The 288358-nt window shown below is 39.2% G+C and overlaps 2 protein-coding genes across 5 annotated transcripts; one reads left to right on the plus strand and one right to left on the minus strand.

The window, feature by feature from the left end:
* Positions 1-11179: 11179 nt before the first annotated feature.
* On the plus strand, positions 11180-26185 carry PITX2 (paired like homeodomain 2; the record flags this gene model as incomplete). Of its 4 annotated transcripts, none has more annotated exons than XM_079715582.1 (4): positions 11180-11225; positions 11693-11830; positions 22883-23088; positions 25507-26185. In XM_079715582.1, the coding sequence occupies 4 exons, from the start codon at positions 11180-11182 to the stop codon at positions 26068-26070; spliced, it is 954 nt and encodes a 317-aa protein (XP_079571708.1). In that variant the 3' UTR covers positions 26071-26185. The 4 variants fall into 4 exon arrangements, with proteins under 4 accessions (XP_079571708.1, XP_079571709.1, XP_079571710.1 ...); XM_079715583.1 differs by having other exon boundaries at positions 11732-11830; XM_079715584.1 differs by lacking the exon at positions 11693-11830.
* A 43545-nt stretch (positions 26186-69730) lies between these two features.
* Positions 69731-175538, minus strand: ENPEP (glutamyl aminopeptidase; the record flags this gene model as incomplete). Its single annotated transcript, XM_079715513.1, has 20 exons — positions 69731-69877; positions 70909-70987; positions 78819-78959; positions 81062-81232; positions 81321-81425; positions 81531-81604; positions 82789-82939; positions 89750-89805; positions 89933-90069; positions 100663-100742; positions 111031-111182; positions 111319-111384; positions 116384-116449; positions 118511-118645; positions 123281-123394; positions 123829-123983; positions 126319-126439; positions 158248-158379; positions 160425-160566; positions 174889-175538. 20 exons carry the CDS (start codon positions 175536-175538, stop codon positions 69731-69733), a joined length of 2874 nt encoding a protein of 957 aa, XP_079571639.1.
* Between the last annotated feature and the right edge of the window lie 112820 nt (positions 175539-288358).

Here is a 288358-nt window from a genome sequence, read left to right on the forward strand (position 1 = left end):
GTCCTCATTTGCAAAATGACAGTACCTACCTTACAATATTAGTATGAAAAATAAATGTGATGATCAATACAATAGCAGAATAAACTAATCACTCTATAAATATTAGCTATTACCATTATTACCAATTCAAATGATCAGGCCCATTTGGTATGTAACAGGTTTTCTGACTTCACTTTGTTCTCAATACAAATGCTATTACTTCTTAAACTCAGAATTTATCAGGCCTCATTAGCCAGAGGCTTTTTCTCAGGGTCCATGTGAAGTTTAGAGCAGAGAGCTGGGGAGCCAGAAGAATTGCCAGACTTTTTACACAGTCAGTGCTATTTAAGCATATCTGAATTTGAGGTCTGCTGAGTCCTCACTTGTCCCATCTCTTCTGTATGCTAGAGCTTACTAACAGAGCAGCTTTCACATAAACGCATCAGAACCTAAATGTTGAGATTGTGAAAATAAGTACGAGAGCTACAACCACAAAACATCATTGAACTAGAGACCTATAAAGCAACATGGTGAAGACCACGATGAGGGGTAGGAATCTACACATACACCAAGTGCTTCAGGAGCCCACAGTGAGGAACTCAGTGTTCCAATTTAAGAGAAAGTCAGGGTGGGAGATCTGACCACTGCATCAGTCACTTCACTGAACTCAGGCTTGTTTCTGCTGAAATGGCTGACAACCTCTAATGTCCCCTTCCTCCTTCATTGCTCTAAAGGCCCCTCCTCCAGAAATGAGAACCCATCAAAGAGAATATTGTCTGTGAGAAAAGCTGTTCCTATTGCTGCAAACACTTGCTAGAAAGTCCAAGAAAGTTTACAAGGTACATTTGTAGGATGATATTAAGTCAGATGCATTTCAAGTATGATTTATTATACAAAAATGATCTTACTTTTTATATTTTGTTGTCTGTGGTGGTGGTGGTGTTAGTGGACACAACCCACTCCACAAAAAAAGTAAAAGGAGTACATACAGTCATACAAATTATCATTACTTGCAACAATCAAAATGGAAGTTCTGAAGGAAGTGAAAACTGAGAGCTCTGTATATTAAACGAAAGATTTCTGTTATTTGAAAATCAAGATTATACTGGCAGAAAAGTCTATTTCAAAATCAGCATAGTAATTGAACTTGCCCTACAATGAAGGTAGATTCAAACAATGATGTGAAGTCTGGTAAGAATTAATAAACCCTAGCAGGTAGTCTAGAAAGACCACACACAAACAATATTATACCCCTGAGCTTACAGAAACAGTCAACTCAAGGGATTTACCCCCAGTTCACCATGTTGCTATGGCTTTACTTTCTAAAGTTGCTATCAGAAATTAAAAGAAATTCTGTATAGCTACTTTTAATGGGAACTCAGACTGATTGAAGTACATAAAATATACAAGGGAGTTTGTGTCTTATTTATTCCCGCTATTGTAAATGAAATTAATGGCTGAAAGTTGTAGACTTTGTGGGTCTTCTTTTCACTGATGAGACCAAGGTATTCCTCCTCTTTATTGCCAGTAACCATGTTGACATATTTTTCCTAATTCTGCATATACTGAAACTAGGTGGTTACAAACAGAACCCAGAAACATAATGTACATTCTAATGAAATGATCCTAAAATTATTCTTTTTACTGTGGCTTTACCCGCTGCTCCACAGTGCAGGTTCCTTTGGGTCTCCTGCTTGGAATGATTCAATGTAGATGATAACCAGAGTTGATTGAGGAATCCTGAAATTGGGGATTCTGATTCCTAAAGCAATCTGTATACCAATCTACTGCATGAGTTCCTCTTTATTTACAGTTTGGTAAAGATTGTAGGTGGAGATGTTGCCAGCACATGTGCACAATTGTTCAAAGAACTTTGAAAGAGGAATGAGTAAGAGAGAGAGAGAGTGGTATCCAAGTTCAAATCAGGCAGGCATTTCAGATTTCAAGAGACAACTGAAAAGGGAACATCTGTTGGATCCCCTGAGTTTGAGGACAGTCTGTGTAAGTTTTCGTATCTCTGAGTGTGTGCACATAGTGGAGAGGGTGGAGCCTTCCAACCTCAAATCTAAAAAGATTGAGAGATTGTGGAAGGCCCAGATGTGCCAAAGGTCAGAGGGATCAAGATACAGACCCTACCATGCGGGGCGGGGTGGGGGGAAGATTCGAATAGAAAACCACTGCAGAAGGGAAGCCAACGAGAGGTAAGGAAGTTCCTGAATAACTAAAAAGTTCAGGATAAGCAAACTCAGTTGCCACGGGGGAAGGAGGTGGGATGGGGGATAAAAAAAAAAAAAAAGCAGTTGATGTGGTAATTAAGAATTTGGTGAGAGCCTGGGCAGGTCACCTCCTTTCTCAGATCAGAGCCCCATTAGAAATTCTTTCAAGTGTCCTTCTGCGTCGCCAAAGATGACAACAGCAAATCAATAAGTGCTTGAAATGAAAGGGGATGTTGGCGAGCCCCCAGGCTACAGATTTCCCGCTGCTAGCCTTTTCTGAACTCCTAGCGTGCCTTTGCACCGCCTCTCTTAAGAAGAGCTACCTTTTATTCCTATTCTCAGGACGAAGGTAAGTGCTCAGTTAGCATATCTATTAAATGCCGGCTCTACTTCCAGCTCTCGGATCAGGCGGAGAGAGCGCTGCTTCGGTTCACCAGCCAGCCGGCGAGTCAGGAGGAGAAGAGCAGGCTGGCCAGGCCGCCCGCGGGGCCACACACCTCCCGGGCTGACCCAGCTTCTCCCAGGATTGAGCGCCTCTAAGTCAGAACTGGAAGGTCCTGCCAGAGCAAAGGGCCAGAGCGATCGCGGCCTCCGGAGCGCTTCTTCCACTTCGTTTATTTGCAAACAAGCAAAAAATCATTAACAACAGAAAAGGGCCATTGCTCCAAAATTAAAGCTTGGGGTCACCGGAAACTCCGTTCTGAGTTCCAGACCTTGGTCTGTTACCCTTCCAATATTCATCTCTCCCTAATATGTCTTGATTTAACAAGCTTTCCAGAGCCCAGCATCACGAGGAGACGTTTTAATTAGGTAATTCATTAGTGAGTCAATACAGACATTTATATATTCTTTTAGCTCAAGTGGTTAAGTACTAATTTCGAAATGATTATAAAACACCAGAATAGGCAACGCATAGTAATTTTAATTTATATGCAAATCAATTGGTTCATCTTAAATACCTTTTTAAAAAATTATTGTATTGTAGCATCGGAGGGACGCCTCAAACCACCTGAATAGACAATTCGGAAACAAGACCTGGACTGGGAAGAAAATTTAGAACAGCCAACAAATCAATAATGTCTGAGGCAGTTAAACATCTCTAGCCATTGGTATTTACATACTCTCTTGTTGTCAGATAAGGAGCTGGGGAAATTGCTTGCCAGGGTTGAAATCATAATCCAGAATGAAGAAAGTAAATGGTAGCACGCAGCCAGTCACAGGCGGGCTTGAAAATAATACTGTACCTTTCCCAAATCTTAACTCTTGGGTGAGAGTGAGGTGGTGGATGTCGCCGCCCCACATTTGTCGTCAGTTTTGCCAAGCTTTGAGCACAAACTGCTATGTCCTGTCTGAGCTTCACAATTCGATTCTATTCTAACAGTTCTGTCACTGGCTTCAAAACATTAGAGGGAGGGGCATAATTCAGAATCTCACAAAAATTTTCTGAACCCATGTAGCCAGCACCACTCTTCCTATGCTAATTTATTTGGAGGGGCGGTGTGCTATGTTTAATCCTCTGTGTCCCACACACATTAAATCCAATCATCAAAAAGACAGAAGGAATGGCTGGGGGAAATGGGTCAGTGCACTGGTTTACTGGAAGGTTATTATCTTTAGACATAGTTCAAAATTTTGGAAAAGTAAAAAGAATATATACTTCTGGGAAAACAAATTTTTTTAAAGATATTCTAGAACAGTGAGTCTCACCAGGCGATCGGCTCCGGAGTTGTTTATGTAAAAGTGTAACATCCTTGAAATTCACTGATACATAAGGCCAGTGTCTCCCCACACCCGGCTCCCAGCCAGGCGATCTGGCCCTCAAGGAGCTGGTACCTTTGATGCTACAATCTTGTTTACATCTGCAAGGCAGGGAATTGCTTGCTTTGGTTGGACGCTCCCTTCACCCCCTTCTAATTTGAAGTAATCGGAATCTAAATACAATCGCCACGGCCCACTCTTCCATTTCTGCCCTGAAGAGGGAAAAACCTGAAATCCACGTCTTAAATCAGCTCGGTGGTCTGTAGCCCCCCAGCACCCTGCCTCTCCTCTGCATGCCTAATGTATTCCCTGGTGGTTCTGGGCATTAATTAGTTGTTTAATAGGAGTATGACTAAAAATGTAAAAGAAGGATTAGGAGCGTGAAACGTATGTCCAGCTCCTTCCACACACTCGAGGAGGGAATGAGAATCATTCTGTATCTTCTATTTCTCCAGGAGCCATTTGCATTTCCCACCAGCTGCTCACTTCAGCTGCACTGGCGCTGGGCGAGGCGAGGACCCAAAAGCTCCGCGCGGTGTCTGCGGCGGCCGGGACTGGGGTTAGCCAGCCCCTGGCGGGCGAGACTCCAGACAGAAGGGGGACGAGGGGAATGTGAGCTTCCCGGAGCCCCTCCATCCCAGCCCTGGTTTGCAAACCTCTGAATCCTGAAAGGGGGGAGGAGGGGGCACGCGCTTATCTGCGCGTCTCTGCAGCGCAGTCCCTTTCTCTTTCCCTTGTCTCTCTGCGCGTCTCTGAATCTTCCCGTCTCCGGTTTTCTCACTCTTTTCCCACTTTTCCGTGAGATGCCTCATCCTCGCCTCCAGATGCAGGCGAGGCTGTTCTGCTCCGAGCGTCTCTTAATCTCTATAAAATGAAAAGAAAAGAAGGAGGGAGACATTTAACCCATAACTCAGGGGGCTGAGGAGGCAGCAAAAGTCTTTGATGGGCAGAGACGAAAATGTTTTTCTTGGACTACATTATGTGGTATGCTGTGACCTTAGATTTCAGTCGTGGGACTTGAAGAAATTTGATTTTCTTGCCTCAGCAAGATTTCAGAAACCAGAAATAGAAATTCTCAGAGACAGAGGAGAAATAAAAGTAAAAACAGCACGTGGGCATTTCCCCCTCATTTCTCTCCCCTTAAAAAAACTGTCTTGAATTTCCACCGGTAAAGAGAGAAAGTTTGAGTTTTCACGGATGTTACGTGGAGGTTAGAAATGGCTTAAATATATAGACCTCTCGTCAGGTTTCTTCGTGGCTGAAGAGGCTAACCCGTTCCATAAAATGAGTCCATCTGTCGACTGTTAGCTATTTCAAAGTGAAGGGATTTAGCACTCAAAACAAATTGAGCAAGTTTGTTTGCCTGTTTTTACTGCTAACTCAAATAAATTCAAAACACGGAGTAATTCAAGAAAACACATAACATGTTCCAGACAGCCCCCAAATGTAGGAAAAGCCCAGCACCTATATGGTGACCTGGGTTATTTTAAATGCCAGGCTTAAAAAAATGTATACATTTCACACACGTTCCCTCAATGTCATTATATTTTCTTAAAATTATGAGATTTGGTATACTGATTTAGGAAGAGCAATACAACTTTTACAGGGCCAACTTTTTGGTCCTCTCTTGGGGACCAAAAGGGGGGACTCTCTAATGGCAGGCCTGGCTGAGTTTTGCTCCTATGCAGGAAATAATATTGGTGGGAATACGGAACTGGGAGCTATGGCTGTTTTCCAACACGTTCCAAAAACATACATTAACAGGACGCCCTTGAGATTAAAAGAACTTTGTCCAATATGCCTGGCAGAAGCCTTCGCACCTGGTCTTCCAGGCGAATCGTATTTAAAAGTCCTTCCACTCAAAGGCAGGACAGAGCAAAAATATCCTCTCACTACCAAAACACAAGCTCTTGCTGGAAATCGGAAAATCAGGGTTTAAAAGTAGGGCACACTTTTCGGGGTTGGGCGGGAGGATGACGCCTCTAACTTCACATGTTCTTCGATTTTTAGGAGCAAATGTTGATTTGAGGGGAGCTTCCTTCCCCCCGCCCCCCCATCATCCCTTGCAATTTAATACCATGCTCGCCAGGAACCTTAACCTCGTCATTTTAAAAAATGAGATAGCCGTGACCCGGAGTGAACTTGTTGAGTGTAGGTACAGCAGAGGAAATTCTAGACTCAGTGAACACCCGAGCCTCGTCCAGCGCAATCCCTTCGTGCACACTGGTCAGTGCGCGGCCATGCCCACCTGCGCGCCGACACCGGGTGCTGCGCGCCTGGTCTACCCGCCTTGACCTCGGGCCCGGTGTCCCGGCTGGTGGTGCTGGGCCAGGCATCCCGGCCTTCCCCGGCTGACTAGCCTTGCTCGCTCCCTTCTCGCTGTCTCTCTCCCACCCTCTTCCCAAACCCAGTCACCCCACCGACCCCCCGCTCATCCTCACTTTTCCAGATTTCTCCTCAGTCATCCTCTCTCACCCCACCCCGCCTGCCTTCTCTCCAGCCTCCTGTCTCCCCCGCAATCCCTGGTTTCTATGACCTCTTTCCTCAGCCGTGCAGGCCTGAAAGAAGGTCACACAGAGGCACATTCAAACTCATACCCCACAAGCCTTGCCCCCAGACAAACCCATGTACACTGTCCTTTGTTCCATTTCTTGGGACACTTTCTCCATCCCTTCCTCCCTACCCGTCTGGGTTTGCTTCCCCTCCCTCGCCTGGAGTACGTTTCTGTCTCCCCGACGCCCTTGCGCTCCCCCTCTGATTTATTAGAGCTCCCGGTTTGGCGCAGATTCCTTTTTCTTCTCCTTCCCATCCTCCCTTCTTGTGCTCCTTTCCACAGTGGGAGTGCTTGCGCCTGCGGCTCAGTCGGCTCCTGTCTAAGCGCCCTGCCCGGCTCCCTCTCCTTGTTTCGCTCTCCCGGCTCCTTCTCCAGCTCCCGACTCCGCGGCCCGCCGGCCTCCACCTCCCTCCCCTGCCCCGTTTCCCGTCGCCCCTGCGGGCTCCCCCCGCGCTCGCCCAAGCGCTGCGCTCGCCCCTTGATCGCCCGCCGCGCTGCCGGCTCGGCTGCCCGCCTGCCCACCAGCCCGCCACTGTGCACTGGAGTTTGGTGGAATCTCTGCTGACGTCACGTCACTCCCCACACGGAGTCGGAGCTGAGGGAAGAGAGAGGGATGAGAGCGAGGGAGGGGAGAGAGAGTGCGAGAGCGAGCGAGAAAGCTGGAGAAGAGCAGAAAGAAACGGCCAGTGACGGCTAGATTCCGGAGGCCACTGCGCGCCCTTGGACCCCCTCGGAACTCGGCGCCCTCTGGAGCCTCGCAGCCCTCTCGGCCCGGCTTTCGGGCGTTTGCGGTACAGCCCGTGCCTCGGTTCGCTGGAAATCTCTCCGGGACGCGGCGGAACGCGGAGACAGCAGCTCTCTCCCGGTAGCCGGTAAGTGAAGGCCGTCTCTCCCGCAGGGATGTGAGATAATGCGAGTTTGGAAATTTGTTCCACTTTGGAGAATCTTCACCGTAGGTGATTTGTGGCTCTTGGGGCTGCCTTTCCCCCGAGGTAACGCAGTTGGCAAACAGACCTCGCAAAGCCCTGTTCCTTTCGTCCCCAGTCACAGACGCTAACAATCTACGGGGTGCTGAAGTCGAGTGGGAAGCGAGACCATGGCTGGCATTTAAAAGGAGGTATCTTCCCTTAAATCTTGGTGCCAACACTACAGGGACAAATCCTCAAACTGAGGATTAGCATTCTCAAGATAAAGGGCTCTGTACAAAGTTTCAGCTATTGGAAGATTAGCCCCCTTCCCATTGTTACCAATTGGAAAAAGATTCCATCTTAACTGGCAGTTAGTGACCTCTCAGGCCCAAGCGAATTACCTGGGAGCCAGGCCTGAATGCCAAGCTCACACAATTACTTCGGATTATAAATCCTTTAAATTGATTACCAGTCAATTCCAATCTTGCACTTCGGGAGATACATTTTAAATGGGTGCAGGGGAGAGGACTGTTTTCCAACCGTCCAGCAAGAAAAAAATTATGATTCTAAATCTGAGAAGTATGTTTCTCTTTTTTATTACAATTTAATGATTTTACTTTCCTAAGCAATTTAGAAATCAAACCATCATAAGGTAGTGTGATTTTTACTCTTTTTTTTATTTGTGCAAGTAGCATGTCTTACTAAACTAAATTTTTAAAGAAATTTACTATCATGAATTAAAATAATATAGGAATTCATACATTCTAAAATATTTTATGAAAATTTTGATTTTGAGAGATTTCCTTGCCTTCTTTTTAGGCCATTAATAAGAATTAAAGATGCTTTTAATATCGTTTTGGAGGAAATCCATCTATAAATTCAAATACCAGTTATGTCAAGGAAACAAAGCACTTAAGCAATATAGATTGAGGATTTTTGTTGATGTAACAAAATAAGCATACAAGGTTTCAATAATCAAACCTTCCCTAAAAATGAAATAGCTACTTCATTTATGGAATGTTTTGCTCTACCTCAGAAAAACTACACTTAAATTATTCAGGTGCTTTGTTCCTCAAGTTGAGCATGTTTGTCCTCAAGCGTTCCTGAAGCATCGATATTAATTGGTTTAAAAGAAGGCTTAAACTGCTAAAATACAGAACTATGTTAAGCAGTATTTTAATTTCCTTAAATGATTACCCACTGCAAATTAATTTACTGACTAATCTCACTAATTTAGTTCATTGAAAACATATGTTCTTGCCATGTTTATTTTTAAACTTTCCATTAAAGATTTTGTTATAGGGTAACAACTTGAATGGAAAGGGGGGAAATGTGAAAGGATGTGGAATTATTAGGACTATATTTCATTCCTGCAATTTCATCTTATGGCAATCAGCAAAAATTATTTTTAAGTAAATTGTTTTATTCCTTAGGGCTTGCCTGCCTGCCTTAGCCAGTGTGACTCAGGGTGCTCCCATTAGCTGTGTCGTGCTTTTTAGTAAGCTCACAATAGAAAACTCAAGTTGGCCAAAACAAGATTGCCTGGTATATACATTCCAAGCAGGACATGAACTTTTGGGGTGAGAACAACTTCCCAACGGGAAAAGTTGCTCATCTTAATTTGTGAGATTAGCCATTGAAGCCAGTCTCTAAATCCAGCAGCCAAATTTGTCTTGTAAGACTTGCCTTGACAGGGCAAGTTTAAGAATCAGCAGGCAGGAATTGGAGGTCTCTTTCTAAAAATTACCTTCCCCAGTTATTTAGACTCAATTCATCTAGTAAGCCTGGTCATTATATGAAGGAGGGGAAAAAAAAAAAAAGCAGGTTCCAGGACTCATTTTGACTGCAAAATAAATCCCCAAGTCATAAGGATATGTAGGAGTGAGCTAAGGAACACGCCTTGACCTTCTTTTCAGTCTTTAGAGAGGAGTTCTTGAAGATTTGTTTTGTATTGCTTTGTTTGGTCTTCAGCACTGAAGCTTGGGAGTGGGGGGAGAATCTGTAATAATTGACTGACTTTACACTGAGCTACCCGATCTTTTTCTCTTGTATATTTTACTATTTAAAAAAAATAAAAACTATTTGCAGTTACCATCTGCAAAGCTCTGGCTACCGGCTAATAATGCAGCCAATTCAGAAGTTAAAAAAAAAAAGATTATCGAAATGATGATGACATGCAAATTTCCCCTGAAATTATCATAAGTAAACATTTGAAGTCTGGACTAATAAAATCCCATCTGTGTTACTTCATATCGAGTTAGTAGAAAGCTGTGATAATGAATTTTGTAATATCTCATGAACAGACATCTCAATCAGGGACTAATCCTGTGATTTTACTGCAGAATCACTAAATCTGGAGCCACCAAACTGCTACTTCTGGGCCCCCGGGCCCGCAAGCATCGGTAGAGCCCCCGCCCGCGTCCACGCTAGCGGGTGGGGGAATCGCCTGGCGGTCCCCACCCCTGGAGCCCCACGCCGCCGCGCGGGGCAGCCGTCCCTCTGGTCAGCGACCTTGGCCAGAGGCCCCTGGGCCCCGGGTCCTTCCAGGAGAGGCCGAGGAGCCGGGAAATGCGACTCCGCCAGAGCCAGAACCCCAGCTCCCTGCCCAGCCTCCGCCCCTTGCGCAGCTGGGTATCGCCCGCCCCTCAGCCCCAGCCCCGGACCTGAGTGAGGTGGGCCCTCCCGCCGCCGGCGTACCCTGAGTAGCGTGGAGCGAGGCAGGCGCCGAGATCCAAGGGGCCTGAGGAGCGGGCACCTTTCTCTTCTTCCGTCTTTAAAGCAGCCGCGGCTCTTCTACCCACCCCTACGGAGCCCCTCGCCACCCACCTCTCCCGGTTTGCTCGTGGAGGAGAAGGGGGCGCACGTTAAACGCTTGGCTCGCTGCGTTGTGGTTGGAAATTTGGAGATCTGGTTTGCCGGGGAGGAGAAGGGGGAGAACTGGAGGAGCCGGTCTCTCGGAGCTATTTCTATGTCCTCGGCGGGCGGTAAACCCTCCGGGGGACGTTTGCCACGCTCTCCTCAATCTCAGTCACTTCACCCCATTCCCCTGCTCTGCGATCTTAAATCATACTTTAGGGTAAATAAATGGCCGGGTGAATATCTCCAGGGCAAAGTGTGGCTAAATATGGAAAAGTGGCTCCTGATGGATGAGAGGCCCGAAGCCAGCTCGCTCCTGGAGCACCCTAGGCCTAGGGAGTCCTGCTCGTTTCAGAATTACAGAAAATCGAGGGGAACTGTTATCTAGGACAGGAACAAGTTGACTCTGGCACTCTATAAATGTTTACTAGGCTTCAACTAACGGACAGGCACTGTGCTGGCCTTCACGCGCGACTCGCCAAGGAGAAAGTCCTCTTCACTCATCCCCAAATTTTGTATCTGCTAAGGTTGTCCTCGTGTTCAGACGGGCTTTTAACCCCTGACACAGACTCCCCTGTAAGTAGTCCCACAGCCTAGGTTCCCAGAACATGGTGACTTGATCGGCCAAGAGCCCCTGGACCCATTCGCTGCAACTCTGGAGGGACATTCCCCCGCCCCTCTTTGGTAAACATTCAGATGTCCTGGACCGGGGGCAAGGGTGGGAATGAGGCTGGGCTGCCAGAGGCTGTCAGGTTCCAGAAACACGCCTGAAACCTAGCACACACTAGGCGCCTAATAGCTAGTGTCGAAGTCGTCTGCCCCACAGGTAGCCTGCTTTGAGCCCTGCTCGCTCGCCCGCCGCCGCTTCTCACAGCCCTCCTTCTCTTCCGTTTTGCAGATAACGGGGAATGGAGACCAACTGCCGCAAACTAGTGTCGGCGTGTGTGCAATTAGGTAAGAGTCGTTTCTTCCGCCAGGGTCACCCGACGGGAGACCGCGACACGCGAGGGCGGCGAGAGGGCACTGGTCCCGTGGCGAGGTCGCGCGAGGGGCGCTTCCCGGAGGGGTCGGCCAGAGCAGGAAGGAAATCAGAACCAGGACGCCGGTGGCCTCTCCCAGTGGGGGGTTGTGGATAGGGAGGGAGCCTGTCGCCGCGTGTCGAAGCCCCGGGCCTCCGCCTCCCGACGGGAGCTGCTGGCAGCCGGGGAGGCGCGGAGAGAGAACGCCGCCCTGCGCTGGGTTGCCCGAGGGTCCGGGAGACGGGAGTGTCCTCCGCTCTTTCCTCTAACTGGGTCTTTGCTCTTTGTCCCTCTTTCTCCTCCGTCCTGCCTCCCTCTCCCACCCTCCTCGACCCCCGCTACTTTCCGCCGCCATCCGGGGCGTCTCCCTCCCGGCACGTGGGGCGGGCGCGCGTGGCCCAGGCGTACAGCCGGCGGCCGTTGAATGCCTCTTCCCCAAAGACTCTGAAATCAAAAAGGTCGAGTTCACGGACTCTCCCGAGAGCCGGAAAGAGGCGGCCAGCAGCAAGCTCTTCCCGAGGCAGCATCCCGGCGCCAATGGTAAGGCCGAGAACGAGGCGCAGGCCGCGCGCTGGGCACCAGCCTCCGGTCCTCTGGGGCTCGGGTGAGGCGCACGCAGGCGAGGCCGCCAGACGGGGCGCGCCTGCTCGGAACTTGGCCTCTGGTTGGGATGGGAAGCAGCCGTCCAAGGAACGTTAATTCCTTTCCCCAAATTATACTGCACTCCTGAGACCCATCACCTCTCCCTCTCCCTCTCACTCTCTCCTGATCATCTCCTGATGTGTGGCCTGATCTGCGCACACCCCCAACCTACCTCTGTGCCGCTAGCTGGCGTGGAAAAGTGGTCCAACAGCGACCTCTGTCGCTCACCACGTCCCACTGCATGCAGCAGACGCGCGGCCCACCCCGTACCGACGGCCCTCGGCCGCGCCCCTCCCAGGCTTGTGGGCCCTGGGTTTACCGCGGAAGGCCAGCAGGCGAGGCTCGGGCTGGCGTAGGTTCGCCCCGACGGCGAGCTGACAACAGCCCTACAGAGCCTGAGGGCAGCAACTGCGCGCAGCAGCCGAGGGTGGAATGGAGCGGGTGCCCCTGTCGACACGAACCTACCTGTCGTGCTGGTTGCGGGATCTCGGGTTTTGGTGGTGTGGTTGATCGGTTTCACTCTGGACGAGGCAAGGGATATTGCTGCTCAAAGTGTGCAGGCTTGTGTCAAACTTAAAACGTCTCCTACGCACAGATCTTGTTGAATTGAAACGTGTCTTTTAGGTGTGTGTGTGAGAGAGAGAGACAGAGACAGAACAGAGACAGAGAGAGACAGAGAGGGGATGAGAGGACAACCTTTCCTTTGGAATACATGAAAAACTCAAATTTACCGTTCGTCTATTCTCCGTGTTTTCCAGACCCCTTAATAAATAAGTGCCTATCCTTAGGAGGTTGTTGACCTTTGATAACGTGAGGAGATAAAGCCCTCACAGTCCTCGGCCCCTAACCCCCTCTTTCCGGATTAAAGTGTAAGGATACAAATGTAATGTGTGCTAGAGGGGAGCGAATTGGGACCCCCCGCCAAGTAAACAAGCCATATTACCGAGAAGAAAACAAAAGCCCCGCACTGGGCTTCCCAGTGAATCGGAGAGAAAAGCATCATTTGTTGGAATAAAACGTCTAAAGTGGTGTGGAGCACAACGGCCTCGACACTGCGCAATATCGCTAAGTCCTCCTGCTGGGCCAGTTAAACGCTCACTTGTCCGGGATTAACCCCATGGGGTTAAATGGGGCCATGTAGAGATAACGTCGGGTGATTTCTGTCATTAAGATTGTGTTAAATTCTTCTTCTGTTTGATAATCGGTCGTAAAAATAAATTATTACACCAGAGTATGTTTGGGATATGGTTAAAAATCAAGAGCAGCGATGACTCCCGGGGAAAATGCTTTGTGCGTGTTCAGCGCCGGCTCCGGCCAGGCTAGGGGAGCTCCCCAGTCTCGCTTCGCACAGCGCGGGCCGGCCGCGGCCCAGCCGAGGTTGACATTTCTCGCAGCGCTGGGAGCCGAGAGATGCAAAATGTCTCCTCCCACCCCCACCCCAGTCCAGTGTTTTCTTGACCCCAGGAATGGTTTCTGAGGGCAGGTGGCTTCCACGAGAGATTAGGACCCCTTGGAGGGGAAGTCTGAGGTGGGATGGGGGCTTCCTAGGTGGGCAAGAGGCGGCGGAGAGCCGGCGAGTCCTGTCTGCTCCTGTCACCGTCCAGGCAGGCGCTCCTGGGCGTTCGCTTTTGGTAATTAGCAAACAAATAAAGAGCTAGAAATAACAAACGATTGTTTTCTTAACCATTATGTTCAGGCCCGGATTATTTTAGTGCAGGGATAGGCTCTTCCCCACACAGCTAATAGTCTGTTTTCTACTTTTTGGACCGAAAAGGAAAATTGCTGCCCAAACATGTTTAATGCCATTAATTAAGAAGATACACGTGATAGGAAAATTGCTGAAAATCTTGATTTTATTGGCGTTTAGGGAGTAGGATTAGACCAAAAATGTCACACACGAGTGGGCAAAGCCATAGAAGGAAGGTTGCCAGAGTCCCCTTTACTGAGTAGAAGTAAATTTAACTTACGGAATATGCAAACTCCTAGCGACAGCCTGCGAAAGAAAGAAAAGAAAAGGAAGAAAGAAAGAAAGAGAAAAATGATTTTTTCTCCTTAACTTTTTTATAGTTTTTATTTGCTTTTAAAAAGAAAAGTGTTTACAATGACATGCGATTTTCGAAAACGGCCATGCTATTCTATTATTGGCACTATTCTCCCTCAGCCCCCCAAAGCACGGTGTCCTCATTGAAGACTGAAAACGTCTTCGGAGTTGACAGTGTCGACTTCTGGGAGGCCCGGCCTATGCGTCCCGTCGCAAGCGAGTCCCCATCCCCTTGATACCCACAGCCTGGCTAGAACCCCGAAACGGGAGGGGGCAGGGAGTAGGCTGAAGATCCCCTAAAGCCAGGGGTTTGAGAGAGGGTGAAGAGAGGGGTGGCTAGGTATGGCAGGTGAAGAGAGGAAGAGTTGACAAGTTAAACAGCAACCCCCAGACAGAAGGGGCAGAGGCACGCTTAGAACATCCCCCTAGAACAGAGGTCCTTGGCTTTTCCTCGCTTTGGGTGTCCCGAAAGGAGCTTCGTTTGGAGGAACTCAAAAAGTTGTCTTCGCCTTCGGGAAGAGGACGGAATGATCCTCCCCTGTCAATACCTTTAAAGTTTCGGGGCCGTGGCTCTGGATTCGCAGCTGTAATCGACCGAGCTGCCGCCTCTCGGTCCCAGCGCCTGGCTTCGCGACCGGACCTGGGGCGGGTACCTTCGCCGGGTCTCCCCCAGCGATGCCGTTAATTTTAAAATCGTTTTGGCAGAGCAGTTGGGCTGAAAGTGTTCGACCCGGGCCTCTGGTGCGCGCAGACTTCCTTCCCTAGGGACAGGGACTCCAAGGCCCCGCCACGACACACACCGTCTCCTGCGGCAGCAGCCGGGTGCCCGTCTTCTTCAGAGCACCAGCGGTAACCCCCGCCGCCTTGGCGGCCGCAGAGCCCTGTTCACTCAATCACCAAATGCTTGCGGAGCACATGCACCGTGGATTCCTAATGTATTCCCCCCCGCGCCCCCCAAAACAAATCGCCTGGTTTCCCTTCGCCGTTACAGAGCGATTTAAATGCTCACAAGGAGCGCCGCGAAAGCAGCCCAGACCACCTCCAACAAAAGGCAAAATGGTGCTGCGTGGGGCGGCGCTCGGGCCAGAGCGTGGTCAGAAAGAAGGGGGGTGTTTAGAAGGGTGGAGGGCTCTTAGTGCGAAGAGGGGGCAGGGGACCGGGGCGTGCCGCAGAGGCGTGAGGTCTCCGGAAGCGCAGAGCTGGGGAAGGGGAGAATTCCATTTTTTTTCTACCCACACCCCACCCCACGCCAAATCTGCAGCTTATCGGTAGAAGCTGCCTCTCTTTTCTGTGTGGGTGTTTTTTCCTCCCAAGAGGGGAAGTTGTCCAAAAGTAGTCAATCCCAGCGGATTCCCGCCCGCACAGTAGTCTTTTACAGGTCGCGTTCCTCGGTACTGACGCAGTGCGCGCTCAAAGTTTCGCAAGGCTGGCTCGGCTGTCAACCCGCACCGCCCGCTGTTAATATATGCAGCAGTTGTTAGAGCGACTCGGGGGAGAAGGAAATGTATAACAAAAGCTTATTCGTGAGCAGGAATATACTAATGGAACAATCTGATGTCTTCTTAATCCTATGTAAAAAGCTTTGTCGTCTTCCTAATATTGACTGAATGGGTAATTAATGGCTCTTCATCTAGGCGAATACCCTGTAATCCAAAGATAGGCAAAAGACAACAAGCCCAAGGTAGAAGACAAAAGGCCCAACTGCGGTCGCCACCCTCCTTCCTCCCACCCCAACCCCCCACCCCCCTCAGCGTCTTCAAATGGGAAAGTTTCCTCTCAGGAGAAAAAGGCAAGAGTGGGAGAATATACATACCTTTCCTGGGCTAGACTGCTAGACTTAATCACAGAAGCTGGCCGCCCAGCTCAATTCTCCACTGCTCCGTCTTTCCCCCACCAGTCCTTCCCTCCACTTTTCTCTCTTCTCAGTTCCTCTAGAAAGTCTCCCCCATTGTGGCTCTGACCAGCACCTTTTCCCCCAAGGCACCCATCTTTCATTTAGGGAAGTGATTAATAACAGAGGACCAACATACAAGGTCCTCAGAAGGCTCAGGCAAAGGACTGAGCTCCTTTCTGATCCTGATGGATGCTCCTTTCTTTTACAACCTAAGGCAGACAGTCTGTGAGGACTAAGGTAGTTGGCAAGGGAGGGAAGAAATGAATAGGAGAGAGAGCAGGCAAAATTACGTGTATGTGTTAAACAGCGATCAGGAGTGATGCAGTCAACTTCATTGTGAGGATCTGACATGAAGAGTGCCCAAGATTCTCCCAGCATGTTTTTAACAGGCTGACATTTTAATTTAAACCTTTAGAAGTAATATATTACTTGGGTTACGACAATGAGGTGGGTTCCTTTTTTTTTGTCAGCTGACAGCTTTTAAAATATTATTTCACTAGGGAAATAAAAGCTTCAGCTCAGATTATAGGTGGGTATTTTTGGATTTATGTGATTTATGGTCACCATGACAACTAATGCTGAATGTTAGCTACCAGCATGTCTGGGAGAGGGAAGACAGAAAGAAGGGGAACAAGAGAAATAGAAAGGGAGATGGGACATGAGCTGAAGAGGGAAAATAGAGAAAAGAGAAAGAGGAGCATTTCAATCCACTTTTTTTTTTTAAAGTAACTTTAGTTAGTCCCTTGTCATTTCTATCTCTCTGGACCTAGATGTTGATGTTTATCTCATTCCTCTATCTTTCTCTTACCCCTATACACGAATATACCGTTCTCTTTATTTTACTTTTCCACAACTAGTTGCAGTTCGGACGATTAAATGAGCGCCTAATAAACCTGTAGCATTAACAGGCTGATGTGAAAAGGCATTACAGCACGTGTGTTTAGTGATTGCAGTAGTCCTCCCACCTCCCCGAGCCCCCTCGAATCTCTCGCTCTTCTCTCCACCCGCCAGTGTGGGGTGAAGAGAACCGCCCAGCAGCCAGCTATCCCAAACTTGAAGCCACAGTGTGGGAACGGAAATATGGGGACCATTTGCAGGGACCCAGAGAGGGCGGATGTTGCTCAGTACCTCTACAGACTTCTGATTCCGAAAAGAATCCGCCACTTTTTACAAACCTGCACCTTTTTTATTCCATTTAGGGAATGGGAGGGGGCGGAATCAGCCACAATAAAGCCTTTAATTTCTGGGTCCTTCGGCTTCGTGACTGGGGTGGGGGGAGGACAGTGAAGGGGCCCTTTCCAGCTTGATTTGCGTGCAGAGAAAAGCCAGGCAGGGGAAGGAGGGGAGGCAGAGCCACTTCTCCAGGCAAGGTGCAAGGTCTCCCTCTGACCTCTGCACCTAAAACCCGCACGCTCGCGCATACACACACTCACGCCTGTCATGTGCCCCCGACCTGAGTCCGGGCGGGTCTCATCCTTGAGCTGGCCTGGATGGGAGCAAGACTACCACCCCTCTATGGCCTGACAGCGCAAAGAGACATCTAATTGAACCACCTTCCAGGTGAGCTTTGAGGACAGATTTTTTTTTTTCCCCCAGAAGTCACGAGTCACTTGGTTGGGTCCCAGTTCATATCCCAGCCGCCACAGCCGAGAGTTTGGCGGCGCTACCCAACCCATCTCGCCGCAATGGCCAGAGGGCCTTTGTGCAACTAACCCTGAAGAGTGTGAAATTAAATAAGACCTTAAGACTGGTAATCAGTGGCAAATACCAGCTCAAAACACGCCTGACCCCGTGTCACACACTTCCCTCCTCAAGGGTCTTTCTTTGAAAGAATAAGCAAGAAAACCCGATTGAGACGATCCCTGATTTCTTCTGAGTGGAAAACCCAAACCCGCGCTGGGCTTCCTGTCCTTTCCCCACCACAGCTGTGCAGCACCTCCAGCTTCCCTGAACCGACCATGCTGCTTTTTTTCTGAATTGGCAATTTCTGTGATGGAGGCTGAAGTCATAGTAGTTTCTAGGATCAGTCAAAGAAGAGTGGGGGGCGGGCAGGTAACAGTAGTTCTGAACTGACAGAATACCTAATATTCCCTTACTTCCAGCTCCTTTGTCATCTGTATTGCCTATACATTTGCACCCACAGGTATTTTGTAGATTAAATCTAAAAACTGCCCACCACCACTAGAGTTTTAACTGAAAAGTGTTTCTTCATTCCCCACTACACACTTGCTTTTCCTCATCTAGACTTTTCATGTTGGAGCACTCCTACCACCGGTGGAGTGAACCCTGTTGGGGCTGGAAAGGGTATCACCCAAACTCGGAGTGTGTGAAGTGATTAGAAGATTAGGAGAGAGTTGAAACTCTGGCTAGAAAAATGCAAAGAAATACCTCCCTGGCTCTGTTGGGTTTTTTTTTGGGGGGGGGATATATTATGTATGTGTATTTCTATCTATAGATAGATATATGCATATGTATATATGATTTCATTTTTGCTTAACCAGAGTTCTTCAAGTAATTTGTCTTTCTTTATTCTCCACTTGACTTTGCAATGGATCGATATAGTTTAAGATTCCTTATCTTTTTAGGCTTTCAGGCTGATCACCAGCATTTCCACACTTTGGCACTATGGGAAGCTGTCACTTGCCCTTGGATTTTTCACCCACTTTGGAGGCTGGTTTAGGTCCTTCATACTGTATTTGCCTTGAGGAAAGTTCTGTTAGTCAACAGAACCAAAGAGCTTAAATCAAAATTCCTTGGGTTTAATGAGAGATGGGCTTAGAAATCTACATGGCTCTGTGGAGCTTCTCAGCTCTTCTGAGTAAGGAGTTTTGAAAACCACTCAGAGCCTCCACCAAAAATTTCAACTCCAGGGTTTGAATGTTGAAGAGACAAGGAAAAAATGTATGCTCACTATGGAGGAGAATCTTTCATTCTTTGATGTGATGGAGTTTCTTTGTGATATGAAGGCTTGAGCGTATGGTATTGTGGGGATTGCAGCTATGCTGAAGTTTAAGAGAAGATACTAGAATATGATTAGTAAACACATTGGGCAGAAAAGGACTGGATTCATATTGACTTACTTATAGTTCATCAGCTGGCAGTGCAATGGGAGGAAATATTTACTTTACACATATACTTTATGGTCTTGAGGAAATTCAATAAGAAAATGGTGAGAAATATTTTAAACCCTTATTTAAAAGACTTAAGCAAATTAGGGTCTTATCAGATTAAAAACCACTACAAATGTAAGAGCATTGTCTTTGGTGAAACACTGGGGGGTCTGAGAAGGAGATTCTCCACCAAATCTCAGGGATAAAATGCATCATTTAAGCACCAGATAATGAGCAGAATGTAAATTAATTTAACCTTCTTTACCAACAGGCTGCTTATGTAATATGTATAATTTAGTGATAAGATTTCAGGACCTAATATAGCTGGATGTATGAGCCTCAGCTAATTCAGACCTGTCACATGAGGACAGGTTCTGCTCTAAGCAGGTGTGTGTATGCATGGAATGGGGTTAACTGGAATAAAAGGTTAAAACCAGAAATGCTGATTTAAAGCTTCCTATGAAGAAAGTTCCTCCTTGTAGCTAAATTCTTCTTAAAGTGGCATGATACTTTGGGGAGAGACTGAAGAATTCTCATTTGGTTCTTGGACTGCTCTCAAGCTTGTTTAAAATGGGGGAGGAGTTGCAGATATGGTGGGGGGGAGGCGGGAGCAGGGCAAAGGAGAGACACATAGGTTACAAACGTATTTGTAGTCGGCTTCGTCCACTCTGCCTCAGATTGAAAAGTTTCCCAATCTTGGGAACAAGGACAAGGAGGGAGTTTTCTGAAGACACCTCATACTGGCGTTGCAAATCATTGACTGTAATGTCAAACAAATACACATTCAGGGATGATAACACTAACTCCACAATAAAGCAATCGTCAATGCAGAAACCCAGGGGAGATTAGTTTGTGCTCTCCAGCTGACCTAAGCTGGAGGACAAAAGGACTTTCAGAAATTATTTTGAATGATATCTTTGAATTTCTTTCTTTAATTTCTTTGGAAATAGAGCTGTAAAGATTTAGATGTCCCCAAAGGTGTTTTTTCCTTTTGTTTTAAATAAAGGAACAAGGCTTTGCTTTTCCTTGCTGAGTGTTCTCCTAGGCTTTTGCCCACAACCTACTGCCTCTGCCTGCTTGGACTCCACCAATTCAAGACAGCCTGGAGCTCCTAGGAATAGAAAATGACTTAAAAATTATCCTTGAAATTGGTTATTTGGCAACATTCTTAATTGTATGGAAATTCATGAAAGCATATTTTATATATAATTAGCTCAAGGTTGTTGATTCTACAGGCTTTATGGGTTTGAATCTGGTAACAAAGTAAACAAGAGAGTTGAATTTAAAGCGTGGCTCTCTCGGGTTAGGATGAGCTTAATAGAGTGTATAAGGAATTTGAAAGCTCTAGGATATGTGTCTTAATCAACGTTAAGTAGAATGGATAAGCTTTCAGCATTTTGAAAATGCTGGGTTAGGGTTTCTAGTCTATTGTGTGTTTTCTGTCTGGGGACTAATAAGCATTATAGAGAACGTGATCTGAGGCGACTTTTTATTCTTGTATAAATCCAGAGTGAACCACCAAACAGTTGTTCGTTTAAAGTCAAGGTAATTTTCTTTTGACGGATCCATTTGCTTCTCGATTTCTAATTTATTAGCCTCTCTTGGCTCTGTCTTCTTTGCAATTAAAGTAAAGCTTCTTCAGATTAGCTCCGCAGCATTCACTTGACAGGCTGTTTGGAAAATTTAAGATCGGAGAGATGATTTGTTGGTGTTCTGAAATTTTTCTGGTTTTAAGTAGCATGTCTCCTCTCCATACGGGGGAGAAAAACACCTCTCGGTAGGAAATGAATGTAGTGAGACACAAAAGGAAGGGGGGGAGGGTGGCTGGGTGTCTTGCTGATCCTTATACCCCTCAGCCTTCGATCTTTCCGCTTCTTTCTGACGAGCCTTTTACTCCCAGCCGCATCTTTCCACCTCCCCACCAGAACTAAAAGCCGGATCGTCTTTGGCCGGGCCGGAGCAGAATTCCCGGGAGCCGCCGGGTGTAGACTCGGCGGGCACAGCGAGGCATTAGCCCGGCCCCGCACAGCTGATAGGTGCAGACAAGACTGTCCCTCGGTCGCGGCTCGGGGGCTCCTGATTGGTACGGAGTCACGTCACTCCAGCCGGCGAAGGGTCTGGGCGGAGGCGGGGAGGGTTGGGGAGGGCAGCGGCCGAGTGACGTCTCGGCACCAGGAAGCCCGCCTCTCGTTTTAAGATGTTAGGCCAACAGGGAAGCTTGGAGCCGCAGAACTGGTTCGTCGCTCGCCTGGGTGCTGGGTCCTGAGCTGCGGCGAGGCCGGGCTCGAGCTCGACCGCCCGAGGGAGTGTGTGTGTGCTCACCGCGGAGGGTGCGCCCAGAGGCCCGCGCCGCTGCCGCCGCCGCCGCCGCAGGAGATCTAATATCAGCTACCTGTCCCTGTCACTCTTGACACTTCGCTGTCAGGGCTGCCGCGCGGGGGGCGGGCAGAGCGCAAACAGCGGCGTTAGCTTTCCTTATTGGAGGGGTACTTGAGGGAGGGAGGGAGGGAGGGAAGAAAGGGGTCTTTGCCCACTCTTGTTTCGCTTTGGAGCTTGGAAGCCTGCTCCCCAAAGACGCTCCGAACCGTGCTCTCCTACCCACATCCCCATGTCTCCTTTGGCCCACTGACTTTCGGCCGCCGGACCCTTTCGCTTGAGCCTTCCGAAGGGGGCGGGGGCGGCTCATCTCGAGGACTCTGCCGGGGTTGTGTTCCCTGCTCTGCCCGCGGCGGCCACCGCGAGGAAACTCCGCGCCTAGAGCGGGAAGCGGAGCAGGCGGCGGCGGCGACGGGGCTTCGGCCGGGCGGCAGCCCAGGACTCGTAGGGCGGCGCGCTCCTTCGTCCATGAACTGCATGAAAGGCCCGCTGCACTTGGAGCACCGAGCAGCAGGGACCAAGCTGTTGGCCGCCTCCTCGTCCTCCTCCTGTCACCATCCCCAGCCGCTGGCCATGGCTTCGGTCCTGGCTCCCGGTCAGACCCGCTCCCTGGACTCTTCCAAGCACAGGCTGGAGGTGCACACCATCTCTGACACCTCCAGCCCCGAGGCCGCAGGTAAGGCGCCGCGTGGCCCCGCGCCGCTCGGCCCTTCTCGCCCCCGAGGAAGTCGGCCCCTCCTGGGGGAGGCGTGGTGGGAGTGGTCCTGTAGCCCGCTCCCCGCAGAACTTCCGGAGCCAGGGTTGTGTTGACCCCTCGTCCCGTTCGCTCTGCCTGGACTGCCTGGCTGGGGTAGCGCGATCCACGCGGGCAGTTCTGCCGCCCTCCCTATTCCAACCCTGGCCTCCTTTCTGTTTTCTGGGTCACAAAAATCCCAGCATCTCCATTCGAGGACCTTCAGAGGCCGCTCCCCGAGGCCCCATGCGGCCCCTGTTCTGCTCTCGGCTTTCAGCTACCAAGAAGCTCCGCTTGTTAGAAAAATATTTGTGAAACTACGCCTCAGAAGAACAGGCGGTTTTCCTAAAGGGCAGAGGAACTTGGGTGCCTCGCCGAATCCCGAAGCCTACTTTTCCTAGCCTTCCGAAACCGCATCGAAATCTGAGCTTTTTACGAGGGGGGTTCTGTAAAACGCGCGCGTGTGGGTGTCCCGGGAGATTTGGTGTGTCCTCGCAGAAGCTTATAAATATACTTGAAAGCACAGGCTATAAAAATGACTGTGCCGTCGCAGTGAGATAAACGTGTAAATAAAACGTGCGGCGCTGGGGGAAGAGAGGCGGTGGGGCACGCACGCCCACACTCACGTCTGCACACCCCGCAGACGCAGCGCTTTCCCTGGCCCGGAGCGGCCGCTCCACACCCTCCTCCCCCGCCAGGCAGCACAGCTCTTCCCCGGCCTCTGCCGCCTGGTCCAGTTGGTGTTCGCGGGTAGCAGGTGGGCATGCTGACGGGGACCTGTGTGTTTCGTTTTCAGAGAAAGATAAGAGCCAGCAGGGAAAGAATGAGGATGTGGGCGCCGAAGACCCGTCCAAGAAGAAGAGGCAGCGGCGGCAGCGGACTCACTTCACCAGCCAGCAGCTGCAGGAGCTGGAGGCCACTTTCCAGAGGAACCGCTACCCGGACATGTCCACGCGCGAAGAAATCGCCGTGTGGACCAACCTTACGGAAGCCCGAGTCCGGGTAGGAGCCCGCACGGAGGCTGGGAGGGCTAGCGGGGAGGGTGTTGCGGGGATGCCGGCCCTGTAGCCCGGGAGAGAGTGTGGAAGGCAGCGCCGTCCGAGAGGGCTCGGGTGGGTGCCTTTGCAAAGGCAGATGGCCTTACGGCGGCCCCAGTTGCGAGGTTACAGCTCCCTCTTCCGAGACTGGCCGCGGGCCTGGCGCAGGCGCCGGGAGCGGCTCCGGCTCAACGCCCCGACCCACTGCGCTCTCTCAAACGGGGCCGCTTGCATTCGCCTGCACAGGGCATTGTGTTCCCGGCTTGTATTCGCCAGACGACCGCTAATAAGATCCGTCCCAGGCCAGGAGCCGAGCACAGGCTCCAACCTGAGCGCCTTTAACAAGGAAAACCCGCCTGAGACACGCAGGGGTTTGCACTCCCTGGAAAACTTCCGCGCCAGGCCTAGCCCGGCCCTTTCTCTCCTCTGCTCTCCCTCCTTACACAGTCTTTGCCGTTTTTCTGCCATTCAGATCTCTTCCACACCCTATCCCCTGGTTTTGTGATCTGCAGAAGCAGTTTTAATACACAACTGCTACCCTGCCAGTCCTCTTAGAAAGAAAAGAAAAAAGAAGAAAAACTTTTCGGTTTGGTTTATTTATCTTTTCTCAGGAGACTGTTACTCACACCCTTCCTCCCAATCATAATAGTTTTATTAAAGAAAGGGCTTACCTTTGTAGCAAATCTGTACTTTATGGATTGGCAAAAATGAACTTAAATTACCCAGTATCCTGGTTTGTGCTGGTCGGTGGAAAACTCGAAATTTGTTAGGATTCTGGAAGTAGAAAACACACATAGCAGGAGCCAGAGGCTTTGCTGTTTAAAAAAAAAAAATGCTCTGGATAGAAAAAGAGCCCCCAGTTAGAGCTGAGAAAACAGAAGAAAACACTACTGATGAAATGAGACCAAAATGCACTCCCAAAGCCGAGAGACCGAAGGCACTCTCTGAGTGGCATGTGTGTAGGGATTGAGGCTGTGCTAGTGGATAAATGAGCCAGGTTGAAGTTGGAAATGGTTTTAGTTTAACAGCGCAGAGCTACGGCTCAGGCCCGGACCGCGTGTTTTTTTGCACAAGGTCAGTTTTCCGTAGCTCTCACGCGCATCTGGGGATCGGGCCTCGCACGTACTCTTCTCGCCTGGGCAAAGTTTAGACGGCCCAGGGTAGAAATAGCAAGTAATTAAAATGAAAACACAATCTATGGGGTCTCCGGAATCCTTCAGAAAACCCTCCCCCACCCCCTCCGACTTTTCAGCAGTCCCTTCCAAGTCCCTGCCGCCGCAGCGCTGCGCTCTGGCTTCCTGGGACTACCTCCTTCCAGGCCCGCTGCTTGTCCAGCCGAGTGGGCAGTGAGGCGTCCTTTTTATAGCTGTCGGGTGCAAAGAGGAAGGGGGATAAAAAGGAAATCGAGAATGAAAGGGAAAAAGGAGGGGAAAAAAAAAGCGGATTAGGTGGCTGGGCCTGGCTGAGATGTGTAATGTGAAACATCATCGGTGTCAGCTCGGAAATCTCGAGTCAGGCCTCTCTCCAATACACAATAGCCGCCGTCTGGGGCGACGGGCCGGCCCGATGTGGATTGAGAATGGGGTTGCGTCTGGGCCACCGGACACGGGTGGGGGCTGGCGGGGCTGGGCGGCCGCCCGCAAAGCCCAGCGACTAGGCCGGGCCCGGCCGGAGCAGCGCCGGGCGCGCGGGTCTGGCCTGGGGCGGGCGGAGGGTGTGAAGGAGCAGAGCGAAGGGAGGGGAAGGCTGCAAAGCGACTCGTCCCGGGTTCCCGGAGATTTACACGCTAGGCTCGCGGAGTTTAATGAGCTGTCGGGGAGGTGGTCTTTTACTTTTTATTTGGTTATTTTGCTAGGCGAGGAAGGGGGTCGTGGCCTGGCGCCTGTTGAGGGCGCACGTTCCGTGGAGTAGGGGGCGGCGGTGGAGATTCGAGAGGGGAGGAGGAGTTGTGGGAGAGAGAGCGGGCCTCCCAGCCCCTTGTCCTCATCACTGTGGCTTTGGAATGCAAGCAAGTTTGCAAGGTGGCCGGGGAAGGGTTGGGCGGAAAGCCCGCTGCTCTGAGTTTATTTTGCAGTAAGTGTTTTTGGACCCTGAGGAGGACGTGGGTTAGTGAATAAGCCACTCACAGGCTGCCAGGCGGTGTGCTGGGGTTTGTGGCGCAACTCAGAGCCCGGGCTCGCAGGCCTGAACCGGCCTGGCCCCCTGCGTTGGGACGGGGCTCTGGCAGCTTGGGGCACGGGGCGGTGGGGTGGTGGTGGGAACTGTGGCAGGGAGGGTGTGCGGGTGTGTGTTGGAGCGGGGGTGGTTGCTGGTGCTTTCCCGGATCTAGGTTTTACTAATCCGATCTGTGGCATCTGTTTGCTCCCTTGCCCTCCACCCCCAGGTTTGGTTCAAAAATCGCCGGGCCAAATGGAGAAAGCGGGAACGCAACCAGCAGGCCGAGCTGTGCAAGAATGGCTTTGGGCCGCAGTTCAACGGGCTTATGCAGCCCTACGACGACATGTACCCGGGCTATTCGTACAACAACTGGGCCGCCAAGGGCCTCACGTCGGCCTCCCTGTCCACCAAGAGCTTCCCTTTCTTCAACTCTATGAACGTCAACCCACTGTCATCCCAGAGCATGTTCTCCCCACCCAACTCCATCTCGTCCATGAGCATGTCGTCCAGCATGGTACCCTCAGCGGTGACCGGCGTCCCTGGCTCCAGCCTCAACAGCCTGAATAACTTGAACAACCTGAGCAGCCCGTCGCTGAATTCCGCGGTGCCCACGCCCGCCTGTCCTTATGCGCCGCCGACTCCTCCGTACGTTTACAGGGACACGTGTAACTCGAGCCTGGCCAGCCTGAGACTGAAAGCAAAGCAGCACTCCAGCTTCGGCTACGCCAGCGTGCAGAACCCGGCGTCCAACCTGAGTGCTTGCCAGTATGCCGTGGACCGGCCCGTGTGAGCCGCGCACTGCGCCGGGATCCTAGGACCGTGCCGGATAGGGCAGCTCTGCCCTTGTTGAAAGACTGGGAATTACGCTAGAAGGTCGTGGGCACTAAAGAAAGGGGGAGAGAGAGAGAGAGAAGATATAGAGAAAAAGGGAAACCACTGAATTAAAGAGAGCTCCTTTGATTTCAAAGGAATTTCCTCAATGTCTGACATCTTTCACTAAAAAGTATTTCCAACAGTTGCAAGGACACACACAAATGTTTGACTGGATATGACATTTTAACATTACTATAAGCTTGTTATTTTTTAAGTTTAGCGTTGTTAACATTAAAATGACTGAAAGGATGTATATATATCGAAATGTCAAATTAATTTTATAAAAAGCAGTTGTTAGTAATATCACAACAGTGTTTTTAAAGGTTAGGCTTTAAAATAAAGCATGTTATACAGAAGCGATTAGGATTTTTTGCTTGCGAGCAAAGGAATGTATATACTAAATGCCACACTGTATGTTTCTAACATATTATTATTATAAAAAATGTGTGAATATCAGTTTTAGAATAGTCTCTCTGGTGGATGCAATGATGTTCCTGAAACTGCTATGTACAACCTACCCTGTGTATAACATTTCGTACAATATTATTGTTTTACTTTTCAGCAAATATGAAAAAAAATGTGTTTTATTTCATGGGAGTAAAATATACTGCATACATATTGGTCTGGATTCTTTCTGCCCTCCTCTGTCGCCTGGCCAGGGTTTCTCAGTTACTGCTTCCTAAACAAACCAGTTCCCTCTGCCTGCCTAGTTAAATACACAAGGTAGCAGTACTTATTTAAATTTGGTAGAAATAAATTATAGTCATTCATCAGAAACTAAAAAGAAAAAAGAGGTACTCTCAGAAAAAAAACGGGGGGCTGCGAAGTCTGGTCTTGTTTCCCAGATTTTTCTTTGGCTTACACCCAGAGGATTCCATTATTGCTAGCAAATAATATAAGAGGGAAAAAAGAAAGGAGAAAGAAATTTAGAAAGTACATTAGCATGGAATGACTCTCAAGTTTACTCCTTTGGGGAGGGGGAAACCTGCACATCCAGTAAATTGTTCTGGAGAAGTATGTGTGTATGTATACATATACAATTTATATACATTCCTCTCAAGAGGAATACGTCTATAAGTTTACAAGGAAACACCTTCAGTTCAAAATATTTAGGCCTCCACGTTTACCTCTCGGCTTAAGTAGAGAGATTCTTCATGTTATATTACATTACTATTTCCAAATCCTTTAGAGACATTAAAAGAAACAAAGACCATTTCTAATAACCACAGCCCTTTAGTTTCTCAAAGAGCCCAGGGGTTGAGAGGTTAGAGTGGAGTTTCCTGAGTCTTGTCGAGCAATATGTAGTTGAGGCAAAGGTCATGCTCCCCGTGTTTTGTTTTAAATAATATTGACCCATTAATTCTAAAGCTGCTTGTTCCTGAAATTATGCAGGATTATAGTTTGCAAACTGCCGGAGAATGAAGCAAATCAAGATGAATTACAGCCCTGGCCCTCCCTCCCATCCTCTGACATCTAAACGGGGAATGAGTTTGGTGTGAGGGTTTAAAAGAACGTTAAGCACCCACTCTTCCTCTGTTGGTGGTTTTCAGCTTTTTTTTTTAATGTGAAATTAATTTTGTAACAAATAGTGGCAAATACGACTTAGTCCTAAAGAAGTCATCACCGTGGCGCAAGGGAGGTCGGTTTGTTGGGCGTGAGGGTGAGGGGTAGTTCTGAGGTCTTTTGCTCTTCGGGTCACCCCCCCACCCCCCCGCGGTGGGCAAAGACAAACATCACCCTGGCTGGGGAATCGGCAGCAAAAAGTAACCACCAGTTTTCTGGGGCCGAGAAAACCTGTGTTTTTGCGCTTAAGTTGCTTTTATCGGACTGAAACTTTACCTATAAGCTTTTGGAGCTCAGACACCGAGTCTTTGTTCTGCATGGAAGTGCTGCTGCCACTTAAAGAGATCGCACATAATGTCCCCTATTTAAGATCAGTGCTTAATGCACATTAACTTTCTTTCTTTCCTTTTTAAGCTCTGCCTCGGACCTGCGGTGGGATCACGCGGCTGTGGAGGGCAGATAAAAGCCCTTTGGACGAGGGTCACCTCCGTCCTTGTTGTTCACTTGAGAGCAGTGGAGAGGAAAACGGTCCCCACGGGCGGACTTTGGCTTCTGGAGCCGCGGGGCTCTTCAGTCCGGGCCTCCCAGAGCCTCCACCGGGCTTGGGGGGAGGGGCGGCGAGGGAGGAGAATGGGAGAGGGGATTTGGGGATGGGGGCCTGGAAGCGCTAACGAGACCTGCTGGGAGGATTTGCGTCTGCAGGCCCAAGAACGACTTGGGAGCGCTGGGTGCAGGAGGTGGATCTCGGCCTACTTTGTTTGCTGAAACAGAACTCAATTTCAAGGAAATCAATCAATCTGCAGGAAACAAAAATGGAAGTCGAGGTTTGGGAAGAGTTGTCACTTCCCTGACTTGAGTGGTGCGGGCTGTGGGCGGAGACTCGGGGCTGATGAGAGGCCCTTTCTCCCACCTCAGCTCTTTCCCAGGACTTCCAGAAGGGAGAATTACCCTCCTCACCTCCCTTTCCCACACCCATCCTCGCTGGCCCTTCGGCCCCTTTCCGCACCTCCTTTTCCCTTCAAGTGAGAAAAGCCTAGTTCCCTCGCCCCTCCCGCTCCCACGCGGGTCCCCCTCCAGCCATCGCTACTGCCACCACCTCGGTTCCACTCAGTCGATTTTTGCTGCATGTCAACACTTATTACCGGTGAGTGTGAGGTATTTTTTTCTCCTTCTCTAGGTCTCTTAATGATTTCTGAGCTAGTTGTGTATTAAAGTGCTTAAAGGAACCTTTAAGGCAATCTATAGAATGAACACCAACCTTCTCCGCTTGGGATCAAAGATGGCGAGAGGGAGGTCGGGCCCCTGGGAGCCCAGGCATCCCAGGCCTTGAGCTCTCGCCGCCCACCTCTGTGCCCCAGAGACTGGGTTGGGGGTGGGGGGGTGTTGCGAGGCGGGGGCTGGAACCCCGCGCAGACAATACGCGGTCCAAGGGCTTTTCCTCCCCGCCCCCCTCACCTGTTACTCTGATCCTTTCTCCGGTCTGTCCTCGTTTTTTAAACTTAAAATTCTTAAGGCTCCAAACTCTTCCTTCCCCTAATACTGAATTCAAATGGGTGGGAACCTGGGGAAAGGTAGATATAGCCCTCGTTTGTCTCAATTGCCTCCCAGTTCCTAAATATGAGTTTTACTGCCCACAACATGGTTAGAAATTTAATTTTTAAAAATATGTTGGGCAGCCTGGGCCCTGTAGGCGGTTTGATTAGGGGGCAAATCCTCCCCTTCTCCTCCTGGCCCCGTTCTTTCTCGCACTCCCACCCTCTTCCTGCGAGGTGCTGAAACCCGGGAGTCCCTTTAGGAGGGTAACCAAAAAATACTAATGGGAAAAAAATAAAGAGCGTCTTAAAAGTCCCAATATTCCCCGAAAGCCCCATAAATTAACCTTATGAAGAGCGGCGAGTTCTTTTAAGGCGAGTCTATAAAAATCTGGCGCGATCTCGAAGGAGGACGACCCTCCCCCCCAAGCCCCATCCAGAATGTGACCAAACAAAGGTCTGTCCTGCAATCCACATCCTAATCCACGGGCGCCCTCGCCGCCGTCGCCAGGGCTCCACAGCCTCCTGCCTCTCACAGGCGCTGCAACGCTGGGAGTTCCAGGCTCGCCGACTTAAATCTTTGAGAGAGGAATGAAAAAAATAAAAGGTGTAATCAGATCAGAGGCCTTTATGAATATAGAGTCCCTATTGATTGTCTTATAAAACCCCTTTGCAAGCTGCAGTTAATCTAAGCACGCAGGGAAGCCAGAAACGTGGCTGCCTGAGGAAAGAGAGGTCTGGAAGTAAACGGGAGAAATTTCTTATAGCAGATTTTCAGAAGGAAATTTTCAGAACTATCCTTCTTCTCCCAGCCTCCCTAATCTGACAGTTGCATTTTAACTGAACTTGAGAAAATGATCATTGAAGACGAGATTTTTTTTAATGGGTTAAGTAGCAACCCGATTTTAGACACATTACTAATTTACTTTTTCAGGTTTTTACTTAAAAGTTTATTTATCAACGGCCCCACCCCACCCCCCAAAAGGAGGCCTTCTCATTGTTGACTTTCTATCTGAAAAGATAGAAAACAGAATTTATTGTGTGTGGATGCATAACTCCATTCACTTCTGTGCTATTTTATGCATTTTATGTAAATGTTGATTTTAGATTTTGTTTGAAGATTACAGAAGGCCTGCAAGAAATAAAATATCCCTTTAAAGATGTATTTAATTCTACTTAATTACCTTTAAAAATCATTGCTACTCCTGTTGTAACAATGAGTTGTTAATGGTTCAATGGCAGTTGTAGAAAACAGGAGATACTGGAAACCAAAGTTACTCAGCCAAAGAATGACTAAAAGAACCATCTACTTTTAAAAGAAAAGAAATTTTAACATTTAATGGATATATGGTAAAAGTGTTTATTTTTAGGGGGTTGTGTGGAGGACTGCATTTTTTTAATTCTCTCAAAAGGGCTAAGAGAAGTTCAGACTCACTGGGCCCTCCCTGAGCAGGGTGTGTGTCTGCATCCCCTGACTTTGATGGATCTTTCCAGAGCCAGTTCTCCTATTCTGTTTTTCCTGCAAAAATGTTTAGGGTGTTCGCCCCACCCCTTGTTTCCCTGTCTTTTTCTCCCCCTATCTTTTCTCTCTTCTGTTTTCTTTATCCACTCCAAAGTGGGGTTTTTGTTTATTGACTTGCTTGCTTGTCTTCTATCAACTTAGAAAATGATCCCCTGATGCTGTGACCTGTTGTACCAGGACTAAGGCATGGTGTGGTTTCCTTAGAGCTCCAAGACTCCCTCTCCCAATGCTTCCTCCGTCCAGAAGCAGTAAAGTCTTCTGACTCGGCCACCAGTTTACAGCAGCGCGGGACCACCCTACTCCCCCCCGCCCCCCGCCATTCCCAGACCCACCTCCCCCCACCTCCCTGCACGCAGTCCTGGGCAGGAACCTTTATCCTAATCCCTTCGGGAAGATGAGACCTAGAGCCGTTTCCGCTGTCTCCGAGAAGTCAGTGGAGGAGCATATGGAATGTGACTTGGAACCCCGACCGGTGTCAACCCAGTTCTTGGGTGCTTTCCCCCGTTCTGCTAGTGTCAGCAGCCCCCTCAACTCTGCTCCTCTGGGCGGGGTTACTGCATCTAGCTGAAGCTTGGTGGCGTCTTTCTTGGTCCTCTCGGATGAACTGGCAGGGCCTTTTCTAGTGTCACTTTACGCGGCCGCCTGTGTTGAATGGACTGCGAGTCTGACTGATTCACCCCGCTGTGTGTGGGCACGGGAGGACGGGAGCGCTGTTGTGGGCAGAGGCAGAGACCCTGCAGGCTGTCCCCAGCGCCACAGAAGGGGATTTGCCTGCAGAGTCCAAGGCGACAAATGACAGGTCACTTTGTTAGAAAATAAGATAATATCAAATAAAAGAAAGTCAAATAAAACCCTTCTTCTGCGGACCCTGGGCCTCCGGCGATGTTCATTCACAGGGCTCTCCTAACCTCAACGCCTCCATCCCCGCCTAAAATCCGTGAAATCGTAGGAGCCACTCTTATCGGATGAGGCAGGGTCTTGTTTGTCAGTTTCTCTGACGGCGGGGCGGGTGGGGGGAGCCTCCTGCAAATTCTGGGCTGCAGCTCCCGGCACGAAGCTCCCTTCCCCAGCCCGGAGCCTTCTGCCCCCGCGTAGCCCCGCCAGCCTGTCAACTGCCCAGCGCCAGGGGGATGGCAGCCTGGACTGCGGACCGGGGCTTCCTGGGCCCCTGGATTCCGCGGGGCCACGCGGCCCAGCCCTTAGGAGGGCCCGTGGCGCCTCCGCTCCACGTGAACGTGCCCCCGAGGGCGGCATCGCCTTGGGCCTCACTGACCACCCGCACTGTGGCTTGGATACGACCGTGTCCTACAGCTTTCTATTGACCACAACAGCTGCTTTATCTTAATGTTCAATTTTTGGCCGGCGACGTGGGAGAAGAGCGGTGGCAAAACGTGCTGCCTCGCATGACCCTGACGGTATTTTCAGAGGCACCCGGAGAAGCAGCGGCCCCGAGGGCAACCTATGGAACTCCGGGGACTCCTGTCGTGTCCCCCGGCTGGTGTTTGCACGTCCCTCCGGACAACAAAACAGGAATCGAATCTGCAGCTGCCGCCACGCACCCACCTCCCTCCTCCCGCGGCGTCCGCAGCCTGCCGACCCAGGCGAGCGTCGGATCCGGGCGGCCGGGGCGCCGCAGCCCACCCTCCGAGCCCGCTGGGCCGAAGCGCGGGTCCTCGCGCCCGCGCGCCCGCCGCCCCTGCACGCGCCGCTCCGGGCCTGGACGTCGGCGTCGTGGGCGGTCGGGGCCTGTCCAGGGCGCGGCCTCCCGGCTGCGCCTCTAGGGACGCGCGCTGGGCCCGGGCCGCGGATCCGCCCGTTTCTCTGACCTCTCGGAGTTGGCCTAGGGAGGCCCAGGCCGGAGGAGCCCGCCGCCACATCGCCCTCACCCTCTCTCGGGCTTCTGCGCCTTCACTCCCGAGCGGCCATATACCTTGCACGGGTCGTCCCTGCCTGCTTCCCTCGAGCTGCCTCTCGAAGCCCCGGGGTTGAACATTAACCAGCCAGAGCTATAGAGTGGGGTAAAACGTTACATATAAAAATGAATCATCTATCCGATCCTAGGAGAGAGGACCTATAGCGAGCTCGGCGCCTAGAGCTGCCCCAGCCATGTCCCCGGCCCGATGCACCGACCCTTCTGGCGGCCACTTCCCAAGGACCGCTGCCGGCGGCTGAGGTCCAGTGGGGGCGGGAGGGTTCGGGGTTCTCGGACCAGCCTTTCTATTTGAGTAGCCGAAGTTGAGGTCTTCTAACACAAGCGAGCGCCCTTTCCTCTCACACTTGAGGTGCACAGAAAGGTCTGGAACAGCTTTTTCTCTCTTCCAAAGGTTAGTGGGAGCAGCTGCAGTTCCAGGAGGAGATGCAGCCCACAGGGTCGAGAACCCAGGCTGAACGGTCGACTCCCGGGTCGGTCGCCAGCCCTGGCGCTCCAGGTAGACCCTGGGAGGCACGTCTGGGTGGGTAGGGAGTGGAGCGGGTGCCGGCAGGGTGTGGAGGCGAGCGGTGGGCGGCGCAAGGGGCGCGGGCCTGGTCCCGAGGCTGAGACCACGCGCAAGCCCTGGCAGGAGGTCGGGCTGAAAGCCCAGGTTCAGGTCCCACCCCGACCCGCCCTCGCCCGGACTCTGATTTTTTCCTAACTCAGACCTATTTGTTTCTTTAAACATAAATAGTATAAAGTTACAGTGGTACTTCAGCACTGACTTATGTGCTAGACCCAGCTGCCCAGTCAACTGTACAGAACTTATGAAAAGATAACAGAGCTGGAGAAGTAGTGCACCTCCTGAGTTCTTGTGGCCTCACCTTGAAACATTAGCGAATTCCTCAGTAGGAAGGTGATTCCCTTTACGTGCCTCTCTCTCTCTCTCTCTCTCTCTCTCTCTCTCTCTCTCCTCCCTCTTTCCTTCTCCCCCATTCAAGGAAAGAGATAAAGTGGGTGCAAACCCGAGAAAGATGTGATGTTACAAGAGCCTTCAGGAATTGCCAGCCAACACGCAGAACAATTCTTCTACCTCTTAAGAAGATTTGTTTACTTCTATGCAAAATAGCTGTTTTACTCAAACTAGAGTGCTTGACCCATAATAACCTCTGGGTAAATATTTTTGAACAGGTAACCTCCACCTCACCCCACAACCCTACCTCTGATCTGTTCATTGAAGCAGCATAATTTTTACTGAGAGCATTCACCCAAATCTTTGTATTAGGTGTGTAATAAAGTGGCCGTGGTAGCGTGGATGTCTGGGGTGAACTCTGCATCATTCCATTACCCTCATGGTCATGTCTTAGCTTCCTCAAAGGTCACTGCTTCTCCTTCAGTGTGTGCACAGCGATCCTGAGAGTTTCAGGGAACAGGGGGAGGGTGGCAACTGAGACATTGGAGAACAAGTTTCTTCAGAGAATCAGAAGGTATCAAGCACGTGGTGAGTACCATGTATGAGTATTAGTTGGACATTAATCAGTTGCAGAAGAAATGGCTTTGAATTTAAGATGTGTTTACAGGATATCCATTGCTTCATGTAGTGTCACTGCTCCAACTTCAGTGCACACAAAATTCTATGTGATTCCCATAGAGCAATACGGCCTGTTTGTCATCACCCAGCTTTGTGTTACCCCTCTTCCCCAAGAAAAGGAGGATTGACTCAAATGTTCTGCCAGTTAGCTCCCCAGAGAGAGTGAACACATCAAAACAAATAAATTTAAAAAGGTATGAATCACAGTCAGTTGCCCTCCAGTGACTTAGACACACGGAGAAACATAGGTGGATAAAGGGCATCTACTTTTAAAGGTGTGTGTGTTCGGGGAAAGGGATATTATAGAGGGTCTTGTGGTGCTCACTCAAACTGTCTTCTCCCCCACCAAATTACCATGTTATCTGACACCCTCAATCTATTTGTGTCCTGGGTAACAGACAGTTTGACCAAGAGGTCACAGACTACAGGGCTTGGGTGATTGGAAACAAGTTTGACAAGAAAGGAATCTGGATGGGGTGCCACAGTGGAGGTGGAGAGAGGATGAGGCCACAGTAGCTAGAGTAGCCTGGCAACCCCGAGCCTCTGCTGGACCTTGCACTCGCACACAATGCCTTGTCAGAGAACAGGGGAATAGGAAGAGGTATCAGTACAGCTTCATGGATGGGAGAAATTTCAGTACCTCTCCACATCCCTTTTCTTTACCTTCCCTTTATTTCCTGCCTTCTTCATGTCCTCCTTTTTGCCCTTCTCCCATCTCAGGAGCCTCTCCTCAGAATTCTAGCTGCTCTTGGATTATCCTCTGCTTGTCCCCTCTTTTGAATTAAGGCTTCAGATTGTTTGTAGTGTTTACTCTTCCAGATAGGAAACGTTGTTTTATCCAATCAAGAGTCTACCTGTAAACCATATGTATTCATAAATATGGAGTGCTTATATGAACAATAAAGGTGTCAGGGTCGATAGGTAAAGCATGCAATATGGAAGTCTATCTTTTCATGGCAACTGATGGACTGTGCACCATTCTTTTGAAAAGCCCCATTGCATTCTGGGTATCCCGGAAGGGTCAGTGAACACCCTCCTTTCATCCCAGGCAGCATTACCCTTAGCATTGGGACTGCCAAAGTGGTAAATCTCAGTTCAGTTTACTATTCTCACTTTGGAAGCTCCTTCTCTGCCTGAAACTACCACCTCTGGATTTGCACACATTGTCCAAATTATGTGTTCCAGGAGAGCACAGATATAGTCCTGTGTAGAGTTTATGTGCTAATGCGAGTTCCTTTCTGGATCTTTCCATATAAAAGTATTTATTTTTCTTGTGTTATATCTTATGGTTATTATCTTAGCAGTATCTTGTGGTGACTTTTCTTCCTTTCATGGTTGGGAAACACCATTATTGGCATTCTTTAACGTTCAGATTAGGACTTGAGGGAAAGACTTCTTCCTCCCAGAAGGGCAGCCCCATTTCCACCCTCCTCTGTGTCTTTCCTTTCTTATGTCTTCCAACATGTCTGTTGGAGGTAAGTCTGCTTCCCACATCTCTCTTCCTTTTTACTTTTTAAATTTCATTTCTGGGCACTCATTGTTCCCACAACTGAAAACTATCTTTTTTTTTTTTTCACTGTCGTGTGTATGTTAATCCCGAACTCCTAATTTATCCACCGCCCCCTTTTCCCTTTGGTAACCATAAGTTGATTTTCTAAGTCTGCGGGTCTATTTCTGCTTTGTAAATAAGTTCATTTGTATCTTTTTTTTTTTTTAGATTCCGCATATAAGTGATGTCGTATGATATTTGTCTTTCTCTGTCTGGCTTACTTCACTTAGTATGATAATCTCTAAGTCCAACCAGGTTACTGCAAATGGCATTATTTCATTCTTTCTATGGCTGAGTAATATTCCATTGCAGAAAACTACCTTTTGTCTATATTATGCCTTTGTTAATTACCACGTGGGATGTTTTAATATGAGTTAAGATTTGGGGGGTCATTTTCTTTTAAACTTTTTGTGGGAGCATGGCATAATACTTGGTAAATAGTAGATGTTCAATAAATGTCAGTGTATCAAACAGTGTAATTAAAACGTTGTTCACAAAAAAATCAAAGTTCAAAGACATTAAAATATATTGAATTGGCATAAATTAAATCTCAGATTAATTCTAATTAATTTCTAATCTTTTCTCAACAAATCAGACATGTAAAAGGATTCTACAGAAGAAATTTCATCTTAATCTTTTTTATCATCACTACTATTACCTTTATGTCAGCATTTTTATGATGATGAATCATATCATTCATCATTTTTCATCAGGGTTCATACAATACTGTATATATTTTAATGTTTCTTAATATATCTTTATTAAAATAAATATTTAAAATATATATAGCTTTGGGCATGTGTGTGGTAAGGGAGACAGAGATTTGTGTGTGTGTGGGTGTGTGTCTGTGTGTGTGTGTGTGTAGGGGGCGTCAAGACACATAGAAGACAGAATTTTTCCAGCTTACAATGTCAAAACCTAGGATCATTTTACTAGTTAAGAGATTATGATCTCCAACTCTCACAATTATTTTACACTTTTAACAGTTTCACTATTCACAATATACAGTAAAATGCAGAGCATCAAAATATACTTGAGGGCTTCCCTGGGGGCGCAGTGGTTGAGGGTCTGCCTGCCGATGCAGGGGATGCGGGTTTGTGCCCCGGTCCGGGAGGATCCCACATGCAGCGGAGCGGCTGGGCCCATGAGCCATGGCCGCTGAGCCTGCGCGTCCAGAGCCTGTGCTCCACAACAGGAGAGGCCACAACAGTGTGAGGCCCGCGTACTGCAAAAAAAAAAAAAAAAAAAAAAAAAAAAAAAATATATATATATATATATATATATATATATATATATATATATATATTTGGACTAAGTTGTTTTTTCACTTTTATAGTTAAAGACAAAGAAACTTGAGAAGTTAAGAATGTTGGTCAACCGAAAAACAACAAAAAATTGTTAACCCAATTAGACGTTAATTAAAGTCATAAGTTAAACAAACCATAGTTATTTTTATCTCTGCTAATTGTTGCCCAGTAAGCTTCAAATATTTTATATTAATTTCTTGGTGGCAAAATATTCCTTAGATCACTTAGCCCATCCACTCCCACTTTCTAGCAGCTACCATAAACAATAAACACATATCACTACACAAATGGGAGAGTGGCTTTACTTTTGATGAGACACCTATGAAGCACTTAATAATTCTTATTATACCAGAAAAAACAATGTTTTGCCTTATCCAGCTAAATAAATGAACATACAAACAAATACATATATGAACAAACAAGTAAATGTAGGGATTGGGATGGTAGGGAGCTACAATGACGTGGGTTTTGCAGTGCCCATAGAACTTTCAAAGACCCCAGTTTCTACTGATCACTAGCCCTGGCCTGGCTGTTTCTTAGGAGGCACTCGAGGGAGGGTTAGATGACCGGGGATTCACAAAATCAAGGGGGAGGATGCCTGGGAACTTACAAAATGTGATAGAGTAGACAAATATCTTTGATTGGCTAAGGCACTATAATAATCATTTTAAAAAATTATCTACACACTCATAAAACAGTGGGCCAATATTATTTTGATAGCACTCTACATATATTTTTACCATTATGTTTTGACCTTATTTTATATATAACCTTTTCTAAATGTGACTATAGAGTGATACAGAAGACCTGATTTGTTGAGTACTTTCTATGAGTCAGTGAGCTAAGTGATTTTCATATGTTACCTCAATCAGTTCTCACAAAAACCCTACAAAGTAGGTACTGTTACTTCCTTATTTGACAGATGAGAAAACTTATGCTTAGAAGTAACTAGCCTCAGGCTACCCATTTAAAGAATGGCAGAGGTGAGCATAGAATAGGACTCAAACTAGGCACAATCTGACAAGAGGCTTGCTCTCCCAACTACTAAGCAAACTGCCACTGTGAAAGAATTTAGTCTTTGGTATCACTTTCTGTTGATGTGATTAGAAAATGCCATTCATAAAAGGCATATATAGGGACTTCCCTGGCGGTTCAGTGGTTAAGGCTTCGCCTCCCAATGCAGGGGGTGCAGGTTTGATCTCTGGTCGGGGAGCTAAGATCCTAGATGCCAGTGGGCCAAAACAAAACAAAACATGAAACAGAAGTAATACTGTAACAAATTCAATAAAGACTTTAAAAATGGTCCACATCAGGGGACTTCCCTGGTGGTCCAGTGGTAAAGAATCCACCTTATAATGCAGGGGACACGGGTTCCATCCCTGATCAGGAAACTAAGATCCCACATGCAGTGGGGCAACTAAGCCCGTGTGCCACAACTACTGAGCTCATGTGCCTCAATGAGAGAGCCTGCGTGCCACAAACTACAGAGCTCACACACTCTGGAACCCACGCCACAACTAGAGAAGAGAAGATCCACACGCCACAACTAAAGAGAAGCCCACATGCCGCAACTAAGACCCAACGCAGCCAAAAATAAATTAAATAACTAAATAAAAAATAAATCTCAAGAAAATATATAGACATGAAGTTATTTAAAAAATGGTCCACATCAAAAAAAAACTTTAAAAAGCACATATATTAAGGAAATATATGAAAAGTGGTATCAGAATAATATTGCTTAGTTTTTGAGATGAATAGTGTTTGAAAAAATGATTATAGTGACTAAGCCAATCAAAGGTAAAATTGTTCTTCACTTTTCACATGCATTTCAAGGCACACTTCTTAGACTAAGGCAATAGACACAACCTCTTAAGATATTTTGAAATGTGACATGTTAGATATGATAGGAAAAGGAGCACTCTTGTTGATATTAAAGAAAGGATACACACACACAGAGACATCAGTTGGCATATGATCAAGTGGTTTATCCTTGGTTTTGTACATTACAACCTGCTTCACTCCCATTGTGCCTTTTCGAGGCTGACTCTAGATCTCAGCCTAGACATCCTTACTCTGGAAAAGGCCTTCCTACATCTTGGCATTGAATTAGGTCAAGGTGCCGCTCTTGTGTGCTCCCACAGCCATATCAATGCACGTAACACAATTCCATGAATTTAACACTTGAAGATTATAGGCCAGTTATTTTGAAGAATGTCTCAATTTGTTCTGTGTGTGCATGATATTTTCATATAATTAGATTCAGATTGCGTATATCCTATGATATTCAGGAATATCACAGAAGTGATGCTATGTTCTTAGGCACACAATGTCCACTTAGACAGTATTTGGTGACGTTATATTGATCACTTGATTAAGGTGGTGTCTGTTAGCTTCTCTATTGTATTATTACACCTTTCCCCACTGTAGTTAGTATTTCACCAGCAGCTTTATGGTGAGGCACTGAAGCCTCCTTTCAACAGCCATCTGTGTGAGCTTGGGAGCAGATTCTTTAGCTCTTCAAATGTCTGCAGCCCTGGCCAAAAACTGACTGCAACCTAAGCTGCTTCCAGATTCCTGACCCTCAAAACTGTGTGAGATAATAAATATTCATTGTTTTAAGATGCTAAGTTTTGGAGTAATTTGTTACATTTCAAAAGATAACTAAGACACACTATACCTACCTCCCATTTTCCGAAAGTTTTTGTCACTTTTCGTCTGTTATAGTCTTTCCCCTTCTTCTTTGCACTTAGGGGTTTATTCTTTTTTTCCTTTCTTGCTGCCATTTTAATTGCATTTGGGGGAAAATAAAGATAAACAAATATATTCAATTTCCACATTTTATCAGAAGTCCAAGGAAGTGAATCTTAAGTACAGATTTGAAGGAAGGCAAGGGTAGGATTTAATGATGCTGTGTAAGAAAAACATTTGAGACAGAAGAAATATGAGATAAATACTAAGAGGCAGAAAAATACTTTTATAGAAAATAATAAGCAACTGAAAAATATTTTAATTTCATATTTAGTAAATGTAATTCTGATTTTTAAATGTATAATTTTAAGAATAATTTTTTTGTCTGTCCAGCGTCTCACTCCTTCTTCTGGAAACAGAACTGTCTTCCTTTTGGAGGAGCTGCTCCTCTCTTTATTCAAACTCTGTTGTTCTAGTCAGGCTGCCAATTATAGAACTAGTCATTCTGTTCATAAGAGGAGGCATATGATCTAAGGCTGGTTTCTTTTGTCCTTCCCTGAGAATTTTCAAATGAGATTTAAAGAAGAGAAGTAGTCCTTTTCATGATGAAGAGATGAGATGTCAAAAGCCAGGTTCTCCAGGGCAGAAGGTTGTAGTATCTAGTAAGACCGAAAGCTGACTCAGAAAAGCACAAATGAGAGCTGGCTGGAGAAAGTCTAGCCGTGTCCCTGTTCCTGTGATCCTGGAGGTCCAGCTACATCCATGCTCTTCCTGAGATTTTGCTGCTCAGGTCAGTATATTTCTTGTTTCACCCATGGTAGCTCAGATTTGGTTTCTGTTACTTGCAACCCAAAGAGTTTTTGCTTCAACAGTGTCCTCTCCCCGACCCCCATGAATTCTTCTTCCCTGAGGAGAGCAGAAGACAGTGCTTTTGGATCCGTGATTTGAGATAGCCTTTTGGGGTCCTCAGGGGCTCCAATGTAAGTAGAAAATCTCATCTTCTAGTGGCCTTCTGCTAACACTGCTCAGGAAGTATTCAGGGGGTGAAGAAGGAGAGTTGTGTACATAAACACACACACACACACACACACACACACACACAAGCACACCTGTCCAGCTTTTTTGCAAACACAATAATATTTATTGAAAGTCTATTATATTTCAGGCACTTTCACAAACATCTGTTCTGCATTAGTCTAAAAACCTAGATTTTTCAGACTGTTCCTAATTATAGATGAGATAACACCTTTAATACAAAAGATGTTAAATATTAGTCTTTATGAAATGGGAAAGTTATGAGCAAAGACTCATTCTGTGCACCTTTCTATACCTTCTCCAGGTTTAATCACCATTTGGGTGTCTCTTTTGCTTTCATAATAAAAGGTTATCCCAAGAAACTTGAAAGAAGATTTCAAATGCAAATGCTATTTCAGTATTACTATTTGAATGACTTGTTTCTAAAGACATCTTGAAAAAGACTATAAAAAATGAACAAAAAATCCAAATTAAACTATAACTAAATAGCGTGACTTGCCTTGAAATTCTAGCTTTATTCATGTAAGTTTGTGTCCTCCAAAGAAGCGGACTGAAACAAGTCAGCCAAATCTATATAAACAGACTTAAGTTTGGGAGAGCTGCGGTGTTAAAGGTATTAATTCCAACTTTGATTATTACTTTGAAACTTGGACAAGTAGTGTTTGTCCAGTAATTTCTCATGTGTTTTTCCCCCCTCAGTCTTCCTGGGGGAAAATGGTTATGACAGCTTAGAGCTTTCTTCTGAAGAAATTTCCACACTGGCAAAGGTACCAACTTTTCACTTTCACAGTGGGTGGTCCAGCACAGAAATTCCCCAGTGGCTGAGATTCTGGAGCCTGACTGGGCCTCCCATAAGCTAAAGTGTTTAAACATTTTTATATGTAATTTAAGATGTGAACTGTTATAATTAAGAATGGGTAATTAGATTTTTCCCATTGGAAAAGTGTAAGGAATTCCCAGCATATTCTGTAGAGTTAAGACTATATGTCTGCGTCAAAAATTAAATTCCTTCTTGCTCACTTTTTAAAACAATGTAATTTCTTGATTCCTTATTTTGCTTTTCCATTTTTTACCCTGTATTCTATACCCTTCTAGTGTTTTTCTTAATTGTTAAATATACACATATATTTAACATATAATTCATAATATGTTTTGTTTTCTGAATTTTTTAATAAAAAGTTATTGAACACTGTTGTAAGACTGTTCTAGAAACAATAGAGGATAGGAAGCTAATAATCATATATACACTACCAAACGTAAAATAGATAGCTAGTGGGAAGCAGCCGCATAGCACAGGGAGATCAGCTAGGTGGTTTGTGACCACCTAGAGGGGTGGGATAGGGAGGGTGGGAGGGAGGGAGATGGGAGGGAGGGAACATATGTATATGTATAACTGATTCACTTTGTTATAAAGCAGAAACTAACACACCATTGTAAAGCAATTATACTCCAATAAAGATGTTAAAAAAAAAAAAGAAAGAAAATACTAGGATGGTTTGATCTGACATCAGCCATAATGCTACATTCATTTATCTCTGAAAAATAAAATTTAAAAATACTATAAATCAACAAAGAGGATAGGAAGCTAATAATCATTTATTAAGATAAGTGTTCTATACCCAACACCTCATTTAATTATGATAACAAATCTATGAAATAGGCACTGCTATTCCCATTTTACAGATGAGGGAACTGAGGTGCCAAGAGATTAATTTGCCTAAAATCAACTAACTAGAAACTAGTAAAACTAAATTTAAATCTGGGATTGTTTGACCTCCAAGGTTTTTCTCTTAACCACACTATACTGTTGTTTCTACTCATTGACCCCAACCAATTTATAATACTTACTCAACTCATTCCATGATGGTTCCAACTCAGAAACAACCAGCTCTAAGTAATGCAGATGTGCTAACTACTACACATAGAATGATACAACCTATGTAGGTAGAAAGTTTAAGATAAACAAGAAGAGATAAATCATGTAAGCATATAACTGAAACCTAAGTTAGAATTCAGTAAGTACCTTAGGGGTGGTACAAAGTATCTTGGACTTTCAGAAAGAGTGAGCATACTTCTGGTTGGGAGGATTAAGACATCATGTTTGAGATTCCTTTTGATTTTGACTTTGAAGATGAGCAGGGTTTTAATAGAGGTGGAGGGAGAGCATTTCAGGCAGAGGAAAAAGCATGATAAAGACTTAATAGTAGCTTTGGGATGAGTTTGGTGAACCAAGAATAATGCAACCTGGGGAAGTAGTGGAAGATAAAGCTGGGAAGCTAAACTGTGGCTAGAATGTGGCAATCATTGAAAGCTAGACTAAGAAGTTTGGAGTTCACTGTGCAGGCACTGAGCAGACGGGAGTGAGGTTTTTGTGCAGTATAATGAATGGAGAGATGTTGTACTTTAGTAAGTTGATGTGGCAAGGATGTGTAACCAGACTGCAAAAAGAAGTAAACTAGATGGTTTAAACTGGGGTATGATAGAGAGAAAAGAGGAGATAGAGCTGAGAAAGGCAGCCCAAAACTACATTGAATGAGAGAGTTTAGAGAAAGGACAAATTCAGAAAAACTTCAAGTGTCTGAGTTATAAACTTCAGTTATTCTGACTGAATGATGATGCCATTAGCAGAAATATGGAAGTGATATTCATTTGAAGAATAATTTCTTAAGTTGGGTGAACAAGAAAAGGAATCATGGCAAGGCAGATAGGGAGAAATACAGTTTTGGAATCCCACCATCAAGAAGTCCAGATTTTCCTGGTACAAAATTCCCCAACTGACACATTCAACCAAGACTGATTTTACTGAGAGTTCAAGTTGCTGGCAATCTATTATGATTTATAAGGCAGCCAAAAGCTTGCCAAAAATTTACCAAAAACTTTTCATTTATTTGTCAACTGTATCAAAAAATCCATACCATTAGATAGTCTGATATGGATTCAGGCTTCGACAACAAAAGGTCCCTAAATGTCATTAGATTGTCCACCTTTTTTCAAAAAGATCTGAATAGGCTGAAATACAGAATTGAAACTACAATTAGAATTCAATGATAGATTTGGGTAATTTTTACATTAAAAAAATCAGTAAATAACCAAAGTGATGAAGTTGGCTTACAGAAACTCCTTAAAACTAAATTATCAGGGATTTTAGTGGACATAGTAGCCAGCCTTTATGATGACCCCAATTATTCCAGGCTCCTATAATTCACATCTTGCAATCCCCTTTCACAATGAATAAGGTTAACCTGTGTAGCTAGTAGGATTTGTGGAAATGATGATGTGTGGCTTCCAAGACTGGGGCATAAAAAATATAGCACCTTCTGCTGTGCTTTCTTTTGGATCACTTTCTCTGGGGGAGAAGTAGCTGCCATGTCATGAGGACACTCAGGCAGCCTTACGAAGAAATCCATGTGGTGAGCAACTGAGGCTGTCTGCCAACACCTGGTGTGAACTTCCAGCCATGTGAGGGAGCATCTCTGAAGCAGAACCTACAGTGTCAGTCAAACTTTCGGATGGCTACAACCTCAGCCACTCTCTTGAATCCAACCTCATGATAGACCTTGAACTAGGAACACTTAGCTAAGCTGCTCCCAAATTCCTGACGCACGGAAACTGATATTAAACTGAGATACGGTTGCTTTCAGCCACTAACTTTTGCAGTAACTTGCTACACATTAATAGATAATATATTTGGAAGTGGGTTGCTGCATAACAAATCCTAAAAATGAAGGAGAGGCATTGGAATTAGGCAGTAGTAGAAACTAAAAGAATGTTGAAGAAAGTATTAGTGGAAGTTGAAAATATCTTGAACAGACTGTTATTATAAACCTGATGGCCTTTGAGGAGGCTGCTAGTGAGGAAAATGTTATAGGAAACTGGACGAAAGAGGATATTTTTAATTCAGTGGCAAAAGCTTGAGCAACAATATCACCTGCAGTGATGTGGGAACTGGAAAATGAATCTAATAAAATAGATGATCTAGTTAAGGGATTTTCAGTCAGAGTGTTAAAGGTGTTGTTTGATTTCTTCTTGCTGTTTATGGTCAAAGGAGAGAGGGGGAAGATAAGCTAAAGGACGGATTGTTAAACTAAAAAAAAAGCCAAGACTTAGTCTTGAAAATTTCCAGCCTCTCAAGATGGGAAACAATGCAAAAACAAAGAAATAGCTTCTGAGCAAAGATCAAATCCAGGCACTGTCAGGCAATCATAGCATAAAAATGAAGCCGAGGATATGATTGTAAAATCCTTTGCTAAGATCTGAGAAAGATCTAAGATTATGACTCATGAGAGCTAGTCAGTCAGGCATTAGGGCTTCTAGGAAGCTTTAGGGTACTGTCCATCAGTAATCTCAGCAGAAACCCTGAGTAGATAAGGGATTATCTCAAACAGATTTGTAGGTGTGGCTTTTGTATGATGCAGTAAACCCCAGTAAGATTCACAGGAGACCCGCAAATTTTTAAAAAATACTTAATTGTTAGAAACATCAGCAGCTTGGACTGAAAGGAACAGAGATAGAACAAAAGGAAAAGAGCCTTTGGACGTATAGGCAGGAACCAGACTGAGAAAATTACACAGCTTCAAACGTAGGCTACCTTTCATGGAGAAATAAGTTAACTCAGAAGGCAGAAACCAAGAGCTTAAAGGTCAGAGCCAAGATTCATGGAAAATCGTTCCCAAGAGGCAGTAGGAATAAGTTCTAATGAAAGAACCTCCAATATTTGTCTAGCTGGACTACAGAATCACTATGGACCAGTGACTCCTATATTTCTCTTGCTTTTTTCCCTTTGAACAGAAACATGTATAATGGTTATCCTATTCCTCCTCCATCATTGTATATCAGGTGTTCCGGGGGCACTGGTGGTGGGTGGACAGATATCTTATCTCTTTAATCACAGGTCTTCAGATCAAAGAGCTGTTCTCAAGGAGCTATGCTCAAGGAACCACACCCAGAAAGCTTCATCCACATCTGGGCCTGGTTGAGATGACAAGGTTCTAGATTTTGAGATGATGCTGTAACGGGATGAAACTTTTGGTGGCCTTGAGAAGGTGTGAGTACAATTTACCTGTGGGATGAGGGATAGAGGACGGACTCCAGGGTCAGCTTCCAACATGGCCCCCAAATAATTCTTGCTTCCTGATATTCATGCCCCTGTGTAGTCCCTCCCTTCCCACACTGGATAGGGCTGACTTGTGTAACCAATAGTATATTATGGAAATGACAATATGTGGCTGCCAAGACTAGGACATAAAGGTTATTGTGGCTTCTGCCTTGCTCTCTCTTGGATCACTCACTCTGGGGGAAGTCAGGAATCATGTCATTTCATGAGGCCACTCAAGCAGCCCTAAGAACAGACCCATGTGGTAAGGAACTGAGCCAGCATAAACTTGACTGCCATATAAGTGGGCCATCTTAGAAGCAGATCCTCCAGCCCCAGTCAAACTTTCAGAGGATTGTAGATCTAGCTGAGATTTTAACTGTAACCTCATGAGAGACACTAAACCCGGGTTGCCCAGCTAAGTTGCTCTCAAATTCCTGAGCCACAGAAATAGTGAAAGATAATGACTGTTCATTGTTGTTTTCAGCCACTAAATTTTGGGGTAATCTTTATGAAACAACAGATAACTAAAACCATGAACTACAATCTTATGAGGTAATAGTTAAATGACTGCTTAAAAATATTTTGTGTTTTTCAACTGCATCAATTGAACAAAGGTTCCATATCAGCTATGGTTATAGTTCACTTCTAGACTTACATCAATTTAAGATATCGTATATAGTTTGAGTCATATACTTTGAAAGACATTGGCAAACACACTGAGAGCACTAAAGGACTATCAGGATAGTGAAGACAACAAAATATAACGTGAAGAATATATGAAAACAACTAGTGATTTGTGCTTAAGAACAGCTGGTGAACCTTTGAGTAAACTTAGAGGTGACATGGCCTCTGTACATGTGTTTAAAGCATGAGCACAAGAAACATGTAATAGATATATCCTGCATATCCTATGTTAAAAGGGGAGAAAGAGAACAAAAGGCTAAAAGTTATAGAACAGTAGATTTTAAATAACACAGAGAAGCATTTTTTGATGCTTCCAATTCTCTAACAAAAGGATAATTTCTTCATAGGAAGAGTTGAAACACAGGCTAGATTATCACCTATAAAAAATGTAGTACAGAAAAATACAGGATTAGGATGTTGGATGAACTTTGCAAAATGTCTTTAAGGCTGCTTTCCGAGCTGATCTAAGATACATTTATTCAGTTGCCTGCAATAAATAGCAGATTTATAGGAACTCCCTTCCACAAACTTCCAAAGTCTTGTAGAAGTTTCATCACAGGTGACACAGTGGACATTTTGCAGATCCATGGAAGGTAATTATTGTTTTCCCAATTACATGAGCATCTAGAAACAAAGCAGAGAGACAACTACAGAAGGAAGATACCTCCATTATCCTAATTTGTTCTGAAGATTAAAAAAAAAAACTTCTCTGGGATAGATGTATTTTCTGAAGCTAAGATTCAGATTCAGTTTTGGCCTCATTTTAAAGCAGAACATTGTGGATTAGATTGATTTATAAGATTTAAAGTCAACTTGCGTATCACAAAGTACAAAGAAGGTAAGCGTAAATCATTTTCTCCACTGGGAGTCATTTCATTACCTACTGTTTGAGGAACATCTAGAGGATCCATTATGTGTCATATTTGTAAGTGTTAAGCTTTCAATCAACTAAGCAAAGTCATATAATTGTTGATAACAGAGTTCAGAAAAGATCTGAGGATTCTTAATTCTTAATGTAATCCTCACAATTCTGGGGTTTCTTAAGAGCTATATTATTTTTTCTGGAGGGATAAAAATAAAAACTACACAGGAGGCACAAACTACTATGTAAAAAGTAAATAAGCTACAAGTATATATTGTACAGCACAGGGAATACAGCCAATATTTTATAATAACTTTAAATGGAGTATAATCTGTAAAAATATTGAATTACTATGTTGTACACCTGAAACTAATATAATATTGTGAGTCAACTATACTTAAACAAAACAAAAACATACACAGAAGATGAGTTGATATCCTCATCCTTAAAAAATATCTTAGGAACTACTGCTGGGAAAATATTTACAATTATAAAAACAACGATATGCCTGCAACACTTTATTTATTAGATAATTTTGTCTAATGTAATAATAGTTCTTTAAACAGAAATGTGGTAAACAAAACTATACTCTTTTCCAATTGTCTCTGAAGTTATTAAGGAATCTTTTCTCAGTTTTACCATCTATAAATTGGGATTAATATTTATGTAGAACATATATGAATATTATGCAACACTGATTTGTTATCTACTGTGTTTTGAAGAGGAAGATTCTGATAACTGTGAAATACTTTTTTAAAAAGTTTCATTTCTCAAATTTATTAAGACAGTGATCGTATGTTCACTGAATAATGCATATTAAAATGCCAACCTTAAGCCTAAAGTAAACACTTCTTTTGATGTTACACAGGCTCAGTGTCCTGAGCTCTTCCCAGGGAATGTAAAAGCCCATTCTTAGGTTGCTGTCTTAGAAAAAGCTCATGTTCAACATCTTTTCTTATCATTGATCCTTGAGGCTAAGCCTCCCAAGTTATTTTTCCATCATCATTATTTTTATTTTATATTACCAGTATAGATTAAGTAGAAAAATATATAAGGCAAAGTATTCATAAATATATCAACATTTGAACATGGATACTTGCCTTTCAAACTCTTAGTTAATATGCCAAGATTTTTAGATTGTAGTTCAAAGTTCTTAAGCTCTTTGCTTTATAACTGAGGGGGAATGTCTGCTTTTTTCACTTCTTACAAAATGTTTCTAGACTATGAGCCTTCACCAGTCCCTGGGATCCACTGGGATTAACATTTATAAACTGCAAATACACAAAAAGCAAAGGGCCAAGGCTTTTCAAATAGGTATAAATTTGTTTTTGTGGTGGTAAATGAGGTAATCTTAATTATTAAGAAGAATGGAGAACACTCATTTTCAACATATATTGAAATTAAATGCAGTTTCTTTAAAAACTGAATTGGTCTGGGTTTAGAATCTAGAAAATGTATAAGAAAGTATATTTCTTATACATTTTATAATGATAATGATAGGAGTACCCACTTTTCATACTGGATGGCTACTTATATGTGACAATGTTAAATATTTAAAATACTGAAAAATTAATGTATTTATTTCCCTTCTTAGAAAGGCTGCGGGCTTTTTAATTAGAAAGGCATTGTTAACCTATGAAGGTTTAGTGTTAAGGACATTATAATATAAACTAACTAAATGTTGAATGTCTTTGAACATGGAGTATAATTTTTTATAGATATGTATTTATTTCCTATAATGGAAACTAACTTCATATAATTTTTATTTTATCTTTTTTACTCCTTTTTTTTTCTTTTTTTTGGCAGTGCCGCGCATCGTGCGGGATCTTAGTTCCCTGGCCAGGGATGGAACCCGTGCCCCCTGCAGTGGAAGCGTGGAATCCTAACCCCTGGACTGCCAGGGAATTCCCTATAATTTTGAAAAGAAAATAAATTTTAAAATGTAGAATGAATGGGTTTCTATTTTCTCAACCATCTTTATAAATCATATGCCAATATCAAAATATCTCATTGTTATTGGCATACAGAGTATTTATGAAAGTTCAATATCCCTTTTAAGTCACAGCTTAAAGTAAGTTTTCAGTGTTTGACTTAAAATTAATTCATTCTCAACTTGTATAATCCTTAGCCCTAATATATTAATTACAGTTCTTCCTTTGTGGCTCTGATATTTACAGTTTAATTCACAGTAAGATAATATTTGAAATAACACTCTCAGTGCAACAAAGAACATGCATCTTCATATTTTAGAATATAATTTCCTAGAGACTTTGATACATTATTATAGCTCATAAAAGCCTATGGTTAACTCAGTGAAGAAATAAATACATACTATTTCAGATGGTATAATGGAAATGAAGAGAGATTCAGTGTGGAATACACTGACCATTACCAGGGATTCATGGGTCACCTATCCTCTTTATTCATTTTTAAGTAAAAGCAAGATCAAAACCATCAATTCAATAGTACAAGTATTCAAACTGCATTTCTTTAAAAAGTGTTTTGGGGAATGCAGTTTGGAGAACATCTGGCCCATCGACATGCAAATAAATCTTAGTAAATACTTGACTTGGAGGTGCTAATATTGACCACTTATAGTCTAAACATGTCACATAAGACTCTAAAACTTTTCTTTAGCTCTGAGCTCTTATGATAGTTTCCCACTGATTAAAAAAAAAAAAAGGCAGAAATGCCATTCCTTTCAGTAAAGGACTTGAGGGAACTTTTTAAGGACATAGGGTTTTTTTTGTTTTTTTTTTTTTAACATAAATGTAATGAAATTATTGGGGAATTTTTTTCTTAAAAACAAACACTAAATTATGAACTAACCTGGATCTTATATATCTTTGTATCCTCAGATCCTAACAGTATCCAGCACCAGGTAGAAATTCACTAAATAGGAATTGAATTAATTATTTTACAAATGAAATAAAACAAATATTAAAAAAATTTAGCATCATTAGTATTAAGTTTGGCATTAATTCAATGATAACAACTCAGTATATTTTGTTTTCAAGGGTCAAATCTGTATCATTAAACATTAACATTTTATAGGTAATTCAAAACTTTATACAGTTAGGTACAGTTGTATAAATACTATTTATTAACTCATATTAATTTTAAATTAATTTTTAAATTAATATGGAATTAATAAATGTTTTTCTGGTTAAAATCCCAAGCATGAAATATATCAAATAGGATGCAAATGTAAATGAACTGTTGATGTCAAGTCACAAACAGCTAAAAAATAGAAATGTATAATAGAAATGTGAATAGGTCTGAACATCTGTCACTTATATTGCTAACTAGAATAAGTGTCTTTGTTTAATTGAATCTGGAGTTTATTTGCATTTATTCCAGACACCTGGAAACTAGCTATTGTTACTGTGATTGTTGGTGAACTTTTAATGGATCAGATGCTATGCCAATTTTAATAGGCAGTAATTTTTGGTCTAAGAGTATGAATGTGTGAAAATTAAAACAAAATGGAAATGCTGACCGATGTTCAGCTTGAAGATCGCTACCTTGGACTTTATCTTGTGTTTTCAAGTTCTCTTTTCTCATCAGATGCTTTAAGAAAACCTCTAAACAGCCCTTGAAATGACAGTACATCTTCGCTGAGATCTCCGTCTTGAATCTGCATATTTTTATTCTCAAATTATGTTAAATGTCCAGATCTACTCTAGGACTACTAAATATATAATAAGTAATACTAATTTACTAAAAAGAATTGCTCCCTCTAGTGAATTCACAGTATTACTTCAATCTCTGGCACGGTTGCACTGAGTAATTTAATAAATGATAAAAATGATAATGACTATTAGGTTGATGATAGTGGTCTGGCCTGCTTTTGCAGTATTAACTTTTAATGTTTTCTGTGCTTGAATATAGGGAAGTTTCATAATGATCAATTAGAGCTGCTTTCTGGATATTTCAGAACACTACATTAAAAAAACTTGCACTGAAAAGATAATTTACTTCTAAAACTCTTCGGATTACTGTTGAAACACATTTGGTGCCAAGTTATCTCCAGGGCTATGACCATGTTAACTTCAGCAAAGTAAAGAGGGTGATTTAAAGCAATTGTCCTAATAGATTATGGTAGAGTAAGTTTAACCGGAAATCTAATTCTAGACATACTGCCTGTCTTTGCTCTGATTGCCATATACCTCAGAAAAATGAGACATTTTAAACCTTTTTCCTCTCTGCTAGTCAGAAGTGCTGTGCAACTAATGATACAGATATAAAAATATTTGACATTCTTTGGAGTTTCATTTAAATTTCTATTACAATACCTTAAAATAAAGTAAAATTGTGGGGCTACTGTGAAAGGAAGAGCACCATTTAATTCTCAGTTTGTTAATGCAAGACCTGGCCTTCAAATAATTCATTTTAAATCACAGGAAGGAGAAATTAAAATTGTGAAGTCATGCAGGTGATTACATTTATACAACTAATTAATTTAAGTGTGACAATAATAATAGAACAAAACAAAACGAAATCAGTCAGGAGACTCACTTTCTTTTCAAAGCAGGATTCCATTTCCTGGGGAATTTGAATTACCTGGATAATTATTTCTGTACTTGACCACTTTGCCTGAACAGGCAAAATCTTTTTACAGTGTAATTTCAGTTAATAAAGCAGATGGTATGGGTTACCAATCCCATCGTATTATTTTCTGTATCAATAATAACAGAGTAACTCCATCAAGTTTTATGTAGTTTTCACCTTCCAAGTGCTTAGCAAACATTAATTTATCATCGCAGCACTCCCATGAGGAGGTAGGAATTTTTAATAAATAAAATATAATAAAATATATTCTAGATTGATTTACTTGAAAGCACCTGTGAAAGACTGAAGCTCTAAAAATTAAATGATTATATTAATTATATGAAAGGTAATATTGTTTTATGACTAACTCTCCTTGGAAGTCATTTCAGGAGGAACTCATGGGCGTAAGGGGCCTGTCAAGGTTTTACAAATTTCTCTCCTTTCTCAAGTGAAGGAACCATTAGCGACTTTTCCTTGGAGACATGACTGACCCCAGGCAAGGTGCAACCCTGGTCTCGCGAACCCATGGGGCCGGCTTTTCCCGGTGTTCCCCGGACCCCCAGGAGCAGAAGCCCCGCCCCGAACGCCGCCGCCGCCTGCGCCCGCGCTCACCTCGGCCGCTCGCCCGCTGGGTGAGGCGGCGATTCCGGTGCTGGGAGCCCAGTTAGGTAGGTTGTGCTCACGGTTTCAGTCACCTCTGTCTTTCTCGAGCCTTCCTCCCTCCCCTCCAAGGCCAAGCGCGCCACTAATTCTGAAAAGCCTGCCGCTTCGTCCTCGCCCCCGGCCTCTCTGCGTGCACCTCTTGCTCCTTGCTCCGAGGTGCAGTGGCGCTCCGAGGTGGAGTGGCGCTCCGAACTGGAGGAGGCCTGGGCCGGAGCGGGAGGCCCGCGGTCCTGCGCGCGAGGCCGACCCGGGGCTGGTGGGCGGTGGAGGGCGAGGCGGGCCCCGGGCCGGGTGTGCGGGCGCCGGGCGCGGCTCGGCCCTCGCCAGCCTGCGCTCCTGTCGCGTCGCGACCCCGGCGCGGCCGGGCCAGGAAGGAGCGGAGCAGGCGGTGCTCTAGGCTCCAGAGAACGGGAAGGGTATCCATACACCAGGAAGGCGGGCGACGTTTGCGGCCTTCGCCGTCCCACACGTTCCCAAACGGTGGGGCCTGATTACAAGTCGAGGGAGGCGACCTACGTCCAACTGGGCGGAGAGTGACTTCTGTCTTACTCGGAGTCCGCAGTTCGTGTCACAGCTCTCAGCGACTTTCCCAGTTCCCGGGCTCTGTCCTTTGTGGAAACTTAAAGAATGGCTGCCCCTGAACGTTCTTAAAGCTTTCTGGTTGTCCCTGTGTGGAATGTTGAACGTTGGTTTGCACCAAAGCGGTTGAGCTATCACTATGGGCAAACCTCACATCCCAGCAACGCTCGTTGAGTGACGATGAGTGTCCAAAGGTGACATCGGTGCCTTTGTAGTAGTAACTGATGAGGAAGAACGTTTTATTTACTTATTTATTTTAATTTCATAAGTAGAGAGAAATCAAGGGTTTGGTTGAGTGTATAAGAGTTCAGAGGAAGGAGAAAGGCAGGGGTATAAAACCAGAAGACATTTATTTGGTATATTCCCGGCTTTTCTCTTGCACTGTCCGAGAAAAGGGCCCCCTTTGAAAAGATGAAATGAGATTCAGGAAAGTTCATTGTTTCTCAGATGGAGAAGATATTTGTTTTCCTCAGAATATTTCTGCTTTTGATCACCCTTGATTTAGGGAGATAGAAAGGTTAAGTACGAATTGGACTTCATTTCATCAAACCTATCTGTCTTCACTGAGGTTTTGTTAGCCCTTTCGTTCCTTAGTTAAATACGGCACCCCTCTCCCCCAGCCAATGGTTCAGATATAGCCCATTCAGTTAATAGTCTATCTCTGTCTACAAAGAATTTGATTTGGTTTTTAAAACTACACATACGGAAAAGAATACAAATAAAATAACTATTAACACTCAAAGTGGGGGTGAAATTATTGTTTGCTAAAGTTGATTAGCATATTTGGCTCTGAGCTTCCCCATGTTCCTTGGATGAAATGTATTGATACTTTCTGCTCAGAGTGAATAGTAAAAGAACTAGAAGGCATTTTGGTTTCTGCGAGGGCATTCTGTAAAATCCTTAACCTGCCACTAGAGGCTGCTCTTAATTCTTAACATGAGAGGACTAATCTCCACAGTCAATAAGGAGCAGGAAGTTACTACTTTGGAAATTGCACTGCTTTGCTATTCACATGTTGATGTCTTTTTCCCACTAACAGTTCTTTCTTTTAAAAAATATTGTTATTATTATCATATATTTTGGGGCTCATATCAATTTTGTTTGTTTGGTTGTTGGTATCCAAATAGAAGATGAAGACACTCTTACTTTTGGCTTATACTCTTGTATTTCAACATGGTATGTAGGTAGGCCTCGGGTGCTTTTGGTTGCTATTACTGAATTTCCTTTTATGCAGTTAGGAAGAAAACTCACTTTTTATTAAGGCACAATTCATGACCAAAATGCATTGTGTCTATCACTTTTCTTATTAACCATTATAGTGAATTAAATGGTTATTCTTATTTACCCACTGTCTTTTTTAATAAAATAAGGGATATTCAGAAAGGACTTTTCAAATAGGCAAGATATAATTAGGTCTCAAATAAGCAAAGAACGAATGAGTACAAGGTGAAGATTTATGAAAAGTTCTGACAGCTGAGAGAGGCTTTATTTCTCATCAGAGGCATATTGCGTTCAAAATATTTTAATTTCTGACAAGTGCGATCCACCACTTAAGTGTCATATGGCAAAGTATTAAGCTGCAACATGAGTCTTAAAGTAAACATTCAGCTTTCTACATGATATACAAGACCTGCCCTTTTTGACTTCCAGGTCTCATTGCAACTTGCAAAGGGGATGGATTTTAGCATTTATTGAGCTCCTGCTTTGTGCCAATTACTGTGCTAGGTGTTTTATGAACAGTTATTTCATTTTATCCTAACAAGTCTTATGGAGCAGATATTAGCACCTTCTTAGTGAAGTTAAAAGTAACTTGTTCAGGATCCAACAGCTATCGAGGGGCAAAGCTGAGATCAGATCTGGTCTGGTTGATGACAAAGCCATCTTTCTAATTCATCGTGCTCGAAGAAGTTTAGCAAGAACAAGGGTACTATTAAGGAATCATTCATATATTTGATAAATAGTTCTTAAATTTTATTTTCATCAGTTAATTTCCATACTTATTCAGATTTCCTTCATTTTTATCTGTTGCTCCTTTTCTGTGTCAGATACCATACTGCATTTAGTTGTTATATGTCCTTGAGACGCCTCTTGGTTGTAACAATTTCTCAGACTTTTATTGTTTTTGATGCCTTTGACAGTTTTGAGTACCAGTCAGGTGTCAATATTTTGTAATCCGTCCCTCAGTTGCAATTTGCCCCATGTTTTTCTATGATTAGATGAGGGTTATGGATTTGGAGAGAATGACCAGAGCGGTGAAGTGCCACCTCATCACATCATATCAAAGGTGAATACTAACAGTATGATTTATCAGTGATGTTGACGTGGAACACCTGGCTGAGGTAGTGTTTGCCAGGGTCTCCACCTTAAAGTTGCCTTTTTTCTCCCTTTTCATTCTGTACTCTTTAGAAGGAAGTTATTTTGCATAGCCTGCACTTAAGGAGAGGGAAGCTATGCTCCACCTTCTTGAGGGTGGAGTATCTACATCAATTATGTGGACTTCTGTACCGGATATTTGTGTACTCTTCCCCTTTTATTAATTTATTTAATCACTTATTTATGTCAGTGTGGACTCATGGTTATTTATTTTATACTTTGGGTTATAATTCAGTACTACTTCATCTATCAGTTAGTCCAGCTTTGGCCATTGGGAGCTCTTTCAGTTGGTTTCTGTGTCTCTCTCTTTTACATACCCCCATGATGGTGATGAGCTGTTTTGTTTTGTTTTTGAGCACTTCCTTACTTTATGGCATTATAAGATGCTCCAGACTCATCTTGTATACTTCCTGCCCTAGTCCTAAGCCATTTTTCCAAGGAGTCCTGGTTTCTTTTCTTGGACAACAGTATTAGAAATCAAGATATGGGGGCTTCCCTGGTGGCGCAGTGGTTGAGAGTCCGCCTGCCGATGCAGGGGACACGGGTTCGTGCCCCGGTCCGGGAAGATCCCACATGCTGCAGAGCGGCTAGGCCTGTGAGCCATGGCCGCTGAGCCTGTGCGTCCGGAGCCTGTGCTCTGCAACGGGAGAGGCCACAACAGTGGGAGGCCCGCATACCGTAAAAAAAAAAAAAAAAAAAAAAATAGAAATCAAGATATGGGTGCTAAATGTACTCAGTACTACTGGGGTGTTGTTGCTTCTAGTCTGTCAGCTGACAGAACAAGGAAAGATATATGTGTATACTGACCTCTCTATATACACATATCTATAAATATCTCTATATGCAACCATCTGTCTCTGTGTGAAGCTAAACATGAGTTCATACTGATGCCTCAAACTCTAATCCATTATCACATGGATCATTCTAGCCCCCTTCCCTTCCTTATTTGTAACCTCTCATTCCCATAGTGCAAAACCTGGCTCCCACCATCTGCCATCCATTTGCTTAAGTGTTCAGTTCCACCAGATATGTATAGCAGAGTCAGAATTGTTAACCTGAACTTCTATGGGAAACAACTTTATCAACTAAAATACAGTGCTTATATATAGTTTCTTCTGCCCTTAGTCTTATAGACTCCACTCATTTTCACAGTTACAGAGGTCAGCACTTTTCCCTCCACCCCATTCATTGAGGTTGTAAATAAATTTGTAATAAGTTAGATTTTTTGGGTCACATTCTGTATTCAATCTGGGATCATCTGACCTCCTAAATGATTTTTTTTTCTAATTTGCACACGTTAATGTTTATTCTTTGTACTGTAAAGTTCTGTGGGATTTGACGAATGTAAGAGATATAGATTTTTCAGGTATAGATTTTGGAGGCATCTCTGTATATACGACAGTTAAAGTCATGCAGGCATGGCACCCCAAAGGGTAACATATGGAATAAAAAATAGGAAGGAGTACAGAACCTGGGAAACATCAACACTTAAGGGGCAGGTAGAGGAAGAGAAACCAGAAAAAGAGAATGAGAAAGAGTGGTCAGAGATGTATGAGAGAGAGAGAGAGAGAGAGAGAGAGAGAGAGAGCTCTAAGGAAGCCCAGGGAGGAGAATGTCAAGAAGGAGGATGTTAGGGGTTCAATTGTGTCACCCCCAAAATTCATATGTTGAAATTCTAACCCCCAATACGTCAGAATGTGACCTTATTTGGAGATAGGGTCTTTACAGAGGTAATCAAGTTAAAGTGAGATCTTTAGGGTGGGCCTAATCCAATATGACTGGTGTCCTTTTAAAAAGGGGAAATTTGGACACAGAGATACACAGGGAGAGTGCCATGTGAACATGAAGATAGCTATCTAAGCCATCAAGAGAGGCTTGGGACAGATCATTCCTCCACAGCCCGCAGAAGTAAACAACCCTACAGACACCTTGATTTCAGACTTTAGCCTTCAAAACTATGAGACAACAAATTTCTGTTGTTTAAGCCACCCAGTTTGTAGTACTTTGTTATGACAGCTTTGGCAAACTAATGCAAAAGGAGTGGTCAGTTATTTTGGTTATTAATGATTGTTCACGTAAGATAAGAAATGAAAACATGCCCATTGACTTAGCAAGAACCATTTCAGATGCAAAACTTGTAATGTGGTGGATTGAGGAGTGAATAGTAGGTGACCAAATGTAGACTAGTCATAGGCTTTTGCTTTAAATAAAATTGGTGATGTAGGAAATGAAGGCAGTTTGTTGAGGCTCTCACCACTTCAAACTTCCCACTTCAAACTTAGTTGTACTTGATTCTCTTTCTACTTCTAAACACCTTACAGTAGAAAAATCAAATTAGTATTTCTAATTCTTTATTTTCAGTATTTTATTCCTCTATTAAAAATTTTTAGTGGTTCTGTCATGACTTTGTTAAAGTAAAACTTGTTAAGTAGAGCACAGGGTGCTGGATGGTGAATCATGGTACAACAGACCAGTAGAGAAACTGGAAGAGAGGAGTATATTACTCACAAGTCCTGGAGGAAATACAAGGCATGTCTTGAGGGGCCGCATGGGGAGGTCAAGGCAGAGTGTAGACAGAACAATAGTAGCTAGGGAACATGCTTTCATAACGGTTCATGGGTGGAGTGCTTTGGGGTTCCCTGGGCTAAGGCAGAATTGGTCAATTCCAACCAAAAGAGCAGGGTTTTGGTAAGTTCCATGGGGGTGTTATCTAAGAAACACACAAGGTCCTGGGAGGAGGGTAGACTGTTGGTTACAAGGGCTATTGAGGGAGTCATATCAGGAACTTAATTTGTGACTTTGTGGGTTGTTATCTAGGGTGTGTGCTTGCATGAGGGGCTTGTATCAATTTAAGGTCCCTCTAGGCCACTTGGTCAAACAAAATGATGCCGAGGCAGCAGTACCATGAAGTAGTTTACCTGAACTCTTGACAGTTTCCTTAGTTGCCTATGGGATAAAGGCCTCAGGTTAACTTTCAGGACTTCACATATTCTGGACCCTACTACATAAATTCAGGTTTGTGATCCTACATTGTGATCCTCGTCCCTTCCTCTCTTCTACATTATATCAAATTTATTAAAAACTCTGGCCTTTTACACCCAACTTTGTTGTGTTCCTCTAGCTGTATCTTACTCATCCTTCAAGATAAAGTTTAAGGCCTAATTCAGTTAGGACTTGGCCAACTCTTTTTTTTTTTAGTTTAATTTAATTTAATTTTATTTTATTTTGGCTGCATTGGGTCTTTGTTGCTGCACGCGGGCTTTCTCTAGTTGTGGCGAGCAGGGGCTACTCTTTGTTGCGGGGCGTGGGCTTCTCATTGCGGTGGCTTCTCTTGTTGCAGAGCACAGACTCTAGGCGCCCGGGCTTCAGTAGTTGTGGCACTCAGGCTCAGTAGTGGTGGCTCGTGGGCTCTAGAGTGCAGGCTCAGTAACTGCGGTGCACAGGCTTAGTTGCTCTGTGGCATGTGGGATCTTCCCGGACCAGAGCTCGAACCTGCATCCCCTGCATTGGCAGGTGGATTCTTAACCACTGTGCCACCAGGGAAGTCTGGCCAACTCTTTAAGGCCAACTTTTGTTATTAAAATATCAGTTTAAAGCTAACAATTTCTATTTACTAATATACATTTAAAGATGTATCTTCAGAGGTAAATAGTAGAAAATTGGGAATATTTCTGAAAAATGCTAGTCAAACAGCCCGACTTTTATCTAAAAACCTCACATAGTACAGCGGTTAGCTGATGTGGTTGAGCAGATATAGTTTCGTGCAACCCTGGGAGGGACTCCATGTTGGTGTCAAGTTTCAATCCGTCAACAGTTTGTATGCCTCCTTCCTCCTAGCTGAATTCTCAGCCAACTGAGAGACAAATAAGGAGTTATTACAGATAAAGACTAGGTTGGAGGACATAGCTTCATGAGCAGTAAAAATAACAAACCCAGAGAATTAGGTAGACGCACCACTCTGCCACAACTCCCTGGGCAACTTCATGTCCACTTCCCCCACCCCACAGGGAGCCTTTATTGCTAAGTTTGTTTTATTTCTGAAAACATATCAGAACATACACTCTCTGGAATCTGTCTATCTAGACTCCTAGAAGAGAAAAGAAGTATGAATTGACCCAGGTATGCCCAAAATATGAGGGGAGAAGTGAGTAAAGAGACAGAGAGGGGTCCTACTCCTAAATATGAGGGGAGAAGTAAGGGGGCAGAGAAGTGTCAGTACTTTTGCTCCGTTAGAAGGTACCTCTGCATTGAAGGACACATTAGGTGTTGGAAATACATTCATTTCTAACATTTGGGGAGAAAGAAAAGGGATTCTTGCCGGAGAAATTTCCTAGGGACTTATGGCACCTGCATCAATAGTCTAGAAAACTTCAAGAAAGAGTCTTTCTCTTCTACTGTCTCTGAAATAACCCAAAGATCACCCTAATTCTTTTTTTTTTGGGGCTGCATTGGGTCTTCATTGCTGTGCACGCACTTTATCTAGTTGCGGTGAGCGGGGGCTACTCTTTGTTGTGCTGCGCGGGCTTCTCATTGTGGTGGTTTCTCTTATTGCAGCGCACAGGCTCCGGGCTCACGGGCTTCAGTAGTTGCAGTATGTGGGCTCAGTAGTTGCGGCACGCAGGCCCCTAGAGCACGTGGGCTTCAGTAGTTGTGGCTCGCGGGCTCTAGAGCTTAATGTCCCCTGCATTGGCAGGCAGATTCTTAACCTCTGCACCACCAGGGAAGTCCTTATCACCCTAATTCTTGAGTTTGCTTTGTGGATAGCTACGCCCTTGACTTAATATTTATAATTTCCTATTATCTATCGACAGTGTCTGGTTTGAAAAAGATTGGCAGTTAACAAAACAAGGCACAACTAAAACTATGGCCATATCTGTAAGGTGTATATGAAATCAAAGGGCCCATGTTGGATCTTGTATACTTAAATCTTGTTCTTTGTTGCTTCAAATTAAAGACCCTCCTTCCCCAATACCAACATGAAATATGAAAATAAAAACATTCACGTGAGAAAATCTAAGCATGGCAGTCAGAACCAGAATTTAGGGTAGATTCTGGGTCAGTGTTACATGCAGTATGAATTTGGTGAATGAGGTTAGAAGATCAGATCCCAGTTGACCACTAGGACTCTTCTCAGCTAACTGCTGAAAATGTTGTAGATCCCATGTTGCTCTGTTCTATTCTCAAGTTATGACTGCACATTTGATTTAAAAGTTTAACCTAAACTTTGATAATTTATATACAGTCATTGACTAATCTTAGCTGGATCCAGAGTGTAGCCTATCACTCTATATTTGAAAGAAAAAAAAAAAAGCACAGCCCTTTACTTACCCCAAATTATGCATGTGTTAGTTTACCAGAAATTTTGTCTAATTTTTTTATAGCTTCCTTCTTGATAAATTTCAAGTTTAGACTCTACTGAAAAATCAGAGCATTGAATCTCCTTATTATCATGTTGTGGGTAAATCTTTCAGGAACAGCATACATTTATTTGAGCTTTTATTGATTCTTATACCTAGACCTTTAATTCCTTGGACAGGAATCATTTGCACCCCTCAGGGATAATCATTGTCATAATGTTGACATAGATCCTTCCAATTATAATACATCTTTTTTTTTTTTTTTTTTTTGCGGTACACGGGCCTCTCACTGTTGTGGCCTCTCCCGTTGCGGAGCACAGGCTCTGGACGCGCAGGCTCACGGGCCTAGCCGCTCCGCGGCATGTGGGATCTTCCCGGACCGGGGCACGAACCCGTGTCCCCTGCATCGGCAGGAGGACTCTCAACCACTGCGCCACCAGGGAAGCCCTATAATACATCTTCAATTTATCTTGAAGTGTTGATTGCAAAGGTATATTAATTAAAGTTATAGATTTTATGATACTGTATCAAGAATTGTTTTATTTTTTCTCCTAAGAGAAGATGGCTGAGGAGGAAGCTTACCAATATTTTCTCTAAATCTTTTACAGGCTAAAACAACTGGAGCCATGCTCTACATCCTATAATTTTGGACCTTAATAATTAGCCTATGTGTTAGATGCATAATTATCTATCTGGGAAAATCTTACCTTTGTACAGTGGTTCTACTTTTGGAATGGAAGTCTATTCGGACAGCTGCTTCTCAACTTTCATAAGAATATGTCAGCATTTCTCTCAGTTTGTCTGTCTGTTAAAGTAACAAGAGAGAAAATCTGTATTCAGATTCAACTACTATTTTGATAAAACATCAAAACTCAGTTGAAAATAGTATTTTTGAGAGGTTATCTGAAGAATATTATAGTCCATTTCATTTGTCTAGAAGTCTTAAAATTTAACTTTGGATTAAGTCAGATATCAGTTAGCTGAGAATTGACTTTTGAATTTAGCAAGTCCTGACCTCAACAAGTGCACTTTAAGTGGAATGGTGGGGATTAAAGCCCGATTAGAATGGGCTCAAGGGAGAAATTTTAGATGAACCTAGACAACTCTGTTTTGCTTTGTTTTGTTTTTGTCTTTTATTTGCTGATAAAATCTTGGACATACCAAATGCTGTATAATATCGGTTGAATGAATAAATGAATATCTCTAAGTATTTATCTAAAAGGAATCCCTGATAGTGGAATTGCTAGGTCTGATGGCATACCCATTTAAAATCTGATAGTTTCTGCTAAGTTCTCCTCTAAAAAAGAATGGACAACTCTTTAGAGAAAATTTGCAGTAAGTAGGAGAGATCTGGAAAGAGAAATAAGGTTAAGAGCTTTTGTGGTGGGAGGTTATATTGGGGGGAAATAATACCATGGTTCTCTGCTGATGCAAAGAATCCAGTAGATAAGGAAACACTGATGTTATGAGAGAGGACGTAGATTTATTAGTGCAGTCCTTTGGGAAGTTGAACAAAGAAGAGACCTAGTGCATTGGCCTTAGCTAGGAGCTCAGCCGTAATGGAGGAGAAGGTAGAGCACATGGGAATGTGAATGCTGGTGTCTTATTCTGGTGTACGGGAACATCATAATTTATTTAACAAGTTTAGTAACTGCCATAGGTTTTTCACTTTCAGGAGCTCTGAGGTGAAAATCCTTTCATCCTTGTATACCATGTGAATGTCTTTATATAGCAGCTAAAGGATAAATCTCTAGACGCTGTATTGCTGGGTCAAAGGAAAAGCATATTTAAAATTGTAAAATATGTTGCTAAATTCCCATTTAAAACACTGTTCCAATCCACACTGCTACCAGCTGTGGTGAGAGGGCCACTTCCCCATCCCTGCATCAACAGTGAATTTTACCAATCTCTTTAGTTTTGGTTGATCTGGTAGGTGAAAAATGGTATCTCTGTTTTGATTTTGTGTATTTGGAGATATTCTTTTTCTTTTTTCAATTTCTCGGTGGCTTTTAAAAACATCTTATTCAGACATGATGCACATACCATAAAATTCACCCATTTAAAGTGTACAATTAAATGATTTTCAAGGTTCATATATGTTATATTTTGTATCAGAATTTCATTCCTTTTCCATAATATTGCATTACAGGTATATACCATCTTTTTTTTAATCCATTCGTAATTTGATTTGTTTCATTTTTGACTATTACGAATAATGTTGCTATAAACATTTGCATACAACTTTTTGTGTGGGCATATGCTTTCATTTTTCTTAGATATATACCTTGGAGTAAAATTCCTGGGTCCTATACTAACTCTATGTCTACTATTTGGAAGAACTGCCAAACTTTTCCAAAGCAGCTGCAGCATTTTAAATTCCTACAAGCAATGTATGAAGGTTCCAATTTCTCCATATCCTTGCCAACAGTTGTTATTGTCTGTCTTTTTTATTATTGCCATCCTAGTGGGTGTGAAGTGGTATCTCATTGTGGTTTTAATTTGCATTTCACTGTTGGTTTGTAATGTTGAACATCTTTTCACATGCTTACTGGATATTTGTTTAGAGAAATATTTATTAATTCTTTTGCTCATTTTTCAATTGGGTCATTTGTCTTTTTATTATTGAGTGTAAGAGTTCTTTATATATTCTGCATACCAGTCCCTAATCAGATATTTGATTTACAGATAGGGTTGTCATCACTTTCCTGATCGATTTACTTGCATTTTTTATTTTTATTTTTTAGCAGTTTTGTAGTTTTAGCTTTTAGGTCTATGATGCATTTTGAGTTAATTTCTGTGTATGGTGTAAGAAAGTCGTCCAACTTTATTTTTTTGCATGTGGATATCCAGTTATCCCAGCATCATTTATTGAAAAGACTATTTTTCCCCACTGTATTGTTTTGTCAAAAATCAAATGATCATATACATAAGTATTCATTTCTGGACTCTCAGTTCTGTTCCATTGACCTGTATATCTGTCCTTATGGCAGTATCACATTGTATTGGTTACTGTAGCTGTGTAGTAAGTTTTAAAGTTGAGAAACGTGAGTTCTACAACTTTGTTCTTACTTTGAAGATTCTTTTATTCTGTGTTCATTTCAATATGAATTTTATGATCAGGTTTTCAGTTTTTGCAAAAAAGCAAGCAGGGATTTTTTAGGGATCATGTTGAATCTGTAGGTCAATTTGGGGAGTATTGCTGTTTTCACAGTATTAAGTCTTCCAGTCTGTGAACCTGAGATGTCTTTCTGTCTGTTTAGATCTTTACCTTTTTTTAACAATGTTTCCTAGTGTTAGGTCTACGAGTCTTGGACTTCTTTTGTTAAATTTATTCTTAAGTATTTTATCCTTTTAGATGGTCTTGGAATGCAATTAATTTTAATTTCATTTTCTTATTTTTCATTGCTAGTGTATAAAAATACAATTACTTTTTATATATTGACCTCGTATCCTGCAACTTTGCTGAACACATTTAGTGGTAATCATGTGTACGTTTGTGTGTGTGTGTGTGTGTGTGTATTCCTTAGGATTTTATATGTGCAAGATCATGTCATCTGATAATAAAGATCATTTTCCTTTCTCCTTTTTCCAATTTGTATGTCTTTTATTTCTGTTTCTTAAATAATTTCCCTTGCAAGAACTTCCACTACAGTGTTAAGTAAAGTTGCAAGCAAGAACATTCTTGTCGTGTTACTGATCTTAGGGGCAAAGCATTCAGTCTTTTACCTATATGTGTGATGTTAGCTGTTGGTGTTTCTTTTTTTTTTTTTAATTTAATTAATTAATTTATTTTTGTCTGTGTTGGGTCTTTGTTGCTGCGCGCGGGCTTTCTCTAGTTGCGGCTAGCGGGGGCTACTCTTCGTTGCGGTATGCAGGCTTCTCATTGCGGTGGCTTCTCTTGTTGCACAGCATGGGCTCTAGACACGCAGGCTTCAGTAGTTGCGGCACGTGGGCTCAATAGTTGTGGCTTGCAGGCTCTAGAGCGCAGCCTCAGTAGTTGTGGCACATGGGCTTAGTTGTTCCACGGCATGTGGGAATCTTCCCTGGGCAGGGCTCAAACCCGTGTCCCCTGCATTGGCAGGCAGGTTCTTAACCACTGCGCCACCAGGGAAGCCCCTTGTTGGTGTTTCATAGGTGCCCTTTATCAGGTTGAGGAAGTTCCCTTCTATTCCTAGCTTGTTGATTGTTTTATCATGAAAGGGTGCTGGATTTTGTCAAATGCTTCTTTTGCACCATTAGTATGATTATGTGGTTTTTGTCCTTATTCCATCAACATAGTATATCATGTTGATTGATTTTCTTTTCTTTTTTTTTTTTTTTTTTTTTCGGTATGAAGGCCTCTCACTGTTCTGGCCTCTCCTGTTGCAGAGCACAGACTCCGGATGTGCAGGCTCAGCGGCCATGGCTCACGGGCCTAGCCGCTCCGCGGCATGTGGGATCTTCCCAGACCGGGGCACGAACCTGTGTCCCCTGCATCAGCAGGCGGACTCCCAACCACTGTGCCACCAGGGAAGCCCCTTGATTGATTTTCACATGCCAAAACAATCTTGCATTCTTGGGTATATTCCAGTTGGCACTTGGTCATGGTCTTTCATCATTTTTCTTTGTTGCTAGATTTAGTTTGCTAATATTCTGTGGAGGATCTTTGTGTATACATTCGAAAGGGATGTTGACCTGTAGTTTGAGGTTTTTTTTCCTTATGATGTCATTGCCTAGTTTTGGTATCAATTGTGGTATCTGTGATCTTATAGAATGAATTGAGAAGTTCCCTCCTCTCCTATTTTTTGCAAGTTTGTGAAGGATTGGTGCTAATTTTTCTTTAAATGTTTGGTAGAATTCATTAAGGAAGGCATCTGGTCCTGGGCTTTTCTTTGTGGGAAGGTGTTTTTTTTTTTTTTTTATTACTAAATCAACCTCTTCAGTTGTTACAGGTTTGTTCAGATTTTCTGTTTCTTCTTGAGTCAGTTTGATAGTTTGTTTTTCTAGGAATTTGTTCATTTTGTCTAAGTTGTTGACAACACTAATTTGTTGGGTTATGGTTATGCATAGAGTTCTCTTTTTTTTTTTTTTTTTTTTTTTTTGTGGTACGCGGGCCTCTCACTGTTGTGGCCTCTCCCGTTGCGGAGCACAGGCTCCGGACGCGCAGGCTCAGCAGCCATGGCTCACGGGCCCAGCCGCTCCGCGGCATATGGGATCCTCCCAGACCGGGGCACGAACCCGTATCCCCTGCATCGGCAGGCGGACTCTCAACCACTGCGCCACCAGGGAGGCCCTAGAGTTCTCTTTTTATCTCTGTAAGTTTGGTAGTGATGCCTCCTCTTTCATTCCTGATTTCAGAAATTTAAGTCTTCTCACTTTTTTCTTGGTCAGCCTAGCTAAAGGTTTATCAATTTTGTCGTTCTTTTCAAAGAACCAATTTTAGGTTTCATTGTTTTCATTCTGAAATTCAGGCTAACAGAGCAGCCTCTATATGCAACATTGCTGGATGTAGGGTGGCAGAAGAAAAATGGCAAAACATGTGCTGACTCTGTATATTTCTGCCGGAAATCTACATAGATCACTTTCATTCATATTTCACCAGCCAAAAGCAACATACCCATGTTAGACTTCAGTGGGGTAAGATAATGGAATTCTCTCCAGGGAGGGCCAGTGACTATTAATGAACAATAACATAATCTGACACACTGCCTTTCCTTAGTACCTTTAGTTGCTTAGGTTTGGTTATTCCTGAACCCAACTTTATTCTCCAAACGGGTGTCTTAAATGGGGACTAGGAGATATCATAATAGTAACAATAATAGCATCTAATGTTGAGTGATTATCATTTCCCGTACATGTGTCCTTTACATGTATTTTTGCATTTAATCCTCACAACAACGCAGTGAGGTAGTGATTATTTTTATCCCCACTTTATAGATGAGGAAACTGAACAATAGAGAGATTAAAGGCAAGTAGTTGAGATTCAAACTCAGGTCACTTTAATTTTAAAGCACATGTTTCTACTTTAATATGTGGTTAAGTACATAGATTCTGGTGATAAACTGACTAGGTTCAAATTCTGGCTTATGCCAGATACTATTTTTTGGCCTTGGGCAAGTTTTGTTACTTCTCTGTCTGTTTCTCCATCTGTAAAATGGGGATATTTACAGTACCTACCTCATGGGGTTTTTGTAAAGTTTAAATATAGAAATTGATGTATGTGGAGTGCTTGTGTTTAGAACAGGGCTTGGTATAAAAAGGAGTTTGCTATTATGAGGAGTATTAGTATTATTACTACTATCACTGTTATTATTATTTAGCAAAGCTTTGGAAAGCTCCACTGGTTATCCTACTTTCTTCCTTCTGTTCCCTGCTTCTTAATCCCCTTTGAGAATTACCATTCTAGATTTTTGTTCCCACCTTATATTTATCTATTTTTGGACTAACACTTCACCAACATGGAGGGTAACCGTAGGAGTACCATTGTCTTCAACCCAGCTGTAGATCTCTGCTCCCCAGAACTTCCCTGCTGGTCACTTTTATATTCATAGTTTATTATTTAAACTCCTACTTTATATTTATGTGGGTGCACAGCAATGATCTGCAATATAGAAATAAACTCCTAGGGGGAGGCAATCATTATTACTGGCACTGCTTCTTGCTACATGACTTTGCTGATCATTTCTTCCAATTAATTCTTTAAAGTTGATGGTTTACTGTGGTTTAATTTTGGATACAACATACTAAATTTTTTCCCTGTAAAAATCATGACACAACCAAGAAAGCACAGTAGCAAACTGTTCTTGGCATAGATCTGTCTATTGGTCATCAGCCTTCTAAAAACCAGATACTGTTTGAGAAGGGCCTGATTGGCTAGTGGTGTCATAACAAAGTGTGCACAGTTCTTTTTCACGTGGGCTAAAGAGAACTAAGCAATTCATTCTCAGTTTTAGTGCTTAAAGTGGAATGGAACAGAATGACTTGTAGGCAACTTGGAATCTGTTTCATTTACCATCCCCATCAAATTTATATTTTTCTTTTAAGAATTTATTCCATAAAGCAGAAGGATAAACGATCCCACTTCCTTATTTGTCCACTGGTTTTGTGCTGGTTTTGATTGCGGTCAATTTGAAGTTAGGGTGTTAATCCCCATGAGGATAGTGGGACCTTTTTTTTTTCTGACGATTTATGATGTTAATGTGTTTTTTTCTTCTGAAATAATTTAAAATAATACTTTAAAAGTTTTAGTCTGAAAATTTCTTCTTTTTTTGTCTCCCCCCCCCGCCCCCGCCCAGTCTGCATTTGAATTTGCCAGTTTAGCTATGTGGATTGAAAAGTGATAATTAAGAGACAGCGATAGGAAAGGTTACAAAATTTGAGAGTCCTTGATTAGGGCACATTTTTATGTAAAGTCAAAGCTAAGATTTTGATTGTTCCCATGTGCTTCAATTATCACCAAACCAATCTTAAATTATCTTATACTTCTGAAGGTTCCAAATAAATTTAGATTTCCAGATATAGCAGGTTGGAACGTAGTAATTTACCATCTTTTCTGCCTATTGGACTTGTATTGTGGATCTGCTAGGCACCAAGTGCCATATTAAACATGTTCTTGCCACCAGCTTCTACAAAATTGATGTCTTTAATCAAGTCATGAATATAAATTTGATCAATGCTATTCTGTATGGATTAGGATCTAAGGATTTATGCATAAAAGTTATATATAAGAAGATATATCCTCACATATGCAGAGTCATGTTGGAGACATCCATGGATTTCCTCATTTTCACACTTAGATTGCTAGGTTAGGTCAAAGCTAAATTCTAATTCCATATAGTTTTATGGAATAATCAGCCTTCTCTCTTTCCTAATCTGTTTCCAGTTATTTAGCCCTTTTCCCCTAAAATCCATGGAGTAGAGTTAAGCACTATCTTCCCTTTAATTTCATAGCTTATTTGAAGGAGCTTTGTAGGGAATGGAGCAAGATGACAGAGTGCCAAGCATGAAAAAGATTGGGTTCTTGAATCTTATTTGCCTCCTGCTAAATTATTTGGGGGATGCTGCAGTCATTATTATTCAAGAGTAAAGTGACACTGGAAAACAATGTATTTTTTCAAGGTAATCATTCAGTTTTATTTTAAAAAGGAGAGGAGAGTTCTTTTTTGATTTTATGAGAACAAAGGCAACAGTCGGGCATTTCTTTGGCTAACTCATGCAATCCTAGAGTAAAATTTAAGCCCAGGTTACTTTGATAAGATTTAAAGGAGTAAAACATATGTGAATACAATGATATTAGATCTGTGTAATTCTGAATAATAAAATAAAGATTAAGATGATAATATTGGTCCCTCAAGTACTGGTATTTAAACTTTAAAAATCAATCAAGAGAGAAGATTAAGTGGTTTTTCTTTGGTACTAAAAATGTAAAGCTAAGGCCAAATTGTTCTATTTTCACAGATTTAAGATACAAAGAATGATATTTAAAGACATTAAAATGGCTATTAAATTCTCTTCAGTTTGTAAAGAATCTCCTATGAAGTACACTTAGAAGAAATCCCTGAGTACATTAACTACTCTGTTAGTATCTTCATAAACAAAGAGGAACAATTTAAAGTACTTAGCAAAAGCAGTATCTATGTATAAGACTCCCTCCAGAGTGCTTGTAAATTAGGCCACCAAATATTTAACGGGAGAAACAATATAGTCACAAAATTAAAATATGATATTTGAACACATTAACCATTCACATCAAAAAACCAATCTCTTATGGTGTCTCTGTTTTGTTTTAGCCACTCGATATTGTTTTTCACTGTTTCCAGCACTTGCTCCCTAGGTTTTTCTCCTGCTCCAGCTTCTGGATATCTTTTGAAAAAGCTCTCCATCTATAAAAGAGAAGGAAATAATTAAGAAAGTAATTTTAAGCCCAATTATTCTTCAAGGATTTTCTTTACACTCTGGATTTATTTTCTTCTTCCCTGGACATTCAGTATCACTGAATAACATTGAGATACATTTTCTGGTGCATCATTTAGATTGAGCCCATCTCTCAGATTAGCAATCATTACCCATGGCTTTTGGACACCTGGCAGCATGTCACACAAAAAAGGCCCTGATGTATTGGGGACGGAGAGCAGCACACTGGTGGCTGGCATGCTCTTTCTGCTTCTTCAGGTTTCTCAATTTTCTGCACATTCCCCAAGGTGTTCCCTGGAAAATCTGGTCTGTGGAATGATGGCTTTGCTTAGCCTTTCATTCCAGGAGTCTGGAGTATTTTAATACACGTTCAGTTCATTTATTGAGGGCTCATCAAAAAATCTCTGTTAAACTTGGTTCATTTTCCCTCTTCCCTCCAAAATCCTCCCCCAAACTCCACCATAGTAGTATTTGCTATTTATAAAAATAAGGATTATTTTGTTTCTTACTACAGAGGAATGTAACATTCCAATATCTAACACAGGTACTGAAAATTCATACAATCTCTATTTGTGCAACATTAATGAACATTCCCTACCCCCTTGGAATTGAGATATTTGAGATCTGAAAGATTTGGGCTTAGTTTTGAAATTCCAAAACTGTGAATTCAGAAAGGAATCAATTCTTGACCAGCTTATCCCAGGATTACATTTACCTGGAAAGGGGAGACATACTGTTCATGCTTTGATAAACAAAATGGTCTCATGGAGCCTTCTAATCCTCCTAAGGCCTCACGTTTCTCAACTTTTAAACTTTATTTATTTCTTGGTTGTTTGAATTTTTTCAGTTTAGAAAAAACTAGGTGTACATTTCATTATATATAAGAATTATTTGTTTTTTCTTGTCTTCTGGGATCTGAATAGAGAAAATATCACTTCTCCTAGAAAAAAAATTAATTCTGTCCCTTCCTTGACAAGTATAGAGGAATTTATCTTCATACCTGCCAGAGTTGTAGTTCAGTGTTGAAAGACTCTGCTATAGTAACAATCCGGCCAAGGTTTCTGTCATTGAGTGTATATCTGAAGAGAAATTTAGGGGAGGAAAAGGGTATATAAGTGCCCAGAACTTTAAATATTTTCTCTAAATGCAGACATATCCTTTTTATTTTGGGAGTTTTTTAAAAAGTAATTTTCAAAGTACAGAAAGTACAAAACACAGTAAGTAAACATATTTAATTTAAAATCCATTTAGGAGAAATTCTCAGCAAATTCTACACTTCTTTTTGTAGACATATCCACACCACTTACTCAGAGATGGTAGACTGCTTGTTACATTCCCCATATCTGTTCTCCTTTATTCCTGCACACATGAGAACCACAGTCAGATGACATTTCTCAGCCTTCCTCATAGCTAGGTACAGACAGGTGATCCAGTTCTCATCAGTGGAATATGAACAAAAGTGATATGTTTGGGGCTTCCCTGGTGGCGCAGTGGTTAAGAATCCGCCTGCTAATGCAGGGGGCATGGGTTCCAGCCCTGGTCCGGGAAGATCCCACATGCTGTGGAGCAACTAAGCCCGTGTGCCACAACTACTGAGCCTGTGCTGTAGAGACCACGAGCCACAACTACTGAAGCCTGTGTGCCTAGAGCCTGTGCTCCGTAACAAGAGAAGCCACCACAATGAGAAGCCCGCACACCACAACAAAGAGTAGCCCCTGCTTGCCACAACTGGAGAGAGCCCATGCACAACAACGAAGACCCAATGCAGCCAAAATAATAAATAAATAATTAATTTTTTAAAAAAAGAAGTGATATGTTCAACTTCCACCTCCTTGCTTAAGTAAAGGGAAATGGCTTGCCTTGGACTTTTTTATTTTTCCCCCTCCCCTTCTTCCAAACTTCAACCACACAGATAGAATAAGGTCAGATTACCCTAACAACTTGGAATGCTCACTTCAGGAGACCAACCTGAGTGAGAAATAATTATTTATGTCCTTTAAGCTGCTGCATTTCTGTGTTTCTGTTACAGCAGAATAGCTCTATCACCTTTATCCTAACTAATACTCTATGTGTCTTCCAGCAGGCACAGGAATTTGAATATAGGCTATTTACTCTGCTTTCAAAAAGCTTTATTAGCTGCTTGCATATTTGGGGTTATGATCTATATCAGCCTGCTAAGCAAAGACACTTGAAGCTGGGTGCAAAGATAGCACTTTAGAGATAATATTCTATTCCTATCTCTTTTGCATTTTCTCTCTTAAGGAGCAAGAATCAGAAATTTCCTTATAGACCAAATTACAAATCATTGTAATACAGGTAAAAATTTCATCCCAATTAATCACAGTGTAAGAAAAATAATCACAAGAATTATGTATAAACCTTGAACTGTTGGAATGTTGGGGAAAGATAAAGGAAATATATCAATATATAAAGAGGTAAGCAAACATTAGGAGAAATTTTACATTTAAAATTTATCACATAACAGAAGCAGAAATCGTGAAATAAAAAGTAATAAAGTTTGTCACATACACATTACAAAATTTTATACTAAAGAAAAACTGCCATAAAATTAAAAGTAAAAATTTATTATTTTGTTTTAAAAAGGGCAAATATTTTCACTATAAAAAGAACTCTTACAGATTGGCAATAGGGAGAAATATGCCAACATGAAATTAGCAAAGGAATGAATCAGCAGTTTTCAAAAGAAACATAAAGAGAAAATGTACTAATGGAAACAGATGAAATGTTCTAATAATTATCCACAATTTCAGTATACTAGGTCCAGTGTTCACTCTTATCACAGACACCGTTGAATTTAAATCCATTATGTCTTTCATCTTTCTTCTCTTAGAAATCTAAGGCAAGCAGTTTCCCTTTACTTAATGTCATCAGCCGTTATCCAAAATGTAAGAATCTCAGTCATCTATGCTCAACACTGTCCTTATAATGTGTGTACCTCCTTGCCTCTGACTTAGCTGTCTAGAGCTGCCCAACCTCTCAAACCCACCACCTGGCCCTCTGGAACTGCCCCTTTACAGGGAATACTACTTATTTGGAGAATGTTTATTTTCCCACATCCTCCATAGCACCAGGCCAGAAAGGGAATTGGTGTGGTCATGCTCCCCATTGTGGATTCCAAACCATTATTCCTCCACTCTCTCTTTAAGAACCTCTGTTCCTTCAGGTTCTTCCCCTTCATCTCATTTATGATACACTTTGGCACCTGGCTCCTATCATCCTTTCTACTTCAGGCCATGATTTCAAGGTCCACATGGATGAAGATATAACAGCTTAGCACCTTAGTTTCTTGACCTCCTCATTTCCAATGGTATTTTCTCCACTCTACTCCAGCCACCAATTCCCATCATCATACCTTGTGATTATCCATAGGTACTCTGACTCAAAATTATTAATTTATGCATGCTCCATGACATAATTTACCATTCACTTTCCACTGACCATTCTTTGACTTTATCTGGATTTCTGACCCATTGACCATCCCTACCCCTGTTTTCTTCTGGATCATCAGCTCTTCCTTTGCTTTCACTTGTTTCCTTATATAGTTTAGATTCCATGGTCTACCATTTTCAGTAACATTTTTGCCTAAGCCCTAAGCTGTCTTATATTTCAATAATTTGAGTCTGGCAAAACTCCAGCTTCGGGTGAAATAAACTGCTCATACCCTTTGTTTGTACCACGTGGACACATTCTGTCAAGGGAGGTCACCCAACTTTCCCCGTATTGTTTCACTATAAATTCATGGCTGTCAATCTTAAATGGGCCCTTCACATTGACAGTACTGCATTATCCTGGTCAACTCATTCTCTTCCTCTTTGAATTGCCTTTTGCAAATGTTTTCACTCTCTTAAAACCTCCAAACACTCTCCCTCTTCCCTTCCTCCTCAGATGATCTTGTCTTCTAATTCACAGAGAAAATACATAGTAACCTCTACATCTTTTAGCTTACAAACATATAAATATACCTGTTTTCCTTCTATCATCCATGCTTTGGTTCCTATTTCTCCCTCACTTTCTCAAAAACATGAATTTTTAAAAAAGGTTTTCCTGTCTTACATATTAAATTTCTCACTCTTCACTGGATCTGTCTCATCAGCTTTTAAGTATATTAAACATATTAAAATATCTTCCATATAAAAATAGGGAAAATCCTCTCCCTTGATCTGGCATCGCTCTCTTAATGTCTTCTCTCACCTCCCCATTGATAGTCAAACTTTTCAAGAGGCTTCTCTACATTTCTTGCCTCCATTGTCTTACTACTGACTGATATATTGATTTGCTTCCATTTGAGTTTTGCCCCCACCACTCCACTGAAAGACTCTTTCTGAGTTACCAATAAGTTTAATGAGCATTTTTATTCTTTGATTTATTCAAACCTTAAGCAGCATTTGGCAAGGGACTCTAACTTCCTTGAAACAATCTCCGCTTTAACATCTCAAAGGAGACTCAAAAGGCAGATATATATATATATATATATATATATATAGATATAGATATAGATATATCTGAACTCATGGTTCTTCTGCAAACCTTTTCTGGAAATCTAGACATTTTATTCTAGTCACCTCACTTGCCTCCCATTTCTAATCTGCCAAATTCTAAATGTTCTTATCTTTTCATCTTCACCATTATATCCATAGTACAGTCCCTCACTGTCTTTTGCTGGGACTACCCCAATAACTCTGTAATTGCTTTCCCCAAATTCGCTCTGGTCTGTGCTTTACTTTACCACCAGAGCTTTCTTTTCAGAGTAAAATTGATCATTTTACTTTCTTACTTAAAACCTGTAGTGACCTTATCATTGCTCTTAGAACAAAAGCCCAAATCTTAATGTGACCCTGAAAAGCTTAGCGCTTATCTTTCCTCTTTTCTGATAGTAGCATTCAGCCAGGAAAGCTTTGCCTCCTGTTCATATAATTCACTCCTGTCCTTCCTTCAGAATTCAGCTCAATCATTACTCCCTTAGGAAACCCCTTAACCTTCAACTTCTCTTGACTTGGTCAGTTTCCCCATTACACTCTTTCAGTGAGCCCTGAACCTCTTCTATTTGTAGTTATTACAGTTTTAACTGTACTACATGTATTTGTGTGATTCTTTACTTAATATTGATCTTCATTATTAGACTCTAAGCTCCATGAGAACAGAGAACCAGATCTGTTTCTCCTCGTATACTGTTGTACCTTGAGTACCAAGCACTGTGCCTAGCACATAGTAGATGCTCCACAATATTTACAGGATGAAAGAATTATAATTTAAAATGAGATGTCAGTTCATGTACTCAATTAGCAAGAATATTTTTAAATGACAGCACTGAGTATTGGCAAGGGTTGGAAAAATAGGCAAAGTTAATAGTAAATTTTGTTGTGGATGACAGTTTTGCAGCATTCATCAGAAACTCTAAAAATGAACACATCCTTTAACGCAGCAATATTACTTCTACTATTATTTGTATCCTAAGGAAATTCTCAAGGATGTTCAAAGAGAACAGAGGTTCAGTTTCAAAGATGTCCATCAATACATCATTTATACAGTGGAAAGTTTGGAACAATTTTATTATCCAACAGATGGAGATTGGCTAAGTAAACTAAGATGTATCTACACATTGAAATATGACTGAGAATTTAAAATAACATCGAAGAAGCATACTTAAAGACATGAAAAGATATCCACAATATAGGATAATATAAGAAGAAGCAGGTTATAAAACCATATGTCTAATATAATTCCATTTCTGTAAATAAATGAACAACCATAGAAAAATGACTCAAGGAAAAACAGCAGTGTGACAACAGAGGTTATTTTTAGGTGGTGGGATTATGGGTGATTTTTGTATCCTTATTTTTGCTTATCTGCATTTTGTGAAAAACAATACACACCTATTTTGTAATAAGAAAACTGAGATTTTAAAAAAGGAAATCACACTAAGTTCCTGTAATGATATTTTACAGATTCAAAGAAAGTCTGTTATTACAGGTAAGAAAACAGTTTTTCCAGTGACTTTCTATAATTTCTATAATATTCCTCTTCTGTTTTGTTCTTTGTGACTAAAAATTGAAGAATATATTTAGAAATTAGCAATGAATAGATTGAATAAAAACTGCAACTACCTGTATATATATCAGAAATATAAAAACAAAATATGTTCATTCCAAGAAACCATCATATGAAGTGTACCATTTAAGGGGAAATATGCTATATATTTATCATATTGATTACTTTTAAAATGAAAATAAGGATTTAATTATATCTTAAATATTTTGAAAAATAATTATGTAAAAATAATCTTCTTGGATTTAATATTTATGTAAGTACTATTACGTTATCCAGAAGAAATGGTTTTGATGCACTTAAAACTTTTAGTTAAGTGCTTATTAAATTATCTTGTTTATGAGATACTGTTTAAATGACTTCAGTCATGTCCCATTGACTTAATTTTTCATTCATAGTCATAAATTAAAATCAAACTTTATCACACCACACTATATTGGCTTATTGAGTTCATTCAACTTCATAGTTTCATGTAAGAGTTTAGTGGAATAAACAAAAGCAAACAATAATTTCTGAAGTATCTTTGGAACTTTGTGGTTAAGTCTCAAACTGGAAAGGACATTAGTGGTGTGGCCATCAGCTGTCATAAAAATCACATAACAAAAGCTTTATAAAACAGCTTATTTATTTTAAGATGACAATAAATTGTTCAGAAACAAAGGCAATAAAACCACACATTCTGAAGTCTGGAAAACATTTAAGAGTTTGAAAATATTTGACTAACACTTGGCTCATTTCTGTTTAATTTGTCTTACCCAATTTTAATGGGGAAGTTATATTTTTTTCAAACTAACCATAAGTAATATTGGGCTTTTTTGTATCTGACATGTGGTTATTATATAATTTTATGTTTTAGGCTATTTGAAATGATATGTCATGAGAATTAGATCATTAGACTATGAAGAAATATTAAAAGCCTTGGGAGAGGGTTTTGGAACTAGCACTGCAAATAGTTCATCAATTTGTTTTTCCTGAAAATTTCAACATTAGGTCTAATAGATTTATTTTAAGGCCAACTGTTTATGACTTTATGGCAATGTAACACCTGTTCTTTTTCCTACTTCTTAATTCTTAAGAAGTATAACAATGAACTAATTTTTAAAAATGAAATATGCATTATTTGAAATAACTCACATGACAGCAATTCAAATAAGCCTTGAGAAATATTCTGTTTAATAAACAATAAGGAAGTGCCCACTTTATTATGCAAAATAGAATATTATTTACTTATATTTTCACAATAATTTAATAGTAAGCATTGTTCTTCATCTACATAAGTTTCTTACAGCATGTACCCCCCAAAAAAGTTGCGTAGTCTTTTCGATTAAAACAAAATACACAGTACATGTCATTAGGCATATATCTTTCAAAATGGAAAGTACTACCTTGCATAATATGAACTATTACCTCCAGATAACATGTTCTCAATAGGTAGATTTATTAATTCTAAACCAAATAGTTTATTGAAACAATTATAAACAGGTGAACAGAGCATCATATACACACCACACACACACACATACACAAGCATGCCAATCAATCTTCATAGAAATGGATGAGCAGTTACATTCAATAGTTGCAAGAATACAAAAGGCAAAAATTTATCACACGTAAGCAAAAGCAATGTAGGGTATCTTTGCTGAGAGCTAGAGATATAATTTGGATCTCAGAAGGATAAGAAATGTGAATGAACATAATGGCACACTGGTTAATTGTAGGGTAGAAAAGAGTATAGAAATAAAAAGTTATCTTTGCAGTTAGTGTTTCTGATAAGGTGGTCATTATGCACTAGGCAGTGCTGAAGGGAAGACAGGAGAGATTAGGAGGAGATGACAGAGGCCATTTCTTGGTATGGGGATTACAGATGGTATAGTTCTTTGGTCAGTGTTTACGTATTTGTTTGGGACATATAATCTATATTTTATACTCTGTCAAAGAAGTATCTTTTTAATGGAAATAAGAATTAAATTTAGAGGATCAAGACCAAGAGTAGCAACATTTCTTCCATATGAGGCTGAAGAAATAAGAAATTTAGGAAAGTATCTCTTTAGCTCATTTGCTCATCTCTTGTCCTTGCTACTTATTTTAAAACTGCTATTGCCCGGGAAATATAGTTTGCTTTTAAGAAGGGAGGAATTGGGAGATTGGGATTGACATATATACACTATTGATGCTATGTATAAAATAGACAACTAATGAGAACATACTGTATAGCACAGGGAACTCTACTTAATGCGCTGTGGTGACCTAAATGGGAAGGAAATCCAAAAAAAGAGGATATATGTATATGTATAGCTGATTCACTTTGCTGTACAGTAGAAACTAATACAACATTGTAAAACAACTATACTCCAATAAAAATTTTAAAAAAAGAAATTTTCAAAATACCCAAAGCTTAATTATCTGATTAAGGGTGGCAAAAGTTATCCATATGAACTCAGTAGATGTAGGGCTCTAATGGGAACCCAGATCCAGGAATTATCATTTCATTTTCATTAAAAATTAATTGAGAACTAAATATGTGCCTGACATTATGCTAGGTGCTAGCACAATAGGCAGAATTAACTTGTTTTAACCAAACTAAAAATAATGCTTAGTCATCTTTGCAGTTTTCAAAATTCTGTTGATCAGTTGGAAACACTACTTTCCAGAAAAGGAATTATGCTTAAAATTAACTAGTATATTGCTTCCCTGGAAGGAAAATACCATGATCCTTACCTCTGATAATATGCCATTTCAGATATCAAATAGATGTCAGAGAAAGCACAGAAAAGAGAAAAAAGAAAGAACTTGTAGATGGTATCAGACAAAGAGAACAATAAACCATTAATCTGATCATCTCACCTGTTGACTAGATATTCCCAGTTGAGCTGTATCCAATTCCAGGCCATAGTCTTCCCATAGCTATTACGTGAGATGTATCGAATGACTGTAAACACATCCTGAGTTTTAATAAGATTTGAGTCCTTGAGCAAATCCAGATATCTAAGAGAAGCCAAACAGAAACACAATTCAAAATGAACTTTTAGTGTTCACCCTTTGCTAAATTCCAATAGAACATCTCTTTCATTCCAGTAATTCAATTCTTGAGTCACCAGTTGACACAGTCAATTAAGTAAGATAAATGATAAAACAAAATTTAATATTTTCTAAAATATTTAACTTTTTAAAGAACAACCTATAATTTTGAGGACTAGTGTAATGTAAACTTTAGGAACATTTAAATTATTTTGGAGGTACTAAAAACAACCACAATTTCAACTATTAATTTAAAAAATTAATTGTATTTAATAGAAGCACTTCATCCATTTTACCTGGTTATTCCATTATACTAAAAAACCCCCCAAAACCAGCAAATTAAAGGAAAGTAATTATTTTATACGGGATTACAGTTAAGTCTTATTTGCTCTTCCCTAGATTGTAAAAAACAACTTTCTAATGTAATTTGTATGGTTGGATTAGTTGGCTATAATTATGGTATAATGCAAATAAGTGCAAGATAAATTAAGTGACCAAATCAATAGATTTTTATTAAATTTATGCCATGGCTGTACCCAGAGGGAATATCTGAACATGCTCTGGTAAACTTCCAGGAACTGCACTGGTGTGGTGGGCTCCTGAATTTTGTACAATTTATCTCTTATCCTGTAGTTCACAAGAGTCTTAGTAAGGCATCTAAGTACTTGCTAATTTTCTCATCATATGCAATTAGCACAATGCAATCAAAGTAATGAATCAATATAATGTTTTGTGGAGTGTCAAGATGATCAAGTTCTTGATAGACTATCTTAGGGCAGAGAGACGGAGAATTCACATATAACCCTAAGGTAAGATGGTGAAAGTGTATTGTTAGCCCTGCTAAGTAAAAGCAAACTGCTTCTGGTAGTCCTTACAGATTGGTTATCGCATTGTAATTTACTATTTATATTCTGCCTCTCCCAGGAACCTATAAGTTTCTCAAGGATAGATTTCATTCTTGTTCATTTTTATTCCTACAATCTATATACCTGTACATAGAAAGGACATCTTAAGTGTTGTTTAAATGAATGAAGTAAATAACTCAGAAACCATAACTAAGCAAAAAATAAAAAAGGCAGAAGCTAGTTGATTTGGGACATAAATGTGGAGTGGGAGAACATTCATAGATGGGCTTCAAGCAGTCTTTGTACCTTCTCAGTGGAATGTAAATACCTTTCGGGTGTGTGTCTATGCATGTTGTGGCAGACACTCCTCTGCTGACAGAGACCAGTTTTGTTCTGGGCTTGGGTCAAGGTATCCTTGATCCTAGGGAAGGTAAACTACTACCCCATCCTCAGAGTATCATGATTGGCCCAAATCAGTCAAAGGAATTCAAGTTCATCCTAGTCAGCAAACGATCAAATGGTAGATCCAGAGTATAACCCAGAATGATCAAGGGTAACCTAGTTCTGGATTATGAGGGGAAGTGGAGATAACTGACCACTTATCATAAAAGACAGAGCCTTGTGAGGAGAAGCTCTTTTGCTCCTGTCCTTCTTCCATTGAATGTATTTGTGTGAAGGCAAAATGCTTGCAGCTCTGGAAGTCATAAGACATCCAACATGTAGAGGATGGCAGAAAAGAAAGAGAAAGAGCCTAGGTCTTAGATGAAAATGTTGAACCACTGTACACAACCGGAAACTCCCTACCGCCAGAATTTTTTTTTTTCTTTTGCGGTATGCGGGCCTCTCACTGTTGTGGCCTCTCCCATTGCAGAGCACAGGCTCCGGATGTGCAGGCTCAGCGGCCATGGCTCACAGGCCTAGCTGCTCCGCGGCGTGTGGGATCTTCCCGGACTGGGGCACAAACCCGTGTCCCCTGCATCGGCAGGCGGACTCTCAATCACTGCGCCACCAGGGAAGCCCTCCTCTCCAGAATTTTTTATATGAGATTACATGTGTTTATTTTTTAAGCAACTCTTACAGGGATATTATGTTTCTTGCCAGGAAAATAATTATTTAATAGATTTTCTTGGAAACATATCATCCATAATTAGCATTTTAAAGAGACTGTGACATATAAATTATCAAGTACCAATACACGTAATTTTTTCAAAAGTTCCAGCTTACCTTGACAAAAGAGTAACATTCTTCACTGATGCTAATCCATTCAATAGCTTTTCTTTTTCTTGAGCTAATGAAGTTTTCTGGTATTGCTGAAGAGTGTAGTTCCATGAAGTCTCATTGCCAGAGTTCTGCATTCCATACTGATATACCAGAAGCCTGAGATTTACAGGAAGGCTAGAAGAAGAAACAGTATTTCAGAGATTTTAATTCCTCATTTCTCAGTTTAAAGTCTTCCAGAAATTAAAACATGGTGAACAGTTACCTTACAGTCCCAGTTAGCCACTCCTGAAATAGCTGGGAAGCGTTGTTCAAGGCATCACTGTCTCCCACCTTGCATGCGAGCCCTAATACAGAGGCACGGAGTAATCTAAGAAAAGAAACACACAGAGCTGGGGCCTTGACCACTTTTCAACATGTCTTAACATACACAAATACTAAATGAATATTAATTTTTAAAAAAGTAAAAAATAACTTTGTGAGGTGGTCTCCAGTATCATTCCATCCCAGAGAATTTGCAATGGGCTTCACTTGATCTCGGAAGTATTTCTGAAATAAAAGCACCATGCAGAGTGAGTAATAATTTACTATTTAGCAACAGTCTCCCGTTTATTATAATCTACAATTCCCTGTGGTAATCTTTTCCCCTACTAGCTCAGAGAACTTTGGGCCTGTCCTAGGAAAGGGATGTATTAAAGTTTTTATAACATTGTAATTTTACTTCAGTCCTGAACATAAGAACATCCTGGATCACTCTCTTATGTTTTATAGAACTTTGGGTAAGCCCCTTTTAACCTCCACTTCTTAGTTAACATGTGTAATAAATAGAATAACACCTGACATACTTACCGCACTAAGGAAGATTGCTCAAGTATCGATGAAATGATAACTAATATTTGTATATTGGCTTAGGATTTAAAAATGACATTTATATTTTATGATTCTCACTATTCCATTACCATAGGCAGCCAATTGCTGACATTCCTATTGTACAGAGGAAACAAAGACTCACAAATATGAAAGCATTTGTCCAAGTTCTTTCATAAAGAAAGTGGAAGAGCTAGAGATTGGAATCCAGAATTTATTTAAAATTACAAGTGTCCTGCAAAAGTGCTTCAGAAATCACAAAGCCAAGAAAAGCATTTAGAATGACTATCTTATAGTGAAATCTCAATGTGGAAATAATAGCAGTAAGAATAAGGAAAAATGATGTCATATTTTGATGAGAATAGATTCATTTTAACATAGATAAATCCATTAAAAATAGGAGCTAGTTTGTATCTATGGTTTGAAATGTTGTTTATTTTATTTATTTTATTTTTTTAAATTTTTAAATTTTTTTGCGGTACACGGGCCTCCGCGGCATGTGGGATCTTCCCGGACTGGGGCATGAACCCGTGTCCTCTGCATCGGCAGGCAGACTCTCTACCACTGCGCCACAAGGGGAGCCCAAAATGTTGTTTATTTTAAATAAAATATTAACTATTGTATTGCTTCTAACACTAAAATACACCTTTAAGTGGTATACTGAACCAGAAATACTGATACATTTCAAGTTGAAAAAACAAATAACATCTCTTTGATTTGATTAGTCAAGTCATTATAATTTTCTTTGATTTCACTTGGCAGGCAAGATATGCTTTTGTGTTTCCCAGGAGCTCCTTCTCTCAGAAATCTTCCTATTCTGCTAATGGCTAAACATCTCCTTACATAAGATATAGCATTAACATTACCTCAATCATAGGGTATAGCTCTTTATCATCTTCAAACATGCTAATAATATAGGTTACAGCTGGAATGACTCTCTTCCATGGTAAAAATTCCTCTTCCATTTTGAGATACTTGGTCAAGTTCAGAGCCTCCTTGTAACTTAGAAGTTGAGCTCTAAGAAAGAAAAAAAAAGCCCACAGTAAATTAAAAACCATAGACTAGTTTCCTTCGACTGAAAGTACTAATATGGGGATCATAGACTTCAGTGTTAATGAGAACCCTTCCATTAAACAATTAAGAAAATGCATTACTGTTAAGGCCCAATCAAAGAGGTTTGTTCACAATGATGTATTAGTGCTTTCATATGTTCAGTAATAAAGGGGAAGACAGAACATTAAGGTGTGCATTTGAAAAATTGCTATGGCAGAATTTTAGATAAAACAAAAGCCATTTAGCTATACAGTTAATATTGACAAATAGAAACTTATAAATTTTAGGTTCATGAGCTGATTGTAGTATACAAATACACCTTTATAAGTGTATTGTATTGAATTTTTTTACATTTGACATGAATAGGAAATATAACAGTACTCGAGAACCATGAATGTTTAAAACATTCCAATTGAACTTATATTTCCCATAAAAACATCTCGCTTTTTTGTACATTTCCCAATAATATTGATAATAAAAATAGATTTTATTTCTCAAAAAAATGTGAAGTTACCATCAACATTTCAAAGATTAAAGAGTTCAATTTCTTCCTCCTTAGAAAAGATTTTGGAGCCTTTTGAAATAATGTTCTCAGAAATCTGTTATGCCTCAAATTTCAGCCTAGGTTTTGGAAAGAATCTTAGATGGGAATCTATCTTTCCAAATTACATTTTGAAAGTTAGAATTAAAGAATAAACTTTAAATTATTGAGAAAGTAATACTGATGCATTGAGTTCTAGTATATTTGAGGTCATTTTTTGTGAATGGCAAATAATGTAACCATATCTTGATTTCTCCCCTGAGAGTTGATAAGAAGATAAACTGGTATTGGAGAGCTAGATAAGAATAAACACCTTTGGTATCATATGATTTGCACTAATGTGATATGATACAGTTTGTTTTCAGTTCAGAGAGCTGATTTCTCCTATTTTCTCAGTTCCTGATCTTATTTAGAAGAATTTATATTTTGGAGCGTTCAGCTTGTCTTAATAAAAGTATAAATAATATTGAGAAATGGAGTGTTTTATTGAGAATGTTTGTTGAGTAAAAAAAAAAATTGTAGAATTTTATGTTGACGTTTGAAACTTGAGAATTTTCTAATTTGAATGATTCTCTATTTTCCCGGGTGGATAGCGCAACAGTCAGTTGTGTAACAGTCCAGTCAGTATTTTCTTAGACTACTTATGAAGAATAATTGTTGCTCTGAGGATCAAATTAACAAAAAGGCTAATGAAAGTTCAGGAAGAATGACAGGTAATTTGGTTAGAAACCTAGTGGGCTGCACATTTATAGTAGGTGAAAAGATTAGAAGGAATGGGTCTTGGTTACAAAGGCCAAAAGAATTGGCTAAATTAGCATAAGTAGAAGTAGGGAAGTAATCCAATGATCCAAAGGTTAGAGGCCCTGATGAAATACTATATATTTAACTGTTGAAAAAATCAATATCCTATCCTAGTACCTTGTTTTTTCAACATACTTGATAGCTGTGCAGTTGTTCCACTTTGGTATCACTTGTTTAAGTTTGAGTCACATGGTCAGAACACTGGACTGAGAGTGAATTTTTTGCTGGTTATTATAGAGATAATATTTCGAGAATTAAGTTGATGCACTTTTCATTTCCCACAAATCATGTTACTCTGTGGTATTTGATACTTCCGAGGAAGAGCAGTATCATTTAGAATCATGATTCTCAAGTTTGCGCATGTATCAGTAACACCTGGAAAGTTTGTTAATCACATACCCTTGGGCCCTATCCCTAGAATTTCAGATTCAGCAGGTCTGGAGTAGGGCCTAAGAAGTTGCGTTTCTCATAAGTTCTTAGGCAATGCTGATACTACTGGGACGACGAGTGAAGAATCTGTTTTTAGAACAAAGACATGTATAGTGCCCTTCCCTCCCAGACCCCCTTACAGTGCTGTGTTGGCTCCTAGCTGCACCTTCCTCAGAGAATAGCCCTTGACCAAATACATCCATCTCGCTTAAAAGGTTATGCTACCCCCACCCCTGGCCATTAATTGTCTGATTTAGGAATGCAACAGGCCAGCCTGCTTCCCTCAAGTTGGATCCACTCTGTAGTACAGTTCATGGGTATGGCTTCCTACTGGAATCTAGCAAAGCTAGACTCCAGCTGAGACCATATTGTTGCTCAGCCTTTTTCCCTGCCCCAGCCTGCTTCTTGCACTCCCTATCTCACAAGAGTACTCTCTCAATAAACCACCTATTCAGGAACCTCCATTTCAGACTGCTTTGAGGGAACTCAACCTAAGACAGCATTTTCACTCAGCTTTGAGTCTAAAACTCTGTTAAATCCATAGACCAGCAGCAGCTCTGAAAGCCAGATTTGGTTGAGGATTTTCCTTGTTCAAAAATCTTCCATTTATAGTAAGAGTCCAACCTGAGGAACTTAAATCCTAGAATTGTCCTATAATCTATAGTGTGGAGGGGATGGAGGCTATAACTTAAAGTTCTCACAAAATGCTGTAAAGAAGAAGAAGAAAACAAAGAGGTCTTTTGAGGGAATTCTTGCTCTCCTGTCTTGGACTGAGGTACCCAGAAGATTGGGGAATCTGGAACAAAAGGTTTGTTTTTGCTTCCTCTGGTGTGACCTGGAAAGTCTGCACAGTCCTTCTCCAAGAAGCTCAAATTAAACATAGTGTCTTACCAAACATGGCTTTTGAATGGGACATTAGAAATGGTTGAGAGAGGTGGTTAGGAAGATAGAACTGACCCCATGGGCTCTCGTTCTTCAGCAGAGCCTTCAGATGGTATGGAGACTTTTGAAAACTTCCCATGTGTCTGGCCTCTCGATGTTAACTTACTAATTAAATTCAGATTTCTGGCTTAAAACAGTCTCTTTGCAATCAGCTGGATCCCTTTTGGAGTCTTTCCGCATTCCCCTACTTCTCCCTTCTTTAAAAGGCAGTCCTTGATAGCGGGGGAAAAGTTGCGTATGTAGTTCTGTGTTGTGGTCTGGTCAGCTCTGTTAGCACCTGTAAAATGGTAAATCTGGTGTACCTAGAAGTCTGTAATCTCGGCGTGGCTGATGTTCACCTTGTGGTCTTTATTTGTTAGCCTGGCCCTCACCTTGTATATCACTGGAGCCACTACACCTTGAAGCCTGACTGAAAGTCTGTTTGGATCATTAGCTTAGGGGGCCTTTGAAGCCATCCTTTCTGCCATTCTTCCCTTGCCTAGGAACTCCTAGTCCCTCCCATGTGCCTGCTAGCCAGCACTCTCTGCTTTCCCTTGTGCTGTTCCTCACCCACTCTCTTTGGCACACAGTGGGCTGCAGAGTTCCATATAAGCTACTGAAAAGGTAAAAAATCTGTAACAGGTAGACAAAAAAAAGGATTTTTCCTGTCTCAGTTTTGGCAAGGCCTCCAAACCAAGCCCCTTAACCTACACTCCAAAGTAAGACGCAGGCCCATCAACTTAGGACTGACATGGTTAGGAACAGGTTTTTGTGACCCTTAGCTGATAGCCCACTACCAGCCTGCAAAAGAGATTGGAGCGGCAAAGGGGGAGAGGGGGACATTTTAGAAGAGGGCTTTTGGAGGATTCTGTCAGTGTACTGTGAATGCTGTCCTCCCACAGGGGACAGGAGGGTGTAGGATGCTTTTCCCCTCACATGAAGCCTAGAAAAGGGGCTTTAATGGAACCACTTGCAGAGTTTTATCTGTGTACCCTGGAGCTTGGGGGCACAGTGGTCTGGTGTCTGATACCCCAAGAAATCTATAGGTTGAGAGACTGTGGTTGCTACTGCTCTGACATCAGAGTGAAGATATAGGACTGCATGAGGTTGCCCATCCTTCCAGACTTTGTCAGGGGAAAGGATATATGAATACTTCCTATAGACTGGATGTGGTTCAGAGGTTTTCACTTCCTCACCTCAAGGAACTGCAGGAGAAAGACCCTTGGCCATGGAATGTGTGTGGATGGTACATATTCCACGAAAGCACCACACAAGGAAAAGGATCAGTGTTAAACATCTACAAAGTTCAGAGAGGACCAAAAGTAGACAGCATGTCAGGATCTTTCTTGCCTTCATCTGCCCTCCTTCTGCTCTCCTTGCCTTAACACTCTGGAGGAATCAGAGGCAGCATGGTGAGAAGTAGAAGTTCAATGCAGCAAAACGGAGAGGAAATTAAGCGCTTTGTTCCCATTGCAGGGGGCTGGCCTGAAACTAGCCTGAGCTGGGGGTTGGGAGGAACTTTAAATGAAGTTGAACATTTGAGGGTTTTACTGGGCAGGGCATATAGTTGAAGTGAGTCTGTTGTGGGGACTCAGAAGTGACTGGGTGAATTTTTACTCCTTCAACAAATGTGCCCAGCTGGATATTCCATCCAGGGCAGTAAGAGTACTAGCTCTTCAAATCTCGGGGCAGGGGTATCAAGAATATTTTTGTTTTTAGATCCGCCCTTTTAGTCTTGCTGATGAAACAATAGTTCCATTTCTTTTTGAATACCAGAGTAGAACTGTGTAAATTCTAATCCAACCACATGCACTTACCTATCTAACTACGCATTTCTGCTTTTCCCCGAAGATTCAGAGTGATCTGGACCTGACTCTAACCAACACAGGTGGGGTCTGTTTCTCTTTGAGTCTCTTTTACCTCATGCATTACAGAAGGAAATTGGGTGATAACTCAATAGCTCAGGCGATTTTTCAGGTGATAGCTAAGGTATTTTCTGGATTCGTTGCTGTGTGATTCTACATGTTTCTTGGCTTTCAAATTTGTTTCACATTCTACCTTTCTGAAGCTCTTCAGAATTTTATGGGCTATGGCCAAGGAGCTGAGCAAATGTGAGAAAGTCTTTCAGTTGTGTGAGTTATCTGCTTTGTACACAGTTCCTCAGAGAAAGCTGTTCAAGAGGCTTTCACTTCTTAAAGCAAAAGAACTGTCTGCATTGTGTTGTGATGGAAATTAAACTATAAGGTTGTTACAGCTCTGTGTAATTTCTAACAGCCAAGATTCTAAGCTTTGGAAAAGATCACAATGTATTCACAGGAGAGTTTTCCTGAAAAAAAAAAATCTAAATGGTCCTATTATGTTTTAAAATGTTTATTTTTTTAATTTTTCGGCTGCACCACATAGCTTTCGGGCTCTTAGTTCCTCGGTCAGGGATTGAACCCGTGCCCTCCACGGTGAAAGCGTGGAGTCCTAACCACTGGACCGCCAAGGAATTCCCTAAAATGTTGATCATTTTCTTTCACCACTTAATTTCCCCAGTCTACACAGTACCAGGTACAGAGTAGGTGCTCAATAAATATTTATTAAATGAGTGATTGACATACCATAGTGTAATGAAAATAATTAATCTGTTACATATCCAGGAGATTAAACTTGGAGATTCACCAAAGAGAATCAAGTTGTCTGTTACCTGCAAAGGGAATCTAGATTGCAAATTCATAAGAGCTTTTCTAAATGCTTCTTTGCTGCTACTAAATAATGGTGGATGCTTTTTCATCAAGTAATACAATCTACTGAGCACTTCCTAAAGACCAGACAATGTTTGGTGTCCTTTATGTGCATTATTTCATTTGTTCCTCATGAGAATCTTATAAGGTCATCTCCATTTTACTAACAATGCAGTTGAAGCAGAGACAGGTTAAGAAACTTTCTCGAGGTTATTCAGAACCAGGATTTTAACCTGGTTTGAGAGCTTGTTTTTTAACCCTATAAATTCCCTCCTTAAAAATGTCACAAATGTTTTCTGACTTCCAGTATACTATCTAGGGAGTCCATGTAAAATAGTTCTCCCATGCCTTTAGTGCTGCTATACTATCCTTCCAGCCATGTATTCAGCTTATATTTAATGAACATCTACTAGAGGCCGGGCACAGTTAGGAGCTGGGGATAAAATGAATAGGAACATGATCTAGGTGCCTACCTTTGTGAAACTTGCAGTTTGGTGGATGAGATGGATAATTAATAAGCATTGACAATATAATATTATCGGATATGCAGGACCCCATAAAAGGGACACCTAACCCAGAAAAAGGGGCCATGAGGCTTCCTGAGGAACTAGCATCTCATTCTCAGTACCTTGCTTGTGTCTAAAATGAGGCCACTACAAAGCCAGCAAAGCAAGTTGGCTGTGTCCCTAGCTTCTACAAAAGTGCCAGAAATTCAAAAAATACTTGTTGAATTACTAGTGTTAGACTACCTGAGAAAAATATCTCAAAGGTACTGTGGTTACTACTCTTACACTACCCCAATCTATGTTGATTATTTTTTTCAAAGTGTAGGTTGTTTTTTTTCTAAGTATAAGTTACCTTCCGGCCATGAGAAAAAAATTCAAATTTCCTAAACAGTACCTTAATTCAATCCTAGGGTGCTATGTCTCATACTTCTTACCCCAGCGACCTGAATAAGATTTGACAACTCTAACCATAAAATCTTACAATGGGCTTGGGCTCACAGAGATGAGTTAATGAAACACACTGTTTGTCTTTTTAATAAATCAAATTATGACAGTACACTTTTGCGCATTTGCAAGTGTCACTCCTAATTAACTCAAGGACTCTGATTAGACAAACCCTATCTAAAGTCAATAGGGTAGGTGAGTTTTTGTGTATGTTAAGAGTTGATATCAATATTTTAGCTATAAGGCTCATATTAGTTTAAAAAAAAGTTCTAAAAAAATGATGTCGTAAATAGTGGCTTCGGATATTTTAAACTATAAATTAGTACTTTGTTGTAATTCATTTTAAAAAAGATTTATGACAAGATCCACAGTATTTTAAATGATTGAATCTCATTCCAAAACCCACCTTGCCAAGGCAAAAGCGTCATCAATAAGACTTGCACGATCAGCAGGAGAAAAGTACTGGGAAGAGAAAGAAAAAAAGGTAAGAAACATGAATCTTAAAACAAAGCGTGTTGAAAAATTAATGTCATTATTATGCTGTTCTTAGAACAAAAAGAAAACAATTCACAACCATTGCTATTCTTACCTTGTGGTTGAGGGAAAGATTGGTAGCTATCCATTCCCAAGTTGATACTTCATAATTTACACGATAAAACCCAATATGGTCTGGGTTTATTTTGAGAAAAGTGTTTCCACTAGGTTTAGGAGAGTTCAAAGTGATTCCTGTGGTAGTAAATAAACACTAATGAGAAACATGTTAGCACATACTATAAACACAGAGAAATTAGACCCAGAGGGTAAAAACAAAAGAAAAGAAATATTAGCTCAAGGAGTCAAGTTTGATTTGGATCCAAAGCCCCAAAGCCTAATTCTTATTTAGTTGCCTAACTTTAACATGTCATTGTGGTGCGTGAGCTGAAAAAGAAATAAGTAACATAAATAAGTGTCCTCTAATTTGTGACTTATTATTATTTCTTACTGGCAGAAGCTTGTCGTATGGGTGAAATAATTCTTTGCTTGTCAATCCTTCAATAAGTAAAACAATGCTTAAAGACAGAGAAGTCCATGCCCTTTGAGGGTAATCCATATATTCTTAATCGTGATGGATTAACTACACAAAGAATATTCACTGGGGCAGCCTGGGGAGGGGATAAAAATGTAAACATTTAGAATACTTTGTTTATTAAAATCAACATTCAAATTGATGGAAATGGTGATTGCTAAGCAGAGCAATGATTTGAGGGTCAGTAATGCTTTTAAAATGTCAAGAAGGCTTGCAAAAGGACTGAAATCCAAATACAACATTCTTGATTTTGTGGTCCATTTCCTGCTCGTTCTCCCAATTTTATTTATCTTTGTAAAGTCTTCTGCTTCCTTATTTCAATTGATTACATCAATGTTTTTTCATCAATGGATTTACCAAATTAACTTTCTGAAGTAGCATTCAGAATTTACATAGGGCTCTAGGATATAGATTTTGGAAGTTCAACATTGAGGAACAAAGACTTATGTTTTAAGTAAAAACTACTCAAAATAATAGTTATGCTCTGACATGACCAGTGTTTGTTAGCATTAGCTAATGAACATTAGGATGTTCGTTAGCATCCTGTACTTTTATACATATATACTCCTTTGTTTGTGTGGACAATATGCAATTTAAATAATGATGTGGGAATACTTAGTATATTTAAATAATTTCAAATAGTTTAATGTAGTGATAATGTGGGATGTGATATTGGAAAATAGGAGATGAGGCTGGAAGTAAAAGTGAGGCCTCAGTGTGAAGAGCCACAAGCTGTGTTAAGTCCATCTTCTTTTTTTTATTTTTTCTTTTTTAAAAAATTTATATTTATTTTGGCTGCGTTGGGTCTTTCGTTGCTGCATACGGGCTTTCTCTAGGTCTTTTGTTGCTGCGTACGGGCTTTCTCTAGTTGTGGTGAGCGGGGGCCACTCTTCTTTGCAGTGCGCGGGCTTCTCACTGCGATGGCTTCTCGTTGCAGAGCATGGGCTCTAGGCACATGGGCTTCAGTAGTTGTGGCACGTGGGCTCAGTAGTTGTGGCTCATGGGCTTAGTTGCTCCACGGCATGTGGGATCTTCCTGGAGCAGAGCTCAAACCCCTGTCCCCTACATTGGCAGGCAGATTCTTAACCACTGAGCCACCAGGGAAGCCCAAGAAGTCCATCTTCTGAGAGATGGTAAGAATAGAGAAGATTTTTAAGCAGGGAAATAATATGCTCCAGCCTGTTTCTAGAAAGATAATTTTGATGGTGGTATGGGAAGGAGATTCTAGAGTCTACTGTAATTATCTAGGGCAAGAGAGAATGAGGCCTTACACTAATGTGGAGATGATGAAAATAGGTGATGTGTTCAAGAGACACATCACTGGTAAAATCAACACCGTCCTTTTTCTGAGTTGATGAGGACAGTTAGAGGAGGGAAAAATAGCTTGCATGATTGGATGAATAATGGTGTTGCCCTTACAGAATAGAGGAAGATGAGTCAGTTTGGGAGGAAAGATGATTTAAATTTTGGAAGCATTCACAAGGTTTGGAAGATATCCAGGACACAGTAGTTTTCCATAATATATAAGTAAACTCTTCAATAAGACAATAAGTTTCTTTAGGAACGTTCAGAGTAGGTTCTTGACAAATTGTAAACCTTTACCTCACTCATGTAGTATTTATCTTTCTTTGTCATTCTCCCATGGACAGGTTGTTGAAAGGAAGCTAATCTTTTGGCAGCCATACACTTTGAATGTTTGTATCAGGAGGAGAGCCTCTTGCTTAAGCACAGAGCCATATGTTATAGGAGAAAGAGCATGAACTTTCCAGTCTGAGAGACTGAGGATAAAATCATTGCTCTATGACTTACTAGCTGTGTGATCTTGGCCAAATCACTTGACCTCTCTGTGTCTCAGTTCATCATGAGGGAAGTAGGGATAAAAATCCCTCACAGGGCTGTTGTGAAGATTAAATAAGATAACATAGGTAAAGTGTTGGTCACATAGTTATGTGTCCAACAGATGGTAGCTATCCCCATTATTATGAAAGGGGATATGCCGCCAGTTCTATAAATAGCAAAGCAAATATAAATAACATTGAGAAGTTCCTGGCAATCCATCCAAATACTGCAGTATTTTAGTGTGCTCTATATATACCTAGTTAAGCCTGTCTAGCGTTACAGTGATTTTTCCCACTTTATAGATGAGGAAGCTGAGATCCAGGAAGTCAGTAGTTACCAGACTTTCCAAGTTCATGCTACTCTTGGAACAGTTGTCAACAACAAAATACTGTTGGGTTGTTTAGTTACATAATGAAGTAAATAGGACTAAAATATTGATGCCTATTCCAGGTGGTGCATAGAAGTAAGGGTGTATGTTTCATTCTGTTTCTCCAATTACTATTAAGAATTTTCTGATTATAGCAGTAGTATGTGTTCTTTAGGCTCCAAATATGTATTTGGAAAATACAAAAAGAGTATAATGAAGAATACAGAAATTACCCACCACCAGTTGACATTGTTTTTATCTTGTGTGCATGTATGTATCTTACATATATATGTACATACGAACACACAATACACATAATGGAACCTTACTGTGTTTATTATTATTAATCCTTTCATTTGAAATTATATTGTAAGCACTTTGCAATTTCATTTTCTATATATGGAGATTTAAATTTAATGGACACATAGTACTCTATCATTCAGTTTATAAATTGTTTTGTGCTGGGCTTCCCTGGTGGCGCAGTGGTTGAGAGTCCGCCTGCCGATGCAGGGGACACGGGTTCGTGCCCCGGTCCAGGAAGATCCCACATGCCGCGGAGTGGCTGGTCCCGTGAGCCATGGCCGCTGGGCCTGCGCGTGCGGAGCCTGTGCTCCGCAACGGGAGAGGGCACAACAGTGAGAGGCCCGCGTACCACACACACACAAAAAAATGTTTTGTGCTATTTCTTGCTAGTTTTACACATAAAAGTGGTGAACGAATTCTTTCTGGATAGGGGCTCTTTCTAGAAAAATTTTTTCCTTCTATTATTTGTCTGATAATTATCTTTTCAAAATTTCATCCAGAGGCTAGTTTCAACTCAGATTTCAATAACATAGCATGCATAATAGTTCTCTAATAGACTATTTTATATAAATAATTATAACAAGCTTCAGTCAACTAGACAGCTTGTGACAGCCTGAAGTTTCTAGAGAAGGAAACATTTTTCTTTGTGGACATAAATACTGTGTTGCATCGATCCTTTAAGCAAGTTATTTTTCTGTGTAAAATGACAGTTTATATCTATCTTACTAAATTTGTGTATCAGTTAGTAGAAAAACAGTTGAAATACACAAGAGTAGTATTTTTTGACTAATTACACACAAATTATATTTGGAGACCTAAAAATTTCAAGTAGGATGCACTATCAGAATTTGTGGGGACTTCCCTGGCAGTCCAGTGGTTAAGACTTCACCTTCCAATGCAGGGGGTGTGGGTTCGATCCCTGGTCAGGGAGCTAAGATCCCACATGCCTTGTGGCCAAAAAACCAACACATAAAACAGAAACAATAACAAATTCAATAAAGACTTTAAAAATGTCCCACATCAAAAATATCTTTTAAAAATTCCACTAGTATTCTGACTAGTTACAGTTAAAAAAAAAAAGCATTTGGGGTCAAGGAAGAAAAGTTCAGTCTCTGAAACGAAGACTAACATGATCCATTGTAAAAATGGATTGGTTATCCATTTGTGACAGTGTTTTCAACAAATTACTTATTCAAGGAAATATTGATTGTGTTAGTAATAATTATAGAGTCCCATCTAAATCTCAGCAAGTAGCCTAGAGAATCTCCCTGAAAAGAAAGATGTAGGATTAATATGTAATGTATAATAAGTAGGAATCGGGAAAAAATGCAATCTGACTACCGTGATGAAGGATTATCATAGGCAATGGTTTTGGTGATTGTGAAGAAATAATTGCAAAGGAGAGTTGGATAGTGAAGATCTGTTGATGTGTCCCTAGTCTGCCTAGGAAAGCAGGTGCCCAACTTAGCTGGTACATGTGTTCCAGATCATTTGACAGATCTGCTCTTATAGAGAACAGTGTATATGGAGAAACCTGTTGGTTGTTTACCATACTGTTCCCTTTTCCTTCTGGGTACACAGCTGGACTATATTTATTAGCCTCCCTTGCAGTTAGGTGGCAACATATAATTGACACGGAGACATAAAGTGTGGGGAGAAGTAATAGATGCATTTCTAGGTCTGGTCCCTCCATTATCTTCCTCTGTATTCTGATCAGATGCAGAAGATTCAGCAGAGAATTATTTAAAAAGGATAACCAGCAAGGAACTACTATAAAGCACAGGGAACTCTGCTCAATGTTATGTGGCAGCCTGGATGGGAGGGGAGTTTGGGGGAGAATGGATACATGTATATGTATGGCTGAGTTACTTTGCTGTGCACCTGAAACTATTGCAACATTGTTAATCGGCTATAATCCAATATAAAATAAAAAGTTAAAAAAAATATCCAGCAGAGAAGTCCAAGATTGGGTCAAGGGGAGGTGGTGGAGCCATGAGAAAGAAAAAGCCAGGAATTCTAAGTCATTATCTGAGAGTGAGCTACCTAGGAGAGATGGTAGGTCAGGAACACACCTCCATTGGAGTGTTGTATGAATAAGAAATTTTTTTTTTTTTTTTTGCGGTACGCGGACCTCTCACTGTTGTGGCCTCTCCCGTTGCGGAGCACAGGCTCCGGACGCGCAGGCCCAGCGGCCATGGCTCACGGGCCCAGCCGCTCCGCGGCATGTGGGATCCTCCTGGACCGCGGCACGAACCTGCGTCCCCTGCATCGGCAGGTGGACTCTCAACCACTGCGCCACCAGGGAAGCCCTGAATAAGAAATTTTTATTGCATGGAGCCACTCCTGATAGCCTCTCAATGCAATAATTAGACTCCCCTAGTTAATGCAGTATATATACAAAGCAATCACAGCTTATGACATCTTTAAAATAATTAATATACACTAACTCTCTATGTACCCTTATTAAGTAAATTTTCTTCCTGGAAGAGATATCTAATTAGCTGAAGTGAATATTCTATTTCACTTTGGCCAGTATGTTTTTATTTGTGTAAATTAACAAATTAGCATTCTTATATGTATGGTTCACGTGAATAAGATTTCTGAGACTTGGTTGACCATGGCTGAATTAAACAAACTGAGCTTCTGAATCTGCAAAACGGAATCCATAATGATTCAATCAAAATTCAAACATTCCATGAGGCTCAGTTTGGAGGACTGAAGGAAGTTTCTCTCTCTCTCCCCCACCCTATTTGCCATTAAATTAAAAAATATATGCCCATAATTATTTTGATATGAAATATTTGAATATAAGTGCCATCAAATTTTAGTAATATTTATATGATAGTCAGAATTTGGTTATCTAAACCATCCAGAATGCATCCTCAATCTGAAAGAGTTATGAAAACAGTCATCACAAAATCTGTTCCACCTCCTATGCCCTAAACTATCTTTTAGACCCTATGTGCTTATGAATCCCTATTTTTATTTTATTTTTATTTATTTATTTTTTTATAAATATTTTTTAAAGCAATTAAAAATTTTTTTCTTTTTTTAAAGAAATTAATGAATTTATTTTTTGGCTGTGTTGGGTCTTCGTTGCAGCGCGTGGGCTTTCTCTAGTTGCGGTGACCGGGAGCTACTCTTCATTGCAGTGCGCAGGCTTCTCATTGTGGTGGCTTCTCTTTGTTGCGGATCACAGGCTCTAGGTGTGCCGGCTTCGGTAGTTGTGGCTCGTGGGCTCAGTAGTTGTGGCTTGCAGGCTCTAGAGCGCAGGCCCAGTAATTGTGGCGCACGGGCTTAGTTGCTCTGCAGCATGTGGGATCTTCCCGGAGCAGGGATTGAACCCATGTCCCCTGCATTGGCAGGCAGATTCTTTTTTATTTATTTGTTTGCTTATTTATTTATTTGGCTGTGTTGGGTCTTCATTTCTGTGTGAGGGCTTTCTCTAGTTGCGGTGAGCGGGGGCCACTCTTCATCGCGGTGCGCGGGCCTCTCACTGTCGCGGCCTCTCTTGTTGCGGAGCACAGGCTCCAGATGTGCAGGCTCAGTAGGTGGGGCTCACGGGCCCAGTTGCTCCATGGCATGTGGGATCTTCCCAGACCAGCGCTCGAACACATGTCCCCTGCATTGGCAGGCAGATTCTCAACCACTGCGCCACCAGGGAAGCCCCAAGGCAGATTCTTAACCACTGTGCCACCGAGGAAGTCCCAAATCCCTATTTTTAAATACTATGTTTTAGCAAGATTGGTTGTCTGATATCATGTGATAATCTACAAGTCTTCTAAATGTTAGAAAGCAGCAGATTAAAAACAAAAAGGTGGTATACTACTAAATGTAGATGCACTGACAATAGCCAAAATAGTAGCTGATGCTAAAGATAGAGGCATTACTATACACAGCGGTCTGCAGGCAAACAAACCTTCATTAAGCAAGGACTTCCTGAACTCTTAGTAACTCTTAGGATGCGCACAGAACCTTGTTGGGAATAGGGGAGCAGGAGACAAGGAGTATGATGTGTAGTTCGTATCTTCAAAGAGCTTATAATTTACTTTAAAAAGAAAAGACAGAGCATATGAATCTTAAATAACCATGCTGCTGCTTAAAATCTAAGGAATAATACTAAGAATAAGGATTGATGAAACTAATAGCATAAAATATACTCTCAACAATGAGAGGAGAGATTATTCAGGGTAGGTTAGGATAGCCAGAGAAGCATCTGAGGTGGAGATCCTCTTCTTTTGTTATAAAGTACATGTTTAATTGTTTTCATGTTTAAAATATCGTGTGTAACACAAATGTAAATAAACGACCTTAGGGGAAGTCCCACTCTTGCCTGGGAAATTTCTAACTGATGAATCACCAAAGAAAACGAGAAGAGGGAGGTGGGGCTGGTAACCTGAGCTGATTGCCCATTCAGTACACTCAGGACATGTTGTCATCTGTGCTCTGAGCTGAGAGCTGAAGATGTCCCCAAACAGGAAACCGGAACTTATTGCGTAGCCTAAAAATGGAGCAGGCACTTTGAAGTAGGAAGAGATGTCTAGTTTGCTTCTGGCTAAGTGACCAGTCATGATTCTGAAGCTGCAGATAAAGATAGGTTTGTCATCAAAGCTCTGTGAACATTAGAGCCACTTCATTCATACATTCATTCAATAAACAATTACTAGGTACCTGCTGGAGATACAGAACAACCACACAACAACAAAAAATAAGCTCCATTTCTCAAGGAATATTCTACAGAGAGGGGAGAGACAGATAAAGTCAATAGTTACAGCAAAAAATGTCTTAAATGTAATGACAGAGGGATAGAGGTTGCCCTAAGAGCCCTTTGCTTTCTCACTTTCATACTAGCATTTTCTGTCTGTAGCACTATTTCAGTCTACACTCAGTCAATCCTGTCATCCACTTAAACTCTACCTTTAGCCCCCCCTAACTCTCAGACTAGATGTCCCTTTCTTTAGTAACTTTCCTCAACCCCTAAATCTCCGCTGGTGCTTCTCCTGCGAGTGCCTTTGGCTGTTACCACACCAGGCCCTTATGACATGGTATTATGTTTGCCTGACTCATAAGGCAGTAAGTACCACAAGGTAAGGATTGTGGGTTCCCCCCCCAGCATTATCTCCATACCTATCCCTGTGTTTGGCCCATAAGTTAGTTCTCAGTAAATACTTGTTTGAATTAATTAATTTAATTAATTATTTAATTCATTATTCAAATATTGTGTCTAATAAGTACATAATACATACAAGAAGAATGTTTATTGTTAACTCCTGAAATCTATTTTACAAAGCACTTGAATAAGCTTTAGTTATCTGAAAAATTTACTTTTGTGGAAACCTCATTTCATGAAAACGCTAGGTACATTGTGTTAGTGTGTATAAATTACTCATGCTTTCAGATTTGTAAACAGCAAATCAAGCAGCTTCCCAGACATTCCCCCCACCTTCAGTTAACCAATGGTGACCAATGGGGAAAATATGTAGTAATATTTAAACCAGATCCACTGAAAACCTCCCAAGGGAATCCTAGCCTTATTATGCCTTTTATCGGTGCTATTGCACATTTTTTAAACTGTCTTTTTTTCTGTCTTCTCCATTTTCCTTTGGCTTGAGTAATGTACTTGAGTAAGAAAATGGTCAGAAGACGGCTCACAAAAGATAGAGCTTGGTACTCAAACACAAAATTATCCTATATAAAATACTAAGACAGGGGCTTCCCTGGTGGCGCAGTGGTTGGGAGTCTGCCTGCCGATGCAGGGGACACAGGTTCGTGCCCCGGTCTGGGAAGATCCCACGCGCTGCGGAGCGGCTGGGCCCGTGAGCCATGGCCGCTGAGCCTGCGCATCCGGAGCCTGTGCTCTGCAACGGGAGAGGCCACAGCAGTGAGAGGCCCGTGTACCGCAAAAAAAAAAAAAAAAAAAAAATACTAAGACAAAATGGCATTGATCTGGGTATTCTAGAAGAATTCAAGAGAAATTGCTGACTACATCAGTTATGGTTAGCCTAAATGACCAAAAGAAAATTTTGTTGTAAAGGCAACAGAAAGGGGTCTTACCTCGACTACAGCAAATCTGGTAGAGTTTATAGTAAAAGTTAAAACTCACAAAATAATTTATAGTAAAAGTAAAAACCAAAACTGAAAAAACTATATTGGAGCCACATAAAACCTTGTACACAAATGTTTATAGCAATATTATTCATAACAGCCAAAAGGCAGAAACAATTCATATGCCCATCAACTGATGAACAGATAAATAAAAGGTAGTATCAATATGATACTACCTTTGTAATATCAATATGATGTGAATATAATTTGGCAATAAAAAGGAATGAAGTACTGACACATGCTATGACATGGATGAACTTGAAAACATTATGTTAGGTGAAAGAAGCTATCACAAAATGCTACATGTATCGTTCCATTTATGTGAAATGTCCAAAATAGCCAAATCTATGCAGACAGAAAGTAGATTAGTGGTTGCTTAGGGCTGGGTTTATAGGAGAATAGAGGAGTTGATAGCTAAAGGGTATGGAGTTTCTTTTTGAGGTGATTGAAATGCTCTAAAATTTACTGTGATGATGGTTACAAGTGTCTGTGAATGTAATAAAAACCATTGGACTGCATACTTTAAATGGGGGAATTTCCTAGTGTGTGAATTATATCTCAATAAAGTTGTTTTTAAAAAAAATCTACTGGAAATAGTGTAAAAACTTACTTGCCAGAGGAAATTAATTACTATTTTAGAATATCTTACAGGAGCAAATAGGCATATGTAAATAGAGGATAGGTGATCTACTTTTATCCCTGAGCAGCCATGGGGGAAAGTCCATGCCAAATGCTATTTTGAAACCAAGTCCTCATGGGAAGGGATGAAGAAGAGTCTCATTTGTCTTAGATAAGAAGTGATTTTGAAACACAAAACAAGCACAATAGCAAAAGTATAAAAAGCAAGATTCTTCTGGGATGGTTGCTAAAACCTGTCTTATTATTTTTTCAGCGATCTGTAGTAGAGAACATGTGATAAGGTCTCCCATGTTTTTATGTAACTCTAAAATTTTTCAAGAAGGGAAAAGACAAATCAGTAGAGATAGAATACAGAAATATATTTCTAGTTGGTTTAAGTGAGCAGAACAGTCACAGCTGAATTTAACACAGGCAAGTGCCAAGTCATTCACTTAGGGAGATGGTTAGATGGATGGATATAGATATAGGTAGTGCCTTGAGCTACTGGTGACAACTTGACAGCTTAGAAAAAATGATTTGGAGTCATTAAAGATTCTAATGTGCTAGTTGAAAAAATGATAGGTCTAATTTAATGGCAGCATTTTAAAAATCAGGCTTGTTACATAACACTAAGAAATTCAGTGGCTTATCTGATATTTAAAAAGAAGAAAAGAGAAGGAACAAAGGAAGGAAGGAGACAAAGCGAGGAAAGAAGGAAGAGAGCAAAAAGATGAAAATTGATACATTGATTTTCCAGTGGTTGGTTATCTGACCCCTTCTCCTTTGGATATGGGTATTTATTATTGTACCAGTCATGGTAAATCATTATAAAGAATTTCTTAAGGTAAAAAAGTTCTTATTATTATAGATAAGGATTTTGGCTCACCAGTTAATTATTTAAGAGGTTTCTTTTCGCTGAAGTTTACATCATAAGTTCCATCTTTATTGTTGTTTCTTTACACTTATATTCATTTAATGTAGTACATTAATTCAAAGAAGAAATAAATCAATTGATATTTACCTCTTGTTTCTGACCTATTGTAGAATGTAATCCTTGATTCATTATCTTCAGTCCATTTAACTGGAATATTCCATGTGTAACTAAAGTTTTTTAAAAGGAAAAATTTTAACTTTTACTACTAAAAAATAAAAACATTTCCAAAGTAAAAATAGACAAGCATAAAAAGCAATAGACAAACATATTTTCCTCATAAGCAATTGTACAGTGTATAGTATACAATTAATACAGTTAATACAGTACTCTTTTGTGGTAAAGATAGGCTATGTAATTGCTTTCAATTTATATAAATCTCTAAAATTTGGAACTTTGTATCAAAAATTAGCTAAGGATGAAGAAGATTATTTCAATAAAAATGGCTTGAGGCTTTGGAATAAAGATATTGCATAAATATAACATATAAAATTGAGCATTCACATACATACTTGCACAGACTTTAATATGCTATAGTTTCTGTCAAGGAACACAATACATTTTTAGAATTCAGAAGACAGTATTAAAATGCTGTGAAGAAAATAATGCATTTTAGAAATTATGTTGAAATGACACCACCACCATCATCCCTTAAAGCTTCTCATGCTCTTTAAATATCTCCTATTTACAATCATGTGAACCAGTGTATTGCAAAGAAAAATCACCAGGCAAGCATATTTCAGGGGGTTTTAGTGTTCTTTTTAGCTTCTTAGTATTTTCTCGTAGAGCAGGGGGAAGAGGTTAGCTTTGTACTTTGATACAATATATACTTAACATTTTAGTCTTGAAATCTCATAAAAGAAGTCTTAAATGTCTTTTAGATAGTTCTCATGTCATATCTTACCAGTCAGAAAACACAGGAGATCTAGAGAAAAGATGAATCTGTGTTTGGGTTTAGGTTTCAACTCAAAGTTGGCCTTGTTTTTCTTCATCTGTGATCATTCAAGTCCCTAACAGAGAATGGGGGAATGATATTTCTCCCTTTCAAGATATAATAAAATTTATCTAATTCAGGGAGAGTATATATTTGCCATCTACATGAAAGAAGTAATCCTTTGTTGTCTAACTAGTGAAATGTTTTATAGATTGAACTTTTACTAGCTCTCTTGAAGGAGTTTATTGCAGTGGAATGTTCTTGGATGTAAGTTTCATAGAACCAATACATAAATTGTTTCTTGGATCCTATAGGAGACATTGTCAGTGCTCCACCCTTATCCCCTTGAATTTCTTTGTCATTTTTGTACACCCTGGATTCCATTGTGCTTACCCTGCCAACAGCCAGCAGCTGGGTCTCTCTGTTAGAGGACTGCCCTCTGGCTGCCTGAGCAAGGAAAGCTAGAAGTTCCTGGAAGTTTACATCCTTGGATGCAGCCCTTAGCCAGTGATGGATGGGCATGAAAATGTTCTTTGCCCCATCTGCAGGACCACACTGAAGCACTGTCTCTAGAACTTCCCTGCAGGGTAGTCACCCTGGACAGAACCTGTTTATTGTTGCACCTTTGCTGCTTGATATCCCTCTTGCCAATCCCCCTACCAGCCTTTCCTAGACTTCCTAATGAGTCACTTTCACTTGAATGTTCACCTCAGGGTCTGATTTTAGCGAAGCCAACCTAAGAACGATCCCTTTACTAGACTAGTACTTGTAGTCTAGTATAGTCTGTCTGTAGTATAGATATTCTAGTAATATTGCCAGAGCTTCTCGACAGATAGACAAAGAAGCATTTTTTTAAAGTCACATTCTACCTACAGATTGCACTGTTTCACTGCTCTGCTGATGTTGTGTTGCCATGTAGACTAACATTTCATTCCTCCTCACCTTTCCCCATTGCCAACCCAACTGAAACAACAGAATGTGGAGTGTCTCGATACACTATATGCACAGTTAGGATTTCACATTTCCACTGTCCCCTCTAAGACATGGTTTCTGGGACTAGGCTGTGCCTAAGAGTAGGCATAAGATATACTGCTAAGGTCATGTAAAAAATATTACTCTGAGGTCTGTAAGAGCATCGTAAGACAAAAAAAGATGCAGTGTTGAGGCTATATAATTTTATAGTTTTGGAACCACTTACAGGATCTAATCTGAGTAAAATTATAGACTGGAGAGTATAAAATGTCAAGAAATAGAAATTACATAAATGAAATGATAGAGTTTCCTATATGTTTTCTAAAATTCAAGAGTATCAGATTTAATTTTTTAAAGGTATAATTCACTTTAAAATATCTAACAATATAACAGTTTCTGGCAGTATAAATATGGCCAATCTAATTTTCACTAAGGAAACTGACTTTGCCCCAACATGACATACCTACTACCATTCTTCCACTGGTTTACATTGACTGGACTGCCAAAGACATGTAAACTTGTCCAATAGAGAACTCTCCCTGATGGAGATGTGAAACTGGCCCATTTCTAAGAGATGGTTGAAGCCATAGTGTAAAACAATAACTTACAAATGTGTGGCCCATTTAAATTATAAAAAGTTTCTGGTCAGTAAGAATTCCCTAATATTGGAATATTTAAGCAGTGAGAAAAGGGAAGAGGCCATTTAGTTTATAATACAACTTAACATTGTCTACCAGATAGGAATATACCTGAACAGAGAGCAGGTGAACACTAGGGTTGGAGAAAAAACTAATTCCTTTCTGGGGGCATTACACCCCATATAATCTAATCTATAATTAGATTATATTATGATCTAACTTTTTAATCAAATGTAAAAATAAGGAATGATAACTTTCTATATAATGTTCTGTCTTATTTGTTCAAGAGCCACTACAGATTTTTAAGAAATGTTCTCAAGAGGATAGCCCGTCTTTTCTAGGTTTATTTTCCTATGCATGTATAATTTGTAACTTTTTTTTAAAAAAGGGAACAAGTAGATTGACTTTATGATAAATGATCGCTAAAAATCATGCATCTATGAATGTAAAAATTTTTTAAAGTCTCTGAAGGTTAAAACTAAAAAAAATTTAGAGAAAAGTGTAAATGTTAGTACAGTTCCATGTTCTAAATCTTGATGAGTACAATTTAAAGATTTATTATAACTTCAAAAGTGATTTTAGACCTGTTGATATGTTTAGTTCCCTTGGTAATAAAGTTTTTTGTTTGTGTGGAGAGGAATCTGTAACCCAGGAGTAGTCTTTAAAAATATAATCCCACAGGTTTAAAAACAGTGTTGGCTGTGTCTCTGGCTTAACAAATCAGTGGATATGAATGAGAGAAGGGAACAACTACTGTGAAGCTTTCTCAATGGAAGTTTGTTTCTCAAGAAAGAAATATATTTTTTAAATTTTATATGTGCAAACACTATTAAATAGCAGTATTAAATATGGCCAATCTGATTTGCTAGAACATAAAACAGTAACTATAAAAAACAATTTATGATTAACAGAATGATCACAGAAATTATGTTGATTTATGTAATTGAATTATCACCTGATAACAAGTCAGATCTAAGTTTCAAATCATTCATATATTATGAGAGGAAAGAGTGAAAAACAAAGACGTTTTCTCCATCATAATCTTTCCTCTCCAGACACCCCCTGACTGATTTCATTGGGTCTAAGACCTCAAATTTTCCTTTGTTTTGGCGTGAACTATTAATTTTCAGAACCTGCATTCCAGCAAGATATCCAGTTTCTCTGAATTTCATTTACTGTGGGAGAGCTGAGTGTCTGAGGTTTCCAGGGGAAGAGACTGGTAACAGGTTTCAACAAGGTGAGCACCACTGGCTTCTCCAGTTCAGGTGCCAACTAGTTTCTTGAAGTAGCTAATTTAATAATTCTGAGTGTTCTTCATTCTCGATGCCTGGGACAGAAAATTTTTGGCAGTTTGAATTTTTGGAAACACCTGAGTGTGCTTTTCATGTAACAATTCCCAAAGCCCTGAATTGGAAATCAGGAAACAGGTTCTGTTACCTGCTGCATGTAGTACGGTATCATAAAGTGGGTCTATAAAGATTTTTCAGTTCTCTAGAAATACGGGTATGACCTATATAGAGCAAGATGAGAACAATATTCTAAAAGGAGATTGTTCTCTGCAAATTCATCCGATTCAATTCCCTGCACACTGTTTATTCTTTAATTGGAAATTTTAGCTCAACTCAATCTTTGGAACATATGCCACACAGCCCCAGCCTGGCCATTCTCCTAGGGCAGGCCCCATCAACTCCATCACCTCTCACATGGGTCACTAGCTACAATATCATCCTAACTGGTCTCCCTGCATCCACTCTTGTCCCACCTGATCTGTTCTCCATAGTGCAGCCAGAGGGGAACTTTGAAAAAATGTAAACATGATCCTGCCAGTTCTCTCCTTAACATCCTTGAATTTGCACACTCTTTTGTTCAAAATCTTTAACATGGTCTGCATGCCTGTCCCCTGTCTTCCCCTCCAACTTTATCTCCCACCAGTCTTCCCAGTGCCTCTCTGTTGTCCAGTTCTTGGAGCCAGACTGCCTGCATTCAAACTGAGGATCCATCACTTACAGTCTGTGCAACCTTGAGTAAGTTATTTAAAAAATTTCTGCCTAAAGTTCTCTATCTGTTATAATAAAATACATTAAAGTACTTAGAATAGTGCCAGCTACTTAGTAAATTCTCAGTAAGCATTGCATATTATATGTATAATGCTCCTTTTAAACTTTAGAGCCTTCATATATGTTGCACTTCCTGTTTTGAAAACCCCAACAGTCATCCCCCAACACCAATTTACTCAGTTTAAATATCACTTCCTCAAGAAAGAAAGTCTTCTGTAGTCCTCTCTACTCCACCACACCTCCTGTCCGACAATTAATTCAGGCTCAGTGTATCAGTGGGCACATGGCAGGAGAGAATAATTACTGTGAAACTTCCAAATGGAAGCTAGTTTCGCAAGAGAGAAATATTTTAAAAATTTTAGTATCCAAAGGCTCTAGCAGTATTAAAATAGGCCAATTTAATTTGCTAGAACATAAAACAATAACTATAAAAGAACCAGTTTATAGCTATTAAACTTCCTGAGACACCTTCTACACTATATTTCTCCTTCCTCATTTATATTAATTGCTACTGAATAATTGATCTTGTGATGATTTATATATGTGACTGTAAAATGAGGTGAGTGAGACTATTAAAAAAGGTTTTAATAAGAGAGTGAAGGGTCTTTTCAGTGGAAATCGGGTAGTGGAGATTAGAGACCACCTGGAGTGTGGTGAGTGCAAAATTCTCTCCACCCAAAGCACGTATTAAGGAGTTAAAAGACAATTAAAATCGGCATGGGTGAAATTGGAATGTTGTCCAGGGGACCAAGGTGTTGTTCTCATTTAGCCAGGATCCTGTCTAGGAGGGGGCTCAGCTGGGCGATGAAGGTCAGAGATGACATCCCCAAAGTGGTACACCCAGGTTCCTGTGGCCAGCTCCAGTGGCTAGGGGGGGCGTCCTGAGATCGTGATTTTGTTCTCTTCATTTGGGAGTGGTTGGCACCCCAGAAATGTATACAGAAATAACTAGTTAGTTATACAGAAATGGCTATATTATTAATACTTTTGTAAAAGTTTTATTCATACAAGTGTAATAAGTTTTGAAATCACTGGCTCTGTGGCACGTGTTTAGTCAGCTTTTACAGTATTTGGTATGTTTTAAAAATCTGGCAAATTAGAGGAAATGATGTATTGGATTTGTAATTTTATCTGACATTCTTAGAATACCTTAACTCAGTAGTCATGTTTAAATGCCTATAAAAGTCTGATTTGGGTGAGGTTTTTTTGTTATTGTTAATTTTATTGGAGTAGAGTTGATTTACAATGTTGTGTTAGTTTCAGGAGTCCAGCAAAGTGATTCAGTTATGCATATACATATATTCATTCTTTTTTCAGATTCTTTTCCCATATAGGTTATTACAGAATATTGAATAGAGTTCCCTGTGCTATATAGTAGGCCCTTGTTGGTTATCTATTTTATATATGGTAGTGTGTGTATGTTAATCCCAAACTCCTAATTTATCCCTCCCCCACATGCTTCCTCTTTGGTAACCATAAGTTTGTTTTTGAAATCTGTGAGTTTGTTTCTGTTTTGTAAACAAGTTTATTTATATCATTTTTTAAATTAGATTCCACATGAGTGATATCATATGATATTTGTCTTTCTCTGACTTACTTTACTCAATGTGATAATCTCTAGGTCCATCCATGTTGCTGCAAATGGCATTATTTCATTCTTTTTTATGGCTGAGTAATATTCCATTGTATACATGTACCACATCTTCTTTATCCATTCCTCTGTTGATGGACATTTAGATTGCTTCCATGTCTTGGCTATTGTAAATACTGCTGCAATGAACATTGGGGTGTGTGTATCTTTTCGAATTATGGATTTCTCTGGAATATGCCCAGGAGCGGGATTGCTGGATCATATGGTAATACTATTTTTTGTTTTTTAAGGAACCTCCATACTGTTCTCCATAGTGGTTGTAACCAATTTGTATTCCCACCAACAGTGTAGGAAGTTTCCCTTTTCTCCACACCCTCTCCAGCATTTATTGTTTGTAGACTTTTAGATGCTGGTCATTCTGACTGGTGTGAGGTGATACCTCATTGTAGTTTTGATTTGCATTTCTTTGATATTTAGTTATGTTGAGCATCTTTTCATGTACTAGGAAATTCTGATTTTAGAAAGTTAAAGGTTTGATTCTTTTTTTTCCTTTTTGGTTGTTAAGGTTTAATGTGTTTGAAAATGCCCAAGAAATTTGATATACTATATTTATGAATTATAATTTTTTTAGATTCATAAAAATGTATAGAAAAGTCTTTTTAGAAATTAGATTCATAAAACTGTGTCTTTTGGTGTTTATATTTGAAATTTAAATGGAATTTAATAAAATTTTAAGTGGTGATGTTTAGAAGTTTCTTATAAATGATATATGCAAAATAATTTGATTGATTAAGTTTGTAATTGCTGTTAAAATGTTTGGAGAATTTCATTTATGCATTGTAAGTAAAAACATCCTTAATCAAAAACTGGGAAAACCACTATTGAAAAGCCACTGTCTCCTACACCCTTTCCACAGAACAGCACCTCTCTCAGAAGCAGCCCCTTTTAAATGCTTTTGGTTTTAGTTCTTCTGATGTCTAATACTGTAACTCTAAATACCTCTATATTTTTTAGATAGTATTTATTAACTCACCCATGAGGGTGATTTAGTTCACTTATACTACTTTCATTTTCGTTTCCCCTTTAACAGTCAAATTATAATAAAGCAAAATTATTATTATTAGACTTTCTATAGGTTACAATTTTTCCTTTAAATAATATACCCATACTGCCTCTTCTTGTTTTATAAATTTTAGTATTGTTACTCTCTCCTAACTGTAGAATAAGGTTATCTCGTGCAGTGCTGATAAATGCTTAACAACCAGCTCTCAGGACAGGGGTGGGAAGTGGAATGTAGTATTTGCTGATTTCCATTAACTCACATCATGACCAATTTCAGGCTACTGGAATGATGTCACTGAGTTGGGATTAAAGCCAACTTCAGTCCACCACTGAATCAGTATGCAGTATCCTTTTTTTCCACCTTTTCTTCCTCTTCTACCTCCTTTCTTCTGTCAGCTGTTTTTTCTTGTTACAATGTTAAGATTGTTTATATTTACAATCTAACTTGTCACTATAACAAATATTAACATGTTATCCATTGGTTGATTATAAAAGCTAAAAGACAATAAATAACACATACGAAATTATGCTCTATACATATTGCTGGCCGAGAAGTGTGTTGGAGTCATATTTCCTTCTCAGTGGTCTGATTTCATGGCCCTTGAGTCACTTAAATGAAAATTTCCCCTAACACCCTAGCATAAGGGTAAAATAGACTCCTCTTCCTTATACTTTATCAATGGCATAAAATCATTCTACCTGCTTCATATTTTTGGATCACAATTTTTACATACAGCCTTGATTTTGTTTTTTTCTAATTTTCTTCTTTATAGTTGGCCAAACTGATGGGCCTTCACCAATTCCCCAATTCTGCCATCCTCCCAATTATACTCTCTTTTTCCTGGGGATCAGCTAACTCAGCCCCAGTCATCCTGCTCTTATGGCTCTGTGAGCCCACTGGATCGCTATTGGTCTGCATTTCCTTTCATGGCTCTCCTAGGGTGGATGAACTGTTTCCTGGATCCTGTGTCTTCCTCTTTTTTTGATTTATTCATATTTTTTTCTCTCCAGGCTCCAATCCCCCTGGACTGTAGCCTTAGTAACTTTCTAAGAAGTGCTGTGTGGAAAGCATTTTCTGGGGCTGCATGTCAGAAAATGTCTTCACTGTGCTTATATGTTTGGTTTGGGGAACTGCCTAGAGAATTAGAGGTTGAAAATATTTTTTTGCATCCACGTTTTAAATGACTGCTTCATTTTCTTCTTGAGTTCAGAGTTGTTGTAAAGAAGTCTAATGCCACACTAACTCAGGTACCCTTGTTTTCTGAAATTTCATGAGGCTATAGCTAGGTATGTTTTTGGTGTTTTTTTTTTTTTTTTTCCTTTTTGTACTGTGTAGTCAATGGGGCTTTTTAATCAGAATCCTTGTGCACTTTATTATTTCTTTGGTACAATTCGCCCCTTAAGTTTCTCTATTTTCTTTTTTTGAGAGACTTCTACTAGTTGGGTGCTAGACTTTCCGTATTTGTCTTCTGTTTCATATTTGCCAGTTCTATGTGTGTTTGTCCTGTACTTTTAGGGAATTCCCCAAATTTATTTCTAGTTGGTCTATTAACTTTTTTTGACAACCAAAATTTAATCCTTCATAGCTCTTTTATATTCTCAGTTCGTCTTTTTGAAAACATTCTGCTCTTAGTTAATGGATATAATAGCTTCTTTGATCTCTTAATATATTTCATAAATTTATTTATTATTTCAATTATGTCTCTTATAGAGATAGGTTTCTTGTTTGTTCATGTGAGATTTTACCTTTTATGCTTTTAGATTTTTTTCATGTGTCTTGCTATCCTTGATTGTTCATTCATATTTAAGAAAGAAGGACTAAATTGGTTATTCTTGGTCTCTTGTATGTAACCCCTCTACTGTTGAGAAGGGAGGTATATATATATTTTTTAACATCTTTATTGGAGTATAATTGCTTTACAATGGTGTGTTAGTTTCTGCTTTATAACAAAGTGAATCAGTTATACACATACATATATCCCCATATCTCTTCCCTCTTGCGTCTCCCTCCCTCCCACCTTCCCTATCCCACCCCTCTAGGTGGTCACAGACCACTGAGCTGATCTCCCTGTGCTATGCGGCTGCTTCCCGCTATCTATCTATTTACATTTTGTAGTGTACATATGTCCATGCCATTCTCTCACTTTGTCCCAGCTTACCCTTCCCCCCTCCCCGTATCCTCAAGTCCATTCTCTAGTAGGTCTGTGTCTTTATTCCCTGTGTCTTATCCTAGGTTCTTCATGACCTTTTTTTTTTTTTCTTAGATTCCATATATACGTGTTAGCATACGGTATTTGTTTTTCTCTTTCTGACTTACTTCACTCTGTATGACAGACTCTAGGTCCATTCACCTCACCACAGATAATTCAATTTCGTTTCTTTTTATGGCTGAGTAGAGAAGGGAGGTATATTTTTCAAACTGACTTCTCCGCTGAACAGGAAGTCTGACTAGAGGCTCTGTGTATGTATGAGGGGAGCTGGCAGCTCCAGCCCATTCATACTACAGATGCCACAAGGAGGAAAGCTTTACTTTGGGTGTCCCAACCAAATGGAAATCCTTAGCTCTCCTCTACGTCTTGGTCAATTTCTTTAGGAAAAAAAGCCCTCTGGATTTTTGCCTTGGGTCATTGCCAGACTTTTGAGAGCTCTGTGCAGAGGAAAGAATGGCAGTCAATGAAGGGAAAGTGGAGGGGGAGGGGTCTGGCTGGCACAACTGTCCTGAATCCAGACTTCAAATTAATTGCCCTATTTTCAGCCTCACTCCTGCCTTCCACTCTGAGTGCTGACGCTGAGCCCAGAGCCTGTCCAGGGATAGGGGAAATCAGCTTCCATCTCTACTGAAAGTCTCTTTTTATCTGGCTGCATCTTCCTCTGTTTGTTTTCTGTCTATATTTCTCCCTCTGCTTTTCTTCATCTAGAATTTTATGATGCATTTAGCCCTTCCTATTTTCTTTACTTCTCTGAGTTTATTTCTTTTATTACTTCTGTTTCTTTATTCAGTGAGTTCTGGGAAGAATAGTACTTGCATGCATGTGCTCAGTCCATCATTTGGAACCTGAAGACAACTGAGCTATTTCTGAATGCCTTTGTTTCCCTAAAGACACTGTGCTTAAGCATTAGGTACTGAAGAGCAAGGTCTAAGCAAATGGCCAGTATTTTCATGAAATTTCTGCTTTTCTTCTGAAATGCGTTATAGCTTCTTACCCCAAAATTGAATGTGGCTCAGAAGAATTAACTCTCGAGTCCAACAGAAAGCGTTTCTGTGTGATGTTCCTCATATCTTTCACATTAAGTACAGGATAACCCATCTGATTGGTCCAGGTGTCCATTACTTCTTTTACTGGTAGCTTACTTGCCTAAGATTTTTTTTAAAAAGAGAGAATAATCAAGCAACAAATAAGGGGAAATAAAAGGATAGAATAATCAGATAAAGAAATGATTGATAAATCATTTGTTAATCAAAGAAATATTTGAGGATATACTCCTCCTTACCTCTTCAAGTGCTGCCCAAAAATCTGAAGTTTTGGCATTCTTAAATTTGTATTTTTGCAAGTAACTCTGTATGTGAAAGATAACAAGAATTTCAAAAGTCAATGTTTGCTTTTTCCATACTTCCACAACATGAGCTGAACCCTTCAACATGTCTTGCTCTAATGAATAATATAGCAAATGTACCTAGAATGAAAATCAAATGATACGCCATATGCAAAACATTTTGTAACCTATAAAAACACTGTACAAATAACGATTTATTTGTAAAGCATAAGGAATATTTTTTCTTATTAATGAGATAATTCTCTTTTTTTTGTTTTTTTTTTTAGTCTAATGGAATTGTGAACAGGTGAGGGAAAGAGTTTAATTTTTTCAGGACAACCAATATAAGATGCTTAAGGACCGTCAACTATTTAGCAAGCAGTCAACAGTCCATAACATTTTTGATCCACTAGGAAAAAAGATCCATAATTCTATGACGTTCACTTATTGGTGTTAACCTGTCCACTGCTGGCTGCATCCCCTACCTTTATTTACACCAGTAGTGTTTTCTCATCTCACACACTAGATGACCCCATCACACATGAGTGATTGAAGTGATATGCAAAGATAAAACTGGTGAGCTCGGATCTAAGCCAAGGCTCAGCAAACTTTTTCTGTAAAAAGCTGTATAGTAAAGATTTTAAGTGTTGTGAGACATATAGTCTCTGTCACAACTACTCAACTCTGCCCAAATAGCACAAAAGCAGTCATAGATAATATGTAAGTGAATGAGAATGGCTGTTTTCCAATAAAATGTTATTTATGCACACTGATATTTGAATTGCATACAACTTTCACGTCATGAAATATACTTCTGATTTTTTCCAACCGTTTAAAATTGTAGAAGTGATTTTCATTTGCAAACCTTACAAAAATGGATGGTGGGCTGGATTTGGCCTGCAAGCTGTAATAGTAGTTTGCAGACTCCTGTTCTAAATAAATGAATGTACAGTCTTCTGAATAATAATAATGATGATGATGGCTAAATTGGGAAAATTATTCACTCTAAAGAGTAAGATTTCATTTTTCAAATATTTTAAAGATACAAATCTTTTAACTACAAGGCTCCCTTTTTGTCAGTTCTAGTCACAAAACCTCTCTATATATGAGTTTTCAGGCATAATATGATATCCCTAGAGAAAATTCCTTGTCTTCTTCTAATCTCATAATTGGGTACTACTTATAGTTCTCCAGGAGACCTTCCAGAATTCCTGCTGTATAACTCCTCTGTTATGCTCTAGAATTGTCCTGTTTAACATGTGGAAGTCTTTGATAGAAATAGAACCTTCTTAAGTGGTCTTTGAACCTTCAAAGAAAATCACCAGTGGTTGACTTTGCTCATATCATTTTCACTCTAAGTTGCTCTAATTTTCAGGAGGTGCTATACCTTAGTCCTGTTATCTTCTAAATTCCTCTTTTTAGGCATAGAGAGATAAAACAATATTACCTGGACTGCTCCAAGATGCCTGGGAGAGGGTTGAGGCCAGTTTGGAATGCTGCCTTCATATTTGTTCTTTTGATTGGTTCACTGCTCAGCACTGCCACTGGAGGGCAGGCGAAGGAAGGGAGAAGAAATGAAAGGCATATATTCTGTATCAAATTTAGGTGTTCGTGCCAGAGTTTTGCATAGATCATTCATTCCTTCGTAGTAAAATAATTGGATGCTTGGAATAGTAATAATTATAATCATAGCTATCTGTTAATGATGATTTCTAGTGAATAGTATCTTCTTAAAATTAATTTTGAGGAGTTTCTTTGTATATTCATGGTGACTTGTACTTAGAAACATGCCATCTTGGAACTGAAAGGAACCTTAAATACTATTTTATACAACCTTCACATTTTGGGCATGAAGGAAACTGGTGTCTAGAGAGGCGAAGAGATTTGCCTGAGATTACGGTGAAGAGACTTCTGAATCCTGGATCAGTTTGTGTGGTTTTCGTCACTGTTGTTATTGTTTTTTAAATTGCAGTTTCTTGCTTCACCTTATTAGCTAGAGGCTTATATAAGCAGTATATTAAAAGGAACTAATTTTATTTTGTCTAGATTAGTGCTTTTGAATATTCTATATTAAGAAATTTCCTTCTTCACCTTTCATAATCACGATGCAGTCATTCCAGTCAAAAGTTCACGATGACCTAGGTCCCCCAGTAATAGTCCCTCAGTTAGTATCAGTGTGCACAAAGGAAAGGAACAGTGTTTCTATGACTAGTATCTCAGGAAGGGACAGGACATTTTCCAGTTGAACCATTCCTGTCTTATCAGTGATACTACTGATACTAGGAGAAAAAGAAAGGATGGATATATTTCCCAGCTTCTATTTCATGACCATACATTGTTATCAATGCCCCATAATTTAATATGCTTTTTTACATACAAGCACAGCCTGAAAGATTTTCCAGTTGATGGTTTTACAATTTTTTTTTTTTCTGCGGTATGCGGGCCTCTCACTGTTGTGGCCTCTCCCGTTGCGGAGCACAGGCTCCGGACGCGCAGGCTCAGCGGCCATGGCTCACGGGCCCAGCCACTCCACGGCATGCGGGATCCTCCCGGACCGGGGCATGAACCCGTGTCCCCTGCATCAGCAGGCGGACCCTCAACCACTGTGCCACCAGGGAAACCCTGGTTTTACTCTTAATTCCCCTCACTCTGTACCTACTTTGCTGTCTGAGATTGGGTTTGGGGTTAAGGTAATGAGCATGAAAGAGAACAGAGAGCTGGCCATCCCCAGAGTTAGCGCCACACCAGGTTAGATAATGAAGAGTGACTTTTGGTAGAAAGTTAGTATTTGCAAGGGAAAAGTTGGACATTGTCACATATTGTGGGGTTTAGGGGCAGCAGTAATAGCATGATGATAAATCAAGGAGAGATACATTTGGATACTAGAATTATGTGAAGGGATGTTCCAATTGGTTTGAGAGCTTATTGAGTGTGGCCTATATTGATCATATACTATTTTCAGATATTAGCTAGTGTTTGAAGATTGAAGGCAAAAAATGAGTGTTTCAGTGTCTTTTTGTAAATTAATTCCATAGCACTATAATGATATGAAAATTAGTATCTATTCATTCTAGCACCATCTGTAGTGGCAGTTAGGGTAGAGGAAGACGGTTTTAACGTGAGAAATATTACTTTTAGACTGGACTGGGTTTTTAATTAGTTATATCACAGATATGAGCTAAATAAAATGCAAGAGTATTATTAAATTATTAGAATAGGAATTCTCTTTTAAATACTCTTTTGGTACTTCTCAAAAAAAGTTAATATGAAAAATTATTTAATTTGAAGTCCACTTTGAAGATTCCAAGAACGTGTTATTCATCAGTTTAATTTAGAATGAAAACTATGCAAATGAAATTTTAATTTACTTTTAAAAATGAATTGTCTTTGTTTATTTTTATATTCTATATTATTTATTATAGACCATTCATTCATTCAAGAGGCATTTTTTGGATCTTCTAACATCTGTAATGCACTCTCCTACTATATGCAAAGATATAGAAGACACAGTTCCTCACAAAAGGTGCTTACAGTTAGAGAAGTATGAAATTTGAGTCTGAAGCTGATGAAAAGTTTACAAGATGTTCTAATGTACACTTAGGAACAAACATGTAGCTTCTCTGTTTCCACCTAATGTCCACACAGAATATTTTATTCATGGACAAAAGTAGTAAAATGTACTGATGTGCTCCCTGAATATTTCCTAAATCCTGGTCTTATTTTTTACTTTACTAGTCACCTAGGAATTTAAGTATTGGGTAGAAGGGGACCATTTCCGTTTATGGTATTATAGAGAATGCTGATTGCCACATAAGAAGACTTGGCAGTAGTGAGAGCTGTAGGAATGGTGGGCAGGCACTGTCCTGGGGAATCACATCCAAAGGAAGTACTGGTACCCTTTGGGAAAGCTAACAGGGCACTGCTCTCACCCATTTTCTATTTTATGGATTGGATACTATCAGCGCTGCTCTGCCTACTACCTGGGATGTCACAGTAGGGGGGATGGAGATGGAAGAGATAGAGTAGGAAGACAGTTCCATCCCTAGGCTGCAACAGAGCCAACCTGCAGACAGGACAGTTACAGGGACACAAAGTAGCAATGGTGGTAATATAGATAATATAAAACCCTGAGAGAACTGGCTTATGGTCTAGAATAACAGCAATGGAATTGAAACATCCACTGGAGGAATAAGCTTAAGTGGGATGTGTGAAATGCTTTAAGAAATTGACTGCTATTTCTCTTTCCAAATGGAAGCAGGCCCTCTTTATTCACTGACTTTATCATAATAGGAATATGTGTGTTAACCATTTTATAATCCAATAATAAGGGAAAAGTCCTTTTAAAAACTATAATGGAAGAGCTTTATAGATAGATTTAAATTTTTGTATTATGTTGCTATGGACTGAATTGTGTTCCCCCAAAACCCAAAATTCATACTTTGAAGGCCTAATGCCCAATGTGACGGTATTTGGAGATGAGGCTTTTGGGAGGTTTAGGGTGAGGTTTAGATGAGATCATGAGGGTGGGAGCCTCATGATGGGATCGGTGTCCTTATAAGAAGAGGCACCAGAAGGTTCTCTCTCTCTCTGCTATGTGAGGGCACAGCAAAAAGGTGACCATCAGGAAGCCAGAAAGAAAACTCTCACCGAAAACTGAGTCTGCCAGCACCTTGGTCTTAGACTTCTTAGTCTACAGAACTGTGAGAAAATAAATTTCTGTTGTTATGCCACCCAATCTATGGTGTTTTGTTATGGCAGACTGAGCTAATACACATGTAAAGGGTGTAAAAAATAACTAAGTAATCTGCTTCACTTCTCTGTGAAACTTCTGTTAAATGGCAATTACAGATAGAACGTAGGTACTAACCTGGATGTGATCACCTTTTTGTGTTTTGCTGTATTATCCTTGAGCAAGGAAAGGAAAAGTAAAAACGGAATTGTCCTTAATTAATCACATATCTTAACATTCATCAGCCATATATCAGTGTAGTTTTTTAATAATATTAAAAGTAATAAATCATACCTGACATCCTTTTTGAAATTTCTCTGGTGTTATCCAGTCTTCAAGCATTCTCAGAATGGAAGCTCCCTATGATGGAAAAGAATGGCAAGTTAAATTAATAAAGGATATATAAGAAACAAATATCAGTGATCACTATTGTGACTAGTATTTCATGATCATATGTGTGAGATAATGTCTTTAAGATGATTCTGCTAAATTATATGGCTATCAATCTGTGATTTTAGGATGAAAATACCACTTGGCATACCCCCTGTATCTATGCTTCTAAAATAACTGAAAGACAAGGAGAAATTGATAAAATGGCCATCGTTTCAGTTTGTCAACAAGGTTCAAATAATTATTGCACTTCACCACATGAACCAGTAGATGGGGCTTTCCTAATGAAACAGAATCTGGAGAAAGTTTTAGAAAAGTCATGTTCTTTGATGAACAAGGAAAGCAACTTCAGGATAAAATTCTGGCTACTTCTTAAGTATATTGGAATATTTGGGAAAAATAATTATATTTTAACAGAGGGGAGTAGACAGTTGAGGAATTAATCTGGTCAGATAGTTTAATATAGATTACGTATATAATTTAGGCATAAAATGCTACTCTTCCAAAGTGGTTTATCTCATTTGATTTTATTTAGTCTGAAGAGTCTGATGAATACTTCTGCTATCTACTTGCTTTTCATATGTTATAAGATTAATTTTAAATGCATTATTCATAGATTTAAAAATCAATTTTCAAGTAACTGACCAGAAAAACATTGCTTCCCCATTTAAGTTAGCAATTTCTACTGTAATTTATTAAAATATAAGTTATTTTTGTACCTAGTATAAAGCTAAAGGCTTAGAAACATGTATTTATTTCTGACCTAATACCCATGGAATATCTAGGACTTAGGAAGAAGCTGATTTAATAAATATAAATGTCTCTATGTGAATTATTAGAATATACTGTAAGTGGATTAGAGATTTTCCTTTTAACAGAAAGATAAAAAGAATCATTGACAATATAAAAGAAAAATGAGTAAAGGAAGCCTGAAATAATGCCATGAGAACATATGAGAGGGAAAGCCAAAAAATATGATGCTATAAACTTCAAATACTAATATATAGAAGGCTTTTTCACTAAAGCCAATTTTATCTAGTATTCATTTTAATAGTTATAATATTTTGTCTTAAATAAAACTTTGGGTATCACCCAGAACAGTAAAATGTATTAGTTTGCAGTGGCTTTTGAACAACTTAACCTGGTGGGTAAACCACAAGAGGCTGGGGTGCAAAATCGACTAAAGTATGTTGTATACAGGTGTGGAATATGTTTAGAGGAGAAGCTACAGGAGAAGTTGTGGGAGAAAAATGGGTAGCATAAAGCTTCAGGTCACTGTGGGTTATTAGAAACTTTTCATAAAATTTTACTGGATAAAAATGCCCCATCTATGACATGCTAACAAATTCATCTTTAAATCGTATATAAAAATGGATTAAAGTGGGCTTCCCTGGTGGTGCAGTGATTGAGAGTCTGCCTGCTGATGCAGGGGACATGGGTTCATGCCCCAGTCCGGGAAGATCCCACATGCCGCGGAGCGGCTGGGCCTGTGAGCCATGGCCGCTGAGCCTGCGCGTCCGGAGGCTGTGCTCCGCAACGGGAGAGGCCACAACAGTGAGAGGCCCGCGTACAGGAAAAAAAAAAAAAATGATGAAAGTAATTCCTTCAAATGGAATTGGATTTAAGTGCTTACTGGAAACATTCTACTAGAAAAGGTGTCCACAATATATGGCACTTCTCATTGACCACATGGCAGAAAAAGAAGATTTACTGTGTTAAAAAATCAAGTCAAATAACTTTAAATTTGATGCTTAAAGGGTAAATGTTCAGTTATCAGAATGATAGCTGTTATAAACAAAAGTAAAAAGAGAAACTTAACAAAATCTGATTTAGAATCCTGTGACAATGACCAGCATTGATCATTTCCGCTGAAAATTACAAACTGTTGAATATTCAGCACTTGGAATAAGTTCTACACTGTTTCCCAAAGCCCATTAACATAGTATAACCATTCTTACCATTTTTAGGCATTTACTAAGAGAAAAACCACTAAACAGGAAGACATTCAAAGCAGTGTTCCATTTTCCGCACCTTGCTATAGGAAATCCCATCAAAAACAGATGTTATTTCATCAGGAGTTGACACAGTGACTATAATTGGGTGTGAAGATATCAAAGAATCATCCTCTTGTACAGGTAATACATCTTCAAGTAGCATCTGATCACGCTGAAATGACAATGAACCAAAGAAATCTAGCACTTCATTTATAGTGGTTTATATGTCAAAATATCATTTATATAATACACATTGGGGGGAAATAAATATAAATGACTCATTATTTAAAACAAATATTAGATGTTCAAATTAATCATATTTTGCACTGATTTTTCTACACTGATTCCATTCCCTTCTACTTATAATTCCCTTGACTTCACCCCTATATGGCAGGCCAAGAAGACAGAAGCATTTATAAATTCTGTTTCTGCTACTTCTGTGTGACTTTCAGACATGAGCCAAACTTTTCAAGCCCTGTTTCATATGTGTGCAGTAAGAATGATATCACCCCACAGATTTGTCTGAGACTTAAGGAAACCTGTTGATTTTCCAAAAATTGTTTTAGGGGTCTTTTCCCATTAATCATTGGAATTTGGATGATTCTTAATTAATTGAAGAAAACATTAACTTTTGCTTTAGTTCTAATTACCTTCTCATTCCTGTCCTAGGTTTTCTCAGCAAAATAGAGTGTTTGAGAGGTCTAGCACTATAGTCAAACTTCCTAGGTTCAAAGCTCAGTTTCTCCACTTTCTAGACATGTGAGTTTAAGTAATTTCCCTCACCCATGATGGCAGCTACTTTTTTAGAAATGTGCAGAGGATTTAATGAGATAATGCATGGCAGGCATTTGACATAGTACCTGGCACAGAGTGAAAACCTAACACACTAGCTGCTGTTATTATTTTGATTCTTAATCAATTAGATTCTGAAATTCTATTAAATCACTAATAATAAAAATCAAAAGCTTTATTGATCTTACTTAATCAAAAATATATCCCAAAAGGAGCATGCTCTATTAGTTTACACTTTCAAATTTTGTGAATTCCACTTATAATAGGCAAGGTACTATTGTCAAGTGATGACTGTCAATCAAGGTAATTTTGTCTTGGATTTTAATTTTTGTTCCCCTAAAATGTTTAGGTAAGAAGAAAGAATCTTAATCTCAGTGTCAGGAAATTTGACTCTCGTCTTGGTTGTGCTACCAATTGTCTGTGTGACATATGGAAGGTACATTACCTTCCTGGGCATCAGATTTTTTCACCTGTAAAATGAGGCTCCACTATTGTGGTACTTATCAAGCTCTCTTACAATGTATCTTTGTTTCTCTATTCCCTCCACTACCAGACCCTAAATTAGGAACTTCTGTAAGGGCAGGAAGTGTGTTTTATTCAGTTTTGGGTCCTCCGTAGTGTTCACTGAATGAAGAATGAATGAATAGATGAATAATGAATGAGTTGGATCATATGATTAAATTTCATTTAAGAACTGCATACTAAATTTTTCCAATATTTAATTGTTTTTGAGACACTAAAAATGGAATGTTAAAATATTACATATACAATATATTACATAAATAATACATCTTGATACAAGAAGGGTTACTTTATAGAAAATACAGGACAAAATAATTTTTCATTTATATAGTTTAATTTCAATAAATTATGAAATCAGCAATTTTCAACATAGCTGAATGGTCCTCAACTAGGGGACATTTTATCATTCAGATGACATCTGGCAATATGTGGAGACATTTTTCTGTTGTTTTCTCTATTTTTTTAATTGAAGTATTGTTGATTTACAGTGTCATGCTAATTTCTGCCATACAGCAAAGTGACTCCGTTATACACATACATACATTATTTTTTATATTCTTTTCCATTATGGTTTATCCCGGGAGACTGGATATAGTTCCCTGTGCTATACAGTAGGACCTTGTTGTTTATCCATTCTAAATGTAATAGTTTGCATCTACTAACCCCAAACTCTCAGTCCATCCCTCTCCCTCTCCCACCCCTTGGCAACCACAAGTCTGTTCTCTATGTCTGTGAGTCCAGTTCTGTTTTGTAGATAAGTTCATTGTGCCTCATTTTATTTATTTATTTTATTTATTTATTTATTTTTTGCGGTACGCGGGCCTCTCACTGTTGTGGCCTCTCCCGCTGTGGAGCACAGGCTCCAGATGCGCAGGCTCAGCGGCCATGGCTCATGGGCCCAGCCACTCCGCGGCATGTGGGATCTTCCCGGACTGGGGCACAAACCCATGTCCCCTGCATCGGCAGGCGGACTCTCAACCACTGCGCCACCAGGGAAGCCCGATTGTGCCATATTTTAGATTCCAGATATAAGTGATATCATATGGTATCTGTCTTTCTCTTTCTGACTTACTTAGTGTGATCATCTCTAGTTGCATCCGCGTTGCTGCAAATGGCATTATTTCATTCTTTTTTATAGCTGAGTAATACTCCATTGTATGTATGTACAACATCGTCTTTATCTATTCATCTTTTGATGAACATTTAGGTCATTTCCATGTGTTGGCTATTGTGAATAGTGCTGCTGTGAACATAGGGGTGCATGTATCTCTTTGATTTATAGTTTTGTCCAGGTATACGTCCAGGAGTGGGATTGCTGGAGCATGTGTTACTTTTATTTTTAGTTTTCTGAGGAACTTCCATATTGTTTTCCATAGTGGCTGTACCAACTTTCATTCCCACCAATAGAGTAGGAGCGTTCCATTTTCTCCACACTGTCTTATGGGGACATTTTTGGTTTCACAGCTGGGGTGGAGGGTTACTGGCATCTAATAGATACAGGCCAGGGATGCTGCTAAATACCCTACAATACACAGGACAGTCCCCACAACAAAGAATTATCTGGCCTAAATGTCAGTAGTTCTATCCTTGAAAAACCACAATGTAGATTAAATTTTAAAGAAGCAATTGTTGCAAATTAACTTTTTCACTTTTTTTTAATCTTTCAGTTTTAATTTATAGACTAACTTGTTCTCAAAGTATACCTTTGTGATATGAGAAAATAATAAGGATGCAATACCAAATACTAATTGAACATTTTTCCAGTTTTCATAATCTGAAAACATTAGAAGTTAATTGTTTAATTAATTTTATAATTTAATTAATGCTTTTCTTGGTCCATTTTTTAAAGTTAAGTTTTTTGAAATATAATTTATATTATTAAAATTTACCCTCTTAAAGTAGACAGTTTGATGAGTTTTGACAGATATAAACAATCTTAACTACAATCATAGTCAAGATATGGAAAAATTTCTTACCCCCAAAAGTTCCCTTGAATCCTTTTTCAGTCTGTCTCCTCCTTTCACCTCAGTCCCTGACAACCAGTGATATATACTTTATTCCTATAGTTTTGTCTTTTCTAGAATGTCAAATAAATGGACTCATTCAATATGTAGTCATTCACAGATGCCTTTTTCCACATAGCAAATGCTTTAGAGATTCATCCACAATGTTACTTTACCAGTAGTTTGTCCCTTCTACTGTTGAGTAGTATTCTATTGTATCAATACGCTACAATTTATTTATAAATTTGAGTTGTTTCCAGCAGTTGGCTATTATGAATATTCCCATTATGTGCAGGTTTTGTGTGGACAAGTGTTTTCATGTCCCTTGGAGTAGGATTGCTGGATTATATGATAAATGTATGTTTAACTTATAAGAAGTGGCCACACTATTTTCCAGGGTGACTGTATCATGTCTACCAGCAATGTATGTGACTTGAAATTGCTCCACAAATTTACCTACATTTGGTATTATCAGCCTTTTAAATTTTAGATATTTGGGATGGTTAATTTTATGTTACATTGATTGATGGGGCCATGGTGCTGAGGTATTTGCTCACACATTATTGTGGGTGTTTCTGTGAGGGTGTTTTGAATGAGGTTTACATTTAAATTGGTGGACTTTGAGTTCACCAGTTTAACTTTTTCACTTTTTAAATCAGGTTGTGGAAACTGCAAGGGCTGCGAGCATCTAACACTCTTCTTATTGTATCCAGTGGAGGGCAGTAGTCTATACAGTACACAACCTCCTGTAATGCTACTTTCACATAACCACACACTTATACTTTTATATATACAAACTGATAAGAACATCCACACCATCTAAATACAGATGAAATCAGATGTAGCTTTTTGGGAAAAATATCTGTAGAGTTCATAGAAGCCTCTGTTCTAGGCCTCTCAGAGACACAGAATAATAATAGTAATTACATGTACATTTTGGAAGCTTTAAAGCTTACAATACAGAGAACAGTGTTCTTCTTTCATAGAGGAGAGAACTGACTCAGAGAGGGTACGTAACTTGCTCGAGGTCACATTCCCTGTAACGCATCTAAGAAATGATGTGTGCAAAATTTGAACCTGAGTCTAACTACTAAGTTTATGCGTTTATCTCTTTACTGTGTCAGGGAAGTCATTTATAAAATTAGTCTTGGACATTTTTCAAAGGGCTAGCACTACAGATACTTTCTTGAACACAGAGTTGGCATTGTCTAAGCTAGATATTTTTTTCCTGCCCTGGCACGTGTTCTTGAATGACTCTACCGACCACATTCTTGGCTCATGGTGGTCAATTGCCCTCTAGGGCCTGGGCATAGGCTCTGAGCATGGTGTAGTTCAGTGGAGGCAGCTGGTTCCACCCCAGCCTCCCAATGGAATTCCCAATTCGATACTACACTTGGCCCCAAACTCAGGGCCACTGTCATAGTCCAAAGGCTTCAATCAGCTTGACATGAGGAAAACAGAGATTTGGAACTTATATGTTTAGGGCTCACCATTTGCCACTCTTTTTCTGCATGGTCTACTCCCAGGAACTCAAAGAAGGTAGCAAACCCTTCGTTTAACCACAAGTCTTCCCACCATTCCATGGTCACAGTATTTCCAAACCACTGAAATTATAAGCAAGAAAGAGGGTTAAATTCTCATGCCTTTGGCAGAAAGGCCTAGAAAATTTCAGTACATTCATTTGTTCATGCAAATTTTGTCACTTGACACAAAAGTGGCAGACATCATACTTAGCATTTATTTCCTGCTTTATTTCTCCTGGTTTTTAAGTGATCTGAAATTCTCCTTAGTTTATTGTCTTTATTTTGGTAGTACTGGGAATATTTAAAGTTATAGGAAAACCTCGTGTATTCACTAAAGGCAAAACAATGTGTCTTAAAAGTTTCTTTATGGTAAAATGTTTATTAGCAGTAAGAAAGACTTTCAAGCAGGATTTTCTGGGTTGGCTATTTTTTATTTGCTAAGTAATAATTTCAATCATTCCTATGGTCTTAAGCCACTTTTTAAAATAAGCTAAGTTGGTGCTAAGATTCTATACCTGGTGCACAAGTTCATGGGCAACCACACTGGCCACCCTCTGTTGGTTTGATGAGGCTGATTCATTAGGGTCATAAAGCAGGTTTGTTTCTCTGTAAGTGATGAGTCCCCAGTTCTCCATAGCCCCAGTGCCAAAATCTGGAATAGCGATTTTATCTATGGAAAAAGAGTCCAGTGAGAAATACATTCTTTCCATTTTGTTCATAACACTTCTTACCAAATTAAGTTCTTTAGATGAATGTTTTTTAAAAGACTAAAAATAATTTCTCAGAGTGAAAAACAATAATCTATTTGTGTAAACTTTTCAGTCTTTAATGCACTCAAAATTTCCATGGAACTCTTCCTGTTGGCTCCAGATATCAATGTGTCTTTTATTTTTTAAGAATACTATTGGCAGTGCTCTGTTCAAGTCCTCTATAATTTTATGTCTTTTGTTCCTTTCTCTATTTCATTTTTATTTGCTTTTTTTCCCCATGACTTTCACTTAGATAATACCAAGCTTCTGTTTGGGGGGATATGCTGTAAGGAATAAGAGAATGAAGTTTTAAAATGAGGTCTTAAAAGTACAGAGCTTCCAAGCGTGTAGAAATATATTTCTGTCCAAGGAAACAGATTATTAGAGAATACAAAATTCCACTTTTTCTCTACTTCTGTACAATTTGTGGTCGGCCAGATTCCCTACTAATTGAATAGCTTACCATCCACTTGTATGTATGTATTAAATTAGTTGGATCAACATGGAATTGACTATATTCTCTGGAAATTCCCTTCCAGGTCTAAAATGTTGAATTCAATCTAGACTTTCTAGTCCTTATTTTTGCTGGGACCTATAATGGTAGACATGCTATCTGACAGAAGGAGGCAGTGTTGATCAGTTCTATGTTAAATCCCAAAACAGAAAAGGTTCAGTTGGATTAGTGGACAGAACACAGCTTCTGCAGTTAATGAACTATAATAAGAATGGGATTTATTTATTATTACATATAGTTTAAATTAGGCACATAAATGAAAATAAATTAAATTTTCATCTAACATAAAGAAAAGGTCCTTTATGGTTAAAATAAAGGTTCTTAAAGCTTTATATAAAAAGAATGAAAATGGATGCATCTTAAATGGAGGTCAGAATTACAGCAGTAGTTTACTTTTAGTGTTATTTTCATTCTTAGGTTTGGTTATTTTGTCACAAGAGTACCTCTTAAAGTTTGGAGAAATATTCCCCCCAAGGGCCAGTATTTTCCATAATGTTACAGAGTGTAATTTGTACCTAACCCATGAACAAAAGGAATTTTTTTAAACCTCATTTCTTTGGTGAGTATTGACATAATAATTAATTAACTCCAGTGCCTTTAATTTTGGGGGTGGATAAATGCAGTAATCAATTGTAAGGAAAGTCTAAGAGTCAATTCTGAAAGAGTTGAAAATGCATATAAAAGTATGAAGAAGAAGAAGGAATATGGGAGAGAGGGAGGAAGAAAAGAGAACAGAGAAATAAATTTGTGAGATTTCCACTTCCCAGGTTATCATGGGTGGTTCAAGAGAGATAAAGAGAAAAAGACTTTTAAATTAATGTGATTAACATTTTATTAGATATTATTCTGATTTTGATGGAAAGTTGTTTCTCTTCCTGTCTCCTTTTCTAATAGCTGTTAAGCAATAAAAAAAAAAAAAATGGTGCATCCACAAAGTTGCTCAGAGCCACAGCCAATCCCATGTAGAGAATTTGACATTCCAGTTGCTTTGCATTGGTAATTTATTAAAGGGCAGAAACAGAAATAGAGAAGTCGATTGTTGGTTTGTTGGTTTTCTTGTTGCCTTCATTTCATCCCTACAGACATCTATATGGGTGTTACATTTAAAGTCTTTGCTAATACCACTCAAGCTTACTATTAAAGCATTTCTGCTGTTGATAGAAGTGTCATATCCATACCATTTTGATTATAGCACTATTTTTATTTTAAAAAGAAAACATGTCCCCCACATCCTCCATATTAGAAAAAAATACTTATGGAAGTAGCAGCAGTTCATTTTAACTGCTGAAGAATCTAGAATTAGTCTTGTACAACAACGGAAAGGCTGGAAGTACATGGGACTCTGACAGCATTATTTATCCCTATTATTTATTAACTTACTGATGGTAGGGAGGCAATGTAAGCTATTGGGATGGGTACTAATTTTGAAATCAGCTGATCTAGGTTGCTCTTTCTGGTTCCATCATTAGCAATGTCTGCAGTTTTATGTATATACATCAATCTTTATTTGGAAATAAAATACTATACATTTGTCAGGTAAGAACAGAGTATAGACATTATTCTTAGAGGAATCCAGAATGAATCTTTCAGCATCTAGTAAGTATTAGATACATAGTAGAGGCATATGACGAAAAGACTAAGGGATGACCATTAACTAAGGATGCTAAAGCTGGAGGAAGTGAGTTAACTTAGGTGAAAACAAAAGCAATATTAAAAATAAGAAAATAAAACATGGTTCTCACCTAATTTAGGAAGAGAATAATCCATAGCGAAGTAGTCTTCAAAATAATCAAACACACTTTTAGTTATATTTGCAGCATATTCAGCTGTGTGCTTTTGCTCTGGCTGGACATATATAGTGAGCTATTAAAATTAAAAAAATTCAGTGAAAATTCTTCATTTGAAAAAACACAAAAACTATGATACATGACATAGTAGAAAGAAGGTGGGCTTTGGAGCCAGGTAAGTCTAATTGGAATCCCAGTTCTGCATGGTCTTGGACAAATCACTTCACGTCTCTGACATGCATATGTAAAGGAAAAGAATACTGCATAACTCACTAAGTAATTTCAATGACTAGAAATAATGTAAGACACAATGGTTGGCATAATGTACAGTATATTTTTTAAATGTTATAATTTTTTTCTACTTAGAACATATATTGTCTTCTTAATATTTGTGTATCTATGTATTTATCTCTCTTTGTGTAATTTGTCTTTGAAGAAATAAGGCATGTGATTTTTTTCTCATCTAAAGAGCCCTTAGATATGTGTTTGCCATTTGCTTTTCTATCCATTGCTACCCACACTACCCTTTTGATATATTAACTATTCTATTTCCAGAGTCTAAAATACAATGACTCAAATTTTTCTTGAGAGGGAGGCATCTTGATAAGCCAAATCTTGATAAGCTACATCTCTAAGTATCTAGGATATTATTTTTATGCCATGACATAATTTATAAATCAAACCAAGTATAGACTTTTTACTCCCCAATTCTAAGCATGTATAACCCCAAGTAGCCAACACAATATTGAAGGAGAAAAACAATATTGGAAGGTTGATAATATCTGACTTCAAGACTTACTGTAAAGCTACAGTAATCAAGACAATGTATTAACAAAACAATAGAAAAATAGATCAGTACAAGACAATAGAGAGCACAGAAATAGACCCACATAAATATGGTCACAATATTGAAGGAGAAAAACAATATTGGAAGATTGATAATATCTGACTTCAAGACTTACTGTAAAGCTACAGTAATCAAGACAATGTGGTATTAACAAAACAATAGAAAAATAGATCAGTACAAGACAATAGAGAGCACAGAAATAGACCCACATAAATATAGTCAACTGATCTTCGACAAGGGAGTAAAGGCAATACAATGGAGCAAAGACTGTATCTTCAACAAATGATGCTGGAATAACTGAACATCCATCTGCAAAAAAATGAATCTAGACAAACACCTTACACCCTTCACAAATATGAACACAAAATTGATCACATACCTAAATGTAAAACAAAACTATAAAACTCCTGGAAGATAACAGGGGAAAATCTAGATGACTTTGGATATGAAGATGACTTCTTAGCTTTACCACCAAAGGCATAATCTATGAAAGAAATAACTGATAAGCTAGGCTTCATTAAAACTTTTGCTCTCTGAAAGACAATGTCAAGAGAATGAGAAGATAAGCTGCAGACTGGGTGGAAGTATTTGTAGAAGGTCCATCTCATAAACAACAGTTATACAAAATACACAAAAAACTTTTAAAACTCAACAAGAAGAAAGGAAACAACCTGATTAAAAAATGGGCCAAAGACCTTAACAAGACACCTCACCAAAGAAGATATACAGATGGCAAGTATGTATATGAAAAGATGCTTCACATCATATGTCATCAAGGAGATGCAAATTAAAATAACAAAGAGGTACCACAGCATACCTACTACAATGACAAAATCCAAAACACTTGACAACACCAAATCCTGCTGAGGATGTGGAGCAGTAGGAATTCCCATACATTGCTGGTGGGAATGCAAGATGGTACAGCCATTTTGGAGGACAGTTTGGCAGTTTCTTACAAAACTAAACATACTCTTAACACATGGCCCAATAATTGTGCTCCTTTCTCTTTACCCAAAGGAGTTTAAAACATGTCCTGAGATTGGTTCAACATGGCAGAGTAGAAGGACATGCTCTTCTCCCTCTTTCGAGAACACCGGAATCACAACTAACTGCTGAACAATCATCGACAGGAAGACACTGGAACTCACCAAAAAAAGATACCCCACATGCAAAGACAAAGGAGAAGCCACAGTGAGATGGTAGGAGGGATGCTATCACAATAAAATCAAATCCTGTAACTGCTGGGTGGGTGACTCACAAACTGGAGAACACTTATACAACAGAAGTCCACCTACTGGAGTGAAGGTTCTGAGCCCCACATCAGGCTTCCCAACCTGGGGGTCTGACAACAGGAGGAAGAATTCCTAGAGAATCAGACTTTGAAGGCAGAGGGATTTGATTGCAGGACTTCGACAGGACTGGGGGAAACAGAAACTCCACACTTGGAGGACACACACAAAGTAGTGTGCACATCAGGATCCAGGGGAAGGAGCAGTGACCCCATAGGAGACTGAACCAGCCCTACCTGCTAGTGTTGGAGGGTCTCCTGAAGAGGCAGGGGGCAGCTGTGGCTCACCAAGGGACAAGGACACTGGCAGCAGAAGTTCTGGTAAGTACTCCTTGGTGTGACCCCTCCCTGAGTCTGCCATTAGCCCCACCAAAGAGCCTGGGTAGGCTCCAGTGTTGGGTCGCCTCATGCCAAACAACCAACAGGGAGGGAAACCAGCCCCACCCATCAGCAAACAAGTGGATTAAAGTTTTACGGAACTCTGCCCACCAGAGCAATAGCCAGCTCTATCCACCACCAGTCCCTCCCATCAGGAAACTTCCACAAGCCTCTTAGATAGCCTCATCCACCAGAGGGCAGACAGCGGAAACAAGAAGAACTACAATCCTGCAGCCTGTGGGAAAAAAACAACATTCACAGAAAGATAGACAAGATGAAAAGGCAGAGGGCTGTGTACCAGATGAAGGAACAAGATAAAACCCCAGAAAAACAACTAAATGAAGTGGAGATAGGCAACCTTCCAGAAAAAGAATTCAGGATAATGATAGTGAAGATGATCTAGGACTTCGGAAAAAGAACGGAGGCAAATATCGAGAGGATGCAAGAAATGTTTAACAAAGATTTAGAATAAATATAAAACAAACAGATGAACAATACAATAACTGAAATGAAAAATATACTAGAAGGAATTAATAGCAGAATAACTGAGGCAGAAGAACGGATAAATGACCTGGAAGACAGAGTGGTAGAATTCACTGCTGCAGAATAGAATAAAGAAAAAAGAATGAAAAGAAATGAAGACAGCCTAAGAAACCTCTGGGACAACATTAAATGCAACATCATTCGCACTATAGGGGACCCAGAAGGAGAAGAGAGAGAGAAAGGACCTGAGAAAATATTTGAAAAGATTATAGTTGAAAACTTCAGTAACATGGGAAAGGAAATAGCCACCCAAGTCCAAGAAGCGCAGAGAGTCCCATACATGACAAACCCAAGGAGAAACATGCCAAGACACATAGTAATCAAATTGGCAAAAATTAAAGACAAAGGAACATTATTGAAAGCAGCAAGGGAGAAATGACAAATAACATAAAAGGGAACTCTCATAAGGTTAACAGAGGATTTCTCAGCAGAAACTCTACAAGCCAGAAGGGAGGGGCATGATATACTTAGAGTGATGAAAGGGAAAAGCCTACAACCAAGATTACTCTACCCGGCAAAGGATCTCATTCAGATTCGATGAAGAAATCAAAAGCTTTACAGACAAGCAAAAGCTAAGAGAATTCAGCACCACCAAACCAGCTCTACAGCAAATGCTAAAGGAACTTCTCTAAGTGGGAAACACAAGAGAAGAAAAGTACCTACAAAAACAGACCCAAAACAATTAAGAAAATGGTCATAGGAACATACATATCGATAATTACCTTAAACGTGAATGGATTAAATGCTCCAACCAAAAGACACAGGCTTGCTGAATGGATACAAAAAGAAGACCCATATATATGCTGTCTACAAGAGACCCACTTCAGACCTAGGGACACAAACAGACTGAAAGTGAGAGGATGGAAAAAGATATTCCATGCAAATGGAAATCAAAAGAAAGCTGAAGTAGCAATACTCGTATCAAATAAAATAGACTTTAAAATAAAGAATATTACAAGAGACAAGGAAGCACACTACGTAATGATCAAGGGATCACTCCAAGAAGAATATAGAACAATTATAAATATATATGCACCCAATATAGGAGCACCTCAATACGTAAGGCAACTGCTAACAGCTCTAAAAGAGGAAATCAACAGTAACACAATAATAGTGGGGGACTTTAACACCTCACATACACCAATGGACAGATCATCCAAGCAGAAAATTAATAAGGAAACACAAACTTTAAATGGCATAACAGACCAGATTTAATTTATGTTTATAGGACACGCCATCCAAAAACAGCAGATTACACTTTCTTCTCAAGTGTACATGGAACATTCTCCAGGGTAGATCACATTTTGGGTCACAAATCAAACCTCAGTAAATTTAACAAAACTGAAATCATATCAAGCATGTTTTCTGACCACAATGCTATGAGATTAGAAATCAGTTACAGGGAAAAAAACATAAAAAACACAAACACATGGAGGCTAAACAATACATTATTAAATAACCAAGAGATCACTGAAGAAATCACAGAGGAAATCAAAAAATACCTAGAGACAAATGACAATGAAAACACAACGATCCAAAACCTATGGGATGCAGCAAAAGCAGTTCTAAGAGGGAAGTTTACAGCTATACAAGTCTACCTCAAGAAACAAGAAAAATCTCAAATAAACAATCTAACATTACATGTAAAGGGACTAGAGAAAGAAGAACAAACAAAACCGAAAGTTAGGAGAAGGAAAGAAATCATGAAGATTAGAGCAGAAATAAATGAAATAGAAACAAAGAAAATGACAGCAAAGATCAATAAAACTAAAAGCTGGTTCTTTGAGAAGGTAAACATAATTGATAAACCATGAGCCAGACTCATCAAGAAAAAGAGGGAGAGGATTCAAATCAATAAAATTAGAAAGGAAAAAGGAAGAGTTACAATAGACACCACAGAAATACAAACAATCCTAAGAGGCTACTACAAGCAACTCTATGCCTATAAAATGCACAACCTGGAAGAAATGGACAAATTCTTAGAAAGGTATAGCCTTCCAAGACTGAACAGGAAGAAACAGAAAATAGGAACAGACCAATCACAAGTAATGAAATTGAAACTGTTATTAAAAGTCTTCCAACAAACAAAAGTCCAGGACCAGATGGCTTCACAGGTGAGTTCTATCAAACATTTAGAGAAGAGCTAACACCCATCCTTCTCAAACTCTTCCAAAAAATTGCAGAGGAAGGAAAACACCCAAACTCATTCTGTGAGGCCACCATCATCCTGATACCAAAATCAGACAAGGTACTACAAAAACAGAAAATTACAGACCAATATCACTGATGAATATAGATGCAAAAATTCTCAAGAAAATACTAGGAAACAGAATCCAACAACACATTAAAAGGATCATACACTATGATCAAGTGGGGTTTATCCCAGAGATGCAAGGATTCTTCAATATACGCAAATCAATCCATGTGATGCACCATATTAACAAATTGAAGAATAAAAACCATATGATCATCTCAATAGATGGAGAAAAAATTTTGACACCCATTTATCATAAAAACTCTCCAGAAAGTGGGCATAGAGGGAAGCTACTTCAAAACAATAAAGGCCATATATGATAAACCCACAGTAAACATCATTCTCAATGGTGAAAAACTGAAAGCATTTCCTCTAAGATCAGGAACAAGACAAGGATGTCCACTCTCACCACTATTATTCAACATAGTTTTGGAAGTCCTAGCCACGGCAATCAGAGAAGCAAAAAGAAATACAAACTGGAAAAGAAGTAAAACTGTCACTGCAGATGACATGATACTATAAATAGAGAATCCTAAAGATGTCACCAGAAAACTACGAGAGGTAATCAATGAATTTGGTAAAGTTGCAGGATACAAAATTAATGCACAGAAATCTGTTGCATTCCTATACACTAATGATGAAAGATCTGAAAGAGGAATTAAGGAAACACTCCCATTTAACATTGCAACAAAAAGAAGAAGAGGTTTTCTGACGCCGCGCCTGGACTTCGCAAGAGCCGGAGGAAGATGGCGGAAGAGTAAGACGCGGAGATCACCTTCCTCCCCACAGATACATCAGAAATTCATCTACACGTGGAACAACTCCAACAGAACACCTACTGAACGCTGACAGAAGACCTCAGACCCCCCAAAAGGCAAGAAACTCCCCACATACCTGGGTAGGTCAAAAGAAAAAAAGAATAAACAGAGACAATAGGATATGGACGGGACCTGCACCAGTGGGAGGGAGCCGTGAAGGAGGGAAGCTTTCTACACACTACAAGCCCCTTCGAGGGCGGAGACTGCAGGTGGCGGAGGGGGAAAGCTTCGGAGTAGCGGAGGAGAGCACAGCAACAGGGGTGTGGAGGGCAAAGCAGAGAGATTTTGGCACAGAGGATCGGTGCCCTCAGGCACACACCAGCCCGAGAGACTTGTCTGCTTGGCCGCCAGAGCGGGCGGGGCTGGGAGCTGAGGCTCGGGTATCGGCTTTCAGTCGGAGCGCAGGGAGAGGTCTGGGGCTGGCGGCAGGAAGAGACCCTGAAGGGGTTAGTGCTAGCCCGGAGGGAGTCCGGGGAAAGGGTCTGGAGCTACCGGAGAGGCAAGAGACTTTTTTCCCTTTTGTTGCCTGGTGCGCGAGGAGAGGGCATTCCCCTCCCTCCCCTCTGCCTGAGTGAGCCAGAGCCCCCGAATCAGCGGCTCCTTTAAACCCGTCCTGTCTGAGCGAAGAACGGACGCCCTCCGGCGACCTACGCGCAGAGGCGGGGCCAGGTCCAAGGCTGAGACCCGGGAGCTGTGAGAGCAGAGACAGGGAAATCTCTCTGTGCAGCCTCCGAGGCAGCGGATTAAAGCTCCACGGTCCATTTGATGTGCCCTGCGTCTGTGGAGTGCATGAATGGACAGCGAATCATCCCAAATTGAGGAAGTGGACCTTGAGGACAAGATTTAAGACTTCCCACCCTTTTTTTTCCTCTTTTTACAACGAATTATCCCAAATCGAGGAGGTGGACTTGGAGAGCAAGATTTTTGATTTTTCCCTCTGCTCTCTTTTTGTGAATGTGTATGTGTAATCTTCTGTGTAAGATTCTCTCTGTATAGCTTTGCTTCCACCATATGTCCCAGGGTTCTTTCGGTCCGTGTTTTTTTTCAATAATTACTTTTTAATTTTAATAACGCTACTATATTTCATACTTTATTCTATTTTACTTTACCTGCTCTTTCTTTTTTTCCTCCCTTCCCTTCCTCCCTCCCTCCCTCTGCTCCTCCTTTCCTTCTTTCTTTTTCTTTCCTCCATCCCTCCCTCCCTCCCACCCTTCTTCTTTCCACTTTCTTTTTCTTTCCTTCCTCCCTCCCTCCCTCCTGTCTTTCTTTCTTCCTTTCCTTCCTCCCTCCCTCCCTCTCTTCTTCCATTCACTCTTCCTTTTGCTTTCATTCCTCCCTCCCTCCCTCCTTTCTTTCCTTTCTTTCCATCCTTCCTCCCTCCCTCCTTTCTTTCTTTCTTCCTTCCTTCCTTCCTTACTTCCCTTCTTCCTTTCTTTCAATCTCTCTTTCTTTCTTCTACTAATTATTTCTTTCTACTTTTTCTCACTGTTATTCTGAGCCGGGTGGATGAAAGGCTCTTGGTGCTGCAGCCAGGAGTTAGTGCTGTGCCTCTGAAGTGGGAGAGCCAACTTCAGGACACGGGTCCACAAGAGACCTCCCAGCTCCACATAATATCAAGCAGCGAAAATCTCCCAGGGATCTCCATCTCAACACCAGCACCCAGCTTCAGTCAACGACCAGCAAGCTACAGTGCTGGTCACCCTATGCCAAGCAACTAGCAAGGCAGGAACACAACCCCACCCATTAGCAGAGAGGATACCTAAAAACATAATAAGGCCACAGGCACCCCAAAACACACCACCAGACGTGGACCTGTCCACCAGAAAGACAAGATCGAGCTTCAACCACCAGAACACAGGCATTAGTCCCCCCCACCAGGAAGCCTACACAACCTACTGAAACAACCTTAGCCACGGGGGACAGACACCAAAAACAACGGGAACTACGAATCTGCAGCCTGCAAAAAGGAGACCCCAAACACAGTAACATAAGCAAAATGAGAAAGCAGAAAAACACACAGCAGGTGAAGGAGCAAGATAAAAACCTACCAGACCTAACAAATGAAGAGGTAATAGGCAGTCTACCTGAAAAAGAATTCAGAATAATGATAGTAAAGCTGATCCAAGATTCTATTTCCCAGATCCAAAATCTTGGAAATAGAATAGACAATATGCAAGAAACAGTTAACAAGGACCTAGAAGAACTAAAGATGAATCAAGCATCGATTAAAAACACAATAAATGAAATGAAAAATACTCTAGATGGGATCAATAGCAGAATAACTGAGGCAGAAGAACGGATAAGTGAGGTGGAAGATAAAATAGTGGAAATAACTGATGCAGAGAAAAATAAAGAAAAAAGAATGAAAAGAACAGAGGACAGTCTCAGAGACCTCTGGGACAACATTAAACGCACCAACATTCGAATTATAGGGGTTCCAGAAGAAGAAGAGAAAAAGAAAGGGACTGAGAAAATATTTGAAGAGATTATAGTTGAAAACTTCCCTAATATGGGAAAGGAAATAGTTAATCAAGTCCAGGAGGCACAGAGAGTCCCATACAGAATAAATCCAAGAAGAAATACGCCAAGACACATATTAATCAAACTGTCAAAAATTAAACACAAAGAAATCATATTAAAAGCAGCAAGGGAAAAACAACAAATAACACACAAGGGAATCCCCATCAGGTTAACAGCTGATCTCTCAGCAGAAACTCTACAAGCCAGAAGGGAGTGGCAGGACATAATTAAAGTGATGAAGGAGAGAAACCTGCAACCAAGATTACTCTACCCAGCAAGGATCTCATTCAGATTTGATGGAGAAATTAAAACGTTTACAGACAAGCAAAAGCTGAGAGAGTTCAGCACCACCAAACCAGCTTTACAACAAATGCTAAAGGAACTTCTCTAGGCAAGAAACACAACAGAAGGACTATACCTACAATAACGAACCCAAAGCCATTAAGGAAATGGGAATAGGAACATACATATCAATAATTACCTTAAATGTAAATGGACTAAATGCTCCCACCAAAAGACACAGAGTGGCTGAATGGATACAAAAACAAGACCCATATATATGCTGTCTACAAGAGACCCACTTCAGACCTAGAGACACATACAGATTGAAAGTAAGGGGATGGAAAAAGATATTCCATGCAAATGGAAATCAAAAGAAAGCTGGAGTAGCAATTCTTATATCAGACAAAATAGACTTTAAAATAAAGACTATTAGAAGAGACAAAGAAGGACACTACATAACGATAAAGGGATCGATCCAAGAAGAAGATATAACAATTGTAAATATTTATGCACCCAACATAGGAGCACCTCAATACATAAGGCAAATACTAACAGCCATAAAAGGGGAAATCGACAGTAACACAATCATAGTAGGCGACTTTAACACCCCACTTTCACCAATGGACAGATCATCCAAAATGAAAATAAATAAGGAAACACAAGCTTTAAATGATACATTAAACAAGATGGACTTAATTGATATTTATAGGACATTCCACCCAAAAACAACAGAATACACATTTTTCTCAAGTGCTCATGGAACATTCTCCAGGATAGATCATATCTTGGGTCACAAATCAAGCCTTGGTAAATTTAAGAAAATTGAAATTGTATCAAGTATCTTTTCCGACCACAATGCTATGAGACTAGACATCAATTACAGGAAAAGATCTGTAAAAAATACAAACACATGGAGGCTAAACAATACACTACTCAATAATGAAGTGATCACTGAAGAAATCAAAGAGGAAATTAAGAAATACTTAGAAACAAATGACAATGGAGACACGACGACCCAAAACCTATGGGACGCAGCAAAAGCAGTTCTAAGGGGGAAGTTTATAGCAATACAATCCCACCTTAAGAAACAGGAAACATTTCGAGTAAACAACCTGACCCTGCACCTAAAGCAATTAGAGAAAGAAGAACAAAAAACCCCCAAAGTTAGCAGAAGGAAAGAAATCATAAAGATCAGATCAGAAATAAATGAAAAAGAAATGAAGGAAACGATAGCAAAGATCAACCAAACTAAAAGCTGGTTCTTTGAGAAGATAAACAAAATTGACAAACCATTAGCCAGACTCATCAAGAAAAGAAGGGAGAAGACTCAAATCAGTAGAATTAGAAATGAAAAAGGAGAAGTAACAACTGACACTGCAGAAATACAAAAGATCATGAGAGATTACTATAAGCAACTCTATGCCAATAAAATGGACAACCTGGAAGAAATGGACAAATTCTTAGAAATGCACAACCTACCAAGACTGACTCAGGAAGAAATAGAAAATATGAATAGACCAATCACAAGCACTGAAATTGAAACTGTGATTAAAAATCTTCCATCAAACAAAAGCCCAGGACCAGATGGCTTCACAGGCGAATTCTATCAAACATTTAGAGAAGAGCTAACACCCATCCTTCTCAAACTCTTCCAAACAATATCAGAGGAAGGAACACTCCCAAACTCATTCTACGAGGCCACCATCACCTTGATACCAAAACCAGGCAAGGATGTCACAAAGAAAGAAAACTACAGGCCAATATCACTGATGAACATAGATGCAAAAATCCTCAACAAAATACTAGCAAACAGAATCCAACAGCACATTAAAAGGATCATACACCATGATCAAGTGGGGTTTATTCCAGGAATGCAAGGATTCTTCAATATACGCAAATCAATCAATGTGATACACCATATTAACAAGTTGAAGGAGAAAAACCATATGATCATCTCAATAGATGCAGAGAAAGCTTTCGACAAAATTCAACACCCATTTATGATAAAAACCCTGCAGAAAGTAGGCATAGAGGGAACTTTCCTCAACATAATAAAGGCCATATATGACAAACCCACAGCCAACATTGTCCTCAATGGTGAAAAACTGAAACCATTTCTACTAAGATCAGGAACAAGACAAGGCTGCCCACTCTCACCACTCTTATTCAACATAGTTTTGGAAGTTTTAGCCACAGCAATCAGAGAATAAAAGGAAATAAAAGGAATCCAAATTGGAAAAGAAGAAGTAAAGCTGTCACTGTTTGCAGATGACATGATACTATACATAGAGAATCCTAAAGATGCTACCGAAAAACTACTAGAGCTAATCAATGAATTTGGTAAAGTAGCAGGATACAAAATTAATGCACAGAAATCTCTGGCATTCCTGTACACTAATGATGAAAAATCTGAAAATGAAATCAAGAAAACACTCCCATTTACCATTGCAACAAAAAGAATAAAATATCTAGGAATAAACCTACCTAAGGAGACAAAAGACCTGTATGCAGAAAATTATAAGACACTGATGAAAGAAATTAAAGATGATATAAATAGATGGAGAGATATACCATGCTCCTGGATTGGAAGAATCAATATTGTGAAAATGACTCTACTACCCAAAGCAATCTACAGATTCAATGCAATCCCTATCAAACTACCACTGGCATTTTTCACAGAAGTAGAACAAAAAATTTCAAAATTTGTTTGGAAAAACAAAAGACCCCGAATAGCCAAAGCAATCTTGAGAACGAAAAACGGAGCTGGAGGAATCAGGCTCCCTGACTTCAGACTATACTACAAAGCTACAGTAATTAAGACAGTGTGGTACTGGCATAAAAACAGAAAGATAGATCAGTGGATCAGGATAGAAAGCCCAGAGATAAACCCACGCACATATGGCCAACTTATCTTTGATAAAGGAGGCAGGAATGTACAGTGGAGAAAGGACAGCCTCTTCAATAAGTGGTGCTGGGAAAACTGGACAGGGACATGTAAAAGTATGAGATTAGATCATTCCCTAACACCATACACAAAAATAAGCTCAAAATGGATTAAAGACCTAAATGTAAGGCCAGAAACTATCAAACTCTTAGAGGAAAACATAGGTAGAACACTCTATGACATAAATCACAGCAAGATCCTTTTGGACCCACCTCCTAGAGAAATGGAACTAAAAACAAAGATAAACAAATGGGACCTAATGAAACTTCAAAGCTTTTGCACAGCAAAGGAAACCATAAACAAGACCAAAAGACAACCCTCAGAATGGGAGAAAATATTTGCAAATGAAGCAACTGACAAAGGATTAATCTCCAAAATTTATAAACAGCTCATGCAGCTCAATAGCAAAAAAACAAACAACCCAATCCAAAAATGGGCAGAAGACTTAAATAGGCATTTCTCCAAAGAAGATATACAGACTGCCAACAAACACATGAAAGAATGCTCAACATCATTAATCATTAGAGAAATGCAAATCAAAACTACAATGAGATATCATCTCACACCAGTCAGAATGGCCATCATCAAGAAATCTAGAAACAATAAATGCTGGAGAGGGTGTGGAGAAAAGGGAACACTCTTGCACTGCTGGTGGGAATGTGAATTGGTACAGCCACTATGGAGAACAGTATGGAGGTTCCTTAAAAAACTAAAAATAGAACTACCATATGACCCAGCAATCCCACTACTAGGCATATACCCTGAGAAAACCATAATTCAAAAACAGACATGTACCAAAATGTTCATTGCAGCTCTATTCACAATAGCCCGGAGCTGGAAACAACCTAAGTGTCCATCATCGGATGAATGGATAAAGAAGATGTGGCACATATATACAATGGAATATTACTCAGCCATAAAAAGAAACGAAACTGAGCTATTTGTAATGAGGTGGATAGACCTAGAGTCTGTCATACAGAGTGAAGTAAGTCAGAAAGAGAAAGACAAATACCGTATGCTAACACATATATATGGAATTTAAAAAAAAAAAAAAATGTCATGAAGAACCTAGGGGTAAAACGGGAATAAAGACACAGACCTACTTGAGAATGGACTTGAGGATATGGGGAAGGGGAAGGGTAAGCTGTGACAAAGGGAAAGAGAGGCATGGACATATATACACTACCAAACATAAGGTAGATAGCTAGTGGGAAGCAGCCGCAGAGCACAGGGAGATCAGCTCGGTGCTTTGTGACCGCCTGGAGGGGTGGGATAGGGAGGGTGGGAGGGAGGGAGATGCATGAGGGAAGGGATGTGGGAACATATGTATATGTATGACTGATTCACTTTGTTATAAAGCAGAAACTAATAAAAAAAAAAAAAAAAGAATAAGATACCTAGGAATAAACCTACCTAGGGAGACAAAATTACTGTATGCAGAAAAATGTAAGACACTGATGAAAGAAATTAAAGATGATACAAACAGATGGAGAGATATACCATGTTCTTGGATTGGAAGAATCAACATTATGAAAATGAGTATACTACCCAAAGCAATCTACAGATTCAATGCAATCCCTATGAAATTACCAATGGCATTTTTTACAGAACTAGAACAAAAAATCTTAAAATTTGCATGGAGACACAAAAGACCCCGAGTAGCCAAAGCAGTCTTGAGGGAAAACAGTGGATCTGGAGGAATCAGACTCCCTGACTTCAGACTATACTACAAAGCTACAGTAATCAAGACAATATGGTACTGGCACAAAAACAGAAATGTAGATCAGTGGAACAGGATAGAAAGCCCAGAGAGAAACCCACATACCTATGGTTAATCTATGACAAAGGAGGCCAGGTTATACAATGGAGAAAAGACAGCACCTTCAATAAGTGGTGCTGCGAAAACTGGACAGCTACATGTAAAAGAATGAAATTAGAACACTCCCTAACACCATACAGAAAAATAAACTGAAAATGGATTCGAGACCTAAATGTAAGACCAGACACTATAAAACTCTTGGAGAAAAACATAGGAAGAACACTCTTTGACATAAATCACAGGAAGATCTTTTTTGATCCACCTCCTAGAGTAATGGAAATAAAAAGAAAAAGAAATAAATGGGACCTAATGAAACTTAAAAGCTTTTGCACAGCAAACAAAACCATAAACAAAATGAAAAGACAGCCCTCACAGTGGGAGAAAATATTTGCAAAGGAATCAATGGACAAAGGATTAATCTCCAAAATATATAAACAGCTCATGCAGCTCAATATTAAAAAAACAGTGAAATCCAAAAATGGGCAGAAGAGCTAAATAGATAATTCTCCAAAGAAGACCTATAGATGGCCAGGAAGCACATGAAAAGCTACTCAACATAACTAATTATTAGAGAAATGCAAATCAGAACTACAATGAGGTATCATCTCACACCAGTTAGAATGGCATCATCAGAAAATCTATAAACAACAAATGCTGGAGAGGGTGTGGAGAAAAGGGAACTCTCTTGCACTGTTGGTGGGAATATAAATTGATACAGCCACTATGAACATTATGGAGGTTCCTTTAAGAACTAAAAATAGAATTACCATATGACCCAGCAATCCCACTACTGGGCATATACCCTGAGGAAACCATAATTCAAAAAGACACATGCAACCCAGTGTTCATTGCAGCAGTATTTACAATAGCCAGGTCATGGTAGCAACCTAAATGCCCATCGACAGATGAATGGATAAAGAAATTGTGGTACATATATACCATGGAATATTACTCAGCCATAAACAGGAACAAAATTGGGTCATTTTTAGAGACATGGATGCATCTAGAAACTGTCATACAGAGTGAAGTAAGTCAGAAAGAGAGAAACAAATATCGTATATTAATGCATATATGTGGAACGTAGAAAATGGTACAGATGAGCCTATTTGCAGAGCAGAAATTGAGACTCAGAAATAGAGAAAAAACATATGGACACCAATTGGGGAAAGCAGCAAGGTGTTGGGGTTGTGGTGTGATGAATTAGGAGATTGGTATTGACATGTATACACTGATGTGCATAGAATGGATGACTAATAAGAAAAAATTAATTTAAAAAAGTCCTGCACGAGGATGTTTACAGTAGTTTTATTTGTAATTGCCAAAACTTGGAAGCACCAAGATGTTTTCCATGTACCAGATAAACTGTGGGCAATGGAATATTACACAGTGCTAAATAGAAAGAAGCTATGAAACCATGAAAAAACAGGGAGGAACCTTAAATGCATATTATCAATATTAAGTGAAAGAAACGAATCTGAAAGGGCTACACACTGTATGATTCCAACTATTTGACATTTTGGAAGAGTCAAAAAGATGGAGACAATAAAGAGATCAGTGGATGACAGGCTGGGATGTGAGAGGTGGAGAGATGAATAGGTAGAGCATAGAGGATTTTTAGGGCAGTGAAAATACTCTGTATGATATAGTAATGATGGATATATGCATACAACTTTAGCCTTATTTTCTCTGAAGTGAAGAACAGCAGAAAGATCCAATAATTTAATGGATGAGTTTCTAAAAAGTATCCCTTGGAAAACCTTCAAGATGGCAGAGGAGTAAGATGTGGAGATTAACTTTCTCCCCACAAATACATCAAAAATACATGTACATGTGGAACAACTACAGAACACCTACTGAACACTGGCAGAAGACCTCAGACTTGCCAAAAGGCAAGAAACTACATACCTGGGTAGGGCAAAAGGAAAAACAGAGCCAAAAGAATAGCGATGGGACCTGCACCTCAGGGAGAGAGCTGTGAAGGAGGAAAAGTTCCACACACTAGGAAGCCCCTTCACTGGCAGAGGTGAGGGGTGGGTGGGGGGGAAGCTTCAGAGCCACGGAGGAGAGCACAGCAACAGGGGTGCAGAGGGCAAAGTGGAGAGATTCCCTCACAGAGGATCAGTGCCAACCAGCACTCACCAGCCCAAGAGGCTTGTCTGCTCACCCTCCGGGGCGGGCGGGAGCTGGGAGCTGAGGCTCGGGCTTCAGAGGTCAGACCCCAGGGAGAGGACTGGGATTGGCTGCGTGAACACAGCCTGAAGGGGGTTAGTGCACCACAGATAGCGGGGAGAGTCTGGAAAAAAGTCCAGAACTGCTTACGAGGAGAGGGGATTCAGAACACTGCCTAAACGAGCTCCAGAGGCGGGCGTGAGCTGTGGCTATCAGCACAGACACAAGAGACGGGCATGAGATGCTAAGGCTGAGTCTGCAGCCACCAAGAATCCTGTGTGCAAGCACAGGTAACTATCCACACGTCCCCTCCCGGGAGCCTGTGCAGCCTACCACTGCCAGGGTCCTGTCATCCAGGGACAGCATCCCCAGGAGAACACATGGTGCGCCTCAAGTTGGTGCAGTGTCACACCGACCTTTGTCACCACAGGCTCACCCTGCATTCTGTACACTTCCCTGCCCCTGGCCTGAGTGAGCCAGAGCCCCCTAATCAGCTGCTATTTTAACCCTGTCCTGTCTGGGCAAAGAACAGACGCCCTCAGGCAAGCTACATGCAGAGGCGGGTCCAGATCCAAAGCTGAACCCGAGGAGCTGTGCAAACAAAGAAGAGAAAGGGAAATTTCTCCCAGCAGCCTCAGGAGCAGTGGATGAAATCTCCACAATCAACTTGACATACCCTGCATCTGTGGAATACCTGAATAGACAATGAATCATCCCAAAATTGAGGTGGTGGACTTTGGGAGCAACTGCAGACTTGGGTTTTGCTTTCTGTACCTAATTTATTTCTGGTTTTATGTTTCTCTCAATTTAGTATTTAGAGCTTATTATCACTGGTAGATTTGTTTGTTGATTTGGTTGCACTCTTCCTTTTTTCTTTATATGTATATATATTTTTCTCTTTTTTCTCTTTTGTGAATGTGTATGTGTATGCTTCGTTGTGTGATTTTTGTCTGTATAGCTTTTCTTTGATGGTTTGTCCTAGGGTTCTGTCTGTCCATTTTTTCTTATTTTCTTTTTTCGTATAGTTTTTAGCACTTGTTACCATTGGCGGATTTGTTTTCTGGTTTGGTTACTCTCTTCTTTCTTTTTTTTATTACATTTTAAATTTTTATTTTTAATAATTTATTTTTTATTTTAGTAACTATTTTATTTTTTCCTTTCTTTCTTTTCTCCCTTTTCTTCTGAGCCGAGTAGCTGACAGGGTCTTGGTGCTCCGGCCGGGTGTCAGGCCTGAGTCTCTGAGGTGGGAGAGCTGAGTTCAGGACATTGGTCCACCAGAGACTGCACAGCCCACATAATATCAAATATCAAAAGCTCTCTCAGAGATCTCCATCTCAGCGCTCCACTCAACAACCAGCAAGCGACAGTGCTGGACACCCTATGCCAAACAACTAGCAGGACAGGAACACAACCCCACCCATTAGCAGAGAGGCTGCCTAAAATCATAAAAAGTCCACAGACACACCAAAACACACAACCAGACGTGGTCCTGCCCACCAGCAAGACAAGATCCAGCCTCATCCACCAGAACACAGGCACCAGTCCGCTCCACCAGGAAGCCTACACAAACCACTGAACCAACCTTACCCACGGGGTCAGACACCAAAAACATTGTGAACTACGAACCTGCAGCTTGTGAAAAGGAGACCCCAAATGCAGTAAGTTAAGCAACATGAGAAGACAGAGAAATATGCAGCAAATGAAGGAGCAAGGTAAAAACCCACCAAACCAAACAAGTGAAGAGGAAATATGCAGTCTACTCGAAAAAGAATTCAGGATAATGATAGTAAAGATGATTCAAAATCTTGGAAATAGAATGGAGAAGATACAAGAAACGTTTAACAAGAACCTACAAGAACTAAAGAGCAAACAAATAATGAACAACACAATAAATGAAATGAAAAATTCTCTAGAAGGAATCAATGGCAGAATAACTGAGGCAGAAGAATGGATAAGTGCCCTGGAAGATAAAATAGTGGAAATAACTACCACAGGGCAGAATAAAGAAAAAATGAATTGAAGACAGTCTCAGAGACATCTGGGACAACATTAAACGCACCAACATTCAAATTATAGGGGTCCCAGAAGAAGAAGAGGAAAAAAAAGGACTGAGAAAATATTTGAAGACATTATAGTTGAAAACTTCCCTAATATGGGAAAGGAAATTATCAAGTCCAGGAAGCACAGAGAGTCCAATACAGGATCAATCCAAGGAGAAACATGCCAAGACACGTATTAATCAAACTATCAATAATTAAATACAAAGAAAAAATATTAAAAGCAGCAAGGGAAAAGCAACAAATAACATAAAAGGGGATACACATAACGTTAGCAGCTGATCTTTCAGCAGAAACTTGCAAGCCAGAAGGGAGTGGCAGGACATACTTAAAGTTATGAAAGGGAAAAACCTACAACCAAGATTACTCTACCCAGCAAGGATGTCATTCAGATTCGACGGAGAAATTAAAACCTTTACAGACAAGCAAAAGCTAAGAGAATTCAGCACCACCAAACCAGCTCTACAACAAATGCTAAAGGAACTTCCCTAGGCAGGAAACACAAGAGAAGGAAAAGACTTACAATAACAAACCCAAAACAATTAAGAAAATGGTAATAGCAACATACATATTGATAACTACCTTAAATGTAAATGGATTAAATGCTCCAATGAAAAGACGTAGACTGGCTGAATGGATATAAAAACAAGACCCATATATATGCTGTCTACAAGAGACCCACTTCAGACCTAGGGACACATACAGACTAAAAGTGAGGGGATGGAAAAAGATATTCCATGCAAATGGAAATCGAAAGAAAGCTGGAGTAACAATTCTCTTATCAGACAAAATAGACTTTAAAATAAAGACTATTACAAGAGACAAAGAAGCACACTACATAATGATCAAGGGATCAATCCAAGAAGGTATAACAGTTGTAAATATTTATGCATCCAACATAGGAGCACCTCAATACATGAGGCATTGCTAACAGCCATAAAAGAGGAAATTGACAGTAACACAATAGGGGACTTTAAACACCCCACTTTCACCAATGGACAGATCATCCAAAATGAAAATAAATAAACACAAGCTTTAAATGATACATTAACAGGATGGACTTAATTGATATTTATTGGACATTCCATCCAAAAACAACAAAATACACTTTCTTCTCAAGTACTCATGGAACATTCTCCAGGATAGATCATATCTTGGTTCCCAAATCAAGCATCGGTAAATTTAAGAAAATTGAAATCGTATCAGGTATCTTTTCCGACCACAATGCTATGAGACTAGATATCAATTACAGGAAAAAATCTGTAATATACAAACACATGGAGGCTAAACAATATATTACTTAATAGCCAAGAGATTACTGAAGAAATCAAAGAAGAAATCAAAAAATACCTAGAGACAAATGACAATGAAAACACGGTGACCCAAAACCTGTGGGATGCAGCAAAAGCAGTTCTAAGAGGGAAGTTTATAGCAATACAGTCCTACCTCAAGAAACCAGAAGCATCTTAAATAAACAAGCTAAACTTACACCTAAAACAATTAGAGAAAGAAGAACAAAAAAACCCCACAGTTACCAAAAGGAAAGAAATTGTAAAGATCAGATCAGAAATAAATGAAAAAGAAATGAAGAAAACAATAGCAAAGATCAGTAAAACTAAGCGCTGGTTCTTTGAGAAGATAAACAAAATTGATAAACCATTAGCCAGACTCATCAAGAAAGAAAGGGAGAAGACTCAAATTAATAGAATTATTAATGAAAAAGGAGAAGTAACAACTGACACTGCAGAAATACAAAGGATCATGAGAGATTACTACAAGCAACTATATGTCAATAAAATGGACAACCTGGAAGAAATGGACAAATTCTTAGAAAAGCACAACCTTCCAAGACTGAACCAGGAAGAAATAGAAAATATAAACAGAACAATCACAAGTGCTGAAATTGAGACTGTGATTTAAAATCTTCCAACAAACAAAAGTCCAGGACCAGATGGCTTCACAGGTGAATTCTATTGAACATTTAGAGAAGAGCTAACACCTATCCTTCTCAAACTGTTCCAAAATATAGCAGAGGGAGGAGCGCTCCCAAGCTTATTCTATGAGGCCACCATCACTCTGATACCAAAACCAGACAAGATGTCACAAAGAAAGAAAACTACAGGCCAATATCACTGATGAACATAGATGCAAAAATCCTCAACAAAATACCAGCAAAGAGAACCCAACAGCACATTAAAGGGATCATACACCATGATCAAGTGGTGTTTATCCCAGGAATTCAAGGATTTTTCAGTATATGCAAATCAATTACTGTGATACACCATATAACAAACTGAAGGATAAAAACCATATGATCATCTCAGTAGATGAAGAAAAGCTTTTGACAAAATTCAACACCCACTTTTGATAAAAACCCTGCAGAAAGTAGGCATAGAGGGAACTTACCTCAATATAATAAAGGCCATCATTGACAAACGTACAGCCAGCATTGTTCTCAGTGGTGAAAAACTGAAACCATTTCTACTAAGATTAGGAACAAGACAAGGTTGCCCACTCTCACCACTAGTATTTAAAATAGTTTTGGAAGTTTTAGCCACAGCAATCAGAGAAGAAAATGAAATGAATCCAAATCAGGAAAGAAGAAGTAAAACTGTCACTGTTTGCAGATGACATGCTTCTCTACACATAGCGAATCCTAAAGATGCTACTAGAAAACTGCTAGAGCTAATCAGTGAATTGGTAAAATAGCAGGATACAAAATTAATGCACAGAAATATCTTGCATTCCTATACACTAATGATGAAAAATCTGAAAGAGGAATTAAGGAAACACTCCCATTTACGATTGCAACAAAAAAGAATGAAATACCTAGGAATAAACCTACCTAAGGAGACAAAAGACCTGTATGCAGAAAACTGTAAGACACTGATGAAAAAATTAAAGATGATACCAACAGATGGAGAGACATACAATGTTCTTGGACTGGAAGAATCAACATTGTGAAAATGACTATAATACCCAAAGAAATCTACAGATTCAGTGCAATCCCTATCAAACTACTAATGGCATTTTTCACAGAACTAGAACAAAAAATTTCATAATTTTTGTCTAAACACAAAAGATGCTGAATAGCCAAAGCAATCTTGAGAAAGAAAAGCAGAGGTGGAGGAATCAGGCTCCCTGACTTCAGACTATATTACAAAGCTACAGTAATCAAGACAGTATGCTACTGCACAAAAACAGAAATAGATATCAATGGAACAGGATAGAAAGCCTAGACCTAAACCTGTGCACATATGGTCACCTTATCTTTGATAAAGGAGGCAAGAATATACAATGGAGAAAAGACAGCCCCTTCAATAAGTGGTGCTGGGAAAATTGGACAGCTACATGTAAAAGAATGGAATTAAAACACTGCCTAACACTATACACAAAAATAAACTCAAAATGGATTAAAGACCTAAATGTAAGGCCAGACACTATAAAACTCTTAGTGGTAAACATAGAACACTCTATGACGTAAATCACAGCAAGATTCTTTTTGATCTGCCTTGTAGAGAAATGGAAATAAAAACAAAAATAAACAAATGGGACCTAATGAAACTTAAAAGCTTTTTCACAGCAAAGGAAACCATAAGCAAGATGAAAAGGCAACCTTCAGAATGGCAGAAGATATTTGCAAATGAAGCAACTGACAAAGGATTAATCTCCAAAATATACAAGCAGCTCATACAGCTCAATATCAAAAAAACAACCCAATCCAAAAATGGGCCGAAGACTTAAGGAGGCATTTCTCCAAAGAAGATATACAGATTGCCAGCAAACACATGAAAGGATACTCCACATCACTAATTATTAGAGAAATGCAAATCAAAACTACAATGAGGTATCACCTCACACTGTTCAGAATGGCCATCATCAAAAAATCTACTAACCAATGCTGGAGAGGGTGGGGAGAAAAGGGAACCCTGTTGCACTGTTGGTGGGAATGTAAATTTATACAGCTACTATGGAGAACAGTATGGAGGTTCCTTAAAAAACTAAAAATGGAACTACCATATGACCCAGCAATCCCACTACTGGGCATATACCCTGAGAAAACCATAATTCAAAAAGGGTCATGTACTACAATGTTCATTGATGCACTATTTAGAATAGTCAGGACATGGAAGCAATCTAAGCAATCTAAGTAATAAAGAAGATGTGGCACATATATACAATGGAATATTACTCAGCCATAAAAAAATGAAATTGAGTTATTTTCAGTGAGGTGGGTGGAGCTAGAGACTGTCATACAGAGTGAAGTAAGTCAGAAAGAGAAAAAGAAATATATGTTAACACATATATATGGAATGTAAAAAAAAATGGTTTTGAAGAAACTAGGGGCAGGGCAGGAATAAAGACGCAGATGTAGAGAATGGACTTAAGGACATGGGGAGGGGGAAGTGTAAGCCGGGATGAAGTGAGAGGGTGGCATGGGCATATACACACTACCAAATGTAAAATAGATAGCTAGTGGGAAACAGCTGTATGGCACAGGGAGATCAGCTTGGTGCTTTGTGTCCACCTAGAGGGGTGGGATAGGGAGGCTGGGAGGGAGATGCAAGAGTGAGGAGAAATGGGAATATATGTAAATGTATAGCTGATTCACTTTGTTATACAGCAGAAAGTAACACACCATTGTAAAGCAATTATACTCCAATAAAGATGTTAGAAAACAAAAACACTGTAGTGCTTCAATATGCCATAATGGTATGCTTTAACAAATAAAATGGAAGTTTTTGAATAAAAAAAATATATATATATATATAACCACATTAAATCGTGAATTTTAAAGCACATGCAAAGATGCTCAACATCACTAATCATCAGAGAAATGAAAATCAACACCACAATGAGGTATCACATCACACCAGTCAGAATGGCCATCATCACAAAATCTACAAACAAATTCTGGAGAGGGTGTGGAGAAAAGGGAGCCCTCCTGCACTGTTGGTGGGAATGTAAATTGATACAGCCACTATGGAGAACAGTATGGTGGTTCCTTAAAAAACTAAAAGTAGAACTACCATATGACTCAGCAATCCCACTACTGGGCATATACCCTGAGAAAACCATAATTCAAAAAGATACACATACCACAATGTTCATTACAGCACTGTTTACAATAACCAGGACATGGAAGCAACCTAAATGTCCTTCAACAGATGAATGGATAAAGAAGATGTGGCACATATATACAGTGGAATATTACTCAGCCATAAAAAGACACCAAACTGAGTTATTTGTAATGAGGTGGATGGACCTAGAGTCTGTCATACAGAGTGAAGTTAAGTCAGAAAGAGAAAAACAAATACCATATGCTAATGCACGTATATGGAATCTAAAATAAACTGGTACTGATCAACCTATGGTCAGGGCAGGAATAAAGATGCAGACACAGAGAACGGACTTGAGGATATGGGGTTTGAGGGGGGGAAGGGGAAGCTAGGATGAAATGAGAGAGCAGCACTGACATATATACACTACCAAATGTGAAATGGATGGCTTTTGGGAAGCTGAAGCATAGCACAGGGAGATTAGGTTGATGCTTTGTGATGATCTAGAGGGGTGGGATAGAGAGGGTGGGAGGGAGTTTCAAGAGGGAGGGGATATGGGGATATATGTATACATATAGCTGATTTACTTTGTTGTACAGCAGAAACTAACACAACATTGTAAAGCAATTATACTCCAATAAAGATACTAAAAAAATAAAATAAGTAAAAATAAAAAGCATCCCTTAAATTACTATCGCTCACTCACTGTTCTCCCAAGCTACTGGGTGATTGACATTCTTGCTTTATTTGCCTAAGTAAAAATGTGTTCATCTTCATCTCCAAAGGCTACAAAATTCACTCATTTATCATCCCCTTTCTTTTAAAGTTTGTTTTGTTTTATTTATTTATTTATTTATTTTTGCTTTCTAGAAGAAGTGATACGTTTCCTCTCCGCCCTCCTGTTCTCTTTGTGAACAACATGCGTTTTACAAGAAGTTAAGTGAAACTAAGGATCCAGTTGGTGGCCACTGAACAGAGCGAAGGTAATTGCCCCCTATGAAAACAATACTCTCACGTTCATATAGCATTGTCATGTTGTAAACTGAGATTCTCAGAATTTCCACCACATCTGTTCTCTTTTGTTAAAAACTTCAGAAAGGGTAGTTCCTCTTGCCTCACTCTGCTGTTGTGTACACACTCTGTACTTTTGTGTTGCACGTAATCTTTGGAGAGTGAAAGAGGGTTGAAAAAGAGGAAGAAGAGATAACAGTGAGGTCTCCCACCTTAGGTGGAGCAATGGGGAGGAGAAAGACTATGTGCTTTTTCTGTCAATATGTCCTCTTTGCCCATGCTGGAAGATTGACTCCCTTCAATCAGAATGCTTCTGAGACAATATAATCAGGTTTTTCTTCCTCTCCATATTTCTATTGTTGGCAGCAACAGGAATGCAGTGTCCTTAAATAGGATTGGTGTTAGTGTAAATTCAATCCAAATAAAAGCAATGCTTTCCTTTTTTGTTTCTGAGAAACTCAACACCATAGAGAAGTATGTTCTGTCTTTACAGTCTGGCCAGTCTGCAGATCACATGTGATCGATGACCCTTATTTTGATGTGTAATCCATCATATTTTATGACCACTGCTTTGATCAACTGAGCTAAGCAATCACAGAATATATAGATACAGCCTGTTAACCTTGTAATATTATTAGCCAAAGCATATCTATGTGTCCTATCTGCCATATATCAGAAACATTTTTATTTTAAACATTACTTTCTATGGGCGTTGGTAGAAGCTACTAACTCACCTCCATCATTTGCTGAGCCTCAGCACTTCTGTCCATGACAAAATTCAGTAAATTACTCCTGAATTGTCATTGCTTTGTAATAATTACTATCGTTCTAGTTTACATGCTTGCTTCATTGAGATGATTTTTTTAAAGCATGTGATAACCATACTGAAATAGCATGGGGTGAGGAAGGAGATATGCATGCATATTGTTTCTTCTTCTTACTTTCTAAAAAGTCATATATGCCTTTGTTATTCAAAGACTCTATTAAAGGTTAAATATAAAGGTTTTTATATAAACTTTATAACTATATATATATATATGAAGTTTGTAAGGCTTCAAGAACCTAACTTGAATGCCTATATTTAGTTTTTAAAGATACTAAGTTCCGTAAGTGAATTAAGTTACCTAGATATACCACTGTTGGATACTATTTTTTACATTTATTTATTTTTGTCCACACTGCACAACTTCTGGGATCTTAGCTCCCCAACCAGGGATTGAACCCATGCCCCCTGCATTGGAAGCTCAGAGTCTTAACCACTGGACTGCCAGGGAGGTTCCTGGGTACTATTAGTCATAACTCAAAGCACTGCATCTATTGAGCTAGTGTCAGATGTAAAATCTGTGCTTTCTGAAGCTTATATGCAGCTGATTATTCTTTTGGGAGGTGTGATACATCTTACATCTGCTTTATCACTGTTGTTGTTGTTGCCTTTCTCTTATCATATGGCAACCTACTGTAAATAACGCTTTTAGAGTTGTTAATATTGTCCTTTTAATTAAGCGTCTCCAGGAATTTGAGAGATGGAATGTAAGTCCACGAGAATTTATTCTAATTGGTTGCTGTCACTTCTTTTATGAGTAATCATTATGATTAACTATTAGTCTTACTGGATACTTAAAAATTCCCAGGTAATGTGATAAGCACTTACCATGCAATGTCTCACTCTACACACCAATTCTATGAATCTGGCACTATTAATAATAATAAAATGTAATGTTTTGCATCACTGATGATATCTTTACCCCCATCCTTTCATTAGCCCAGTTTTCACAATTATAAAGTCCAAAGAGTTCTGAAAATCAAAAGTTGTTTTATATGTTCTAAGCAAACAAATTTATCAGTAACATCTGACCTGAACTGATAGGAGTTTTTAAAAATAATTTTTATTTTTTTCACTAAAAAATATTGCTGCAGAAATACTACTGTTTGATTATAAGGTGCTGCCCCAGAGCCCATTGTAGTTACTCAATAATACTCAATATTCATACCATATTACCATTCACAAATCTGAAAATTTCTGACTTCCAACATACAACTAGACACAAAGGTTTTAGGTAAGGATTGTAGACTTCTATTTCAAATTTTAGAGTTGGAAGAGTTTTAAAAATAAACTTCCTCATTGTGTACATTGTGTGCATGAGAAAAATGTGTACATGAGAAAAATGAAGTCAAGACAAAACTGACACTAAACTTCAGCACAAAGTTTGTTTTTTACTATATCATACTGCTTCTTTTCTCTACTCCTAAGAATGAAACCTGACTTTCCCTAGCTACAAAATAGAGATAACAACAGTACCTATCTGATAATGTGAGCAGTTAATAAGCTAATGCGTAAGCAATTCTTGACACATCATAGCTCTGTGTGTAACATCAAGAACATTAGTATCATTAGAGATAATACAGTGAATGATTAATCTCTGTAATTTTCTTTGTCTGCACTTCCTTATATGTGGGTGGTATCCACATTACCTTTAGGAATACTAGGAGAATGAAGGGGGAAAAAATAGAAGTTAAGTTTTTGAAGTCCAGAATAGGCTTTTCATGCCTACACAATAAATTTGAAAGCCAAAATGTTTTGATTTGCAAGAGCCTGGTTAAAAAGGATTTTAGCAATAAAAACAGAAGGCAAGGAAAAAAGCAAACCACAATGTTTATGCTGTAACAATAGATTGGAAAGAGACTGGAGGGATGTCCAGAGGGCTCTGTCTCAATAAACTAGTACCCCAGGAGAGGGGTACTAAGATTGAAGGGGCAAGGCTCTGGAAGGGTGTCTTAAAGTCTGAGGTGAAGGCACTGAACTTGAGAAGACCATGTGAACAGAAAGGAATCAGATTGAACAGGTGCTACACACCACTACCACCATCACCCTAGTCAGAAGCCCAGCCAGTGCCTACAGGGTTCCCACCACCACCTGGCAGCCCTGCAGGTCTGCTGTGTCCTGCGTCCATGTTTTTGTTGTCCTTGTCTGCTGAGCATCTTCCATTGACAAAGGTGACCAAACATCCAGGTTTGCCCAGAATGTCCCAGGAATGTAAGTCTGTTGCTTATCTGCTACACCTCTTATGCCAGCATAATTAATAACACCTTCTCTATTATTTATATTTTATAAATGATAAAAATGTATGATTACTCTCCCCATTGACAACAGTCTGCCTTTCCACTGCCGATCATCCAGCAGAGTTGGCACCTGTTCATCTCTTGAGGTTTTTGTATCTTATCTCTACTGTTCCAAATAGACACACCCCTCTAAATGGCCCAGGACCCTTGCAGGGGCCCCTAAAGCAGAAGATGAGATCTTTGGCACTCAAAAATGGCATGATCAGCAGAGACCTTAAAACACAGTTGGGAGACACTGGACAGTGGTGACCACTTCTGTTTCACATCTTAATTGAAGTACAGATACCTTAGCATATTTCACTCCCTTCAGGGCTTAGCATCCTCCTTGTGCACATAGTATGTGCTCAACAAAGACTGATAAAACACTCTGATTGGAGGAACCCTCAGTTTTATTATCAATGTTGATGTAGCCAGGATGAGAAAGAGAAAAGAACTTGATATTGTTTTTAATTCTATAAATGCGTGTTTTAAGGTACATGGTTGATATTACAGGAGGTCATCAATGTGTTTAATTTTTTATAAGTTTATGTTCTTCTAAATATTCTTCCAGCAGTAGGCAGAAATTTGGTGAGGGGGAATACTTAGTAGAAAAGAATAGTGATACTTTTGGGTTTTTTTCAACTTTCCTTTGTGATTGCTTTATCACAGGAATGTGATTTTAGATTGCCCCTTATCCATAGATAAATTATTATAAATATGCAGAACCTTGGCTTGAAGTTTGGGTGACTAAGGACTGTAATTTTGCTGTGGCTTTGAAGTTTCACAATGTGTTCAGAACTTTGAGTTCCAGAGCTCAGCTGCCATGAGGTGTTGTTTGAGAAGAAACCCAGCATCATCACTTAGGTTACACAAAACATTAGTTGGAAGCTTACTTCTCATTTAACTCAAAATTTGAGTTGTTTGATGCTTGGTGATTATCATTCCTGCAGTAGAATTTTTCAAAACAAATAATAAACATTTAAAAATCTAACTTAGCTCATAGAATTTTATATTCTTTTTTATTAATATTATTTTTGTATACTTAAATAAAGAATAAGGATCATTAGCAATCTTCTATGGCTTCCTGGATTAAATACATTCCTTCAGGGAAGATTAAGAGACCTTAATTTAGTATAGTCCTTCCAATAAAGAAAGAAATTTTAAAAAAATTAATTAAAGTGTTATAAAAATCAAACTCATTCTGAAAACTTGGCATCAAAAAGATCACAAATAACAAATGCTGGAGAGGGTGTGGAGAAAAGGGAACCCTTGTACACTGTCAGTGGGAATATAAATTGGTGCAGCCACCATGGAAAACAGTAGGGAAGTTTCTCAAAAAACTAAAAATAGAACTACCATATGACCAAGCAATTCCACTGCTGGGTATACATCCAAAGAAAACAAAAACATTAATTCAAAAAGGTATATGGATTGGGTTGTTTGTTTTTTTGATCTTGAGCTACATGAGCTGCTTGTATATTTTGGAGATTAATCCTTTGTCAGTTGCTTTGTTTGCAAATATCTTCTCCCATTTTGAGGGTTGTCTTTTTGTTTTGTTTATGGTTTCCTTTGCTGTGCAAAAGCTTTTAAGTTTCATTAGGTCCCATTTGTTTATTTTTGTTTTTATTTACGTTCCTCTAGGAGGTGGGTCAAAAAGGATCTTGCTCTGATTTGGGATATGGGGATATATGTATACATGTAGCTGATTCACTTTGTTATACAGTAGAAACTAACACAACACTGTGAAGCAATTATACTCCAATAAAGATGTTAAAAAAAAAAAGGTATATGCACCGCAGTGTTCATAGTAGCATATTTACAATAGCCAAGATATGGAAGCAAACTAAGTGTCCATCAGCAAATGAATGGAGACGATGTGGTGTATATATATATATACAATGAGATACTACGCAGCCAAAAAATAATGAAATTTTGACATTTGCAACAACATGGATGGACTTAGATTGTGTTATACTTAGTGAAATAAGTCAGACACAGAGAGACAAATACTGTATTATATCACTTATATGTGGAATCTGAAAAATAAAACAAACTAATGAATATAACAAAAAAGAAACAGACTCACAGATATATAGAACAAACTAGTGGTTACCAGTGGGGAGGGGGAGGGGAGGGGCAAAATACAGGTAAGGGATTAAGAGGTACAAGCAGCTGTGTGTAATATACATAAGCTATAAGGACATATTATACAGCCCAGGGAATATAGCCAATATTTTATAATAGCTATGAATGGAGTATAACCTTTAAAAGTTGTGAATTACTATGTTGCACATCTGAACTTTCTTGTTAACCAACTATACCTCAATAAAAAAAATGTAATGCAACTAATATTCAAAAAAGGAAATAAGCAGAGTTAAGTCTTTTGAGCTACCTTCCAAACTTGGTTACCTTTTTTCCTAACAATTTTTTAGGGTTGGGTCCTCTAATCTTCATGAGCAACAAGGACATTTTAAGAATAGTGAATGGTTCAAGTACTAACATCTGCTACTCCAGGTAAACAGTTAAGAAGAACATAGGCCTCGATTCAGTATTTACTGATATAAAGGATTCTTGCCAGAATGGTGAGTTCAGTCAGGGTATTATAGATTTTTGGACTGCACAGTATAATCTGACTATGAATAGCAGGTGATAAATATACCAGAATAATACTGTCAGAAACATACTCAATAAGAATAGTTTTTTGATTCATGAAATTTCTACTAAAAATGTTGTATTACACAAAAAGTAACTAGCTTAATCTTTTTTTTAGCTGAATAAGTAATGTAGAGATTTTGGCTCTGGATCATGTGAATATTGATGCTTTAATGTACCCCCACTGCAAACAAACAGAAATGATAGTTGCAGTGTAAAAGTGGAAAACCCATGAGACGTATCAGGGCTTCAAACAATATAAACACATCCATGGAGTTGATAAAGACACAAAGCAGTTGTCAGGAACTAAAGCTATTTGCTTATTGGGCTTTGGTTTTTGAAGGAATTAGCAACAAGTTCCTGGAAGTTAGAGCAGGGTCATGCTTTGGAAATTATTTTTTTAAACTCTGACTACTATTTCTGATTGTTTTATCATAATTTTCTGTTTTTATTTTATGGTGATCATATCTTCTTGAATCTCTGAGTGTAATAATTAAAAGTTGTGGTGTCAGAAAGTTTAATTTTTTATGGCTTTTTTTTGTTTCCCTAACTATTCTTATTTACTCACACTGTGCTTTTCTGTTGGTCTTGGATTTTCTCTTTTATGTTGCTTGTTTTCCTCATATGCCTGTTTGTCTTAGGTTGTCTGTTTAGCTCTAAGAATGTAGTACTGTGAGACTGGTGTGGGTTCCCACCGATGTTACTTTCAAGTAGATATAAGTAGTGTGGTTTTCCTGTAATTCTCTCTGGAGTGGGAAATTGTACTGGAGCATTTGTGCTTGGGTGTTAAGGGCTAGATTTCAATTTAGAGTGAATGGGTAGGGAGCCAGTAAAATGCCAAAGAGGCGGAATTTACCTTGAATTGACATTCACATTAGATGCCTTTAAGTTCTCCTGCAAGGTTCTGTTCAGTTTTTTTTTTTGTTGTTGTTTTTTTTTTTTTTTTTTTTTGCGGTACACGGGCCTCTCACTGCTGTGGCCTCTCCCACCGCGGAGCACAGGCTCCGGACGCGCAGGCTCAGAGGCCATGGCTCACGGGCCCAGCTGCTCCGTGGCACGTGGGATCCTCCCGGACCGGGGCACGAACCCATGTCCCCTGCATCGGCAGGCGGACTCTCAACCACTGCGCCACCAGGGAAGCCCTATTCTGTTCAGTTTTGAAGAAAAGAACCCCACAGGTTTTTGCAGGAGGGAAACTCTGGTTGCCTGTCTTCTGTAGATGGGGTGGAGGGAGGAGCATCTCTTCCCTCCAGTGAGGTAAAGATATTTTTCAGAATATCACATTTCAGAACGTTTAGCAGGGCACATTTTTTGAAAAGAATCTGGAATTTGAGTCTCCACCACTTGCCAGGTGGGTGATCTTGAGCAAATTAATTAAACTCATTATTTCAATTTTCTCATCTATAAAGTAGGAGTGATGATTTCTTCCTTATAAAATTATATTGCAAAGATTATAATGTTTTATATATATAATATGTATCACAGAGGCAGACTAACCATTAGACAGCTTAGCAAGTGTTCAGGGCATGAGCAAATTGGGGGCCCCCAAAAAGAGAAAAATAATTAGGTAAAAGTATTTAGTTTTTCAAAAGAAAATTATTCAGTTCATCATTTTGATTTAAAAAAAGCTTATTTGTATTTTCTTACACTTTTAGAAAATGCTTTTTGATACTTTGCTGTTGTCCTATGTTGAATTACATATTGGAATGACACCACAAGCATCTCAGTGCTTAGTTACTTGAAGGATTTTCATCTCCCTCTGGTTTCCTCCTCTCCCTCTGGTCTTCATCTGGGACCCCACCCAAACACATACACCCAATCATTTTACTAAATTAAGCATGTGCAAATATTTAATATCTTTGTGCTGATATACTTAGGAGCTAGCTTTGGACTTATAGTGAATTTTCACCTTAAAATAATTCAAGACTATCCATTCCTATGGCTGTTTTGTTTGTTTATTTTTCACCTGGGTCCTTTCATTTTACATTTTTCTATATTATTCAATGTATCATCAGGCTCACAGAACCTGGTGACTAACGGGCTTTTCTTGTATATTGTGTGAAAAAAAAAACAACTATTCAAAAAAATTATAAAATCACAAATGCGTAGGTGGTAAATTTAAAAAATATATAATGGTACTTACAGGTATCCCCCTATTTGATATCCTCATTATGGAGTCAAACTGATGTACAGCAAAGCACACCAAGTAAGTGCTCATGGGAACAGACTTCTGGAAAGTTGTTCGATTCCATTTATCATCCACCGACTCTTCTTTCTGTTGAAAGCAAAAGATAATCTTTTATTTATAAAAAGATCAGTCATGGACAAGACAAACAAAAAATTACTCCAAACCTAGCTTTACAGTCAGAAGTCCTTTGTCAAAGTTTAGGTGTAAAAATAAATTTTACCCCTAACTGGCGATGTTGAAAAAAACTAGAGGAAAATTCATTTTATTTTTAGTACTGTGAAAGAGTGATTGAACTGTATACCATATGAGGTTTCTCAGGGAGAGATACAACTTTGTGATATAAACTGGACACGAGTTTATCTTTCTACATTAAACACACAATCCTGGCCATAATATTTGAGCAGGTACTATGGCCTCTTAATGAAGAACAGGCTAGTGCTCAGTGCCTTGCACACAGGAAGAATTAAGCAGGTATTTGCTGATTTGACTATGTGCAAGAGAGCAATAGCTGTACCAGGCATAGCAGAATGTCAGGTTGTCTTTTCCATCTCTGGTTGTCTCCATCTGAGACCTAGGGTATGGTCACTAAAGTCACTGCTTTGGTTACCATGGAGAGAGAGAAGGATTGCATTACTTCATGCAACTACCAACCCCATCTGTCTGGTTTTCTGTCCATGCCAGCTTTGCCTTCCTCTCTCAGCCAGTCATCTGTCCTAATACTTCATCCATGAATAGTTGCCTAATTCCTGCTACCCATTGTTTGAACATTTCCACATGCCCTACAGCCACACAGTGAGTCACTCTACAGTGGAAAGCTTTAAAAAAGGATTAAGAGAGGAAGGCTAGACTAGAACTTGATGCATCATCGACAAGGCAAGCATGTTATGTGCACATGCTTATAGAGAAGAGTTGGAGCCCCAGCAAAGTTACTCTCTGATAAAAACCTAGTAGTAGTTTTGATCTCCTAAGGACCCAGATTATTCACCTTCTTCCAGGACTAGTTTCTGGAACTAGGTGAAAGTGAAGAAGTATATACTCTGCAAAACAAAAAGGTCATGTGATGAAACCATAAACAGAGGTTAGTAAAGTTTGCATTCTTATTCCTCCCACCTTCATTTTCTCTGTTCCATGCCAAAAAATTCTGATGGCATTTTATTCTGATCCAGTCTTCTGGATTAGAGTGTCATAGTTTAGGTTTATCCTTTCCTCTTTCTTCTCCAATCAAAACCCAATTGCCCAGTTGTCTGACACCAGAAGAAAAGTTGATAAGCTTACAGTTTACTTTTTAAACAACAGTTTACTTTTTAACCTTCTTAAAGCTTTGGTTTGCTTTTTCAAGGGATATTTGTAATTAAAGAGGATGAATTTCAGTGATGATATTTCACATAGTGGATCAGAAAGATGGGAGTTGTAGTGTAGGCACAATGCTTTTCTGGTATTAGATAGGTGACAATTATATCTAAGGATTAGCTTCACCCTTTTACATGTCAAAGGTATAAGGAATAATAAACCTCAACCTTGAGGTAATGATGCTTTAGTTAACTGCGTTACCCATTCTGGAGAGGAGGAGCAGTAACAGAGGAAAGAGTCATGTTAATAATTATACAAACAGAACTTATTGTAGCCTATTTTTTTTTAACATTTAATGAGTACTTCTTGATCACTAGAATACCTATGGGCCTGGTGTTTCCTGGAGTTACGGCTATATTCCAATATTTAACTGATGATTTTTTGTAGTAGCCCTATATTAAAAACTGGGTTTATATTCAACTGAAAACCAAGAATAGTAACTAGGCCCTTGAATATTTTTAAATCTGTAATTCCATTAGTTTGCCTTTAATTTGTCATGATTAGGGGCTTCTTTCATTTAAGCAGAACCCAGCTAATGTATGTCTACTGTATCTATTCTTGCTTAGAAAACCTAACGTGGTATTTTGACTGGAATGTGATATCTTGAATTAAAGATGTCTAGTACTCAAAAGAGATTGCCCAAATGTATTTTCAAGCCTCTAAATAAGCTATTAGAGCACATTTATTTAAGAATTCAGCAGGTTCTTTCATAGCAAAGCAGGTAATTTACCTGATATTATAAACAGACTATCTGCATAAATTAAAAATTTTAAAATACTCACCTCCACTGGCATATTTGAAATTGCCTTATATTCTTTGGGGTGGACGATAGATATTGTATAAGTTGCCTTTTTGTTGGGCTCATCAAAACAAGGGAAGGATTTCCTGGCATCTGTTGGTTCATGATCAGTGGCTGCTATGATCCTTAGAAATAAACACACAAAATATTTGTTACCTCTTCTGATAGCCCCTATATTTCTATTCCTATAGAAAAGAATCAGCTATGTAATTATAACTGCTGCATTTCTTAAAATGAGTTTCCATCCAGAAAACTATCAAGTACTTGTCAAAGTCTTTCCTGGAATTGTTAGGTTAACAAATAAATGAAAATTCAGAAACTGCTTCAGATACTTTATATGAGTAGTTAGGTATTTTGTTGCCGTAACTAAAAATCTGTGAACTCTAAATGAGCAAAAATCAATCCGATTTTGAGCTATCACTCTTTCCATCCTAAAGCCATCAAGTGACAAGTAGATAAACACAAAGCCAAACTCAAAGGCTTGCTTGTACCTGTCCTTGTGAGTGTGAACAGCTGTGTCCTGTCACGGAGTAGAGGAGTATATTCCAGAGTCCACAGCTCCTGTCCCTAATAGTACATTCTTTCTTACTTACGTTACACCAGGGACAAATCCCTTAGTTTTCATTTTCATGCAAAGTCAGTCCCTGAGCAATCTCCCAGTGAAGCAACCTTTGGCCAGGTTTAAAGTCCACTTTTGGAAAGAGACAGTATTCCTTATGGCTCTAACTTCATGCTTATTAAGCTAAAATGTTAATGTTTCCATCATTTCAAAGTGGAAATATTTTTTCTGAGTAATTGCTCAAAAAAAAATCAATGAATGTAAACTTTTTACATGTAGTTATATTACAGTAAGATATTGTACATTTGCTCATTAGAAGAGTAAGCAGAGGAAAAAGTGTAAAAGGAAAGAAATGTTGACTTATATTCATTAATAATTTGTGTAAGGAAAATATTTCATCCTTCAGAATTCTCAGAGACTAAGGAACATATTTCATAAAGAATAACAAATTGTTACATTGTTCATTGATCCAATAAATATTAATTGAACCCCTTCCTACACACACACACACACACATACACACACACACACACACACACAGAGAGAGAGAGAGAGAGAGAGAGAGACATCTACCAGGCATTATTCTAGGTTCTGAGGGAATAACAAAGAATAAATAAATAAATAGATAAATAAGGAGAGTGATAAGAGCTATATAGAAAATAAAACAGGGGAAGTGACAGAGAATGACTCAGGAAAAGTGGTGAGCAATATTAGGTAGAGTAGTCAGGGACAATCTCTTGGAGTAGGTGATGGTTTTCTGAGATCCAAATGATGAGAAAAACCCAGACAGGTGAAGATTAGGGAAAATGTGTTTCCTTAACAGAAGGAACAGCAAGTGCACAGTCTCTAAAGTGGAAAAGAATTTAATGTGGTTGAGACCTGAAAGATATCCAGTGTAGCTGAAGTACAGTGAACTGGAGGGACTAAGGGGTCAGCAGAGGCAATGGTAAGTATCTTCATTTCATTTGGGTTCAAGGATGCATTATATACATTAACTTATCTAAAAAATAATATGTCATAGGTCAACATCCAACTACAAGAAATTAAAATATTTTTGAATTTCTTTTAAAACCCTCTGGATACAAAAATTAGTTGTTAAAAATTCAGCCAAAAAAACTAATCTGTAAAAAATAAAACTGGAAAAGGGCTGTCTTTTAAGACACTGTTGACTGAGGGGGACAACTTTCTGGGATGACTGAAAAAATCTATACCTTATATATAGCTGATTCATTTTGTTATAAAGCAGAAACTAACACACCATTGTAAAGCAATTATACTCCAATAAAGATGTTAAAAAAAAAAACTATACCTTTTTATGGGTGTGGTTAACAAAGATGTGTGCATTTGTCAAAATTCATTTAATTGTTCCCATTAGATTTGTGCATTTAATGTATATAAATTTTACCTAAAAATAACTGTAAATCAATATTACGCTTCAGTAAATAGATTTAGATTTGGATTGTTGCAGTGGCATGAGTTAACAGTTCAGAAACAATCTTCTCTGTATCCCAAGCTTGAGCAAATGAAAAAAAAAATAAGGATAACAGAAGGCAGGTTTCTCACAGCTGGGGAATAGAGTTATAAATTTGTAAAAAATGAAGACTAGACCTTGGTATTGAACTGTAACTGCAGGTTCAGTGTATACTTAATGATTTTTCATGTACACATGTATCTATATATGTAAATGGATATAAAAATATACAAAGACGTGTATTTCCTAGTTTTGTCTGCTGAACAGGACTAGAAGAAATGACAAGCTTGTAGCAATGAGCACAACTAGTTCCCATTACCACTCCAATAAAAGGAACCAGAACTCTTCATAAAACTTCCTCATTCCAGTGCTGGATCGGAAAGGTCCAAAATGAACCTGGAACATCTTGCTTTGCCAAAAAGTAAGGAAGTTTTCAAAGAATCATAAGAATAAGTCAAAAGGACACAAAAGCCAGCTGGGGGAGACTACCCCTGGCCAGATCTGGGGGAACATCAAAATAAGTAATGGAATTATAAACTACTGATTAAAATAAGAATCCATGATAAAACATATGAATAAATAAATGGGGCAAAGGAAAGCTCTTCTTTACAGTAGATTGCCTACTAATAATTTTAGGAGGAATGATGGCTTTAGAAAATCATCAGTGGATGCTAAAACAAAGTGGATGAAAGTTTGTTGAGGAAAGGGATATCTGAATAGTTTCAAACACTTTCTCTGAAAATTACTTACAAAGAAAAAAATTATAACTTTACAATGAAGAAAACTGTTGGATACCGCCTTAAGCAAGTAATCAAAGATCACTAATAATTGTACAGATCAACATAACGTGTCTCCTGATGTGACTTTGTGAGAGGGACTAAGTATCACTTCTCTGAAATTCCTGACAAAAATGCTTAACTTGCATTTTTAAATCATGAGGAAAATCAGACAAACTAAAACTGAGGGATATTCTCAAAATAACTGGCCTGTGCTCTTCAGAAATATCAAGGTTGTGAAAGACAAAGAAAGGCAAGGGACTGTTCCATTTTAAAGGAGTTTAAAAAGGCATGACATTAAATGTATTGCATGAATCCAAACTGGATACTGGACTGGGAAAAAAATACTGGGTTAATTGATGAAATTTGATTATGACTGGATTAGATGATTATCATATCAATGTTAAATGTTCTGATTCTGATAACTGTACTGTGGTTATGTTAGAAAATGTCTCTGTACTTAAGAAATATGTACTGAATGTGAAGAGGTAAAGGGAGACAATGTTTCAATATACTCTAAAGGTCGAGAGAGAGAGACATGGGGTTGCTGGGAAGAGAGGAAATAGGACAAAATGTAAACAATTGGTGGTGTTCCTAGGAGTTCCTTGTATTGTTCTTGTAACTGTTCTGTTAAGTTTGAAATTATTTCAAAATAAAGTTACCCAAAAAGTCCCAGCCAAGAATTTATTCTTCAGTATTACTGATTAGTTTTTGTGATAACAGTTTAACTAATCAATTGAAGTTTCTAACACATGTAGACTGTAGTGAATTGCAAATGCATCAGAATATAAAGAAGCCTGTACACTTCCCCAGTGTACTAAGGATTTATAAGAAGATCCACCAGGCTCCAACCCCATGTTTAGTCAGCTGCTTTTTTCTTTTGAATTCCTCTGGATTCTGATTTCTTCCCCAGGCAAAGGAAGAGAAAATGTCACTCTCTGCAAGAATGTTTCAGTTTAGTCACACCTCAGAAATAAGCCAGATAACTAATTTGGGAATATGAGTGTGATTAACAGACAAAAAGGGAGAGATTGACAATAATACAATAATAGTAGGGGACTTGATCACACCACTTACATCAATGGACAGTCATCCAGATAGAATCATCAGATAGAAAACCATTAAGAAATCAGTGGTCTTAAATGACACATTAGACCAGTTGGACTTAATATGTATCTACAGGACATTCCATCCAAAAACAGCAGAATACACATTCTTTTCAAGAGCCCATGAAACATTCTCCAGGATAGATTGTATGCTAGGCCACAAAACAAGTCTCAACAAATTTAAGAGGATAGAAATTATATCAAGCATTTTTTCTGACTACAATGGTATGAAAGTAGAAATCATTTACAGGAAGAAAAACAGGAAAAACACAAACAGGTGGAGACTAAACAACATGCTACTAAAAAACCAATGGGTCGGGCTTCCCTGGTGGCGCAGTGGTTGAGAGTCCGCCTGCTGATGCAGGGGACACGGGTTTGTGCCCTGGTCCGGGAAGATCCCACATGCTGCGGAGCGGCTGGGCCTGTGAGCCACGGCCACTGAGCTTGCGTGTCCGGAGCCTGTGCTCCTCAACGGGAGAGGCCAAACAGTGAGAGGCCTGCATACTGCAAAAAACACACACACACACACACAAAAAACCCAATGGGTCAATCAAGAAATCAAAGAGGAAATCAGAAAATACCTTGAGACAAATGGAAATAAAAACATAACTATCCAAAATCTATGGGATGCCTCAAAAGCAGTTTTAAGAGAGAAATTTGTAGCAACACAGGCTTACCTCAAGAAACAAGAAAAGTCTCACATAAAAAACCTAACCTACCAACTAAAAGACTTAGAAAAAGAAGAACAAACAGAGCTCAAAGTCAGCAGAAAGAAGGAAATAATAAAGATCAGAAAGGAAATAAATAGACACTGAAAAAAAAATAGAAAAGATCAATAAAAGAGATTGTTTTTTTGGAAAGATAAACAAACTTTATAAGTGGTTAGCCAGGCTCACCAAGAAAAAAGAGAGAGGACCCAAATTAACAAAATAAGAAATGAAAGAGGAGAAATGACAACCAATATAACAGATTAAAAAAATAAGAGAATATTATGAACAGCAATAAAGCAATAACTTAGACAACCTAGAAGAAATGGATAAATTTCTGGAGACATAAAATCTTCCAAGACTGCATCAGGAAGAAATAGACAATCTGACCAATTTTTAGACCAATCTAAAAAAAAACTCCTAGCAAACAAAAGTCCAGGACCAGACAACATCACAGGGGAATTCTACCAAACATATAGAGAAGAACTAATATCTATCCTTCTCAAACTATTCTAAAAAAATTGAAGAGGAGGGAACACTTCCAAATTCACCCCACAAGGCCACTGTTACTCTGATACTGAAAGTAGGCAAAAATACTACAAAAAAAATTACAAGCCAATATCTCTGATGAATATAGATATAAAAATCCTCAATGAAATCAGCAAACTGAATTCAACAATATATAAAAAGGATCAGACACCATGATCAAGTAGGATTTATTCCAGGGATGCAGTGATGGTTCAAGATCCACAAATCAATCAATGTGATACACCACATTAACAACAGGAAACATTAAAATTACATGATTATCTCAATAGCTGTAGGAAAAGCATTTAACAAAATTCAACATCCACTCATGATAAAAACTCTCATTGAAGTTGGTATAAAGGGAACATATCTCAACATAATAAAGCCCATACATGACAAACCCACAGCTAACATCATACTCAGTGGTGGAAAGCTGAAAGCTTTTCCTCTAAAATCAAGAACAAGACAAGAATGCCCATTCTTGTCAATTATTTACATAGTATTGGAGATCCTAGCCATAGCAATCATACAAGAAGAAAAAACAAAAGGCATCCAAATAGGAAAGAAAGAAGTAAAATTGTCACTATTTGCATGATACTATATATAGAAAACCCGAAGTTCTCCACTAAAAAACTATTAGAACTAATAAATGAAGTTAGTAAACTTGCAAGATACAAGATTAGTATACAGAAATCTGTTGCTTTTCTATACACTAATAATGAACCAAAAGAAAGAGAAAGCAAGAAAATAATCCTGTTTAAAATCATGTCAAAAAGAATAAAATACCTAGGAATAAACTTAACCAAGGAGGTGAGAAACCTATACTCTGAAAAGTATAAGACATTGATGAAGGAAATTGAAGGTGATGCAAAGAAATGGAAAGATATCCTAGGTTCATGGATTAGAAGAATTGATACTGTTAAAATGTCCACACTACCCGAAGCAATCTACAGATTTAATACAATCCCTATCAAAATACTCATGATGTTTTTCACAGAAATGGAGCAAATAATCCTGAAATTCGTATGGGACCACAAAAGACCCCAATTTGCCAAAGCAATCTTGAGAAAAGAGAACAAAGCTGGAGATATCACGCTCTGGCTTCAGACTTCAGACTACAAAGCTACAGTAACCAAAACAGTATGATACTGGCACAAAATCAGACACATAGATCAATAGAATAGAGAGCCCAGAAATAAACACACGCACTTATAGTCAATTAATCTATGACAAAGGAGGCAAGAATATACAATGGGGAAAAGACAGTTTCTTTAATAAATGGTGCTCAGAAACCTGGACAGCTACATGTAAAAGAATGAAATTAGAACATTTTCTCACACTATATACAAAAATCAACTCAAAATAAATTAAAGACCTAAATGTAAGACCAGAAATCATAAAACCCCTAGAAGAATACATAGGCAGAACACTCACATAAATTGTAGCAATATATTTTTAGATCTGTCTCCTATGGCAAAGGAAACAAAATAAAAAATAAACCAATGGGATCTAATTAAACTTAAAAGCTTTTGCACAGCAAAGGGAATCATTGACAAAACAAAAAGACAGCCTATGAAATGGGAGAAAAGATTAGCAAATGATGTGACCAGTAAGGGGTTAATATCCATAATACATAAACAGCTTATACAACTCAATACCCAAAAAATGAACAACCTGAATAAAAATGGCAGAAGACCTGAATAGACAATTTTCCAAAGAAGACATACAGATGGGAAACAGGCACACAAAACATGCTCAACATCACTAATCATCAGAGAAATGTAAATAAAAACAGTGAGATATCGCCTCACACCTGTCAGAATGGCTATTATCAAAAAATACAAATGTTGGTAAGGATGTGGAGAAAAGGGAACCCTGGTACGCTGTTGGTGGGAATGCAAATTGGTACAGTCACTATGGAAAACAGTATGGAGGTTCCTCATAAAACTAAAAATTGGACTACCATATGACCCAGCAATTCCAGTCCTGGGTATCTATCTGGAAAAAAAATAAAAACACTAATTTGAGAAGATACATGCACTCCAGTGTTCATAGACAAGATATGGAAGCAACCTAAGTGTCCATCAACAAATGAATGGATAAAGAGGATGTAGTATTTATGTATACAATGGATATTACTCAGCCATAAAAATGAATGAAAGTCTGCCATTTGCAATAATATGCATAGACCTGAAGGATATTATGCTTAATGAAATGTCAGACAGAGAAAGACAAATATTGTATGTTATCACTTATATGTGGAATCTAAAAAATAAACAAATAGAACAGAAATAAACTCACAGATATAGAGAACAAACTAGTGGTTACCAGTGGGGATAGGGAAGGGGGAGGGGCAAAATGTGGTAGGGGATTAAGAGGTACAAACTACTATGTATAAAATAAGCTACAAGGATATATTGTACAGCACAGGGAATATAGCCAATATTTTATAGTAACTTTAAATGGAGTATAATCTATAAAAATATTGAATCACTGTGTTGTACACCTGAAGCTAATATAATATCATAAATTAACTATACTTCAATTATTTAAAAAGGCCCTATTTGTATATGCTACATTCCATCCAGAGTTACTAAAGTTTTCTAAATATATGCAGATTTGAAAACGTATATGAGATAGCAATACAAAACCATTTTAGATCACAACTTCTTTGGGGAGGTTTTATTCAGTGATTGAAACTTCTTTTTTAAATTAGATGAGTTGATTTGCAAGTTAATGGAAAAGGCCCGGCTAATCTCACAGTATGTTCAGGAGTAACTCTTGGGTATGTCCTAAATAATTATAATGCCAGGCAAATGTGCTGAGGTAAACCATTTGTACATAGGGGCCTCTCTGTGTTTTAAGTCACTTACTAGACCCAGCACATTAAAAGTATAATTCTGTGTAGCTTAATTACAAAAGGGAAGGCATTCCTCTGACTTCTCTGAGTGCATCAGATCAAGGTGACCTTAGAGAATGCTGAAGAGAGAGGAAGTGATGATTGCAAGCACCAACCGTTCACTCTGAATCAACTTAGAAAAAACCAACTACTTGATTACCTCATAAATCATCTGGCATACTGTTTCCAATGAAGACTCTCAGGCTATGTTCCTCAGTTTAATATCTTGAGCCAGCAAAATAAACAGCAAGGTCTGTGTGAAAAACTTAAATGAAAGACTTCTGATGCAGGTGAGGCAGCCACAATGAAGTGTCTTTGCAGACTAGTAAAGGGTTCCAGAATTCGGTAGAGGAGCTGATCAGTGCAAGACAACCCATCTAGATTATTCAAACTCCAACCATTTTTTTTTCGGTACGCGGGCCTCTCACTGTTGTGGCCTCTCCCCTTGCGGAGCACAGGCTCCGGACGCACAGGCTCAGCAGCCATGGCTCACGGGCCCAGCCACTCCGCTGGCATGTGGGATCTTCCCGGACCGGGGCATGAACCCATGTCCCCTTCATTGGCAGGTGGACCGTCAACCACTGTGCCATCAGGGAAGGCCCTCCAACCTATTTTTATGGTGGTTTGAACCAATTAATTATTTAAATTTATTTTCCAAATGCTTTTTTTTCTATGTAGAGGATACTCAAGGTCAAGTAATATTTCTTATTGTTTCCTTGCTTCCAAAATAAAGGAAATTACTATGCATCCTGCAACAAGTAAACAAGACACCCCTGCTGAAGCTGTTCTTTATTGATAATGTACATACTGATAGCTCGACATATCAATACAATGAATAAACTGACATACAATTAAAATGTCAAGATCAAAACTACAAATGAGTGTACATATCTGTGCCTGAGGATATAATGCACGCACACGTGCACACACACACACTTTATTATGATCATCTCAATGATTTCTGCTCTGTTTCCACTTAACTCTTAAATTTTTATCATAAGACCTAACCTTGTGCTTCAGATTTAATTATCCAAATGCCTACTAGACGTCTCTTCCTAGATGTCTGACAGGCATTCAACACATCTGCCACCGAACTCATGACCTTCCCTTCTAAACCTGGTTCTTCTATTTTCAATATCAGTGAAAGGTGTGGGCTATCAGATCAGATATCTGGAGCATCCTAGATCTATAACTTATCTCTTCCCCACAGCCAGTCAGTCTGCAAATCCTGACTATGTTACCTGCAAGCTATTTTCTCCATTATGTTCTCTTCTGTCTGTCCTGAAATCACTGTCCTACCTGATCCTCATAATCTTCTCTTTCCTGGATAACTGCAGTTTCTCTCATATACTCATGTATAGATTTAGTTCTTTTCTCCCCATGTAAATAGTCATTGGTTAACTTCTCCTGCATAATGCCTGTCATTAATTATCCTTACTTTTTTTTTTTCCTGTGGGTTTTCCAGAGTTATCTCTAGCTAGCCTCTTCATATAAACCTCTCCTACAAACTTACTTCTTCTCCCTACTATGCTTTTTTGACCTAGTGCCTTTCCTGTTTGCCTGCTTTTTACCTTCTTGCTTGCCTCTTCCTATTGAAATCCCACCATTACATCAAAATTCAGCTTAAATCCCAGCAATGCTGTAAAAACCCAGAAAACCCAAACCGGAAACCATCTGTCCCTCTTTTAAATTCTTGTTGTAATTCCTGTCAATTCCAATGGTTCTCAGTCCTTAAAGTATGAAGACTGCATTCCTAAGTCAAAAAAAGATTCTACTGACTTCTCTTGCCTTTGACAAGACAGGGAGAAAAGGAACCAAGGGAAGTTTTCCATCCTGACTGAGTGGGAAGGTGGAGGTGTCATTGGTCGAAATTGGATTCCTCTATGGGAAAGGGGCTGTGGCGATGCAGCATGTCCCAGCATGTTCCAGAGGACACTAGTGTGAGAGCCTATATGAAAATTTCTATATATTCATTTAATAATCATTAAGTTTTCTCTGTGTGCTAGGTAGTGAACAAGAGAGACACAGGGACCCTACCCTCAGGGACCCACAGAAGATTCCACAGTCTCATGCAGTTGGGAAACTGCATACTATGGCAGCTTCTAGAGGTTCATAATGAATATTATCATGTAAAAGTCTCTGAAAAGTCCCACCACTTTAAAAAACTTTAAAGTTTAAAAACCTTTAACATAATTTTGTGTTTAGTATTATTTCCCAAAGAAATTTGGCCACAGAATCCCTCCCTTGCATTTTTCTGGCAATATCTATTAATATCCCATGCAACTAGAACTCTCTGGAACAGATAATTAGGAAATGCTGTGTAAGAGCAATCCAAATGCAGAGAAGGAAATGCTGAACCTTGGAGAGAAAGAGAATACTGTTATATACTTTGGAGATGTGAGTAGAGGGGAACTCCGAGAAGAGAACAACTGGAAATCCTACATAACTATTGAGAAAGAGTGTTGAAGTGGCTTGGTGGTGTGGGCAGGAAAACATTCCAAAGGTTCCAATCCTTCAGAGTGGTTTTCCTCAGACCCAAAGGAATAGACCAGAGAGTAGGAAAAGTGGCTGTTAAGTTTCCCAAACTTTCTTCTCCTGAGCCTCACTATAGCTCTCTCCCCGGTGAGATGATAACAGTTATTATGGCTAGGGAACTCTAAACTGGCTCTACCTTCTCCAAGTCTCCATTTGCCTCTGAATTTTGAGGGAAAGAAGCTCAGATAGTTGTCTCTTCTCCATGAAGTTCAAGTGTCAGTTGTATTTACAGAAATCAAGTAATTTTGGTTACTATTGAGTGCACTAATGTTTATTTGCATTGTGATTGCGACGGTCATATCCCATACCGCATATACTCAATCCTGGAGTTAATTTTACAATAAGGCAGAAGGGTTGGAAAGTATAATCTTGATGGTATACATAAAATGTATTACTCTGATGGCATTTGAAATTGTATGAGCATCAAATATTACAAAGTTCACTCTATAATCTGAAAGGATGGTGCTGTTCCCCCTGAACTCACTCTTGTGGGGCCCTCCTCTGCACTCTGTAGATGAGACCCACTAGAGAGGCCTGCATCGTCAAAATGTTATTCACAGGGTTGAAAGAAAACAATGCACTTTTCTCATATGCTTGAAATATTTCATAATAAGAAAAACAAAAAGTATTCCATTGAGCCTAAATGAGGTTATTGAGTATGTTCCAGAACCATTCCAAAACCATGTGTGCAGTGCAAAACTGGCTGCATCCTGTGTAACGTGAGAGCTTCATCTGCTACCAATGAAAACAGACAAACCTGGTGACACCAGTCCTCCATGGGAGCCTAATTGAGCACCAGCCTTCCTCCCCAACCTTGCGTCACTTAGTATTTCTGAGTATTTTAGCAACTAAGACAGCTAAGTTTCAGAATGTCATCTCTCAAGTATATATCTTATCATAAAACTAACTCATACAGTAAAATAATCCAAAGAGTTAGAATGAATAATATATATTTTAGCATTAGTAATTTTTTGTACTTATAAAATATATAACAGAAACTTATTAATGGAACTGTGTTCCATATTTTTTGGCCTTCCTGTAGTGTATAGCATTTTATAAAGTATTTTGATGGCTTTACCCAGATGCAATTTCTGTTGTTTTCACAACCCAAAAAGCAGTTTTAAACTCAGCAATAATCATTTAAAAGTTTTGACTTGTTTTCACTTTACACTAACAGATTTTTAGAATCTCTTGAAGGTAGATATTCTTTAGAGTATTATTCCTTTACCAAATTGCAAACACTTAAAAAAATCATCTTATCGTTAGTAAGGCTCAGAGAAATAAGTTCTTTCATTGTTTGTGGAAATGTAATTTGGGACATATTTTTGAAAGTCAGTTTGGAGACACACGTATACACACGTGCATGCACATGTGTTATATATGTGTAGATGTGTGTATATATACACACACATGCATGCACTCGTACATTTGTAGTTTGAGCCAATTTCCTAAGAAATTTCCTATAGAAATATTAGAAAATACTATTCATAGTTTTTTATAAGGTTCATTACATTTTATAGGTGTTTATAGGTAAAAAAGTAGAAGCAATTTAAGTGCCCAAATCTAATGGGAAAGTTGAATGAATTACATTATATTGATACAATGGGCTATCATATATCCATTAAGTCATTTGTGGAAGAATACCAAATTATATGTTAAAGTGTTGATATATTGTAAAAACATGTTACACAATACTATATACAGCATAATAATGCCATGTTTATCTGTATCCAGAAAAAATAACTAGAAGAATGTCTGCCTAAATGCTAACAATGACTATGCTTGAGTGATGGACTTATAGATGGATTTTTTTTCTTATAATTTTCTGTTTCTCAAGTTTTCTGTAGTGAATGTGTCTTATTTATGAAATAATTAAACAAAATAAATGTTACATGTTTCTTGACATATTTGTACCCTTTGACCCAGCAATTCTATTTTTCGGACTATATCCTAACATGAGAAAATAAATAGACACACACTTACAGAGGTACTTACAACTATGTTCTTTCTGACTTGTTTATAGTAATAAAATACTGGAAGCTACTTGAATGTCCAACATTAGGGAATTGGTTTTAAAAAAAAACTGCATTCATTCAGTGGAATATTGCACAATCTTTAAAATCAGATTCTTGAAAATATTTAACAAAGGGAAATGCTTACAATATATTCAGTTAAAAGGTATATGGACAGAGAGAGAGATGTAGACATAATTACAATTTTGATTACCTAAAAAAAATTAGACTATACATTAACGTTTTAACAGGGCTAACCACTGGGTGGTGAAATTATTTATAGGTTCTTTTTTTCCTTTTTATAATTTTCTATGCTTTCAACATTTGTAATTTTTATAAACAGAAAGAATATGTAAACAATAAAGAAGCTTGTTTTTTGCAAGTAATATTAAGATACAGTGTCTAGGGCTTCCCTGGTGGCGCAGTGGTTGAGAGTCCGCCTGCCAATGCAGGGGACCCGGGTTCATGCCCTGGTCCAGGAAGATCCCACATGCCGCGGAGTGGCTGGGCCCATGAGCCATGGCCGCTGAGCCTGTGCGTCCGGAGCCTGTGCTCCGCAACGGGAGAGGCCACAGCAGTGAGAGGCCCGCGTACCGCAAAAAGAAAAAAAAAGATACAGTATCTATATGAACATGATCCCTCCAAATATTTTTTCAGACTATCATTTCTATTCAGTTTATTGCTGTACTACACAGTGAGATAAGAAAGTATAATATTTTATTTTTATCCCTGGGTCTCTCTGACAAACAATAGGAAGAATTTTGACCAAAAGATTTGCTTTGCTCTATAAAATGCTTAAAACAACATAGGAAAGGAATATTCAGAGGGCTGGCCTCAGTCTCACTCTGAATAGTGATATAAGGTTTCTTAATCATTTACTTGTTCAGAATCTAAGTAGGCAAAGGTCAAAGCAGGTTCAAGTTCAGTGGTACCTCAGGTGTAGCCTTCCTCTCTGATGCAAGGACCACACCCACAGAGTGAAGGTTTTTTGAGTTCATTGAGAGAGTTTATGCTTTTGACAAAGCTCTAGTAATAGCCTCTGATTGAGCGACAAGGCAAGTAACCATTTGGCTAGACTCAGGGAATGCATGTATATATACATGTATACTAGGAGGGCTGTGTGGGGGGGATATATTTATGTTCTTAATTGCTTAATATATCTTTTATGTCACAAAAGGCTTAGCATAACCATGGCATACTGCATGATAGTTAATAAGCCTGAAGATTTATCCGTGTGCTACCACTAATGTATGGACTCAATGAGTATTTATTGAAAGCTTATCTGTAAAACATGGTTCTGGCCATATGAGATTAAAAAGACATAGTCCTACCTTCCTTCCTAAATGAAAACACAAAGACAATTGCGTGGATTTTACATACTCTTTCAATGTTTCTTCTGCAGTAAAACAGACAAAATTATAATTGATATTTACTGATTTTCACTTAAATTTAGTGTGATATCATTTTAAAAGTTCACTTTAAAATCATTGCCATATAGCCCAAGAATATCACCAGTGAAATTTACCAGACACATGTATTTTTAAAGTTTGAGGTAGTTCATGTAAATATTAAGGATAAAATGCAGTATATTATGATTTTTCCTGATGAAATAAAGGACTTACACTGATTTTTTAGATGCCATGCAGCTCATTCAATACTTTCAAATTTTGTGGTAGGCTTTGAAAATATAAAAGGTCAAGAATTTTTGCTTCCCAGATGAACAGGCAGAAATGAAACCAAGTTTAGATAAAGATCAGACCATCAATATAATTGAAAGGTGGAAAGTGAAAGGAAGGAGAAGAAATGGAAAGCAAATATATAGCTTTGGAGAAATAAAGCAAAAAAAAAATTTACTTGTTTTGTCCTTTCTCCATGTATGTTGTTTTATAAAACCCCACGAGCGAGCTGTTCAGCCGGCCGGCGAACTCCATGATCAAGTGGTAGAGACCCTTGCCACCGCTGGGTGCAAGCTCTTCTTCTGTCTCCACCACCACATACTCCTGCTTTTTGTATTCGAAGCACCGCCTGACTTTCACCTGCTCCCCAGAGGGCTTCCTCAGCACCGGGAGCTGGGTGATCCTCGTCTCCCGGAGGTGCAGCCACAGGTTCCAGGTGGGTGAGCTCACGTTGATGGAGATGTTCACGCTGCCCGTGTACGTGTCCTCCTCCAACAGGGGCTTCACCTCCAGGTCGTAGTGCACTGGGTTGATGAAGTCAGGCAGCCTGAAATCTTTCCAGCCTCCACTTTCATCTTCACTGGCAGGGCAGAACCCCTGGTCCTGTGGAGGGCTCAAAGTGGGAGGCTGTGGAGGGCTCAAAGTGGGAGGCCTGTGGGAAGGAGCCTGGGTTGTGCCCTGTCCTCCGTCGGTAGAGTAACACGATCTGGTCAAGCCCACGGAAAGTCCTACTATTAATCCGACACCCACCACCACCGCACAGATAATGGCCACATGTTTCTTTTTAATGCAGTATCTCTTAGAGCCTTCTTCCTCCTCCAAGATCATTTTTGTTTCCAAAGTCAAATGCTACACATAAAAGGTTGTTAAATTTAACTAACTAACGTCAGCAGTCTTCCTTCTTCAACTGGAAGGAATTCCCTGGTTTGGCAGCCTGCTTTCGCCTTTCCCACACCTCTCTCTCTCTGGCTGCTTGAATCTTTTCCTCTCCCTTCACGTTCCCACTAGACACTCAAGGATGAATGTGGAATCAAGGGGGTGGGGTAAGGACTCCAGAAGGGGAGCTGGGCTGGAGGAAGAGGACTGACGAGAATATTGTCACGGCTCCTCTTACAAACAACGCATCCCCCACTCCACCCCTCCTACTGGAGTGAGTTAAATATAAAACAGGGCTTAGCTTATCAGCCAGTGGGAGGATGATCCTTTGCCAAAGCTCTGTCAGCAGCTTTCGAGGAGAGAGCGTTTGGGAAAGAGGTGTGCTTGTGATGGAAAAACTCACCCTTTGCCACTGAGTCTGTGGCTTCTTCCTGTTGTGTGCACAGTCTCTCCTAACCAAAGGGCTTCTTGCATCTCAGCTATTTTTTAGGTAGCTGTGTTTTCTTTTCATTCTTTTTTCTCATCTTATGTAAACATTCAGATTCTGCCTTTTGCCAAAGTCAGGTCCTGGAGTTCCATGCACAGAGTGATACATAAATTCAAGGACCACTTAGGTACTGAGTAAATATTTGTTGAATTGGTGGATTAGTAAAACATGGCCAGGTCACCCTAAATCAGTTCAGTTGATGCTGGATGAAAGAGAGAAGGAAACATAAATTAGTCAAAGCAGTACTGGAGCTGAAAAGCATAAGAAGAAAAAAGAGAGACAGAAAAGTAATGGGTTGGAAGGACAGAAGGACAAGGAAGATAAACTTGATTAACTTGTTAGGTTAAATAACTAAACTCTTAGATAATCTTGCCTAAGTGAGATTGAATTCTTTAGCTTAGAGTGTGGTAGATGACGTTGGAGGAGATTCCAGATGCAAAGTTGGCTGTTGAAAGATCTGTTATCTGCCCAAACCTATTGCCTCTGAATGAAAAGCTCAAGATGATAGAAATCACAATAATGACTTCCATGTTTATGAGTAGCTAAGATGTATACATCCAAAGCCATCTCTAATAGTAGCAGTACAATCATAAATATAAAAAATTAGCTTTCTATATGCCAGGCACTATGCTAGGTACTTCATAGAAGTTATCATTTAAGATTTACCAGCAACTCTATGAGACTGATACTATTATGATGCCCATTTTAGAGGTGGAAGGACTGACATTCAAAGAGTTAAGTCATTTGCTCAAGGTCACAGAATTGGAGCTTGAACTCAGGTTATCTGAGTCCAAAATCCAAATATCTAACTATACTGCCTATGTTCTCTGAAGAGGAAAAATGTTTAAGGGTTAAGTAACCATGAAAAACTTGGTCAATATTTCCCAAAGTGCAATCCATAGATAATATTAATAGATATAATTGCAAAGCAGGCAGTGCTGCGGTAGATAGAGTTAAGAATATTCTTTCACTACCTTCCATTCTTTCAGAGCTTCCAGGTGGCACTACCATCACACTGTGAATCTCCCAGATAGGATATACTATTGTGTGATTTCTGTATTTAGTTAATGAGAGAGTTTGTTTGGTGAGGTACCTTTTGAGGGTCTTGTGTTCCCACACTCTGAAAAATGCTACTTTAAACTGTTCCAAATTATAAATTAAATACACAGATAAAAAGAGAAGATTTTAAGAATGAAAGGGTCGACTTTGGTCTATGCATTTCTATTGTTTTCTCATAAAATAGTAGTAAGAGAAATAAAGGCAAGAGGGGTATATTTTTCTAAATCATAGGTTCATCTTGTTATTTATTAATTTCACAATCTGAAGTAATCCTAAACTTTAATCATAGTATGTTTAATTTTGGTAAGTCAACTTTATGAATTTTAGCCTTGAAATCCCTTTTTTATCAGAAATATCATCTGATGTTTCACTAAATGTTTCACAGGTCAAACATTTTAATGTGTTCTCCATAAATTAAAAGGAAAGTGTGGATCAAATTTATCTCAGCATAATGACTGAAAAAAATGAAAAAGAAAAGGATTTTGAAGAATGTACATAAAATTATGTTAAACTGGAAGCATTTTAAAAAAATCTCAGCTAAGGCAAACATATATAAAACTCTTAAACTCAATTTTGTCTAGAAAGACAGCAGTCTTATCACCAGGTCCCATGTTTGCACTAAACTGAACAAAGAAGATAATAGACCTTTGGAATAAGGTGCACTTAAGGGGGTTTGAGAATGGCCACCTGCTATCAAATATCTCTCCTGTTTTGCCTGAAATTCCACCATAAAGGGTTCATTATTTATAGATAAATGCAATTTTTTGCTAGCAGAAATAAAATACCTTAAATCCATGTACTTTGTGTGTGTGTGTGTGTGTGTGTGTGAACACGTGCATAAATTTTTAGTCTAAGACCCAACCACAACATTTTATTAGTACCAACCTAAAACAGCCGCCTATATCCAGTGAAGGGCATCACATCTTATCCATGTCAGCATATTAGGGTTGCCTGAGGTGATAGAGGTAAAACGTCCAGCCAGACAAGTGGGAGTAGCAGAGCCAGCCTGTGCACTAAACACATTTAGGGTCGCCATATTAGGGTTTACTAAATATAAAGCCCCAGCTTTCATAGTTGGTAATGCTGCACTCCATTGCAGCAGTTCTTGCTGTCCTTCTTCCTGACACTGGAACACTGAGTCTGTGGCAGGAGGCTCTTGATCTTGAAAGCCCTTGTTCCAGATCCAATCCACAGTGAAGGTCAAGGCAGCCACTGGCAGGACACACACACACACACACACACACACAGAGAAAATCTCCTATAATGAGACCAACGGACCATCATAGGCACTCACCTAGTTAAACAGTTTATATTGATTAATCTTATGTTCAAAAATCTATATTACATATAACTACTTTGGAAAGGCTACATCTGGTCAGTTTCCATTTAGGTTCAAGCCAGAGGAGAGAATGTACGGCCATTCACTGTAGATCATAGACCACACTCCCCCATAGCTTTTGACAATGTGTATTACGATCTTGTACCCCAAGTACAAATCCAATATCTCTCCCATATATGACACTCAATAAATGTTCATTGATTGCTTTTTGAAAAAACAAGTGAATGGATAAATAAAAAGGGGAAAAAGAACACCAAGAATCCAGAATGGGAAGGGTTAGTGGGCATAATATGCCAGAAATGTTGAGATAAAATAAATTCAGTTCAAATTCCAATAATGACTAGAAAGAAGTTCCCTGGAGGTGAGGACTTGAAAATCATTCCTGATCTTGAGAAGATAAGGAACTTCCTGGCTAATTCCTTCCCACAGCAGGTAGATTGATGCAGGAGACCCACCATAATACTGAATACACAGCATATACCTCCCTTTTTCACTTGGAACTTCAGTTTAAAGATCTTCTGTTAAGTCTCAGGAATTACACATACCCTTCTATGTACATGGGGTGCTATTGGCTTACCAAAGAACTAGGAGCATCTCCAGAAATGTTGTCAATAATTAACACCACAATGTGATTTTTTTGACTGGCTCTTCACTCCTATTAGTTGATCATAGCTGAATGGTTCAGGAAAAAACCAAAAATGGCAAGCTAGAATCACAATGGAAGAAGCAGAATCTGCAAATTGGGCTATATTATATAAGGAAGAGGGAGAATCAGAATGAGTTTCTTTCCATCTTGCCACAGGGTGTCAATTATCAACCATGTCAATTCTATAAACCCCATGGTCAATCCAAGTATTTCCAAACTTTAGAGGTTTAGTTGGAATTTAAAAAGGAGAGTACCATTGCATTTGACTTGGACGACCATGCATTCTAAATCCATATTGGCAATGTTCACTGTGATCCTGGTCAATTATATTTTATTTTATTTTCTATTTGTCATCTTTTGTTTGGTCTCAGCAACAGTTTTAAAACGTTCAGTTGGTCTTAAGACTAAGTGATCTCTACTGACTTTCTCCAAGAGCTGAAAATAGCTGCAGATGTCAGGCAGAAAGTGTTCATCAGGCCACATCTAACTTTTGTTGGTTGATAATGATGAATGTGTCCAATGATAGCACAATAAGAGGAACTACACAGTAGGGAAGACAAGGAGGAAAAGAGTGAGGAAGAGGGTCAAGAGGTAAGGAAGAGGAGGGGAAGAAAAATTTTCAGAGAAACTGATGAGGATAATAAACTTCCAAAATACATTCAAACATAATTCAATAAAAAATAAAAATAAATGAAACAATACATTTATGTCTTCTCTATTTTTGTTGTTTCCAGACTGATTTGAGAATCCTTCTATAAGGTTTTCTGGGCACACAGACTGTGCTCATGATATTCCCCACCTACATAGTCCATGGGCACCAGGGTTTCATAAGTCACAAGCAAGAATCACATTCCTGTTTCCCATTTGGATCGCTCTAGAGAGAATTGGTGTACTTTACCTACCTCTGAAAAAGTGTCTGTGGGCCACTATTCATGCATTTGCCTTTCAGTCATTCAGCAAATATTCATTCTTTCAACCACTCAACAAATATATATTAACTCAATAAATATTTACTTTTCAACAAATATTTACTGGATAAGGAATTCTAGGACAAACTTTAAAATGTGGACATTAAAAGAAATGTTAATAAATACTCTTAAAGACGTGTGTTTAAACCCTTGCTTTGTTCTTAGAATGTATCAATAGAAGTTTTGAAAATATTCAGAAAAGCAAAGAAAATAAAATGAAAGGATTTTTATTATTTCTATAATTTTAAACTGCTTTTATATTGGGTTCCCTAATGTGCAATAATACGTTGGGAGACAGTGGCAGGACATAGAAACAGCAGAAGAAAAATAATAGTGATAATATAGTCTAGATTTCTGTTCTAAGAATTTCAAAATTATCAATTTTCTCAGTGCAATAAATAATAGCTCTATATTCTGAGTTTTAAAACTTCCTGAAATGCTTAATTCATTCAACGTTTCCTTTCAGCCTTTTGTATTGTCAAAATTCTTGGCAATATTTTCTTCTCTCTCCTCTCCTATCTACAGAAGTCTGCAAAAATAATGTTGGTGGGGCTTCCCTGGTGGCGCAGTGGTTGAGAGTCCGCCTGCCGATGCAGGGGACACGGGTTCGTGCCCCGGTCCAGGAGGATCCCACGTTCCACAGAGTGGCTGGGCCCGTGAGCCATGGCCGCTGAGCCTGTGCTCCGCAACGGGAGAGGCTACAACAGTGAGAGGCCCGCGTACCGCAAAAAAAAAAAAAAAATGTTGGTGTAGAGAAAATATCTCAACCAATGTTATTTTATCCCATAAAGAATCCAAGTGAATTATACTAGTAATGGTGATTTTGGATCTCGTTCCCCACAAAAATTCTAATAGACCCATTCTTCATCTTAAGTAATATTCTTTCAGAGGAAAAGCCTGTAATTTTCCAATTTTTATTTATTAGCACTGACTGGTTTGAAAATTTCTTTATTACCACATTAATTTTTTTTAACATCTTTTTGGAGTATAATTGCTTTAAAATGTTGCATTAGTTGCTGTTGTATAACAGAGTGAATCAGCTATAGGTATACATATATCCCCATATCCCCTCCCTCTTGCATCTCTCTCCCACCCTCCCTATCCCACCCCTCTAGGTACCACATTAATTTTAATAAAGTTGTCTTTAATTTTTGTTTTTTGGAAGTAAAGATTTTAGGTGCATTAAGATGATCTAAGACATCCATATGAGCAACGGAATGTTTCTCTGTTGGAGCTCTCTTTTCTTGGCATATATTCTATTTTTTGTTTATTACTTCCTTTGTATGCTTGTGCCTTAAGCTGAAAAATTGTCCCCTTAAAACATATCCACATTCTAATCTCTGGAACCTGTGAATGTTACCGTACATGATTTAAAAAAAAAGGTCTTTGTCGATGTGATTAAAGAATCTTGAGATGGGGGGATTATTTGGGGATTAACAGGTATCAGGGTGGGTTTTAAATGAAATCTCACATGTTCTTATAAAAGGGAGGCAGAGAGAGATTTTATGCACAGACACACAGGTGATGTGAAGATAGAGCAGAGAAAGATTTGAAGATGCTGGTCTTGAAGATTGTAGTGATGCAGCCACAAACTAAGGAATGCTAGCAGCTACTAGAAGCTTTTGTAAGAGACAAGGACCAGATTCTTCCCTATAACTTCTGGAGGAAGAGTCGCCATGCTGACACCTTAATTTTGGCCCAGTGATACAGATTTTGGACTTCTGGCTTTCAAAAATGTGAGAGTAAATTTCTGCCATTTTAAGCCACAAGCTTGTGGTAATTTGTTATAGAAGCCACAGGAAATTAATACAACAGTCTTTAGGTATTCATTCAACAAACATTTATTGAGAACCACAATGTGCCATATATTTCAACTGATCGAAAAGCACTAGCTAAGAATACAAATGAAAACAGTCTCAGAGTAGAAGAGTTTTTCTCAAGTAGAAAGAGTGTTGGAATAAGATAGAATATTGGCTTTTGGGACAATGGCATACTCTCTTCTTTCATTCACTTCTGATTTTCTAGAGATACACTTAAGAACTCTGTTTTTGTTCTTCAGAAGCATATATAGCTCTTACTCAAGGTTTTAAAGGATTTTTATACATTTATTTTCCAGTTGCCTTCACCATGGAATATTTGTTAAGAGGGTCCATAAATTATTTCTTCAGTGAATAGGATGTATGTGTTTCTATATAAACATTATGACTCCTGGTAATTCCCTGGCAGTCCAATGGTTAGGACTTAGTGCTTTCACTGCTGTGGGTCCAGGCTGGATCCTGATCAGGAAACTAAGATCCTGCAAGCTGCGTGGCATGGCCAAAAAAAAAAAAAAAAAAATCATGACTCCCACTGAATTTATCTGAATCAGTTATTAAGTTTATATCTGGGGGGAAATTTATATTTACTTTTGATTTGGAAGCTTTAATTCTAGATGCTTTTCTTGGTCAGTGATGTTGCAAATCCAGGGCAAAATAATACTGGATAACTATAAATATAACTGTATAATTATAAATAACTATAATAATACTGATTCTTGTGGATGTAACAGTTCCCTTCTATCTTCTGAATACATTGCCTCATTTACTTCTGCTCTTGTCATTGATGGTAATCTGGTGAATTATTTAACTTCTACATTTAGACACTTTCATTTGTTGTCTTGATTTTCATTAGCTTTTAAAGGGTTTTCAGGTGACTTTTATTCTTGGTTTATCTGATATCTTTTGCATCTGTGGCTAAGATATTTATATGCATATATTGCAACAGTTAGCTTGATTGCTTAAAATCTCTACTCAGGGGCTTCCCTGGTGGTGCAGTGGTTGAGAGTCCGCGTGCCAATGCAGGGGACACGGGTTCGTGCCCCGGTCCAGGAAGATCCCACATGCTGTGGAGCGGGTAGGCCCGTGGGCCATGGCCGCTGAGCCTGCGCGTCCGGAGCCTGTGCTCTGCAACGGGAGAGGCCACAACAGTGAGAGGCCCGCGTACCGTAAAAAACAAACAAAAAACAAAAAAACAAACAAACAAATCTCTACTCAGGATTTGGACACATCTCCAAGTGTGAAATCATCAGGTATAGCCTACCATGGGTTGGAGCATATGAAAATTTCAGATGTCTTTGGAGAAAGAATTTCTTTTGGAGTGTATAAGTCAGGGATGCTTTTAGTTGCAAGTAAAGAAAACTTAGCTAACTATGGCTTAATCTATAAAGTCGTCTAATGACCTCCCATAACAAGAAGTCTGGAGGTAGGGAGTAGCATCATGGTTTGGCAGCTCTGTAATGTCATCAGGAAACTAATATGTGACTATCTATTCATTCTGTCACCTTTATTATGGGATCCCAAGCTGGTTGTCACAGTTAGGGCTATGACAATCACTTTCAAAAGCAAGATGTGGAGGGTGGAAGGAAGAGTAACTTTCTTTCCCTTAAGAGTTCTTTCCTTTTATCAGTGAAGAAAATAATTTCCCAGCGGTCCTCAGCAGGCTTCCCCTGACATTTCATTCAGGAGTCCTGACTCACCTGGCCCTTCTGTAGCTTCACCTGGTGGAGAGGTATGTGATAGAAAGACTGACTTGAAACACCACCAGTTTATCTCTAGAACAGCACACATTGCTGGCGCAAACTCAGGATATTTGTTGGCAAATAAGAACAGAGAAATGGCTGTTGGCTAGACAATAAAGACTGCCGGCACATAGCAAGGAGCACAAACAAGGCCTGAATAGATCTTATCTGTGGAGAGCGGAAGGACAAATCTGAGAAGAGCAGAGAGTTTGTGCTTCCTACTGTTTTCTACCTGCTGGCTCCATCCTCCCAGCATCTCAACTTAAGGTTTTTTGTTCTGTTTTCTTATTTTTGTTGTTGGCGGTGGTTTTTTGGGTTTTTTTTTTTTTGGCTCTCCAATTTCCTGTCTCCTCACAACTTCCTAAAATCATCTCCATAGCACTATGGAAAATTTTTCAATGAGTCCCATTCACTGACAGGATCAAGTTCATGACATGGTATTCAAAGCCCCAATTCCTTTCACTCCAGAAAGTTCCTGACATCTCAGAATCCTTTTTCAAATTTACCCCAAGCCAAACTGGTCTACTGATTATCTTGCAAACATACATTACCCATTGCTATCATGATGCATTTGCTTGTGCTGATGCTCCTGCCTGGGTTTCCCTTTTTCCTTCCTCTTCTCTTTTTAATCATTCTCAGGACCCAGCTTACCTCTCTTCTCAAGTAAACAAACATTCACTGATCCAGATGGACCAAAATGGTCAATCCTCTTTACCTTCTATAAACATACTAGATGTCATTCATTTGTCATTTATTTTTAGTCCAATCCTCAAATGGCCAATTATTCTGTGTATTAGTAAATGTAGTCTAACTGCCCAAACAAGCAGTACCATTATGTTATTTATTTCTCACACAGGCCACATCCAAAGTGGATATTTTTGTTAGTGAGCTCTCCTAGATAGCACTCCTCCAAGTCAGGAATTTAGGCTCCTTCCATCTTGTGGTGTTGCCTTCTTCAATATATGGCTCTAAGGTTGCCACAGGAAGAGAAGAGAACAAGAGGATCTCATACTGGATTTTTTTTTTTTTTTTTTTTTTTTTTGCGGTACGCGTGCCTCTCACTGTTGTGGCCCCTCCTGCTGTGGAGCATAGGCTCTGGACATGCAGGCTCAGCGGCCATGGCTCACGGGCCCAGCTGCTCCGCAGCATGTGGGATCCTCCCGGACCGGGGCACGAACCCATGTCCCCTGCATCAGCAGGCAGACTCTCAACCACTGCGCCACCAGGGAAGCCCTCATACTGCATTTTTAATCACCTTAGCCTGGAAGTTACTTTCACTCACAACCATTGGCCAGAACTAGTCACATAGCTCTTCATGAAAGCAAAGGGGCTGGGACAGGCAGGCAGCAACAACAACTCTAGCCTTCAGGAGAGGAGCATGTGTCTTTGGTGGTCAGCTAGCCATGACTGCCCCATGCTGGCCTCCCCTCATTTTAAGATGATTTTGCTAGTATGCTGCAGTGACTCAGAAGGAGAAGAAGGTCATATGTAGAAGAAAAATGCTGTGCCATTTGCTATTATTTTTATCGAGTCCTAAGGCCATATCCAAGGCAAAGTGCCTTCTCTCTTCAATTCTTTTCTTTCAATAATTTCATGTATAAAAATTATTCACCTACATGCTCATAGTTTATACTTATTTCCATCACCACTGCTCTAAATATTTATTTTAACTTGATTTTTCCTGAACAGACTTGTACTGTGGGGGGGATGCACATAAAGTGATTTACTCTAGCTTCCACACTGCTTGTAGGGATGGCTTAGGTACAGCAACTCCCTATTTTGTTTTCCAAAGGTCAGTTTATTGGCACTTCAGAATACCATAGAAACAAATGGAAGTAAAGGTAATTGCATTCAGGTGGAAGGAAAGAAGAAGGAAATGGAATGAAAAAGAACCAAACTTCATGGTACATACTTGGTACCAGATGTCTTTTATTTGCTGTCTTTTTAATGCATCCAGCAGTGCTATGAGTTAGTTATTATGGGTCTCAGCTACTACTAACCATACCATGCTATCTCCAAATCTAATAGAAGGAATTTAGTACTATTTATGGGCTAGTCCAGATTTCTCCATGAATAATTTTTTATTTTAGGTACATTATGGACTATCTAGGTCTTTGCAGCTAGCCTAAGCAACAAATCATATTTATAACATTGTTTTTAAGTAAAAATGTACTACAAGAGCCAACACATAAGACCTACTTATTTTTCTGGTCGTCAGGCCTGTCAGGACACTGGGAGAGTCCCCTTCCCAACATGCACACTGCATTGCATGGTGCCAAATTCGTAGAAGATATTATACAGGTAGAGTGAGTGGTTAAGTGATAAGCCGATAAAATTTAAGTTGAAAGAGAAACTAATTTCCTCTTTTAATTATAAATTTAAAATTGAACTGTTTTATAACAGCATTTTCTCAGATTTTCTCTCTAGAATATTAACCAGTTTTGATTATGATACCACATATAAGTGTTTTAATTAGAATCTAATACAGGTTTATGGTAGAAAAAAGAAAATGCACAAAGTGTAATATATGTGGCCTTACATTAACTGATAAAAGCAGACAACAAAGTGATATATACAATATGAAACTCCTGTTGTAAAATATATATACATAGAAAAAGACTGGAAAGCATAAATCAAAGTGTTAAAAGAAGTGATTTTCTTTGGTGATATATAAAATTATGGGAAATTTCTTTTGCAACTTTGTGTTATTGTTCTTATTTTGTTTGTGTAGAGTATTTTCCTGAAGATATGTTATTTAGTATTTAGGAAAAAAACACGCATATACATATTGTTATACAGAGTCAAGTCTTTCATGGAAAAATCTAGATATTTATCTGCATCTGTTACTTCCCTGTACTGTAATAATTGTCCTCCTAAATCTTGATCCATTAAGTTAAATAAACTAAGAAAAGATGTTTATACTGTCTCTAGAAAGTACAAATCCATTTCCTGTCATCATTTCATATTTCCAGTTTATTAGGATAAGTTAAATTATGTGGGTTCCCCTTTTTGCACTTTTCCATAAATCACATTTTTGATTGCTGACCTCCTATTTCTGCTGAGATTTCCACTCCATGTATTATCCACGTCCTTCCAATCTTCTTTCCCACATCTCACCCACCCCACCCATCCTGAGGCCCTCTTTCAGACATTGTTAAGCATTATTCCTCCCCTTGGAGGCTGTGTTTTACAACATGGATTACAAGACAGACAAATAACAAATATACATTATTAAGCCTTTATTAAAGACATCTTGACATTCAGACACATATGTAGATAAAGCAAATGTTTCACGTTTTAAAATCAGATTTTTTTCTTAAAGAAAAGCTTTATGAATTTTTATATAAAGTTTACTTTTCCCTTTCTCATTCCCGAGCAATATGATTTACACCGAGGCATAGTAATCTTTTAAAAACATAAGTCATATTATTTCCCTGCTTACAACTTTCAATGGCTTCCCAATGAAGTTGAAACATTGAGACACTTTTCTACGGCCTGCAAGTACCTCCAAGATATCTTTTCTTTTTATCCCTCAGCCTCCATTTTTCAAGAACTTTCTGTTCCTTAAACGCTCCGGAGTCCCACTTTGGGGCTATTTCCTTACTTAAAGCATGTCTCCCCAACACCTTTGTAAGGCTGCCTCCTTCTCACAATTCATGCCTCATCTCAAGTGCCTCTTCCTCAGGCAGGGCCTCGCTGACTACCTTAGCTTCATTATCACTGCCCTTCTCCCTCTTCTTTCATGCTGTCTATCTCATTACATTACGTCATAGTTCTCATAGCCTTCTCTCCACTAAGATATTTCACTTAGTTTTTCATTAATGTGTATTGTTTGTCTTGCCAACTAGAATATAAGCTCCACAGGGTAGGAACTTTTTCTTGTATCCCTATTGCTAGAAGTGTGCCAGGCACATGGTAGGCACAAAATAAATATCTCTTGTTTGGGGATGTAAACAAAAATTGGCTTTGAATCATACACAGTATCTTGCCTTGTTTGCTCCTAAAAATGGCTGCAGGATCTGCAGCTCAGGACGTAAGGAGCACACCTTCTATCTTTGAGCAGGGAAAGTCCTTTCTCCCAATTCCTTTAGCCTCTGTTTATCACCATTCTTGAACTGTCAGTGCCTTTTCAGGCCACCACCAAAAGGGCAATTGTCCTGATTCCACTTTTACCTTCTGACTTTCACCAGGTTCCTGAAAACTCCTGTTAGTTTCTATAATGGAAAATCAGCCTAAATCCATGAATCTCACGGTTGTTCTTTGGTCTACAAAGGTGAAACTATGGTGCTATCATCAGCAGGGTGTGTGCTTTTAGTTGGATTGTCACTTATCTGTCACATCCATGCCTTACCCCTGAATCACAGCATTTTTCTGCACGGCTGGTCAGTAGGACTTAGTACTGAGTCTGTTTTAGAACTTAGGTCAAAATGGGAATTATGGAAATTAGCATGATTTCATTAGCATCACAGCCTAACCAGTTTTTCTAATTCATCTTAAAATTGTATTCAACCATAACTTATTTAAAAATAAAGATAAATTTATCTTTCATAAGAACATGGGAATTTAGAGCTGCATTGCAATTTAGATATGATCTAGTTTATAGATAAGAATATTAAAACCCAGGGTGAGGCTAAGTAACCTTTCAAAGGTCAGTGAGCCAGGTGAAGGCAGAGCCACATTTAGACACCCAGTCCAGCGCTCTTTCTACTACATCTAATGAAAGTCAATGTTCATTAGTTATAGGATTAACTATTTTGCAATATTTAATAATTTTTCTCATCGTAGTGCCTGGCACATGGAAGGCAATCAATAAAATTGGCAACACATGAATGAACCATTAACATGAAGTTTTAAAAAACATTTTTAAGGGTTTTGACTTCAATATGGAATAGGAATTATAATGTCTTGTTGCTTTTCATTTATCTCTGTCTTTTGAGGTTGTAAAACACAAGCATGGCTGTTATACACAATGAATTAAACAATATTAATTTACATAGTTATCTGATTCTCACATGTTTCATTTCACACACCTCTGCCTGATGAACACACCCTGAGATGTGTATCCATCTTTGTATTCATAATGCATATATATAATTCCACTTCTGATGTGAATAGCATAGAAATGTTATTTTATTTATATATTGGTAGTTATTTCTAAAAGGAAAAAGGTGGAATTCCTGGATTTAATTATCAATACTTATTCTTCACACAGAAGTGACTTTAAAGTATTTTGCACCGGAATAATGACAAAGATAATTTGGCATTATAGTTGAAAAAATATCTTTGAATCCTCTGTGCATTCATAATATTCAAAAATTTATATGATAGGGCTTCCCTGGTGGCACAGTGGTTGAGAGTCCGCCTGCCGATTCAGGGGACACGGGTTCGTGCCCTGGTCCGGGAAGGTCTCACATGCCGCAGAGCGGCTGGACCCGTGAGCCATGGCTGCTGAGCCTGCGCATCCGGAGCCTGTGCTCCGCAACAGGAGAGACCACAACAGTGAGAGGCGTGCGTACCGCAAAAAAAAAAAAAAAAATATGATAAAGTCATAGCATGATGAGAAAAAAATTCTATTTGACATTAAAAGTGAGATGTTGTAGGAAATGGGAAATGAAATAAAGAAGACTTCTTGAAATTTCAATCTGAAGAGTAATTATAATGGTGACAATAATTTTATGAAATGCATTGCCAAGTTTCATTTAAGATGTTTTGAAATTACACTTTATATTTTGAATATAAATCGAGCCAATTAAGGAAAAGGTCCCATAGTCCAAGAGAATGTTTGGCTTTCACTTATAAGCCATGCACTGGAGGGTTCATCTATTATGTTCTAAATGTAATGACCACTTTTCAGTGCTTTCACCTCCCTGTTTGCATGTATCTCTCTTTAACTTGCCCCAATTTACCTTTGTGCTGTAGGAGAGCACGCAGCATTATATTTACCTTCTTCATGGGTTTAATTTTTTTCGTTTGTCCAATTCCATGGGTCTTAACTTTCACTAGCTCTATTTAACACTTCTCTTGATATATGTAGAACACTATTGCTTTTCTGTGTCCTGGGGGAGGGAGGAGTAAATAGCACACTCCCTCTGCTTCATTGACAAGCAGTTCCACATTCAGCAGTTTTCTAACATCCAGTCTGTAGGATACTTCCACAGACAGTAGAAAAATGATGCTACCAATCTTGCATGAACATACACAGCAGTATCGAAACAACTTTGTCTCATTTAGTCATGTTCACTGAATCAGGTAATGATCAGAATGATGGGCAATTCTTCACGCAATTATATACTCAATGAAACAGTACCTGCCTTATGAACGATGTCTCTTCCTCCCCATCTTGGTGAAAGAAGGGTTTAGAAGCTATTTTGTGGGACCACCACAGCTGGAGAGCCCAGGAGAAGCTGGGATTCAGCTGTCTCTAGGATGTAATGCTTCAGAGTTTCTACTGTAGGGAATGCTGAATTTTACAATTGTTTACACCTTCCCTTTCTTGAAACTTTCCTTTACCTTTGAAGGTGAGTCTGTGAAGTGAAAGTTATAACAAAATGCGTCATAATGAATCTTGTAGAAGAAAAAATTCAAAATCTGTTTACCGAAATCCTATTAAGCACACCACAAGTCCCACTTCTTCCATGAGACCTTTTTAAACCAACCCAGTTAGTGATTACACATCCCTCTGAACTTAAGAATATGATTGTTTTCTCTACCACTTGTTTTATAACCCATGACATTTGTTCTATTGGCACTTCATATTGTTATTTACCTCTTATTTACCTTTCCTTCCCTTGTGCTACTCTTAATAAATACATGACTTACTTCCCCACTAGATCATAGGCACTTCCTTGTCAGATACTTCTGTATTCTTTGAAGCACCTAAAACTATCATTTTTGTGAAGTTATTTTAAAAATTAAAAGATGAATTTATTTCCATGTGGGTGAGTATAGGTTCTTGAAAAGTACAATATCTGCTTTAGACAGTAGCCTTTGTAAGAACTCAGAGGGGGAATGAGGGTTTCTTAGATTGGTGCATCTTCATGCATGGAAGGTAGAATAAGATATCTTTCTCTACAACCCTGCTCTGGAGAATCACCTAGGCCTCATGTAGGCATGTGCTAGGCTGCTTTGTATCCACTTGAAGTATGGGTAGTGAAATAAATCTGGCAAACGTGACCATGTATTTTCAGCAGGGGTGTTCTTGATAGCTTTATCCCACTCCTGAGCTAGCCCACAATGTGTCCCTTTTGTATTCCACGCCAGAACCACAAGTAAGCAGGCAGACTGTGCAAAGTTCCAGAGCAGAAGTACTTGCTATGTTTTTATATTCTGTGAGGCATTCTCCTTCCCATAGGTTGAATTGTTGAGAAGAGGTGGGTAGAATTTTAATTATGTGTGGGTAAACACTTTTCAAATATGGTGTTTGAACCTGATGTAAAGATTTAGGACAGATTTGCCTAAAAATCCCAAGAGTTGTATTGGTAAAAAAGAGATTGAGACCCCAACCCGAAGGCAAAACCAACCAGGTTTATGCCCCGCCCCATAATCTTCCTCATTTTTTGATAGACTGTGGATTATTTCGGTATTATGTAATCTGCTATGCAAACACAGCTTTAAGTCCCTTCTTCCAATAAGATTGCCATCTATAAACCTGTCTTGTTTAGACATTCTCAAAGTGCCACTTCTTCAAATCATTCTTCTCAAGATGGAAAATTATTGAGGTCTGTCTGATATTCAAATTTTGGGTGTACTTTCATTTATAGCCAGGGCTGAATAACAGGGACCAAATTTATCCTTCCATTTGAAACTACAAAGAAAAGGAAAATAATATGAAATTATATGGTTTTCAGGACACCAAACATCAGGCAACATAAGACAGTTATCCTTGAAAGACAGGAAACAAATTAGATGAGTCCTACTTTTGCCCCAGCTTACTACTTTAAAAGAGTTTCCAGGCTGTGGTGCAAATAGGAGGAACACAGGAGGAGTTAGCAGACTCCTTGAGTTGTGTTGATGGACCTGAGAATCCAGGGAGACAAAGGCAGCTAGAGTTCGAAAAACAGAGTACTAAAGAGGAGGGAGAATCCAGAGATATACAGAGTGTCCCCCTGACTATGCAACAGTATACTCATTACTGTATATATGTGAGGAAACTATCAGAGGCAAGGAAATCCCCCAGAAGACTTAGAGAGATGAGTATGAGCACTCACACAGGGTATAGTTCCTTTTCCAGCCAGCCAGTTGGGAAAACATCAATGTGCCCAGGACATAAGATAAATTGTTCAGAAGGGTTTAGCCTCAGCCATGGGAAAAAATTAGCCAAACACTGAACATGGCTCTGGTCCCACCTAATAAATCTTAAAAGCAAGACCCAAAGGGATAAAAATGTTTCCTACTATCTTAATTGTATCCCAGAACAAAGCTCAATATTGATAGGAATACAAAAATATCCAACATTCAACATGATAAAATTCACAACATCTGACATCCAATCAAAGATTACAAGGCATGCAAAGCAGCAGGAAATTAGAATATTTAAATAGGTGGAAAATCAATCAATTGAAACCAGAACTGACATATTAGAATTAGCAGATAGAAACACTAAAACAATTAGTATAACTGTATTCTCTATGTTAAAAAAAGTTAAGTAGACATGGAAAAAATAAAAATAGCCAAATTGAACTTCTAGAGCTAAAAACTATGGTGTCTGAGTTGAAAAATACACTGGATGAGATAAATAGTAGCTTAGACACTGCAGAAGCAAAAGATTAGTGAAGGCATGGTAATAGAAGCTATTCAAAATTAATGGATCCATGTATAATGACTGGGTTGAGGGAAGGCATGGAAGCTTCTAGGGAAAATAGTTTCCATGAGGGTAGAAAGAGGCAGAATTGGTGAGCTGATCCTTGCTCTGAGTGTATAGTCAAGGAGGAACTATGGTTTCAGGTCTGTGGGGTCACAGACACCAGAACCACTCCCAAATTAGTCATCAACCTTGGTGGGGTGGGGGGTAGGGAGCCTTTGTACTTAGGGTGGTCTGAGTGAATTAAGAACTGTCACGTTGGAGGCTCAGACCAATTTTAGTGCTAACATTTATGGCTGTGTGGTGACTTTGCTATCTTGTACCTGAAGAACCACTCTGGTGATTGCAGCAGCCATCACTATGAAGACAGTAGTAACATGCTCCAGTGCAGGCTGTGATGAATGGAGAATTTCCTTGGATTCTACAGGTTTCAGCTGCATTAACAGGCAGAAGCCAAGTAGCGTATTCTGCACACTCAGCTTCTCATAGCCTTTGTGGAGTTCATCATTCTCAGAGAGGGTACAATCAGTTCTGGTTCTATCTGCAAGGCAAAGGCAAACATGGCTGGTCTTTCATAATAAGTAAGCATTCTGAGGGATTTTGGGGCATATCAAGGGAGGGAGAACCTAGTAGAGAAGGGACTATGGTGTTTCTTTTAATGTGGGCATGTGTGTTATACTTTAAACTATCTCTTATTGCTCCTAATGGGTAGTTATGCTCCAAATTGAAACTTGAACACTCCAGTTACATAGGAGAAGTTAAGGTATATTTCTTAGCTCTTTATCTGCTAAAATGTTTCTAGAAAAAAGTAACCAAATAAAAAGGAACAAATAATCCTAGAATAGAGATTTTTTGGAAATTCTGCCCAGTTTAAACTTTGCCTTCAGATTCCACTAAACTTCATGTATTATTTTGCTTTGTCGTGAGTGACAAAGAGGAAGTTATTGAGATGACTTTGCAACTCTTACCCAATTCCATAACCCCTCTTCCTACTACCACTATTCTGAGTGGTTATAGCTAATACATATGTGGATTTAATATGTGCCAAGTACTGTTCTACACACTGAGTTAACTCATTAAGTACAGTTCACTTAAGTCTCAAATCTACCCTTTTCTATTCCTAAAAAAACCCCACCATTAGCATGTGAAACATTCCCTGTGGGAAAAATATGGGGTGTAATACAAATAAATGCTGTCTGTACAAGACTTAACTTGATGTAGAATTAAAATTACTTACTTGTAAATTTCACATGATGAAACTTTATTTGGATTGTCTTTTGCAAAAACCTTAGTATTCAGACGTGCTTGCACTTGAATGTAATGATTTAGGGCCTGTTACACAAAAATAGTTGTAACTATATATAAAGCCATGTAAAACATTAGATCTATAAAAATACTTTTCCCTAAAGTTCATAAAAGAAATGAGAGAGAGTGGTAGAAAGAGACTGTACTAATTTGAACAGAATTGCCCATACTTGCAAACCTCAAAAATTCCAATAGTTTGTTACTTTCAAGTAAATCTGTTTCCAGAAATACAGTCTCTTCTGTCTCATGGCAGTGGAACTCTACTCAATAGTCTGTAATGGCCTATATGGGAAAAGAATCTAAAAAAGAGTGGATATATGTATATGTATAACTGATTCACTTTGCTGTACACCTGAAATTAACACAACATTGTAAATCAACTATAATAAAAAAATTTTAAAAATAAAATAGAGATTAATCCTTTGTCCATTGATTTGTTTGAAAATATCTTCTCCCATTCTGAGGGTTGTCTTTTCATCTTGTTTATGGTTTCCTTTGCTGTGCTAAAGCTTTTAAGTTTCATTAGGTCCCATTTGTTTATTTTTGTTTTTATTTCCATTTCTCTAGGAGGTGGGTCAAAAAGGATCTTGCTGTGATTTATGTCATAGAGTGTTCTGCCTATGTTTTCCTCTAAGAGTTTGATACTGTCTGGCCTTACATTTAGCTCTTTAATTCATTTGGAGATTATTTTTGTATATGATGTTAGGCAGTGTTCTAATTTCATTCTTTTACATGTAGCTGTCCAGTTTTCCCAGCACCACTTATTGAAGAGGCTGTCTTTTCTCCACTGTATATTCTTCCCTCCTTTATCAAAGATAAGGTGACCATATGTGCATGGGTTTAGAAGCAACTGACAAAGGATTAATCTCCAAAATTTACAAGCAGCTCTCATGCAGCTCAATATCAAAAAAACAAACAACCCGATCCAAAAATGGGCAGAAGACCTACATAGACATTTCTCCAAAGAAGATATACAGATTGCCAACAAACATATGAAAGAATGCTCAACATCATTAATCATTAGAGAAATGCAAATCAAAACTACAATGAGATATCATCTCACACCAGTCAGAATGGCCATCATCAAAAAATCTACAAACAATAAATGACGGAGAGAGTGTGGAGAAAAGGGAACCCTCTGGCACTGTTGGTGGGAATGTAAATTGATACAACCACTATGGAGAACAGTATGGCGGTTCCTTAAAAAACTAAAAATAGAACTACCGTATGACCCAGCAATCTCACTACTGGGCATATACCCTGAGAAAACCATAATTCAAGAAGAGTCATGTACCACAATGTTCATTGCAGCTCTATTTACAATAGCCAGGACATGGAAGCAACCTAAGTGTCCATCAACAGATGAATGGATAAAGAAGATGTGGCCCATATATACAATGGAATATTACTCAGCCATAAAAAGAAACGAAGTTGAGTTATTTGTAGTGAGGTGGATGGACCTAGAGTCTGTCATACGGAGTGAATTAAGGGAGAAAGAGAAAAACAAATACTGTATGCTAACACATATATATGGAATCTATAAAACAAACAAATAAAAATGGTCATGAAGAACCTAGGGGCAAGACGGGAATAGAGACGCAGACCTACTAGAGAATGTACTTGACGATACGGGGAGGGGGAAGGGTAAGCTGGGACAAAGTGAGAGAGTGGCATGGACATATATACACTACCAAATGTAAAATAGATAGCTAGTGGGAAGCAGCCGCATAGCACAGGGAGATCAGCTTGGTGCTTTGTGACTACCTAGAGGGGTGGGATAGGGAAGATGGGATGGAGGCAGACACAAGAGGGAAGAGATATGGGGATATATGTATATGTATAACTGATTCACTTTGTTGTAAAGCAAAAACTAACGCACCATTGTAAAGGAATTATACTCCAATAAAGATGTTAAAAAATAATAAAATAGAGGCTTTGTTTTTAACAACTCCTTTTACTTGTGTCTCTTCTTTAACATGTTTTTCACTTTTCACTAAGTATTTAGATAAGGATAAGGATATAATGATCTAAATGTATATCTTTGTCTAAATCCATATCTATATCCTTATCCATATCTTTGTCTCTCTCTATTTTATCTCTGTCTCCATCTATTCACACTGTAATAGGTTGCTGGCATGGCAAGATGATTGAAATAATCCTTCTGTCCCTGTATGCTTGCCACTTAGCACTATAGCTTTTTATCACTCTTCCCATCAAGAGGTAAGGCCTATTTCCCCATTCTCAGAATATGTTTACCCTTATGACTTGCTATGATCAGTAGAATAAAGCAGAAGTGACATTGTGTGGCTTTAAGGGCTAAGTCTTAAAAAGCCTCGCAGGAGACAGAACCTCATAAGGAAGCTTCTCTTTTCTCCAGAAGTAAGCTTAGCACATACTCTCCAAAAAAAGTAATGATAAAACTGGATAAAAATTTTCAAAAACAATAATTTAAAGACTCTGGAAGTTGACCAGAGACACACAATTTAAGCAGTATTGATGCAGGAGAAATGACTGAACTGCTGTAAGAACAGTGAGAGTCTGTGGAGTTTTAGACTGGGGGTGCTTCCATTCTGCATTCCATACCCCCATCAGCTCCACAGCACAGAGTCTACCAGAGTGGCGCACACTGTGAGAACAGGCAGCCTAAGTGCCTGAATGGGCCAATTGATTTGGAACACAATGCAAAAAAACGTATTCCCAAGGGGGTATAGATAAAAATAATAACGCTTTCTGGCAAATATGCAGGAAGGCCAACACTGCAGTTAGTCTGAGATCACACTGGTTGGAGCAAGTAACAGATCAGCAGATCAGCCAGAAATTTAACAAGGAGATCTAGGAAATGAGATAGCTAAAGTGGGTTTGATAAGCTCCCACATATCCCTAGAGCTCAGGAAGTTTGCATGTGTGCACAGGGACATACATACACACAGGAGAGACTGGAAAGCATTCAAGCTATCTAGTTATCATTGGCTGAACATGGGGCCATGAGGCCTTATGCATGTGAAAGTAAAATGAGGAACGAACTTCTAAACCGACTGAACTCTCAGAGCATTCCCCAAGCCACACATAGAGCCAATGGCAAAGGGTAGAAGCCTTACTGACTCTAAGCAAAATCTCTGATCAATCATTAGCTGCCTACTGAGTTACTCTAATTCAGGAGAAATCCTAGGGAGCCAGATTTAAAAGTAAAAAGAAGTAAAAGAAAAGAAAAGAAAGCTGAGACATTGGTGGCCATACACTGCAAGTGAAACAGACTTCAAAGACTTAGCCCAGGGAAGTCGTTGAACAAACTAATAAATAAACAACAGCAATGCTTTTCAGAGGGAAGAAATCAGAATTGAAATTTGCTATAGTGTATTCTCTAAAGCGCCCAATTTTCAACAAAGTTTATGCAACAGCAAAAAAATACATCTAGGAAAGTGTGACCCATTCACAGGGAAAAAATAAGCCAATAGAAACTATCTTGAGAAGGACCAGATGCTAGACTTAGAAGATAAAGACTTCAAAGCAAAGCAACTATCATAAATATCTTCAAAGAACTAATGAAAAGTATGATTAAAGAATTAAAAGAAGTATGATATCAGGGACTTATCAAGTAGAGATTAGCAATAGAAAAAATAAATTATTTTTAAAAAGAAGCAAATGGAAAATCTACAGTTGAAAAATATAAAAACTTTAATGAAAAGTTTACTAGAGGATCTCGAAAGCAAATTTGAGCTGGCAGAAAAAATGAATCAGGAAACTTGAAGCTAGGTCAATACAGATGCTCCAATCTGAAAAAAAGATAGAAAAAGGAATAAAAAAAATGAACAGAGCCTCTGAGACCTGTGGGATACATTAAACATACCCACATATGTGTAATGGGAGTCCCAGAAGGAAAGGAGAGAGAATGAACACAATTTTGGAAGAAATAATAGCTGAAAATTTCTCAGATTTGATGGAAATCATTATTTTTCACATCCAAGAAGCTTAAAGAATTCCATGGGGTAAACAGAAAGATTTCAACATCTAGACATATCAAATTGCCAAAAGACAAAGAGAAAATCTTGAAAGCAGCAAGAGAAGAGCAACTCATCATGTACAAGGGAACCATGTTAATATGAATAGCTAACTTCTCATTAGAAAGAGTGGTGACCAAAAGGCAATGGCATAACATCGTCAAAATTCTAAAAGAAAAAATCTCTCAATGAAGAATTATATCCAGCCGTGCCATGCCAAGCTTATGGGAGCCTGAGGCAAAGAAAAATGAGTAATACTGATCCTGTCTTTAATTGTTTTTTATAAAGTGGCAATTCTAATCAATAAGAAAAGACTGATTATTCAATAAATATATTCAGAAAACTGGATAATTAAGAAAATATTCTTACACGAAAATCAATTCCAGATGAATCAAGTATTTAAACACATAAAGGAAAAAATTAGACATCTTTGAAGAAATTATGAACTTTTTTTCATTATTTTGAAATGAAGGACTTTCTTTTTGTTGCTATTGTTTCCTTTTTGTTTGTTTTTATTTTTATTGAAATATAGTTGATTTGCAATGTTTCAGGTGTACAGCAAAGTGATTCAGTTATACACATTCTTTTTTTTTTTTTTTTTTTTTTTTGTGGTACACGGGCCTCCCACTGTTGTGGCCTCTCCCGTTGCGGAGCACAGGCTCTGGACGTGCAGGTTCAGCAGCCATGGCTCACGGGCCCAGCCACTCCACGACATGTGGGATCTTCCCAGACCAGGGCACAAACCCGTGTCCCCTGCATCGGCAGGCAGACTCTCAACCACTGTGCCACCAGGGAAAACCCTATACATATTCTTTTACATATTCTTTTCTATTATAGGTTATATTGAATAAGATATTGAATATAGTTCTCTGTGCTATACAATGGGTCCTTGTTGTTTACCAATTTTATATATAATAGTCTGTATCTGTTAACCCCAAATTCCAAATTTATCCCTCACCCCCTTTCCCCTTTGGTAACCATACGTTTGTTTTTTATGAATGCAAGTCTATTTCTTTTTTGTAAGTAAGTTCATTTGTATTTTTTTATACTCCACATATAAGTGGTATCATATGACATTTGTCTTTCTGTCTGACTTACTTTACTTAGTATGATAATCTCTAGGTAGGTGTGGAAAAAAGGAAACCCTCCTACACTGTTGGTGGGAATGTAAATTGGTGCAGCCATTATGGAGAACAGTATGGAGGTTCCTTAAAAAACTAAAAGTAGAGTTACCATATCATCCAGCAATCCCACTCCTGGGCATATATCTGAAGAAAACTCTAACTCAAAAAGATACATGCACCCCAGTGTTCATAGCAACACTATTTACAATAGCCAAGACATGCAAGCAACCTAAATGTCTACTGACAGTTGAATAGATAAAGAAGATGTGGTACATATATACAATGGAGTACTACTCAGCCATAAAAAATAATGAAATAAATTTTTTTTATATTTTGCTCTTCATGGATTTTATTGCATCAATTTTGATTTAAAAATATTGCATTAAAATATATTTCTTGATTACTGAGATTTTTGGTTTCCCTTAAATTTTGTGCCCAAGGTGAGTGTCTTATTTGCCTCACACTAGTTCCAGTCCTAACCACAAAAACTGTTTCAAAAATGAAGATGAAATAAAGACATTCACGGATAAACAAAGACTGAGCATATTTGTTGCTAGTAGACCTGCCTTACAAGAAATACTAAATAAGCCTGAAAGGAAAAACAGCAGATAGAAACTCAAATCCATGTCAATAAATAAAGAACACTGGTACTTACATAGGTAAATATATAAAAGTCAGTATAAATATACTTTTTCCCTCTTTTCTTCTCTTATTTAAAATATCATTGCATGAAACTATAATTATAAAAATATATTGTTGGGCAAATGGCACATAAAGATCTAATATGTATGACAATAATAGTTCAAAATGGGGTGGAGGATAGAGATATATTCAAATAAGGAAATGAGATCAAACAGTAACTAAAATCCATAGACAGAAGTGAGCATCAGAAATGGTAAATATGTGAATTAATATAAAAGACTATATGTTTCTCCCTTCTTCTCTTAACTTCTTTAAAAGACATAAAAATGTACAAAGAAATAATTATGACATGTAAGACAATAATAGCACAGAACAGGGGAGAGAGGATCCAGTTACATTGGAACAAAGTTTAACTTTTACTGTCGTCCTCTTAGAACACTGCCTTGTGACCATGACACAGGGATGATAAGAAGCTACGTGGAGGGACTTTTGGAAGACTTGTGTTGGGAAAATATCATCAGTTTGGAGTAAAGAAAGAAAGACAATACAAAATGAAAAGAGGCCCTTGGTCCATCAGTTTTCTGAGGGCTGGAAGCAGAAATCTAGTTGAGAAAGCTACTCAGCTACAAACATAGATTTGTTTTTTTACCAAAAAGGAAAGATGTCACAGAAAGCAGAGCTGGTAGTCTGGAGGGCAGAGCCAAGGATAACTGAGAACAATGGATTAGGGAACTACCAATAAATTGATCTAGCTGGTCGTAGGAAATAAGGCCAATAAACAAAAATCAGTAGTTTTTCTATATGCCAGCAATACAAACTGAAAAATAAAAGTACCATTCTCTAGCTTCCAAATACATTAAACACTTAGGGATAAATTTATCAAAATATGTGGAAGAGCTGTACACTGAAAACTATAAAACTTTGTTGAGAGAAATTAATGAATTGCCAAACAAATGGATAGATATACCATGTTCATAGATTGGAAGATTCAATATTTTTAAGATGTCAGTTCTCTCATATTGATCTTGGGATTCAACTCAATCTCAGTCAAAATCCTAATGGACTTTTTTTGGATAGAAATTTATATCAGTTCAACATGTAATATAAAACCACAAAACCCATAAGAGCCAAAGCAATTTTGTAAGAGAATCAGTAAAGTTTTGGAGAACTTAACACTACCTGATTTCAAGATTTGTTATAAAGCTACAGTAACAAAAAAGGGGAGGTATTTATATAAGAATAGATATGTAGAACAATGAAAGAGAATGAATATACTAGATATAAGTTTACATACATATGGACAATTAATTTTTGACAAAGATATATCAAGGTAGGTATGGTTTTTCTTTTATTTTTTTTAAACAAGTAATACTGAAATAACTAGATAGAAGATACCAGTTGTATTGAAGAAAATGAATTTTGATCCATAATACTTGACTATATTAAAAAATTAACTTGAATTGATTAGAGACCTGAGTGAAAAATTAAAACCATAAAACTCCTAGAAGAAAATATTTGGGACAGGTGAAGTTTTCTTAGGGCATACAAACAAGTATTAAATATAAAAGAGTTTATAAATTAGACTTTATTAAAAACCTCTGCTCTTCAAAATATACCAAAAAGAATATGCTAAAGCAAGCTATAGACTAGGAAGAATAAAATTAGAAACAATTTGATTTTGTTATTAAATTTGAGGATTTGCATGTCCTGTGATCCAGCACTTTCATTCTTAGAGATTATTCCCTAGAGAGGCTCTTATATGATCCAGGCATGTGTGTGTGTTTGTGTGAGGGGGGTGGGTTTATTTCCATTTTAAAATCCCATTCCATCCCCACCTTTCACCCCCAACCTTCTCCTGCCAAATGGGCACACACACATGCACACAACTTTGTTAATAGAATCTTCCTATTTCTTTTTAGTACTTCTTTCAGGGTTAATTACATTCTGCACCCACCTGCCATGTTCATGTCCTTTAATCTCCAGGGGTCTTGAAGACAAAATCTTTTGGCGTGTGTGTGTGTGTGTGTGTGTGTGTGTACTCTATTTGCTACAGGAATGGGGATGTATGACAAAGAACAGTGTTTACAACATGCTCAATGTGTCATATGGTGAAACATTCTTAAATTTGGCTTTACTGGGCTTCTCAGTCAACTTCTTGTAAATTTATTCCTAATGAACTGCACAGAGTTGACAACAGGAAAGACCATATCCCACAGCAAAACTAACTAGGTGGTGTTTCTGTCTCAGTAAGGAGGGGAGTTGTATTAGTAATGATATTTTGATGGTCTGAGGGAAGTGGCTTCATGTACTTCTAATTTACATATATACACACACATATATATGTATATTCTATCTGCAACAGGAATATTTATATTAATATATAATAATTATATATAATATTAAATTAATTGAGTTTATTTGTTGAACAGTTTTAGGTTTACAGAAAAATAAGCAGAAAGCACATAGAATTTCCATATACCCCATCCTCCCCACCCCCAGCTTCCCCTATTATTCACATCTTGCATCAATGTGGTATATTTGTAGCAATCAATGAGCCAGTATTGATACATTATTAATAATTAAAGCCCATAGTTTACATTCGGGTTCATTCTTTGTAAGTTCTATAGATTTTGACAAATATTTACTGACATGTATCCACCATTACACTATCATACTGAATGATTTCACTGCCCTAAAAATCCTCTGTGCTCTCTATTCATCCCTCCTTCCCCCTCCCTCGGAACCTCTGACAACCACTGATCCTTTTACTGTCTCCACAGTTTTTTTCTTTTCCAATGTCATAAGGTTGAAATTATACAGTATGTAGCCTTTTCAGATTGGCTTCTCTCACTTGGCAATATGCATTTAACAGAGTTTTAAGTGAAAACATGTGACTACAAAGTTTGTTGAAAATACCACTAAGTAAATACCACTAAGTGTAGTTTCATCATAAGGCCCCAAAACTGGTGATCAAAAAAAAAAAAAAAAAAAAAAAAGATCTCTGCTTTTTAACTTGTTGCTGAGGTAGATAATTTTTTCAGTTTTTCCTAAGCCATTAGATTAATGTTTATTGTTACTGCATCAAGTAAAAAGTGCTCTGTGAACAACCAATTTGGAGCTTCGCTACAGGTCTTTATGAGATGCTCTCTGTTAAGTTGCATATTCTATGCACATTTTCATGAACCAGTCATACTCCTGAGATAAAATCTCAATGATTTTCACAAATCATTGGTTGTCAGGATATTGGTTTCGAGGATTAAATGAGAATGTGTGTGCCATGATTAAAGCAAAACCTACTTTATGGAGTAAATAGGATGAAATGTAATAATACATTTTAAATACTCAGAATACTTCCTGGAACATAGTAAGTGTTCAGTAAATATTGCCTGTTATTATTTTTGGCACAACTGCTGATTTCCCTTCCTCTATAAAGGCCATTGTGTAAGAAGGAGACTGCACTTGAACGTTGATGGGAGAAGCAGCAAGTTAAAGGGAAGTGGATCGGTGGTTAAGAGCTCTGGCCATGGAGTAAGGTCATATGTGTTCAAAAGTCTAGTTTTGCTAGTTACTGGCTATTGCTTGAAGTTGCTTGATCCCTCTCTAAGACTGACTTCCTCCTATGTAAATGAGGAGAGTAATAATTCCTATCTAAGTAGTTCTTTGCCAGGGGATCTGACATTGGGTCTGCTCGAAAGCAGTGATTAAGGCACCATCATGAGAGGGTTACAGCCTGCACTCTGGACCATCTGGGTAAATCCTGGCCCCTTTGATTTTTAGGAACGTGATGGAGCAAGTTATTTTTTCTTTCCTTGCTTCTCTTTCACCTTTGCATAATGAGTTAATAAATGATAGCTTTAATCATTTTAGAAAAATAGAAAAAGTATACAAGAAAAGGAGGTTTGGACAAAATGGGCAAGGCATTTTTTGATAGAAAGAAGTGTTTGAGATGTTTTCCTATTTCTGGAAATCCCTAAACCACTGATGAGTATCACTGGAATTTATTCTCAAGTAGCAATTGTGATAGGCAGTAGTCTGCCATCACTGGACGGGAAACCAGCCTCCTGAAAACAGGTCACTTAACTTCTCTGAGTTGCTCTCCATATAAAATAAATAAGGGACATGTGCCCTACTGACCTCTCAGGGGTTTTGTTACATGATGTAGATTGTGTGTGACTTCAATGTTAAGTCAGTATGCATTGAGCATCGTCATAGGTGCTATGGGCAAGAAGACCAATAAGGCAAGGTTTCTGTCCTCCCTGAGCTTATCCAGAAGAGGGAAATAAACACAACCATAATTATGTGTAATGAAGTATCAGAGGTGTTCTCATGGAGGTTTATACAGGGCAAAGCTTGGGCACAAATGAGATGATTGTCTCCACCTGGGGTTAATGAGGAATGGCTCCTTGGAGGGGGTGACACCCAAACCAACTTGTGGACATGCTTGGCTTACATCAGGGTGGCATCCAATTGAAAATGAGCTGAGGTCCTGAGGTATCTCAGACACTTTTGGATGTCATCATCTACATTTGAACTTGGAGAAACTAGTTGGACAGCTGGGATCAGTTTCAGAAGTACTAAGGCCTGGTGATGAAAATTTAAAACACTGTTTGGTTGATGAAATTTTATCATTTTATTCAGTGTTTATTTAAAGCATTAATAAATGCAGAAAGATGGATAGAATGAGAAAAATCACGATTTTCTGACCCCCAGTGTAAAAATCGATGCAGATCATCAAGAATAGGGGTAAGATTCTTGGAGAACAGGATAGTCTCTCAGTTTTAAAGTATGAGCCCACAGATAACTTACTGATTACAAAGGGACAAAATATAATTTTTTATTTAGGGCCTTTATAATGGAGAGATCACCGCATTAACCAGGTGATGGAGCTTGACACTTCCACTGGTGGGATAGTCTGAAGTCCTGTCTCCTGATGTTATGTGATGGGAGGTATATAGCATCACCTACAATGTGTTCTTGCCAGAAATGTTCAACTTGAACCTAAACACAAGGAAACAGACAAATCCAGAATATGGAATGTTCTGCAGGACTCTTCAAATGATTTAATATTATAAACAGAGGAATCAATGGTATAGATAAAAATTGAGGGAGTCTAAACAGGCATAATAGCCAAATGAAATAAATCAACCTTGATTAGATCCTAGGCTGAAAACATAATCTAGCAAAAAAGACAGGATGAAAAAATCAAGGAAATTTGGATATGACTGCATGTTGAATGTTGTTATTGAACTAACAATGATTTTCTTAGGTGTCGTACTTATGTGGAGTGTATAGAGGAATCACCTATTCTTGAGAACTGAAATATTTAGGGGTGAAGTGTCCTGATGTATGCAGCTTAATTTTTGGATGGTTGAGAAAAGAAGATCTGAGTGTGTGTATAAGGGGAGGGAAAAAGGAGGGAAGACAGGAGATCAGGCGTGGCAAAAATGTTACTACTTAATGAATCTAGGTGAGGTTATATGGATGTTTATTGTATTGTTCTTTGACATTTTTCAATACCAAAATAAAACATACTTCTTATTTTAAAACAAGGTTTAAAAATGGTCCTAATATTATCTTCTGCTTATTAATGTGTATAAGTATACATATAGACATACATTGTTTACCGATACAAATCATTTGCTTTGCATATTTTTAATACAATGGAAAACTTACCTTCTAGGCTTGTTAATAATAACATCCAACAATAGGATAATACATTACTTGGTACAAAATAGTGCTCAATAACTGCATGAATGTATGATCCTGAAAGTTACTTAAAGTATTAATCATGCATTAATGTAAATGTATAGTTATATTCAGTTTTGCACAAATCATATAATAAACTGAAAATGTATGATTAACACCAAGGAGACTGAAACTTACATATGTACATGTGTATACCTTAGATGCATACACAATTGTAATGTGTAAGTTTTTATCACTTCTATTATCCTGCCCTTTTTCAAGTGTTATGCAGAACTAGTGATAGCACAATTTCTGAAGCACTTCAACTTGTATAGTTGGTTGAATGAGGATATCCTATATCACAAATAGAGACATAGAAATACATATCATTCCTATGACTATCACACTGCTGAATACTATCTCAACTTAATAATTTAATTAAAACTTATTGCTTCAAAATATGTGGAGACAGCCTCGATATTTTCTGTATTCTTTTCTTAGACTGACAGTCTTTTGCAGAAGGAAATCCTGCCTTATCTACATGTCACTAGATCACATTGTACTATACTCTGCATAATATGGGCATAACGTATTACAGTAGTAGTAATAGTAGTAGTAGTGATGGTAAGATAGGAAGACATTATGTATACTCAAAAAGTCTCAGCACACCTCAGTAAATTGTTTTAACTCCCAATTTAACAGATGCTGCTTTGCACATGGTAGGCACCAGAAATACTTGTTTAATAAGGATTATTTAAATGATCTACCTTAGGACTTAAATTTAAGTTGATTTGATCAATCAGAAACACTTATTAAGCACATTCTGGGTGCCAGGCACTGTATTTGGCACTAGGGAAAGAAATAAATAAAAGTCCCTATCCTTGAGTAGATCATAATACAGTATAGGGTACAGGTATACAGTGTATATCATGCAGTACAATTTAGCAAGTGTTGTGAATTTTCAGTGGTTTTGTGTAAATGCCAAAAAGCAAACTCGACTGATGTAGATAGTATTCCCCTTCATTTTTTTAAAATCTTTATTGGAGTATAATTGCTTTACAATGGTGTGTTAGTTTCTGCTTTATAACAAAGTGAATCAGTTATACATATACATATGTTCCCATATCTCTTCCATCTTGCGTCTCCCTCCCTCCCAACCTCCCTATCCCACCCCTCTAGGTGGTCACAAAGCACCGAGCTGATCTCCCTGTGCTATGTGGCTGCTTCCCACTAGCTATCTACCTTACGTTTGGTAGTGTATATATGTCCATGCCTCTCTCTCACTTTGTCACAGCTTACCCTTCCCCCCTCCCCATATCCTCAAGTCCATTCTCAAGTAGGTCTGTGTCTTTTTTTTTTTTTTTTTTTTTTTGCGGTACGCGGGCCTCTCACTGTTGTGGCCTCTCCCACTGAGGAGCACAGGCTCCGAACGCGCAGGCTCAGCGGCCATGGCTCATGGGCCCAGCTGCTCCGCGGCATGTGGGATCTTCCCAGGCTGGGGCACGAACCCGTGTCCGCTGCATCGGCAGGCGGACTCTCAACCACTGCACCACCAGGGAAGCCCAGATCTGTGTCTTTATTCCTGTTTTACCCCTAGGTTCTTCATGACATTTTCCCCCCTAAATTCCATATATATGTGTTAGCATACGATATTTGTCTTTCTCTTTCTGACTTACTTCATTCTGTATGACAGACTCTAGGTCTATCCACCTCATTACAAATAGCTCAATTTCATTTCTTTTTATGGCTGAGTAATATTCCATTGTATATATGTGCCACATCTTCTTTATCGATTCATCGGATGATGGACACTTAGGTTGTTTCCATCTCCGGGCTATTGTAAATAGAGCTGCAATGAACATTGTGGTACATGACTCTTTTTGAATTATGGTTTTCTCAGGGTATATGCCCAGTAGTGGGATTGCTGGGTCATACGGTAGTCCTGTTTGTTTGCAAATGAAGCAACTGACAAAGGATTAATCTTCAAAATTTATAAGCAGCTCATGCAGCTCAATAGCAAAAAAAACAAACAACCCAATCCAAAAATGGGCAGAAGACCTAAATAGACATTTCTCCAAAGAAGATATACAGACTGCCAACAAACACATGAAAGAATGCTCAACATCATTAATCATTAGAGACATGCAACTCAAAACTACAATGAGATATCATCTCACACCAGTCAGAATGGCCATCATCAAAAAATCTAGAAACAATAAATGCTGGAGAGGGTGTGGAGAAAAGGGAACACTCTTGCACTGCTGGTGGGAATGTGAATTGGTACAGCCACTATGGAGAACAGTATGAAGGTTCCTTAAAAAACTACAAATAGAACTACCATATGTCCCCTTCATTTTTGAAAATCATTTTCACTGGATGGACAGCTTTTATCTTTCAGCACCATTAAGATGTTGCTCTACTGTCCTTCTGTTACACAGTTTCTGACAAAAAGTCTGCTGTCATTCTTCTCTTTGTTATTCTCTATGTAATAATTTTTTTCCCCTCTAGTTGCCTTGAAAAATTTCTCTTTATTTTTTTCCAGTGGTTTGACTATGATGTGCCTGCGTGTGTGTGTGGGGGGGGTGTTTATCCTGTTCAGGGTTCTCTGTACTTTTTAGATTTATGGGGTTTTGTCTTTCATTAATTTTAGAAAATTTGGGCGTTATCTCTTTAAGTGATTCTTCCCTGTTCTCTCTCTCCTCCTTGTAGGAATACACTTACATCTATGTTAGACTGTTTGATGTCATCTCACAGCTCTTGGATGCTCTTTCTGTTTCATCACTCCTTTTTGTCTTCATGTTTAATTTTGGATAATTTTCATTTCTCTATGTTCAAAGTCACTGATTGTTTCCTCTTATTAAAGGAATTCTTGATCTCTTATATCATGATTTTTTTCCATTTGGCATTTTTTGTAGTTTCCATTTCCTTTCTGAAATTCTCCATTTGTTTGTGCATGTTGCCCACCTTTTCCACCATGTACATTAACAAATTATTTATAGTTATTTTAAAGTCCTTATGTGTATATATGTCCATGCCACTCTCTTATTTTGTCCCAGCTTACCCCTCCCCCTCCCCATATCCTCAAGTCCATTCTCTAGTAGGGCATATATATATACACTACCAAATGTAAAATAGATAGCTAGTGGGAAGCAGCCGCATAGCACAGGGAGATCAGCTCAGTGCTTTGTGACCACCTAGAGGCGTGGGATAGGGAGGGTGGGAGGGAGGGAGATGCAAGAGGGAAGAGATATGGGGATATATGTATATGTATAACTGATTCACTTTGTTATAAAGCAGAAACTAACACACCATTGTAAAGCAATTATACTCCAATAAAGATGTTAAAAAAAAAAAGAAGTCCTTATGTGAAGTCCAACATCTAGGTCATTGTTTCTGGTTCTGTTAATTGATTTGTCTCTTGACAATGTGTCATTTTTTTCCTTGCTTTTTTGAGTCTTTTTTTTTTTTTAATGTATTGTGTACATTGTGTGTTGAAGAATAATAGACCTTGAGTTAAATAGCATCAGATCTAGGAATAGTCACTCTTCTTCTGTTACGTTATTAGCGTGGTATATTGAATCAATCTAGTCAGTATTTAACACATTATTGACCAGGGGATTTTTGCAGAAACTAAGGCTTGTGGCCAGCAATCTTTTATGTAAGTGAATATTGAAACACCCACGTTTGAGTAAATATCAACAACTTTTTTTGCACTTAATGTATTTATTTGAAACTTTGTACATGTCTTACTAAAGCATTCTAATATTTTGTTAGAGTGTGATAGGCAGTATAGCAGGCACCTCTGTGCAGGAGAACAGAACATCTACAAATATACCGTGTTTCACTGCACTTTCCCCTGGAAGAGCAGACTCTAACACTTTCTGGCAGCATTTTTTTTTAGTCCTGTGGGTATTATTTCGTCTAGAATTGGTTCTTTTATTTTACCTGATAGTCAACAAGGTGGATCTTTGTGGGTGGGCTCTTTTACAAACGCCACAAGAAGGACCAGGTGTCACTGCATTCACCAGAACGATGAAAACTTTATGGTAATAAAGTTCCATTTATAATATACACAAGGTTGGAACAAAATCCTAACAGAGCAAAACGTGAATGATAACAACAATCATAAGTGTATAATGAACCCTTGATCAATTTTAAGCTCTAACAACTTCCCACAGTGATGTTAATTGTATCACTCTCTAAAAGCATATTAATATGTCTCTGGTCAATAAATTGTTAAGCCAGATTTGGGTTTCATTATTGCTATTTTCACCCTCAGTGAAATCAGAGACTTCAAATTCTTCCATCAGCGGATTGTCATTACCTTGTCCTTTGTGTGGGGCTTGGGTACTGAGAGGTTTTCTTGGTATTTCTTCTCCACCCTCAGCTTTTATTCACTCTGGCTCACCTGGCTCAGTCCATGGTCTTGCCCCTTTCCCAGCTGTTGCTTATTAGTCAGTGGTGGAGTTGTAGTGGGGGTAGTAGAAGTTCTTGGATTTCCTGGTCCAGACTCAGTGTCTAGGCTTCAAAAGTGTGTCCTTCTGAGTATTCATTCCCTTACGTTCTGTGGCAGCCAAACTCTGCCTTGAATCTTTGGTGGGTTTGGGGCAGGAGAAATATTCCTTCCCCTCCCCCAGCAGGAGTAAATCTTTACTTTTTTTTTTTTTTTGCGGTACGCGGGCCTCTCACTGTTGTGGCCTCTCCCGTTGCGGAGCACAGGCTCCGGACACGCAAGCTCAGCAGCCATGGCTCACAGGCCCAGACGCTCCATGGCATGTGGGATCCTCCTGGACGGGGGCACAAACCCCCGTCCCCTGCATCGGCAGGCGGACTCTCAACCACTGTGCCGCCAGGGAAGTCCAATCTTTTTTTATTGGTGCAGAATACTGGTCCAAGAGTGTTTTCTTCACATCCTCCAGGAAAGATATCTTTTGCTTCTACCCTCCCTACAGAAGCAATGGGTCTGTGCCTCCTTCTTAGGGGCAGTAAGGAGGATTTCCTACCCACCCCCCAGGTGCTGGGGGGAAGGGGTAAGAATGTCTGCTGTCCTTCCTCCAGCAGCTTAAGGCTTTTGTTTTTTATGAGAGGAGGGTCCACAGAAGCAGGCAGTGTTTTATGCCTATTCGTCAGAGTCACCAGGTCACCACTGCAGTCCTGTGCCATTGAGGAGGCTTGTTCTCATCTCCTGCTCTGCCCTTACTCTTTCTCATAAGCAGCTGGTGGAGGTTTGTGCAGAGAGCATGCGATTGCAAACTTCCCTATGTCTGGCACTTCCTGTTATTCTAAAGTGATCCGCTAACCCACTCTCGGCCTTTAGGGATTTGTTAATTTTTTCTGGTTTCTTCTTACTCACTTCTATTACAGCCCCCTTTCCCTCCATGCTTTGCCAAAGATGAATCAGTTCGTGTATCCTTGTCTCTCAGAGGGACTTTTCACTGTGGAATTCACTTCCCTTTGTTGCCTCCTTACGTCAATTCTCAAGAAAAGTTATGATTTTGTAGATAATTCTGGATTTTTTTTGTTTTGTTTTTGTTGTTGTTATGGTGGGATCAACATTTTATTGTTGTTTTTAAAAAATGAATACATTTGTTACCTTTAATATACTCATCAATAAAATGAGAAAAGGTCATTTAAAAATTGGACACCTCTGTGGTTGTCTGACTAAAGTGCAGTTACTGAAACCTGAGAATTTCATTTCAGGATAAATAAGTAGCTGAATCATGTTGGGGCTGGTATTCACAAGGGGGAAGTTTTCTTCAGGTATGGTTAGAAGTGTAGAGCATGTGAAGGCCCCATTATCATGTCTTTCTGGGAGTCATACAGAGAGAATATTGTTGCTCATCCTTCCAGTCTACCTACTTTATATAATCTAAAATGCTGGTTTTCTTCCAGGTATTGCCGTGATATTTTGGAGAATTACAAAGATATTCTCTATTTGCTTTCTGTGGGTCCCAGCAGAAAGATGTCACACTGAAATAGGGTAGTTTAAGAAGAGGAATTAATTAAGGGATGATTTACAAAGGCATAAGTAGCATGTAGAGGTATTACCAGGGAGACTGCTGTACTGCAGTGCCAGTGACAGTAGGGCTCTGCTATCATCAAGGGCTGAAAGGGAGAGAAGAGGAAGCAGCTGGAGAAAATTTGTAGAAAAAGAGAGCTGTGTTGACAGGGCCACCCAGGTGGCTTTGTGACCTTTGGTTTATGGGTACAGCTTGTCCCTGGTGACCCCAAAGGGAGGGACCCAAAGTAATAAATACTTCAACTTCACTGTCCTTCCTTATCTACTGCCTGTGGTCTCTGTAGATTGTCCCCATCCACGAGCAGTGATGTGCCCGTACAGATGAGTGTCCCAGGGCACAGAGCAGGTGGGAAAGTGGAGAGTGTATCTCGAGAGGCACGTAGGAGATCTCCCACACATATAGGAACTCTGGATGGGACATGGAAACTCTCCCTTGTTCAGTTTTTCTACCTTATTTTGTAGACAATAGCACTTTTCAGGCTTTTCATTATTTCTTGGAAAAACTTTTAACAAGGTTTGTTTTGTTGACCAGATATTACTGGTTAAAGAAACTCCATGGCATTGTACCAGATGACCTTCTTCAGAGTAGAATGAATGATTTATAGACCAAAGTCACTGAATTAGGATGACCAACTGACTCTTCCTGAACTCTTACTGGTTCAATCTCTAAGCTGGCGCAGGAGCCTTAATTCTCTCCCCTTAGTCCTTGGGAATTCTTGTAAGGAGGATGTTATAGTAGACAGCTACCTTATTCAGGCTACAGTACAGTCAGGGTCTGCTTGTGAGTGACCTTCTCTGTCCTGTACCTCATTCTCTGTATCTCCAGTCTCGGGGTGGGGTGATGAGCATAAGTGTCAGAAAATTCAAAATGAGCTCCTCAGCAGGAATGGCTGGAGACCGTGGGGAAGATTGGTCACTACCTCTTGCTGAAGTCAGAGAAAAGGTAAGTTATTTTAAGCCAGACTTATAGGCAGCCCTTGAGGCAAAGAGGCAGAGCTGCACACAGCAACAGGCCCTGCCAGGAATGACTAAGCAAGGAACAAATCATGAAGGAAACTATTACGAGTCACAAGGCAGATTCCACAACCTTGCCTGTGCACCTACACAATCAGCAGGAACTTCTGAACGTGAAAGATAATGATATCAGCATGTGGAGGGGACAGGATGCCCAAAGATACAAAATGTTGCACCAGTGGATATATACAATCCATCTTGACAGAATTACCATCTTGCCTCTTAACCAATCTGATTCTCACTTCACAGAACTGTTTTAATCGGTGGATATAAGACTGTGTGCTAGAAACACCTGAAATAGGTTAACAAAGTGATTGATACAATGGAAATGTATCCATATTTGTTTTGCTGCATATACTTCTATATTGTTTGAATCTTTTAATTAAAATTTTGTGTAATATTTGTGTAATTAAGAAGGAATGTTTCTATATCTCTACAAACACTGCAGAAAATATGGTGGTTCTTAATACTGGTCATGCATCAGACTCACCTGTTCTTATGGACTCAGTGTTTGTGTTCCCCCCAAATTCACATGTTGAAACCCTACTTGCCCACAATATGATTAAATAAGCTAACTGGAGCCAAACTGCCTTTGAATCCTGCTCTGTCATGTATTAGCTGTGTGATGTTAGGCCAGTTATCTAACCTCTCTGGGCCTCAGAATTTCTTCTGTAAAATGGGGACAATAATAGTACCTACCTCATAGGGTTGTTGTATTAAACACATTGTTTAGTAAAGTGCTCAGACCAGAGTCTGGCAATAGTAGAGTGCTGTAGTGAGTATTTACTATTTCATTATTTACTGATTCCAGGTGTAGATTAGTCCAGCCTGACAGAGTGAGGGTCTGAGTTATCGAATGCGGTTAAAGAAGCACGCATAATTTTATTCTTTTCCAGAACCCATGGTATACTGCTGACAAAAGAGGTAGGAGCCATTTTAATCACAGTCTCAAGTAGGAAATTTAAGACACATGTGCTAATTCCTTAGAGAGTTTGGCCTTGGTTATGAAAAGCAAGCAGCCATGTTCAATTTCTTTCTACAGAATTCTGTTCCAAACTCATCCTTAAACACCTAAGTCCTTTATTTCCTATTAGTAAGTCCCTTATTTGTACCTGCATCCCAGCTCTGACCAGCGTATAGAAAAATCACAAGGGATGGTACAGAACCACCGGGTCATGAGAACAGGGGTTCATTACATTACATTCAGAGGGGTGATGGTAGGCATTGTATGAACAAAGACTTCTTGGGGAAAGTTGAATTTATATTGGGACTTAAAAGATGAGAAGCATTTTGATTTATCATGTTGGGCATTTTATGTAGAGAAACTAGCATGAAGTGCAGAATCCTGGGTCACAGAGTCAAAAGAGCCAATGAGGAGGGAAATATTGATAAATAAGGTTAGAAATGTTTTGGGTCACAGTTTCAGAAGGTGAACTTCTTCAGAATAGGAGATTTGTTCATCTTGAACTTGTTCTAAGCAGCTGCCAGGTGAGCTTCCTGAGAATCACATGCATCAGTCCTGCAGCCTGAGGGGTTGGTGGGAACCTCCCAGAGGTTCTTGATATTCAGAGAGTGTTTGGTGAGAGCACTTGAGAACTTTGTGGTGCTACAGGCTGAGATCTCCACTGACAGCCTCCCTGACCTTTGTTTCCTTCCAATCATGTGTAAGCTTCTAATTCCCTGCATTAAAAATACTCTTACTTGGAATATATTGAGTGGCATCTATTTTCATGCCCAAACCCTGACTTGTTCAATAAATATTTTCAGAATGAATGAAAAACAATTCTACTGCATTGAAAAGTCAGTAGATATTCCACTTATGTTCATTGTTCAGGGGAAAAGAAACTAACATCTATTATGAGTTGATTATGTGGCAGGCAATTTCCTGTGCATTAGTTACCGCCTCCCAATAATCTGGAGAGATCGGTATCATTGTCCCCATTTTATACATGAGGACATGGCAAGAAGAGTCAAACAGATACTCTGATTTACAAACTAGTAATTTTCCCCTCTACAGTGTTGCTTTTGGGTGTGTCAACTTTGTGTATGCCTTTGTAGGTAATCACAAACAACTTCAAAAACCATATGAACCCTAATAGCCAAATTTTACAGGGCAGTTTTTCCTGCTCAGAGCAATAAGTCTTCAGCTTCTCCTAAATTGTACCACTGAGTAGGCTACCTATAACTAATGCATTTGATTTAAATATTTGAGTCCATTTTTCTTCAATTATTTAGATACCATATGCTTACGTATTGCTAAGCATGAGTACTTTTTAATGGCAGGTGAAATAGCAAAGTTAGAATTGTTTTAAATATCTGAAATTTGGGGTGAGGTTTGTTTATATATTCAAAATAGAAGAACACTGTACAATGAAAGACCAAGCAATATACTTTATTAGTTACAGTTTAATTACCCACCAATATCTGTAGAGCTCCTTTGGAGCTTTACCAGTAACTACTTCTTCTTGACCTTTATGGGAATGCTGAAGACTTTGATCCAAAATACAGTCACCTGAAATGCTTTTCCACGATTTATTGTTCATTGCAAATTATTTAGAATATTTTATATTATGCAGTTTTATGTGTGCTTATAAACATTATAGCCATAGCATAGTTTTCTATATTTAACAATAATGTTCATTTATGTGTTTCATTTAAACCATGAACAGATAAAATTATCAAGGTTATACTGGTAGAAAAATATATAGTAATACAATGAATTTCATAAAAATCTTATTCAAAAAGAATTAATGTTGAGTAAATATTTAACATTTTGCTAAAATGTTGGAAATCCCACAAGGGATTATTTTTGGGTCTTGGTTATTCTTTTTGTATGAGTTTTGGATAACTAAAGGATACTTACTTGAAATAAGAAAAAAAAGCTGCTTTTATTTCATATGGCAAAGTTCTTATATTTACAGATAAACAATTATGGTTCAGATTGGATATGTGATTTTTAAATTTTTAATTCTGTTAGAATTAGATGTTTGCTAACACACAAAAATGTCAATTTAAACTTCCACAGAAATGACAGGTTGTTGTTCAAAAGTATATCTTGTTTTATTATAATGATTCCAAATCTATTTTGAGCTTTCATTTACTTCAATTTTTGAAAAAGTTGATGTGACGTAGCAGTATATTTTGGGTGGATAAATGTCTCACGTTTAAAAACAATATGGTCGTAGATAGCCTCATCAACCAGAGGGCAGACAGCAGAAGCAAGAAGAAATAAAATCCTGCAGCCTGTGGGACAAAAATCACATTCACAGAAAGATAGACAAGGTGAAAGGCAGAGGGCTATGTTCCAGATGAAAGAACAAGATAAAACCCAAGAAAAACAACTAAATGAAATGGAGATAGGCAATCTTCCAGAAAAAGAATTCACAATAATGACAGTGAAGATGATCCAGGACCTCGGAAAAAGAATGGAGGCAAAGATGGAGAAGATGCAACAAATGTTTAACAAAGACCTAGAAGAATTAAAGAACAAACAAACAGAGATGAACAATACAATAACTGAAATGAAAACTACACTAGAAGGAATCAATATCAGAATAACTGAGTCAGAAGAACGGATAAGTGACCTGGAAGACAGAATGGTGGAATTCACTGCTGTGAAACAGAATAAAGAAAAAAGAATGAAAAGAAATGAAGACAGCCTAAGAGACCTCTGGGACAACATTAAACACAACAACATTCACATTTATAGGGGTCCCAGAAGGAGAAGAGAGAGAGAAAGACCTGAGAAAATATTTGAAGAGATTATAGTCGAAAACTTCCCTAATATGGGAAAGGAAATAGCCACCCAAGTCCAAGAAGCGCAGAAAGTGCCATACAGGATAAACCCAAGGAGAAACACGCCGAGACACATAGTAATCAAATTGGCAAAAATTAAGGCACAGAAAAATTATTGAAAGCAGCAAGGGAAAAACGACAAATAACATACAAGGGAACTCCCATAAGGTTAACAGCTGATTTCTCAGCAGAAACTCTACAAGCCAGAAAGCACTGGCATGATATACTTAAAGTGATGAAAGGGAAGAACCTACAACCAAGATTACTCTACCTGGCAAGGATCTCATTCAGATTCGATGGAGAAATCAAAAGCTTTACAGACAAGCAAAAGCTAAGAGGATTCAGCACCACCAAACCAGTTCTACAACAAATGTAAAGGAACTTCTCTAAATGGGAAACACAAGAGAAGAAAAGTACCTACAAAAATAAACCCAAAACAATTATGAAAATGGTAATAGGAACATACAGATCGATAATTACTTTAAACGTAAATGGATTAAATGCCCCAACCAAAAGACACAGGCTTGCTGAATGGATACAAAAACAAGACCCATATATATGCTGTCTACAATAGACCCGCTTCAGACCTAGGGACACATACAGACTGAAAGTGAGGGGATGGAAAAAGGTATTCCATGCAAATGGAAATCAAAAGAAAGCTGAAGTAGCAATACTCATATCAAATAAAATAGACTTTAAAATAAAGAATGTTACAAGAGACAAGGAAGGACACTATATAATGATCAAGGGATCAATCCAAGAAGAAAATATAACAATTATATATGCACCCAACATAGGAGCACCTCAATACATAAGGCAACTACTAACAGCTCTAAAAGAGGAAATCAAACGTAACACAATAACTTTAACACCTCACTTACACCAATGGACCGATCATCCAAACAGAAAATTAATAAGGAAACACAAGCTTTAAATGGCACAATAGACCAGATAGATTTAATTGATATTTATAGGACATTCCATCCAAAAACAGCAGATTACACTCTCTTCTCAAGTGCGCACGGAACATTCTCCAGGATAGATCATATCTTGGGTCACAAATCAAGCCTCAATAAATTTAAGAAAATTGAAATCAAAGCAAGCATCTTTTCTGACCAAAATGTTATGAGATTAGAAATCAATTACAGGGTAAAAACCATAAAAAATACAAACACATGGAGGCTAAACAATGCATTAGTAAATAACCAAGAGACCACTGAAGAAATCAAAGAGGAAATCAAAAAATACCTAGAGACAAATGACAATGAAAAGACGACGATCCAAAACCTATGGGATGGGGGCTTCCCTGGTGGCACAGTGGTTGAGAGTCCGCCTGCCGATGCAGGGGACACGGGTTTGTGCCCCAGTCCAGGAAGATCCCACATGCCATGGAGCAGCTGGGCCTGTGAGCCGTGGCCACTGAGCCTGTGCGTCCAGAGCCTGTGCTCTGCAATGGGAGAGGCCACAACAGTGAGAGGCTCGCGTACAGCAAAAAACAAAAACAAAAACAAAAAAACCTGTGGGATGCAGCAAAAGCAGTTCTAAGAGGGAAGTTTATAGCAATACAAGCCTACCTCAAGAAACAAGAAAAATCTCAAATAAATAATCTAATGTTACACATAAAGTAACTAGAGAAAGAAAAACAAACAAAACCCAAAGTTAGCAGAAGGAAAGAAATCATAAATATCAGAGCAAAAATAAATGAAATAGAAACAAAACAATAGCAAAGATCAATAAAACTAAAAGCTGGTTCTTTGAGAAGATAAACAAAATTGATAAACCATTAGCCAGACTCATCAAGAAAAAGAGGGAGAGGACTCAAATCAATAAAATTAGAAATGAAAATGGAGAAGTTAAAGCAGATACCGCAGAAATACAAAGCATCCGAAGAGACAACTACAAGCAACTCTATGTCTATAAAATGGACAACCTGGAAGAATTGGACAAATTCTTAGAAAGGTATAACCTTCCAAGACTGAACCAGGAAGAAACAGAAAATACGAAAAGACCAATAACAGGTAGTGAAATTGAAAGTGTGATTAAATATCTTCCAACAAGCAAAAGTCCAAGACCAGATGGCTTCACAGGTGAATTCTATCAAACATTTAGAGAAGAGCTAACACACATCCTTTTCAAACTCTTCCAAAAAGTTGCAGAGGAAGGAAAACTCCCAAACACATTCTATGAGGCCACCATCACCCTGATACCAAAACCAGACAAAGATACTACAAAAAAAGAAAATGACAGACCAGTATGACCGATGAATATAGATGCAAAAATCCTCAAAAAAATACTAGCAAACAGAATCTAACAACAACATTAATGGGATCATACACCATGATCAAGTGGGATTTATCCCAGACATGCAAGGATTCTTCAGTATAAGCAAATCAATCCATGTGATACACCTTATTAACAAATTGAAGAATAAAAACCATATGATCATCTCAGTAGATGCAGGAAAAGCTTTTGACAAAATCCAACACCCATTTCTGATAAAATCTCTCCAGAAAGTGGGCATAGAGGGAACCTACCTCAACATAGTAAAGGCCATATACGACAAACCCACAGCAAACATCATTCTCAATGGTGAAAAACTGAAAGCATTTCCTCTAAGATCAGGAACAAGACAAGGATGTCCACTCTCACCACTATTATTCAACATAGTTTTGGAAGTCCTAGCCATGGCAATCAGAGAAGAAAAAGACTAAAAGTAATACAAATTGGAAAAGAAGAAGTAAAACTGTCACTGTTTGCAGATGACATGATACTATACATAGAGAATCCTAAAGATGCCACCAGAAAACTACTAGACTTAATGAATTTGGTAAAGTTGCAGGATACAAAATTAATGCACAGAACTCTCTTGCATTCCTATATACTAATGATGAAAGATCTGAAAGAGAAATTAAGGAAACACTCCCATTTACCATTGCAACAAAAAGAGTAAGATAATTAGGAATAAAGCTATCTAGGGAGGCAAAATTCCTGAATGCAGAAAACTGTAAGACACTGATGAAAGAAATTAAAGATGATACCAGCAGATGGAGAGATATGCCACGTTCTTGGATTGGAAGAATCAATATTGTGAAAATGACTGTACTACCCAAAGCCATCTACAGATTCCATGCAATCCCTATCAAATTACCAATGGCATTTTTTACAGAACTAGAACAAAAAAATCTTAAAATTCGTGTGGAGACACAAAAGACCCCAAACAGCCAAAGCAGTCTTGAGGGAAAAAAAATGGAGCTGGAGGAATCAGACTCCCTGACTTCACACTATACTACAAAGCTACAGTAATCAAGACAATATGGTACTGGCACAAAAACAGAAATATTGATCAATGGAACAGGATAGAAAGCCCAGAGATAAACCCATGTACCTATGCTCAACTAATCTATGACAAAGGAGGCAAGGATATATAATGGCGAAAAGACAGCCTCTTCAATAAGTGGTGCTGGGAAAACTGGACAGCTACTTGTAAAAGAATGAAAGTAGGATACTCCCTAACACCATACACAAAAATAAACTCAAAGTGGATTAGAGACCTAAATGTAAGACTGGACACTATAAAACCCTTAGAGAAAAACATAGGAAGAACACTCTTTGACATAAATCACAGCAAGATATATATATATATATATTTGTGTGTGTATGTGTGTGGTACGTGGGCCTCTCACTGTTGTAGCCTCTCCCATTGCAGAGCACAGGCTCCGGACACGCAGGCTCAGCAGCCATGGCTCATGGGCCTAGCTGCTCCGCAGCATGTGGGATCTTCCCGGACCGGGGCACGAACCCATGTCCCTGGCATCAGCAGGCAGACTCTCAACCACTGCACCACCAGGGAAGCCCACAGCAGGATATTTTTGATCCACCTCCTAGAGTAATGGAAATAAAAACAAACATAAACAAATAGGACCTAATGAAACTTAAAAAGCTTTTGCACAGCAAAGGAAACCATAAACAAGATGAAATGACAAACCTCAGAACGGGAGAAAATATTTGCAAATGAATCAACGGACAAATGATTAATCTCCAAGATATATAAACAACTCATGCAGCTCAATATTAAAAAAACAAACAACCCAATCCAATAACAGGCAGAAGACCTAAATAGATATTTCTCCAAAGAAGATATACAGATGGCCAAGAAGCACATGAAAAGCTGCTCAACATCACTAATTATTAGAGAAATGCAAATCAAAACTACAAAGAGGTATCAGCTCACACCAGTTAGAATGGGCATCATCAGAAAATCTACAAACAACAAATGCTGGAGAGGGTGTGGAGAAAAGGGAACCCTGTTGCACTGTTGGTTGGAATTTAAATTGATACAGCCACTATGGGGAACAGTATGGAGGTTCCTGAAAAAACTAAAAATAGAACTACCATATGACCCAGCAATCCTACTACTGGGCATATACCCAGAGAAAACAATAATACAAAAAGACACATGCACCCCAATGTTCATTGCAGCACTATTTACAATAGCCACGTCATGGAAGCAACCTAAATGCCCATCGACAGACAAATGGATAAAGGAGATGTGGTACATATATACAATGGAATATTACTCAGCTATAAAAAGGAACGAAATTGGGTCATTTTTAGAGACATGGATGCCTCTAGGGACTGTCATACAGAGTGAAGTAAGTCAAAAAGAGAAAAAGAAATATATTAACGCATGTATGTGGAACCTAGAAAATAGTAGAGATGAACTGGTTTGCAGAGCAGAAATTGAGACACAGAAGTAGAGAAAAAAATGTATGGACACCCCGAGGGGAAAGCAGCGGGGGGTGAGGGTTGTGGTGTGATGAATTGGGAGATTGGGATTGACATGTATACACTGATGTGTATAAAATTGAGGACTAATAAGAAAATAAAGAAACATTAAAAAATATATCATTTACTCTGTGTAAAATTTATAGTATAAAGATCATAGAATTCCAGATCATGTAGATAAGCACTAATTCTTTAGCTGACTAAATTTAAACTATCTGCAGACCATAAACAAACAAACAAACAAAACAACCCAATATGGTCACTTAAAATAAGTTACCAGCAAATCATACAACAATTCAGAATTTACATCTTCAGAAAGAAATCATCTTGCCTTATCAGATTTTTCTTAAAGAATAATTTATACAATGAAAAGAACACTAATTCTGCCTGCCTGTACTAGAGAAAAATAACTTGAAGAAATGCTCCACTTATACTGTTCACTTAACTGAACATTACCTTGGCCTAGACTTTGGTGTGACATCCAACTTGAGGCTCTTTTACATTTTTTCACCTTGGACTGAATCACAGCTGATTGTTTTATCAACACATGTAATTCAGATAGTTCTGAATAAGACTGGATCCTTTAGAGACCCAAGATAACTTAGTGAAATAAACACATCACATTCAGGTTTATGGATGAGGCAAAGAGCATTATTTATTTAGAAAGGGAAATCTTATCCCTTTCTGGTGGAGACAAAGATTAAATAGAAATGAAAATTAGTAAAGGGTAGGACCTTCAAGGTGGCAGAGGAGTAAGAGGTGGAGTTCACCTTCCTCCCCACAAATATATCAGAAATACATCTACATGTGGAGCAACTCCTACAGAACACCTACTGAATGCTGCAGAAGACCTCAGACTTTCCAAAAGGCAAGAAACTTCCCACGTACCTGGCTAAGGCAAAAGAAAAAACAGAGACAAAAGAATAGGGACAGGACCTGCACCTCTGGGAGGGAGCTGTGAAGGAGGAAAGGTTTCCACACTCTAGGAAGCCCCTGCACTGGCGGAGACACACGGTGTTGGGGGGGAAGCTTCAGAGCCACGGAGTAGAGTGCAGCAACAGGGGTGCAGAGGGCAAACCATAGAGATTCCTGCACAGAGGATTGGTGCTGACCAGCATTCACCATCCTGAGAGGCTTGTCTGCTCGCCCGTCTGGGCGGGTGGGCACTGGGAGCTGAGGCTCGGCCTCCGGAGTCAGACCCCAGGGAGAGGACTGGTGTTGGCTGCATGAACACAGCCTGAAAGGGGTTGGTGCACCACAGCTATCTGGGAGGGAGTCCGGGAAAAAGTCTGGACCTGCCTAAGGGGCAAGAGACCATTGTTTTCAGGTGCACGAGGAGAGGGGATTCAGAGCACCACCTAATTGAGCTCCAGAGATGGGCACGAGCCACAGCTATCAGCGTGGACACCCATGAAATACTAAGGCTGCTGCTGCAGCCACCAAGAAGCCTGTGTGCAAGCACAGGTCACTATCTACATCTCCCCTCCTGGGAGAGCCCGCCACTGCCAGGGTCCCATGATCCAGGGACAACTTCCCCAGGAGAACACACGGTGCACCTCAGGCTGTTGAAACATCACGCCGGCCTCTGCCACTGCAGGCTCTCTCCTCATTCCATACCCCTCCCTCCCCCAGGCCTGAGTGAGCCAGAGCCCCCTGATCAGCTGCTACTTTAACTCCGTCCTGTCTGGGCAAAGAACAGATGCCCTCAGCAATCTACACACAGAGGCGGGTCCAAATCCAAAGCTGAACCCCAGGAGCTGTGTGAACAAAGGAGAGAAAGGGAAATTTCTCCCAGCAGCCTCAGGAGCAGTGGGTGAAATCTCCAAATCAACTTGAGGTACCCTGCATCTGTGGAATACCTGAATAGACAATGAATCATCCCAAAATTGAGGCAGTGGACTTTGGGAGCAACTGTAGTCTTGGGGTTTACTTTCTGCATCTAATTTGTTTTATGTTTATCTCAATTTAGTATTTAGAGCTTATTATCATTGGTAGATTTGTTTATTGATTTGGTTGCTCTCTTCCATATATATATATATATATATATATATATATATATATATATATATATATATATATATATATATATTTCCTCTTTCTCTCTTTGTGAGTGTGTATGTGTATGGTTTTTGTGTGATTTTGTCTGTATAGCTTTGCTTTCACCATTTGTCCTAGGGTTCTGTCTGTCTTTTTTGGAGTTTTCTTGTTTGTTTGTTTGTTTTTTAGTATAGTTTTTAGCTCTTGTTATCATTGGTGGATTTGTTTCTTGGTTTGGTTGCTCTCTTCTTTCTTTCTTTTTTTTTAAGTTACTTTTTTTATTTTTAATAATATATTCTTTTTATTTAATAACTTTATTTATTTTCTTTCTTTCTCTCTTTCTTTCTTTGTTTTTCTCCCTTTTCTTCTGAGCCGAGTGGCTGACAGGGTCTTGGTGCTCTGGCCGGGTGTCAGGCCTGACCCTCTGAGGTGGGGGAGCCAAGTTCAGGACATTGGCCCACCAGACACCTCCCAGCTCCACATAATATCAAATGGCAAAAGCTCTCCAAGAGATCTCCATCTCAATGCTAAGACCCAGCTCCACTCAACGACCAGCAACCTACAGTGCTGGACACCCTATGCCAAACAACTAGCACGACAGGAACACAACCCCACCCATTAGCAGAGAGGCTGATTAAAATCACAATAAGGTCACAGAAACCCCAAAACACACCCCCAGACATGGTCCTGCCCACCAGAAAGACAAGATCCAGTCTCATCCACCAGAACACAGGCACCAGTCCCCTCCACCAGGAAGCCTACACAAACCACTGAATCAACCTTACCTACTTGGGGAAGACACCAAAAACAACAGGAACTGTGAAGCTGCAGCCTGCAAAAGGGAGACCCCAAACACATAAGTTATGCAAAGTGAGAAGACAGAGAAATACGCAGCAGATGAAGGAGCAAGGTAAAAACCCACCAGACCAAACAAATGAAGAGGAAATAGGCAGCCTACCTGAAAAAGAATTCAGGGTAATGACAGTAAAGATGATCCAAAATCTTGGAAATAGAATGGAGAAAGTGCAAGAAACGGTTAACAAGGATCTACAGGAACTAAATTGTAAACAAACAATGATGAACAACACAATAAATGAAATTTAAAATTCTCTAGAAGGAATCAATAGCAGAATAACTGAGGCAGAAGAATGGATAAGTGCCCTGGAAGATAAAATAGTGGAAATTACTACCACAGAGCAAGATAAAGAAAAAAGTATGAAAAGAATTGAGGACAGTCTCAGAGACCTCTGGGACAACATTAAACACATCAACATTCTAATTATAGGTCTCCCAGAAGAAGAAGAGAAAAAGAAAAGGACTGAGAAAATATTTGAAAGATTATAATTGAAAACTTCCCTAATATGGGAAAGGAAATAGTCAATCAAGTCCAGGAAGCACAGAGAGTCCCATAGAGGATAAGTACAAGGAGAAACACACCAAAACACATATTAATCAAACTATCAAAAATTAAATACAATGAAAAAATATTAAAAGCAGCAAGGGTAAAGCAACAGGTAACATACAAGGGAATCCCTGTAAGGTTAATAGCTGATCTTTCAGCAGCAACTTGCAAGCCACAAGGAACTGGCAGGACATATTTAAAGTGGTGAAAGAGAAAAACCTACAACCAAGATTACTCTATCCAGCAAGGATGTCATTCAGATTCGACAGAGAAATTAAAACCTTTACAGACAAGCAAAAGCTAAGAGAATTCAGCACCACCAAACCAGCTCTACAACAAATGCTAAAGGAACTTCTCTAGGCAGGAAACACAAGAGAAGGAAAAGACCTACAATAATGAACCCAAAACAATTAAGAAAATGGTAATAGCAACATACATATTGATAACTACCTTAAATGTAAATGGATTAAATGCTCCAATGAAAAGACATAGACTGGCTGAATGGATATAAAAACAAGACTCGTATATATGCTGTCTACAAGAGACCCACTTCCAACCTAGGGAAACATACAGACTGAAAGTGAGGGGATGGAAAAAGATATTCCATGCAAATGGAAATCAAAAGAAAGCTGGAGTAACAATTCTCATATCAGACAAAATAGACTTTAAAATAAAGACTATTACAAGAGACAAAGAAGCACATAATGATCAAGGGATCAATCCAAGAAGAAGATATAACAATTGTAAATATCTATGCACCCAACATAGGAGCACCTCCATACATGAGGCATTGCTAACAGCCATAAAAGAGGAAATAGACATTAATAGTAGGGGGCTTTAACACCCCATTTTCACCAATGGACAGATCATCCAAAATGAAAATAAATAAGGAAACACAAGCTTTAAATGATACATTAACAAGATGGACTTAATTGACATTTATAAGACATCCCATCCAAAAAAAAAAAAAAATACACTTTCTTCTCAAGTGCTCATGGAACATTTTCCAGGATAGACCATATCTTGGGTCACAAATCAAGAATTGGTAAATTTAAGAAAATTGAAATCATATTAAGTATCTTTTCCTACCATAACGCTATGAGACTAGATATCAATTACAGGAAAAAATCTGTAAAAAATACAAACACATGGAGGCTAAACAATACACTATTAAATAACCAAGAGATCACTGAAGAAATCACAGAGGAAATAAAAAAAATACCTAGAAACAAATGACAATGAAAACACGACAACCCAAAACCTATGGTATGCAGCAAAAGCAGTTGTAAGAGGGAAGTTTATAGCAATAGAATCCTACATCAAGAAATAAGAAACATCTCAAATAAACAACCTAACCTTACACCAAAAGCAATTACAGAAAGAAGAACAAAAAACCCCTAAAGTTAGCAGAGGAACTTTGCAGAGGAAAGAAATCATAAAAATCAGATCAGAAATAAATGAAAAAGAAACGAAGGAAAGGATAGCAAAGATCAATAAAAGTAAAAGCTGGTTCTTTGAGAAGATAAGGAAAATTGATAAACCATTAGCCAGACTCATCAAGAAAAAAGTCTCAAATCAATAGAATTAGAAATGAAAAAGGAGAAGTAACAACTGACACTGCAGAAGTACAAAGGATCATGAGAGATTACTACAAGCAACTATATGCCAATAAAATGGACAACCTGGAAGAAATGGACGAATTCTTAGAAAAGCAAAACCTACGAGACTGAACCAGGAAGAATTAGAAATTATAAACAGACCAATCACAAGCATTGAAATGGAAACTGTGATTAAAATCTTCCAACAAACAAAAGCCCAGGACCAGATGGCTTCACAGGTGAATTCTATCAAACATTTAGAGAAGAGCTAACACCTATCCTTCTCAAACTCTTCCAAAATACAGCAGAGGGAGGAACACTCCCAAACTCATTCTACAAGGCCACCATCACCCTGATACCAAAACCAGACAAAGATGTCACAAAAAAGGAAAACTACAAGCGAATATCACTGATGAACATAGATGCAAAAATCCTCAACAAAATACTAGCAAACAGAATCCAACAACACATTAAAAGGATCATACACCATGATCAAGTGGTATTTATCTCAGGAATGCAAGAATTCTTTAGTATACGCAAATCAATCAATGTGATACACCATATTAACAAATTGAAGGAGAAAAACCATATGATCATCTCAATAGATGCAGAAAAAGCTTTTCACAAAATTCAACACCCATTTATGGTAAAAAACTCTCCAGAGAGTGAGCATAGAGGGAAGCTATCTCTACATAATAAAGGCCATATATGACAAACCCACAGCCAACTTTGTTCTCAATGGTGAAAAATTGAAACCATTTCCACTAAGATCAGGGACAAGACAAGGTTGCCTGCTCTCACCACAATTATTCAACATAGTTTCGGAAGTTTTAACCACAGCAATCAGAGAAGAAGAAAAATAAAAGAAATCCAAATCAGAAAAGAAGTAGTAAATCTGTCACTGTTTGCAGATGACATGCTATTATATATAGAGAATCCTAAAGATGCTACCAGAAAACTACTAGAGCTAATCAGTGTATCTGGTAAAGTTGCAGGATACAAAATTAATGCACAGAAATCTCTTGCATTCCTATACACTAATGATGAAAAATCTGAAAGGGAAATTAAGTAGACACTCCCATTTACCATTGCAACAAAAAGAATAAAATTCCTAGGAATAAACCTATCTTTTATCTCTTAAGGAGACAAAAGACCTGTATGCAGAAAACTATAAGACACTGATGAAAGAAATTAAAGATGATACCAACAGATGGAGAGATATACCATGTTCTTGGATTGGAAGAATCAACACTGTGAAAATGACTGTACTACCCAAAGCCATCTACAAATTCAATGCCACCCCTCTCAAACTACCGTTGGCATTTTTCACAGAACCAGAACAAAAAATTTCACAATTTGTATGGAAACACAAAAGACCCCCAATAGCCAAAGCAATCTTGAGAAAGAAAAACAGAGCTGGAGGAATCAGGCTCCCAGCCTTCAGACTATACTACAAAGCTACAGTAATCAAGAGAGTATGGTACTGGCACAAAGGCAGAAATATAGATCAATAGAACAGGATAGAAAGCCCAGAGAGAAACCCACGCACATATGGTGACCTTATTTTTGATAACGGAGGCAAGAATATACAATGGAGAAAAGACAGCCTCTTCAATAAGTGGTGCTGGGAAAACTGGACAGCTGCACGTAAAAGAATGAAATTAGAACACTCCCTAACACCATACACAAAAATAAACTCAAAATGGATTAGAAACCTAAATGTAAGACTGGACACTCCAAAACTCTTAGAGAAAAACATAGGAAGAACACTCTTTGACATAAATTACAGCAAGATCCTTTTTGACCCACCTCCTAGAGAAATGGAAATAAAAACAAAAATTTAAAAATGGGACCAAATGAAACTGAAAAGCTTTTGCACTGCAAAGGAAACCACAAACAAGACGAAAAGACAGCCCTCAGAATGGGCGAAAATATTTGCAAATGAAGCAACTGACAAAGGATTAATCTCCAAAATTTACAAGCAACTCATGCAGCTCAATACCAAAAAAACAACCCAATCCAAAAATGGGCAGAAGTCCTAAATAGACATTTCTCCAAAGAAGATACAGATTGCCAACAAACACATGCAATCTCACTACTGGGCATATACCCTGAGAAAACCATAATTCAAAAAGAGTCATGTACCACACTGTTCATTGTAGCTGTATTTACAATAGCCAGGGCATGTCAGCAACCTAAGGGTCCATCGGTAGATGAATGGATAAAGAAGATGTGGATATTCCACATATGCAGTGGAATATTACTCAGCCATAAAAAGAAATGAAATTGAGTTATTTGTAGTGAGGTGGATGGACATTGAGTCTGTCATACAGAGTAAAGTAAGTCAGAAAGAGAAAAACAAATACCATATGCTAACACACATATATGGAATAAAAAAAATGGTTCTGAAGAACTTAGGGGCAGGACAGGAATAAAGACACAGACATAGAGAATGGACTTGAGGACACGGGGAGAGGGAAGAGTAAGCTGGGACAACGTAGAGAGTGGGATGGACATATCACTACCAAATGTAAAATAGATAGCTAGTGGGAAGCAGCCTCATAGCAGAGGGAGGTCAGCTTGGTGCTTTGTGTCCACCTAGAGGGGTGGGATAGGGAGTGTGGGGGGGAAATGCAAAAGGGAGGAGATATGGGGATATATGTATATGTATAGCTGATTCACTTTGTTATAAAGCAGAAACTAACACACTATTATAAAGCAATTATACTTCAATAAAGATGTTAAAAAATAAAAAATATATATCATAAAAACAATTTAGTAAATTTAGTAGTAAAAGGAAAACAAAACCATTTATATTAGTTTGCTCATGAAAAAGAAGCCTGTGAATATACACGTGCTAGAAACGCAGTGGGCTCATGGAGGAAGGAGAATATGGAAATCTAAAAGTGTATTTTTCCTGCTCTCTGTTTATAATTCAATTAGTTTATCTTTAAAGTCCACTCTTAAGAAAAGCACAAGCTTTACAGTATATTTGCTTGCTAGGTAGACCCATTCACATATTACTCTTCTCTTTTTATGAGAACAGTATATGTTCATTACTGAAAAATAAAAAGGAAAAAGCAATCGGAGACAAGCAAAAGGAGAAAAATAGAAAACATCCATAATTCCACTTATAGATCATTATCTTCAATTTGGTGTACCACTCTAATGTATATTCTTTTATTTACCTTTTCATAAAAATCTTTCATTTCAAAATGCAGATATAAATATTCAATTTCACCATGAATATGATCATATCAAACATAATTTTTTGTAAAATGTTTTCTTCCATATAATCATTACATGAACGTAGCAGAATGTTGAAAGAAGCAGACAGTGTAGCGTGAAGCCACAGGCTCTAGAGACAGACTGCCTGGCATTGTGTCCTGTCTCTGTTGTGTGCTAGCTGTGTGATCTTGGACAAGTCCTTACCTGCTCTGGGTCTCAGCTTTGTCATCTGTAAAGTGGGGGGTAATAATATTATTACATTATTATATTAACACCTTATACTCTATTATATTACATAATGTTATAAGGATTAAATGACTTACAGCTTTTGAAGTGCTTAAAACATTGTACATAATAATCCTACATAAGTGTATATAGTTTATTTAATCAAAATCTCATGATATCCTTTTAAATTATTAACACTTTTCTACTAATATAGTCAATTTTGTAATGGATAGTTTTTTTACGTATGTCTTTGCACATTTGTCTAGTTGTTCCTTGAGATAAATTCCTAGAAATAGAATTGCTGTGTCAAAAGATGTGTACCTTTTTAATTCGGTGGAAAAATTGCAAGAAAAAAATGGCATATTGTAAAGGATATGCCGATATTCACTCCCTCTCAGCAGCGAAGAATCTAAATGTGGTCGTGTGTTTTGAAATCTAGCTCACAAACTTTAATTTTCATAAGAGTCACAGGGAGCTTCTTAAAATAGTAATTCTCAAAACTCACAGAGATTCAGTAGTAGATCCGGGGTGAATTCTTGGAATCCGCATTTTAAAAGAATAAATAAATAAGCTTAGATAATTCTGATGCAGGTGGCTGATGGATTGAGAAATACTGTATCTTCTCTTTGGCCGCTCTTCTGACACTGACAACTACAAACCCACTGATGTGATAGTCAGGTTCAGCAAAGACAATTCTTCAGGAGCTGGCCATAAAATATCGTATTTTACAAGCCAACTAAAAAACATGTGTTTTGGGCTTCCCTGGTGGCGCAATGGTTGAGAGTCCGCCTGCCGATGCAGGGGACACGGGTTCGTGCCCCGGTCTGGGAAGATCCCACATGCCGCGGAGCGGCTAGGCCCGTGAGCCATGGCCCATGAGCCTGCGCGTCCGGAGCCTGTGCTCCGCAACAGGAGAGGCCACAACAGTGAGTGGCCCTCGTACCGCAAAAAAAAAAAAAAAAAAGAAAGTGTTTTTTTCTTTATGTGGCACAAAAAGTTAACCCTTTTTAAAGTTCTCGAAATTCTAACAGTTAAAGCAAATTTTGCTATTTTGCGAATTTGCATGTTTCTATTAATGACAAATGGTTGGGTTATATCTCCGTATCTTCTCCTACATAATTTTTCCAATGTAAATCTCTTCGTTCCAAATGTAGTTCTTATTCCACAAATATGTCAGACTTCTCTATAGTGTGCCAAAGTACAAAACAGAACAAAACAAAACCAGTTTTCCAAGTGTGACATAAAGTCTGTAGTTAGCAGTTTGGGATGGATGGGCAAGCCTAAGTTCTCAGTTTTTGTGCATGTAAGCCTTTTTGGTGTGGGTGTGTACCACGATTTATATTTTCTTAAGCTACCAGTCTAATTAGTTTGTTAGCTCCCCCTTCTCATAAAGGTTTGTTACGAAAGGTTGTGAAGGAGCCACTGAGTGCCAACATCAGGAGCAGCTGTTGACAAAACAAGGCTCCCTGGGGGTTTGTTAAAACTAGCTAAACAAAAAGGAAAAGTTGGGGAGGAAAAGGCCACCCATTCAAATTAATAAAACAATCTCACACCTTTTAACATCAACACACTTATAACTTAGTCTAGGTGGAAGCTACTTTTACCTTAAAATGATATGGATAAATTCTAGAAACTGGGAGGTTGTTTTTAACAGTTTGCTTCTGAGCTGATCATCCTGCCAAATGAGTAATATTTAAAGAATAATCACTGTTTTAGAACAACATTTCAGAGTTTTGCTCCACTTGATTACATGGGCTCTGTGATCTGATTGCAACCGTTTTCTCAAACTGGGCTCCCTTCCCTCTGCCTCCATAAGGGCATGTTTCTCTCTCCCCATCCTTGTTATGTCTTTTGACTGCCAACCATACCAACTCTTTCCTTCTTCTCACTCCTGAGCTCATGCTGTTTCTCTCTACTTCCTCATCAGTCACCTTCCCATTGATTCCCAACCAGATGGCTTCTAACCAGTCCACTCCACTGAGGAATCAACACTGTCGAAGGCCACATAAAATTTATCAAGGGCAAAGTTCAATAAGCTTTTACTCTCCAGTCTCATGATTTAGATTTTCTGTTATAATTGACATTTTGTTTCCAGATTTTTCTTGACGTTCTCTTCCCTTGATGCCAAGAGTTAGAAGCTGCTGGCCTACTCAGTCCCCAGTTAGGCCCAAAGTTTTTTTGCCTTTTCTTTTTTTCAAGCAAAAGTTGTATTTAGTCATTTTAGGCCCTCAGAAGTTCCCATGGACCTCCCCTGCCGCTTCACACATCTCTTCCTGACCACAAAGACATCTACATTTATATTCATGGCACTACACTGTCATGATTCCCGTCTGACCTCTCTAATCCTACTCTTCTTCCCAAGTATAATTTGTTAGCCATCTAGTTCTTTTTGTATCTTCATAGTTATCATCAACATTATCACCACTCTAATAATGTCAAGTATCTGTTTAAGTAATTGTCCTAACATTGACATTTTCTGCCTTTGCTGCCGAAATCCAGTTGTAGATTTCCAAATGATTTCTAAACATTTTCAATCAAATGCTCCACCATCATCCTTAAACTTGGCATGTTTAAAAACAAATTCATTTTTTTTTACAGCAGATTAGTTTTTCCTTCTGACTTTGATATTTTGGTTAGAGGTATTGTTATTCTTGCAAATGTTCAAATTGAGACTCTGTCTTCTCTTGAAACTTCTTTGCTTACCCAGTGGTGCCTCATTAGTTACTATATTTTATGAAAAAGGAAACTAAGGGTTAAGCCCCTAGTGTGAAGCCACCCAGCTGTTTAGTGACAGTATTCTCGGATAAAATCTAGGTTTCTCGATGGTTAGATGTAGTATTCTTTTCACTGAACCAGGCTGCCTTCATACTGAGAATTTACTTCAAGATTTCTAACCAAAATTTAGTAAACAATATTTTCCTGAATATCAACATAATTTTCGGATGCTGAAAGAGTTAATTCAACTGACAAAATCATTGAGCATTAAACTAAAAAGCTTTATATTCACTATCAGATTTACAAAGGAAAGATAAATTTTATTTTAAAAAATTAGTTTTGAAAATGTTCATTTGAGTCTGAAGAGCCCCTGAAAGTGTAATGATGATAGGATAATGACTCTAGCTCATGTTCTTTTATTACTTTTTTTTTTTTTTTTTTTTTTGCAGTACGCGGTCCTCTCACTGTTGTGGCCTCTCCCGTTGCGGAGCACAGGCTCCGGACGCGCAGGCTCAGCGGCCGTGGCTCACGGGCCCAGCCGCTCCGCGGCATGTGGGATCTTCCCAGACCGGGGCACGAACCCGTGTCCCCTGCATCGGCAGGCGGACTCTCAACCATTGCGCCACCAGGGAAGCCCGAGCTCATGTTCTTGGTGATGGATTTCATTTAATCTTCACAGAAACCTTATGTAATTTTTACACCAACCCCCTGAGGTATGTATGTATTACTATTATCCCTGTTTTATGGATAGGAAAATGGAGGCTGAGGGAGGTTAAGTAACTTGCATAATGTCACATGGCAAAAAGGTTGGAGTTCAGAGTTACAACCCAGGTCACTTGGCCTGATTTCAAATGAGAGTATGCCTGTGTTAAATTTATTCCAGATAATTCTGGCCCTCTCAGAAATTTTGCATTTTCCAGCATTGTTCCTTAAAAATTTTAATGTCAGCACATCTTTTCGATAGCCTCCACTTTTAAATTGCAGTGCTGATGTTTTTCGTGGGTTGGAAGAAGCATGCAAGAGTTAAGTGCTTCTCTCCTGAGCATGTTGTAAGATACCTCAAAGAGCAGACCCTGCTTTGTGCCCAAGGAGCTGTTGAAAATGTCTTGTTTGTTATTCCCAGTAGAGAGACCACTTCCCTGCTGAAATTATTAGTTCAGGAAGTATGTTGTGAAAGGATCATGTATGTGAGGAGGGTAGCTGTGGACACTTCTAAAGCTCCTTTTTCCCTAGTATATTCTATTTTCAGTTCATATACACCTGTCAGCTCAGGCAACTCCTTGTTCTTGAGCAGTGGTGCCAGCTGCCAAATCTGACAGCTCGTTTTTCTTCTCATTTCTTTCTCACTTTCAACAACTCATCTGGTTTCTTCCCTATGGGTTCCTGTCCCCATCTCACAACGACTAACCTATTGATAAAGAGGCTCTGCCTGAAGCACTTCTCATCTTCCAGTCCATTAAAGGATCTGGAACTTTCCCAAACTCTGTAAATTACCATTATAGTCCATATAAATAAATAAATGTATATAAATGTGTATATATATATATATTTTTTTAGAGTGACTGTGAAAGTCAATACAGTATAGAGGATGCTAGACTGAAGTAATGAATTCACACACCTGGGTTCTATGCCATCTGATAGTCGCTTATCTACTCTGGGTCTCTGATCCCTTATTTATAAAAAGAGGGTTGACTTGATCTCTGTAGTTCATCCTATCTGAGGAAATTTCTAATATTATTTATAGTAATAACAATAGTACCTAACATTTATTGAGCGTTTTACCCTTTCCAAGTGCATCCAAAAGGATGTGCTAAGTGCATCTTTTTCATTATCTCATTTAATCTTCACAGGAACCTCATATAGTAGGTACTAATATTAGTATTGTCCCACTTTTTAATTCAGGAAAATGCGGCCTAGAGGGATTAAATAACTTGCCTAATGTCACTCACTAGTAAGTGGTTTCCATTGATATTGAGGCTATTCACAGTTTTTGTCTCCTTCAGGCACTTGTCAGATTTTGTTTCCCCAGTTCCCTTGCCTTCCTTGAAGTTAAGCATGGCTGCGTAAATTGCTGTGATTGGTGAGGTGTGAACTTAAGTGATGTGTGTCAATCCTGAACAGAAGTTTGAGGAGTCAATGTGAAATTTGCCATGGTTCTTTTTCCACCTGCCATCAGTCTTTCAGATATTAATGTCATCCCTGTCAACTTGGGTCCTGGAGTGGAGACAATGCAGAGCAGAGACCGCAGCAAATCAACACTGGGCATGTAGTGTGAGCAGAACACCCTATTCAAGAGAAAGCAGAACAATGGAACAGACAGAATGGGAATTTTAATTGAATAAGTATAATTTAATTTTATAAGTATAATTTTAAATAAATATAAAGATAAGTTAGAATGTTGGAAACATAAAGCAGGAACAGGCACTTATAACTTAAAAATATTCAATATGAAAAAAATACAGAATTGTTGAAATAAAAACATAGCAATGACAAAAAAATCATGCCTACTAGCCCAATAGAAGCCTTGAGCACCACTGTGCAGTCCCCTGTAAGAGTGAATTGTCAAATGCATGGCCAGAACTTTTCAGAACTTTGAAAGGCTAGGAAAGAGATGAGAAAAAACATATCTTAGGTGGAGTATAATCTAAATTTTCTTACAAAATAATGTCTCAAGAATAGGGATTCTTAAAATAGGAGTTAGGAAGCATTATATCCATCAATAATTTATTGCCCTTCCCCACAGCAACCAGATATTCTGCTGTTATTATTGGGGCTAAATAAGCCCATAAGTTTTATGGGAAAAATTCCCAGGAAAATTTTCATCTTAGCCTTGTTCACAAACATGGCTGATTCGTACCTGAATTATTATGTGAACTTGTGATTGCCACACCTCAGAAAAGATATAATGGATCCAGTAAAGTCAAAGAAGAGCAAATAAAATAATCAGGTTGAAGGACTGACTGAAGAGCACAGCCTGGTAGCTTTGGGGCTATTCATTCATTAGCGGGACTTGGAGTTTTGCCCCTGAGCCACAGCTAACAGTTTCAACCTTACTACCTTTGATAAACTTTTCTGAAATTGATTCTCAACCTGCCTACAAAGGCAGGGTATCTCCTGTTCTTAAATTTCTCATCATGATTCTCCACCAGTTTCATTTGGAAGCTAAAACCATTTGCCATACATTTGGGACACAATGCTTTCTTTGCCTGTTCCCATCTGGGTGGGTGGGCTCTATCTTGCTTGGCTGTCACTGTTCACCTCATCCTGTTGCAGCTGACTGGGATGTGCCAAAGACCAGAAATGTGATAGGAACATACAAGGATGGGATATGACATCATTACACTCTACAAATCACAAAGGCTATGAATTAGAGGCATAAGTTGTCACATTCTGAATACAGACACTGTTGGAATCTCAAAAGGGGTCATTTAGATCAAATGAAGTACTATTTTTTGCATAAATTAATTATGTAAAAATTACTGGTAGAGATTTTATGAGTCAGTGGTAGTAGCTCAATATTAAAAGAAATTTATGGCAGATCTGAGAAAATCCACATATAAAATCTGCATAACAGATTAGTAAGTGAAATTAGGATTATTCTTAGTAATATGTGAGGCTAATGTCCTGAAGGACAACTGTATATGGACTTTTGTTGACTTTTTGCAGGGAAGGGGGCATCTCAGTACCCACTTCCCCTTCCTAAGAGCACCCTTATTTCCTTTTGGGGGAATTACTTCTCCCAGGTATAAGCAATCCTGGTACTACTATAATCAGGATCTCTGCCTTCCCCGAGCCAAGAAGCATATAATTCCACCTGGGCCAATAGGAATCTCTCTCGGAACTTTGAATTACAAGCAAACTGAATTAAGATGATGACAATAACAACTTTTGGAGCTTTTCATTATAAAGTGGTTGAAAAGTATGTCCCAGAGTGTGTCCTGCTGTCTAGATATCTGGGGAGTATTTGAGGTCCTGTCTTGGTTCTTTGGTCCCACCCAGCTCTGTAGCTTCCCATCGACTCTGAATTACCCACTGCAAAAATCTTGTTGGTTCTTGTTAATTGCAGCACCAGAATTTCAGTTGATATGCCCTCTGCAAAGTCCCATAGAGTAACCACTCTGTCAGGGTGCAGCTACAGAAATCATTAAGTTTGGAATCAAACAAACCTAAGGACTGTCTGCTCTTCCACTGACTTGTTTTGCAATTCTGAAAAACTTGCTTAGCCTCATGGAGCCTTAGCATCCTTACCTGTAGAATGAGGAATAAAACCTTCCTTCTAGGTTGTTGTTGGAATTGGGTGAGCATTTCTTTGAAAGTTCCTTTCATACATAAAAAGAAAGCCTGTGAATTTCCATGTCAAAGTGGTCCATTAATAATGAAAGATTCGACATTAGTGATTTGGCCAGTGATGACGGGATGGAGTGTTGGGCAATCATTTAATATCACAGATTCTGTAAAGAAAGTTATACTTAATAATCAAAATACCCATTCCCCCTTATTACTGTGCTAGACAGAGGTCAGAATTAGCGATTAATTCTGGCAATATTTCTTCTTTGTTGGTAATGAAGGTGGCATATAATTTCCCATATGAATATTTAAAAACTGAATGGCTCTGGAGCTATATCATGCTTGCATACTTATTACTTCAGTTCTTGGCAGATTTAAACTGCATCTCTGTTTATAATGAAATGAAAATCATTTGCTGCTTTACACAAATGTTACTTTCAGTGTGAAATAAAGAATAGACAGCACCAGTTTACTGAGGAAAGAAATTTCATCCTGGGAAATAACAGCAGACAAAACTGGCTTTTTCCAGAAACAACTAAAACCATGATTGAAGGTTTCTCTGCATCTCCAATGCTTTGTGTTACTTAATATGCTGGAGAGGTTTCAGATTGTACATGAATTCTTAGCAGAATCCAGGAAAGCAAGAAAACAACTTGACATACTCTCCTGTAACTGAAGATTTTAAAATCTTGCATTGGTGTAACAGTGAATTTCTAAAATAAATTAACAATAAAGAAAAAATATCCTATAATGCACCCCACTCTGTGCTAGATCATTTGGAGCAGTGGGTCTAAGGAGGCCGGTTGTCACAGACCCACCTCCACTCCCACCCCATCAAGGGGAAGGAAGGAGCATTGTGCAAAACATTAGTTGTCTTTGTCTATGACCAGCCTAGATTGAGTGAGCACATTTATGTATGGAAACTTGTGTAAACTGAATAGTCCATGAGACCTTGCCAGCAGAAGAAAATGATGGAACAACCACTACTTTAAGGCAACATTTTTCAAAGTGTCATATGGGATCATTCTTCAACAAAATCATCCTGAGGTTGTAAAAGAGTGTGTTATCTAGGATTTGCCCTTGATTCAAGGAATCAGAATCCCTGTGGGTGAGGCCTTAGAAAAATTTTCCGTTGAACTGATGTTTAAGAAACACTGACCTAGAGGCCTCAGAAATCTAATTCTTGCCCAACCCAATTTACCTTCTAGTTAAGAAGAGAAAACAATTATAGACTCAGTTTTATGAGAGCTAAAACAAGAGAGAGAGAATTCTGACAGACAGGAAATGTGAGAGGTTCTTATTAATGGCAAAAAAATGTTATGTTTTGCCCCAATACCACAGCTCTCTAGCCTAAGCAGTCACTAACTGGCCCCTGGAATCCAGCACAGGACATTTTACCCCCACAAATATTATTGGTCAGTATTGGAAGTTGAGTTATTAACCAACAGTTTAAAACTGGGAAATATATCAATAAAAATCAAGACATCTAATCCTTCCTGAAAAATCAGACTGGGAACAATCAGCTGTCACCAAGTATCAGCCACTCCTCTTTAGACAAGCATTTGGAGTTTATTTTATACCACCTCCATCCAACATTCTCTCTTTCCCAACCAACCAAAGTGCCAGGTAACATTTATCATTGAGCTTGTGCTGGTGTTTTTGTTAATTAAGAAGAAAGTTAAATGTTCTCACTCTGGGGATTGTAAATTATTGCCTGCCTGGCCCTGATGCCCAGAGGCATTTGAGTTTGAAAACATTCCAAGCAACGATGATGGAAACCCTAATCCCAGTAGTATTGATCCCACTGTTTGCAAAATCTAAGCATATGAGCGTTCTTTATCAGAAATGTAGGCTTTCTATTTTGTAATAACTTTGCAAATAAGCAGCAATCTTTTTCATATATTTTGGAGGACAATTCAGAAGAGACATTTGAATTCATAAACTTGTCTGTTAATGGCAGAGAGAAAGAAAGAGAGAGAGAGTATGAGACTTACTCTGAAAATCTGGAATCCAGAACACTCAGTTCTGGGCCTGTAGGGCCAAGCTGACATTGACTGCATAGGCAATAGTATACCTCATTATTTAAGTAAGAAATGCATACCTAGGAAGTCTTAAAAGCAGACTTTTTATTGAAGTGTAGTTGATTTACAACATGGTGTTAGTTTCAGGTGTACAGCAAAGTGATTCAGTTATATATATTTTTTCAGATTATTTTCCATTATAGGTTATTACAAGATATTGAATATAGTTTCCTGTGTTATACAGTAAATCCTGTTGCTTATCTATTTTATGTATAGTAGTTTGTATCTGTTAATCCCATACTCCTAATTTATCCCTCCTACCCTCCCTTTCCCCTTTGGCAACCTTAAGTTTGTTTTCTATGTCTGTGAGTCTGTTTCTGTTTTGTAAATAGATTCATTTGTGTTATTTTTTACATTCCATGTATAAGTGACATCATATAATATTTGTCTTTCTGACTTCACTGAGTATGATATTCTCTAGGTCCATCCATGTTGCTGCAAATGGCAATATTTCATTCTTTTTATGGCTGAGTAATATTCCATTATATATATATATATATACACACACACACACACACACACACACACACACATATATACACATATACATATATAATGTATTGATACATATATACATATGTCACCTTAAACCAATCGTCTAATGATGGGCACTTCAGTTGTTTCCATGTCTTGGTCTTTGTAAATAGTGCTACTATGAACATTGGGGTGCATGTATCTTTTTAAAATTAGAGTTTTTGTCTTTTCTGGACATATGCTCAGGAGTGGGATTACTGGCTAATAAGGTAGCTCTATTTTTTTTTTTTTTAAGGAACCTCCACACTACTTTCCACGCTGACTGTACCAATTTACATTCCCATCAACAGTGTAGGAGGGTTCGCTTTTCTCCACACCCTCTCCAGCATTTATTATTTGTAGACTTTTTTTTTTTTAGATGTTGGGGGTAGGAGTTTATTAATTAATTAATTAATTTTTTTTTTTTTTGCTGTGTTGGGTCTTTGTTTCTATGCAAGGGCTTTCTCTAGTTGTGGCAAACGGGGGCCACTCTTCAGCACGGTGTGCGGGCCTCTCACTATCGCGGCCTCTCTTGTTGCGGAGCACAGGCTCCAGACACGCAGGCTCAGTAGTTGTGGCTCACGGGCCTAGTTGCTCCTCAGCATGTGGGATCCTCCCAGACCAGGGCTCGAACCGTGTCCCCTGCATTAGCAGGCAGATTCTCAACCACTGCACCACCAGGGAAGCCCTATTTGTAGGCTTTTTGATGATAGCCATTCTGACAGGTGTGAGATATTATTTCATTGTAGTTTTGATTTGCATTTCTCTAATAATTAGCAATGTTGAGCATCTTTTTCATATACCTTTTGGCCATCTGTATGTCTTCTTTGGAGAAATGTCTATTTAGGTCTTCTGCCCATTTTTTGATTGAGTTGTTTGTTTTCTTCAGATTGAGTTGCATGAGCTGTTTGTATATTTTGGACATTAACCCCTTGTTGGTCGCATTGTTTGCAAATATTTTCTCCCATTCCATAGGTTGTCTTTTCATTTTGTTGATGGTTTCCTTTGCTATGCAAAAGCTTTTAAGTTTGATTAGGTCCCATTTGTTTATTTTTGCTTTTATTTCTTTTGCCTTGGGAGACTGATCTAAGAAAATATTGCTATAATTTATGTCTGAGAATGTTTTGCCTGTGTTCTCTTCAAGGATTTTTATGGTGTCATGTCTTATATATAGGTCTTTAAGCTGTTTTGAGTTTATTTTTGTATGTGGTGTGAGGGAGTGTTCTAATTTCATTCATTTACATGTAACTGTCCAGCTTTCCCAACATCACTTAAAAGTAGACTTCTTATAATCTACCAGCAAAACAGTTTACAGAGTATAGCACTTTTACATTTTATAAAGTGACATCATATTATTCCTTTCAGTTTCACACCAATCCTGAAAAGATTGCATTATTATCTCACTTTATAGACCTGGACTCTGATGTTTGGTAGTTACCTGACTTACATGAGGTCAAATAGCTATTAACCAGCAAAGCAGGAGTTTAAACATAGTTCTTTTTTTAAAATATTTATTTATTTATTTTTGGCTGTGTTGGGTCTTCGTTGCTATGCGGGGGCTAGTTGCGGTAAGCAAGGGCTACTCTTCGTTACGGTGCACGGGCTTCTCATTGCGGTGGCTTCTCTTGTTGCAGAGCATGGGTACTAGGTGCACAGGCTTCAGTAGTTGTGGCTCATGGGCTCTAGAGCAAAGGCTCTGTAGTTGTGGCACACGGACTTAGTTGCTCTGCAGCATGTGGGATCTTCCCGGACCAGGGATCGAACCCATGTCCCCTGAATTGGCAGGCGGATTCTTAACCATTGTGCCACCAGGGAAGTCCCTAAACATGGTTCTTTTGATCTAAATATATTTTTCTCTCTATTACACAACAAACACCTTCCATTATAATTTCAAAGTATATTCATGTAAAGCCAAAATGAATATAGCACCACAAATCATACTAGCCATCAGGAGAGATCCCAAGTACCAGGCACTTACACCTTTATTTCCCCCCAATAAAATAGAGAAATCCAAGGATAGCTGACAAATAACTCTTCTCCCTGTTTTTAAAAGGTTTTAAAAGCAATGTTTTTTTGTTTTTTGTGTTCTGGAGAATTATGCAAGATATTTATGGGGGGGGAAGTGAAAAGTCATGGAAATGACTTATGCCACATAAGTCTTATGTGACATATGACATGGCTTATGCCACAGTCAAGTTCACTGAAGACATTGAACAGGGAAAGTTCTATAGACATGATATATTAAAGCTGAAAGAGATCCTAGAATTGTTTGACCTGGTTCTCCTAGGTGAAGATGCAGAGTCCAGAGAAATGGCACCACTTCTTTATTTTTTGCATGGAGTCTTAACCACTGGACCGCCAGGGAAGTCCCAGCACCACTTCTAAAACTGCCTTGTAAACCCTAATCTCCTAGATGCTAAGACTGCATATTTCTTATTAAATTTATTTTTAAGAGTTTATCTTTTTTGTTTATATCGTAACTGTGATCTTTTCCCTGTCTTGGAAGCTCTTTCTTCTGTAATAATTGATCTGTTAGAGTTTATATCTTTTCTGGTATCCACCTTTCTAAAAGAGTTATTAATAATAGTATTGGGTTCGCCAAAAAGTGCGTTTGGATTTTTCCATAGGATGATACAGAAAAACCCGAATGAACTTTTTGGCCAAGTTCATAAGTACCTGTGAAACCACCACTTACTGAAACCAAAATCTAGGGCTCTGTCCATAACCTGCTACAAATAAGCACATAGTTCCCTCCATCTGATTTCTCAGCCTCATTCCACCCCAGGTAACTATCACACTGAATCTCACATTCTCCCTTTCTTGCTTGCTTTCCTCAATTCTTGGGTTTATTGCATCTACATGTATTCCTAAAAAGTGGGTTTATATGTGTCTGGAAATAAACAATTTGGGTTGAATATTCACTTTTCATTCTTTTACTCTTTTGCACATTTCCTCACATCCTCTTACTCCCTAACAATGATTTCTTCAAATAATAATTGACTCTCTGCTTTTCTCACTAAAAACTCTTCCTGGCAGACTTGATCGTATCCAGTTTCAAACTCCAGAAGTTTCATCTCTCACTTCAATTCTGATGATGCCATATATAGATTTCTAATCCCTCTCCACCTCTAATCACATCATCTTAATTGCTTAATATTTTGACATTGTTCTTTACAGTCACAATTTTTTTAAGTTACTAAAGATACACTATGAAGAAATTAGGGTTTGGCTAAGTGAAGATGCATAGTATAGATAATATTTAAATTGGAGGAAGAACTTCATGGAGAAGAGCCCCCATTCCAGGCATGGATAATGAAACTCTGGACTTTTACATTGGAGAGAATGAAATTTTTATCTTGTCTAAGCTAATATTATTTGAGGGCTTTCTGTTACTTGTAGCTGAACATAATTATAACTAAAACATTGGTTTCTGGGGGCCATAAATCAATAATAGCTAACTAACATTAATTGGTCACTATGTTCCAAGTTCAGAGCTAAGTACTGAACATCTATTACCTCATTTAATCTTTACAACAGCGTTCTGAGTTGGTTGCTATCATTATTTTCACTTGAGATGAGGCAACTGAAGATTTTTTTTAAGTGCCTGATTGAAGTTCCTGTAGTTGGTGAGTGAGTGAGCTGGGATTTCCAAACCCACTCTTAACTACTTCTCCATTCTGCTTTCCCTCACAGGTGCTTTGTAACACAACTATGGTAACTATAAACCAATAATCTATTAGATAAACTGGCTTTATGATGAGACTTTTTTATTACTTTGTTTTAGTTACTGAAAGATCTGGTGAAAATACAAAAAGCTGGTAACACAAGACCCCAGTTCCACCTTGGCAAGGATTTCTGTTCCTTACCCATGGGAACTTATAAAAGGCACACACCCTGGGACCCTTGTAACTCATGTTTCATATGTGAATAGCAGAATCTACCCTACTGTATCACATAAAGATGCTGTGAGTATTTGCCTCAGGGTTCAGACAAGTATTGAAACACAATTTATTCCTTTTTTTTTTTTTTTTTTTTTTTTGCGGTATGCGGGCCTCTCACTGTTGGGGCCTCTCCCGTTGCGGAACACAGGCTCCGGACGCGCAAGCTCAGCGGCCATGACTCACGGGCCAAGCCGCTCCGCGGCATGTGGGATCTTCCCGGACCGGGGCACGAACCCGTGTCCCCTGCATCGGCAGGCGGACGTTCAACCACTGCGCCATCAGGGAAGCCCTGAAACACAATTTAAATGACTGGATCCTACTCTTTTCAATCCGTAGTGTAATCTTACCAGTTAGGAATTGCTTCTGGCTGTTGCAATGTGACCTGACTACAGTGGCTTAAAAATTAAGGCAGTTTGTTATTATAAGGCTAAAAGGAGTTTCTCCTAGATGAATCAGGCCCCTTTAAGAGCTTTCTAGGAAATGCCATACAGTGCCTTTCCTCAAATATCTCATTGATTGCCTACCCATAATGCAAGGTAAGTTTGGAAATGCTGTCATTTAGCTTGGTACATGGCTGTCCCAAATACAGTCTGTTGCTAAGGAAAAGAAGGAGGCTAGAGCTGGGGATGCAACCAGCATTCTTGGCCAAAGAAATAATCCACATGAGTAAAGCACACAGACTCTTCACTGTTGATTCTGCTTATCCCCAGATCTATATCCTCACAGGGAGTGGGGAGGATTTCAGCCAACATGCAAAACAACAGGCTTTTATCTTTTAAAGGTCAGTATATCAGGCAGAGAAGAATAGAAGGTACAGATTCTAGAAGATGCTGGATTTCTGTCTCTAGCTTAGGAGAGGGTAGGCTCCTCTTTATTAGTTGAGGTGACAGCTCTTTAAGAGGGAGCTTTATTACATAGGCTCTGATGCTGCACTGGGAATCTGACACTTTCATTCTTTTTAGATGGCCCTGTTGAAACCAACACAAGGCAAATACTTAGCGTGTAAAGCCTTTTTAAGCTGAAAAATGCAATGTCACTTATTTCAGTCATCTAAAAAGAAGTGATCTTTTACACTTAGTCAACATCATTGCCTTTTAATGTTCAGTTTCCATCAATACAAAATTGGAAAATTCAACTCCAAATCATTGATTAATGATTATCAGGACTCTTTAATGATCTTCTGTAAACTGCTACCTGGGGAAGTAGTAACAAAGGGCAAAATGTCCCTTCTAGTAGATCTTTCCGGTAAAGATCCATGAGATCTTTCCAGTAATTACCTATTACTGGAATGATGAAATATATATTAAGAATTTTGAAAACTTAAACATCTACACAAATGCAATTTAGATAATTAAAATAATAGAATTGCATCAATAATGTAGGCTTATCAGCAGCTTTTGTAGGCTTTAGTTGAGATTAATTAAAAATTCCTCTAAAAGTCAGGCCTAACTTATACTGGACCATCAGTTAAGCACCTCTTCCTGTGTTCTCCATCTTGGGACCAGGCATCAGCATTCTGCCAATTGTCCACGTCAGAAGCAGGAGAGCAACCTAGATGGTTCCCTTTTCCTTACTCCCAACCCCATCCAGTTAGTCACCTAGTCCCAAGGATTCGGCCTGCCTGATATTAATCTAACCTGCTCTGAAGTTTCCTTTTCCAGGCTACAGGTCTAGGTAGGACCTTGTTATCTTTTATCTTGGCTATATTCCAGCAAGAGTCTCTGAAGTGGTCTCCCCGCCAACAATTTCCACCTATTCAATTTATTCAAATCCTCTAGAGTTCCAGAGCTATTTCTAAGTTACAAATCTGGAAGAACCTGTAAGGCTCTGCAGAATTTCTAGGATAAAGGTCAAACTCTTTGGTTTAGCATTGGAAGCCCTCTGATGCTTTTTGCCCTTGGCTGTCTCTCTAATCTTATTCCTGCCACGCCTTTAGATACACTCTCACCTTCAACCTTACTGTAAAACTTTAAAACTCCTCTCTACATGTCACAAAGTTTACTGCCTCCGTGACATTTAAATGTGCTCCCTCTCAAATTCTTCTGGGATGCCCTTTGATTCTCCTTCACAGCCTCTCTTGCATCATCATCTTGTCCTTCCAAACTGCTCAGGTATCAGCCCTCAGAGAAGCCCCCCTTCACCGTCTAGCTCTAGCTGCCCACCCTCTGCTCCTAAAGCACCACCCAAGCTGCGATAAACAAGTCACTCTACTTGACCAGTTGAAGCTCTTTGATCTATTTAGGTTTCAACACAAACAGATGAAACCTTAATGATAGGAGCTATTTCTTTTTCTCTTTGGTATCCCTAGATCCTAGCACAGCATCTGTCATGGAGGGGTGCTGAATAAAAGTTTGGAAGAAACATAAGGAAGAATTAATGAGTGTGGAATCTTGTGCAATTTACTTTTCTGTTATCAGTCTTTGCAGGTACCCACAATAGCATACTCATACAGCCTACATCATGCTCACCCCTCTTCTCATTTCTTACTGTTGGTAGACTAACACTGACAAGGTGAGAGACAGGAAGAGGTCCAGTTCTCAATAGAACACATTCTCAGTGTCAGCAACCTACTGGGGAAAAAAATGAAGCACTTCTTTTTAACCTTTGATTAGATTTACAACAAGGGAGAGCTTGAATAGGTACAAAACCTACCCAAGGAAAATGCTACCCCTCCCCATCTTACATTTATGGCAGACATAACAAACTGATTAGAGCACTCTCTTCCCCTGAGGTCTCAGAACCGTTCTCATCCTGGTCTATGAGACAGCCATTACTAAGCAGTCAACATCTGCTATCCCTGAACTAGATTAGCAGGTATATTTGACATAGAAAAATAAAAGGGTTGGGAATGAGAATATTAACGTATGAATCCACCTAGACTGGGATAGTGGCAGGTGCCCTTTACTTCTGTTAACAGAATTGCTCCCCTGCTTCTTCTGGGAAATGTGCTTCTCCGCTCTGAGCACACAGCTTAAATGGGTGCTGCTGTGTTCTTATAGTCAAGGGACGGACACCAGATAGAAACTGACCAATTATAATCATTCTCAGCCATTTAAAAGCTGAAGACTAGAGAAGTGATGGGTAGGCCCCTCCCTAGAGCATGTGATGCGTAGGCCCCTCCCAAAGAGCGTGAGGTTCAGGAGCTATTGGCTCCCATTTGTACTTCAAGGTTGAAAGACTGATCCGTAGCAGGAGAGAATCTCAGTGGGAGATGAAGGGCTATTAGTGATCAAAGTCCTAAGCCCCAATCTCAGGCCAGCCCTTTTCACAGGTAGTGACATGCCCTAGGATCTTTCCAGTAATGTTTCTGTTTACCTTAAACTAACTTAAGTTAGTTCTCTGTCACTTATAACCCAAAGAATTCTGACTAATTCAAAACTGCAATATCTAAAACCTTGGAATTCAGAGAACTTAGCAATACATAGCCAAGAATTTATGACTTCTTAGGGCTTCATGAGAAACATCCTAAAATATTGGTAAATAACATTATCTACTCTGCTTCCATAAGCCAATAAAACAATGACTGACATGTTAATGTTTTTATGTCTTATTTTTATGCAGTGGGAGCAAAGTGGGAAAAGCCCTGTGCTGGGAGTCAGGTCCCTTAGAGTCAGTTGTGGTCCTGCCACTAACTTGTTGTGCAACCACTTAGCCCTGCTAGCCTTCAGCCATGCATGTTTTTAAAGTGAGCTCTAACAAAACTTCATTGGACAGAATTTTGAAAATACTTGGCATCATGCTAATAACTTTAGAATACTTTAATAAGAAAAAGATGAATGTTCCAATAGAAAACAAAGGACATGAACAAGCAATTCCCAAAATTACATAAATGGTTAATAAATCTTAAAATAGTCTCAACCACATTTATCACTAAGGACATGCAAATTAAGGCAACTTAGGTATAATTTTCTAACTATCATATTGCCAAAAACTTAGAAGATACATAATATTTCATATTATCAAGGGTATTTGGGATTAAGAAATCTCTTACCTTGGTCAAACAAGCTTTCTGGAGGCAATCTGGAAATATGTGGCAACATTTTATTGTGCATTCCCTTCAATCCAGCAATCCCACTGTGAGCAATTTAGTCTAGGAAAATAATTAAATAAGCGTGCAAAGATGTTTGCCCAAGTCACAGGTAAACACCAAGAAGTAACCATTGGGTTTAGAAACATAGAGGTCATTGGCCAACTTGATAAGAGTTGCTCAGTGAAATGGTAGGACCACAATACTAATTGGAGCGTGGATTCACTAGGGAATGGATGGAGAGGAATTGGAGATATAAAGTCGTGACAACATTTTTGAGAAGCTTTGCTGTAAAAGAGAGTAAGGAAATGGAGCCGTACCTGGAGGGGAATGTAGGGTTGAGAGAGGATTGTTTTCTTTCTAGATGGTGGAAGATAATAACAACATATTCGTATGCTAATAGAAATGATCTAAGTGAGAGGGAAAACTTGATGATACAGGAGAGGAGGGGGGAAATTACTGGAGAGATGAGAAGATGAGAGCTGAATTTGGAGATGCCAACTTCAACAGCAGCATAGGCAGTTCATTCAAAGTGAGAGGAGTCAAAGTAAAGCTCATGGGTGGAGAAGAGGGAGGTTGGTAGATGTTGGAATGGGAACATGTTCTGATTGCCTGGATATTTCCAGTGAAATCAGAAGCAAGGTTAGCAGCTGAAATTGAGGATAGGGAGCAAATATTGGAAGAACGAGGAAATAATAAGAGGAGGAGAAAGAATTGTCTAGGAGAGTGAAAGAGTGAGTAGATTAACAAATGTAATCGGGTCGCTCAGAGGTTTCCTTCTTGTTTTGTAATTGGATTTATTTTTGTAAGCTTATCTCTGAAAACTGCTTTAGCTGAACTCTATGGATATATAATGCCCCCATTATTAATTTCTAAACATTTTGTGAATTTCTTTGATTCATGTTTTTTAAAGTATATTTTCAAATTTTTCAAAGACATAGTTTAGTTAGTTTGGGAAATCTTTTTGTTATTAATTTTAACATTATTTCATCATGCCAGTGAAAATTATTTATATAATTTCTTCTTTTGGAATTTTGTTGACATTTCTTTTGTAGCCCAGTACAATGTCAAGGTTTAAAATGTTCTATGTACAGTTGAAAAAATGTGTATTAGGCTATAAGGTCAAGATAGTTAAGTTTAGCATTCATATTTTTAATCATTTCTTATTATTTTAGTCTACTCGGTCTATCAGTTTCTGAGAGAAGTATGTGTGTGATTGTGGATTTGTTCAATTATCCTTGTATTTCCAACAGCTTTTGTTTTATTTCAGTACTGTGCATTTAGAGGCATAAAACCTCATAACTATTGTTATCTTTTGGGAATGATTCTTTCATTATTATGAAATATTGCTTTTTTCTTTTTAATGCTTTTCACTTTGATTCTAATTGGTGTGATATGAATATTTCTATACCTGTTTTTTATCTTGTCATTATTATATTTACCTGATATATCTTTTGCCAGTCTTATTTTCTACTTTTTTTTTTACTTTGAAACTCTTTAATCTGAGAGTGTATTTTATTTTATTATTTTTTTTACACACACACACTGTATTTTATTTTTACAAGAGATAAATAAACTGACACCAAGCACTGTAAATGGATGACCACAACAAGAACAACAATGATTGCAATTACCAAACACGAAACACACTCATACTATGGCATAATGTTGACATTCAGTCCAGTAATCCTCCACTGTAACAGCTCCTTTACTTTGCAGTGAAAATTGATTTGTATATTTTTTGCCTCTGAGTCCTTGTGGGATTTTTTTTTATTCAAACAAAAAGTCACAAAAATTATAATCATCCTCATCAGTTCACTCAGTCCCATGTAATTTTTTTTTTCATCTTGATCTTTTGTTAACACTTTTATGAATTCATCAGTTTTCCATTAGAGTTCTGAAAATGCTTATTCATTCAGTTCAGCAGTATAGTCAGTTACCAGAAATCTGTACTTGTCAGAGTCTTTTCCATGAATTCCTTGAAGATGAAACCCTTTTATAGGAACATTTTTGCAAAAGCATCAGAGTACACCCAGAACTGTGTGTAAATGACAAAAGACTTAAAAATGACCACGGTTAGGGCTTCCCTGGTGGCACAGTGGTTGAGAGTCCGCCTGCCGATGCAGGGGACATGGGTTCGTGCCCCGGTTTGGGAAGATCCCACATGCCGCGGAGCGGCTGGGCCCGTGAGCCATGGCTGCTGAGCCTGCTCATCCGGAGCCTGTGCTCCACAACGGGAAAGGCCACAACAGTGAGAGGCCCACATATCACACACACACACACACACACACACACACACACACACACACACACACCAAAAAAAATTTTTTAAAAAGTGAATCAGGGACTTCCCTGGTGGTGCAATGGTTAAGAATCCACCTGCCAATGCAGGGGTCACGTATTCAATCCCTGGTCCGGAAAGATCCCATATTGCCGTGGAGCAACTAAGGCCGTGCGTCACAACTACTGAGCCTACGCTCTAGAGCCTGTGAGTCACAACTACTGAGCCCACATGCCACAACTACTGAAGTCCATGTGCCTAGAGCCCATGCTCCACAGCAGGAGAAGCCACCACAATGAGAAGCCTACACGCTGCAGCGAAGAGTAGCCCCTGCTCAATGCAACTAGAGAAAGCCTGTGTGCAGCAACGAAGACCCAATGCAGCCAAAAAAAGAGTTAATTGAACTTTGTACATACATATTTAGACATAGCTATACAGATGTTCTGAGAAAGGGCCTTGGCTAAACATTATCCCAACAATGTTAAGTAGAAGAGAAAATAGAAAAAAGGGCATTGCCCGGACCATGGTGCATCAAAAGGGCAGCCTCTGATGTTTTCTGGGATAGAGACCACAAGATTATCCACAAATAAGCTGGGAGAGAGTTAAAAGATTGGTTCAGTGAGGGAGTTGAGCCACAAAGCACAAGAAAAATACACAAACAAGAAGTCAAAATCTGTATTCTAATTCTTTTTCTGCTCCTTACAAGCCACATGACCTTTAACAATCTAACTTTTCAAACTTGAGCTTTCTCATCCCTAAAAGGGACATGAAAATATCTGTCCTGCCTGTTTCACAGGGTTAACAAAGAATTAAACTGAAGATTTCAAAATGCCACATAAAGGATAAGATCACAGCACCAGTGTGGGAGTCCTCTTTGCACCAGTTACCCCACATGCAGGAGGGTTGTACTTAACAGTTGAGTGGGAGGATGTTGGGTCAGGTGATGGATTCATCTGCCTAACAGGCTGCAGAACAAGAATTTCAGGAAGTGAGAAGAGTCATTTGAGGACAAGTTTGAAAATTTTGAGAACTTTATTTCTGTGCTTTCCTTCCCAATGTGAAGGGATCATTCTGAAGCTGTAATGGAAAGAACATGGACTTTGGAGTCATGCCAAAATTCAAATCCTGGCTCTGCTCTTTTCTATCTATGTTACATTAAGCATGTTTATTAACCTCTCTCTAAATTTCATTTCCATCTTGTAAAATGGGGGAAAGAGCAAAACTTTTTTTTTAAAATAAATTTATTTATTTATTTGTTTGTTTGTTTGTTTATTTATTTATTTTTGGCTGAGTTGGGTCTTTGTTGCTGCGTGCAGGCTTTCTCTAGTTGCGTTGAGCGGGGGGCTACTCTGCGTTGTGGTGCGCAGGCTTCTCATTGCAGTGGCTTCTCTTGTTGTGGAGCACCGGCTCTAGGCATGCGGGCTTCAATAGTTGAGGCTCGCAGGCTCTAGAGTGCAGACTCAGTAGTTGTGGTGCACGGGCTTAGTTGCTCCGCAGCATGTGGGATCTTCCCAGACCAGGGATTGAACCCGTGTCCCCTGCATTCGCAGGTGGATTCTTAACTACTGCGCCACCAGGGAAGCCCAGAGCAATACTTTTTTCATAGAGTTATAAGGACATAATGCCTAGCACAGCTTAGGCACTTAACAGTTTCTGTAATTTCTATTCATATTTCCTCTACTTATTTATAAATAAAAGATTTGTTATTTTAATATCAATAAATTAAATTTGATAAATATGAACAAGAGATGCCTCTATGATGGTCACAAGGATATTAATATACCCTGTCATACTCTAGAGCAGGGTTTCTCAACTGTAGCAATAGTGACATTTTGAGAGGGATCATTTTGTGGGGGCTGTCCTGTGCACTGCAGGAGGTTTAGCAGTATCCCTAGTCTCTACGCAGTAGATTCCAGTGGCATCCCCCAAGTCGTAACAACCAAAAATGTTTCCAGATATCGCCAAATGTCTCCTGGGGGAACAGTTGCCCCCAGTTGAGCACCACTGCTCTAGAAAACTTTTCTGGGTATGAAGGAGAAGATAGGAAATAGTTCCATCAAGGACAGGGCAATGGGAAGAAGACAATTAGAGATTTAGGGTCAGCTACAAGTAAGGTTTTCCATGGTTCAGTATAGAACTGATTTTCACTTAAGCTGAATATTTACCCAGTAGTAAGCTAATACAAGGGATGAATTAGATGGATGTTCGGTTCATCACAGATCTTAAAAGCTTAGATAAGATGACTCTTTCTAGGAGGCTCACTTAAATATTAGCTATCAGCAAAACTACCTGAAACACTGGAACATAGCCTATGCTCATGACAGGAGATTTTTGTAGTTTGGTTCATCCGAGTCAAAACCAGGAAATAATTAGATACAGTTAGGTCCTCTAATAGTATGGAGGACATTTTCTAGAAGGAGACAAGAATAGATATTGTCTCTATCCTCATGTGTCTTAAATGAAGAGCTAGACCTTAAATAATGATCTTAATAAACATAAAATTTTAAATGGAAATAAGTGTTCAAAGAAAATTTCAGGGAGCTATGAGTGAAGAGCAAGGGTGCTTAACACTTACTCAGAGACTAGTTTGGAAAATATGGTACATGGCTCTTCCCTAGGGGGCTTTTTGCTATCCCTTGTGACACGTAGAAATATTTTCATTCAATTAAAAAATATTTATTGAAAGCCAAGTGATGAGTTAGATGTTGAAAATACACAAAGTAAAAAGACATTGTCAATTTCCATACTCTCTCCCTCAGTGATCTCTTCTAACCCCAAGACATTGAATACCTCCTATAAATTGATGACTCCCCAAAGTATATTTCCACCTTGGATCTCTTCAGTTGCCTTCATAGCATGTGAAACTTCATTTTTAATAGAGAACTTTCTTTTTTTCCCCAACCTACTTCTCCCTCAGTCTTCTCCGTATCAGTCAATGGTAATGCCATCCATCCTTTTGCTTGGGCCAAAACATTTGTAGTCATCCTTAACCCCCTTTTTTTTTTCTCACAACCCATATCCAATCCATCAACAGAGTCTGTCATCCTGGCATTCAAAATATTTACAGAATCCATCCACCTCTCATCACCCTCACTGCAAATACCCTGGCCCAGGTCACCATTATTGCTTTCTTGGATTATTACCATGGCTTCCTAACTGGTCTTCCACCTTCTGTTTGTGCCCCCTTCCATCTATTCTCAACACAACATGCAGAGAGAACCCTTTAAAATATAATCAGGTAAAAATATAAGTCAAAGTTCTGACTATAGCCCTACGTGCTCGCACGTGAGCTTCCTCCAGGTGTAACCAAAAGTGGGGTCCAGCTACTTGCCGCTCAAAAGCCAATAGAGAGGCAAGGTTGGTGGAAAGGAAAGTTTGCTTTATTTTGGATGCCAGCAACCGGGGGTGGGGAGGGGGGTGCAGACGACTGTCCAAAGGCCAACGCCCCCACTGACAATCAGGGGGCAAGAGCTTTTATAGACAGAGGGAGGGGGCTACATGCAGAAGCAGCACAGTCAGCTCTGACAGTCATCTTGAAATTGGTCATGGGTGGTCTGATCAGCATCATCTTGACTGTTTTAAGTACAGTTAATCTTCAGTTCCAGGGTCAGTTTGTTCCCATTTCCTTGAGGCCAATTCTTGGAATCTTGTCAGCTTATGTCATGGATACAGGCTGGTCATCATGTAGTTAACTTTTTCCACCTGGTGGGGATTTCAGTATCTACAAGACAGCTCACAGGATACGGCTCAGAATATTATCTATAGCCCTTGAGATGGAACTAAAGGTTCTTGACTATGCTTAATGACTAAACTATTATTTTTGGGCTCCTTTGACTGTTTTCCTCTGCTTCTGCATTTTCTCACTTCTCTGATTAAACTTATTCTTTGGCTAAAAGTTTTTCCACAGACAAAAAGCAGGCAGAGGACATGGGAGGGGCAAGGACCATGGGTTCTGCTCCGTTTCACAGTCACCTCTTTGATTTCATCTATTTCTTCTCTGCCCTTTGTTTTTCTCTTTGCTCGTACTCTCAAATCATACTGGCCTCCTTCCTGTCATTCAAACATCAAGCACCTTCTTGCTTCAGGGTCTGCACACTTGCTATTCCTTCTTACAAGAATAATCTCTGCTGTATTTCAAATACCTCAGTCACTCACCTCTTTCGGGTCTACTCAAATGTCACCTACTCGGGAAGTTTTGCTCCTGGGGCACCCTATCTAAAATATCAACCCCCCCTTCTGCTAACAATTTTAGAAGATGTTGGGGGTAGGAGTTTATTAATTTATTTATTTTTGGCTGCGTTGTGTCTTCATTTCTGTGCGAGGGCTTTCTCTAGTTGTGGCAAGCGGAGGCCACTCTTCATCGCGGTGCACGGGCCTCTCACTATCGCGGCCTCTCTTGTTGTGGAGCACAGGCTCCAGACACACAGGCTCAGTAGTTGTGGCGCACGGGCCTAGTTGCTCCGCGGCATGTGGGATCGTCCCAGCCTAGGGCTCGAACCCGTGTTCCCTGCATTGGCAGGCAGATTCTCAACCACTGTGCCACCAGGGAAGCCCCTGCTAACAATTTTAATTCCCATTCCTTGATTTATTTTTCTCAAATATACTGTATATTTTATTTTTTAAAATCTTGGTTATTATCTGTCTCCCCTGGGTTACAGATGACCTTCATGGACCCTAGGCATTTTTACTTTCATGAGCCTCTTCTTGCACCAAAAAATATCAAAAATGGACTGTATTGGTATAAAGACAAATATAATTCAGGCTCGATTCATTATTTTATATTCTTTTTCTTCTGATTTTAAAAGAAGTTAAAACAAACAATTTTGTGGGTCCTAGGTACTGTGTTTACTCTGCCTAATAGGTAAATTAGCCCTGGTCTCCCCAAATAGAATGTAAACACCATAAGAACAGAGATGTTTTTCAGTATTGTTCAATGCTGTGTCCCCAACCCCCCAAGTAGTACCTGGCACATAGTAGACACTCAATAAATACTTGTTGAATGATATAATGAATGAATGCATGACCTTTGGATGCTTAGGCTTGTGGGGAATATGCCCTGCACATTGTTACCTTTCACTAACATCAAACTGTAGTTCATTAATCTTAAAGCATGAAGGCCTTAACACCACCAGTAAATGGCTTTTCAAGAAAACTGCCATATTTTACTGAGTTTTGACCAAGCACAGAGCCAGTCTGTAGAGTACAAGCTTTCAGCGCAAGTGCACCATGCCCTTTACTCTGTATATTCGATACAACCCTGAGGCTTCAGTCTTGTAAATAACATAAATTGCTTTAAACCAGGTGATATGAGAGTCAGTGGCATTCCCTAGACTTTGCTAATGGATATCAAGAGGTCTGCTTCTTCAAGGCACCCGTCTCTGTTGTAGACTTGTTACTCTGAACCCTTGAAACCACAAGTAGAGCTTTGGTAGCTGAGCAAGTGTTGACAAGTGTTGGTATGTCTAAACTGGCCTGCGGACATCTTATAGAGACGATTTCCTGAATTCTGCTGACCCTATTGCCAAGTGTGCTTTGCTTCAGACAGTTTCATTTTAGAAGATGTTGTCTTAAATGTCTGTGACGTGAAGTGATGCTGCCTTATCAGTGCGGGCCTCTAAAAACATCAGTTGTGTTCAATTGTGAAATGTCTTTAAAGGTTTCATTTCAAACTATACATATAAAGCAATTCTGCAGTGTGTCCCCAAGGAGATCTAAACCAGAGAGTTGAGGATGATGGAGTGACAGCCAGCAATGTCCTCTCTAGGTGATACATAATATATAATAAATTAAAATCCTTTCACCTCCAAAATGACAAGTTTACCTGGTATGTTTATCTTGGGTGATGTTTATATGTTCTGTAAAATATGAGATACTCAGCAGGTTTCTTTCAAACTCTCACTTTGTTTTGTAGCAAGGGTCCCAATCGAACTTATTCTATGTTTACCCCAGAATTCAGATGAAGTGAGCCATCATGAGAAAAAAGTACCAAGGCTCACAAGTTTCAAGAACTATGAAGACGTTTCTAAAGGAAGAAACGAATCGAAATTGGGCACATTTGTCCTATGTTTATTTTCTTCTCCTGCACCATAGACAAAAATATAGGTTCACCTATTTTGTTCACTGATGTGTCCCTGAAATCTAGAACAATATGTATACATTGTAGGTGCTCAGTAAATATTTGTTGAATAACTGAATGAGTTGCATTTCTATCCAGTCCCCACAGATTCCTTTGAATTGTAGCATGAGGGAGCTACAGAAAAGAAAACATTAGAACTGTTAAGCAAACTTTCTGGAAGCACAACACAGCTGCTGCATTGGTGACAGAAGTTTGAACAATGGCCGGGGACAGGGATGTCAGCTTCAAAAGATAGCACCCTTGTACCAACAACAATGTTCTTGGCTTCAAGTGTGGCAGATATAAGGAAAATTAATAGTTGATATTGGATATCATGTCGTCAGTGGCCATTAGCAGGAGATCTGCTGCTTTTAATAGTAATGAGGGCCATCACCCTTGAAAAGCAGAGCTGAGAAGAGGAAAAAATGAATCCCATAGAGTAACCAAGAAAACTAGTTCATGACTCATGGACCCCAAGCACCAAACTTCTTTATTCTCTAAGGTAGTTACTCTTAAGCACCAGGGTCAGTCTTGAATTGGTTGTTGAACTTGAAAGTTGATTTGCCCTACCAGCCATCCAGCTTTCTTTTTAAAACACGATTCTAGTCTTGGTGATAGAAGATGTTTTGTAATGAGTACTGATAACATGAAACAACACACTATTCTTGTATCAAGACAGAATTACTCTGGGCTAACCCTGCCCTGTGACACTACTTCACATAGTGTCAGAGACTCAAAAGGAACCAAACTGAACCACAATATGTTTTGACTTATAAGCACCCCTGATGTCTCATACCCCTTCTCAGGTAACATGTGCATTTTCAAAAGGACTATCTGGAAACAACGTCTATTTCTTTATTGTTTAATCCCAAAGACAAATTTGAGACAGAAATGAGTAGCCAGTCAGGAATGGACGACAGCTCAGTGATAAGCAGTTTGGGGAGGGGCTCTTAAATGAGGATTCTTCAGTGTTGCTGGCAACACACCACTCGACCCGTCTATAGGGGCAGTCCTAGGATTATAATCACTTGTGTCTTTTCTCTCTTCTCCCTGATACAACCAAATTTAGCCATGAATAAATCCAGTTAGGACTTGAGAGCAACACAGTGACCTTTTTTTACTGAGAGAGTCTGTTGGATCCTTAAGAACTAGTCCTGGACTGGAGCCAAATGCACTGGTCTTGGGATGAGAAGAGCAGCTAGTGGAGCTGGAGAAGGAGCCCTAGGGAGGCTGCCACCTGGAGTGCTGTCCCTTTCATGAGCCCTTAACTTGCCTTTGGAGATAGGAGGACAATCTGGAGGATTAAAAAACAACAAGAAAATAATAACAGCCACAAACAAGACACAGGAAAACTGTGACACAGAAGCCAAGGGATGCATGTGTTTTGAGAAAGAAACTATCAACAATGTAGAATGTGCTGAGAGGACAAATAAGATGAGGGCTTATATTGCCCAGTAAATTTAGAGATATGGAGGTCCTGAGAAATGGGGAGAGGACAAACCAGGTGCAACAGAAATGGGTTGGTTGTCTTCCAATGTCCATTCTCCCCTTTCTCTTTGGTAACTGAATTTTTAGCTGGACACATGACACACAGAATAAAAACTCCATTTGCCAGCCCCACTCTGTCCCTGCAGCTAGGTGTGGCCATGTGATTGATAGAAAGCACTAAGGTGCAAGTAAAAGTGCCTTGGGCCAGCTGCCAAGCGCATTCCTTAAGAGCCAGCTAACACATGTCTTTTGCCACTTCTTCCCCCTTTCTGCATCCTGTTGCCTGAACATGAATATAATCATGCAAAATCAAGTTAGCTCATGAAGGCCATACCCAAGGCATAGCAGACCAGAAAGATAGAAGCAGCCTTAAATTCTAGGGACTTTCATGGAGCTGAGCTTCTTTACCAACCTGGGATTGCCTACCCCCAGACCTTTGTGATAGAGAACAATAAAATTCCATTTTATTTAAGCTACTGTTATAGCCATATCTAATCATTTCTGAAGCCACGGTCAAAAAGGTATCTCATACACGTCATGGCCAAAGCATAACTCTTGGCCTTCCTCCCCCGAAGTCTGCTTCTCACATATTCTGCCCCATCTCAATTAATGATATCCTATAAACCCAGCTGCTTAGGCCAAAAATTAAGCATCATCTTGATTTCTTTCACAGCTTAATTTAATCCACAGAAGTCCTATCAACAGAACCATCAGTAAACACCATGATTGCAACTATTTCTCCCACTCCACTCCTACCTCTTCAGTACAGGCCATTAGAATTCCCCTCCCAGATCACTGCCACAGCTTTCCTTCTAGTCTTTATGCTTCTACCTTTCCCTCTATTATCCATTTTCTATGAAAGATTTGAAGTGATCTATTTAAAAATGTAAATCAGGTCATAACTGAATTCTCATCAACCCCATCCAATTAGTTTTCTTTCATACTTTGAACAAAATTTCAAGTCCTTGCCATGATCCACATGGACTTCCACACTATGCCCCTGACTACCTCCCGATTTCATCTCTTACCAGCCTCTTCCTAGCTCATGTCGTTCAAATTATTTTGGCCCTCTTGCTGTTCCTTGAACATCCTACCTCATGAAGATATACACACACTTCTAAGCCTTGGGTTTTTTGTGTTTTTTTTGCGGTATGCGGACCTCTCACTGCTGTGGCCTCTCCCGTTGCAGAGCACAGGCTCCGGACGCGCAGGCTCAGTGGCCATGGCTCATGGGCCCAGCCGCTCCGTGGCATGTGGGATAATCCCGGACCGGGGCACGAACCCGCGTCCCCTGCACCGGCAGGCGGACTCTCAACAACTGCACCACCAGGGAAGCCCTGCCTTGGGGTTTTGAAGAGAAGTTATTACAGGCTAATTGCTGTCCTTGTTTTGTCTTATCTGTCAGCAAAAGTCTCACCACTTATCCCCAGAAGCCTCTCCTGTCTCAACTGCGTTTGCCAACAAGCTCTTAGACTGAGTGAACAGTTCAGTATTTACTGAACGCTTACTTTGTGTCAGAGGAGCTTACAGATATTATCTTTTATTAAACAGAGAATATCATTATTTCTATCTTCTGGATGAGAAAACTAAGAATTAAATAAGTTAGGTGCTGTGCAAAACATGAAGAGTTAGGGATGTCAACCCAGGTGTGTGTCCCCCTTGAACATCAGTGTTACATGTAACTCTGGTGTTCATATACCAGTGATGAGGAAAACCAAGCCAAGAGAAACTGCATCTAGGAGTTCAGATCCAGAGAGGAGGAATCAAAGGCCTCATTTCTCGTGGGAATGAATCTTCTGTTTCCTAGAAACCATAACGAAAGTGGCAAGACTGAGTAGAAGTCTTTGGAAAAAACAAAGGGAAAGTATTTTCTTATCTTAGTTTGAACTGTCACCATCCTAAACTTACTTAATCTATCTTACTTACCAAGCTCTAAGACGACTGCCCCACTCCAGTTGGGCAATAAGATCAGATAAAGTGCCTTTTAAATATATTAAAAGAGCCTTCACACCAAACTAGTTGACTAAGATATAAATCTAAACCAAACATTGATACAGGACAATTATGTTCTGTAAAAGTAGTTATTTCAACATTATGCTATCTACTTATAAAAAGGAGTGGTGGAAATTGATCTATTAAAGATATATCTACAATCTATATCTATATCTTTCTCCTATTGTTTCTGTTTCTCTGGAGAAGCCTGACTAATACTGTGACACTGTCATAGGCATTGGGGCCTCCTCGGGTCCAAATTGCTCCAGATTGTCTTCAATCAAAACCAGCTTCATTTAATTTGCCATGTTAGGCTCTGTAAAGAAAAACAACTGTTTTTAAAACAGTGATTTGCTTTTGATTTGTAAAAATCACATGTAACAGTTGCACCTGGAATAATAGCTTATAAATAGTAGGCATGCAGTAACTATTTGTTAAGCATTTATTAGACTACATAACTTATGGCACCTCTGGTTACCTAATGGCATCATATCCTAATTGCTAAGAAGAGAATGACTTCTGGAGAGCTTAAGCTAGAAATCTAAAGTTAAAGTCAGAGCCAAAATACCGTGTGTTGTAGAGAAGTGGTGGCATTATGGAAATTGGAGATCCAGAGTATAGCCACAGTTTTTCTCTTCTTGAAAAATAATTTTCTTCTGAAAAATCAAGTGTTTCAAAATACATTGCAAGGCCAAGAGATTTATTTATAGCAACATTTTTTCTTCATAACTACAATACCTAATTAGAGTTAACTTATAGCCATGATAGATTTGCTCCTATAAACTAATAAATACTAGTGCAAGGATTTAGAACTGCTGAACCAGTGCAGGCTGGTTGATTTAAGGCATATGCATCCTCCTGTGAATCATACAGGCCATTATCTCTAGCAGAGGTAGAGCTGAATGGTCAGGAATTGATTACAGTATTCCAAATAATGTCAGCTTTCTTTAATTATAGGATAGAAGTTATTGAAGCAAAGACTGGTACTTTGGTGGAACCAAAGGCCAAAGGACAAAGTCTCTAATAATAAAATGATAGTTATCTCAAAAAAGAAGAAAACACTAGAGATATCTTAAGGAAAAGAAAATTTCATGATATTTATTTCTAAGCCAAGTCCAAATAAACATTTACCTATGCTACTGTTACAAAGCTACATGGTTTCCTGGTTAGAAGCTATACATGATACTCATGGGGAAACAGCTTTGTCATTTAATTAAGCATTTAGTCAGGTAATTGCAAGAAGTTGGGGGTTCTCTCCACTTCCAAATAATACAAATATTAAAAGGCAATTGACACCTAACTTTAATATTTTTAAAATGCTTTCTTGTTGAGTTCCCCTCAACCCTACAGAAATCTTAAAACTGGGGAAAATATAAGAAATGACTGCTTTTAGACATTGGCAGCACAAAACTATGCTTCCTAAAAGAGGGGATACCAAAACGATGAGCCTTACAATAAATCCCCAGCTTTCTGCCTAGAGGGATTTTCCAAGCTGGGGTACAAGGAGGTACAAGAGCTGAGCTGGCCATCCATGGGGTTCAAAGGCAAGACAAGTGCCTACCTTTGAGGAGCAGTAGCTTCTACATCTGACTCTTCTTCTTCATTTCAAATCCCATGGCCTTGAGGCCCTTACATTTTCTGAATTACTGATGTTTCTTTCCTAATTATCTTCTTCCTTTCATTTTCACCCTTAAAAATCTATCCTTGAAATTTATGTCAGACTGATTTTTCTAAAAAATAAACTTAGTTGCAATTCTTCCAATTAAAATTATTCAGTGACTCCCTCTGCCTTTGGGATTAATTGAAAATATTAGCACAGAACATAATTTTAGTGACCTAAGTTCTATTAATTATCACCCCCACCTATCTACTCTGCCTTACTTTTCTACCTCCACAATATCTGACACTCCATTCTTACTGGTAGTTGCCTAAATAGGGCATTCTTCCACAAGCCCACAGCCAGCTTATGGCACACAAGGACCATGAAACATCCCATAGGACCCCATACTTAAAAGGGTTCTGCACTTGCTTTAAGGTTCTGCTGTCAGCATCTTGAAATTCTTAACGTTTTTGTAAGATGATTTTACTGGGCCCCACAAATTATGTAGCCAGTCTTTTCTAGTTTTATATATGCTGTTCTCTTTGACTGGAATTAACACACACACACACACACACATGCCACTAGCACTGTGGAGAATGGGTGATAAAGTTTGAGTGAAATGTAAAAAGCACTGGGGCACCTGGATTTGAGTTTTGGTCCTATCAGATTTTAGGTCTTAACTTCTCTTAATTTGTTTCATTACCTGTAGGGGATTAAAATATCTTTTCTGCTTACCTTACAGAGCTGATAAAAGGATTGGCTTAGATAGTGTACAAGTTTTTAAACAGTAAAATACAGAGAGGGATTTTAACCGTATCACCACATCTTAATTGGCTCACTTGTTTTAGTTAATATCAAGTAATCACCATTTCCAGGAGGAAAAATTATGATGTCAAAACAAATTATTTCTTGTACTCCAACAAAAACTGAAATTTAGATGTTTGAGATTATGTAAGATCCTTTTATAAAGTAAGTTTTAAGATGGCCTCCAAAGGCCTCTGCCTTTAACTATAACTTGGAGAATACCACAAATGAATCAAAACAATCACAGATTCTTGCAGTATAAAGGGGAAAAGTTGAATATGCAACCTGGTGAGTACACCCTGTCATCTTACCTTCCAGAAATTTCCTCTCAGCAAAGTAACTCACAGCAGCTTACCCTTCAAAAAGTTCCCCAGCAAGAGAGTAGAATGCTCTGGGGAAAATGTTTTTTGACATAATATTCAAAAATGCCTTATAAAGATATATACCTAGGGGTTGAAATTCACAGCTAAGTAGACAGAGATCTCCTTAAAGCAAGGGATATTGAATAGTATGAGACTCTTGAAGTGACATGAATTTTTATAAATAAGATTTTGGTAAAAGGAGACAGAGAGAAGCTGTTTTTGGAATGCTGACGGTATGTCAGGATAGGTGCTTTCAAATACATTTTCATTAATCTTATTCTATCTTAGAATTTAATTTGAAAAATCTTAATGGAAATAAATTTGGAAAAAATAGGATATGAAAATTAGAATTATTCTATTTTACTAGAGAAAGATTAATATAGATGTAAAAATCTTCAACAAAATGCTAGCAGAGTGAATTCAGTAGCATATTAAGAGGATTATACATCCTGACTAAGTGGGGTGTATCCCAAGAAAGCAATATAATATGCCACAGTAATAGAATGGAGAATGGACTTCCCTAGTGGTCCAGTGGTTAAGACTCTGTGCTTCCACTGCGGGGGGCACAGGTTCGATCCCTGGTCAGGGAACTAATATCCCGCATGAATGCAGTGTGGCCAAAAAAAAAAAAAAAAAAAAATAGAATGGAGGAAAAAAACACATGATCATTTCAATTCATGCAGCAAAGAAGTTTGATAAAATCTAATACCATATAATGATAAAAACAAACTAGGAGTAGAGGGGAACTTCCTCAACATGATAAAAGACATTTGTGAAAGATTTTAAGTAATATTCTCAACGATGAAAGACTGAAAGTTTTCTCCCTAAAATCAAGAAAAAACCAAGAATGCTACTTTTGCTACTTATAGTCAATGTTATACTGAAAGTTCTAGGCAGATCAGTTGGTGGAATAAAAAATAAAGAGAAAGAAAACAGGAGTGAAATGTATCTAAATCAGAAAGGAAGGAATAAAAGTATCTCTCTTGTCAGATGACATGATCCTTATATAAAATAGCAAGTCCTAAAGATTCCACAAAAAGAAGGTATTAGATCTACTCAAATTCAGCAAAGTGACAGAATATAAGATTGACATTAAATATCCAATTATATTCTATACACTAGCCATGAACAACCTGAAAATGAAATTAAGAAAGCAATTCCATTTATAACAGCATCAAGAATAATGAAATACTTAAAAAGAAATTTACCAAGGAGTTGAAAGACTTGTACACTGAAAACCACAAAACATTGCTGAAGGAAATTAAAGAAAAACTTAAATAAATGGGAGGACAGACCATATTCATGGATTAGAGGACTTAATATTGTTAAGGTAGCAGTACTATCCAAAGTGACTGACAGATTGAATGTAATCCCTATCAAATTCCCAACAGTCTTTTTTGCAGATATAGAAAAGTTCATCCTAATATTTATATGGAATTGCAAAAGACTCCAAATAGCAAAATCAATCTTGAAAAAGTAAAGCAGGAGTATGTTGATAATTGGGGAGGCTACGCATATGTGGAGGCCAGGGGTATATGGAATATCTCTGTACCTTACTCTCAGTTTTTATGTGAACCTAAAACTTATCTTTAAAAAAAGAGAAGCAAAATTTAAGGACTCAAACCTTCTAATTGTCAAAACTTACTAAAAGGTACAGTAATCAAAACAGTGTATACTGGCATATGAATAACATAGATTAATGGAACAGAGTTGAGAATTCAGAAATAAATCAATACATCTATGGTCAATTGAGTTTTGACAGAGGTGACAAGACCATTCATTGGAGAATGAATAGTCTCTTCAACTGGATATCTACATAAAAAAAAGAATAAAGTTGAACCCCGATCTCACACCATACACAAAAATTAAGTCAAAATGAATCAAAAACTTAAATGTAAAAGCAAGAATTATAAAAAAAAAAAAACACTTAGGAGAAAATATAGCACAGGGAACTCTACTCTGTTCTCTGTAATAACCTGTATGGGAAAAGAATCTGAAAAAGAAGAGAATATGTATATGTATAACTAAATCATTTTTCTGTACACCTGAAACTAACACAACATTGTTAATCAACTATAATATAAAATAAAAATTTAAAAACACTTAGGAGAAAATATAGGGCAAATCTTCATGGCCTTGAATTTAGCAATAAATTCTTAATATGTCAACAAAAGCATAAGCAACATCAACAAAAAAAATACATAAATTGGACTTCATCAAAATTAAAAACTTTAATGTATTAGAAGATACTATCAAATAAGTGAATAGACAACATGCAGAATGGTAGAAAATATTTGCGAACTGCATATCTGTTAAGGGTCTAATATTCAGAATAAAAAGACAAACACCCCAATTGAAAACATGGACGAAGGACTTAAATAGAGATTTCTCCAAAGAAAGCCCAACAAGGGAGAGGTGCAGTTGCCATGGTAATTAAAAGAAGGCCAAGGACCTTCCGGCCCCTGTGAGAGGACTGCGGAATCTGTGAGGAGAATTGGCTGCGCTTCCTCATTTGTGACCTGCAGTTAGATACATCAGAAATTCATCTACACGTGGAACAACTCCAACAGAACACCTACTGAACGCTGACAGAAGACCTCAGACCCCCCAAAAAGCAAGAAACTCCCCACATACCTGGGTAGGTCAAAAGAAAAAAAGAATAAACAGAGACAATAGGATATGGACGGGACCTGCACCAGTGGGAGGGAGCCGTGAAGGAGGGAAGCTTTCTACACACTACAAGCCCCTTCGAGGGCGGAGACTGCAGGTGGCGGAGGGGGAAAGCTTCGGAGTAGCGGAGGAGAGCACAGCAACAGGGGTGTGGAGGGCAAAGCAGAGAGATTTTGGCACAGAGGATCGGTGCCCTCAGGCACACACCAGCCCGAGAGACTTGTCTGCTCGGCCGCCAGAGCGGGCGGGGCTGGGAGCTGAGGCTCGGGTATCGGCTTTCAGTCGGAGCGCAGGGAGAGGTCTGGGGCTGGCGGCAGGAAGAGACCCTGAAGGGGTTAGTGCTAGCCCGGAGGGAGTCCGGGGAAAGGGTCTGGAGCTACCGGAGAGGCAAGAGACTTTTTTCCCTTTTGTTGCCTGGTGCGCGAGGAGAGGGCATTCCCCTCCCTCCCCTCTGCCTGAGTGAGCCAGAGCCCCCGAATCAGCGGCTCCTTTAAACCCGTCCTGTCTGAGCGAAGAACGGACGCCCTCCGGCGACCTACGCGCAGAGGCGGGGCCAGGTCCAAGGCTGAGACCCGGGAGCTGTGAGAGCAGAGACAGGGAAATCTCTCTGTGCAGCCTCCGAGGCAGCGGATTAAAGCTCCACGGTCCATTTGATGTGCCCTGCGTCTGTGGAGTGCATGAATGGACAGCGAATCATCCCAAATTGAGGAAGTGGACCTTGAGGACAAGATTTAAGACTTTCCCCCCCTTTTTTTTCCCTCTTTTTACAACGAATTATCTCAAATTAAGGAGGTGGACTTAGCAAGATTTCAGACTTTTCGCCCTTTTCCTCTTTTTACAACGAATTATCCCAAATCGAGGAGGTGGACTTGGAGAGCAAGATTTTTGATTTTTCCCCCTGCTCTCTTTTTGTGAATGTGTATGTGTAATCTTCTGTGTAAGATTCTCTCTGTATAGCTTTGCTTCCACCATATGTCCCAGGGTTCTTTCGGTCCGTGTTTATTTTCAATAATTACTTTTTAATTTTAATAACGCTACTATATTTCATACTTTATTCTATTTTACTTTACCTGCTCTTTCTTTTTTTCCTCCCTTCCCTTCCTCCCTCCCTCCCTCTGCTCCTCCTTTCCTTCTTTCTTTTTCTTTCCTCCATCCCTCCCTCCCTCCCACCCTTCTTCTTTCCACTTTCTTTTTCTTTCCTTCCTCCCTCCCTCCCTCCCTCCTGTCTTTCTTTCTTTCTTTCCTTCCTCCCTCCCTCCCTCTCTTCTTCCATTCACTCTTCCTTTTGCTTTCATTCCTCCCTCCCTCCCTCCTTTCTTTCCTTTCTTTCCATCCTTCCTCCCTCCCTCCTTTCTTTCTTTCTTACTTCCTTCCTTCCTTACTTCCCTTCTTCCTTTCTTTCAATCTCTCTTTCTTTCTTCTACTAATTATTTCTTTCTACTCTTTCTCACTGTTATTCTGAGCCGGGTGGATGAAAGGCTCTTGGTGCTGCAGCCAGGAGTTAGTGCTGTGCCTCTGAAGTGGGAGAGCCAACTTCAGGACACGGGTCCACAAGAGACCTCCCAGCTCCACATAATATCAAGCAGCGAAAATCTCCCAGGGATCTCCATCTCAACACCAGCACCCAGCTTCAGTCAACGACCAGCAAGCTACAGTGCTGGTCACCTTATGCCAAGCAACTAGCAAGGCAGGAACACAACCACACCCATTAGCAGAGAGGATACCTAAAAACATAATAAGGCCACAGGCACCCCAAAACACACCACCAGACGTGGACCTGTCCAGCAGAAAGACAAGATCGAGCTTCAACCACCAGAACACAGGCATTAGTCCCCCCCACCAGGAAGCCTACACAACCTACTGAAACAACCTTAGCCACGGGGGACAGACACCAAAAACAACGGGAACTACGAATCTGCAGCCTGCAAAAAGGAGACCCCAAACACAGTAACATAAGCAAAATGAGAAAGCAGAAAAACACACAGCAGGTGAAGGAGCAAGATAAAAACCTACCAGACCTAACAAATGAAGAGGTAATAGGCAGTCTACCTGAAAAAGAATTCAGAATAATGATAGTAAAGCTGATCCAAGATTCTATCTCCCAGATCCAAAATCTTGGAAATAGAATAGACAATATGCAAGAAACAGTTAACAAGGACCTAGAAGAACTAAAGATGAATCAAGCATCGATTAAAAACACAATAAATGAAATGAAAAATACTCTAGATGGGATCAATAGCAGAATAACTGAGGCAGAAGAACGGATAAGTGAGGTGGAAGATAAAATAGTGGAAATAACTGATGCAGAGAAAAATAAAGAAAAAAGAATGAAAAGAACAGAGGACAGTCTCAGAGACCTCTGGGACAACATTAAACGCACCAACATTAGAATTATAGGGGTTCCAGAAGAAGAAGAGAAAAAGAAAGGGACTGAGAAAATATTTGAAGACATTATAGTTGAAAACTTCCCTAATATGGGAAAGGAAATAGTTAATCAAGTCCAGGAGGCACAGAGAGTCCCATACAGAATAAATCCAAGAAGAAATACACCAAGACACATATTAATCAAACTGTCAAAAATTAAACACAAAGAAATCATATTAAAAGCAGCAAGGGAAAAACAACAAATAACACACAAGGGAATCCCCATCAGGTTAACAGCTGATCTCTCAGCAGAAACTCTACAAGCCAGAAGGGAGTGGCAGGACATAATTAAAGTGATGAAGGAGAGAAACCTGCAACCAAGATTACTCTACCCAGCAAGGATCTCATTCAGATTTGATGGAGAAATTAAAACGTTTACAGACAAGCAAAAGCTGAGAGAGTTCAGCACCACCAAACCAGCTTTACAACAAATGCTAAAGGAACTTCTCTAGGCAAGAAACACAACAGAAGGACTATACCTACAATAACGAATGCAAAGCAATTAAGGAAATGGGAATAGGAACATACATATCAATAATTACCTTAAATGTAAATGGACTAAATGCTCCCACCAAAAGTCACAGAGTGGCTGAATGGATACAAAAACAAGACCCATATATATGCTGTCTACAAGAGACCCACTTCAGACCTAGAGACACATACAGATTGAAAGTAAGGGGATGGAAAAAGATATTCCATGCAAATGGAAATCAAAAGAAAGCTGGAGTAGCAATTCTTATATCAGACAAAATAGACTTTAAAATAAAGACTATTAGAAGAGACAAAGAAGGACACTACATAACGATAAAGGGATCGATCCAAGAAGAAGATATAACAATTGTAAATATTTATGCACCCAACATAGGAGCACCTCAATACATAAGGCAAATACTAACAGCCATAAAAGGGGAAATCGACAGTAACACAATCATAGTAGGCGACTTTAACACCCCACTTTCACCAATGGACAGATCATCCAAAATGAAAATAAATAAGGAAACACAAGCTTTAAATGATACATTAAACAAGATGGACTTAATTGATATTTATAGGACATTCCACCCAAAAACAACAGAATACACATTTTTCTCAAGTGCTCATGGAACATTCTCCAGGATAGATCATATCTTGGGTCACAAATCAAGCCTTGGTAAATTTAAGAAAATTGAAATTGTATCAAGTATCTTTTCCGACCACAATGCTATGAGACTAGACATCAATTACAGGAAAAGATCTGTAAAAAATACAAACACATGGAGGCTAAACAATACACTACTCAATAATGAAGTGATCACTGAAGAAATCAAAGAGGAAATTAAGAAATACTTAGAAACAAATGACAATGGAGACACGACGACCCAAAACCTATGGGACGCAGCAAAAGCAGTTCTAAGGGGGAAGTTTATAGCAATACAATCCCACCTTAAGAAACAGGAAACATTTCGAGTAAACAACCTGACCCTGCACCTAAAGCAATTAGAGAAAGAAGAACAAAAAACCCCCAAAGTTAGCAGAAGGAAAGAAATCATAAAGATCAGATCAGAAATAAATGAAAAAGAAATGGAGGAAACGATAGCAAAGATCAACCAAACTAAAAGCTGGTTCTTTGAGAAGATAAACAAAATTGACAAACCATTAGCCAGACTCATCAAGAAAAGAAGGGAGAAGACTCAAATCAGTAGAATTAGAAATGAAAAAGGAGAAGTAACAACTGACACTGCAGAAATACAAAAGATCATGAGAGATTACTATAAGCAACTCTATGCCAATAAAATGGACAACCTGGAAGAAATGGACAAATTCTTAGAAATGCACAACCTACCAAGACTGACTCAGGAAGAAATAGAAAATATGAATAGACCAATCACAAGCACTGAAATTGAAACTGTGATTAAAAATCTTCCATCAAACAAAAGCCCAGGACCAGATGGCTTCACAGGCGAATTCTATCAAACATTTAGAGAAGAGCTAACACCCATCCTTCTCAAACTCTTCCAAACAATATCAGAGGAAGGAACACTCCCAAACTCATTCTACGAGGCCACCATCACCTTGATACCAAAACCAGGCAAGGATGTCACAAAGAAAGAAAACTACAGGCCAATATCACTGATGAACATAGATGCAAAAATCCTCAACAAAATACTAGCAAACAGAATCCAACAGCACATTAAAAGGATCATACACCATGATCAAGTGGGGTTTATTCCAGGAATGCAAGGATTCTTCAATATACGCAAATCAATCAATGTGATACACCATATTAACAAGTTGAAGGAGAAAAACCATATGATCATCTCAATAGATGCAGAGAAAGCTTTCGACAAAATTCAACACCCATTTATGATAAAAACCCTGCAGAAAGTAGGCATAGAGGGAACTTTCCTCAACATAATAAAGGCCATATATGACAAACCCACAGCCAACATTGTCCTCAATGGTGAAAAACTGAAACCATTTCCACTAAGATCAGGAACAAGGCAAGGCTGCCCACTCTCACCACTCTTATTCAACCTAGTTTTGGAAGTTTTAGCCACAGCAATCAGAGAAGAAAAGGAAATAAAAGGAATCCAAATTGGAAAAGAAGAAGTAAAGCTGTCACTGTTTGCAGATGACATGATACTATACATAGAGAATCCTAAAGATGCTACCGAAAAACTACTAGAGCTAATCAATGAATTTGGTAAAGTAGCAGGATACAAAATTAATGCACAGAAATCTCTGGCATTCCTGTACACTAATGATGAAAAATCTGAAAATGAAATCAAGAAAACACTCCCATTTACCATTGCAACAAAAAGAATAAAATATCTAGGAATAAACCTACCTAAGGAGACAAAAGACCTGTATGCAGAAAATTATAAGACACTGATGAAAGAAATTAAAGATGATATAAATAGATGGAGAGATATACCATGCTCCTGGATTGGAAGAATCAATATTGTGAAAATGACTCTACTACCCAAAACAATCTACAGATTCAATGCAATCCCTATCAAACTACCACTGGCATTTTTCACAGAAGTAGAATAAAAAATTTCAAAATTTGTTTGGAAAAACAAAAGACCCCGAATAGCCAAAGCAATCTTGAGAACGAAAAACGGAGCTGGAGGAATCAGGCTGCCTGACTTCAGACTATACTACAAAGCTACAGTAATTAAGACAGTGTGGTACTGGCATAAAAACAGAAAGATAGATCAGTGGATCAGGATAGAAAGCCCAGAGATAAACCCACGCACATATGGCCAACTTATCTTTGATAAAGGAGGCAGGAATGTACAGTGGAGAAAGGACAGCCTCTTCAATAAGTGGTGCTGGGAAAACTGGACAGGGACATGTAAAAGTATGAGATTAGATCATTCCCTAACACCATACACAAAAATAAGGTCAAAATGGATTAAAGACCTAAATGTAAGGCCAGAAACTATCAAACTCTTAGAGGAAAACATAGGTAGAACACTCTATGACATAAATCACAGCAAGATCCTTTTGGACCCACCTCCTAGAGAAATGGAACTAAAAACAAAGATAAACAAATGGGACCTAATGAAACTTCAAAGCTTTTGCACAGCAAAGGAAACCATAAACAAGACCAAAAGACAACCCTCAGAATGGGAGAAAATATTTGCAAATGAAGCAACTGACAAAGGATTAATCTCCAAAATTTATAAACAGCTCATGCAGCTCAATAGCAAAAAAACAAACAACCCAATCCAAAAATGGGCAGAAGACTTAAATAGGCATTTCTCTAAAGAAGATATACAGACTGCCAACAAACACATGAAAGAATGCTCAACATCATTAATCATTAGAGAAATGCAAATCAAAACTACAATGAGATATCATCTCACACCAGTCAGAATGGCCATCATCAAGATATCTAGAAACAATAAATGCTGGAGAGGGTGTGGAGAAAAGGGAACACTCTTGCACTGCTGGTGGGAATGTGAATTGGTACAGCCACTATGGAGAACAGTATGGAGGTTCCTTAAAAAACTAAAAATAGAACTACCATATGACCCAGCAATACCACTACTAGGCATATACCCTGAGAAAACCATAATTCAAAAAAGGCATGTACCAAAATGTTCATTGCAGCTCTATTCACAATAGCCCGGAGCTGGAAACAACCTAAGTGTCCATCATCGGATGAATGGATAAAGAAGATGTGGCACATATATACAATGGAATATTACTCAGCCATAAAAAGGAACGAAACTGAGCTATTTGTAATGAGGTGGATAGACCTAGAGTCTGTCATACAGAGTGAAGTAAGTCAGAAAGAGAAAGACAAATACCGTATGCTAACACATATATATGGAATTTAAAAAAAAAAAATGTCATGAAGAACCTAGGGGTAAAATGGGAATAAAGACACAGACCTACTTGAGAATGGACTTGAGGATATGGGGAAGGGGAAGGGTAAGCTGTGACAAAGGGAAAGAGAGGCATGGACATATATACACTACCAAACGTAAGGTAGATAGATAGTGGGAAGCAGCCGCAGAGCACAGGGAGATCAGCTCGGTGCTTTGTGACCGCCTGGAGGGGTGGGATGGGGAGGGTGGGAGGGAGGGAGATGCATGAGGGAGGGGATGTGGGAACAGATGTATATGTATGACTGATTCACTTTGTTATAAAGCAGAAACTAATAAAAAAAAAAAAAAAAAAAAAAAAAAGAAAGTGGGAAACAACAATACCAGATAATACTATACTCATGTTGGTTTCATCAAGGCTAATAACTTTATGAGTAGAAAAACTGAGTTTTTTTGCCAACTTTAGAAGCAGTTTCCTGAAATAAAAAATCTGACATATTCTTGCAAAAAAAAAAAAAAAAAAGAAAGCCCAACAAGCACATGAAAAGATACTCAGCATTATTAGTCATTAGGAAATGCAAATAAAAACTACTTATATTCATCTGGATGTCTATAGTTTTATAAAATGGAAAATAAGTGTTGGTGAAGATGTATTGAAATTAGAACCCTCATGTGCTGGTGGGAATGTAAAACAGTACAGCCACTATGGAAAATGTCGTTCTTCAAATAGTTAAGCATAGGATTACTATATGACCCACTAATTCTACTCGTCAGTATAAGCCCAAAGAATTGAATGCAAGTATTCAAACCAAAACTTGTATGTGGGGCTTCCCTGGTGGAGCAGTGGTTGAGAGTCCTCCTGCCGATGCAGGGGACACGGGTTTGTGCCCGGGTCCGGGAAGATCCCACATGCCGCGGAGCGGCTGGGCCCGTGAGCCATGGCCGCTGGGCCTGCACGTCTGGAGCCTGTGCTCCGCAATGGGAGAGGCCACAACAGTGAGAGGCCCGCGTATCGCAAAAAAAAACAAAAAAAAAAACTTGTATGTGAATGTTTGTAGCAGCACTATTCATATTTGGAAAAAGTTAGAAACAACCCAAATGTCCATCAACTGATGAATAGATGAACAAAACGTGGTATATTCATACAGTGTAATATTATTCAGCCATAAAAGGAAATGAAGAGCTGATCTTGGATGAACGTTGGATTAACCTTGAAAACATTATGCTTAATGAAAGAAGCAGTCATATAGGGCTTCCCTGGTGGCACAGTGGTTAAGAATCCACCTGCCAATGCAGGGGACGTGGATTCGAGCCCTGGTCTAGGAAGATCCCACATGCCACGGAGCAACTAAGCCCATGCACCACAACTACTGAACCTGTGCTCTAGAGCCTGTGAGCCACAACTACTGAGCATGTGTGCCATAACTACTGAAGCCCGCAAGCCTAGAGCCCATACTCCTCAACAAGAGAAGCCACCACAATGAGAAGCCCGTGCACTGCAACAAAAAGTAGCCCCCGCTCGAAAGCCCGTGTATAGCAGTGAAGACCAAACACAGCCAAAAATAAATAAATAAACATATATTAAAAAAAAGGTCATAAACTGTATCATTCCATTTATATGAAATTCCCAGAACAGATAAATCCACAGAGACAGAAAACAGGTTGTTTCCAGAGACTGGTGTAGAGAGGTTTGGGGAGTGACTGTTGAATGGGTTCAGGGGTTTTCTTTTTGGGTGATGAAAATGTTTTGGAAATAGATAGAGGTGATTGTTGCACAATATTGTGAAGTAGTAAATGCCACTGAATTGAACACTTTATTTTGGTAAATTTTTTGTTTTGTTAGTTTTACCTCAATTTTTAAAAATCGAGGGAAGAAGATTCCATAACACAAGGAGAACAATTTAAACTTTTTTGAGGAATAAGTGATATGACCTGACTTCTAGGAAAATAATTTTGCTGGAGTGTGAAAGGTTTGTTGGAGAGGAAGTATATTTCAGCCACAGGCAGTGAGCAGTGTTTTATAACATTGTTTATAATCATGAAAGTGGTTCTGTGTTTGTGGAGCTGGGAGAATGGAATTAAGAGTAAGAGTGAGGGCTTCCCTGGTGGTGCAGCGGTTGAGAGTCCGCCTGCCAATGCAGGGGACACGGGTTCGTGCCCCAGTCCGGGAAGATCCCACATGCCGCGGAGCGGCTGGGCCCATGAGCCATGGCCACTGAGCCTGCACGTCTGGAGCCTGTGCTCCACAATGGGAGAGGCCACAACAGTGAGAGGCCTGTGTACCGCAAAAAAAAAAAAAAAAAAAAGTCAGAGTGAAACTTCCCAATATATTCATTTTCATATAATTTTGATTTTTGAAAATTGTTCATTTAAACAAATAACTGAGTTTGTATTTGTCCTTATGCCAGATATTGTATGGGATAGCCTAAGATTCTAGTTGAAGAATCAGAGTAGTTCACAAAATGTTCAGTGATAACAGAGGGGCAAAGATAATAATGAGAAAGCAGTTAAGAGTCAAAAGAGAGCGAATGAATGTCTTGTCTATTCCAAAATTAAAATAAAATTATGTTGGATAAGCTGAACTTTATGAAAATATTCACTATATTCCCCTTCTTTATCTACTGTGCCTCAGGTCTCTGAAAATTTTACCATAGACTAGTGTTAATCTCCAAATTTTTTACCTTCTCACCTCTTTACTTCAACCTTTTATCTGTTACCTAGGTTGATTCTAATCTCTTGCTATCACAAACAATGCTGCAGTGAATAAACACAGACTTGTATTATTTCAAAAATGCACAGCTAGAATAAATTTCCCAAGGTGAGCTTGCTATAATCTTGATAGAGATTCCCCAACTGCACTTCATCTAACAATTGAACCTTTTTTCCTGGCCACAGCAAGGTAAAAAATATCTGTTTATGCTATCAAAATTTGTGATGTTTTCCAATGACAGGTAAGAAGTGCCATAAAGTATAGTTTTGATTGTGTTTTTTTTGTGTTTAAATTAAGCCTTTTATTCATATTTTAAAGGCCATTCATTATGGTTGATTTCCATATTATGTAAGTCATGTCCTTTGGCTGCCTTTCTAATTGAGCTGATTGTTGTTCTCTTCTCAATATTAAGGGATCTTTACATATTAAGGACATTAACCCTTTGTCTCTGATATAAGTTGCAAATATTTTTTCCTAGTTTACCATTTGTTTTTTGACTTTGCTGTGTGTGTTTCCTGCCATGCCCCCCCTCAAAATGATTTTTATTTAGTAGAGTTTGTTTTTTAATTTCATGGATCCTGGTTTGAAAGGCTTTTTACACAAGGTATAAATTTGCTCGTTTTCTTTGAGTACTTAGGTGGCTTTATAAGTATATTTTATGAATATTTTATATATTGTACCTGTGGATCCATTTGGGATTTATCCTTGCTGTAAGATACAGATCAAAGTTTGTCTTACTCTAGATTAGTCCCCAATTGTACCCGTTATTTCCTAAAAGTCAGACTTTATCCCAACTATTAAATAGGCTGAATAAATCCCCACATTTATGTGCATCTGTTTCTGAGCTTTCTCTTTTATTACACTGGTCTGTCTACAGGCAGCTCCAGTATAGCCCAGTTTTAAATATTGAGGTGTTATACTATGTATTAATACCCGATAAGGTTAGCCTCATGTTAATATTCTTCCTTTCCAGAGTTTTCCTGGCTGTTATTGTACTTTTTAATTTTTTTGTGAACTCTAGAATCAACTTGTTTAGTTCCACAAAACAATATATTAATATTTTAATTGAATTACATTAGATTTTTAAATTAACTTAGAGAGAATGATGTCTTTATGATGTTGAATCATACTAGCCACACACATTTTGCGGCTTCTCAAAGGTCCAAATCTTCTTTTATTTTTTTCGGAAACATATTAAAGTTTCTCTCTTGTATGTTTTTCCCATTTCAAATTAAGTTTTTTCCTATATATTTTGTCTCTTTTGTGGCTTCTGTAAATGAAGTTTTCTCCATCCTCAGAGTCTAATTGGTTGCTAACAAACACATGAAAACCATTAATTACCAACTTATCCTGTTGTGCATAGTGATTTTTCAATTTTTGTCCCCATTTATATGGAAATTTTTCTTATTTACTAAAGCCTGAACTTACTTAGAGTAGCAATTAAATTCCCCACAATTTGTCTTCCAGAAGACATTCTGACATGATATATATTTTTTCCTCCATCTTCCAATCCAGCCACACTGGTTCACTCACTTTTTCTAACCATGCCACACACTTTTATGTTAATTTGGTTTCAGTCTTCTTTTCTTGTTCCCATTCCAGCCACCTAATAGTCAAATTTAATTTTTAATATTGCCTCCATAAAGCTCAATCATTTATTTATCTAGGAATCATAGGTCCTTTCTCTGTTTTGCTATAGTATGTTGCATAGTTCTAGTCCATATGTATGTGCCTTTGTATTTTGGATGAACGCCTAGAATACAACAAATATTGTTTGAAGTACATAGAATAGAGAAATACATAGGTAGGTAGATAGATAAGAGAGAGAGGCAAATACGTATGAGACGTTTCTGGACTTTAATGTTTCATAGGCTAATAACAGTTCAAAGAAATATTGCGAGCAGCTATGGAGTTGTTAGATTTCATTCTTCCAAAGTAGTATATTTAGATACTCTGTAATGGTCTATATGGGAAAAGAATCTAAAAAAGAGTGGATATATGTATATATATAACAGATTCACTTTGTTGTACACCTGAAACTAACACAACATTGTAAATCAACTATACTCCAATAAAAATTTTAAAAATAAAAATAATTGCAAACAAAATGAAAAACAAAAAAAACACCATAGGGAATTCCCTGGTGGTCCAGTGGTTACGACTCTCCACTTTCACTGCTGTGGGCCCAGGTTCAATCCCTGGTCAGGAAACTAAGATCCCACAAGCTGTGCCATGTGGCCAAAATAAATAAAATTTTAAAAAAATAAAAACACCATAAAACTCCAGTCTTGAAAGGACCTATTACTCCCAATTAGTAAAAAGGACATGAATCTTAGACTAAAGCATAGACCTTTAAATTGGATGAACTGGCTAGGAGAATGGCTGCAGCAGAGTTTTGAATCTTCTCACTTTTCCTCCTGGAGCAATAAGAAGACAATAACATCAGCTGCAACAAAAAGTACACACTACATTCTCAGCAAAATGAATGACATGAAAATTCCAAATTACATCAAGGTGTGGTCAAGACATCAGAGGCGTGAAGGACCTACCTACGAAGCAACATTGGTGTGGTCGTAGTGTGGAAAAGAATGGGGTGGAGAGGGTCCTGGCAGGGGCTCATCTCAGACACTGACAGCAACATTTACTCTTGGAAAGCGAGGTCTTGCCCTGACGGGGAATGCCATGAGCAGGCCTGAGGTGGAACAGAGGGCACTAACTGGAGAAGACAGAGGGAAAAAACACAGAAGGGGCCCAGCAAGAACTGAGGTGACTAAACTCAGAGAACACCACTTTTTAAGAGAAAGAGTTATGTGGAAGACAAATGCCAAGTTCTCATTAATAATAGCCAGGGAAGCTCTATGCTGTCAGTAGTCCTACACTTATCAGAGCCAAAGGAGGTGGAGCTACACAGTGGAACCATGTTTTTGCAGAAATAGTCCAACACTGAAGCATCAGAAGAGGGAGAATTTGAGCAGAGGAATCTGGCAAATTACCCTGGGTCCTCCTCTCACTCTATAGGAATCTTGCTAATGGCTAGTCTGGAAGCACCAGCATATTCAAACATTCGAACAGCATGTGTAAGCACAGTCTCCAGACAGGAGAAAAACCCACTAAGAAAGAATATGGGGCTTCCCTGGTGGCCCAGTGGTTGAGAGTCCACCTGCCGATGGAGGGGACACGGGTTCGTGCCCTGGTCCGAGAGGATCCCACATGCCGCAGAGCCTGCGCGTCCGGAGCCTGTGCTCCACAACGGGAGAGGCCACAACAGTGAGAGGCCCGCATACCGCAAAAAAAAAAAAAAAAAAAAAAAGAAAGTGCCTGGCATAGTCAGAAAAAGTGAATGAACTGGTGAGGCTGGACTGTAAGATGGAGGAAAATAATCATATGTGGTGCCAGAAAATCTTCTGGAAGATAAATTGTGGAGAGCTTAGTTGCTATTCTAAAAGAGTCTGGGCTTTACTCAATAAGCAATGAAGGACCATTTAAAGTTTTGAGGTGAGCTGATTCTAGTCAGCTCAGTGTCTTTGGAGGATATCTTTAGTTCTTTGAGTGAAAGACAAATTGTAGAAGCAAGAGAGTGGACATTAGAAGATCAGTTAGGAAGCCATTGTAAAATTTTTATTGATTTATCCATTCTTCACCTATTTATTGAGTATTTGTGATGTGCCAGGCACTGTCTCAGGGTTGTGAAGTCACACAGAGTCCCTGCCCTCAGGTAGCTTACATTCTAACAAAGTGAGACCATTAGCACAACAAATACATACATACCATGTCAGGTGATTATATATACTATGAGGAAAAATACAGCCAGGTTAGGCAGCCAGAGAAGACCTCTCAGATGAGGTGTCATATGAGCTGAGACTTGAGTGAAGTGAACAAGTGAGCCATGAGTCTAACTCAGTGAGAAGTGCTAGGACTTTGGCGAAGTTGGAAGCTAGTGCAAAACCAAACCAGCCAGGGACTCTCTGTTACTTGAGATAGCATTTAAACATGCTGGTACAAACAGAGGACCAAAATGACAAACCTAGGTCCTGGATGTGGACAGGTTAGCTGTAGCAAGACACTGAGAAAGCAGAGGCTCAGAGACTGAACAACTGGGAAACCCTCAGTTACACCCAGGCAGATTTTTTCTTACAGCACACCTGATTCACCTTTGCCTGATCAACATAAAGCTAAGAAGTTTGCTCCGGGCAGTGAGCAGTCTATTTTTTCACCACATATTAATAATAAGCCCAATTGCAGTAAAGAGAAACACACACACACACACACACACACACACACACACACAGAAGGGGGATGCTTTGGCAGCCAAATGCCATAGGGGAAAAAGAGCCACTAAGTTGTTCAGGAACGTGCTGCTACAGCCCTTCTCAGCTTAAAAGGTATTCTAAAGCAGAGATGACCCTTTTAAAAATTACCTTCTCTCATATGTTCCTCATAAAATGGTGCAGCTACTCTGGAAAATAGTGTGGCAGTTTCTTTAAAAACTAAACATATACTTATCATATGACCCTGCAATTGCCCTCTTGGGCATTTATCCCAGAAAAATAAACACTTATGCCCACACAAAAACCTATACACAGTTGTCAATAGCAGTTTTATTTGTAACAGTTAAGAAATGGAAACAACCAACATTTCCCTCAGTAGATGAATGATTAAACAAATTATGACACATCCATATCATGCCATATTTATTGCTGGAATACTCAGCACTAAAAAGTCACAGACTATTGATGCATACAACAGCTTAAATGGGACTCAAGGGCATTATGCTGAGTGAAAAACCCATCTCAAAAGATCAGTACTATGTGATTCCATTTATATAACATTCTATAAATAACAAACCTGTAGAGATGGAAAATAGATTAGTGGTTGCCAAGTGTTAGGGATGCAGGGGAAGAATGGGTATGACTATAAAGTCACCAGGAAGATTTTTGTGATGATGGAATAGCTCTGTATCTTGATTGCATCGATGATTATACAAATCTTCATGTGTAATTAAATGACATGGAACTACACAACACATTGAGACTGATGTCAGATTCCTGGTATTGATATTGTACTATAATTCTGTTAAGAAGTAACCATTGGGGGAAATTGGATGAAGGTGCATGAGACTCATCTGTTTTTGCAACTTTCTGTAAAGCTATAATTATTTCAGCATAAAATTTTTTTAAGACTTTTAAAACCCTACTGACGGTCTCTGGACCTAAGAAAAAAATATTTTCCATTTATTTCCTATCAGAGGAATTCTGATCAGAGTTGATTTTAATAAACATTAGTTTGCAAACTGGCCTCTGTACATGGAGGGCAAAGAGAGGCCAAAAACAGAGGCAGGTCACTCCAGATTGGTAGGTGGGAGTTTTTATAAGCAAGGGAACTTACTTCACGGGCTTGTCTTGGGCATCCACAAGATGAGTAAATCTCTGCACCTACCCACCAGAATCTTAAAAAATTGTATAGAGGCCTTAACTGGGTTCAGTCACTTAACACAATCCAGAGCATATCAGCAACACCTTACTCTCATCCTTGGATTAACTCCCACTGTGGGAACATGGGGTGGAGTGTGCATTGCAAGGACAGGGGAGGGGGTAAGGAGCCTCTGAATGCCCCAGTTCAGCTTGAGGGACAGTTGGCAGTCACATCCTCTTAATCATTACCTCCTCCAACAATAAAACATAAACAATAAAACAGAATGGTATAGAATTTTAAGTATACTCTAGGATAGCATAGATTTCAATCAGACATCATCTCTAAAATATATGTCTATAGCTTCTGAAAAAGATGGAGTCTGACCATTTAACAGGCTCTGATTCAGTACAGCTCAGGTCAATTTGGCTTTTGTCTAAATTGTCTGAGCAACTGCCTCATTTTTATTCTTCTAGGTCAGAAAGGCTCAGCAAGGTTTGCATTCCTGATCATTGAAGCTCAGACTAGTCCTCACAGGCTGACAGGAGCAATGTAGCTGTCTATAATGTCACTGTTATTTGCTTCTTTTGAGTTTTTATATTTGTAGAATGATCCCTGGTGTTTACTTCTCAACTCAAGGAAGTTGTCCCACTGTCATATATATGACCCATGGTTTGGGGCTGTTTGACATTTGATTGTATTTAAAAGATATTTGACTGGACTAGTTCACTGTTGAAGCCTTATTCATGACACCCAAGTCAAATACCATTGTCTCCAACAAGTTGTCCCTGATCTCTCTCCCTGCCCCACGCCCATTAGAATAGATTGGTTTTCTTCCATATACCTACAACACATGACTCTCAGCCTGAAGGTCATTTTGCCATGGGTTATAGAATCTAATAACATCTGAGCTTCCACTGAATTTTAACTTTTTGATTACAACAGCCTAATCTCAAAGTATCTACCATAGTTCTTATCACAAAAAAGTGGTACAGAAATCTTGGTTGAATTTAATTTACACAAATTGCATGATAAATTTCTCCTGATGAGAATTCAGGATCTAGGATTTGAGGGATTCTCAATTGGCAAAATTAGGAAAGAAAATAAACCTTGCATTTCTAAGCTGCAATCAGGAAAACTGTATTTAACTAGGCAATTTATTTACAAAACTGTAAAGCGAGCATCTCCCATGTTCTTAGGAAAAATGTAACTTGGACAAAATTTTAATGTGAATGCAGATATTCCAGACTGAGATCAGTGCATGATAAGCATTTAGCATAGTGCTGGGTACAGAGTTGGCACTCAATAAATGTTACCTACTGCCTATTTCATCAATTTTAAGAATTTTTTAAAATTAATTTTTATTGGAGTATAGTTGATTTACAATGTTGTGTTAGTTTCTGCTATACAGCAAAGTAAATCAGATATGTATATATATAAACTCCACTCTTTTTTAGATTCTATTCCCATATAGGTCACTACAGAGTATTGAATAGAGTTCCCTGTGCTATATAGTAGGTTCTTATTAGTTATCTATTTTATATATAATAGTGTGTGTATGTCAATCCCAATCTCCCAATTTATCCCTCCCCCCTTTCCTGCTTAGTAGCCATAAGTTTGTTTTCTACATCTGTGACTCTATTTCTGTTTTGTAAATAGGTTCATTTGTACCATTTTTTTTAGATTCCACATATAAGCAATATCATATGATATTACGTCACTCAGTATGAAATCTCTAGGTCCATTCATGTTGCTGCAAATGACAGTATTTCATTCTTTTTTATGGCTGAGTAATATTCCATTGTATATATGTACCATATAAGATGTACCTTTTTTTCATTTTAACCTGTAGAATCAGGATGCACCCTGCAATCTGCAGTATCTTACAATCTCTGTCAGCCAGAGGCAGTCTTGGTGTAGGTGTTTAAAAATCTTTCCTTGATATCATTTGGAAAGAGCAAGAAGACACCAACAGCAAAGTGTCTTAGGTTCAGTAAAATATGGATATTTTAATTGTGCATGGTTACATCCTAGACTAGTACCTGGCACCTAGTAGGTATGAATATCTGAATAGTAACTAGTATGGTAACCTTTGGTTATGATGTAAATTTTAAGGTACCTTATAAATTGGAAATGTGCATATAAGACAAGAGCTCCCTTCATTTGGTGATGTCTATACAGGTGAGTAGAATGTCACCCTTGTTCTAGCTCATATTCAGACATTAGCATTACCAGTTATTGCAGGAAATTTGCAAATTAGAAAGGCATTTTGCAAAATGCCACAAAGGCATTGTGTGGTATTCTGCAAATACATGCATCGGAGGGGCAAATACGTAAGAGCCACTGGTGCTCATTGCCCTTCTCAACACAATTAATTTGAGCCATTTCCTACTTTCTTGGTAGAAAATGTATTCCCTGTGTTATTCATTACCCAAAGCAGTGCAGGTTACTTCACCTTAAAAGGCAATGTGAATGTCTTGGTTGCAGTAATGAAATAGACAAAACTCAAGTGAGATTTTAAAAGAATCGTGATGGAATAAAGGAATAAAAGTATCAGAGGGCTTTTCCCCCCTAAACCCAGTAGGGTGTATTATCCAGTTTCTTTGAGGCTTTTTTTTTTTTTTTTTTTTTGCTGTGCCTTGTGCCTTGTGGGATCTTAGTTCCCCAACCAGAGATGGAACCCCGCCCACGGCAGTGAAAGAGCCGAGTCCTAACGACTGGACCACCAGAGAACTCCCTCTTTGAGACTTTTTAGAAATGACACAGAGAATTTTCTGTTTCATGTAAGAGAATTGAGAAATCAAAATATAAATACATACGCAGAAAAAAAAATCTTCCTCTGCAATTCATCTCTTCTGTTTGACTAATGTCACTAACCACCATCCCATTACCCAGGCATTTAATCTTTCTCACCCTACAAGTCTAACCAGTCACTAAATTCTGGACATTCTGCCTGTGCAATATTGCTGTCCTTCTCCCTACTTCCACAGCTACTGCCAGTTCAAATTCTGGCTTTCCTTATCTGGCCCCAGTTATAACTGCCTCCCAGATCATTTCCTCTATTCCAGTCTCTCCTATTCTGAGGCATTCCATGCTGATAGAAACCGATTACCAATTTCACACCCCAAAACCTTCAGAAGCTCCTTTTGCCACATCGATAGCTAATAGGCATCTCACATTCAATATGTCCAAAACTGTGGCCCTGATCTTCTCCTCCAAGCTCTCACTTCCCATAATCTTTCCATATCAATCAGCGGTGGACATTACAAAATCAACACGTTCAGATAGCAGCTCCTGATTTATGCTGCAAAACTCATTGCTCCCATAGTTTTCCCTGTCATTCCAGTTAATCACGGCAAAAATCTTGAAGTCTTTTTTGACACCTCTTATTTCCACACTTAACATCCAATCCATCAGGGAAAAAAAATCTGTTAGCTCTTATATCAAAATAGATATCCAGACCAGCTGGCCTGAGCCACTATCGACTTTTGCTTCCATTGCTGCAGTAGCCCCTACCTCGTCTCCCACCTTCTACCCTTGGCACTCAAAAATCTGCTCTTCTCATCACAGGACAGAATGATCCTTTAAAAAACATAAATCAGATTTGTTACCCCTTTGTTCAAAACCCGGCAATAGCACTATTTCCTATAATTTCCTATCATGATCTGCAAGGCCCCACGTGATCTGCCCTCCACCTCACCTTTCTGACCTCATCACCTACCACTCTCCCCTGCAGCCGTGCTGGCCTCCTTGCTGAGTTCTCCAACCAAGCCCCAGACATGCTCCCACCTTAAGGTCTTTAGATAGTCTATTCTCTCTGCATGGACTACTCTTTCCCCAGATGTTTACCTGGCTGTTTCGCTAACATCCTTCATATTTTTGTTTAAATTTCACCTTCTCCATGAATAAATATCCTCTATAGAACCAAACGCTCTCTACTGCCCAGTACTCTTGAGCCTCCTCACCATGTTCTACCTTTATTTTTTCATGATGGCACTCACCACCTTCTAACATACTATACAATTTTCTTATTTGTATTGTCTTTCTCCCTCTGCTACAATAGAAGCTGCACAGATACAGGAACCTTTGCTGATTTTCTTCATGGATGTACACTAAGCACTTACTACTTTGCTGAACATACTGTGAATACTAAATATTTTTTAAAGAACTTAATTAAATGCCAACCAATTAAGAGTGGACATTCTGGACATGGTGAAAAAACGTCCACACAACAAGTTCTAACCTATTTTCCCATCTTTATCACCTACTTCACTACTTTAATTTTCTACACTTCAGTGAATAGAATACCCACGTTTAGGTGGTTTTCATGAGAATAAAATACTGGAGAAAAATGTACTTCTATAAAAAGCCTTTTTAACCCTAGGTATTTGTCCAAATTACGATGCTAAAAAGGGGGACTATTTCAGGTGTCTTTCACAGTCACTCCCAAGGTGGTTGCTTGCACAGTTCCTAAGTGAAGATGGAATAGCGCCACCTGCTGTCAGCCTGCTGATTTTGATTAAGTGACTTATTTGGGCCTTTCTGTAAGCAATTTGTTCTCTAATACATCTTAATAGTTGCCTTCTTGAACTTTATTCAGTTCTGTCTTTCATTTTATCACACAATACTTTTTATCTGGCCATATACATTTTTTCTCTTCTTATTCTATAAACAACAAGTTTGTTTTGTAATTACCACCCAAAACATTTGTCTGTTGTATAACTAAAACATAGTACAGACAAGGAAATGATTCATTCACAGAAATGTGGAAAATTTCAGATCTCATCTCTGGGAAAATTAAGGAAAGTGTTAAAGTAGTAATTCTAATTTTTCTGGTATATTAGTCATTTCACATCATGGTTAAGTCATGAATAAAGAATATTTCCTCCTAGGGAAAATACCCTTTGTGTGTCCAGATCTTCAGAAAGGCAGATGTCACTCTTTTTTCTCCATAAGTGATTATTACATTCATTGCTTATCATAGAGTCTATTAAATAAAGGCAAGATTGGTCTGACTCTAAATGTCATCAGTTCACCCAACAGATATTTATTGAGTGCCTACTGTGTGCCATATTCTGTTATAGGTGAAGGTGATTCAGCAGTCCAAAACTGACAATTTCCCTCTCTTCAAGGAATTTACATTTCAGTTGTTGGTTGTCCATTCATTGCTTAGCTAGTTTGGGAAGACTGACAATGCTTGCCCTCCTGGTAGCTGATATTTAACTGAAAGGAAACAAACCATGGCCTGTTAGGAACTGGGCCGCACAGCAGGAGGTGAGCAGCTGGAGAGCAAGCGAAGCGTCATCTGTATTTACAGCCGCTCCCCATCACTCGCATTACCGCCTGAGCTCCACCTCCTGTCAGATCAGCAGCGGCATTAGATTCTTACAGGAGTGCAAACTCTACTGTGAACTGCACATGCTAGGGATGTGGGTTGTGTGCTCCTTATGAGAATCTAATGCCTGATGATCTGAGGTGGAGCTGAGGTGATGCTAGCACTGGGGATCGGCTGCAAATACAGATAATCATTAGCAGAGAGGTTTGACTGCACAGAAACCATGATAAATCAATTGCTGGCAGACTCATATCAAAACCCTATCATTGAGTGGCAAGTGACAATTAAGCTGCATCTGGTGGCAAGCTTTATAGTGGCAAGTGAGTTGATGTACTTCAATTTACAGCTGCATCTGGTGGGAGGCTTTAAGTCAGAACCTGACACTTATTTTAGTCTGAGTGTGGCCTGCCCATTATTTTATTTACCACTTCTGCCCACGCCTCTTTCCCATATTGCGCACTTGTCTCAGTCACATTTTGGTAAGCCCACAAGCTAACCCTAGACAAAATGAGTAAAAAAACAACAAATGTCACTGGAGAGCTTCTTTGAAAAGGGGGAAAGACCCAGTGAAGAGACAGCAGAAGACTCTAAGACTGCCCACAAAAAGAAAGCTGCATTTAAAAGAAAATACCAAGAGTCCTACTTAAATTACGTGTTCATTGCAACAGGTGATTCACGTTCTCCAAGCCCCCTTTGTATAATATGTGGTGACCGGCTAACCAGCAAAGCCATGAAACCTTCAAAACTGCTTTGCCGCATGGGGACCAAGCACACTGCATTAAAAGACAAGCCTCTAGAGTTTTTCAAAAGAAAAAAAAACCTTGAACATGAAGAACAGAAGCAATTATTGAAGGCCACCACTTCATCAAATATGTCTGCACTGAGAGCATCATTCTTAGTGGCTAACAGCATTGCTAAAGTTAAGAAGCCCTTTACTATTGGTGAAGAGTGGATCCTGCCCACTGCTAAGGACATTTGTCATGAACTTTTAGGAGACGCTGCAGTTCAAAAGATGGCACATTCCTCTTTCAGCTAGCACCATAACTAGATGAACGGATGAAAAAAAGAGGATATTGAGGCACAATTGTTAGAGAGGATTAATGAGTCACCATGGTACGCAATCCAGGTTGACAAGTCTACCAGTGTTGACAGCAAGACAATAATGCTTGTTTTTGTGCTATATATTTTTCAGGAGGATGTGCATGAGGATACGTTATGTGCACTTTTGTTGCCAACCAACACCACAGCTACAGAACTATTCAAGTCTTTGAATGATTACATATCAGGAAAACTGAATCAGTCATTTTGTGTCGGTATATGCACGGACGGAGCAGCTGCCATGACTGGACGGCTTTCTGGTTTCACTACTCGGGTCAAAGAGGTTGCTTCTGAATGTGAAGTATTGTACGCACTGTGTCATACATAGAGAAATGCTGGCTAGCCGAAAAATGTCATCTGAACTTAACAACATTTGCAGGATGTGATTAAAATTATCAACCACATTAAAGTACATGCCCTTAACTCACGTCTGTTCGCACAGCTCTGTGAGGAGATGGACACAGAGCACACACGTCTTCTCTTATACACAGAAGTGAGATGGCCTTCTAAAGGGAGATCACTGGCCAGAGTTCTTGAGTTATGAGAGTTGCTCCAGAGATTTCTTTTAGAAAAACAGTCACCACTGGCAGCACATTTCAGTGACACAGAATGGGTCACAAAACTTGCTTACTTATGTGACATATTCAACCTGCTCAACGAACTTAATGTCACTTCAGGGGAGAACAACAACTGTGTTCAAGTCGGCAGATAAAGTGGCTGCATTCAAAGCCAAACTGAAATTATGGGGGCGACGAGTGAACATTGGGATTTTTGACATGTTTCAAACATTAGCAGAGATTTTGAAAGAAACTGAGCCAGGGCCTTCTTTCTCCCAGCTGGTGCATGACCACCTATCTCAGCTTTCAAAAGAGTTTGAGCATTACTTCCCAACCACAAAAGACCCCCAAACTGGGAAGGAATGGATCGACGACCCATTTGTGAATAAGCCAGGTGAATTGACTTTGTTCATGCTAGAATCAACTGCTTGAGATCACAAATGACGGTGGCCTTAAAAGTATGTTTGAGACAACTTCAAATCTCCATACGTTCTGGATTAAAGTGAAGACGGAATATCCTGAGATTGCCACAAAAGCACTGAAAAGCCTGCTTCCATTTCCAACATCCTATCTTTGTGAAGCAGGGTTTTCTGCAGTGACAGCAACCAAAACGAGATCATGGAGTAGACTGGACATAGCAGCACACTTCGGGTGTCTCTGTCCCCATCACCCCTAGATGGGACCATCTAGTTGCAGGAAAACAAGCTCAGGGCTCCCACTGATTCTGCATTATGGTGAGTTGTATAATCATTTCATTATATATTACAATGTAATAATAATAGAAATAAAATGCACAACAAATGTAATGCGCTTGAATCATCCCGAAACCATCCCCCCTACCCTGGTCCGTGGAAAAATTGTCTTCCACGAAACCGGTCCCTGGTGCCAAAAAGATTGGGGACCGCTGATGTAGAGGTTGCAATTTAAAATAGAATGACCATGCAAGTTACTGTCTAACTGGGTTTGGGGTGGGGGGGTGTTTTTTGGAATGATGAAAATGTTTTAGAACTAGTTAGAGGTGGTGGTTGCACAACATTGTGAATATTCTAACCACCATTGAATTTTACACTTTAAAATAGCTCATTTTTTAACCTTTTTAATGAAATACCTAGTGTGCTCTTTGCCCATTATTCTTTGTCACATTTTCCCTGGTGCCCAATGTGCAGATATCACTTACAGCTGTAGCTCTAGCACTCCAGTCACTAACTTCTCTTTTTTTCAATAGACAAGGCTTTATGTTATATTTATTTATTTTCCAGGTTGGACAAATTGGATGTAGAAGCATAACATAGTACATTTCTACCATCTTGATCTAAAACATACCAAATATGTACAATTATTGTATTAAAAATACAAAAGGGATACAGAGTCCAGCAATGTCTTTCTGAAAGACATATAGGTACAAGTAGTATCAAAAGTGTGAGGAAATCACCAGGTAATTATACGTTCTACACTTGACACCACAGAGTGAACTGACATTAGCAGTCTATGTTGTACAATTACTTAATGCTTAGATAACATTTTGCAACTTGTGGTAGTGCTCTACTGCTGTCTTTCTGTATGCATGGGAGGTCCATAGCTTGTATAATAAAACTGGTAAATAATGCATATTACCTTTAAATTTACAAATGCATAATTGACAATGTAATATATAAGCAAGTAACATGATACAGAAGAGAATTATTAAATAAAGCACTGATATTGTTTGATACAGTGAAGAAAAAACACTGAATCAACTTTTAAGCATGACTTTTAAAATTTGAAGCTATTTACATTTATCTATTGATCAATATGATCAGCTGAATTTAATGGGAAAAAAATCCAAGACCAGCAGTTCCCCACATTTGAGAACTACTCAGATTAGCAGCCTTCAATTTCTGAAGTCTGTACAAAAACAACACAAAAATAGAGTGGAGGGGTCCTTTCAGTCATTAGAGGGGTAACTATCTGTGACCAGATAGTTGCCACACAGAGGCCTTTTCTATCCCCATTGTCCATTAAGCCACTTACAGGTTAGTCTTTGTTGACTGACCCTCATTGCAAAGGCCGGCATCTCTAACCAGGTTTTTGATCTTTTGATACCAGTCACCATCTTGGATAAAGAAGATGGGGATACTTCCTCAGCAATCCTTGAAAGGAGTTTAGGCCTTTTAGGTTTTTGCAGAGCCAATCTGCCATAACATCCCCAGATGGCAACGTCATGGGCTCTGTTGTGAGAGAGAAATAAACTGTCCTGTTTAGTTTTTCTTTTCCAGTTAGAGCACCATCTAATTCTAACTAATACAATTTGGAATTGGAGCTGGAGATTTAACCCAGCTCTTTATAGACAAGGAAA

The sequence above is a fragment of the Hyperoodon ampullatus genome (genome assembly GCF_949752795.1).
Source record: "Hyperoodon ampullatus genome assembly, chromosome: 1".
NCBI classification, from domain to species: domain Eukaryota; kingdom Metazoa; phylum Chordata; class Mammalia; order Artiodactyla; family Ziphiidae; genus Hyperoodon; species Hyperoodon ampullatus.